Source organism: Pholcus phalangioides, unplaced genomic scaffold, assembly GCF_987345545.1.
Source record: "Pholcus phalangioides strain wild (caught in Gottingen) unplaced genomic scaffold, Ppha-v1.0 ptg000020l_1, whole genome shotgun sequence".
NCBI classification, from domain to species: Eukaryota; Metazoa; Arthropoda; class Arachnida; order Araneae; family Pholcidae; genus Pholcus; species Pholcus phalangioides.
In genome coordinates, this window is record NW_028301613.1 from 12,442,316 (window position 1) to 12,685,522 (window position 243,207).

A 243,207-nucleotide genomic window follows, 5' to 3' on the forward strand; every position below is an offset into this window, starting at 1 on the left:
ATAACACGAAAACTATAACGAACAAGTACAGTTCTGCCAACTTGAATACGTCAAGGTCACGCATAAGCCTTTCCGACGAACAACAATTCGTTACAAATTTCGCTCAGGAATGCCTACGAGGTGCATATGCGATTTCAAGTAGTAGTACAGTCGAATCCTGTTCTAACGAATACCGTTGTAGGGAAAGTCTCGTTTTAACGAACACTTTTCTAATCCCCCAAATAAATTTACATCGCAACAATGCAAAGACCTGGAATTCCTTTGTAACGGAATTTTTCATTTTAGCGAAGGAATTTCTCCAGTCTCTTGGAGTTCGTTATAAGTGGTGATTCAAGTATTACGTCAGCATCGAGGGGAAAGGGGGGGGGGCGTTTCGGATTTCCTGACTTTTGATGTCAAGGGGGCAGGGAGGGTTGAAGGTTGCTTACGTCATCAACCACCCCTTTTTTGAAGATATGAAATATTCTAAGCTGCTGACGAAATTTTGCTGACAGGGTGGGGGGGGGAAGGGGTCAGCGTTTTGCTGACTTTTGCTGACAAGGGGGGGGAGGGGGTAAAAAATGACTGAACATCTGCTTACGTAATACTTGAATGACCCCTAATGGGATTCGACTGTAGTTGTTATCACTAGCTGGAGCAAAAAAAAGAAATTCGAGATGCTGCTGCTGCTGCTATCTAGTAGTGGTGTGTGTGATCTTAGCTATAACATATATTTTACCAGAACACTTTGTGTGTGTGTGCCTTCTCTCTCTTCCCTCTGTTCTCATGAATAATTTTGAATAATCGCAGGTAATTCGGTCCTGGATTTGTGTGCCGATTCAACGATAGATGCCGCCACAACGACCGCCGACGGTAGGACGTACGTCTTCAAAGGTAAATAGATCATTGAAATATCGATTATAAAATATTCAACCGTATCATATTGAAACTGGTTTATGTGCGCGTCTCTATTTGTAGGGAAGTATTACTGGGAGGTTGTTGAAATTCCGAACGCTGTCAACACCGGTATAGGCGAAGGGTATCCCAAGATTATATCCGACGACTGGGGCGGGCATCCTGGTGACATAGATGCCGCGTTGACGTGGAGCAACGGGCAGACATTCTTCTTCAAGGTCAGTTTGAAACTCTTCTATTCATACTCAAGTGGGGCGTTGAACGCACAGGACGATTACAATTTCGGTTGCGATTTCAAAACGCTGTGAAGTAAGGGCCACTGGCCCAGAATGGGTCGGAAATTTGCACGAATACTCCCGGAGAAATGCAATTTTGTTTGGCAGAGGGAAAAATACCTACAAAATTACTGATAGATGACGCTGTACTCACCGAAGACGGGGGAAATTTGAACGCATTGCTAATTTTGTGGACAGGCGAAGCCTATTTCTACCTGCAAAGTTGAAGAGTGTAAGCGAACGAGAATCCGTTCTCACTAGAAACTACTTAACCGTACATGCACCTCGTACACATTCCTCCGCGGAATTTCTAACAAATCGGTGCATGCCAGAATGCGAGCGTTCTGAGTGTATTGAGACCCTATGACGTATTTATGTTTTCAGAGTTGTGTGCTTGTTTCGTGTACTGCCGGTGCTTCCATTGCTCGAGGAGTATTCGTGCAAATGTGCGAGTCCACGTGACCAGTGGATCTTAATTTACAGTGTTTTGAAATCGCAACTTTAAATGATCTGAAATGTTTCTCAATTCCACAGAGAGACAAGTATTGGAGTTTCAGGAACAAGGAAATGGATTCCGGGTACCCGAAGCTGATCTCGGAAAAATTCGAGACCATCCCCATGAACATCGACGCCGCCTTCGTGTGGAACGGCAAGACGTACTTCTTCAAAGGTTGTATGCGTTTGAAGTTTTAAAATTTTTGTGTTAAAGTTGGATCCGACGGATTCCGAGACTAACTTCTCCGTGCCGTTCCGTTTCCAGAGAGCAACTTCTGGGTATACGACAGTCAGACGACGCCGCATATCAGCTCCGCGTACCCTCAACCGATAAACGATCTGAACGGCGTACCTGATAACATCGACGCCGGTCTACAATGGAGCAACCACAAAACTTACATATTCATAGGAGACAAATACTACAGAGTGAACAACGCGACATTCTCGGTAAGTAGTTTGCTAGTACATTGTCGCAATTTCCTTCTGAAGCTCCAGGTTGTCGACTGGGAGCGACTTCGTGCGATAAACAAGTCGCGCCAAAGTTTCCTACATTCGCTTTGATAAGAAAGTTCAGGTGAGCTAAGGACGCTACAATGTTCATGTAGGCTTCGGTTGTTAGACGGAGATTCATCCTATTTTGTTGATTTATACACCCGCATGCGGGCTTCTTTTAACTTTGTTATACAAATTTATGAAGATATATACTTATTTAATGAAACTCTGGATACACCCATCTTTCGGGAACGCGTCGATATGACCTTGAGATAGGAAGCGGGTCGTGTCCTGCCCATCTCTCAACGTTCAATATCTACATTCGTAAGACGTATCCCATTGGACAGAAAGTGGGAGAACTTCGTTCACAATAGAACAAATCTTGAGCAAGTGGCTTTCGGCAGCAGACGAGTGACAGATCCGGCTGAATTGGCATTTTACGTGTCTTGCCGTTTCTGCGCAGGTGCAGCGTGATTGTTTACTTTTCCCCCACCGCTCGTGCCGTTTTTTTTCCTTCTCTGTGAAGGAAGAAATCTCTCTTGTTTTCCGCGTGAACATGAACGCTGGGAATTTGATAACTGCCGTTCATGGGTTGTGATGGGAAGTAGTGTAATCGGGGTTAAATATTATTATTAATTTATTCAAAACATGAACTCCTTCTCTGAGTTTGTGTCAGATGTATCATTGAGTAGAGCCTTAATAAATATACAGGTCCTCTCTGTATCTATTTCCCACATATTTCAGTGTTCAGTGTATATTTCCCTCAAGATTATTAACGAACACATTAGTCGACACGGAGTGCAGTCGCGAACTGACTACTGTACGAAGGGTAGCTCTCGGTAGATTACGTCCGACTCTCCTAGTCGGCTGTTGTCGCCCGCGTTGCTTGCCGCGTGTTGTCGCTTCCAGTGGACGATCTGCCGGATTCGTGTTCCAATCTACCGTAAGCGTTCTGTTACCTGAAATATTCTCGGCACAATGGGTGGCATCGATTTTTATGTTCCTAACTTATTGGTCGGTTTCTATTTTACAGCTCGACCAGGGGTATCTCCCTTATCCGCATTTGGCGTCCTTCTGGTGGTACAATTGTATGCCGGCTTAACGAAGGATCCGTGAAGATGCTCGCAGATGAAGGTCCAAGATCAACCTTAACAGAGAACTTCGACGGAACGGGGGGCTGCCTGTCGACTGCCATTGAAGTCAAGCCTGCCATTTCATTCTCACGTAGGCCTACAACTGTTTCATCCATTTTCAGAAAGCTTTTGTGGTTCAGTCATTATTGTGTCGAAACTTATGAGAAGCTGTGCTTTTTTTTTGTCATATTGATATCATTGTGCAAACTGTAAGCTGCGAAGGAGGTGAAAAATAAAGAGGTTCTTTTTTTTTTTCCGATTGGACGTGTTGTTGCATCGAGACCGATTTTTGTCGTCTTCCCATCAAATACGTGCATATTGTCGTCAAAAAGCCTGCAGGTTTCACAAGGGCTCTCTGGAATAAGCCAGGTTTTCTCAATAAGTCTGTAACATCATACGGGGTGAGTCTGCGTCAGCTCAAATAACTAGTGAACTGCATGCAGAAACATACTTTCGATTTTTAAAAAAAACGTGCCTTTCTAATGTACATCATTAACAGTGTCCCACAAATTCGTAAATCGTTTAAAAATTCATAAAGATCGAAGGAGAATGGGTACGTGTGAATGTGGTTCGCGAAAAATTTATTCTCACGAAGGGGGATTTATTTTTGGTATAGAGAGGAAAAAAATTGAAGTTTTTATCAATAGAGGGCGCTAAACGAAAGCAACGATATTGAAACTTTTTTCAATGTCGTCTGTGCCTGAAACGTTCGTGAAGCTTCAGCCGGAGATTCTTGGCTGAGGTAGAACAACTCCACCATTTTTGTTTTACCCACCAATGTCAATATCACAATAAAAAGAACCTTATGTAATCGCCAGTAACAGGAAAATTCAGAAATGAGCTGTTAATCGTAAACCGTGAATTTTATGGGACTCTGATTTACACATTTCCAGTAATTGGCTTCCGTACAGCGCCTTCTGTCGCTAAAAATTGGAACTATAGAACTCCGGCCTATCCGGCTTTTTTTCGTTATCCTGCCCGCCTTTTCGCCACATTTTAGGCTGGATAGTCCGGAGTCTACTGTACGTCAGCCGGTTCGCAGAGCGAGAACAGCAGTGTGAGTACAGCGAGGAGGCCATGAACAGCAGCACCTCCTGGTGTGTAAAAAGGTACTACCTCTTCCTCCGTAAAATCTCACTCTTCACCTCTAAATTTGATTACGATGCGCCACAGAGGTTCTAATATATATAAAATTTTTCATAAGTGGGGACTCGTGGCTCCCTCCTCCAGAGAATCAAAACTCTTTTTTTTTTATGCAAAAAATACTTTAAAAAAATTAAAATTTCAAAACAAAATACCTATTGTAAAACAATTTCTGTTAACTTTTCAATGCAATTTGAATTCTAAGAAATCAAAATTTGTTTTAAGAAATTCATCGTGATCCACACCTCTAAGCCATATATACTAAACCTATGGCCCGCGGACCAAATGTGGCCCTCTGGAAAATCCGATGTGCCCCCCCCCCGCGCCTCAACCCTTGTAAAAATGTAGTGAGCGGCACATTTACGGGTAGCTTGAGTGACCCGTGGCACAGGTCTAGAACACTTAAGTATTCTGAGGCACATTTGGATATCCCTGGAGTGACATGTGTCACAGTTATACAGCACTTAAACGCCCCCCCCCCCCCCCCGCAGTGTAGTTCTACTTCACTCAAGCCTGTGACACAAATTACTTGATTGCTCCGTGGCACATTCCCCTGTTCACTTAAGTGATCCGTGGCACATTCCCCTGATTACTTAAGTGATCCGTGGCACATTCCCCTGATTACTTAAGTGATCCTTGACACATTCCCCTGATTACTTAAGTGACCCGTTCCAGAACACTTAAGCGGTCCGTCGCTAGTAAGGAATCCCTTGAGTGACACGTGGCACAGTTCCAGAGCACTTAAGCGGTGCGATACATTTCTTGAGCACTTTATAGTGGCCCAGACAAATTTCCAGATTACTTGAAGGATCCGCGGAACATTTTGCGATCACTAAAGTGGCTCCATAGAGGACTTATCAATAGGGGGAATGTTTTATCTTATCAATAGGGAGAATGTTTTATCTTATCAAGAGGGAGAATGTTTTATCTTATCAATAGGGAGAATGTTATCTTATCTTATCAATAGGGGTTACCTCAGGTGCCCACAAATTAGAGAAAGGTTTTTCTTGTTTATGGCATACCGAGTAATATGCCATTAACATAGTTGCCAAGTCTCCCGGATTTCTACTTTATCTCCCGGACACTCCCTTCTTATATCTCCCGAATTTCACCCGTGATTGTAAGAAATCCCTACATTTAGGGAAAAAAAATTATTCCCAAAGAATTTACCCGGGAAAAAAAAAACTGCTGCTGCTTCATAAGCGTTGTGTAAATTGTCGCCACATTCCGTCAAATCAAAAAAAAAAAAATCCTTTTTGGGGGAGAAAACAAAAAATTCGCCAATCAGCAATCGTCAGTCCGGCCTTTCGAAATCCAAAATTGGCACGATCGCGTGTATCTGCTTTATCCATACGTCCCGTTCCGGAGATTTTTGGTTTGCGAGATTTGATTTTTGAGATCAATACTGGCAGCAGGTTATTTGACCCCAAGGACTTTAACCTACTCGTTGGCCATGAATGGCGATGGCTTGCACGGTGTCACGATTTTTGCAACAGGAAAATATCACTGAAATTTCCCTTTTACTAGTGAAAAATCCCTAAAATGGTTTAAAAATTCCATTTTACCGAATTCCGTACACTGAGTTTTGTACGGAATTTGGTTCCGCGTGAAAAAAAAAACCTCCCGAATTCTCATCTTCCAAAGTTGGCGCTATGAGTTAAAGATATGTAATATTTTTTATAAAGGGCGGTTGTTGACGTAAGCATCATTCAAACAAAACCTGTCATCAAAAGTCAACAAACCCGAAACCCCCCTTCCCCCATCGATGCTGACGTAATACGTGAATGACCCCCTTTACAAAAAAAAACAACTAAAAATTCATCATTAAAATGCATCAAAAATTCTGAAATTTTGTAGAAATGTTCATTCAGCCTGTGTTAGTGAAGAATGAAATGAACCTCCTTCTTAGATCAACTTTTAGATTTAGCAATTGACTATAATGTAGTTTTGTTTTCTAAAGATTTTTTTTGAATTTTTTTTCAAAATTTTAAACTTTATAAAAATTGTGACGGATGGTCCACATTTGAGGTTCGTTCTACAGACACGTGTTGCGCAAAATATTTCAGAAATTTTCGTGCATTTTTTTTCGATCTGACGGAGAAGTGGAAAATCTGCAAGCTGAATTCGCATCATTCACTGCTCATTCAATAATTGTGTGCTCACTGATTTGCTCATTCAATAATTGTGTGCTCACTGATTTGCTCATTCAATAATTGTGTGCTCACTGATTTGCTCATTCAATAATTGTGTGCTCACTGATTTGCTCATTCAATAATTGTGTGCTCACTGATTTGCTCATTCACTCAACTCCTGTGCTCGCCTATTTGTTCATTTACTCATTCTTATTCTTAACTAGCTCACTAACTTGCCAATTCACTACTTCTGTGTTCACTTTCTTACTGATTTGCTTATTCAAGTGAACCATTAAGTGACCGAATCAGTGAGTAAGTGAGCACAGGAGTGAGTGAATAAGAAAATTTGTTTGCAAGTGAGCATGAGAATGAATGAATGAGAAAGTCAGTGACGAGGTGACCATAGGAAAGATCAAATCTCACGAGTTATAATGAGAGTGAGCAAATGAGCAAATCAGGAAGTGACCACCGGGAAGATCAAGTGACCATGCGAGGGAGCAAGTGAGCACAGAAGTATTGAATGAGCAAATGAACAAATCAGTGAGTATAGGAGTGGCGATTGAGAAAATAAGGGAACAAGTGAGCCAGAAATAGTGAATGAGCAAACCAGTGAGCAAATTGGTGCTCACTTGCTCATGATCCAACTCATCACTCACTAGCCATAACCGTTGAATTACTGGTTACTGAATTGCGTGGTGGTGACTGGAACCTGACCGACACTGAAATGATGTGTGTGAATGGCCCAGTGTCGGATGCATCTGAACGAAAACAATACGAGGACTGTACCGATGTCTGGGAATAGACCTTAAAGGTTTCGGAATTGTTGTCAAACAGTGAAATAATGTACATTATGATCATTATGGAGCGCTCAATCGATATTATTTCCAATACATAAAGTTGAAAAGTGGTGAATGAAAGTGCATGTGTGTGTGTGTGTGTCATTATCACGATCATTATTAGTCTTATACTCACGCATTGCGAATTTCCTCGCCTAATCACGATGCTGGATAGAAAACGGGTTTTTTTGGTTTTTCCTTCTTTTATTGGTATTACAAAAGGTGTGTAAGTATTACATAAATTACGTAATATCAGTTTCTTGCCATCCCGGAGGGGGAAAAAACCTGTTAATAGAAATTACATATTACCTGCTGTGTCATCAAACTTGCTCTCTGTCTTTGCAACTAACGATCCATAGATCGTGAGAAGATGACAAGTTTAAATCATTCATCTATACCAGCGATTCCAAACGTGAGCGTTGACGCCCCCTTGCGAGGCGATTGAATGTTCCGGGGGGGGGGAGTAGAAGCTACGGGTATAACACAGGGTCCTATGGGTTAGATTGCGTTGGGGGGCGATGGGAGAAAATTTTTCTGAAGAAGGGGGCGATGGGACAAAAAGATTGGGGAAACTATGATCTATACGTTTGACCTTTGAAGACCGGACATACCCTGCCTCCCATTTCGGAGAAATATCGGAGCCTTCCCGAAGGATGGGTGTATCCAGAAAGTTTATTAAAAACAAAGAAACATACCTCAGACGAAGGCAAAGGAAATAAAAATTAATTGATACAATCATCTTGGAACATAAGCAATTGTCAATCTGAAATCATATAACAGATAAATAAACAATCTATGCCAACGAGTAATCAAAATTACAGTCGAATCCCGTTTTAACGAATACCGTTATAGCGAAAATATCGTTTTAGCGAACACTTTTCTAATCCCTTAAATAAGTTTACATAGGAACAATGCTAGGTTAGCTGGAATTCCTTTATAACGAAATTACGTTATAACGAAGTGATTCTTCCGGTCTCTTGGCGTTCGTTATAACGGGATTCGACTCTAAAAGCATGATAATAGCCGAGCAAATCACACTTACTACGTCCTTGTCGTCAATGACCTAATTTGTCCCTTCTGTACGGGTGGACAAGATGCCAGGTAATGTCAAATAAAGATCCAATCTCACCACAAGTACACTTGGCGTTGTCCGACCTCTTGAAACATTCTACATATGTCGGCAGTGGGCCGTGTTCAGTAATCATGTTCACTAACTCTCTAGACCAGTGTTTCCTAACAGGTGTGCACCGGCACCCTAGGGTGCCGCGAGATATTATGGAGATAAGTAAAAAAATATTAGTCCACTTAAAGGTCTTAAAATAAATTATGTCGAATTAATTACTCTCATGCGTGACAGATCTATCGGATAAGTCGCCATCTGGGAGCAGTGTCAGCAATGTGAGCTTTGGCCTGAGTTTAGTCTGGCTGTCCATGTACGGCCCCGTTCAGCACACACGATCTCTAAGGAAATAGAATTCGTTGGCTTTCTAGTTTAATGGTCTCTCCCATTAAAAAAGTCTCGCCACAGGGAGCAACAGTCCTACAAACAGCACAAATGTAATTCAATCATAGCACGTCACTCACTTCCCTTCTGAAATATAGATGGCAGCACTGAAAAGTCAAACACAATACTACATGTGCATTCAGACTGTTAGGTACACACACACAGTTACACCTCCGGCACAACTCACTAGGTAGTAAATCGCCCATAAATGGTGATAGACCTGAGTTGTGCTCGGTTTGAAAGTTTAATGGTCTAGGGTGTGCTCACCCGACTGGGGTTGTCTCACCATTTGATTTCACAGACAGTGCGGAGGAAATGAATTTCACTGCTTGTGAACGAGGTGAATTTATTCATCTTTGCGCCGATTCCACACTCCAAGGTAAGCTCACCAAGAAATGGGGACCGGTGACTGCTGTTTGGCTTGGACTGAGAGAAGAGTATCCTAATCCAATGAATAAAGCAATTAATGCACTTTTGCCCTTTTCAACATCATATACTGTTCGAATCCCGTTTAACGAATACCGTCTATAGCGAAAATCTCGTTTTTACGGACACTTTTCTAATCCCCCCCAGATAAGTTTACATAGGAATAATGCAAAAAACCTGGGATTCCTTAATAACGAAATGATTTATTTCTCCGGTACCTTGGATTTCGTTATAAGGGGTCATTCAAGTATTACGTCAGCATCGAGTGGGAGGGGGGGGGGTTTCGGATTTGCTGACTTTTCAGCAAATCCGGTGGTTTGGATGACAAGGTTTGAAGGTTGCTTCTTACGTCATCAACCACCCCTTTTTGAAGATATAAAATATTCTAAGCTGCTGACGGGGTGGGGGGGGGGTCAGTGTTTTGCTGACTTTTGCTGACAAGGAGGGGGAGGGGGTCAAAAATGGCTAAAAATCTGCTTGCGTAATACTTGAACGGCCCCCTAACCGCATATACAAATACAAATACAACACCACAACAGGCAAATTGCCCAACGAGGTGGCTGACTTAAGACATGGATCCCCGAGCCCTTTTTTTTTTTACCCTACCTACGAGCCCTACCTACTACTGCTACACCACACATGCACCCCGCCCACAACCCCCCGTGGAACCCCCAACGAATCGGTACATGCGGGAATGTGCGTGTACGTGTAGTGAAACCTGACGTGAAGTTTTTTGTTTCCCTGTAATGCTTATGTGTAGTGCTGCCATCTGCCACCCGTTTTTCAAACTATGGGTGAAGTGTTATGATTGAATGATTTTTCGTTGTAGGACTGTTGCTCTCTGTGGCGAGACTTTTTAACGGGAAGATCGGCTCGCATTTGCGCCTTGAAGTTGGGAACCACAGAAAACCAACTTCAGCCCACCACCACTGTGGGGTTCGAACCCGGATCCTCGCATCGCGAGTCCGTCACTATAACCACTCGACCACCACAGCGGCCATTCATTGACGTACGTTTTCATTTATGCATCGTGAATTTTACGAATGTCTTGGTGTTTCATATGGATTTCGTGGATTTTCAATTCCAATTTAAAATTATTTTTCATCGTTAAAAAAAAATACCCCTTAAAATTTGAGAGAGAATTTAAATTACATTGCATTAACAAAAAGTTTTCGGAACACTGTGCTATAGCCGTTGTGGTAAACGAGACATATACTAGCGGATTCGGAAACTATGTCTTGTGTTCACAAAAAACCTAAATCACTCAAAGTTTACGTTCAACTTATTAACAGGGGCTGGGGACATAACCTGTGAGTATTATTAAACTGATTCAGAGTCAACCATAGGGAGCAGAGAATCCAGTAATATAAGATTAATTGCGTAGAGAGATAAATAGATTGAACCGTACAGAGCATATCCGTAAGACTGAGCGTTATGACAAGTAAAAAGTAGAAGATAAACACACTAAAGCGGGGTTGCCATTCTGTAAACCAGTCGAATACCTGTACATAGCGGCAGATTTCGACGTACGTCATCGAGACAGGCAACATGGGGTCACTGGATATATGTCATAGATCAAGGATAATCATATGATGCACGCAACCATAGACCGTAAGAAGAATATTACCCACAATTCCACAGCAGTGCGTGGAAAGCGGAAAACCATCAGCTAATAAATCAACATAGCGCCCTATTTTTGTTCGTAATAAGAATCGTTGATTTTGACTCGTTAATTTAGTCAAAATATGATGCAAATTTTTTGCTCGTCGTCCGAATCGCTCGTTCCGCAATTATACATCAGCAGAATGTCCAAATAGGTACATAGCGGCAGATTTCGATATACTTCATCGAGACGGGCATTTCATTGTGTAACATGGGGTCGCTGTATATAACATCATCATAGTCATATTCAGGCCATGACGCTAAATTCAATGATCCCTCCGTCAGAAACGTATCAAAATGCTTGTCTCCACTATCTGTGTCAAGAATTTGCCGAAATCTGAAGCTGCGCAACCATCGGGCCATCCTGTATTTATGGTGGACTCTCTGGGCAGGAGCAATGATTTCACAACGAGATTCCGAATTTGAAAAACGAAACCTCGAAACCACCTCCGTTACGAGCCTCGAGCTTCGACTCACCCGATAACGAAAATTCTGGACCGGTCGGGGCTGGCGAAGCCCTACCATCAAGCGAGATCTTACCATTAATTTAACGGCGTACTAATGGTTTTCCAGCACCATGTTTGACTTAAACTCAGCCTGTTGGTAGAGAAAACAACGCGTACACTCGAGGCTTTCTACTCCAAAGGGAAGGGAGATCCTTCTCTATTTTTTTCCAAACAACATCAGATATACAAGCACGCTGCCAATGGACCATAAAGGGAGTTTTTATTTAATATATATAACGCGTATGGGACATGACCAGGCCACGAGTCAGTCAAGTCGAAAAGCGGTTGGCTGTTTCCAGACTCTAGCTAGATAGCCGGCCCACGTCTAGTTATCCGACTGGATAGGCCAGCCGCTTCGCGAAAAGCCCAGGCTCCGAACTTGGCTGCGACATACTTGTTCACGTTATACATATGCGCCCACAGATACGAATAGACATTTATTAAAAATCCCTATTCGCATTTATTTGTTTATAGTTTGACTTTGTGGAACCCGCTTCGATCTATTAAGAGCAGATAAATAATTCTATCGGCTGGTTACGATATACGATGAAATATATTAATGATAATTTATCTTTCCGTTTCCATTTATTTAGATTATCGGGCCGCTGTTACCCGAATTGACAAACGATTCCTGTACAAATGTTGCTCGAGTAGTGTACCTCCAGGAGTCCTGTAAAGACAGCTGCGGTACTTGCTTTTATATTGTGGTAAACAGTACATTCGTAACAATGGAACATTTGACAGTCAAAGGGAAACAACACGTTCATTGTTGTGTCCATTTATTGTTTGAGTCGTCTTACATAGTGTTTAATACATAATATTTAAATACCATTGTTGCAATTGTGTGGACCAAGAATTTTGCCCATGCCAATATTTCGTTACGTCGAAGTTCCTGACTACGATAGGATTTGCGGATAATCGTTTTCATCAGTGAAGACTGAGCAAGGGTTTGCGAGTCTTTGTCTTCGGCAATGGCGTTGGAGCCGGGGAATGTGGATGCTCAATCTCAGCTTTTGCGTAAGAGCATCGAACCGAATTCATTCCCACCCCAGAACTGATTCGCCTAACCAAAATATCCCACATACAGCTGAAGACCATTCACAGATCCGAAACCACTCTCTCTTTGTTGCCCTTTTATCATCAACTCTGCAAATACTTTCAGGAATGCTCTGTCGTGCGCTCACAGCTGTTAAATGTTCAAAGCAGTATTGAGTAAATACTATTTCACAAATTTTAACCATTTTTTTCTTTACAAAGACGAAGTAAGCCATTTTTAAAATGGTTTTCATCGCTGAGAACACTAACACCAAAAATAGAAACCTCTCCTAGCTCAAGTTCACGAGTAAAAATCGCATTTCATTGCATTTCACTTATATTTCAATGGGAAGTTATAATAGTGACACACATGAATACGAATACAAAGGTCGCAACAGGCAAATTGGCCAAAGATGTGGCTGAAAAAAATTCTGCCCATAAAGAATGTGGATTATTGTGACGGTCGATTGTGTGTATACGGACCTGCGAACGCGGAGAGTACATTTCTTTATTCTACTTCAATATACTGTAGAACGCCTCTGCGTTAACTTGCGAAACTGACAATCCTTCGCCATGAAGGTTAAAATCAGACTTCCCTAGAATGTTTTCGTCTCTCGTTAAAACTTAATCCTCACGTGTTTTGCAAATGAATAGTACGTCCTTATCAATAGCTTGACTGTTAAATATACAGTTTCGTGGACATCCCGCCAAGGAACCAGCAAAAGGCGTTGGGGAAGGTTGTTCAGTATTCCTACTAGCTCCAACTCTGAGGGATGTTCCCCTTTTCCGTAATGATGTTAAGGGGAGAGATTTTCCTGTTTCCTACATGGCGTGAGAACAGAGGTACGATATACGCCGAGAGGGATGTTTGGCTGAAACAACGATAGCGTACGTCGTAGGCCATCACTGGGCTAACACAAGGTACGGTCCGTCTCGTTGTGGCGTGAAATTTGCCGACCATTTTTTCCTTTTATGGCTGAGGGAATGTGAAGCGACGTTAACATGGTCTCCTGGTGTATATTGAGGACCTTTTGCCTGAGACCGTTGTCAGCATTAGATATGCGTTCATTCCGTTTTCGTTCCACCTGCTGCTTCATCGAACCTCTTGTAAGCGTCTCATAAGAGTCATCCCGCTTTCGTGACTCCTCTTGTAAGGGGCCATTCAAGAAATTTTTGACCCCTCCCCCTTGTCAGCAAAAGTCAGCAAAACACTGACCCCCCCCCCCCCCCGTCAGCAGCTTAGAATATTTCATATCTTCAAAAATGGATGGTTAATGACGTAAGCAACCTTCAAACCCCACTTCCCCTTGTCATCAAAAGTCAGTAAATCCGAAACCCCTTCCCCCATCGATGCTGACGTAATACTTGAATGACCCCTAATGTCTGCGACCTTCTCATCGACGCGCGTGAAAGCTTTGGCCAAAACATTTAAAGCCACTCCCCGTGCATTTATCGTTCCCATAGGAACATTGTTTGTACTTGTTTGGGTTCTTGACTCACGAAAGCTGTTGTTAGACGATATTATTTGGCTGCTCGGCATTCTACAACGATGCCGTGTGTGATAGTACCCTGCTGCTGATCCTAGACAGTGTCGCCTGGTACAAGAAATTTCGTTTCGTTATCTCCTGTGGGGCGTCCGTCATAAAACTTCGGGGTTGCCCTTGGACATGGTTGGGTTCCAACAATGGAGGGGTTGGTGATGAACGCATCCTGCGAAATAGTTGGATTCCGCTACGGACAGCTGTATGTGGACAGTCTCTGACATGACCCATTTGACTGAGAACATAAATACTCCCTCTGAGGCACCCCCGTATGGCGAATCATATTCGCCGGGTCGGGGTAAGTAAATCATTACCCATTTGATTTCTGAAACTTTTAATAAGATCACACCGCTGAGGTTCGGATGCTACATCATTATGGTGAACTTCGGCTTCGGAAGTGTTTCTTCCCCTGGACTGAAAATAATTTCATCCAGTTTCAACGACTTGTTCAAAACTTGTTGGACCTGTTCAACTCGTCGTAGTTGACGGGAATTCAGTCGACACGCTCTACCACATGTTGAACAGTAACAATCCTAGACTCGTTTACGAAGTGGAAACGCTTCCGAGTATTTTCCCTGGAGAGCCATTGTCTTCCCATGAGACCCAGGACTATACCATTACAGGATGACTCTCTCTGTTGGCTAAATCATCACAAGGTGTGTCGTCTATGTACTAAAGCACACTTTTTTACGATTAACCAATGGATGCAGCCCAAAAAATACTAAGAATGCAAAATGTAGGCATCGCTCCACTGTGCAGCGTTGAGCAGGCAGGCCACATTATTAAACAAACAACATTTGCCCAGTGCCAAAGGAGAAATTGCTTACTAATGAAGGGAACAAACGACGTCTGATTGCATTGTTTTGTAAGGCCGACTACACACAGTGTACGATACTACAGCTGTACGACACTAAAAGCAATGCAACCGTAACATCGATACTTATTAGTTAGAAAACTTGAAATTCACGTTTTTAACCAATCCTCGTCGATGTTGTTGTTGCATTACTTGTTGTATTGCACCAGTGTGTATCCTGCATCACGCATTCCAACAGCACAACATTTTGTGTATAGAAAAATCAACTTTCTTTCTTTCTTCCGCAACTCAGGACTATCGCGATGGGCAATTTACTACCTGGTGAATTGTGCCGGAAGTGTGTAAGTGCGTGTGCCTAACATTCTGAGTGCGTATCTAGTGTTGTGTCCGATTTTGCAGTTCTGCCATCTATATTTCAGAAGTGAAGTGAGTGAATAGTGACTAAATATTTATACCGTTTGTAGGCCTGTTGCCCTGAGGCGGGACTTTTTAATGGGGAGATCGGCTCGCATTCGTGCCCCGAAGTTGGGAACCGCAGAAAACCAACTTCAGCCAACCACCACTGTGGCGGCAGTGGGGTTCGAACCCCAGACCTCACGATGCGAATCCGTCACTATGACCACTTGACCACCACAGCCGCGAAGTAAAGCAACGATGGCGATTTAGACATTATGAAGACCACTTTCCGAAGTCTCAGCCTATAAACAAGTCCTCATCGTTAGGGAAGATACTGACCTGTTGATGCTTCTCACTGGTTTGGCCCCTAATATGAAGAATGTGTACCAACACACGCATGGAAGGAGTGAGTTTGCTGCCATTCTGCATTGTAGTTTCTCTTTCAAGTACCACTCATCAAGCTGTCCACCAGGTATTGTTCTTTTCCTCCACCCCGTCAGTGGATGTGACCCCACATCGCCATTTTTGGCCAAGGCAAAACTCAATGCCGCACTATGCTAAAAAAGAATTCTTACCTCAATCCTTACAGAAATGTACATCATGTCGCTGCAGGAAACAATGTCGTTAGGCTTAGGCTATCTGTCAAAAAGCAGACCTAAAGCGTTCAGGCCTTTGGACTTTCTGTGTTGGCCAGTCATGCCAAACGCTCTGTTTTAGAAGACAGCGTCATAGATGAGAGATGAGGCTCTTGAGCATATCGAGAGGCTTGCCCCAGCAATCCTCCGCACACTCCCATTATAATCAACATAATAAGTGATGAAGAGGATTGCGTGTATGGCGACGCCCTTAGTGCATTTCTCACTCGTTAGATGGCGTCACCATGCCGCAATGTACTTCCATACTCATATAATCATACGCGTGTGAGCAAAAGTGTAGTTCATGCACTTGGAAGGTAAAAAATCTTCTGTTCTTTTGGCTCTAAAATATTTTTCAGAAAAATATCCCGCATCGCGCACATCAATTGTTAGTTGTATTTGAAGCTGTGAAAAAAGGCAATTCGGAAGTGACGCAACACCATCTCGTCGCTGGTCTCATCGTATTGGCTACGATACGACTTCCGCATTGGCTGGAAAATAAACGATTATTTGAGAGAGATTTCAAAGCGAAAGAATTAATATTGTTACGAGAAAGTTCATAAATGATGGAGGTAGAGGAGGATTTTCCGAAGAAATACGAGTGCTTTTATTTTTATCAAGATATTTATGATTTTTTGATGGATATTTTTTTTCGTAGATAGAGACGATGAAGAGAAGATTTCTGGAGAGTGTTAATAAGAAGAGTCATTGAGCTGATTGTTGGAGCTCTTAAGGCTTCAAACATATTTCTTGACTAGGACATTCCCTGCCTCGGATACGTCTCACAAAACCTGTGGAAATCCGGTTTGCGAAGGAAGGTTTAAGCAATCGCGCGCTTCACCCCTTTCGTATAGTTTTCCTTCAATGCTTTGACAGCGATAACGTAAAGATAAACTTGTTTATCCGTAGTTTCACCCATTCATTCTCAATCCGATTTACTGATGAAACATGGAGAAGACGTCTTTTGACTGGTTGGTCAGGCTGCTACTGACCGTGATCGCCATTCAAACAAAGGTCATCGCTCCTCCCGTCAGGACCGCAGATCACGCCTTGGTAAGTAATTTTTATGAATATTTTTCTTCAGATAAAAATCCAAAATATCAAGACATGCCTAAGGCCGGGATTACACTATAAAAGTTCGTTCATAAAACTTGGAAAATGCAACTAATAAGATAATCTGTTACATTTGAGTGAATTTTATCCAATATTATTATTGGATATTTTTTTCAACAACTTGAAAAATACGACCAATAAACTGATCGGTTGCATTGGCTCGAATGAAACCGATCAGCTTATTCGTTGTATTTTTCAAGTTTTATACAAGCACTTTTACAAAACTTTTATAGTGTAATGCCCGCCTTAGGTTGGGATTTCACTGTAAAAGTTTGATAAAATTACTTTTATAAAACTTGAAAAATTTAACCGAAAACGCATATGTTACATTCGAGCAAATTCAACCGATAACCTCTGGTTGAATTTTCAAGTTTTATAAAAAATCGTTTACAAAACTTGGATTGTTTTTTACAAACTCAACCAATAAGCCTAATGGTTTACATGCGCTCAAATGGAAAAAACGCCAGCGTGAGATTCACGCTTCATTTATAAGTTATTCGGCTCATCATAAGTTACTTCAGGTAGATTACAATCTTACGTTTTGGATACGGTTGCCGCGCTTTATTTGTGAGTGCCACGAAAAACTTAACGGCTTGTATGTTTCCAAGCTATTAAGTTTTTCGTGGCACTCACAAATAAAGCGCGGCAACCGTATCCAAAGCGTAAGATTGTAATCTACGTCAAGGGCTGAACGGAATACTAGTTGCTTGCTTCCCCTCATCTTATCACATGTTCATTGATAACAACAAATTGTACTGTATATGATCCGTCCGAGTTGCGACGTGTGTATCATGGATATGTCCACGTGTTGTTGCAGACGTTCCTCCAGAAATACGGTTACGTCAACGCAGCTGGCGATCTGCTCAGCATGACGAACATGAAAGACGCGATCTTGCATTTCCAGAAGTTCGTGGGAATAGAAGAAACGGGTAAGGAGTATCAATACTTTGATTAACATGTTTACATACTGCGCTTGAAAATCTGCTCGTATAATATAACATTAACTAACTAACCGTGTGATGGCTCGGGCCAAAGCCATCACCGGGAATATAATATAACACTAGATCGCACATGCAGGGTTACTTTTTTTTCCTGCACCTGACCACGTGACGAGTGGGAAGGAAAAATCCCTTGTTATTCCAATGGCCACTCCTTGGGTGGACACCATGGCCCCTACATCCCCTCGGCTGGGATCTTTTGTGCTCCCCCAGACCAGACTTTCACGGGTCCCTTTATGATGAATTTATAGCGTGAAAAAACAAAAAATTATGAGAATCGTCCCGGACCCCAGGGCTGAAACCCTGCCAGCCCCACCCTTGTGGTGGGGGGGGGGGGCATGGTGGACACCGTGAGTGTTTGAAAAATTTCCCGATATGCTGAAATACTACAGCGGTTTAGGTTGCAATGAAACATTTATTAAAGGTGGCAAAATTACCTTTCAAACGGTGAATTGAATTTTCTTTTTCCCTTATTATCATTTCCATATTTTGTTCCGCGAAGTGTCCCACTGATAGAGACTTAACGTACAAATTCGTTTCCGATAAAGCTTTTTTGTTTTTTGCTTTGTTATGCATTTAAAAAAAATACATTATTTAGATAAATCATAACCAGAAGTATCAATGGCGCAAAGTTGGCGAGATTTTGACAATTTGTAAGATGTATACATTTCGAGAATGCCCATGAAAAGTAAATTTTCAGCTCTTATACATGGCTAATTTATATCCACGGCTCATCCAGTCATGATTTTTCCCCCTGGTATTCTGGCCACCTCCCGCACAATGGTGTGGCTGACACTACTCCGGCTCGGAGACCCGGAACAATTCTCAATTTTTTTTCCCTCAATATAAATTCACTGTTAAGAAGCGCGTGAAAAATCTGGCCTAGAGATCCCAGAGGTATACGCAAGGTTGGGGCGTAAGGGGCTCATGCCCCCCTAAGCCAACCAAATATTAAAAAAATAATATTTTGGTAAAAAAAATTAAAATATCGAGGAAAAAAAAAACTTTGAAATGCTATTTTAACCATTTTCTGTCAATTTAAATGCTTTTTAAAAGGTTGTAACTAAAAATTTCTCGGGAGGAAAACTTTCGTGGCCCCTCCAAAGGTCGATCCTCCGTATCACTCCACCAATTAGGGGCCCCCCTCGAAAACACCCAGGCCTTGGACCCTGCTGCAGGATTGGAGGACCATGGCTCTGGATTTAAGAAATTGAAATTAATTGAATTAATTGAAAATTTTCATGTACACTGTACTTCTTTTCAACCCAGCTGAAATAAATGCTTAAAAAACGAATGTATTATAAAATGATGTGTTATGAACTACATATTTAACCACGAAAAAGGTGGAAAAATAAAAAGAAAAATAAGAAATTACACAGTTATTAGTTATTATCGCACACACAAAAATAGAATTACCGAACAAATTTTGATTAGGAATCTGATCAGTGAAAGTTAAGCACCATATACTTATTGCTCTTGCATAATAAACATGCGCGAAGATACGGGGGGGGAGGGGACGTGGGGGCGCATTGCCCTCTCTCCCAGTGTCAAAGGTGGAGTCGGCTAAAAGTGGAGAAATTTCTCCTTTCCATTGTTGAAAACAAAGCCAATACCAGCTCTTAACTTCTATTTCTATCTCTTCTTCTTAAATGAAAAAACATTTTACCCTCTTGTTTTTTTTCCTGCCTGTGGGTAGAGAACCTTTAACCTTTATATGTTGAAGAATGATTTGAATTCAATTATCTCTGCGTGAGATTTCCAAGGAAACTGGTATTGCGTGCAAGATCATATGCACAATTTGATTTTGCAAGGGGTGGTGGCGGCAAAATATTAGCATTCTTCCTGTAATGTACTTTTCAATGGTATATTAACATGAAATGATATACAGACATGACCGCTGACGGCCCAGGGAGACCATCTTGAGATGGTATGAAATGATATACAGTCGCCCCCCCCCCGCCGTATTCGCGGTTCCCGTATTTGTGGTTTTTTTTTCCTACATTGGATTTTTTTCAGCAATCGTCATTCACGTATTTTGCTTACAAAATTTGAATCGTGCGTGTTTAGGATGGCTCATTTGTCTAGTACTACTGATATTGCTCCGAAAAGACAAAAAAAAAGTGAAAACTTTACAAGAAAAATTGGATATATTGGCTACGCTTGGCGAAAGTAAGTCAATTGCTGCTGTTACTCACCATTACGAAATCAACGAATCTACGGTGAGATATATTAAGAAAAAGGAATCTAAAATTCGATCAGCCGTGGTTGTGCTGCACCTGCCGCAGCGAAAACTTTGCATCGATTACGGAATCCATGTTTCTCAAACCGAAAATGCAGGGTTTTTTTTGTTTTTTTTTTGTGGGTGCAAGACTGCTACAAAGAAAGTAGTCCAATTCATTGTAATATTATAATGGGAAAATATTAATTTATTCTTCTCTAAAGGGAAGGGCTAGTGAAACATCTATTTCATCAGAATTTTATGCAAGTAAAAGTTGATTTCATAGGTTTAAGAGACGATTTGGATTACGCAATGTAAAAATCACTGGCGATCAAGCCGCTGCCGATCACGAGGCAGCTAGAAAATCTCCAAAGACTCTGCCGAGAATTATTGAGGAGAAGGGATATTCACCTCAGCAGGTGTTTAACGCTGACGAAACTGCAATATTTTGGAAAAAAATGACGCAGAGAACACCCAAGAAGAAAAGCGAGCCCCTTGTTGTAAGGCAAGTAAAGGTAAACTTTGTTGTTTGTGCAAATGCGTATGGGTACATGGTAAAGCCCACCGTCATTCTCAAATCTACAAATCCGTGAGCATTGGAGGGAAAGGATAAGTCAAAGCTCCCGCACAGTACTTTGGATGAACAAAAAGCTTGGATTGTGAAAACACTTTTCCTGGATTGGTTTAAACGGTGTTTCGTTCCAAAAGTCAGGAAGTACCTTGAGAGTGAAGACATGCCATTCAAAGTTCTTTTGATACTGAATAAAACTCTTGGACACCAGGATGCCAATCAGTTCAAAGCTGATGCTGTGGAAGTCCTTTATATGTCCCCTAATACAACATCTGTCATTCAGCTCCCTTGATCGGAGGGTAATGCGAGCATTCAAGGCTCACTATACATCTCACTCAATGAAGATAATTGTGCATGCAATGGAAGAAGATGCAAATGCAGAAAATATCTTGAAGGTATGGAAGAATTACACTATCGCTAATGCCATTACTGTCAGCACATCACTAGAACCATGGCAACTCTTAAGAGGGAAACAGTCAACTCGGGTTGGATTGACCTTTGGCCACAATATGCGCTCCAGGACACAACCATTTTTACAGAGCCAACTGAAGAGATTATAAAAGACATTGTCACGTTAGCGAAACAGGTGGGTGGAGAAGGGTTCAATGATATTGATATAGAAGAGAAGTTGAACAGCTAAAATTAATAGCAATTCAGAGGCATTGACCAAGGAGGAATTAATGCAGCTGATTGCTCATGAAACGAGCTGTACGAGACGAAGATCAAAATAAAGAAGTAGAAGACAAGCTCACCATGAGTAACATAGAGGGGGAGAGCTTCGCAAGTTCAAATCAGCAATAGATTATTTTCATGATATAGATCCCTCTATGGTACGTTCTTCACATGTAGAAAAATTGGTAGAGAAAGTCTTGTCAACATACTCCAACATACTTGATGATATGAAGAAGAAGAAGAAACGGCAAACAGAAATCACAATGATCTTTCAGAAAACATCACCAACAATCAATCGCTGCACCCTCTTTTACATTCCCTTATACTTTTACTTCACCCTGCTCTTCTCATGATGTTCAATAGACGAGATAAACAAAAACACTATGGTTTCGGTTATTCGTAGATTTCCCGTATTTTCCCCACCCTCACGAATACGGGGGTGGGCGACTATAATTAGATTGATATTAGATGGTTTAGAATTATATATGCGCGTGACGGTGTACGCGCTTTTGGTCAGAGAAATTTTTGAATTTGGTCAGGGAAAGTCAAAGGGAAATGATCAAGCAGATTTTGCACGAAACCTTGCCTTGGCTCGGGGCCATGCCATGATGCTCTTAAGACGTCCCTGGGGTGCGTACTTCAAAATAAGAGACAGACAATATACAGACAATAGGATGAACAGTCTAATTAATCTTATGTCTATGGTTGATATCATGTATATATACCATTCACAGGTAAATTGGATGACCTGACACTGGCGATGATGAACGAACCGAGATGCGGAATGAGAGACGAGTCCGAAAATGCTGGCTTTGGGAGGAAAAAGCGCTACGCAACGGAAGGTTAGTTTTTGATTGCTTTTGATTGTCATAATATATGGTCAATAGGATGGATCTCGTCGATGTTAAGATAGGATTCTCGCTGATTCCAGGTGTTAGATGGATGTCCAATAACATCACCTACAAGATAAGCAAGTACCCGAAACGAATCACAGACCGACGGAAGGTCGACAGGGAGATCGCCAGGGCATTCAAGGTAAAATTACTAATATGATGATGATTTTTCTTTAAACGAATTGCGTACATCGATTCATTTGAAATTTCTTAAAGGTTAATATTAAAGAGTTGCAGGTTTAATAGCCACAGTCATTTATAGGGCGCGTGTGTGTTTTCTTTAAAAGGTCTGGCAGTATGAGACGCCATTAATGTTCTGGCCCGCAGAGACCGGTGAAGTGAACATCGACATTCGCTTCGAGGAAAGGTATCACGGTGATAGCCAGTCCTTCGACGGTCCCGGATGGACACTGGCCCATGCCACCACACCAAGGACGCACGGTTACGTTCACTTCGACGACGAAGAGGAATGGACCATCGACGAATATTCGGGTGAGAAAGAACATCGGAAATGAAAGTCACTGCACATTCCGACCCCGGTAGCGTAAAAAAAAAATGATTTTTTTTCATATTTTGTCAAATAGGTAAGAGTCTATTCCAAGTGGCCGCTCACGAGTTCGGCCATTCACTAGGGTTGCTTCACTCTGACGTCAAGAATGCTCTCATGTTTCCCAATTACAACGAAGAGGAAGGACCTTCTGCCACTTTCCACGAGGATGATATCAACGGCATTCATCAAATGTATGGTGAGTATCAACAATGCACAAGTCTGAATATGCCAACAAAAATACGGATTTGTTTGAAAAATTGAATGTAACTATAATATCTTCTATCAGAAAACATTAGGTCTTGTTGGATCGACACTCGCAGAACTTATTTTCAGCAAGAAGTTATGATCGGCTAAATATACAAAGTGTCCAAAAACTCTACCGCCAATATGAAAGTGGTGATAGTATACGTAAAGACGAACAATTTTTGTTACGTAAACCAGGGTTGTAAAAAACCAGCCCGGGCAGGTTTTTCTAAACAACCCGTGCGTTTTGGGTTAAAAACCTGGGTTTTTTGCAGGGCCATCATTTCAACTTTTTCCAGGTGGAGAGGGGGGGGGGCAAAAAACATGCACTCAATATATGTATATATATATTACAGGCAACGTCGGGCAACGGTCCTCCCCCCAAATGACGGGCGTGGTTTTTTGGGCAAAATGGGAAAAATTGAATTTCCTATTTCCACAACCTCAAAATATCTAATTTACGTACATTCTTTTTGTGTACATCTTACATTATGCCTAAATATATTTTTTTGGTGCACGTTAAACTATGTATCCGATTAATAAAATTTACCATACAACAAGGGAATAATTGTTCACACATAAACACACCCACTTCTGCATAATTGTATCTGAACCTTGAGTTGTATGCAGAACTGCAGCAAGAGAAAATCATTTGTAGTTAAACAAATGAATTTTGGATAATGAAAATTCTGAGAAATCAGGGTATGATGCCTGAATATTTTTTTCTCCAAATTTTTCAAACCCAGCAGAAAATGTATTCAAAAAGGTGTCCTGATCTGTCAAAAATAAAATCTTTAGCTATGTAACCAGAACTTTTTTTTTAAATCGAACCTAAACTTTCAGGAGCTAAAGTCACGTGCTTCTCTTTTTCTTGAATTCCTCGCTTTGAAGAATATCCCTGCTTCATTGCATTAAAATCCGAAATATTTTCAAAAGAGCAAGTAATAATTAAAAAATGATCTGATTAAGGAAATAGCAGTCATTCTGAGGACTCATTACTCTGGAGGTGTTTTCCACTTCACCAAATTAGCCATTTTTGGGAACTTAAAACTACAGAATAACTTGAATTATCACTAAATGCAAATGTCAATAACATTCTTGTATATTAATATCCCCACCGGCGCCACAGTGGTGGTCGGCTGAAGTTGGTCTTCTGTGGTTCCCAACTTCAAGGCGCGAATGCGAGCTGATCTCCCCGTTAAAAAGTCTTACCACAGAGAGCAACAGGACTACAACATTACAAATATTCAATCATTACACTTCACTCACGGTTTGAAGTATAGATGGCAGCACTGAAATATCAGACACAACACTAGCTACACGCTCAGACTGTTAGGTGCACTCACTTTGTTCCAGACTCTGCCACGAAGCTGGGCTGGAAGAGATCTCGGCAACGGGATAAGTCCGGTGGCAGAGACCCTGGCGTTCATTCATTCATGTATATTAATATCACTTTATGCAAGACAACTTGTCATGTTGAAGCAACAGAATGCCTTCATCTGGCTGACGATTTTAACAGGCTAATTTTCGTGGGGAGTTGGGCTTACATTATGCGCATCTTGAAAAATCAAGCTAAGGCTTATTTTCTGGTTAGGTCGTGTGTGTATTAAAATAAGCAATAATTTCTTTAGGTAGTATGTTTATCACACATTACATATCAGGCACAATACATATATATTACATATCTAAGTTCTTGGTTACATTTTTTGTTTGCGGTTTCTTGTAACATTTTAATATGTGAATCTCGTACCTAAATGCTTACATAAAAAAAGGTAGTCGGAAGAATTATAAAAAAGTGTGTGATTCCAAGAAATTATTTTTCACGTTTTTGCTCCCCAAAAAAATTCTTTTTAAAAATACTTCAAAATATACATATTCTAAACACAGCAATTGCAGCTAATGCAGCTATTTTTGGGGAATACATAAACTAACCATAAAATAAAATTTTAACCTGAAAGCAACACATTTTCTTCGAAAACAATTTGCCCGCCAAAAAACCCGGGTTTTTTAGGCTAAAAAACCCAGCCCGGGATGAGGGGGGGGGGGAATGGGTATCTACCCGGGGAGCAAATTTGACAACCCTGATTTCAACCCATTTATTCAAATTCAAAGGATATGTGAATTAACCCACTTAATTGGTTTGAATTAATCCCCCCCCCCCTCCGTGTGAACATCAGAATGACTAAAAGAGCGATCTAGAGTCACAGGTGTGCTTGCAGGAGCGGAGGGGGTCCTAACGGGATATAGCACACACACAGGGTGGTGAAAAATGTAGTAACCAGTGAAAAAAAAAAAATTGTCTTTAAAAAACGTGTTCTTTTTTCCTAGGTACACGCTTTATGTGTATGCGAAGAAACAATTTCTTCCGTGTTCACGCCCAGGATTCGGGGCCCTTCGCCTCCCTTTTTTTGGCGCCAAGGTTTGAATTGCATACGCAAAAGTCATTTGCGCCCCTAGTTTCTATCGCATTATTTTTTCGACATTGTCCATCACCCCTATTATTTGGCGGAAGAGTTCTGGGACAACCTGTTATGTGCACAATCACTAATTTCAAATTATCACAGGTAGTTGGGTGCTAAATATGTGTGCAGATGACTCGATAGATGCCGCCACTATGACCAGTGACGGTAAGCGGTACGCCTTCAAAGGTAAGTCACTGAAATATCGATTGTAGAATATTCAACTGTGTCATTGTGACCCATAACCTTATCGATTTACGTGTGTGTGTGTGTGTGTGTATTTGAAGGAAAATATTACTGGGACATGAATATTTACGGTGCGTTCATCGTCCGAGGCAGTAAATTTGGTAATCATAATCCCAGAATTATATCCGACGACTGGGGCGGGCATCCTGGTGAGATAGATGCTGCGTTGACGTGGAGCAACGGGCAAACATTTTTTTTCAAGGTTGGTTTGAACTTATTTTTATACCCTCTCATATTACGCTTCTTTTTACACTCGATGGGTGTTCATTCCCATCAACGGAGACTCTATGTTTGTTCTCGTGGTGTCCGTTGTCGAGAAGTTCCACTGTGTATCAACTTTATCTGCCATTTCCATGCTGTTCTCGGCACAACCTCTCTAATCTGATATGCTTCTCAACTCCGCAGGGAGATAAGTATTGGAGCTTCAGGAACAAGACAATGGATACTGGATACCCGAAGCTGATCTCAGAAAAATTCGAGGGCATCCCCATGAACATCGATGCCGCCTTCGTGTGGAACGACAAGACGTATTTCTTCAAAGGTAGTATTTGATGCTTTAACCCTCCAATTTCTCAGGTGAATTCGATGGATTTCGAGACCAATTATCCATTTCGTTTCATTCCAGAGAGCAACTTTTGGGTATTCGACAGTCGCACCACGCCACATATCAGCTCCGCGTACCCTCAACCAATAAGCAATCTGGAAGGCATACCGGATTACATTGACGCCGGTCTGCAGTTAAGCAACCACGAAACTTACTTAATTAAAGGTACTTCGTACTTCAGACTGGAAAACACGACCTTCTCTGTAAGTAGCTCGATATAGGTGTATGTATCGGTTGTAGACGAAACACAGTTTCGCTCTGTACCTCTGTTGTACCGTATGTGTTTGTTGCCTGTAATGCATGTATCCACGATACTATTTATAACATCGATTTTGTTTTCTAAATTGAAGGGTTTCATATTTTTTAGATCGCTCGTGGATTTCCATACCGCATCTCACATCATGTCCCATTTACTCGCCATAGTATCGAGGGATTGCCTTGTAACTGGCCTTACGCAGATCTGGAAAATGTGACTCCAACGACAACTTAGGGTGAATCTCGACCTTCAGCAGAACGGGGACTGTTTGTTGTACATCGAAGTGAAATCTGTCATTTGATTCTCAAGTTACATCTGGTTCAATCATTATTCTGTCAAGACTTCTGAGAGAGAAGCTGTGATTTCTTTTGTCATCTTACTTTTTATATAAGTGGATGCTGCTCATAATGTTCTCCCGCTTAGTAGTCCCACGTCTTACTAAAATTCATAGAGATTTCCTTTTGGGAACGTTTTCAGCTTGCAATGTTTCTTTTCACGACGGCTTTTCGGAAAACATTATGAGCGGGGTCCACTGTAGTCGAAAATAAAATGGAAATTTTTTTTTCAATTGGATTCGTATGAAGAAAGTTCACAACCCTCTCTTACCATGCCTCATCTTTCCGTACAATTTTTATTCTACTATTTATTACACTGGGTTTTTTTTTCCCACAATATAAAAATAAATTCCTTTTTTTTTCTCGTCCCATATCACGAATACATTACATTAAAAATAAATAATACATATACAGTGATCTCTAACTTACACAGTTTATATCAGTTATACGACAATTTTCTCGGCTAGAGATATAGGTAAATGATGCTATTCACTTCCACGCCTTTCTCACTTCTGCGTCATTTTTCCTTGTCGTCCTTGCACCGGTGCATAAGTGAGAGATCACTGTATCGCAGTGAATGGATCAACGAGACACGACCCACGAGTCTCAATGCATTGAAGCCCCTCCTACCGAAAATTCTGATTATTACCCCTCCCGCATATTAGACCGGGCACTCAGACTGAAATTTTTGCCCCCCCCCCCCCCCCCGCAAAGTAAGTTTACAGCAGTTGTTCTCAAAGTGTGCTTCCATGCTGCTAGGGTCGTCACAGCGTGTTGGAAATATTGATGTGTTCCTGCCCTCCGTGCTTTGAAGTAAGTTCTTTTATGGATGCAGAATATTTACTGGCTATTCTGGGGACCCGCGGTTGAACTATCACTAAGATAAAATATTCGTGGGTCACAAGTTTGAGAAGCACTGGTTTATGGAGAAAAGTTTTTACCAAATTGATTCCTGCAACTTTTTCACAAAATTACGGATTTTGTTACCGAAGTTTTTGTTTGTATCCCACATGAAAAAAAATGGTACGATAATTTATTACAGAGACGTAAGAGTGATAGAATATAATTTTGAAAGTTTTATCTTTGCAAATAATGATGAGGTTACAAAATATCATCATTGGCGATGTTATTAGATATATATTTTTATCATCAACGCATGAGTCACCTTTAATTTTGAGATTGCACTAAAAAATTGCGGAATGAAGACAAGTGAAGTGCTACTTCAGATTGGGATGCGAACGAATAGTTATACAGAGAGAAATGATGTTATTCTCCGCTGTTCGTACGAAGTACGGAAGCACGGATGACCAATTGGAGTTGAAGATAAAGTTCGGAAAGAAAATTCGCATTTCCTCTGTGGGGAATCAAACCACAAATCTCTCACTGTCCGGGCGAGTGCTCGTGCTCTACCATTTGTAGCGCTTTTGGTAGCACTCACCCGGATAGTGAGAGGTTGGTGGTTCGATCCCCTTCCTCCGAGAAATTGTGAAGTTTCTTTCCAAATTTCATCTTCCTCTCCGCTTGGTTATCCAGGCTTTGGTACGTTGATTCAGGCCCGTCATTTGGGTTGTCGTTCCCCCTTCCGGCTTTGTAAAAGACACTAAAAATGATATGTATATAATTATGAATACATTGAGTGTACACGTTCTTTGCCCCTCCCCCCGGGAAAAGTTGAAAATATTTATCTAACGAGTTATAATTACACCGTGCTATAACTTCTAAATTGGAAAAATGCTTTTAATAGTTCATTTCAGAAAAGAACTGAATTTGCGTTTGCTCCATTGAACATAAAGAAAAAAGGTAAATTTTCAGAGAAAAATGTCAGGATGCAGATATTCCAGGAAATACAGGAATATATCCCAGGAATTACGGATTATATGGTCTTACTATGTACGAATGATGCTATCCGAACTTACCCTGACCCTATTTTCTTGAGAAAAATAAGGTATATCGACGTTCCTAATACGGCATCGCCAGTTATTGCCAAAAGTAAGAAAAGTTTGCCAATATGTGCTCAACAACTGAAAAATGGCGAAGGATGAGAAATGAAGCGCAACTGCAAATTGCAGTGGACTTATATGAATTTTACGAAATACAATATTTAACGTCACAAATATGTGACCTAAATACAAATAAAACGCCACAACAGGTGGCTGAGAAGTATTTATATTATAATGTTGAGCCAATATAGTCTTACATAGTCAATATATGAGTTGGGAAGATGATTTTAAATTTAGATTTAAAAAAAGAATAGAATTTTAAGTTTTTTTGTTGAAAATATTTAAAAAACGAGTCGTTTTTTTACAAATAAAAGTTGATCGATATAACGTAAAATACGGGACGTATGGTCATAATATCAACAACTCTGACTCCGATTTCAACCCTCTAACAGAAACTGCAGACAATGCTTGTTAGATGTCAGCACTATCAACGAACATGTATTTTTGTTATCCGTTATAAAGGCACAGCTCACCAAAGTCAAGAGCGGTGTTGTTTTCGGTGTAGATTAGGATTTTTCGTGTATGGGTTTATCGTTGGAAGAAGCGTCTTTCTGGTTTTCGAAGCCAGTGTCCGCATGGAGTTTTAATTGACGGAAGAGGAGAAAGAAAAGATTTTCTTTAATAAAAAAAAAAGCAGACGACATGGATATCTCCAGCTCGGTGTTCAATCTGAATCTTGGCACTCCTCTGTCAGTTTCTGGACAGCCGGATCCTGCAGAGGAGCAGCACATCCAAGAACTGCAGAGGCAGATGCAGCCCTCGCCGTTACAGCCCGACGTGGTCCTGCAACAGAATCAACAACAGCCCTACGGGACTCAACAACAACAATCTCCCCAAACGCCACAACGAGGCAGCAATGTAAACGCCGGGGTCAGTGTCATCCAGCCGTTCAACAGCAGCAGCAACAACAATAGCAATGCCGCTGCTGCCAACAGCCCCAGGGTTGGGTTCTCTTCGCAGCAACCCTCCAGTGGCATGCCACAGGTGAAAGAAAATCATTCGTTTATTATTAGTCGCTCGTTTGAATGTTCCACAAATGATATACCGGCGTGAAATTTCCCATTTTTATTATAATGATAATTATTATCTGTTATTATAATGAGTAAACTTCGGGGTGTGACCGGTGAGTAGGTTAAATCACCCCTCTTTTTGAAAATGACTGTCTCATAAGTATTACCTCCTTTCCCAGAAAGCCGCAACTGGGGTTGGGGGGGGGGGGGGGGGAAACAGGTGGATCTCGTTACCCCAGCTGGACCAAACGGGGTACCTTTCTGATGCTGAAAACAAAATTTTTACTAAATATCACGAAAAATATGAATGTGCGTGCAAATAAATATTTCAATGAACATTTATCACATTCTTGTCATTCTATTTCTCATTACTGTTAGGCTTTTATTTTTAGAGATGACTAGGGGTAAACGATGGCGATTGTTTTTACTAAACTATTGAAAAGTGTGTGCGCGATTGGTTTTTGTCTTCATCAAGGCGACGTCACAAACTCAGCCAGGTATGAATATTCTTTACAGCGACACACAGTGCCGTAACTAGCCTGTGCCATGTGCAAGAATTTGCATTTAGGCCCATTCTTCGGCCTAAATGGACTATTCTGCCCCCCCCCTTCCAAGTATACCATGTGCACATGTCCCTGCCTAGTTATGGCACTGACACACAGACCATATAACAAGCTCTTGATTATGTGCCACAATCCTACAATAGTATTAGTATGGGCCACAGTTTCTTCATCTTTGAAGGTTATGCTGTGTCGTACAGTGAAACCAATTTTTGCCCCAGTTCGGCACCACTTCAACACACAATTTAGTTCTATCCGAAAACCCAATCAGCCTTTCACTGGCTCACCATGGTTGTATTTTCTTTTTGAGAACTTACTTTTGATTTACTTAGATTGGAAGACCACTGTAGCGCTGGCCACCAAGAACAAAGTTTTCATTCACCAATGCTTCTATGCAAATCTCGCAGCAGAAATTCAACCAGTCATTGTATTCTTCAACATTTATAGTTCGGATTCAATCCAAGCACAGGTATGCAACTTTCAAAATGTCTATAAGCATGAGCCTCTCTTTAAACCACGTGCCTCCATGCCCCAAAGCAGAATATGCTGAAATCTGTGATGTACGTCGCAGAACAATTGGTGATGTTGCAGATCAATCTGGAAGAACTTTAAGAAAAATGTAAAAAACAATGTTTTCAGAATTGATGCTGCAGAACATTTCCAGTCAGCGGAGTGCTCGTTGCAGAACAATGCAAAACATTTGGCTTTGGGGCCTCCATGGACAGACCTTTACACTGTATGAGAACCTTTTACTTGACAGCACCATATCGAAAACTGTAGGCCTACATCTTTTCTTGCCACCAACTTCATCAGTGAATGGCAGGATGGCCATTCATAATTGTTAGCTATTAAGCCCATATTCATACAGAACTCTTCTCTGCCTTTTTGAATTGTGGATGGTGTAGAAACATTAAATCAGCGTGATCAACCATAACGCAGGGGGAAAACACTGTATGGAAAAAAATAACTTAAGCACTAAAACATAAAAACAATGGCTCGGAATAAGCAAAACGAAATATTAATGAGCTGGCATAGAACAGGTGACTCTGTGGCACCACCTATGTTTCAGAACCTGAAAGAATTATGCTGACGATACATGACTGTTTTGATGCAGCGGAAAATTTGACAACACAAAGAGGAACCATATATTATTAATTAACTGAATGTTCCGCAAACGATATAATATTCTGAAATTTATCACTACCTTTTATTGAAATGATTGAACTATAAATTCAATGAAACCTTGCTACAACGATATTGATATAACGAGAAATCCCTCTACAAGGATATTTTTTTCAAATACTGTTTGGATGACTCTGCCTTTTTTCATTTTAACAGCCGTAGTATTATCCCTTTTTTGGCGATTTTTTATCTTCAGCTAGGAAGATGTCCGAAAGCATGACTCTGTTTCATTCTTGGTGACTTCTCGTCATGCTTCCGGACATTTTTGTTGCCAAAGGAAAAAATTGCCTAAACGAGATTATATCACCAAAACGACTGTTCCCAAACAGTTCCGTTTTTAATATGTGACTATGTTATTTTTTTATTTGCTGGTACGATATAAGAAACAAACTGTTGTTCGCCGCATACATAGCCTTGCTATTGATTATGCACTAACTAAAAAGTGCCAGAATTCTTTTTTCCCCTATTTAATTATTTTATTACAGAAGTCTCCATTACTTCTCTTGCTGTCAACATCCATTCTTCCATTTCTAAAGCATGAATCAATGAAAGTTTTCGACGCTTGCTGTTTTTATCAACGTGTTCAATTTACGTTTCAGGTTCCATCATTCCAGCCGCAGGTCATGGATCTCTTCACACCTCCAGCTCATGGTCCTATGACACCAATGACTCCCATCACGCCATCATCCGCTGAACCGGGAATCGTCCCTCAGTTACAGTCAGTGTGGAATTGATTTCTTTCTCCTTTTTCGCTATTAATTGCTACAAATTATTTCTTGTTTATAGAAGATACGCAGAAACACTGGCTGTATGTAGAGGTGCTGATATTTGCTGAAAGGAAAATTCATCTTCATTGGTGACTCGGATTTGACTCGGTTTCTTGTATGCTGGACCAGAGCTCTACCCACTAAGCTATCAAGACCGAATATTTATTCCTTGGGCACGCTGAATGGCAGTGTGCATTGGAGATCAGGCATGTAGCTAGGCTGGGGCAACTTTGGCCCCCAAACCAAATGGGAGCCCCACAAAAAAAGTTGCATTTATATTTTGCATAATAATAACCCTTTCAAGGGGCGCCTCCAAGAAAAAGTCTGCCCCAAGGCCCTGAGAAGGCACACTGTGGCAACCATCACCTAATTTGTGTAAATGGCATATGGGCCACCAGATGGCGACATATATTTCTTTACATATTTCATGTTTTTTGTTCATGATGTGAATTTCAATCTACTAATTTCATGCATTCGGCTGGTAGGAGCCATTTTTAATCATTTAAAAATCACAAGGGTTTTAAATCAGAGTTTGGAGCATCTAAAATATTTCATACCTGTTGGCACAGGCCCTTAACTAGGCTGGGGCAACCATAGCACTATCCCAGGCCCTGAGCCAAATGAAGCTCCGCAAAAAATGTGGGCTGGAGAAACTACGGATTTTTCATCCTTCCTCCCACTCTCCAGATTTTCGCAGAAAATTAGATTTTACGCGAACTTTCACATTGTCTTTAGGGAAAACACCCATAGAGGACAGCCGTGGTCATTTGCATGGAGCAGCCATAAAAAAGTCTTGGTGACTGCATTTAAGCAACTGGCAAAGACGACTTTGTTTACATAGCGTTTATTGGCAATCATCAGGGGTATGACCTTGGTTGCCGAAATTCCTGTATAATCGTTATTGTATTCCATTAACAGCCGTGTGATATATAAACACAAGTTTTTTCGTCAGCAGCTTTGTATTTTGAAGTTTTTTAATTGTTTTCTCCAATTAAATATGTCTTCACAGAAAGAAAATATGAAACTGCTTTGAATAGTTCATATACCCAAGATTATCAATTGCTGATAGATAGCAACCACAAAAGGAAACATTTATGTACAGTATGTAGATGTGATTTCTTTATTTAGCATGGAAAGACTGACATGGAATCATATTTCTGCTTGGGGGGGGGGGCAAAGCAGAACCTGCGTTGGGGAAGGAATATAAATTTTTCTTAATTGATTTTAAAAAAATGTGTGAATTTTTTTTGATCGAGTCTGAGTTCGGGGGGGGGGGGGGTGTACCTCCTTCGGGAGAATCTCCGGATTTCTGGATTCCAAAAGTTGGCACGTCTGTATGTTTTTTCTGCCTTTGGACAAATTTAGCCTCTCTTTACCTGTTCATCTAATTTTCTTGACCACTCATCCCTCAAATTGGCCACTTTTGGCTATAGCCCACTTAGCCACACCCCCCATAAATATGCCCCAGTCTCTAAGTCACTCTTTTGGTTGCTCTCATACATTCTCTAAGTTGTTTTTATGGTTGCTCACTATGACTACTTTACTGCGCACCAACTCTGGTCATATCGCTTACGTCAATTTACTACTGATAGAGTTGTGGGTGTGTGTGGTTAGAGACCTTTCTCCTTAGAAAAAAACATTCTGCATTCATTTTGAGCATGGAGGGGACTTTGCAAGGGCATATTGAGCAGTAGTCACTTCGGGTTTGGTAGGGAAAGAACTAATCTATGTCCTTTTCCTGAAATTGAACCCACAGACATGATGGTCACTTTCATTAGGGTAGGAACTAGGGGGGTTCAAAAGGAACAACCGCCCTGGGTAACAAATTTAGGAGGGAGGGCAAAATCTATGTTTGCGCCCCCCCCCCCCACACCCACACAAACTCATTACTGCCCTGGCCTTCACAGTGGTAGATGACAATCTTACCACTGAGCTACTTATGCCTCAAACGACACCCAAAATAGTTGCTCACTGCTGCGGTTACCCATTCTATAGATCAACGGTTCTGAACCAGTGTTCCGCAGACTCTGTAGGGCTCCATGTGCCCTCTCCACAGGCTCTGCGGTCGCTCGAAGAATATATAAAAAAAGAGTTAATTTGAAAAAAAATAATTATAAATATTTTTAAATAATAAAAATAAATGAGTAACTTTGATGAATACATAAAAAATAGGCCTACGGGGCTCCATCATAGAAATTACATACCAAAAAAAGCTTCGTAAGTCAAAAAACGTTGAGAACCGTTACTCTAGGTCACTTCTTCAACCACTCACTGGCCTGACATCTTGCTCTTTATGTCACGCTTGGGGTTGCTCACATGTTTGTACACTCTGTCACTCTTGTAGTCGCCCATATGCATGCGCACTCTAGGCTACTCTTTTGATTGTTCATGTGCTTGCATACTCTTTTCCACTGTTGTGGCCACTCATGCTTACACACTCTTGTGGTACCTCAGTCTCAAACGGCGCCCCAAAGTTTGTTACTGATGGGGTTTTTTGTTCTCTCGGTCACTCCTATGCTCATACACTCTCCGAGTCACTGCTTCGGCCCCTCACTGACGTGTCACCTTTCTCTCTACATCACTCTTGATACCCCTCACACGCTTATGCACTCTAGGCTACTCTCTTGATTGTTCATGTGCTTGCACACTCTGTTGGTCACTCACTGACATTGACCCTCGATCTCTAGACGGGTAGATTTATGATTTTGCTATTGATTACCACTCAAATGTGCCACTTTGGGTTATAGACCATTAATCCTCCCCATAAATATGCCTCGGGCATAGACCCAGACTTATTTTCCCTTGTTTCATGCGAAGTAGAAACATTGTATCTTTTCTTAACTCCATCTATAGCCCTCTCCAAGGTGGCAACCAGTAGAGAGAAACTTTTACAAATACAAATACAACGCCACAACAGGCAAATTGCCCAATGAGGTGGCTGACTTAAGAGCATCATGGATGGATCCCGAGCCATTTTTTGGAGGCCCTACCTACTACTGCTACACCACACATGCACCCTCCCCCCGCGGAACCCCCCAATGAATCAAATGCACATAGCTCTTATCTACCATATACAGTTATTTAACTTAATTCCTATTAAATAATATAAAAGCTATTTAATTATTCCGTTCATTAACTCGATATTTTTATATTTCAGATGGAAATTTGTGTTTGAAGCCATTTTTCATTACATAATTATGATGTGAGGCTTGCTATGCTATTATTAATAATGGTCAAATTAACCAATAATGTTCTATGATGCTGATTCCATGTAATTTTCCAGGAATATTGTTTCGACAGTCAATCTCGGTTGCAAGCTTGATCTCAAGAAGATAGCTCTTCATGCGAGGAACGCAGAGTACAACCCGAAGCGTTTCGCTGCTGTCATCATGAGGATAAGAGAGCCCAGAACAACTGCGCTGATATTCAGCTCTGGCAAAATGGTGTGCACCGGTGCCAAAAGGTTTGTTGTCCAGTTATCTAACTTCTTTGTGTTTGTTCCCAATGGTCGATAGACCCTGGAGTGGTGTACGGTATAAAATTAAATGAAATGTGTTTGTTCCTATAACAATAGCGTAGCTGCCAAGATTCTAAAATTTCTTTTTCTCCATATCTCAGACTCCTGAAATTTTCTAATATCTTCCAGATTTTTAGTGATTGCACAAATCCTTACTTTGAGGGGTGGGGGGATTATTTTCAAATAATTCACCCTTAAAAACTCAATCGGTTGTTTTGTCCTTAAAAATGACATAGTTATGCACTATGTAAATTGTCACCATTGTGCCAAAATCACAAAAAATGTTAAATTTTGGCAGTTGAAAAGACAAAAGTTCTTGCCAAACAGCTAGAACCAATACAGCCTCTCAACAGTCGAATCATTGAAATAAATCATGTCTGCAATGATCATGCATCCTGTTGAGTCTGCATGTCCTGTTTTTGGACCCAATGAGGATTTTCTTTGTTGCTGTTATTTAATTTTAGTATAGTAATGAAACCCTCCCCAAGTTACTGCTACTTCAGCAATTTTATGCATTTTATGGGTAATTGGATTGGAACCAACAGAAACGTGCCTTTCTCTACGTACGGGAAAAAATCTGTTTTTTTGTTTTTTTTTTGCTGTCTTTTTAAAAAAAATTGAAGTCTTATCTTTTTTCCAGTGAAGAACAATCGAGACTAGCCGCTAGGAAGTATGCTAGGATAGTGCAGAAACTTGGATTCGAGGTGAGGCATATGGATGTTTTCTATCCCTTATACAGGGTGTTTAATGACTCAGTATCAGCTATAGCTTGATCTAACAACGGGAATGATATCAAACTTCATAATGGGGGAGGACTAATGGCAACATGGGAAGAAGGATTCTTGCAAACTAAAAATTGTATTTCTAAAACTCGCAGATGGGGGAAAGTGTGGTGCTGTGCAACGTGAAAAATGAGTTACAAAGACCAGATGAAATGAATTACAAAGGCAAAATTAAAGACTGGAATTAAGAAAGGCTGTAAGTGTCATTTTTTCAAAAATTGTATTTTATTTTTTCTCAAAAAAGAATGCAAGTTCCAACGGCAATGAAATAAAGCTGAAAGCTCCTTCAATTGGTTAGTTTGTTCATGCTCCCACTAGGTAGTGCTTGATGTATCTTCCAATACATCAGTTTCCCCTTTACATCAATTCTCCTCGAAATTTACATTGTGGTACTTAAACCTTTTTTTAATTCCAGTCTTCAATTGTGCTTTATTCGTAGCATTCACTTTCTCAACGAGGATGTCAACTACCTTCAATGTAACCATTATTCTCATGAATCCACACCTTGCAGTCTCTGCACAACATTCCTTACCGTTACTAGTACCAACAACTGTCCCCTGTGTGCGCGTCAATAAGCACTTGTTAGGTTGCTGGTGCCCCCTTTCTGTATTTACGTTAAAACATTAACAAAAAGTACAATCACAGTTGTAACTAATAAACCTAAACACAGGGTGACCATAATTTTTATTTAACTATTAAATATTTTAGAAATTAAATTTTAAGCAAAATGAATTAAATATAAACAAATAAATAAATATATTATAAACATGTAATATTAACCTATTTTGTTGTTCATGATCTTGTCTGTCAATCCGAATATCCCACAGATAAGTCAACTACTTTTTTATCTCGACTCCAACTAGTTCAAAACTTCTCTCTGACTAACTCTAAGAAACTTTCCCTAAAATTCCCTTTTTGGGGAAGATCAAATGCCCTCTTTAACTTCTTGGCCAATCGAGAAGAGCGTGCTTCCAAGAAGGCAGCTGACAATGATAGGAATTCTGATTGACCTTCAGCAGATACACACCTGAGAAAAGAGTCAGGAGCTGACATCTACAATATTTCCCAAGTAGAATAGAGGCAAATATTGCCAAATAGAAGTACAATAGTTGCCAAAATAGAATAGAGGAAAAACAAGTTAGGATGGGTAGTTTAAGACATTGAGAAGACTGCCTCGGCCAAAGTTCAGAAGTGCATGTGGCTTCTGGGAAAGTATACAAAGTCAGAAAAGAGAAAAGAACAAGTGGCTTAAGCTGACAGGAATCTGACAGCAGAAAGTGAGTAATTGGAAAAGGTTTACAAAGAAGAAAATTCATTGTGAAGAAAAGAAAAAAATATGTCAGATAATATGGGAGGGAAAAGATTGTTGTGGCATCTCAATTAAAAGGGTTTAATTGCATCCCAACACACTGTCGCAACATCTTTAATTGTCTGCTCTAACACACCAATCTCTGTCCTCTGTCAGCCGAACTATAAGTGATTCAGTTTCTTATTCAAACTTTAAAATCATGAATTTTAAAACATCAGTTGAAAGAGGGTTTTTACTTTTTTCTGCCGCAGTTTCTATACTCACGAATTCGGACAGATGCATTGCACTGGTGAAGATAAAACAATTTCACCAGTAATGTGCTGTGGTAACATAAGATATTTTGAATGCTGATCTTTGGAATGTCTTTTGGACTTTTACCCATGTCTTTAAAGCCCAAATTATTGGCAATGTTATTGTCTATGTTGGCGTGAACTTGCATTTTGGATTTTTATCTTTATGAAAATTCTTAATTATGTAGACTAAAACAGAGCCACATTCTCTTTCTCCCCCCCCCACCAAGTTTAATGTTATTCTGGTTGTTAGATAGAGCTACAGGTGACTCAGAGTAGTGCCAGTCTACTAACACCCTGTATTGAAACTTCCAGCATCATTGAAACTTCCTCACTATCGAATATTGTTTTTGAAAACAAAAAAAGGATAGAGTATAACTCTATTACTTTTATATTTTTTCAGCATAATCTCAACTTTCTTGCTATCAAATTTTGGTTCCGAAGAAAGTTATAGAGTTGTATGAGGTTTGTTCAAAAAGTATCTGACCATTATTTTTTTGCATGAACCAGTGAAGTTGGGGAGACAAAGTTTGGCGTATATAATGTATAATATATAATCCTAGAATCCTGCCGGCAGAAGCTGCCAGTCACCAGCAGACAGCCGATGAATGAGGAAGTGTCAGTGAGCACTGTCACCTTTTTTTTCAACTAAATGGCAAGAAAAACTTGAACAGCGCCAAACATTTTTTACTACGTTAAATTCTGTGTGAACCTTGGTGATTCCCAAGTGGAAACAATCTGCAAAATTCAACAAACTTTCAGAGATGAAGAAATGGGCAACACATCGATTAATCTTTATTCTTTTCATATAGTGTATGTACCAAATCAGATGAGTTCTGAAATTGTTTAACACGAAAATATGGCTACAATAATCATGTTGTACCCTTTTGAAATTATGGCGCTTGATTTATTATTTTTCAGACTTGTTCTAGTTTTCTCACCATTGTGGATAACACTATATTTGCTAATGCCATTTTTTTTCAGGCAAAGTTTCTTGATTTCAAAATCCAGAACATGGTCGGAAGCTGTGACGTCAAATTTCCAATCCGTTTGGAAGGTCTTGTTTTAACGCACAGTCAGTTCTCAAGGTACAAATGCGTTAGGATAATTCTCAAGGTCAAAATTTTTATACGTGAACACACTTTCAATACAAATTTTGTTATCAATTTAGAGAGATATAGATGGCTTTTTTCTCAGCCAGAGATATCAAGGAAACAGTTATTTTCCGGATATTATGCTGAGGCAGATTCATGTGTCTCCAGTGGTGTAGATGGTAGCATGCTTGCCCGGTATGCAAGAGGGCCTGGGTTCGAGTCCCGGCGGAGACGTGATGACTTTTCTTTCCGAGCTCACCTCAGCATAATATCCGGAAAATAACTGTTTCCTTGACCTTATCAATTGTTACCAGGAAAGCAGCCAAAAGTAGGAAAAGTTGCCAATTACCACACTGATCTCTGAAAAGAATTACTAGTGACTGGAAAGCGCTACTGCAAATTGCTAATGATTGAAATTGTAATTTTACAGTGACTATGTTCAAAATATGAGATGAATATTTATAGTCGTAATTATCATACAAGTAATATAGTTTGTAAGTAAGGGAAATAATCTTTGATTTCATTAAAGCCAGGTTTTCCTAGGAGCAGGCTTCTACAGCGTGTGCTGCATAAAAACACTGATTGGTCAAACAACCTGAATTTCAGGTTTTTAACCTATCTGTGTTGGTACAGCTCGTCATACAATGTGAATGGATTAGATCAGCATTTCCCAACCTACGGTCCACAGACCACTTTTGGTCCACAAAAATAGGACAGAGGGTCCTCATGCAGACTTGAACATTTATTTCTTATTAACCCATTAAAGACGACTGATTTTTTAAAAAGAAGAAAAACACTGAGTGGAATCACTCCCACCATTTATTGACAAAGAAAAAAATTAAAATCGAATGGCAATTTTCTTACCAACCAGTGTCAATAGGTTAAGTGGAAAACTACTCAAATTATATGCCACAAGTATTTGTAATATTCCTGCAAGTTAAAACAAAAAATTTAATTTAGTGGTCTGCCCCGTTGTTTCGTACATTTTACTTTAGTTCAGAAAAGTTGAAAACTACTGGGTTAAAGCAAGCGCTTTAGTTTAAAACTAGCTTATACACAGTCCTAATTGTCTTATGACTGCCCTATTTTTTATGATGCTCATATATGCCTTCCTGTGAAAAAAAAAATACAGTACATTGTTTACGTTATCTGTACACAGCGTAACACCTGGGTTGATGTGGGGTGCCATAAAATTTGCTGCCAAAACTGATTATTGCCAGAGAAGCATTTATACCCTGGTGATATGTTACTGGTATTTCATGTGTAATGGTGGACCATCCATCCAGTAATATTGCTCCAACAAGATAACACATATCCATTTGTTGTGAGTGCCTTAGCAATGTAAATATTCCTGCAACATGATACCTTGCTCAGCCTGTTCACCAGACCCTCACCTATTGACAACATCTAAAGTATGATGGGGTCCACAAACTGAAATGCCATCAGAATCCATCATCAATTTTAACAGATTTGGAGCATTGTCTTTCTGAAATATAACATGATACTTTCCCAATAGTGCATAGGGCCATCTATTTCAACCCTTTTGCAATGCATTCAAGCTTGATTGGAGCACGAATGCATCATACAAGTTGGAGATACTTTTCTATAAACCATGAAATAGAGCAGGAGTGCACAACCTCCAGCCTGCGGGTCAAATAAGGTCCATCGAAGGGTTACATCGGGCCTGTGAATATTGTTTTGGTAGGAAAGTATTTATACACTGACCATATTCCCTTGATAAAAATACAGTAAATCAGATCCATACAAGACCTTATCAATTTAGAGAGATATAGATGGCTTTTTTCTCAGCCAGAGATATCAAGGAAACAGTTATTTTCCGGATATTATGCTGAGGCAGATTCATGTGTCTCCAGTGGTGTAGATGGTAGCATGCTTGCCCGGTATGCAAGAGGGCCTGGGTTCGAGTCCCGGCGGAGACGTGATGACTTTTCTTTCCGAGCTCACCTCAGCATAATATCCGGAAAATAACTGTTTCCTTGACCTTATCAATTGTTACCAGGAAAGCAGCCAAAAGTAGGAAAAGTTGCCAATTACCACACTGATCTCTGAAAAGAATTACTAGTGACTGGAAAGCGCTACTGCAAATTGCTAATGATTGAAATTGTAATTTTACAGTGACTATGTTCAAAATATGAGATGAATATTTATAGTCGTAATTATCATACAAGTAATATAGTTTGTAAGTAAGGGAAATAATCTTTGATTTCATTAAAGCCAGGTTTTCCTAGGAGCAGGCTTCTACAGCGTGTGCTGCATAAAAACACTGATTGGTCAAACAACCTGAATTTCAGGTTTTTAACCTATCAGCATTTTCACGCTGCACATGGCTCAGAAATTCTACTCCTATTAAAACCCAGCTTAAAGGGAAAAAAATTCAAATGAGAGCTGCATTGAAAATATGAGGGCATTTTTATAAAATATTCGGGGTGACCAAAATTACATGGGAGTTCTCAGCCCCCCACAAAATTAAAGTTTGACGATTTCATGTATATGAATTCTGATGCACTTTCAATTTTTTTATTGTAACTTATTTTCCTTCTAGTTATGAGCCTGAGCTTTTTCCTGGTCTCATTTACCGTATGGTGAAGCCGAGGATTGTCCTACTTATATTTGTTTCAGGGAAAGTCGTTTTAACAGGTGAGTCTTATCGTTATTTTAATTAATTATTGAAAAACTAAAAAATAATATCATTAATAACAGATGCAGTTTGCGTAGAGGTCCTGGGAAGAGTGCCAGTCATATTTGACATGCTTGCCAAGCTATATTGTTATGATTTGTAGGTTGTTTACGTTTTCATTAGTGTTGAACTGTTCTTATAGGTAATGAGGTTCATCTTAAGAAGGTTGGGAAGAAGAGGAAAGCTTGAGTAATTTGTTTTAAAATGGCTTAAAATATTAAGAAATCTGTCTGTGGAAAGTTTGCAAAGATATGGCAACACCTGACTCTTAGTCAGCAACCAAGGGGCTCGCTCTGAGTTATGTGGCCTCTTTTTGTCATTGGCTATCGATATAGGGGGGCTGAGTGCTTGTCCCTCCTCCCAAAGAGGGATGGAGTTGGTTTACAAGAGAATTGTTGACAGTATGTATGTGGGGGGGAGAGCACTTGTGATCTCTGCAGGCCAATCATGATAACATACTAGAAACATCTGCTACAATATTTCACAAGGGGGGGGGGGGGAAGGACAGCTGAAAGCCACTCTCATAGCCCCATGCTCCTATTTATACCCTCTGGCGAAACAGTTCTAAAATATTCCAGGACTAGAATTTTCATCTGTGATGAGTGGTTTTCAAATTTGCATCATGAGTACCCTGCTCGTGGAGTTACTTTTTTTTAAAAACTGTTTTTGGTGCTGATAAGGTTTGTAAGCAAGGCATTCAATTCAGCAGTTATCCTTTTCTTATTCAGTAGTTACCCTTTTCTTTTTCAAATTTTGAGGTGCAAATGCGAGCCAGTCCTTTCCATTTGAAAAAGTTTCCACTGAGAGCACACAGACCTTCAACATGATACTTATATAACATGAAAGCTCAAGCATTTACCATATCCACTTTAAAATCTGCAAGACAGATGGCATCTTATAGCTTCCAAAGCTCTAGCAATGACACTGATGGCATCTGTGAAGTTCATCCATGACTTTAATACGTTTTGTGCATTTGCATCTTCTTCGATTGTTTGCACACTGTATTGTAACCAGGCGTGTGTGCACTTGAAGTTTTTTTTTTTACTTTTGCTTGGAGGAAACTGCGGGCTGATTGCATTATTGTGACTTTGAGGGGCTGACTCATAAACAAAGGCCACCATTTCTGAAGCGATTGTGTCCTTGGAAAAGGCCAAGGAAATGGAGGTGCATTGAGTAATGTTTATGGTGAGCCATAAATGTTCACATAACATCCGATCAAGCAGCTAAATTCTAGATGTTGAGTTGGAAGGCATATGTGTGTTCGGGAGCATAACCAAAGAACTTTGAATAGCTTGTCTTTACTGTCAAGGCACCTTCTTACTTCCAGAAAGAAACATTGTTTAAACCAATCCTAGAAAAGTCTAAGCTTTTCTATTGTTCATAATTAATATCTTGTTCCGTTACAGAAATTAGCACTGCTACAATGTTTTCTGGAAAAATTGAAAATGAAATTGCAAATGGAAAAACCGTGAATATTGAGGGCCAACTTTACACTCGCACAATACATTCTGACATGTACCGATTCGTTAAAAATTCTGCAAAGAAGTGTGTATGAGGTGCATATACAGTTTAGTAGTAGTCTTTTAGCTGTAGTCTTCTTATTTTTGCTCTCAAATAAGAGCGTACTAGAGCTTCTCCTGTGGTTGAACAAGTACGCAGAAACTAGTTCAAAGGAGAACAATAAAACATGAAGGAAGTTCTGGACGTTGAACAAGGACAAGAATGAGAGAGGTTTGTCATTTTATCAGGATGTGTTTCACCGACTATTCTGTGTTATCAACAGTATTAGAACTGCATTAGCCAACTGTAACATGTTTGCCAATGCCACCAATTTTATGATGTATTAAGCATTATTTACATGGTTTATTTGGATTGCAGACTTGTCAATCATTTTCAGGGTACATTTGGCTGCTGAACAATTTATTTTCAGATTGCAATGCTGCATTGAGTGTTATGCAGAGTAGACTGTGTGGCAGCATGTCATTAGTGTAGTAAGACAGTCTTTCATGGACTTGTGGTCTGAATGATGCTTCCGTAGTCAGTGGTGTCTTAACAGATGGTTCCAACAAGAGCCCAAGTCAGAAGTTTTTAAATAATATGCATTTGCAAACAACATATATATATATATATATATATTAATTTAGTCTTTCATTTAAATAATGAGTATTTTAATTAAATAATTAAAATTCTTCTGTCTGGGCCCCTGAGCTTGTTGATGGCCCTCAGTAAGAGAAACAGAACCGTTGACACAGTTATGGTCTTGTAGCTCTCGAGACACAAGGGGAGTAAACAAATCTTCATATAGACTAGTGCTTGCCTAGGAGTCGTTGGTTTATATACCACTTGTATTGTGAAAAATATCTTATTCAAAAGATCAAAACCTGTAAAAAGAACGGAAATTTTTGCTTGTAATGCAAGTCATCACTTGTTTATTGAGCCAAATTTCATTCAAAAGTTTTTCTCATCTTGCGTAGCACTCATGAACCAAGTTACTCCTAATCCAAAGTTTGCATACACATTTTTGTTTGAAAATATTCGATGTTTATGAAAGTTTCGCTGCACTTCTTGAAATGCATTGTAATATTTTCCCCTCTTTGTATAATTTTGTTTTTTGCAGGTGCCAAAGTACGCTCGGAGATATACGAAGCGTTCGACAACATCTATCCTATCTTGAAAGGTTTCAAGAAGCAGTAATCATCACAACACACACAATCATGAACTGTCCTATTTTCTAGCATCATATAATCATGTGAATAAACGCATTTTCCTCTTTGTAATAATTTTTATTTTAAAATTTTAATACTTTTGGCGCAACTGAGGATATGGAAGTAGTTGCTTTATATTTCTAGATCTTTGAATGCCAAATTGACTGAGTAGTCATGTCATTCTTTTTAGGAAATCCCTGATTTTACTCTGCGGTCAGAGCAATGACAGGTAGATAATTATTCGTTATGTTTTCAGTCATGTGATTTATGGGTCATCATTGCTAATAGTTGAAGGCAGATTTATGATTTTGCCACCCTTCTTCCATTCTAGGTTAATTTTCTTTACCACTCATTCCTAAAATTTGATTCCTTGGGCTATAGCCTGCTTAGACCCTTCCTGTCAACATGACTCTGTCTCTAAGTCACTTTTTTGGTTGCACATTTTAATGCATAGCACACACTTTTAGTCAATCCTTTGATCACTCCCATCCTAACATACTCTCCATGTCTCATGTGTTTGCAGACTTTCTTAGTCCCTGTTTGGGCCACTCACAGACTTGGTTTTTTGCCATCTAGGTCACTCACAGGTTTGCACACTTTTTCGTCCTTTTGGTCTTTCACAGACCTGATGGTTTGCTCTCTAGGTTATTTTGGTCACTCATCTTGTCCCCCACTCTAAGCTGAGGTATATTTATTGTTTTACCACCTATGGGGCATGGTAGCCTGTTCGATAAGATGCGCACCTGAAGTACCAAAGGGTGTTTAGAGGTGTCGCGAGTTCGATACCCGGTTCGTCCTTGTCAGAAAACTTTCCTGACACAGGGGTACAACAAAAAAAGTGACTTGACCGCAGCAAAAAATTGCTACCGCAGGGAAACCTCTCAATGAGTGTAAAAAACAAGCCTGCCGTTCGGAATTGGCAATAAATTGTAGGACCGGACTAATTAGCCCTCGTGTGCAGAAAATGACCGTGGTGCGACAAAAAGAATCAAATGTGGGGCTATACAAATTTTGCAGCTTTTTCTCACTCATCATTTTCTTGACTACTCATTCCTTGAATTCCTACTAACCCCTTCCCATCCCCGGAAAATAGTCTCTGCTAATAGTAGGGAAAATGTTAAAGCTTTTAATTATGTAACTAAAGTTGCCAACAGTCAAGGTCGTAAGGTTCACATATCATAATTACAACATTCATTGTGACTTTTGCAAATGTTTAAAAACAACTTGCTAAACATTGTTGGAAAATGACAAGTTTATTGCGCTTCGATTATTACAAATATGAAGAAGAAAAAAGAATTCATTGGCCACAAAACTTGCCATGACACATGGCACAAATTACATTTCAACACAGAATAACGCCCATCAATGACGACGACACATCACAGCTAAATAAAAGATTTTCGTGAAATTTCATTTTTCTTTATGAAATTATTAAAATGTTTCAATAAGTACGAAGCGTTAATGCTTGTTTTTTGGAACCGTCAAGTTGCAAATTGGTCAGAAGATTATGGCATCACACAGACATTAATCAGAAATTCATGAGCATTGATTGGCAACCAAAAGTTTAGCACACGATGGCTTAGATAGCATAATAATACCACTTTAATCTTGCCCCTCTGGATTGGATAGTAAGTTGAAACACAAACATGTGATACTCCAGTGTACAGCCCCTTTCATGTGGAGCTTTTAGCACACAGGACTGGTGGATATTGTGTTACACTGCAACCATGGATGTAACAGTTGTGGTCACTTGTCGAGTTCACTTGGCTATTATAGCAATACACTGATCATCAGAGGGGTTGGTGACGCTTGGGCCACCGTTTGACTTGTTTGGAATTATTTCCATGATATCGATATATTGCTATGGTAGCCAAGCAAAATCAACAAACACAATCTCTACTACTGTTGCATCCGGGAGTTGGAAAATTTGCCTCCAACATTCTGCTCTGGATGGGGCCTGTATGAGTGACCAAGCAGATAAGTCACTAGTGACCCAAGTGATCATTTGAGTGACTATATGAGTAATGTAAGTATTTTGTATGGACACCCTTTTTCTAGGGCCAAGTGAGTGTGTGTCTTTCACCAAGTCAAATGGTTACTCAACTACTCACTCGGCCATTCATACTACTTTACAGCACAACAACTCCAGTCGTATATCGCCACATGGCAATTTCCAATTGGTAGAGCTGGGTGGGAAATGAAGGTGTCATCTATCGGTAGTCGCCCCAGGCTTGATAGGTAAAGAGCTTTTTCTGATAGGTTTTGGCTGGATTCAAACCCATGGACCTTGATGGCAACCTTCATAATGGAAGACGAGCATCTTACCACTGCGCCACTCGGGCGCAGTCATTCATACTGTTACTTACTTGGTAACTTATAGTCACTCATCCACTGAATTGGCCTTGTCCAAGATGGAGTGTTGGGTACAAAATGATGGGGTTGTTTATAAACCACACACACACACAATGCATCCATGGTTGCAGCATCATTCAGTAAGACAATATCTTCCAATACTGTGTGTCAAAGGCTCTACATGAAAGGACTGTATGCCAGAGTACCTCTTGTTTGTGTTTGTTCAATCCGGGAAGGGGAAAGGTCAAAGTGGTGTCATTATGTTATAAAGCCGTCTCATGCCATTTGGTTGCTAGTGTACTTGTCGATTTCCATGTCTCAAACACAACATGGCAACTTGGACGAGTCAAATGCAATACACATACACAATTGGCTTGTGCTTGTCGATGTAGATAATAATATGTACAATATACGTAATACCTAGGCTACTCGAATGCATTACAGGTGCGCAGACTTAAGACACGAAACAGTATAATGATAGTAATAAAAAGCTACCGTGACAACTTTTTGTATAAAACGAAACACACGCACACTGGCAGTTCCTTGATTTCTGAGCGAGACAAAAGTTTCATCCACTCTTGGAAGTTATAATATGCAATTCTCATAATGGTTACGAAGAGTCATCACTGTTTCGGTCTAGCTACAGGTACATCCCAAGGTATGTCATACGCATCATCCGAAGGTATACCTGGAGGTCCGGCTACGCCTTGGCCACCCACTGGCGTCTGGGGCGGGATGTAGGGCTTGTGAGGCAGTGTGTAGTAGGCCTCAGCATACAGAGACACACGAGCTGTAAATATTAGAAATAATATGTGATATATTGTGTGAAAATTTGACAAATATTACAGTGAAACCTCACTGCAATGATTTATGGAAAATTCATTGGCGGAAAAATCACTGACAAACAATTAACTGGCAAAAGTTCATCACCAGTGTGTGTGATTGAATGAGCAAGTGAGTAACCATATGAGACAGTTTTAGTCAATGACTCACTCATTTGCTCACTCACTCGATCCAATCACTCTTTTTCTTGCTCACTCACTCACTTCCACATTCAATCAATCGCTCATTTGCAAACTCACTCAATCACTCACTTTTTTACTTGCTCATCCACTCACTTGCTGATTCGGTCATTTGTTCACTTTTTCATTCACCTGCTGACTCACTAATTTCCAGACTCATCAATTCCTCCCCTTCTCATTCACTTATTTGCTCACTCATTTTTTCGCTTGCTCATTGTCATTTGTTCACTTGCTCACTCATGAACTCCCTCACTCTCTTACCACACTTTGTTCATCTATTCACGTACTAACTTCCAGACTTGCCAATTGCTCATTTTCAAACTCACTCATTTGTTCACTTGCTCATCCACCTTCTCAGTAACTCGTTCACATATTTACTCACTTGCTCGTTCACCAACTCCCTTGCTCATTGACTCACTCACTTGTTCAGTCACTCATCTGCTCGCTCCCAGACCTGCTCATCTATGACCTCCCTATGTGATTTTACCAATGAATTGTTTGTCTGTAAATTTTCCTTCCAGTGAATTGTTGTCAATGAGTTCTCCACGTTAGACACACTACAACAAATTTTTTTTTTTTTGGTCCGCAAAGTATTGGTTGTATTGAGATTTCACTGTATTTCGTGCCATAAATTGAACGTGGCAACTATCCTCGAAAGAAATTCTAGGATAGCAATCGAACATGGTCATGGTTTCCTTACCGGCTTCCCTCTCGTCTCTGAATTGAGCTTTCTTAACCCAGACCCAAGCGACGACGATCACTATCACTATGATGACGATAGATGCCGCCACTGGCACGATGAAATGGAGCTTCAGGTAATATGGTGTGTCGCCGCTGACGCTCACTATCGATGGAGTAATCGCTTTACCTGGAAAAAATAATGGGGCATTACAACAAAAATGTATTTTGTGGTCACCATTGCTATCTAGAACATTAATGCTCAACCAATGGCACTTAGTCATCTGGTGAGGCCCACGGCACAACTCCTCTCAAGTGGCCCGCTGCAGATTTCGCAAATTCACTCGAGCGGCACAGTTACAAATCACTCCATGGCCCTCGCCACGTAACTCGCAGCATATTTACAGATGACCACGACACAGTTCTGTAGCACTTAAATAAGCGTCCTGTGTCACAATTTCGGATCATTTAAGTGACATGAGGCGCAGTTCCAGGCCACTTAGATGGCCCACAGCATATTTACAGATCATTCAAGCGGCTCGCGGCGCATTTACAGATCACTTAATTAAGTGCTCTGGAACAGCTCTGCAGGTTATTTAAGTGGCCCGTGACGTGTTTTCAAACCAATCAAGTAGCGCGCACTGTCCTAAAGCTCGAGCAAGGGTGCTCAACCTTTACGAGAGTGCGGGCCACCTCAATGATTAGAAAATGCGCCGCGGTGACTTAAGTGACCAGCAACACAGTGTCCAAGTCACTTAAATAATCTGTAAATATGCCGCGAGTCACTCAAGTGATCACGGAAGCGTGTCGCTCGATTCATTTTTACAAAATTAGGTTTTGACGTCACGGGCCACATCAGATGACTCCGAGGGCCACGGGTTGAGCACGTAATAATCTAGGATAAGGAAAAACGAAGAACAGGAATTCGCGAATTTTACCTTCGGTGAGCAGCGTCAAGGTGTCGCTTGGATCGCTGACTCCAGATTCGCTGTAGGCCGTCAGATACACCTGGTACTTGGTACCGCTCTCCAGAGTGGTCAGCCTGTACCTGCGGTCCTTGGACGGCACGTGGACGCTGTGCCAACTTCCCTCCGATCCGGGTCTGTAGTAAACCATGTAATCTGCGTGTGGAGGGGGGTGGGGGGACATTTCATGTCAACATGGTAATCCATCTCAACTGTTTTCCAAGAAAGAAAAAGAGCACTGTGTGTGGTATACTTACGTGTGAAAACATTCTCTGGAAGGTCTTTGGGATGTTCCCATTCCAACAGGGCTGACGACTCGGCTGTCTCAGACACGTACAGGTGAGGTGGCTTCAAGCTGTCTGTTGGGAGACACAAACAAAAAATTTACGCTTTACATTAATTTTACATGCAAAACACTATTGATAGCGTAAGTGTGTTCTGTTGTAGGCCGCCCCTATCCCATTCAGGACTAGGTTTCTTGACGACCTCATTTCTCAAGTTTTCCGCCCTGGGCTATGTATCCCTTTCAGGCCCCCCCCCCCCTTGTAAATACTGCCTCTGTCTCTAAGACGCTCCACTCTTTCGGCCACTCACATGCTGGCACACTTTCTTGGTTGCTTAATGACCTGGTCCCTCACTCTCTAGGTCACTGTTTCCGTCACTCATGATTGCACACGCTCTAGGTCACTTTTTTGGACACTGACTGACCAAAATGACCTTGCTCTCTCAGTCACTCGTTTTCTTGCACACTCTCTCACATGCTCTCTCGGTCAGTCTTTTGGTCACTCATTGATCTGATTCCTCTCTTTTGTTCGCTCACCAACTTGGTCCCTTGCTCTCTAGGGCACTCTTTTAGTCTATCATTGATTTAATCCCCTCGCTCTTTAGGACAGGTCACTCTTTTGGTAATTTATATGCTTACGCACTGTTTTGGACACTCTTTTACTCGCTCATTGATCACTCGATCCCTTTTTTTTTTGGTCGTTCACTGACCTGGTCCCCCTTACCTTTAAGTCACTTTTTTGACATTTACATGCTTGTAAACTGTTTTGGTCCCTCACTGACCTAATCCCTTACTCTTCAAGCCAATCTTTTGGTCATTCACATGCTCGCACACTGCTTTTGTCACCTACATGTTTGCACACGCTCTAGATCACTCGTTTGGTCACATATTGACCTATGAAAGACTGGGTCACACAGTGAGTAAATCCGCCTTTGTCTAGTCTAGACAAAGGCGGATTTATGGGGTTTTGCCGCCCTCTCCCATTCTAGGCTAATTCTTCTGACCACTCATTCCACAAATCTGGCGCTTCTCTGAACTTAACGCCCTGGGCTAAATACCCGCACCCTCATCCTGTAAATACGTTACTTTACGTCCTGCATGTGTTACTTTACGTACCTTTGTCGGATGTCTCGACCAGAAGCTCGTGAGATTCCGGACCCGAACCGGCAGAGTTGAAAGCCTTGACGACGACGGCGTACCTCGTGGCCTTTTGAAGCCTGGACAGCCTGTAATCTGCAGACTGGGACCTACCGGCCGGTACCGTGTGGAAAGCGTAGGGTTCCGTCGACTGGTGGCGCTTGTGGCCCACGTAATAGCCCAGGAGTCGGCCGTTCCAATGCTCGCGTGGGGGAGCCTGCCCACGAAAATAACAAAAATTGCATGATTTGATTCATAAATAACAATCGCAAGATTTGCACAAAATGATTCATTTTGCTGTTCATGCGTTATATCAATGTGTCGCAAATATGTACGTGTTTCATTACGGGGTTGCTGCGCGCACAGGTTTTATCGGTGTCGTTTCGTGCGCGTGTTTAACAAGCGCGTCGCTATGTGCAGATATTCATTAGTGCGTCACGATGTGAGATTCGTGTTTCGCGATACGCCCGCATTTTTGTGGTGCGTTGCAACATGCACAAGCTTTACCAGTGCCGTTGTGCGCAGGCGTTTAATCAACGTGTCACTCTGTAAGTACGTTTTTCCAGCGTGACGCCATGTGTGTGCGTTTAATCGGTGTGCCACAGCATGCACGCATTTCAACAGTGTGCCAATCTGTGCACATATTTCATCAGTGTCGTTTTGTACATGCGTTAAATCAGCGTGTCAACCAGGGTGTGTGTTTAATCAGTGTGCCACAGTATGCACGCATTTCATTACTCTAGTTTTGCGCACGCATTTAATCAGCGTGTCGACCTGCACACATGTATAATCGAGTTACCATTTACATACATTTTTTCAATGTGTTGCCATGCACACAATCAGTGTTGCCGCAAGTTCCGCAGTATGCACACATTTTATCAGTGTAGTTTTGTGCACGCATTTTATCAGCGTGTCCCCATGCGAATGTTTTTAGTTAGCGTGTCACAGTAAGCACGCATTTTAATAGTGCGTTGTCGTGTACGCAGGTTCAACGAGTGTCACAATGCGCGTGAATATTTGAATAGTGTGCCACGGTATGCAGTGTCGTTTTGTCCACGCGTTTAATCAGCGTGTCTTCGTGTGCAAAAGTTTCATCACTGTGTCGACCTGTGCACACCATAGGTGGAGAAAGACTTGAAAGTCTGGGGGGCACGGTCATTATTGCTGGATGATGTCAATTCATATATATATACACACATATACATTAGGTCAGACGACTCCATCTTTGACGCTGGGGGTGGTGCACACGTATCAGCGTGTCGCCATGTGTGTATATTTTGTCAGGGTTTTGCCATGTGCACGGTTTTATCAGTGCTGTTTTATTGCACAAGTTTTATATCAACGTGTCGCCGTAAGAGCAGCAGTATGCACGCATTTTATCAGTGGGTCATAGTGAGCACACGTTTTATCAGTGTGTTAACACGTTTCAGCAGAGCGTTTGCCATGTTTGACCAACTTTTGGGAATGCGTTTGTCTGTCGCTATTTTACATTATTGCATATCTCAGTATGTGTGTGTGTGTGAGCGCATTTAGCAGAGTGTTGTATACATATTTATGAATACATTCAGTATTAAAATAAATTAAAAAGTATTAAATACGGTATACACAAGTACTATTTCAAAGGCAAATAATTAAAATACTGAAAATGATTGGAAAAAACTATTATATTAAATCAATTTTAAACATTGTATAGGTATTTATTTTAATTAAAAATAAATTGATAATCAAAATTTTTTTTAAAAATTTTATTGTGCACAAAATATTGATTATTAAAGAAATTTCAAAATTAATACCTAATTCAGTTTCAATAAAAATAGACGAGTGTTTAGTGTGAATCTGTGTCACTAGGTGGCAGGTCGATCACCGGATGTCCTTTCCCTCCATCTCTACCACGACCCTGACTTTTTTTTCCCCCTATTATTATTGTAAACATCTGCTCTTTAACTTTTCCTCTTAATACTCCATATTTGGCGCTTTATCGCGAAAGAAGAAACTTTTCGCTGTCTTACGAAGTATACGGTGTTCGGGGTGAGATGCAATGTTTTCAACAGCGACAGCAAGTTTTACTCGCCAAGGTCGTTCTTCTCTTGGCGTGTTTTTCCGAGAAGGGTGTATGCCGAGTTCATTCGAAACTCGGCAACCCCCTCGTCCCCATTCACATGCTTATGGCGTGACTCAAATGTCGCTGCATTAAATGGCCTGTGGAGTCACTATCCATGGGGGAGTCACGTGGCAGCTTTAGCCGGCCGATTTTTGGCGATTTAATTTCGGTATAAATTGTTATTGTAGTTGTTTCAATTTGTTTTTCTGAAGAAAACAAGAGAGAAATATGTTAATCAAATAAAAATTGAAGAAAGTGGAACTTTGTGACGTCAGTGAGATTTCCGAAATTTGTGAGTCACGTGAGTGGTCCGTGGTTTTTAAAGGAAACGTCTCGTTTATTAAAAGAACGTGAGGAAAAAAAATATTGCACGTTACCAGAGGCGTTCAAGGAACGAATATTCTCCGGGGCTCCCCTGCCCGGAATATAAATTTTTGAAAATATGTATTCGAAATATAGGAAGGGAGGGGAGACCCCCCCCCCCTTCTCCAAATTATTTCAGAATTATCGAAAATCCGGAACTAATAAGAGGAATTATTTCGTGATGGAAGAAATCGAATCAAAAAATTCAGAATTCAATAATTAATAATAATAATCAAAAAAAGTCCCACACAATTCAGGAAATTATTTCAACAATGAATTTCAAAGAAACTAATTATTTCGGAATTAATGGAAGAAGTCCGTTCGGAATTTACAGCGAGACACATTCAAAATTGATAAAAGAAACTATTTTCATAATTCATAATTAATGAAATAATTTTCAAGTTAATGGAAGAAATTATTTCAGAATTCATGGAAGAAATTTAAAAACAAAATGGTAAATTACAGTAAAGCCTCAATAAGTCGGCACAATGGGCGGAGATACGGGGGGGGGGGGCATTTCCCCCAGCGTCAAAGGCAGGGCCGTCGTAAGAGCATCATGGCCCCCCGGGCCAAGTGATTTTTTGGGGCCCCACCTGGTTAATTCTAGAAAATTTCAACCATATCTCATTTTTGTGGGGCCCTCTCTTTTTGAGGCTCTCTTGAGGCCCCCGGGTGGGCCCATGCGTTAAGACGGCACTGGTCTAAGGTGGAGTCGTCTGGTCTAATGTATATATGAATTATCATTATCATCGTGCCCCCCCCCCCTTAGACTTCCAAGTCTATCTCCGCCTATAGTCGTCACCTCATGTTATCGAACGGATTACAACTTGAGCGAAGTGCCGTCAGCTTCAATGTGCAGTGTTGTGAAAATTATTATGGTAAGATATTCTGGTATACTTTGATTTTATACCAGTAATTTTCAATTTAGACTAATCAGAGCAAACTGTCAGAATAGTTAGCTTTTCTTCACAACAGAATTATTGCACATTAATTTTGCAAATACATGAAGTTTAATTTTAGTGTTTCAATTCTTCATCAGTAGTTCACGATGATATAACTTCAAGGTAATCGCGAACACGGGATCCACTTTTGTCTTGCGGGAGGGGCCCTGGGCAGGAAAAAATAAGCATTAGAAGACCTCAACTTTTTTGGAGAGAATGTCTGGTTTTTCAAGAAAGATATTTCGTTTCAATTTGAAGCCCTAAATTGGTAGGGCCCATGTAGAAATCAGGTCTAGCTCGAACAGTCCCTAATGAACATTATGTTTTTATGGTGACTTTTAAGCCATATGCAATGCTGTTAAGAAGCTCTTCTTTTAAAGAATGCCATAAAAATAATCTGTCCCTCTCTCAAAATTTTCCATAGTGACGAGTTAACCAGGGTTTAATAACATTGTTGTGAATGAAAGCTGGGACGCGGCCTATAGAAAAACGACGATTTAAGCGGGGTGACGACTTGACGAGGTTTTACCGTATTTCAGAATAAATGATTGATGAAAATTCAAAATTAATGAAAGAAATGAAATTAGAATTGATGGAGGAAATAATTCCAGAATTGGTTGAAGGAACAATTTCAGAATTATTAGAAATCCAGAACTATTGGCAGAAGGTCCCCCCACCCAGAATTATTGAAGAACGAATTCAATAATTTGCCCCCCCCCCCGTTTTACTCGGGGCGCCGGCTCCGACTGTCCCTCCCTTAAAAACGAAAAACGCCACTATATTTTATCATAGGCATAAAGTTATTGGGAACATTGGGAGGGGAGAGCCAAAAAATGATAATTAGGAGGGAGGTTTGCCCCCCCCCAAAACCCAATATTTCTATAGCTAGTGTGGAGATTTCGGCAAATATTGGGGGGGGGGGCGTGCTGAAGCCCATGGGCCTGATGCAACTTTACGACTATGTGTTACCTAAGCCTCGTCCTGGCCCATTGGGCTATACGACAAGATCTGTTAATCGGACGCTGAGTAAGCAATCTTGCTCAAGATGTTTTCCTTAAAAATTAAATGTCCCTACATCAATGGTGCGGAATAGTCGTATGTAGAACTGTGCCATACATCGTCATCATTATGTCTCCTTTTCCGGGGGGCCCCTAGCTTATCCCCCCGACATAAATTAAAAACTGTTTACGACTATGTATGTTACTGGTTAAAGAGCAGGGGCTCTTAAGCTTTTTCAGCCGCGACCCAAATTCAAGAGGAAGATAAAGGCTCGTGGCCCATGGGACTGATTATTTTTCGAAATTAGCGAAACCAGTGGCGCAATAAGTGCATTTATAACAGGACTGAGTGGGTACGTTGGGTTGCGGAACTTGGCTTAAGAATCCCAGGCTGTAAGTGGATTTGAATGGCCCATCTCGGAAGCCCTTGCAAATCCAGTAAGTTTTGGTCGCGACCCGTGGTTAGTGGATGCGAACGAATCATGTCGGAAGTCCCTGAGAATCAAATTTAGGTCGCGACCCGTAGCTTAAGAACCCCTAGTTTAAATCAAAGACACTACGACTAAAAATGTTTCATTCTATCCTACGGAAAGGTAGAATTCCTTATTCCAAGTGGAGGAGATATTCTGAATCACAGAGGCGCACGCAGGGAGGGTGCATGGGAGGGCTCATGCCCCCCCCCCACCTCCCAAAACGATCAAAAATTACAAATGCTTTTGAATACTTTTCAAAAAAAAAAATAAAATCGAAAGAAAAAATATTTTTCCCACATATTGAATATTGGACCGATAAGAACGGTCTAAGCGAATTCATGTCGTTGTATCAGGATGATATTGATCGACTCAGGCACGTGATCAATTTCTTTTCCCGGTCACCATGGCAACGAGAAGGAAAACATCCTTCCCCCTCCTGCTCTCACAGACATCTCTCTGGATATATATATATTCGCGCACATTTTTCCATCTTTCCCGAGAACACGTGAGTTTTTCCCAGATGCTGCGCGGTTCGGCCTTTCGATGGTCATCAGTGGTTTGGCGTTGGGCCCCCATCCAACACACAGTAAGGGCCGTCTTGACGTTTAAATCCCCACCCCCATTCCCTCCCCGGGACAAATTGATGTTCTGGGGCCAGAGGCGGATTTATAGTTTTGGCGCCTGCGGACTAAGCAAAATTTACCGAACTTCTCCAGATGTAATCTGATTTTCTTGACCACTCATTCCTCAAATTTCCCAGCACTCAAGCTTAGTCGTCCCCCCCCCCCATGTGACAAAGTCGCTCTTTTGATCACTCACATGTTTGCAAATATTTTCTTGGTCCTCTTTTGGCCATTCATTGACTCGATCTTTCGAAATCTGAGTCATTCTCATGTTCTCATGCTCATACGCCAGGGCCGTCTTAAGGGGTCATTCACGTATTACGCCAGCACCGGTGGGGGGGTTGAATGATGCTCACGTCCTCAACCACCCTTTACAAAAATATGAAATATTCTTAATGGCAACTTGAGCGGTGTAGAACTACACTACGGGTCACTTAAAAGCTCTAAAACTATCACGTGCCACTTAAGGGATCTCTAAATGTGTCACGGACCGCTTAAGTACTCTTGAACTGTGGGTCAATCAAGTTATCTGTGAATTTGCCGTGAGCCTACTACTTGAGTGATCTGCAAATGTGCCACGGGTCGTTTGAATGCTTTGGAATTGCGCCACGTGTCACTTAAGTGATCTGTAAATGTGTCGCTTAGTTCCTTTTTACAATATTAGGTTTGAGTTGGCGGGCCCAGTCACCCCGTGCCCCCCCCCTCATGCCTACGTCTCCAATCGCAATCTCTCTGACAAGGGGGGGGGGGCTTAAAAATCTGCTGCCGTAATATTTCAATGCCCCCCCCCCCGCAAAGTTTGCCCCCGTTCCAGTCCAATTTTCTTGACCATCGACTCCTCAAATTTGCCAGCCCGGGCAACAATAGAAAGCTTTGTCACCTACCGCCTACGTGAATATACCTCTGTCTTTAAAAGTCATTCATTGACCCGGTCCTTGGAAATCTGAGTCCTTCTCACGCTCATACGCCAGGGCCGTCTTAAGAGCATCAAGGGACCCCCCCCCCCTTCTCTCCCCCGCTAAAAGTGCCAGCTTACCGATTTAAATGCTTAACCTCAAAAATCTTACCCAGATCTCGTTATCACGAAGCCCTCTCTGTACTTACGGCTCCCGGGCGGACTTATGCGTTAACACGGAACTACTTCTACGTCATTTTCTCTCCCTTTTTTCGTCATTCACGTGCTTGCAAACTCTTTAGGTCACTCATTTGTTTGCTCACTGACCTGTACGTTGGGTTTTAGAGACTCTCTGGGTCATTCTTTTGGTCACTCACTGGCTTCTTCACTGTTTCGAGCATTCGCATGCTTGCACGCGCCTTCGGTCACTCCCACGCGTACACACTCTCAAGGTCACAGTTTTGGTCACTTCTATGCGTACATTCTCTCCCTAGATCACTCTTGTGCTTGCACATTGTTTTGATCGCATGCTTGCAACACTTCAAGTTACTCTTTTGTTCGCTCACTGACCTGTACCTTTACTCTCTGGGTCATTCTTTTGGTCACTCACTTGCTTCTTCACTGTTTTGACCACTCCCATGCGTACACACGATCAAGGTCACTGTTTTGGCCACTCCCATGCGTACACTCTCTCTCTAGGTTACTCTTTTGTTCGCTCACGTGCTTGCACACTGTTTTGATCACTCGCATGCTTGCGAACCCTTCAAGTCACTCTTTTGGTCATCACCGACCGGTCCCTCTTTCTTTAAATCACTCTGTTGGTCATTCAAATACTCTCAAACTGTTTTTGTCACTCAAGTGCTCGTGAACGTGAACTCCTTAGGTCACTCACTGACTTGTACTCCTGCTCTACAGGTCATTCATGCGCTTGTACACTGTTTTGGTCACTTATATGATTGTAATTTCTTTAGATCGCTCTTTTCGTTGTTCACCGACCGGTCTTTCGTTCTTTAGGTCACTCACATGCTTGAAAACTCTCTAGGTCACTCACTGACCTAGTCCCTCGCTCTCTAGGCAGAGGTGGATTTACTGTTTTACCTCCTGTGGACTGTACAAATTTCAGCCACCCTTCTCCGATTCTACTTATTTCTTGACCCAACATTCTCCAACTTGCTGCCCCCTCAGAACTTGCCACTCTGGACTGCTAAGCCTCCCCCCCCCCCCCGTAAATACACCTACGTTTCTATCTGGCTGAAGTACCTCCTCTGCCACTGTTCATATAGTTGCGCCGCCGCCGGGGCTCGTCGAACCTCTGTCACCATATTGTCCCAAAGCGCGAATCTCTCTCGGGTTCTTTGCCGGGGACTTTGAAGATGGGTAAAAACTCACAGGAACGAGGATTTGAGAGCAAAGAAACGCCCCTTTATTTACATTATTTACCGATTTCGAATGACCGAACAAAGCCAAGATCATCTTAACATCATCACGAGAAGGGGGTTTCGGGGCGCAAACATATGCTCTGACGCCCCAACTGGACCCCAAGATTGAAAATTTGATTTTCCACCAAATTTTGGACTCTTTAATATGAAGCCCACTATGTAACCCAGGGCCGCAAGCAGATGCTTGGTTAGTCGTGTCAAGAACGCATTTTGGTGCCATCTTATAATGTTGAAGCAAACCTCCCCGATCCAGTGCTTAGGGCACCAGACCCGCCTGCTTCCCCCTAATTTCGGCTGTGGCTGGTCTCTCCCCCACCCCCACAGGCGTCGGTGGTGACAAGGCCACCTACAGCTGAGATTCGAATAGAAGCCTGCATACCCAAATGATGGTGAACTGACCATTGCTAAAAATGAGAGGTTCGACTAAGACTGACATACCAATCGACCTCATACACCATATTCTGAAACATGGGTGCAAAATTAGGTACGTCCTAATGCTCGCAAAAGCAAGTGGCCTCAGGTCACAAAACTAAACATTTTATATCCACAGATTAACTAAATATTTTTGACCCCAGTTGCAGCGAAGCCTCTAATTTCTGGTTTGTGCACGCCCCCCCCCCCCCAATGTCAAGGTAACTGCCATTGTCAAAGCTAGGGCCATTGGGCATGATTCTCCACGGGCCTTTACTTGTAATTTCTAGTATTAAAAAAAAGTGAAAAGCAAAGAGGCTAATCATAGGCTCTATGGCTACGGCCAACCACTCCTACAAAGAGGCCACGAATAGGCCATTGCAGAACTCGGGGGCGAATCCAGGGTGATATGTCAGGATAGGTTCGAAGAATCGTCCCATATTTTACGGGACTGAAAAATCTTTAACATTATCTGGCTCTAAGAAGGGCGGGGGGAGGTTAGATTGCCCTTTCCCCTCTCTGGGAAAGTGGACTTGAACCAGAAAGGGGGGTTGTGAAAATTGAAAGAGTACAAGTGTAACATGCATATAATTGTGTGTCATCACTGATCTGTTTGGAAATAGTGCAGTGTAACCTCTCAGTAACGGACACCCATGAGATCGAAGTAGTTGCCCGCTAAAGGGGAGTATCCGATAGCGAAATGCATTGAAGCTCAATGGGACTCAAAATAACGAGGAGTGTCCATTATGGGAGGTTCCACTGTATTTAGATCCATGTCAAAGTAAACAAATTGTCTTCACTAACTTTCCAAGTGACAGCCACACTCGTCGGTCCAGTCGCAATCACGGCTACGTCGGTAGGTGGCGCTGATGGTGCTGCAAATTAGAAACAGGTGTCAGAAAAGTTTTTGCAGTGAATAGTAAATGAACTTGTCAAACGTTTCTCTGATGAACAATAAAATAACTTTTCAAACGTTTCTGCAGTGACTTGTAAGAGAACCTGTCAAAAGTTTGTTTCTGCAGTGACTAGCAAGAGAGCTTGTCTAAAATTTCTGCAGTAACTAGTTTTTGTAATAAGAGATTATCAAAAGTGTTTGTTTCTGCATTGACTAGTAAGAGAGTTTGTCAAAAGTTTCTGCAGTGACTAGTTAGAGAACTTGTCAAAAATTTTGTTTCTGCAATCATTACTAAGAGAAGATGAGAGAGACCCACTACGTTTCGAGAGACACACTGACCTTCTTCCTCGGTCCTGAGCTTGAATGGTTCGGACGACTCGCCCCTGCCGACGTCATTCTCGGCCACGACACGCAGCAAATACGTCGTCCCCGGTTGCAAATCGTTCAGAAGCACCGACGTCTGAGTGGCCGGCACCGTCCGCTCTTGCAATCTATGCGACGCTCCTGTCGGCAAAGAAAGAGCAAAGATTATCTCGAGCACCGTCCACAAACTGGTCATCCAATCACGGACGATCATTCATTCACTCACCCTCGATGTCCTTCCAGTAATGGACGACGTACTGAGTGATCGGACTGTTGCCGTCGTAGGGCGGGGACCACGAGACCGTCGTTGCACGGCTCCAGACCTCACCGACTTTGACGTTGACCGGCCTTTCTGGTGGCTCTGCAATAGGAAACGAAATTAGACATCAAAGAGTGTCTTGGCCATCTTTTGATGGCCCAAGTCTCATTCGTCCATCACGGTCGATGACAGTTTTGCCTTACCGACAATCCGAAGCAGTACAGTGTTGTTGACTTCACCGAAGTTGTTCTTGGCCGAGCAAGTGTATTCGCCGCCATCGTTCCTGTGGGTTGATAGTATCGTGAACTGGGCAATGACTCCCGTGGCCGAAAGTTCCTCATTGATCTGTACCCTGCACAACAATGAAAACTATTAGAACGATGAATTAATCAACGATGGAACCGACATTTAATAGCAAACAGAGCCGCTCATACGGGTGTGCAAAATTTGCAGTTGCCCTGGACCCCACGCTTAAAAGGGGTCCCGAACTCGCGGGACAGTAATAGCAGGGAAACTAGTTTGTGGCTCAACAATGATTATGAAAAACTGAATGATAAAAGGAATTGCTCAAGTTGTTGGTCCCGCGAACAAAGGTGCCTGAACGGTTTCGGGTCTGGAGGGGGGCGATTTCCCTCTCCGTTCAGTGAAAAATTGAAATAAGTGATCTTTCTATAAAATGTTTCCTGTGGCCCCTCCTTACAAAATAGTTCCTGTGGCCCCTCCTTACAAAATAGTTCCCGCGGTCTTTCTCTAAAAAGTATTCATCTATAAAATGTTTCTTGTGGTCCCTTTATAAAATGTACCTTTGCTATGAAATATAGTGTTCCCGTGCTCTCCCCATAATAAAAACGTTTTTTTATACGTGGTTTCTACATGGTCCCTCTATGAAATAGTTCCAGTGGTTTTTCTATAAAATGGTTCCCGTTGTCACACTTTTTCCTATAAAATATTCCTTATATATAATTTGGTTTCTGTGGTTTCTCTGTGAAAAATTTGTCATAGCCTTTCTATAAAATGGATCCGTGTGTGGTCTCCTTATAAAATAACTTCATCTTTCTACAAAATCGCATTTTGTTTATAAATGGTTCCTGTGGTCCCCCTACGAAATATTTCCCATAATGTTTCTATAAATTTCAACTATTTTCTCAAAGAGGGTGCCTGTCGTCTCTCCATAATCAGTACTTTGGTTCCCGTGGTCCCTCTATGAAGTACTTTTTTCAAAGAATGATTTCTGTGCTTTTCTTACAAAATGTATTTATATATAAAATGGTTACCGTGTATTTATATATATAATATGGTCCCACTATGACAAGGCTGCTCAACTTTTAGAAGAATGCGGGCCACTTTAATGGTTTGAAAACGTATTGCGGACACTCAAGTGATCTGGAAATTTGCCATGGTAATGTGGAACAGTGCCGATATTAAGATCACTTAAGGGAGTCATGCCATATTTACAGATCACTTGAGTGACCCACGGGGCACAGTTCCAGAGCACTTAAGTGGCCCGTGGTTGCCACTTGAGTGATTTGAAACTGTGCCGCACGTCACTTGAATGATCTGGCAATTTGTCGCGGGTTGCTTAATGGCTTCAGAACTGTACCATGCATCCCTCAAGTGATCTATAAATATTCCCCAGGTCACTGTGTGGGGGAATGTGTTGTGGGTCACTGAAGTCGTGTGGAAATGTGCCATGGACGCTTGAGTGAAATGGAACTGTGCCGTGGGTAACTTGAGTGATGTGGAATTGCATCGAGGGTCAGTTAAGTGCTCTGGAACTGTGCCACACATCCCTTATGTAATGTGATCTTTAAATACGTTATGGACTATTTGAGTGATATGGAACTGTATCACGGGCAACTTAAGTGCTATGGAACTTTCTCGCGGGTGAATCAAGTGATCTGTAAATGCAGAGCCGCAACTAGATACTTTGTCAAACGGGGCAAGCGGGAATTGAGGCACTCATTCCATGTAGCAGCAGTTAAAGGAAGAATTCGGCGCTCTTTCTGGTCCAGGAGCCGGGGCACCAGCCCCCCCCCCCCCGCAGTTGCAACCCTGTGTTAATGTGCCGACTCAAATCAGGTTTGAGGTCGCGGGCCACTTCGGATAACTTCGAGAGCCATATCTGGATCGCGGGCCGTTGGTTGAGCATATATGCTCTATGAGATAGTTCCCGTGATCTTTCTATAAAATGACGTTTTTTTATAAAATGGTTCGTGTGGTCCCTCTATAAAAATATATTTCCTGTGGCCCCCCTCAGTAAAATATTTCCCATAGTCTTTCTATACATTGTACCCATTCTATTGAATGGTTCCCGTGGTCCTTCCATAAAATAGTTCTCGTGAACTTCCCATAATCAGTATTTTTGATTCGAACTTTTTTCTGTGCCTTTATGTAAAAAGTTCCCATTGTATACTTATGAAATGTACTTTTCTATACAATGTTCCCCGTAGTTCTCTCTTCTTTTAAGCATATTTCCATAAAATGGTTCTTGTGGTCTGTCTCTCCATGAAGTAGCTTCTGGTGTATTTCTACAAAATTTTCCTTATCTATAAAATTGTCTCCATAGTCCCTTTATAAAATAGTTCCCCCGTGGTCCTTCTATAATATTTACTTCTTTTTTATATATATTTTTTTCTGTTGTCTTTCTATAAAATGTAATTCATCTATAAAATGGTCATTCTGGGTCCACAGGCGGATGAAGAAGGGGGCCAATCCACCCCCCCCCACATGTTCGGTGAAAAAGTTGTATTATATTGGCACAGGCAGGAGGTTGTGTGGATGCCCCGATATTCGAGGGGGTCTGTATCCGCTTATGCTCTGATTCCTATGTACAATGTACTTTTTGTATAGCATTACTGAAGCAAAAACTGATTAAGGGATCAATACATGTGAAAATGTGACCAAAATTTTCATTTGAATGGATGAATGAATATCGGTAACAGTGACAAATTCCAAACAAAAATTGTGTGGTTGTCTCGAGTGTTACGAAATACATAACGGTTAGTACATACCTTCCAGTGGTTTGCAGAGTGACACCATTTTTACTCCACGAAGTGATAAGCGGCTGATCGCCTTCAGCTTCACACACCAGGGTCGTCGATTCGGCTTTTCTGGCGCTCTTCATTCGGTAGGGGGCGCTTATTCTTGGGGGAGCTGCAATAATAGGAATAAAAAAATGTTAGAGATATATTAAAGCGCTTAATATTTTAGTGTTCTTATGAATTTTAACGGTTATGATACACTTATGCTCTGGCTACCCACGAGATGGCGCTTCAACTATTTCCTTAGCCACATCTGTTCCCAGTTTTGGCATCAGGAGAAACTGAAAATAATGAATAATAATGATAACGATGAACTCACCTTTAACACTAAGTCGTGCAGATTTCCTGAGACCTTCGCCGACCCCGTTAGTGACGTCACAGGTGTAGACGCCTTCGTCGTCTTTGGATATTTTCTTGAAGATCAAGGACCCGTTTTCCGAGACTCTCCATCTGGAACTTTCCACGACGCTCTGTTCAGTGCCATCATCTGTTAAACACAGAAGTGTATAAATTATAATTTGACTGAGAAATCTCACAACACGTCAATGTTACTGGTAAACCAATTTGACATCGTTCATTGTGTGTGTTCCCTAATCAGTGGGGTTGCTTTTCATTTCATCTCCCATGTCAGCTAAAGAAATTAGGGAATACACGAATCGAGGGTCTCATCCCCGATTTCTATAGAAATTGCAACACTTGTACTTGACCTGGACCTTAGATACAAAGTAGGCTACCGACCAGTACTACTACTTTTAACCGTACATGCACCTCGTACAGATTTCTCTTTGGGATTTATAACGAATTGGCACATGCCGGAATGTGTGTTCTGAATGAATGTGTGGCCCTAACGTATGTATGTCGTAGAGTTGCATTTGTTTCGTGTTCATACTGCCATCTGTCTTCCATTTTCTGAAGTAAAGATGGAAATGCTTGAATTTTCACATGTTATGTCAGTATCGTGTGGTAGGTTTGCTTGCTCTCTGCGGAAGGATTTTCTAAATAGAAACCGGCTCGCATTTCTGAAGGCTACCGACCATCAGATATGTTTGATTGACGTCTAATTGCCGTTGGTTTGTCGAAGCTTCTCTATATGGAATGGGGGGGGGGGGGGGAGAGTTGGTCGTGTCTGGTTTGTCGTGGGGGGGGGGAATGCGAGTCCTACAGAGACTGAGAAAGGTTTTCAATTAATCCCACCACAGGTACGGTGGGAACCAGGGAAACTTTAGTAACACCAAAAAAAGGAAGACTTAGTTAAGGAATTCAAGGACGCAATAAAAAAACGAATTTTCAAAGTCCCCCCCCCCCCCACTTCCTTCACGAGAATCCCGTTTATACAGGACGTCTGGTAACCCTAGCAGTACCCCTGCCAAGGTCTTTTTTTTTGGCGCCGTATCGGCACCTCGGAGTGATTATTTCGAGAGAATGCAAATAAAAATATCAAAGTTGATTGGTCAAATAACTTTCACCCCCATCACTTTAATGAACCATACTCACCATTGTTCTTCTTCCAGGATACGGTCGGCTTCGGGTAACCCCTTGCATTGCAGTCCAGCGACATCCTCTGGCCATCCATCGCTGACAGATCTTTCGGTTCCTGGACCCACTGCGGCGACACTGCAATGAGAGAAAATAATAAACGTGAGTCATACATACCCCTCAATGTCCAACATTCATTTCAATAATTAAAATCGGAAACACTGTATATTGAAAATAATTTTTCACAATGGAGGAGAAAATTTTAATTTTATCGAGCTCAAGAAGCAATTTTTTTCTCAAAAGCGTAGAGAATTTGGCGAGGAAAAACATCGAACTAACGCCAAATGATTTTGAAAATTAAACGTAAGATCGCGTTAGGAAAATGAATAAATACTCAAATAGTCAACTGAGTGAACTGTTAAAGATAAAATAAGAAATGGTACGAAATAATTCTGACGCCAAATTTGGGTCATTGAATTATCTGAACTTAATAAGCTGAATTTGAAATTTAAACATGAAATTTTGATTATTTATGGTGATTTTGTAAAAATTTCAAAACAATAAAGCGAAGAAAATTTGGAAAATTATTTACATTCAAAAATTTATTTCATATTTAGGATTTTTCTTTTATTTGCAGAAAAACTCCGGGGGTTTTTCAAATGAATGTGGGAAACTGGAAAGAATTTGGATGTAGAAAAATAATATAGTTTGAAAAACAAATGCGAAGAAAATCATTTAAAATTGAAATTCATTTTTTTTTAAATTTTCTTTATTTTTACAGTATTTAAAAACTTTTAAAAGGAAATTTGAAAAAAAAAATTACCTTCAAAGTTATTTTATTGAGGTGTTTTCACTATAAATCAGAAAAATTGAGTGTTTTTTTTAAATATGGGAAACTAAATTTGAAAAATTGTTGCGAAAAGAAATTTAAAAAAAATTCAAGAAAATAATTTAAAATTTAATCAATTTTTCACGAGTTAAATTCAATTTTTTCAAGAGAGCTAAACATTCAAAAAAATTTTGAGACAAAGTGAAAAAAAAATTATCCATGCATAAATTCGAAAATGTAAACAAAAAACTAATTTTTTTAAAATTTCAAATTAGCAAAAACCATTAAAATTTAAAATATATTTTTTGTTTTTAATGTGACTTAAAAATTTCAAATCAAATTCAAATCACAAAGAACACTTCTTGAATATACTCAGCACGCAATTTGAATGCAAAATAAATTTTCAATAACTATTCAATATTTTAAAACAAAAAAATATTTGAAAACTTTTTTGACACAATTAAAGTTAGGCAATTCAAATGAAAAAATTTCTTTCAATTCATATCATTTCACACATAACAAATTGAATACGAACAAAATGAATAGCTACAAATAAAATGTTTTATACGGTATATATATTCAAATTTAAAAACTTCCAATTAAGAAAATTTTTCGTAAGAGTGCCAAGTAATCTTAAGCGATTATGCAGATAACACGGGGTCTCTATCGTGATATTTCTCAAATTCGTGACCATGAAGCGCCATCTATTTCATGAAACCGAAACCAAACGCGTCGCGATTTGTATGTGTTGTAGGTATGTACCTCTCAACAGTAACGCGGTCGATTCCGAATATTGACCAAAATCGTTGGCCACCCGACACGTGTAGTTGCCGTTGCTGTCAGAGTCGAGTTTCGATATCGATAGAATCGAGGTGAACTCATCGACTTGTTTCGCGGAGAATGTGTTTCCATTGTTGTCGCTGTCGATTGTTGGGGCGTTGTCTTTGAGCCAAGTGAAGTCGAACGGAGGTTGGCCGGATTTGACTGAGCACGTGATTGTCGCTCTGTCGCCAATTTGCAGTCCGCTGGGATATTGCAGTGGATACAACTTTGGTGCCGAATCCGCTAAAACAGAAAAGAAAGTTTTCTATCAATTCACAATTTAAAACTGACAATCATAAACGATAACAATGCATAGTACATGACTATTAGGAAATAATTTTATATTATGTATTGTATGAAAATCACTTGGCAGTTGCTATGGTAACAGTAAAAATTTTTGTCATTGTAACTCATGTGTTATTTGAAAAGCATTGTTTGTCATTGTCACTCGTATGCTTGAACTTGAACTAGTAACTGATGTTTATTTTCTATTCATCATATACATATGTACTTGGACGGACTGTGACGTGCATTGTGCGTACCACAGATGCTTAAGATTTGAATATTTCTTGTGTTTACCATATTTGCATTTTCGTGTTCTTCATATTTGCATTTCTGTTGTTCCCCGTTTTTTTTTCTCTCGGACTGTGACCTACATTGTGCTTACCACAGATGTTTATTTTTCATTGTTCTGTGTTTTCCAGTGTTATATAATTGATATATAGTATATATAACTGATGTTTACCCCCCACCCTTTTCATACATATGTGCCTGGACTGTGACGTGCATTGTGCTTCCACAAATGTTTAATTTTCACATTACTTTGTGGTTGCTATATATATTTTAATTCCCCCCCCCCCCCATGTACTTTGAAAAAGTGTTCTCATGTTTGATCGGGTGGGGTGGAGGGATTTGATGGGCTGGGGAAGGTGTTCCTACTTTTCCAACAGATACCCTTTACGTTAGAGGTTCCGTAAGGAATATTAACGTGAGTATCTGTTTGGTAGTTCAAATTCACTCATATGCTGCTTGAAAGCCATTGTTTGCCATTGTAAATCATGTTGTATAAAAACAACTATAGTTTTCCATTGTCATTCCAATTATATAAAACAGCTATTGTCCGCCGTTATCACAATGGGAAACATTGTATGAAAGCAACTATTGTTCGCCATTGTTACTACCAAAGAACCACTCTTTTCCATTGTCACTCATCTTGGTTTTAAACGACTGGTTTTTTTTGTCATTGTCACTCCAGTACAACTATTGTTTGCTATTGTTACTCAAGTTGAATGAAAACCATTGTTTGTTATTCTCACTTCTACAGAACCATTGCTTGCCATTGTCACTATCAAACAACCATATTTTGCCATTGTTACTCAAGCTGAATGAAAACCATTGTTACTCAAGCTGAAGAAAACCATTGTTTGCAATTGTTATCAAGTTGAATGAAAACCCATTGTTTGCAATTGTTACTCAAGTTGAATGAAAATCACTGTTTGCAATTGTTACTCAATTTGAATGAAAACCATTGTTTGTTATTCTCACTCCTACAGAACCATTGCTTGCCAATGTCACTGTCAAACAACCATATTTTGCCATTGTTACTCAAGTTGAATGAAAACCATTGTGTTTGCAATTGTTACTCAAGTTGAATGAAAACCATTGTGTTTGCAATTGTTACTCAAGTTGAATGAAAACCATTGTGTTTGCAATTGTTACTCAAGTTGAATGAAAACCATTGTTTGTTATTCTCACTCCTACAGAATCATTGCTTGCCATTGTCACTATCAAACAACCATATTTTGTCATTGTTACTCAAGTTCAATGAAAGCATTGTTACTCAAGCTGAATGAATACCATTGTTTGCTATTGTTACTTATAAAAACCATTGTTTGACATAGTCGTTCCTAAACAACTATTATTTGCTATTGTTACTCAAGTTGAATGAAAACCATTGTTGCCGTTGTCGCTCTCGTTTAATGAAAACAAATATTCTTTTCCATTGTCACCAGTGTTATTTGGAAAGCATTGTTTTGCTATGGTCACCCAGGTTGTATGAAAATTATTGTTACTAATGTGACAACGAAAGAGATTATTTTGTAGAGTTTTCTTTTGTTGTTTCTCAACGCATTCCTAAAAAACCCATTGTTAACGAAAGAGCAAACAATGTGAAACTAATGTAAAGAACGAAAATAAAAGTAAATATTTTGATTAATTCAGAAACAGCAAACTATTGTTGTCCAATCGATATGGACGTGCATCGAAAAGGAAGCACCATGAAATTTTCGTGCCCCTGTAAAGTTGGTTTGTGAAGTGGGCTTCCTTGCAATGCCCTGCAGCACGTGCTACCTAACCCTAAAACACACACGTGTTCGATACACCGAAGGAAAAACAAACTTACAGGAGACAGTGTTTTCGCCATTTCCTTATCTACCACGTGGTTGGATGCTCGTCACAGAAGCTAACTTCTAGGAATGGGGTTTTATGGACGGCGGGCGCCTTTTTGTACCACGTGGGTGGCAATCATACACTGAAGGCAACTTTTAGGCAAAACGCTTGCTGCCAAGTTTTGCTGGGAAAACATGTTCACGAGTTGATAGTGTCTTTACGGGTGGTCGCATGGCCAAGGGTGGGGCTGACAGGGCTCCAGTTCGAGGGCCCGGACCGATTTTTATTTTTCACATTATAAATTCACTTTGGATTTGGAGGTGCCCGTAAAAGTCTGGCTTCGGGTCCCGTCCAAGAGCATGCCATAGGGGCCGTGCAGCATAAGTGATCGGTCCGATGAGACCTTAATCTTCAATAATTAATGACTTTAAACTATTCTGGTGGTGGGATTAATTCTGGGTTTTCACTAATTTCTAAAACAGTTTATTTTTCCTTATTTTTGGAATTATTTCATTATTTTTGGAATTATTTCATTATTTTTGGAATTATTTCTTTAATTTTAGAATTATTTCTTTAATTTTGGAATTATTTCTTTAATTTTAGAATTATTTCTTTAATTTTGGAATTATTTCTTTTGTTATCAGTGGGATTATTTCTTCTGTTATGAGTGGCATTATTTATTTCTGTGATTCTGGAATTATTTCTTTCCTTGATAAAGGTATGAATTATTTTTTCATTAATGCTGGAATTATTTATTTCCTTGATTCTGGAATTGTCATTTTCCTTGATTCTGGAATTATTATTTTTTTCATTAACTCTATAATTACTTTTTTATTAAAACGCTTGAATTATTTATTTTCTTGATTCTGGAATCATTTCTTTCCAATAAAGATGTAATTATTTACTTCTTCAATTTTGAAATTATTAATTTCCTCAATTCTGAAATTATTTGCTTCCTTGATTCTGAAAGTATTTCTTTTCTTGATTCTAGATTCTGTTCCTTATTCTGGATTTATTTCTTTCATTCATTCTGAAATTTTAATAATTGTGAAACGAAATCTTTCATTCATTTTGAATTTGCATTAGGTCTACTTTTTTAAGAAATTCTGGAATTATTTGCTTCACTGATTCTAAAATTATTCACTTGAATTATTCGGAATTTTCACTGTATGATTTTTTTTCATTCTGAAATTACGTGTCATAATTCTAATTTCTTTTTTTCAATTTTGGAATTATTTTTTTTAGGGTAATTTGGAATTATTTCTTTTCTTAACTCAAGTTATTCCTTTTATTAATTCTGGATTTTAATCATATGTGTTTTTAATGCTGAAATTTGAAAAGCTTAAAATCTGCATCTGGAATTATTTCTTTCATTAATTCTGGAATTATTTGCTTTATTCATTTTGAAATTTTCCTTAAAATTATCTTCCTATATATAAACTCTGAAGTTATGAATTCCTTTAAAGAAGCCCTAGAAATATTTCTTTCATTAAAGTTACTTTAAATTTGTTTCATTAATTTTTAAATTTTTCTCAAAATTATCTTCCCCAATTCTGAAATTATTCCTTTCATTAATTATGAATTTGCACCGAACGGTTTTTCCTCTTAATTTTTCAGTTCTGGAATAATTTTTTCGAAAAAAGAAAAATCATAATTTTGAAATTACTTCTTTCATCAATTCTGAAATTAGTTTTTTTTATTGATTTCGGAATTTTTTGTTTCATAAATTTTGAAACTTTTCTCAAAATTACATGCACTAATTATGAAATCAGCCTACTTCGTTCATTAATTCTTAAATTTCACCGTATATTTTTTTTTTTAGATCTGGAATTAGTCATTTCATTAAATCTGGAATTATTCATTTCATTGAATCTAGAATTATTCATTTCATTGAATCAAGAATTATTCATTTCATTGAATCTAGAATTATTCATCTCATTAACGTTGTAATTACTTATTTCATTGATTCTGAAGATATTTATTCATTAACGCTGCAATTACTCATTTCATTAATTCTGGAATTATTTTCTTTCATTAACGCTGGAATTTTACATTTTCCTTGATTGTGGAATTATTTGCTTCATTCATTTTGAAATTTGGCCAAGTTTAATAAAATTAATTCAGTGTTGTGTATTCAGGGGCCCAAATTTTTTACATGAAAGGAGGCCTTTGGCTAATAGGAATTAGGGTTTTCTCTGTGACTGGGGTGTAAGATATCTAGTTAATCTGTGGATATATATATATATAGTGCATATATATGTGTGTTGTTAAAAGTTTGGAGGTCCCTAAATTAGGGGGCACTGCAAATTCCCAACTTCCCCCCCCCCATTACCGAAATTGGGCATTGGTTATATTACGTGAAGTTACTCAATAAAATGTAGTGTGGATGTGTTCAAATAAACAAATTTGTGTTCAATATACATACATATTGTTGTGCACGTTCAACATACAAAGCGTTATGTACAGTATAAAAAGTGTTAGCCGCTAAGTTTAGCATATAAAGTGTTCTCCAGATAAGTGTAATTGCAGTGTTCTCCAAATAAGTGTAATTGCAGTGTTCTCCAAATAAGTGTAATTGCAGTGTTCTCCAAATAAGTGTAATTGCAGTGTTCTCCAAATAAGTGTAATTGCAGTGTTCTCCAAATAAGTGTAATTGCAGTGTTATCCATGCAAGTGTGATTGATGGTACATTGTTGTCTCCATCAGTATAGTGGATGATAGTGGCGATTCATGTAAGTGTGATAATTACATCAAAGATTCCATATAATACATTTTCAAGCCAAACAATAAAATCAATGGTTTTACGAAACAATACTTATTGTTACAATGGCTTTTGAAGCAACGAATATTGAGCCACAAGAGAAACTTTGAGTAAGAAAAACAAAAATTTTCTCAAAAAAGCGTTTCTAAAATACAAATTTAGCAATACTTTCTTGACATGGACTCAACAATCGGGCATTTCACGAACCATTCAATATTCGTCACAACACAACAATCAAAGTGCAATAATACTCACCCAAGCAACATGATATCGACACAAAACAAACGACAATGGTGACGTCAACGTTCATGATGGCTATCTTGATCCTGAAATGGACGAAAATTTCAACAATGTGGGTCAAACAACAGGCGTTAGTTAGGGTTAAAACACCAACAATGAGCAAAAAGAAAAGAAAAATTTCTCGACTCACCTTCTGTATACAGCCTCCTTCTAAATACCTCGCACACGAGATGGGCAGCTAGCGCCACACAGTGACCGAAATAAGAGTTAGAGATTGTCTGTACTTTCGGATACGATCCATTATAGATATTAATTCAATCGTGATGAAATGTAAAAATTAGATTGGAAAAATACATTGAATGAATGAAATTTCAATGAAATCAGATTCAAATTTAGGACAAATAACCATCAAACATTTTCTCAAAATTTTCACGTACAGAATCTTCAGTAAAGTGTAACAAACTTTATGTATGCCATAGAGAAGTGTCACGTACAAAAACACACGAAAATGTGTTTATCAGCGTGAGTGTTATGTACAGTATACCATATATGCTCAACCCACGTCCCGCGGACCAAATGTGGCCCCGGCAGACCAGACACGACCCAGGCTCTGTCCCTCCCGGGATATAAGCCTTTTACCCATGCGGGTTGAACCAAATGTGGCCCGCGACCTCGAAACTAATTTTCTAAAAATCAACTAAGTGGCACATAAACAAACCAATTAAGTGACCTGCAGTACAGATCAGCAGCACTTAGTAACTCGCGACACATTTCCAGATCAATCAATTTACCCGCGACACAGTCCCAGATTACTTATTTGATACGCGGCATATACACATATCACTTGTGTAATGTTCTCAGATCACTCATGTAAGGTGCGGCCCATCCCCAGATCACCAAAGTCACCTGCGGCCCATTCCTAAATCACTTACTTTACACGCGGCATATGCACATACAACTTCTGTAATGTGTAGCACAGTTCCAGATCACTGAAGTGTCACACGCATTTCCAGATCACGCAAGCGATCAGCGAAGCTGTACCAGATCAGTGAAGTATCCCATGCACATGGATAGACCATTCAAGTGAACCATGGCTCAGTTCCATAAGACTCAAGTGGCCAGCGGCACATTCCCCAATTACTCAAGTAACCCGCGACATGTTTAAGGATCACTTGAGTGACCTGCGGCACATTTCCAGTTAACTTAAAAGGCCTGGTGGTGCTGTTCCAGATCCCTTAATTAACTGACCTTCGACACCTTTTCAAACCAATGAAAAATGGAGCTTCACTCTCCTAAATGTTGAGCACCCTTGTGCTGCTATAACACGGATAAGTTCCTATTGTTCAAATGCTATATGCGAGTTTCAAAGTGTTATTACGCGCATAAAAGCGTAGTATACAAAATAGTGTAAATCTTGAAATTTACTAGTGTTAAATTCATGCCCCCCCCCCCACATGGGCAGAGCTTACAGGGCTTCAGCCCTAGGGCCCAGGACAATCATCATTTTTTTTTTTATGCAATAAATTCACTGTAGAAAGGCCCGTGAAAAGTTGAGTTTGGGGGCCCACGGAAGGTCCTAGCCAAGGGGTCCTCTACTAAGATTTGGGGGCCATGTTTAAATTCAATGAGTAACATTTTTCTAGGAGCGTAATACAAAAATACAACCAGTAAAAAAAATATACAATACACAATATACCCAACATGCATAATTTTCAAGACCCCAAACGATGTCCGAGAAAGCGTTATTTCGAGTGCCACAAGGTGCCATTATCATACGTGCGCTGCGAGCAGGACCGGACTTGCGTACGTAGGAGCAAACATCGTAATTATAACGGGTCGCAAAAATTCTAGGGGCCGTTAAAACACACTGATAAAGGTATTTTTACTGCATTAGTTTATAAACGGAGCCGTAAAAATAAATCAACATCTACATGCGGCATGTGTCTTACGCCTTATTACTAAACATGTATTTAGACAGTGACCCCCTAAGACACCAAAGGGGGCACCCGTGAATTTGTTTTCCAGTATTGAAATTTGAAAAAAAAAATTAAGAATACAACTATTTCGAGGGCCTTAAAGCCATAGCCCAGTACCCAATCCGTTAGAAGTTACCTTCAGGAATGTTTACGGGGTGAACGGCATGTGTGGAGGGCGGTTTTCTTTTTTTTTTTTTTGCCGCCCGGGGTAATTGTCATTACAGTTCCGGCCCTGAGCTGACCATCTGACTATAAAGTGTCACATTTATCGACACTAAGTATCACATGTGAAGTATGCACAAAATACCGCATGAATATTGACGGAACAATCATGGTATGTTCGATGACTTGACGATGACATCGCGGACCCCTGGTTGAGAATCCCCCCTCCCTACCTCAATAGTAAAAAATCGAAAACACGTACCATTCAGCTTGAGAACAGTGTACCACTCGTCGGTACCAACACTGTTCGAGACTCGGCACGAGTAATTGCCGTTGCTCGACGCGTCTAGTTTGTTTATTGCTAGATTCGACGTGTAATCGTCGACGATCCTGGTCGAGATCACGCGGTCGTCGTCGTCGATCGAACGTCCGTCTTTGTACCACGTGAATTCGAACGGCGACTGACCTTCGGCCACTGAGCAAATCAGCGATCCTCTCATACCTGTCTTGAGGGTGTCCGAGAAATGAAATGGCGTTATTCTAGGCGAATCGGACCCTGGAAAAAAGAATAACTATTTTAATATGGTACAGAGTTGGGACAATGACACACAACGCGCCAAATTTGCATTCACAGAATAGCATTGCTTACACTTACGCCCCTCAAAAAGATTTCGAAAAGACCCAGGATATGGGCGGATCGAAAAAGAAAATTCTACCCGTGCGGGACTCATTTTTGGTGCCCCTGACCCAGAAACGCGACACGAAAAAACATTGAAAGTTGCCAGTTGTTCCGTGTAGACAAGACTCAAGCCCTTATGCATGGGGGGGGGGGGGGAGAGTGGAATGTTGCATATTACTTTATATTCATTAACTATTTATGGGTGGTGGGGCACTCAGCTCCCACGTAAAATCTGTTAAGGGGACTCAAACAACCTCAACCCCTCCCCCCCTTAGCTTCTGGCGCCTATGCCCACGTTTCTTTGGCCGACAAAGCTTTTTTTTTCGCCCTTTCAACTCGTATTTGGCGCCCCTCCTAGAACGGTGCCCCGGCCAGGATCAGTTGCAATTATTATCTTTACACCATAAATTTACCAGAACAGAACCCTGTAAAAAACATTCCTGCAGAATATCGTAATTTCATGTGAGGAGGTCCAGAATTCAACATTGAAGGCAAGGAAATTCAAAGAGCTCCAAACACGTGGTCTTGGGTTCTGCAGTGAAAACATCAACATAGGGCGGGCTCGACGGAATTTCGTTATTCGTTTGCTTCTCTAGTAGAATACTCGGACACGGGGCAGTACGCAACGGGACGCATAGGGTTCCAAGCAACCCCCCCCCCCTCCCCCAAGGAGAAAAAAAATTGCAAAATATATTTTTTAGAAAATTTAAAACATCAAAAAAGAAAATATCTTTATAAACAGTATCAAACTTTTAAGAATCTTTGCACAAAAGGTATAAGGCAGGTCCTGGAGCTGGGCCTGGACATGCGGTCCTGTGACCCAAAACGGGGATTCCGTACCCGAGATTTTTCACAGGGTAGGGGGCTATAGTTAATTTACAGAATGAAAAAAAAACCAAAAAATGATTTTTTAAAAAAATCGTCCGGGCCACTGCCCCCCAAAAAGGGTGGGGACCCGTTGGCCTTATCCTTTTGGGGGCCCATGTTCCGGACATAGGCGTGTGTAGGATTTTCTTAATGGGGGAGAGGGTTTCATATAATTTTTTCTTCTTCCGAGGGGGTTTATTTTTTTTTAGGGGGGGATTATTTACTGTAAACAAACACTAAAATTCTCGGCTGAAAGGAGAGAGGGGGTTGAACCCAATCCCCGGGGTCTGTTGCTCGCAAGGACAAACGGAGCTTTTTCCCAGGGTCAGTGTTTCCGGAAGTTTGAAATTTTCACTTGCTACGTTGGGAGGTTGGATTTCCCTTTCAACATAATTGAACAAGGAATAACCATTGTTAGAAACTGTTTTCATTGGAACCATTGTTGAAAATCAGAACCTCTCACGTTTTTCACGGGTTCCAGATCCTTTCAACAATTAAAGAAAGAATAACAATTGTTAGAAAATCGAAACCTTTCACGGTTTGCGGACTCTTTCAACAATTAAAGAAAATATAACCCTTGTTAAAAAACTTTTTCTGTTGGAAACAATTGTTGAAAATCGAAACCACTCACGGGTTTCAGATACTTTCAACAATATTGAAACCATTTAATAAGTAACCATTAAATAAGTAACCATTTTTAGAAAACTGTTTGTTTGGAAACCATTGTTGAAAATCAAAACCTCTCCAGATTTGGAATCTTAGAATAGTATATATCAGACATTTTTCCTCCGTGGAATGACACACACCCATGTTACATATTTTCAACAATGCTAATAACATTCTCGTAAATCATATGAGGGGTCCTAAAAAGACTGACAAGAAGTTTTGGTGTTATTGTATCGAAAATTTCATGACAATTGAAAAAAAAATTATTTTGTTGCTTGAACAAGGGCCATTTATGCCTATGGGGTGGGGGCTTATATCAATGGCTATGGTTTCTTGTTCAACGCGAGATTGGTACATGCCAAGCAGTAACATTGTTGCATTATTAATAAACACATACATTATATAAAAGTATTTTTCTCAACAATCACTGCATCATATAGAATAAATTCTTGTACATAATCATCATTACACTGACATTATAAACATCAATTATGATCATAAAGATCTGAATATTTCGTATTGTTAGAAAGATTCAACTTACCGTGGACGAGATCCATCGCCAAGGTGATCCCTATGGCGACAACAATCGTGTAAATTTCCATTATCACGAGATTATTCTGATAACAATGCCGTTATTACACTTCCACCCCGTTCCCTGAGGAAGCTCAACAATATTTCAACCAGAATTACGCAGATGCATACTCATGATTCTTAGGACTCGTGTAACAATGGAGGCTCTACAATACGACGAAAAAAATATTAACGGTAGTATACATTTTCGTGGATCGGTAGCGCCGCACAGTGACGAGAAAAGCAAGTACAAATTTAGCATCCGAAAAAAATTTGTGAAATTGTATTATATATGTGTGTGTGTAACATATAACAATGTTTGTTTTTATGTTTACCCTTCATCAACAATGAGCTGTGTTTCTCGTCGGTACCGGCCTCGTTCGAGACCCTACAGCTGTAGTTTCCGTTGCTCTGAGGTCCAAGTACGTGCAGCATGAGGCTGGACATGTACTCGCCGACGACGTTGATGGACACTCCGTCGGTTTCGGACAGTGTCCGGCCGTCCTTCGACCACTGGAAATCGAAAGGTGGAGTGCCTTGGACGACCGTACACGTGACGGCGGCCCTCATACCTACCTCCAACTGACCCGTGAAAGTCAACTGGCTGACCACCGGCCTTTCGGTACCACCTGCGGAATTAAGGAAAATCATTAAAACCTGAAGATTTTTAAAAAATTACAATTTTCTATTAAATTCGGATCTGACCTTCAGTGAACTTCAGCACTGTACGACAATAATGGGAAATTTAGTACGAAAAAGTTCATACTAAAACAATTGAGATAATCTATCGTTATTCATTATAATTGTGAGATCCTTAAATTAAATGAAAGTAATAAAATTAAACTTACCATTAAAGACATAAATATTTATTAGAATTTCCAATTTTGTGGGAGGTGTTTTTGTTCTACTTGAAATAAATATTTTAGAAAAATTCTCTCACACAGAGTAAAAATAAGAAAAATCTCCAAAAAAATTCCAAAAGGGATTAAAAAGACATGCCGAAAAATTGAAAAAAAAAATTCAAATATTTTACGAGAAAAAAAATTACAAAAATTACAGAAAGTATCTGCAATTCCACACAAAAATTTGTAAAGTTGCAAAAATTCTGCATAAAAAAGTTGAAAATATTCTATAAATTAAAAAAAAAAAATTCTACAAAAACTAAAAAATTATACTAGAAATTTCAAAAAATATAAAAAAAATATATATACAAAAATTCTGAGCAAAAAAAATTGCAAAAATTCTAGAAATTCTTTTAAAAGCAATACAAAAATATTCGACAAAAAATTAAAAAAAAAAACAAAAATTATTCAAAAAAAATAAAATAAAAATTTTCTAAAAACAAAAAATACAAAAATTTTACAACAGAAAAAATTGCGAAATTGTGCAAATTCTACAAAAAAAAAAAAAAAAAAAATTTAAAAATATTATGCAAAAAAATTATACAAAGAATTTAAAAAAAATAAGTTGAAAATAACAATATCAGTCACAAAAATACAGTTCATGAATTGAACAACTTTTTTATACAAATACAACGTCACAGCAGGCAAAATGCCCAACGAGGTGGCTGAGAAAAAGACGCCCAGAATATGTTTCATAAATAAATATTTCTTGGATAAATATTTATTTATGAAATTTGTGTATTTTTTTCTTATTTCGTAGATTATGAATTCAAAATTATTAATAAAATGATCTCAAGCAGAAAAAGACAATCTCTGACGAATATAGATTGGAGAAATTGAGTGGAGTTCATGGAGAAAGAAATGTAAAACAGGGATACACTAGATATAAATTATTTTGCCTAGGCTTGATTCCCAAAGAAATTAATACAAATGTAAAATTTCGCCAAAATTGTCAATAGGATCGCGAATGTATATGAGTAGTAAATAGATTCAATCAATGGTAAACTTACCGAGAACAAGATGGATGCAATCCAGGACGTTCACGATGGCGACCGTCATTATGATTTGATTCCTACAGAACTTCATTACAATATGATGATGATTGCTTCTTCTGTTCTGTCACTTAATTCTTAATTTACCATTTACTATCGAATAAAAGACATATACGAAGTCAATTGAAACGTAACATACAAGGAAATAACAATGGTTAATATACATATGTACATGGAAGATATATCCATGGAAAACACTAGGAACAGACGAGTAGCGCCACACAGTGATCGAAAATACAAGTATAAATGATGCTAGTATTTTGTTAGGTGTATGAAACTAAAATATTTCGAGATGAAGCCGTGTGCGGATGTATATGACCGCTGATAAATATCAATGTGTTGTCATTATATACTACGGATAATTGGAAATACACTCGTGTGCGTGGACTATACTTTCCCAAGCTACGGTGTTCCCCCATCGACATCCGACTTACCGTTGAGTGCCAGAACGGCGTTCCACTCGTCGTTACCCGCGTCGTTGGACACGCGACACGAATAGTTGCCGTTGCTGCCGGCGTCCAGCCTGTCGATGACCAGACTGGACATGTACTCGTCTATCCTGATAGTTATGCCGTCTGTGGTGCTTATCGGTTGGCCGTCTTTGTACCAGTTGAACGTCAACGGTGAGTGGCCTTCCATAAGGGTGCATACCAAGGCGATCCTCTTGCCGATTTTCAATCCACTCGGGATGTGGAACGGCATCAGTTTTGGCGCTTCTCGACCTATACAACAACAAATAAGAATATGAAACGAAGAAAGCATATATAACAGCATATAATTTATCCAGCACAAGAAGAGAATCTGGCCTTTCCACGTTAGGTGCCAAGTGACCGATAGATAGCTATGTTTCAGGGAAGGTGTCCCATGAAAATTTGTAAAATTACTCGATTGTTCACATTCTGTGGTTTCAGTGTTACTTTGGCATCAATTGATTTGATTTGAAACGTGTAACGGACGGGTTTGGTCAACAAACACCCCCTATAGATAAGAAAACCTCTATATTGCTGACGTCACATTTAGTGACGTAAACAGGTGGAGGCCCAAGGAAGACGAAGCAGTGAACCACTAACCATGGCTGTTTGATAAAAGATCTAACAACTAAAAGTTTGATAAAAGATCTTTAACAAACAACCAATTATTGATTATATTCACTCGAATATTTCTTATTGGTTTCATTTTTCAAGTTTTATAAAAGAACTTTTATAAAACGTTTATAGTGTAATCCCAGTCTAACAAAAACGTAAGATTTTAGCTCAAAAAAGATAATAACAAGTCCCGTTTTATGATAGAATAAAAACTATATAAAGTAAAACGATCGAACATTTTGCAACTAACTATTGTGTGAAAGAAAAAGTTGTCCCGTTACCAAACGGGATGTATGGCCACGGCACTTGCAAACGGGACTTTTCGGATATAGTTGTCATTCGATTATTGTTATCAGAAATCAGGAATCCCGATGTGATTACATTAAGCAACGTGGACAGTAATTCAATTTTGAATTCAAAAACGAGACTTTGAGGTAGCCTACAGCAAAGCAATTTCTTAAATTTTTGCACCAGATGACACATTTATTTCCTAAATTTACATAAATTTTTCGTTTGAAAGATAAAAACTGTCATTGAAATTAATAACCAAAAATGCGTGATATAGAGCATAAATTCAAAATTAAATGGAAAATTAGATGCAAATTTACAGCGAAAGAAAACACAAAATTCATTTTTCCTCTCGTATCGTATGATAGCAAATGATTGAAATTACAACGATGTACTGAAAAACCCTTATTTTGCAGACACCGGCGGTATCTTTCAATTTAGTTATATTTGACACCCATATTTTACGGGCATCTTTTGTCGGTCACCTCGTTGGGCAATTTGCCTGTTGTGGCCATTTGTATTTGTAAAAAAAATTTGTCCTTTACACGGGGTGATCAGGGGTTTGAAATGCATACTTTTATTATACACAAGGGAAGTTGTTATTTGACCATAAAAGAGAGGAGTGACTGCATGTGAGAGGTGACCGGGGTTTCACTGTAGTAATGTAAATTTACTGATGAATTTAGTAACAAAACTTGGTATTTTATTGTCTATTCTCATAGAAATTTAAAATTTCCCATGAAATTATCATTGAATAGATGCAGAAAACACGCTTGAGACCATGCTAACAATAGTATAGTAAAAACATCTTTACGGACACTCCTCAGATGCAGTCACCCGTCTTTTACTGTCAAATAATAATTTCTTCTTGTATAATAAAATTATACATTTCAAACCCCTGATTAACGGTCACACCTCCATTACGAACAAATATTTTTGTCCCACCTGAGTCCGCAAAAGAGGACTCAGAGGTTTTATTGTAATATGTTACGGTAAATTTGATAAATAGGTTATTATACATAATGGCCGGTTATTATACATACTTACCAATCGTCTTGGTAAGTTTGATGAATTTATCACTTTTAATATTTATCACCACATAAAATCCAAGCGTCGTTGGTAAATTTGATAAATACTGAAAATGTCATAACTTTTACAGGAGATTAAGCGTAATAAACAAGTGTCGTTGGTAAATTTGAACAATGCTTGAAAATTTATCGCCTTTATTTGTGATTATGCGCAACACCCTAGTGTAATTGGTGAATTTCATATACATGAAAAAAAATTTTCCAAATGAGTCTAGTATGTGTGATAAACATAGTCTGACCCCTATATAATGATAAATTTTACGATCGGACTCGATATAATGATACAATACATGTATGCATTATTATATAGTATTGTATATCATATAGTACGATTTATCATGAAGTGATTAATTTAGAAAAATTTATCAAACTTACCAAAATGCTCAGCGTTTCTGCATAATAACCGGTTATTATGTATAAAATAACCGGATTTATCTCATCTACCGTAACATTTACCGTTATTATATAATGTTCTTCCCAGCAATTAAAGTGACAAATTACACTGATTTCCAAATTTATGACATAATTAAATGGGAAACACTAAAAAACATTTCATGATCCCCTATTTATTTTTAATGAAATATGGAAACATTCTAAAAATTTAAAGTGGGCAATATAATAAGTATTATAAGAAAAATACAGGAGGGGAAAGGAAAACTCACCAACGACAAGATGGATGCAGCTCAGGATATTCACGATGGCGATTGATGTTAGTGTTACTAACATTTGACTCCCGTCGAATCTCTTCATGATGGAATGGCGTCGGCTATGATTCGATCACTTGATGTTTTACAATCGGATACACGATTTGTACAGAACGGATTCGATAGACACAGTGTACAAAGAGAATCATTACAATGTATAAATCTGTTTTGTGGGAAACGCCAAGAACGGACGAGTAGCGCCGCGCAGTGACTGAAAATACAACTATAAAAAGAACCGAAATGTTTTTAGTATAAAAATGCGTAGATGCGCTTAAAACAGGGGTTCTTAACCATTCTCAATCACGACCCGAAATCAACAAGATCACCTTTGCGACCACAAGGGACTATCTGTTCTTCGACATTAGTGAAACCAGTGACGCAGTAAGTGCATTTATAAAAGGACTGTAAGTGTATTCGTACGACTAAACTGGGAAACCACCTACGAGTCTAGTTTGGATCTTAAGTAATAAGCTCAAGAATCCCAGGCTGTAAGTAGATTTGTACGACCCATCTCGGAAGCCCCTGCGAATCAAGTTAGGGTTGTGATCCATAGCTCAAGAATCCGTGGCTGTTAATGATATTTATGACTCATCTCAAAAACCGCTGCGACCGAAGATTTGGTGGTGACACAATAGGTTAAGAACCTCTGATCTAAAACAAGTCAACGAAGTTTTGGATCATGTAAAAGAAACAAATTTCGCCAATATTAATTTAAAATGGCTAAATTTGGTCCACTGCACCATAACTGAAGTCGCTACAGTGGTAATGATGAATCCCCTTCACGGTTCTGAATAAAGTATACTATATATACTTCTTGCTCTCCACACAGAGAGGTTCAAGATATGACCAAAGTTGGTGACGGAAAATGATGGTAATGAAAAAAATGTATGGATTTTTTTTTTTACCCTTCATCAGCAACGAGTTGTGCTGCTCATCAACACCAGCCGCGTTAGACACCCTACAACTGTAGTTCCCGTTGCTGTCCGGTCCGAGTTCTCGGATGACAAGGTTGGACAAGTACTCGTCCAACACTTTGATGGAGAAGAGACTGTTTTCCGTGAGTTTCTCGCCGTCCTTGAACCATTGGAACTCGAACGGCGGCGTCCCTCCAACGACCGTGCAAGTGACAGCCGTCCATTTACCTACATTTAAATCTCCAGTGAAGGCGAATGGGCCGACTTTAGGCCTGTCGATGCCTGGAAAGGACACAAACCGTCATAAACATTCCATGATGATAACAATCAATTCAATTTTATTTACGCTTCCTATAAATCACAATTTAGAACCAGTTTCATTATCTGCACGTGTTTATTTGAGTTGGATTACTTTTTGCACATAGCAGAATGCTGTAAGTACAGTCAAACTCAGTTATACGACATCGAAGACTCCATGAAATTTTGTCGTCATAGGCGAAGTGTCGTTGCAAACGAGGTTTTAGGCAAGACTACAATCAGATGCAATCAAATGTAGTGCATAAAGTTGATGTTTCATAATGTGTTTGGTGACCTTATTTGATAAAGAAAAATACGGAAGCTCTGGGATCACACAAATACTGGAAATGTCGCTAAATGATCGCTAAATCTCACCAAAAATTTTGCCGATTGTGAGCGAAATCACAAAATACAGTATTGCTTATAAATGATGGCAAGAACTATAGTGATTCCAGAAAATCTGCAGTGATTTCAAATATATTTTACGGGGAGAAAATCTTTTCAGAGATGGCAAAATGTGCAAGATGAATATTTATAGTCATTCATTTTTGTATAATTAATAAACTGTGCAAAACATATTCCCATCTCCCGATACTAGTGAAGAAAGAATTAAAGTGAGCTCTGTGAAAAAAGAAAATAGAGACATTTTTATAAAAAAAAGGCGGGAAGGGCAAAATTACGGGAAAATACGATAATGTCTAGTATACAGGTCATGTCAATGAGCAAGTTAGAGTGTAATATATTTTTTTCAACATTGGGCATCAATAAACAAACGTTGCCTCAATGTGGTGAGGTCTAAATCTAGAAATGGAATGTATAGAAAATATATAGGAATATTTCGGGAAAACGCCATATAAAACACTGAAGCAAAAATGCTGAAATACATGTCCTTATATCCAAGGTTGTTGAGGTTTCATCGACTTTATAAGCAAGGTTTCTTAATGTTATTCTCACGGGAATCGGTCTGGACCACCGACTATTATAGTTGAGGTCGTTATAACTGAGTTTGAGTGTACCGTATTTGAATGAGTAGGCCTATACATATTTTAAAATAAAAAGTGGTGTTTACAATTTCGCTTCCCCATCGATTGATATCAAAAAGTGAATATTTGAATACAAAATGTAAATTTACTATTTTACATTTTTTTTTACATACATTTACTATATTACAAAATTTCATCTATATTTTGAAAAATGAGAAATTTAAGTATAAGTGAATCTGAAATAAATTTAAAATGTTCGTTAGTTTCTATTAAAAAAAAAAAGAGGGTAGTTTCAAATCATTTTCACTCGTAAGAAATAGATTTTAACACATAAAAACTTGTCTGATATTACAGAAATTGAGTTAAAAATTGTGAAAAAACCCGTCTAGTCACTGCAATGTAATTTTTTACTCAGTATACAGTATTTGGATTTCAATGATTGAAAAAGAAAACACAATGATGGAGAATGATGACTTACCAAGAACAAGATGGATGCAATGGAGGATATTCCAAACATTTATTATTGCGATCGGATTTCCAAGCAGTTTCATCGTGAACAAAGTCTTCCGAACGATCACTTGATTCTTAATCGATCTCTTACCACCGAATGAATAACACAAAAAAACACTATCACTTGAAAATAAGAGACATTATACAAGGATATAGCAATTGTACAGTGTGTATATATGCATAGAGTTACTGTATTTCCCACGGTGAACACCAGAAACGGACGACTAGCGCCACACAGTGATCAAAAATGTAAATATAAATGAAATTGTATTTCCCGAAGAGCAATTTTATATCAAATAATGTACTAGTTTAGCTATCTTCGAAAATTAATGCATGTAAATAAACATATATATACGTTGATTTTCAATACTGAAAGAAAAAAGGTCTGTGCTGAAAGTAAGATTATCGTGAAAGTATCATCAATAACACTGTAAAATAGAAAAACAGCTTACACACTAATATTTTTATATTAAGAACCTGTACTGTTACGATGACTGACCAGAGAGCCTTTTGATCCACGAAGAGAAAAAATCATAATGTACATTGAGTGTTTACCTTTCATCAATAACGAGTTGTGTTGCTCATCAACACCAGCCGCGTTGGACACCCTACAGCTGTAATTGCCGTTGCTGTCCGGTCCGAGTTCCCGGATGACCAGACTGAACAAGTACTCGTCTATCACTTTCATGGAGACGAGGCTGTTTTCCGTGAGTTTCTTGCCGTCCTTGAACCATTGGAACTCGAACGGTGGCGTCCCTCCAACCACCGTACACGTAACAGCCGCCCATTTACCTACATTGAGATCTCCCGTGAAGGCGAATGGGCCTACTTTAGGCCTGTCGACACCTGTAAAGGGAACAGCTGATTTATCTATTCGTCACAACAGTAATATCAGAATAAAACAGGAAAACACGCAAAAATAATGAATATAGGCAAGACGTCCAAGAGCTCAACACATTATTGGGAATTTTGATTCTTGTTGTCTTTGTGTTTGTATTTGTATATTTCTCCACAACTGAGTTTTTTCGCGGCCTTCTGTGACCCCCCCCTCCCAGCTAGCTGTCACGGCTCCCCTGCATTTCAATTTCATTCATGCGCCGCCCCCCCCCCCCCCAGAAGATACCGGAACCGAGGGGGGAATCATATGGCCTCAGGTTGAGAAACACTAGCCTAGTACACTCTAGTATTCTCAGTAGAAAAGTTTCTGGTGGTCCACAGAGGATGTGACGAGTTCAGGCACCAGGCCAACAATGTGTCTAGAATCAATGTCATTGTGTCAATCAAAAAAAAAATATATATATATTCCGTTACAGCAATCACTAAAAAGAGATTTTTTTTTCTCTTTGATTTCTAGTTTTCCATGTCATTAAGAATTTAATTTCAATACAAATTTGTAAATAAAAAAAAAATTATATAACATTATCACATACAACGACTCCTATTTAACGAATTCCTCGATTTAACATTATTTCTAGATTTTCCTGTGTGAATATTTGTGTTGACCGCAATCCCGAGTCTTATGATTTTCCTCGATTTAACGACAAAACACACATGCCGGTTTCCACTGATTCCTTAAATCGGGGCTCTAGTGTAGTAGAGAAGAATGCATTGAATTTAAAATATTTTTATTGCAATTGTGGATTCAAAAATGTCTATATCCGACGTATATACACATTGATATTGAGTGGGACATTGCATTTTACATACAGCGAAACCTCACTACAGCGATACTCGATTTAACGATAAATCCCTATACAACGATATTTTTTTTCAAATTTTGTTTGGAATTGTCAATAGTCTAATGTTAAACTCCTCTCGATACAACGATATCCTTTACTACGATAACCCCCTCCTCTATAACGATATTTCGCGAAACCGCTACAACGACATTATTTATATTTCATTCAAAATCAAATTCGATATATGTTTAAATTCCTCATCAGTGATTGTTGTTTCGAGAGTGTTTAATAACAGATATTTTGCACTACCTACCTTCCGAAAGTGTAAATGAAGGTGCCCTGAAGCTTTTTTCTGTGTAGTACATAAAAGTACGGTAAACAACTTTACAGTGTGAAACAACGTACTGAATGCTATTAATCAAGTGAACAATTATTGCGAATAAACCCTCATAGATGCATTTTTGGTCATACCAACAACGTCAGTTCAGAAGAGATGCCAACAACAATCTGAAGGTGACTGGTGATATATACTACCTCTCGGTATAACGATAAACCCTCTTCAACGATATTTTTTCTTGATCCGCAGAGTATCGTTATATCGAGGTTTCACTGTATATACACTTGATGCGAGTGTTTTAATCTCAATTTCGAAACTGATTCGGCACAAAATTACAATTTTAGTGTTTGGCATAATACTGAATATACTTGGCTTAATAAAAAATAACAACTTACCGACAACAAGATGGATGCAATCAAGGATAGTCCCGATGGCGACGGTTACTGCGATCAGATTCATGTTGAGTTTGACTACGATTTCCAGGTTCTAACTTCAATTCGGCCACTTAATACAATCTTTCATTATCCGCAACGGCACTCACAAAATCAATACAACAGACAATATACAGTGTACGTAGAAAGAACATTCATACAGTATTGTGAATCCAGTGCTTTCTTATAGGAAAACACCATGAACAGATTAGTAGCGCCACACAGTGACTAAAAATATAAGTATAAATGAATTCGTTACTTTTTTTTCCACGTCGGTATTTGTTTGAAACTCATGAAATTTTACAATTAACTAATAAATATCTAATAACGAAGGAAGAGAACCAAAATTAACACGTATTTGATAAGACTATCAAATCTATATCCAACAACGCGTTTTATCATGTTGTTGAATGAAGTATGTGAAAACCGAATCAAAAACAAGAAATCGTGCAAGAATAAAACTATCTTAAATTCCATATTGAGACAAGGTGGCTAAAACTGGTCAAGTGTCCAAGAAACTTGTGTCCTATGTTGTTCCTTAAGCACAATAAGAATCAAATAAAAACTCCTTTTTATTACCCTTCATCAGCAGCATGTTATGTTGCTCATCAACACCAGCCGCGTTAGACACCCGACAAGTGTAATTGCCGTTGCTGTCCGGTCCGAGTTCCCGGATGACCAGGTTGGACAAGTACTCGTCCATGACGCTGATAGAGATGACATTGTTTTCTACGAGTTTCCTGCCGTCTTTGAACCATTGGAACTCAAATGGCGGCGTTCCTTTGACAACCGCACATGTTACAGCTGCCCTATTACCTGCCTTGAGATCTCCAGTGAACGCGAAAGGGTTCACTTTTGGACTGTCGATACCTGGAAAAATAATGGGGGAAAAACCAATGAATATTTCGAAAAGTAGCATTCAATATTTATTCAAACCATTCGTCTTCAAATCGTAACACAGTAATATCCGAAGTTTCGCGATACGTGGGACCGACGACAACCGCACAAAAGACGGAGTACGTTTTGCATACAAATAAATACAGTGTGTTCCATTCGTAAAGAGTTCAAGAATTCATAAAAATCGATGGAATTCGTATACAGTCGAATCTCGTTTTAACGAACACTTTTCTAATCCCCGAGATAAGTTTAAATAGTAACAATTCAATAACCTGGAATTCCTTTGTAACAAAATTTCGTTTTAACAAAGTGATTTCTCCGGTCTCTTTGAATTCGTTATAACGGGATTCGACTATATTTGAATGCGGTTTGCGAAAAAGTTATTCCAATGAAGGTGTGTGTGTGTGTGTGTTTTTTTCCAGGAAAAAGAATGAGTTCACATTTTTGTCGATAGAGAACGCTGAATAAAAGCAAATCACTGGAAATATGCATATCAAGAGTCATAAAATGCAGGGTGCACGATTAACAGTTCATTTTCATTTCTGAATTTATTGCTACTGGGTGTTTACATAACGGTTTTCATTGTGGATAAAGTACTATTGGCGAAATTGTTTCACTTCAGCCACGAATCGCCGGCTGAAGCTTTACGAACGTTTCAGACACAGAAGAGATTGGTGAAAAATTCAAGGCCAATCACACCTGCCAGACTTGCGTGCAGCGCCCTCTACCGACAAATATTTGAACCTTTTTCTACACCAATAAACATACCTTCGTGAGAATGACTTCTTAGCAAACCGCATTCAACTATCACATCAATTCCTTCCACTCTTACGAGTTTTTAAATTATTTGCATGTGACATCTTGTCCATATAAATAATGGTAAACTGGGACCGAAATTCAGGGAGAAGCGCGCCTTTCTCCTTCCTATCATAAATATACTATTCTTTGAAAGTCTGCGAATCTACAACTCTGAGTACAAGGAGTATTAGTTTTTCCGGGTGTAGCAGTAGAAAGAGTAAAAAACAGCTTAGAAATATCTACAACTAAAAAAAACACTTGCTCGTATATACCTGTCTCCAATATTATAAAAAAAAAATAATCTTCAATGGCTTCATAAAATTTAACTTGCCTTGCATCCGCAATCTGATCCAGTAAAAAAATATTTTTCTAAAATCTGTGCAAATGAAAGTCACACTTGGAATGTTTTGATACCACCTTGGTCCATCGCAAAATATTTTTTAATAATCTCTTCTGTCTCAACAATATCCTTGTTATGATGCTTGAGTTTCAGAAATGTGCATTTTTTCACAGAAACTAGTGCTAATCGGGTTGTGGGCAGGGCCCCCCCTAAGCTGGAATTTTTTGCGGGCCCCCGGTTAGACTTTTCACGGGCCCTTCTATAGTTAATTTATATCGTAAAAAAGCATAAAATGATGAGAGTTGTCTTAGGCCCCAGAGCTAGAGCCCTGTCAGCCTCGGTCTTGCGGGGGCGATGGTTGTGGGGTATTGCTATATTATCATAAACACTCCATTCTGATATGAAACTGGTGAAGACATTATAATATGCAGTATTCGTATGGCACATAATCCTAAATGTGTGAAAGCAAGATTCAAATTCGAACGTAAACAAGCGAATTGCCTGAAAAAGTAGCCGAAACAATAAAAGTTGAACCCCTTCCTCCAAAAGATCCAATGAATGATCGAATTGGAGAAGAATTTATATCAAATAATAGATCTATCAATCTGTTATTTTTAATAAGCTATCTGTAAAATCATTTATATAACTAAATTGCATATGCATATCATTTTCAAACGTATTTGATTCAGAGCAGAAAACGCCAACTTACCCAGTACAAGATGGATGCAATCAAGCACGTTCATAATGGCGATGACTACTATTGAGGTCGGATTTCTACCAAATATCATTATTACGGTGATTATGATGGACACTTTCAGCTGGTCGATCGATTTTCAATGGATGATCTTGATCAGTGTGGAGAGTGGATATTTTATTATGCAACCGAATCCAGCAGAACACACACACACAGAGAACAGGCAGTATTACAAGGAAAAGCAACAAAAAACATATACGGTTATGTGTAAATGTCTGTCACATTCTGAAGAAACACCAAGAACGGACGAGTAGCGCCACACAGCGACCAAAAATACAAGTATAAATGATTTCGATACGTTATTTTTCGAAAAATAACGTATTTGGAAAACATTCATTTTCCAATAGCAAAAATTCACATGCAAAAATAAATGTACGTACAGGTATTACATACATCGCGTTTGTGTGTGAAAGAACAAAATCGATATTACTCTGCAGTATTACTTTAGGTTTCTCATCATATCATTAGAACACTTAAAAAGAACTGCGAAGTAAGGCTCTTTTTTGTAAAATGGCCTCAAAGTAACCTGGAAACTAACCTATAATTTGAAACCTTATATAAGAACATATAAATATAACGGTAAGGACTCGGTAGAACCCATTTAAACTCATTGGCTGAAACATCTTGTACATTAGTTAATAATAAGAAAGATGGTAATTAGTTTTACCCTTCATCAGCAGCATGCTATGCTGCTCATCAAACCCGACTGCATTAGACACCCTACAGCTGTAGTTCCCATTGCTGTCCGGTCCGAGTGCCTGGATGACCAGATTGGACAAGTACTCATCCATCACCTTGATAGAGATATCACTGCTCTCTGACAGTTCGTTGCCGTCCTTGAACCATTGAAACTCGAATGGCGGCGTCCCTTCCACGACGGTACACATGACGGCAGCCCTTTTGCCAGCCTTTAGATCTGTGGTGAATGTAAATGGACTAACTTTCGGCCTATGGATGCCTGAAACAAAATCATGTCATTTAGTGATACAAATACCTTAAATCACCATAAATCATCCCATCCTCTTCTCAAAAGCACAACATCAAGCTATAAACCACAGAATTTACTTGCTTTTACCAAAAATCAAAATGTGTACTGGGCAATTTTTTTTCCAATACAGTGGATCCCGCTTATAACGTCCTCAATTAGAACGTTTTTCCCGCTTAACACGACTCATTTTCGTGGTCTCAACCATAACAACACATACTTGAAGCATTTCCCCGTTTACAAGTGAAGTATATACTGTAATTTTGTTAAATCGTTAAAAACTAGTTCACCTTTACTGCGTGGGAAAAAAAATATTAGAGAAATGTCTTTATACTATTACATACAGCATTCATAGCAAAAAAGCATCCGAATACAGGTGGGAAATATGTAGATTGCAGCACCAGTCAAACTATAAAATCATTTCAAATAATAAAGTCATATAAAATTTAAAATGATGACTTACCGAGAACAAGATGGATGCTCTTGAGGATATCCAGAATGACGATCATTGCTGCTACCGAATTCATACGTGTTTTCATTGTGATGGTGAAGACTCTTATTTAATCACTAGATTATCAATTGATCTCTATTTTATCGAATTATCAGAAAATCAGAATTAAAATCACATACAATTCAGAAAAGAGAGGATACATTACTGTGAGGAGAATAAAAACAATATTATTCAGTATTTGTGTAAGAAACACTTTGAACAGACGTGTAGCGCCATACAGTGGCTGAAAATAGAAACATAAATGAATTGAATTTTATTTTATTGCAGGTTAGGAAACTCGCCTACTCGATGATTTTCACGGAACAAAAAATACGAGTACGATAATCATGCACGTAATGGAGTTACAAAGTCGATACGACACTTGCATAAGACTACTAGATCCATGGATTTTGCTCATCGTTTAGGCAGCCATAATACATCATAGAAGGAACATATAAATGGACCTTCATTCTAGTTTGCATTATGACAATTATGCTTCATACCGGTCAGGTTATACGCACATTATTGTTGGTACTCAGAACAACAGTTGGTGAGACAAACTTTTGGCTCACCTTGTATATTAAGGACGAAAATAATTAAGTAAGGGATTCTGTTACCCTTCATCAGCAGCATGTTATGTTGCTCATCAAAACCAGCCGCGTTAGACACTCTGCAACTGTAGTTTCCATTGCTGTCCGGCCCGAGTTCCCGGATGACCAGATTGGACAAGTCGTCCATGATTCTAATGGAGATGTCGTTGTTTTCCACGAGTTTCTTGCCGTCCTTGAACCATTGAAACTCGAATGGCGGCATCCCTTCGACGACGTTGCACATCACATGACGGCAGCCTTCTTACCTACCTTCAGATCTCCAGTGAAGGCGAATGGATTAACTTTCGGCCTATCGATGCCTGGAAAAAAAATTTCATATCATCAGCACGTAACATTAGATAATCTAAAAACGATAAAATGTGTAATTATTGTATATCATATCATGTATCTTTTCCTAACATAAGGATAATGAACTCATCTATCAAAATCAGTGATTTTCGTGAAATACTTAATCTTACCGGTACTAATACTTAAAGATATAATCAAATTATTATTATGTGAAATATACGATTAAGCATCTGAGAAAATATGAATGAATATAAAGTAATTTGATTATAAAAAATGTTTGATGTTTACGTATTTTAAATCGTATTAAATTGAAACCATGATGTGCGTGGGTGCTCTTCGTTAATTCTTACATTGAAGAGAAATGTACAGGTAACCCCCAAAAGTTTTGAGTCTTTTCGGTAAGTGCATGATGTAGGCGCTACTGATGCTTTATCATATCAATGTGGACACTGGGAACTTGTAATAGTCTGTTGATACGTCTAGTATGGTTTTTATTGGCATTGGCGCGTTTCGGAAATTTGTAAAGGTTCTCCTGTCAATGAGGCCGACTAAAAGCTGTATTTTGAGTCGATATTATTATCTCCTTTAAAAATGGAGGAAATGTTCTTCAAACTTGAATAAATATGTATGAGATACATCTCATTTGAATGCCCACATTGGGAGACAAGAAGAGAAGCCATGACACACAAGATCAGAGACAATTATCAATAAAATATACTATTATAACATCAAGGAAGATAAAAGACCTTAGAGAAATTTTGAGTACAGCATTAGAGAGAAATATTTAGAATATCCAATGTAAAGTAAATGTAACAAAACTTAAATTTGTAATGGTTGAATGGTTTGAATACATAGCTACTAGTGTATATAAAACATAGTGCAAAAGTGTTTTGTGAAAGAATATCGATGATATAATTGTTTAGTTTATATATAATTCATGTTTTGCGGTTGATTTGAAATTCCCAAATATATCTTGAGGGTTATAAACTAGAATCTTTTAACTCGTAACTGCTTCAATTTTGCTCAGTGTTTCTCACACGAACTCTATTTATTAACATGATATTTCATGATGGGATATTTCATAATGCAATTTATCGAACTTTCCTTTTTTTTAATTGCTTTGTTAATTGCATTTTTAATTGGGTTGCTGTATTTTTGAAACATATGACAACCATATTTTTATGGGCATCTTTTTATCAGCCACCTCGTTGGGCATTTTGCCTGTTGTGGCGTTGTATTTGTATTTGTATCTGTGGATGTCATGAAAACTGAAGATCGATGAAGACTAAAGATTGAAATTTCATCTGAGATTCTAAAACATTCTTATAAAAATACGTGTTTCGTGATAACTTTCGTGAAATTAGTCGTAGAAAAATTGCATGGATCGAGATGCCCATGTAAACTAATAAGAATAACTTCACCTAAAATGAAATGGATTCGAAGAAAATTCCGGGAGATTAGCTGAGATGTTTATTCATACCAACCATACTGACCAGACATTCTACCATTCGTTTTTGCTTTTCTTAATAAATTCTGTTATACGGAAAATCCTTCTCTGATGCTGTCGAAAGCTACCATACATGTAATTTTTGCGTCCAAAACCCTACTGAATTCTGTAGGAAAATTGTGCGTTATGTTGTTAACGTTTTTCCTTCATAAAATAATTTACGCGAGAGAGAGACACACACTCAGAACTTTCGGGACGACTAAATACAATTGAAATATTCTGAATAATTGCGATATCATGTATGCTCATCTCATGTGAACTACAATACTGTGTACCAGTTTTTCTTAACCCTTTTTGCTGATTCGAAACCAGACCTGTGCAGTCAGAAGCTACCTCCCTAACAACTGTACTGCCAGACGGCAAGGTGTTTCCCAAAAGTGGGCGATAGAAGCGACGAATATAACATAGGATCGAATGGGTACGCTTGAGTTGGGGAGGGGGGGGGGGGTATGAGAGCAAAAAAAATATTCTGATCAGGGGCGATGGAACAAAAAGTTTGGGAACTATGTTCCTGTCAGATCTCATTATCATCAGGGTTCACATATACTAAAGGTCTCTGGGCCGTGTCCGGGTGGGCCCATGTAAACGACCCTGGTTTTATGAATAGTTCTGCTTTATTCTGAAATTAGACACGCTCTTTATTTTTCTCCACTATATTTAAAGTAAAATATTTATTTCTTCCCATCTGAATTTTTTTTTCAAAATTTTCTGTGTGGGGACCCCCTCCTCTTAAGCACTTATCACGGTTTTTCTTTCACTAGATTTTAAGCCGCGGCCCCCTCAGAAAATCACAGTAACGCAAGGGGGCCATATGGCTCCCCAGGTTGAGAAACACCACTGTATACTACACATCGATGTTATTAATATAAAAAAAACTTGAAGCTGCAATTCACTCAGAGAAATTCTCTGATATTTCAGTTCATTGTCAAACGTATATTTCACTCGTTTAGAAACATATATTTTGAGACAAAAATATGATCAATAATAATTACCACTTACCCATTACATGATGGACGCAATCCAAGATATTCACAATGGCGATTGATGCTATTATTGAGATCGGATTTCTATGGAATTTCATCACGATTGATGATCACGATGACGTCGGCTATGGTTCGATTTCTTGAATTATGATCGATCTTTCACTATTGAAAGATTGAGACGTACAAAATCAATTGAAAAGACAACTGGGTACAGTGTTCAAAGTGTCATACACACAGTTCGAGTGAGTAAAAATTTGGGTTTCCTCTGGAAACACCAAGAACGGACGAGCAGCGCCACATAGCGATTGAAAATACAACCATAAATGAATTTGAATGCACATTTTTTTGTATTATATACCTATAATTAAGAAACAAATATTTCTATTTCACCTGTAAACTCGAGGAAAATTGATTAATGACCTTTCTTATACAATAATTGAAAAAATATTCGGTGACCATAACTTTTGTGCCGTCCTGTACATTAAAATATGATAAAAATTTCTAATTTATACCCTTCATCAGCAACATGCTGTATTGCTCATCGACACCAGCTGTACCGGATACCCTACAGCTGTAGTTTCCGTTGCTGTCCGGTCCAAGTTCCCGGATGACTAGACTGGACAAGTACTCATCCATCACTTTGATAGAGATATCGTTGTTTTCCGTGAGTTTCTTGCCGTCTTTGAACCATTGGAACTCGAATGGCGGCGTCCCTTCTACGACCGTGCACATGACGGCTGCCCTTTTACCTGCCTTAAGATCTCCAGTGAATGCGAATGGGTTGACTTTAGGCCTATCAATGCCTAAAAAAACCACAAGTCATAGAGTTATTGAAATGAAAGCATCGTGATTAATAATAGTGACAATATTCAATGGGTATTTTATGTCATATACAGTGTTATCCCACATTTAACACAAAATAAATAATTTAAATTCAAATTCATAAGAGTTAAAACTAACAAATAATGTGATAACTTCGAGTGATTATTAGCATGGCTGATGACACAGGACAACAATAAAATTGCGCCGGCATTAAAATATACGATTCCGAATGTTTTTGACCTGCTGAACACGAATATCCCGATGAAAATTTTTTTATTGGTTTCTTGTTTTTGAGATATAACTCCGTTAACAGTGAAAAAGTGCTTCACGAGCGTTATTGTATGGTGAAAAAGAGGTAAGGGGAAACAACATTACTAGGGAAAATGGCTACCCTCGATGCTGGCTTAATACTGTTGGACAATTGTAAGAGATGCTCCTGGTGTCAAGTACGAGAGTAATGCAGAACGAAGATGTGGATGTATACATGTCAGACATCGATAAATGAACTATTGTGTTGCAACACATTTACGGGGGGGGGGGGGGTTTCTTATGTGTTTGTGTTGTGTTTTATGTATGTTTTAAATGTTATGCCTCTATATATTGGTGAGGTTTCCATATATTTGTGTTTGTTTTTCTGCACACATTTATTTATTTTTCCCCTATGATAATGTGTTTTAATGTATTCTATTGTGCTATTATATGTGCATTGAATGTGTAGCTTCAGAAAAAATCGTAGCCAATTTAGCTTTTTTTATGGTCAAATTCGTGTTCAGCCTACGAATTACACAAGCAATGACTGTTTTTCATTTATTTTGGAAGCAGAGTGTCAAAATTCGTTGTTCAGTATAATCGAAAAATTGATGGTAAAACTTTCATGAATCAAAGTGGTTTCCATTTATATGCAATGACAGTCCGTGTAAAAGAACAACCGTATAAATAACTGAACTTGTGAATACAAATGAATAATACGTAATGCCATACATCAATCACGAGAACTATCTCTCACACTATCTTTAGTAAAACAATAATTGTTATTGTATATCTTTGTTTAAATCGGTTAAAAGAAGAAAATACAGTTAAAAAAATAAGACTTACCAACAACAAGATGGACGCAACAAAGGACGTTCGCAATGGTGATGATTATTTCGATGTGACTTCTATCGAATTTCATAGTGATGATGGTCACTTTTACGTTTGTTAAATCGATCCTTAACTAGGAGTTTAACTATCAAATATGCACAAGGCACGAACGCAATTTAGAAGAGATACAATATTATAAAAAAATAAATAAAAATAAAGCACAATCAAAACATGTACAGTGCGTGAAGATTTCGATAATGTGGTTACAAACACCCAGAACAGGCAGCTAGCGCCACACAGTGACTGAAAATACAAGTATAAATGAATAGAAATATGTGTTTTGGGGTGCATATAGCGATGAAAAATTATTTGTATTATTCATACATAACAAAAAAACGGAGTTATCATACACTTAATGGAAAAGCAAAACCGATAGCATCACGTATTCACGGAAAATTACTTATGAGAACTGAAATTAAATTATATTCAAGATGATACAATCCGAGTTTTATTTCATTCTAGAGGCCGGATTCGACTACAAGAAATTTTAGCAATACTCAACGATTTCTATTTGACCAACGTTGTATGGTGAATGTGAATAAAATAATATATAAATCAGGAATGTTTTTATACCCTTCATCAGTAGCATGTTATGTTGCTCATCAAAACCAGCCGAGTTGGACACCCTGCAACTGTAATTCCCGTTGCTGTCCGGTCCGAGTTCCTGAATGACCAAATTGGACAGGTCATCCATGATTCTGATGGAAACGTCGTTGTTTTCAGAGAGTTTCTTGCCGTCCTTGAACCATTGAAAATCGAATGGCGGCGTCCCTTCTACGACCGTGCACATGACGGCAGCCCTCTTACCTGCCTTCAGATCTGTGGCGAATGTGAATGGGCTCACTTTTGGCCTATCAATGCCTGAAACAAAATCATCGTTATGTTATTTTTTATCACACATACGCTTTGTTAACTACATAAAATTCCGTATAAATGCACACACACAAAAGGCATCTAATTAAATAAGAATTTTCGAACTCGTCTCCGAGTATTCATTATTTAAATTATTGTTATTTGCTAAAATCCATACAAAAAAATAAGCCTTTTAACCGGGAAAGTTTTGAATTTTGAAAGTTTTTATGCGAATTTTTTTTTAAATTTCATCCAGTAGATAAAATTTTTAATGAACATAAAAATCTCATGGAAAAATTTTTCTTTTGTTGCAGAAGTCACGTTAGCAAGTGTACTTAAAAATAAAATAAAGATAAAAGAATAATAGAAATTGCAGTTTAATTTTCATGTTCGTGATTATGAGAGGATGCAGGCTCTTTGAACGGGGGGGGGGGGGGTTGTATAGTGAACGGTTGGGGGCGGATTTTCGACCTCGCCCCCACGGTAGTAATAAAAAAAATTTGAGGTACGGGAAGTTGGCTACCACTTCCACCCTCCCCCGTATACACTTATGTTCGTGATAAGGCACTAAATAAGTATCGTTAATTTAATGACATTTTTGTCATGGTAATTCTTAAACACAGTATACAGTAGAATCTCCTATAACGGAAGCTCCTCCTTAACGCACACTCCCGTTAAATGACGTCTTTTTGAATTACGGGCCTCAATGTATTTTACAATCCATTAACGCACACTCCTCATTAATGGACAAAACCTTCGGTCCCAAGAGTGTCCGTTATCGAGAGGCTCTATTTCATTTGTATGTATAGTGATAATTTTTCAAACAAATGACTAAGCGTCGTAGTGACTATAGTGTGTGAGCGGGTGTCTACAAATATTTCAATCACGATTTTATTTATGTTATCGACTTAGTTCAAAATACCGTAATTACTTTCATACACCATAAAAACAGGAAAACAGATCAGAGTTAAAAACGAACACTTACCGAGAACAAGATGGATGCAGCTAAAGATGTTCATGATGGCGATTATCACCTCCACCGGGATCACACTAAACTTCATAGTGACGACGGTGAATTTTTGTTCTATGAATTGGCTCTCAAATTATCTTTTGATACCCATTAATACACGATCGACACGTTCAAATTATATCCGACACAGAGAGTGCCGGTCAGTGTTGAGAAATTTCGATCAAAGCTCACGCACACACATAGTATGTGGAGATCTGTCATAAACACCAAAAAACAGACGAGTAGCGCCACACAGTGACAGAAAATACAAACATAAATGAATTTGACAATTATTTTAAGTATAAAAAATTGTGCAACGACAAAATAATATAAATAACTGTAACAAATAATATAATGAGACTGCGCATCTGGAAAATCGTATTCAAATAATTTGTACGAAGAATAAATGCAAGCAAGGATATATATCAATACACGATGAACAACTCGATTACATGTTACTTCGCTGAAACTTATGGCCAACCGTGCACATTGATAAGAAGAAGTGGTTGATTTTACCCTTCATTAGTAGCATGTTATGTTGCTCATCAACACCAGCCGCGTTGGACACTCTACAACTGTAATTGCCGTTGCTGTCCGGTCCAAGTTCCCGGATGATCAGGTTGGACAAGTACTCATCCATCACTTTGATGGAGATATCGATGTCCTCCACGAGTTTCTTGCCGTTTTTGAACCATTGAAACTCGAATGGCGGCGTCCCTTCGAACACGGTACATGTCACAGCAGCTCTTTTACCTGCCTTTAGATCTGATGTGAATGTAAACGGGCTAACTTTTGGTCTGTCAATACCTGGAACAAAATTAATGAAATCAATATATGGATTTTATACTGATATACAATCATCAATACACGCAGATGCACACGAAGCGAGTCTTATTTTACTTGAAATATTCATAAAAGTCATTCATTCATAGAAAATTTCTCTTTTCTTCCTTGTTTGGTATATAATCAAAAGAATGTTGATTTATATGTATACCGTAAAAAATATTGAATTTTTTTTGTGAAATACAGTAATATCCCTCAGGGGAAGGGGAGTTTAAATTTTTAAATTAAAATAATTGAAGTTTAATTTTAATAAGACTGTCAATGAAATCGTAATGTTTCGCTACATTTCATGAAAATACACTGAAGAGCCAAAAAAACTGGTAAACCTGCCTAATATCGTGTAGGGCCCCCGCGAGCACGCAGAAGTGCCTCAACACGACGTGGCATGGACTCGACTAATGTCTGAAGTAGTGCTGGAGTTAATTCACACCATGAATCCTGCAGGGCTGTCCATAAATCCGTAGGAGTAAGAGGGGGTGGAGATCTCTTCTGAACAGCACGTTGCAAGTCAGATATGTTCAATAATGTTCATGTCTGGGGATTTTGGTGGCCAGCGGAAGTGTCCAAAGTCAGAAGAGTGTTCCTGGAGCCACTTTGTAGCAATTCTGGACGTGTGGGGTGTCGCATTGTCCTGCTGAAATTGTCCAAGTCCGTCGGAATGCACAATGGACATGAATGGGTGCAGGTGATCAGAATCAGGCAGGATGCTTACGTACCTGTCAGAGTCGTATCTAGACGTATCAGGGGTCCCATATCACGCCAACTGCACACGCCCCATACCATCACAGAGCCTCCACAAGCTTGAACAGTCCCCTGTTGACATGTAGGGTCCGTGGATTCATGAGGTTGTCTCCATACCGGTACACGTCCATCAGCTCGAAGCAATCGGAACCGAGACTCGTCAGACCAGGCAACATGTTTCCAGTCCTCAACAGTCCAATGGCGGTGTTGTTGGGCCCAGGCGAGGCGTAAAGCTTTGTGTCGTGCAGTCATAAAGGGTACACGAGTGGGCCTTCGGCTCCGAAAGCCCATATCGATGATGTTTCGTTGAATGGTGACACTTGTTGATGGCTCAACATTGAAATATGCAGCAATTTGCGGGAGGGTTGTACGTCTGCCACGTTTAATGATTCTCGTCTGTCCCGTTCTTGGATGATCTTTTTCCGTCCGCAGCGATGTCGTAGATTTAATTTTATACCGGATTCCCGATATTCACGGTACACTCGTGAAATGGTCGTACGTGAAAATCCAAATTCCATCGCTACCTCGGAGATGCTATGTCCCATCTCTTGTGCGCCGACTATAACACCACGTTCAAACTCACTTAAATCTCGATAACCTGCCATTGTAGCAGCAGTAACCGATCTAACAACTATGCCAGACACTTGTTGTGTTATATAGGCGTTGCGGACCGCAGCGCCGTACTCTGATTGATTCCATATCTCTTTATTTGCATACGCATGCCTTTACCAGTTTTTTTGGCTCTTCAGTTTATTTTGAACACTTTCATTTATATTTTGAATCGATTTTTACTCAGTTACATTGATGTCATGTCACTTTATCGTGCATGCAAGCTAACTTTAATAGGGTTTTTTCTCGAAAATTTCAAAAAATTATGTATTAGAGGTACATTAAATTTTACAGTGGTATATGATAGCGTATACAATCAAAAATAATATGTAAAACATTTGGAATAAATCAATGGTTAAATAGTATATTTTATGTGATATATCTACTATAGAGCAGTGTTTCCCAAAGGTGGCAATATCGACGATGGAATGGTTCGGGGGGGTGGGGGGTGATAGAAGCTATGGACTTAACATAGGATCCTATGGGTTCACTTGAGTTGGGGATCGCTAAGAGGGAAAAAATTGCTGATGAAGGGGGCGATGGAACAAAAAATTTGGAAAACTATGCACTAGAGAATAGTTTTTCCCCTCATGTTAAACGGTACACCTTAATAGTCACCCCTCTTTTACGGCTAAATAATAATTCCTTGTATAATAAAAGTATGCATTTCAAACCCTTAATAAACAACGCAATGATATCCGCAAAAGAAAGGCTTTACAAAAGTTGAAAATAAAGCTAAAAATAACAAATTATAGTTGAATTTTTGTTATTCGCGATCAATCTACTTAGTGAGCATTGTTAATTTAAAAATTATTTTGTTATTGGCAATTTTTGAATGCTTAATTTAATGTGATTCGTGGTAAATATGCATCGAATTCTCAATTTCCCACGATTTTTTGCTTTTTATAATTTTACTATTCCCAGAAATGAGTTATGTATAAATGATATCAAAAGTGAAATTGAAGTTGACCCTTTATGTTACCGTGAATATTTGATATACATGGACAAAAAACCGATTTTACCAATTTCTTTTCTCAATTTTTTTTATTATTTTAAAAAGTACATTTTTTAGTGTCTTTTCAGTGCAAAATATGTCTATACTTTTTATCTAGAAAGAATTGATTATACCTGTCGGTGACTTTCCTTGAAAGATGCTGAAATTTTACATGTTCAAGGATTTATGAAATCGCACCAAATTGAGGAGATTGCAGATAAAATTCAAGGTAAAAGCTATTCAACTTTGCTAAGCAAGGTTTGATATGTTTATAGATGACATTGAAATCAGGGCAAACTAGATATTTTACCCGTATAATTGGTCATTTTAGCTGATTAAAAAATCCACCCTAACCAATTAAATTGCTGTGTTGATGTATTGCTTCAATTACAAATATGCTAAAACAGCACAAATTTACATCCATTTTTGTATGTGATACAAAGTTTTTTCAATACTTTTTATGGGGTGAATTGTTAAACGCAAAAAAATTTAAACGTATGTAAATCTGTGCATGGATTTACTGCAATTGCGTTGTTATTATGCGACAAATACGTGTCAACATGACTTAATGAAAAAATTTCCTATTCAGTACCCATCAGTAGAATACATTTAGTATATTATAATATACCCATACAGTAGAATACATTTTGCGCATATTTCTGTTAGTTTAATAACAGCGTCAGTATTTTGCATTAGAAGAAACTAAAGAAGGAACCAAATACAAGTGAAAGGAGACTTACCGAGAACAAGATGGATGCAACCATGGAAGTGCACGGCAATGGCTATTATAACTGCGGTCAGATCTCGTTCAAATTTCATTGTGGAGATGATGACTTCTGTTCGATCAGTTTGATAATTAATTGACACCGAATCGACAAAATACACGACTCGTACAAAATACAGCAAAGACACATAAAAGATACACTCATGCGAATGAGACCAATAAAACATACGGTATTCGGAAATTTAGTATTTCCAGTAGAACACCAAACAGACGAGTAGCGCCACACAGTGACCAAAAATACAAGTAAAAATGATTTTATAATTTAATTTTGTTTGTTATTGCTCACGGTTACAGTTTATGTCTATTAACATAGACGAATATATGTTTTCTGAGAATAAGAATATAGCAATTTTTACCCTTCATAAGCAACATGTTGTGTTGCTCGTCAATACCAGCAGCGTTGGACACCCTACAACTGTAATTTCCATTGCTGTCCGGTCCGAGTTCCCGGATGACTAAGTTGGACAAGTACTCGTCCATCACTTTGATAGAGATATCACTGTTTTCTGTAATTTTCCTGCCGTCTTTGAACCATTGAAACTCGAATGGCGGCGTCCCTTCTACGACCGTGCACATGACGGCTGCCCTTTTACCTGCCTTAAGATCTCCAGTGAACGCGAAAGGGTTCACCTTCGGCCTACCCATGCCTGAAACAAACGTCATAAAGTTATTGGAAGATATAATTGACGTAAAACAGACTAAACAAAGAAAGTGAAACACGTGTATTTTAACACATTATATTCCAAAGCTCTTCACTTAAAAAAAATAATAACATGAATGAAATATAAAAGGAAAATATAATATTGAAAAAAAAAATGTTTTATTAAATTAAAATAACTAATTATATTATTAATTAACATTATTTCATTCAGTTTTAACTTTTATAGCAGTTAGTTCAACATTTAAATCCAAAGTAACGGTTACATTGCCTAGGTAGAAATAAACAAAAAAACAAGCGTCCCGAAAAAGTTACAATGGGTTGATGCAGCTAGGCGATGTCGGCCCAGTGGCTTCTGATAATGCATCTTTATTATTGGCTTTTTATTGCTAGGTTAATTTTCTTTATCATTTCTTCAGAATTTACTGTAATTTTTGAAAGTAGAAACGTCACTGGCATTGCCGCAGTTGTAAAAGAATCCCTGATAAAATCTGAAAGTGATCAGAAACGTGGTACATTTTTTGGCTTTATAATAGTTTATTTTACCTTAAATATAGCCTACCCATTAGGATAGAATTTGAAGTAAAATCTAATCTAACTATGATAGTAATCACGTGTTTTTGGAAATAATTTTTATAGAGCATGTACGATAGAGAGGAGATCCTCAACTTGCATAAACACTGCACTTTTATTGCCAAAAATTTTTGGAAAAAATCACTAGTAAACGCCGCATCAGCAGAAACGTCAAATGCCTTAAACCTTTATTGTTATAGTGTTGCTCTCAAGCACAACACACAAGGGTTTTTTATACTTCTCAAGTGGAGCCATTGTATATTTTGAACTCGTTTCGGCAGTGATGCTTCTAAAAAACTCGTGAACATTCGATTTTTACTCGTGAACCGCTCATGAAGTTTCCACAATTCCTGGTAGAATGGCTCAAAGGTATTAGTCTCTTATTTTTTGACAATCCAAGACGACCCTTGCATTTTGGAATTAATTATTGTGTGGAGTAAAAACATTGCTGTGAATTTTTCAACAATGATAGAAAAGTAAGTTGGCAAACAATAAGTGACATTTTATACTATATATTCTAATCTATGTAAATCTTATAAATATAGTGTATTCCCCTGAAGTGTAACATCCCTCATTTCTTTAAATGTTGGCGATTTTGATTTTTTTTCTTTTTTGTTTTGACATCTAATAGCATTCCATTTGCTAAAAAATTTTCCTCTGTATATTTCGATGCTTGCCAATTAAGAGGCTAAATTATAGTTATGAAACATGTAAACGCCGTGACACTTTTTTTAGATATCAGGGTGGTTTAGACATCACATTTTTGGACTAAAAAGACTGAACTATCTTTGAACTTCAAAAACGAGAAATATGAAAAAGTTTAATTCAGATTTTTTTGGCTGATAATTACAAGAAATTGTTTGAAGCATCGATAAAAACTTCAAGCATTTATGGAAAAATTCATCTTTCGTTATGGAATTTGTGATTCAAGTGAAAGTTTTTCTATTGGAGGTGTAAGTCAATCGATATATAGCTACTTTTTCTGTTGCTACTAAAAAAAGCAATGAGCAAAGATGCACATATTAACTGAATACAGCTACAAACGTATTTCAGCATATAATAATTTGTGCATTGGTAAACATCATATTATGCATATGATGATATACTAACGTATATTTGAATACTAACATTGAATCCTTATTTTACAGGCCAGAGAGAACGAGCACTAGGCCTACAAAATTGACAATCTAATGATATAGGTATAAAATATACAGCCATAAAGTTTTTTACTTACCGAGTACGATGTGATTCTTCAGGATGAGGTACAAAATGGCTTCTAAGATGACAATGGAATGAAATTTCGGTTCTCCCATGATGAATGCGATTTAATATTTTAACGCAGTGTAGTGTGTGATCTGTATCAAATGCTATATGAATGAGGGCCATAACAAAAGACATGCATCATGTAAGGATCCGTAATGGTGACAAAAAAAATAATGACACGGTATGCTAGCGCCACACAGCGACTCGAAACGGAAATATAAATCAGATTTCGGTTACAGTTAATGTAAATGTTCAAGATAGGTTTGTTTGATTTAATGTTACCATTCAATGCCAGTGACGCTTGCCATTCGTCACTTCCAGCCGAGTTGGAAACGCGGCAGGTGTAGTTCCCGTTGCTGTTGGCGTCCAGCTTGTCTATGGACAAACTTGAAATGTACTCATTGGTTATTATGGAGATCTTCTCGTCATTAGTTTGATGGATAACATTCCCGTTTCTGTACCACGTAAAAATGAACGGAGGACTTCCCTCAGTGACAGAACAAGACAAAGAACCTCGTTTTCCAGTTTCCAGGTTCCTGGAAAATTGGAACTGCATTATCTTGGGAGCTTCTAGCCCTGAAAAAGACAAATTTTTCTTTAGAAAAAGCGCAATATATGAGGAAAATCTATGTTCTGTCAGTTGCTTTTACAAAGATTTCTTCAAAGTAAAAAAAAAATGCACATATGTTCAACCCCGCTTAATCGGGTAACGGATACAACCTTAAACGTATATAATTAAATCCTCTAAAACCAAAATTTCTCCCATAGAGATAATGTTAAAGTTTTGAGCTTAATGTGATAATTTAAAAAAATACAAACTTTTCCCCGCTTGATCGAATATCGGAATTCACGCGACAGCTATTAATGCATATTAATAGCCTATGCATACTATATGCATAATATTTTTATTAGATAAAACATTCAAAAACTATGGCGAATATGTTTTCCGTTAATGGAGTGTCCAAGCTGTCTTCAGTACATTTTATTATGTTTTTTTTTTTGGTTCTTTGTTAAGCCAATAGAGACGCTTTTTGATGAAAGTAAAAATCTTTAAAGATATGCACAAACGTCACATGGCTTCATGCAATGTATTGAAATTAAAACATGATGACGGAAAGAAAAGATCTGAGTTTTTGCAACAAATTAAAAGTTTGGATGCAATAAAAAAACTCAAACTGAAGTTGCTAAAGAATATAGGAATTTCTCAGTCTGAAGTGTCAAGCGTTAAAATAAATTCTGATGAAATTGAAGAAGATTGGCGAAAGAACGGAAGCTTGATCCGAAAACCAAATAGTTCATTTTTATTGCAATGGTTTCATGCTAAAAGAGCCAGAAATGCTAAATCAATGACGCCATGATAAGACAAAAAGCAGAGGAAATCGCCCAAGATTTTTAAAACTGAAAAATTTTCTGCTTCGAAAAAATGTTTACACAGACAGACGGCAGCAAATGAACAATTTGATGATTAAGGCATTGCAATCGATATAAAACATTTTACAAACTATACCAGCGGTGTGAAATGGCAATCGAATTGCTCTCCGCATAATCGAATACGCCACTTAGTCGGCCGTCATGTGCTGGGACCGTTGATATCCGTTTGAATGAAGCAGATTGTATTTATACTTCATTCAAAGGCCGAGTCATCAGTAACCAAAATATCTCTGTCATACAGTTTAGAGTAATTTTCGAGCATGTTAGATACACTTCCCCCCCACCACCCCAAGATACTTTCGAACAAAACATGTATCCTATCATTCTATACACCGAATCAAAGTGTTCAATGGAGTCCAAAAAAATGTCCTTAGGAAAAAATCAAGACACTGATGTGTCTACTACATTGCCAAACCGGAACACTGATAGCACATTTGGAAAAGAGAAATTGCTATCCACTTCATATTAACCCTTTGAGCGGTTTTTAAAATTTCGCCGAGTCGCACTATAACTGCCGCAGTGGAAATCACTAAAACCTCCGTAAAATGCCACCTTTTTTTCAAGAAGAATATTTTCTTTTCCCGATTTCGTGCAGCTGATAATGCCCCCCCCCGCCCCGTCCCCCCGCCCCGTTTTTTGAACACGTTTTTGGCATAGGCGGAGATAGACTTGATAGAAGTCTGGGGGTGGGCACGTCCATTATTGCTGGGGATGGCACTATAATGATTTTGTGTCAATTGATGTATACATATATACATTAGATCAGTCGACTCCACCTTTGACGCCCCCTCCCCCCCCCGTATCTCCGCCCATGGTTTTTGGTCACGGATTTCTCATTCAGAAGTTGAAAAAAATTCGCAAAATACTTTCCGAGCATATTGTTTTCAAACATTCTTATTTTACTACTGTGCTAAGAAAAGCATTGATGAATCATTATTGCTCTAGCAAATCCTAAAAATCCTCATAAATACTATAGACACGTGTTTCGAGTCTTCCCAAGTATTCTAAGAATGCACTGCTAAAAAATATAACAAATCTTTTCCGTATAACAATATATTTCAGAAATATTTTTGCATGAAAAGCATGTGCAAATAGCACACAATCGATCTCTTTTTTTTTTCTTTTTCTAACACGAATATCAGATATACAATTTAATATTAAAAATATCCCCCTCTGTTTTTAAACGATTTCAGTGTGCAATAATTTACAGATATAAAGTGAAAGTAAATAAGGTATACAATTAAATGTTACTCACCCAAATTGAACTCCATTTGCAATAGAAACAGCAGAAGAGCCACTAGAGTCACCCAACGAGACCGCACAGTATTCACGGCCATGTTTGACGGACACGAATGTTCTAGTCAGATAACTCCAAATCGGAACCAGCTTAGGTACAAGAATCACACCAACAAATCGCAAAACAACTAAAATAACGTTCAAGAAACATCAACTAGACTGTCAATGAATATGACCATGTTACGATAAACGTTCAAACCAATAACTATATAATGTATACGAGATTCTATTTCCACAGCCATTACATGACATAGCAGCGCCACATAGTGCACCAAAACGCAAGTAAAGATACAATAGATATTTTCCACAACTTTATCAAGAAATAATTTCATTCACAATTTCATTAATTTGTTTGAAACTACACTTTCAAATTCCGTAATATTTTTGAAAGATTCAAAACACTTTATAAGTATTTTTGATAATCTCATGTCCAGAATAAAAATTATTCAATCATCGATAATTAAGGATTAAATGAATCAAAGAAATTTAAGATATCCTTGCAATGAATTCTCATTAATTGATTGAGTGCTACGTCGTTTTGGTTTATTTTGTGTGTTGGTTGGTATCGTTGGTTTGTTTTCGTTTACTGTATCACATGCTATTTCGGTACTGACCAATGGGATGCCGTCTCTTTTATGATCGAAATACTCACCATTCAACGAGAGGACGCTGTGCCATTCGTCGGTGCCGTAAGCGTTGGATACGCGACAGGTGTAGTTGCCGTTGCTGTCCGCGTCCAGCTTGTCTATCAAAAGCAAGGAGACATAATCTTCAATTTTTATAGCGATTTTCTCGTTAGCTTGTTGGATGACGTTGCCGTTTTTGTACCACGTGAAAGTGAATGGGGGACTCCCTTCGGTGACCGAACAAGACAGGGAACCTCGCTTACCAGTTTTCAGGTTCCTCGGGAATTGAAATTCTGTTATCTTTGGAGCTTCTTGCCCTGGAAAAACGAATGACCGCTCACGATTAGCATCTTCAATACCTCGAGCAAAGAAAAAAAAACGTTAAAAAATTCAAATTTTAGATGTGATTTGATATAATCAAAAGTGTCTGTAAAATATTCATTCACTGAACCATAATTACAGATATTTTTTTTTCACAAGTTTGGAAATAAAATCAGGTTTTCATCGGAAACATTTTTAGAAAAATTGCCATCCAGTACTAATTGTGAAGAAAAAAACACACACCCACACTTCTAAACCTTAAAAGTAAACCGTGAGAAATTCTATTTATGGAATTTGTAAGAAATGATTTTTTGCGGGATTCATAAGAATTACTATCAACGGAATTTATAAGAAATGATATTTACCGGATTTGTGTGTGCAAAAATTGCTATTTGCAGAATACTATTTACGGGATTTGTAAGATTTTCTTGAGAGCGCGGAGAGCTATGATATGGTGAGGAGGATTTGTAAGATAATGCTATATTTGTGAGAAATGCTATTCATGGAATTTGTGTGAAATGCTATTCACGGGATTTGTGAGAAATGCTGTTAGAGGGGTTTGTAAGAAATGGAGTTAGAGGGGTTTGTAAGAAATGGAGTTAGAGGGGTTTGTAAGAAATGGAGTTAGAGGGATTTGTAAGAAATGGAGTTAGAGGGATTTGTAAAAATGCTACTTACGAGATTAGTAGAAAATGCTATTTGAGGGATTAGTATGAAATGTTATTTACGAGATTTGTAAGAAACGCTATTTACGAGATTTGTAAGAAACGCTATTTACGAGATTTGTAAGAAACGCTATTTACGAGATTTGTAAGAAACGCTATTTACGAGATTTGTAAGAAACGCTATTTACGAGATTTGTAAGAAACGCTATTTACGAGATTTGTAAGAAACGCTATTTACGAGATTTGTAAGAAACGCTATTTACGAGATTTGTAAGAAACGCTATTTACGAGATTTGTAAGAAACGCTATTTACGAGATTTGTAAGAAACGCTATTTACGAGATTTGTAAGAAACGCTATTTACAGGAAATGTGAAAATTGCTATTTACGAAATTTGAGAAAAGCTGTTTGAAGGATTTGTAAATTTATTGCTACTTGCGGGATCAGTATGAAATGCTATTTGTGGGGTATATATGAAATGCTATTTGTGGGGTATATATGAAATGCTATTTGTGGGGTATATATGAAATGCTATTTGTGGGGTATATATGAAATGATATTAACGGGAATTGTAAGAAATGCCATTTGCGAGAAACGCTATATACGGGATTTGTGAGAAACGTTATATACGGGATTTGTGAGAAACGTTATATACGGGATTTGTGAGAAACGCTATACATGAGATTTGTGAGAAACGCTATACATGAGATTTGTGAGAAACGCTATACATGAGATTTGTAAGGTATGCTATTCGTGGGGTATGTAAGAAATGTTTTTTTCTCTACATATCCCACAAATAACAAGTTATTCAGCTATTTGCATAATTTTTATCCAAAATTGTTTGTTTAAAAATTGATATGTTGTACATTTTGCAAAAATTTCTATCCCGTAAGGTCCATTTTATTTTGTGGAGGAAAAAAAAATAAAAAGCCACTTTCTACAGGAAATTGTGAAGCACTTCTTAGTGCGTACCTTGAAAAATACAATCTTCAGGATTTCATGAAAAAATATCTATCCACCGCTTTTTTTTTTAACAAACTGATTATTCACAATATTTTAAAAATTAAAAATTGGCATGGACATAATCCCATTAAAAAAACTCTTTTGAGTTGGTTGCTATCCAATGGACAAAGGAAAAATGCTCTTCAGTGCATTTCGTGAAAAATTACTAATCGCAACAATTTTTTTTTTTTAGAACAAAATAATAATCAGATTATTGATTTTTCTGTAACTTCACAACCATCTAATTCAATTTTTCAAACATTTTAGTCCGGTGCATAATTTTCTGAAAATCTGTTTTATTTTCACAAAAATTGCAACTGTTGGGATTAAAAAAGAAATTAAACAAATTTAGTCTTCAAATCTTACTAATGCAATAAGTCGTGTGAAACGTTTCATTTTCGGAATTCATTTTTCATGTAAAAATCCTAGAAAGTTTTATGCTTCTCATACAAAAAGCCCTCGTAACATTTCTGAATTATTTTCCATGTAAATTTAGCACATACATTTGAATACACTTTAGAATATTGTTATAGACAAAATTACTTACCTAAATTCATATGTATTTGAAAAAGAAATACGAGAAGGAACATGGAAGGCGTCCATTGAAGCAGCACATTATTCTCGGCCATACTTGACGGTCGTGAATGTTTTGAAGAACTCCAAATCCAAGCTAGTTTTGGCTCAAAAATCACAACACAGATCGTCACTTTATTTGCATAATACTATGAATGAAGTCGTAATTGCGTGCCAATTAATACAAAAGGGCTGAGAAGACTAACACACCTAACTACAGTACTCATGCATGTATACAGTATTCAGTATTTCATGATCATCACTTGCATAGCAGCGCCACATAGTGTACCAAAATACAAATAAAGACATGGAAAAAACACCAATTGAAATCACAATAATTTCTATTTATTATAAAAGTAAATATGAATTTTACACATAAAATTCGAGAGATTTTCAGAGTGCGATTTTTCCGTTCACACCGTCAACTATAGTTATTAGCAGAGTGAAATGAATTACGAAATTTAATCAATAATAATTTAGTTTCCACGCAGCATTTTTAATAACGGCATAAAACCGTAACAATGCAAAACCCCGTTTTTTTTCATTTTGTTAGTTATGAATTTCTAAATTTTCAGAAATGATCCGTTCATTCCCAAAACATGAATCTACCGATGGCATGTCGTTCTCTTTGATCGAAATACTCACCATTCAACGACAGGACGCTGTGCCATTCGTCGGTGCCGTAAGCGTTGGACACCCGGCAGGTGTAGTTGCCGTTGCTGTCCGCGTCCAGCTTGTCTATCAATAAATTTGAGACGTAATCGTCAATCTTAATTGAGATCATGTCGTTTTCAGTTTGTTGGATAACCTTCCCATTTTTGTACCACTTGAAGGTAAATGGAGGACTTCCTTCGGTGACCGAGCACGATAGGGAACCTCGTTTACCAGTTTTCAGGTTCCTCGGAAACTGGAATTCCGTTATCTTTGGAGCTTCTTGTCCTGGGGGAAAAAGAATAAACGATTATTATCTTCATGAATTATGTAATTTTTTACAGAAATAACGCCAGAAGAAGGCACATATGTATATATGCAGTGCTCGCTAATCCGGCGCATACCAGACCAAAATGCGCCGGATTTGTGGAAGTTAATTGAAAAAATCCATTTAAGTAGCACTGTAAAGGCTTCTGAGCACAGACACTCAGTGCCGTGTTTTCCTCTTCTATGTTCAAAGAAAATCCGCCTAAAATGCCGGATTACTGAACGGGCCGGGCTAACACACGGCCAGGTTATCGAGAGTCAAGTGTAAACTAATTAGGTCGTGCACATAGTGAGGTGACCAAGGGGTACGAGAGTGCATAATAGGGACTAGCGACGAAAACAATTGCATTGTTTTGTTCTACACCGCACGTATTCGAAAAGGAAAGAGAAAGAGTCCGTTCAACGAGGTGCGGGAGTTACAAACACGTTTGTTTTCACCTCGATATGTTGATTTTCACTATCCGCTGATTGGTCCATTTCTCTGTTTTTCTTCTTTCCCTCTTCTGCGGAAGTATCATCATCACACCCTTACATTTCAGAACCCCTCCGGTCATTTTCTCTGCCCTCCTCTTTCGCTATGTGCAGACATCTTTTTTTCCCTCCACCCTATGCATTTTTTTCTTCCTAGTCTCAATTCCTTAAGTTCGTACCTCTTCGCTGCAGTATGCCTTAACTTTAGGATACCAGCCTTACCTTTCAGATACGTCTGTTTTGCATCTATAAAATACCCACGCATCTTGATTAGATCATTTGATCATTTTTGTCGCACCACGGGCATTTTCTGCACACGAGGGCTAATTAGACCGGGACCTACAATTTATTGCCGATTCCGAACGGCAGGCTTATTTTTTATACTCGTCGAGAGGTTGGTGCACTAACCCCTCGATGATGGACTCCCTGCGGTAGCAATTTTTTGCTGCGGTCAAGTCGCCGTTTTTTGTTGTACCGCTGTGTCAGGAAAGTTTTCTGACAAGGACGAACCGGGTATCGAACTCGCGACACCTCTAAACATCCTTTGGTACTTTAGGCGAGCATCTTATCGACCGGGCTACCGCGCCCTCTTGATTAGATATATTTATATTGCTGGGCAATTGGAAAACTTTAGTTTGGGGGGGGGGGTGGCAATTGAGAGGAAGCAATAACACCGTTATGAAATCACATTAGATTTCACAGTGGGGTGACAGAAAAATCATGCCCCCCCCCCCCCACGCCCACAAACAAAAATCCTAGTTGCTGCCCTCTCTCGTTTGGGAAATAATTTGAATTCAGATTGTTTCTCCTACCCCAAAATGAGTATAGTTAATGAAAAAAATTTAAACTGTTCTATTTATTTTTCAAATGTCATCCAGAAGGTGTTTTGAAAATGTTATTACTTTAATAAATCTTATTAGCTTTTTCAAGTTAATCTTTTACTAAAACTGAAATCCGTAATTTCTGCAAAATTGGAGACTATTATATTGTTACCCGTTGCATTTCGAAAACTGTTATTCAACATATTTTATTTATGAAGGTTTGCCATTTCTCTTCCATGAATGCAGACCGAAATACAGTTGAATCCCGTTATAACGCGAAGACCTGAGAAATCACTTCGTTATAACAAAATTTTGCTATAAAGGATTCCAGGTTTCTTGCATTATTCCCGTGTAAAGATTCAAAAAGTGTTCGTTAAAACGAGATTTTCGCTATAACAATATTCGTTAAAACGGGATTAGATTGTAGTTCCCTTATCTTAAAAAACTTGAACTTCACGTTTTTCAAAATGTGAAGCGCAATTTCAGTCTGAAAACAGCTAGAATTTTTCTTCGGGGATTAAGTATTAAGAAAAAGAAAGTAATCTCCATTCGTGCTGTTCCACTGTTTAACTAATATTTTACTACAGTCAAATCCCGTTATAACGAACTCAAAGAGACCGGAGAAATCACTTCGTTATAACGAAATTTCGTTATAAAGTAATTCCAGATTTCTTGCATTGTTCCCGTGTAAACTTATCTGGGAGATTCGAAAAGTGTTCGTTAAAACGAGATTTTTTTTGCTATAACGGTATTCGACTAATACAAATATACAAATACAACGCCACAACAGGCAAAATGCCCAACGAGGTAGCCATCGGCGGATTTTCATCATTCATTTTATGAGTTACCTAATAACCACCGTATTACACAAATATTTCACCGAAACTAATTGATATACAGTCGAATCCCGTTTTAATGAATACCGTTATAGAGAAAATCTCGTCTTAACGAACACTTTTCGAATCTCCCAGATAAGTTTACACAAGAACAATGTAATAACGAAGTGATTTATGCGGTCTCTTCGAGTTCGTTATAACGGGGTTCGACTGTAAAATCATGATAATAATCAAGATGATGCAATATCTTTACTTGATGGAAAATGCCATTTCAGGCGTTTACACGAACATCGTAATTCGAAAAAATTCCTCTTAAATGAGCTGAACATACAGAAATTAAAGTTTCCAAGTAAAAAATAATTACATATTTGATTTCACCGTAAATGTACATTTTACAAAAAAAAAACATGTAAAATTCACTACAAGCAAAATCCTTACTCACCTGAATCCAAATCAGCTTGCAATAGAAATACCAAAAGAAATATGGAAGGCGTCCTTTGGAGCAACACATTTCCTACGGCCATATCGCGCGACAGATCTTTTAGATCCAGAAACACTCTAAATAAAGTCTATAGTTTTGGTTTATCTATAACAGTACCGATTAACGATTTAATTACAGAATTCAACATAAGATATCGTAACTATAGTGCCAACGACTACGAAAATGATACGAAAAAAAAATTAACAATAGTAACAATAATCACGAATAAAAGACTAGGTATTGCAAGACCATGACCATTGCATGGTATAGCAGCGCCACATAGCGTACCAAAACGAAAATAAAGACAAACAGTTTTTTTAGGCTCCACGTTTATGGTTAAAATGTGTTTAAATTTTGTAATGTCCAAAAAACTAAGCTGTGAGAGTGAATAATTTATGAGGTGTGATTTATAATGGGATATTAATACAAATATTAATTCCTGGATAATCAGTAATGGTCTGACGATATTAACGAACTGACGGAGGCAACGAACTGACTATCAGAGGTATCTGTCTATATCCGAAATACTCACCATTCAACGAGAGGACGCTGTGCCATTCGTCGGTGCCGTAAGCGTTGGACACGCGACAGGTGTAGTTGCCGTTGCTGTCCGCGTCTAGCTTGTCGATGGCTAGATTCGAAATATATTCGTTGACCATCTTGATCGACACTTGACCGTCCTCCTGTTCGATACTCTTACCGTCTTTATACCATAGAAACTTTAATGGCGGGCTCCCATCAGATACGGCGCAGGCAACGTATCCTCTGGAACCAGTTTTTAAAGTTTTCGGAAATTGGAAAGGTATTATCTTTGGTTCATCAAGACCTATGTGTGAACATAGATATAAATTAAAATAATAATTATCATAATCATAATAGAAGCATCTCTCTTCTGTCAGTTACATTAAAACTCATATTTTTTGTCGGAAACTTAGAATCAAAAATTCGCAGTACAGTGGATCCCGTTCATAAAGTTCCCACCTAGAACGTTTTCCCGCTATGTGCAACTTATTTCTGTGGTCTCGACTCTTACTAGTACTCATAGAAGTTTACCTTCTAAAAAGTGTTCTCCCGCTTATGATGTTTTTTTTCATGAGGGTTTTTTGAAAAACGTTATAAGTGGAATTCACTGTATTTGTTAAGCTACAATGATAAAATATTTAAAAAAAAAATTGTTGTTCATCACCATGTACACGTCGTAAGCTAACCAAAAAATCCGGCTCGTTGCATGGATGGAACAAGGCTATTTGAGCCAACAATTGTATATTTTCTAGTTAGCTTAAAGCTGTATGAGCTGATTATAATAAGCCTAAAACTCATCAGGCTAGTTAGAAAGAGCTAGATAACTTTCCAAATAAACGGGTGCATTGCAAAATTATCAGACTGAAATAAGCAGGATTTTTCAATTCGCTAGTCACTGTACAACACCGTCATTTTTCTTTCGTGAATGCATTAATTAAGTAGTTATACTTATTATCAATATTAAAATTATGAGATGTAGTTTTGCCATGTATTAATTACAAAAGAATTATGCAAATGAAGAATTATCTGTAAATAATTTACTTACCTAAATTCAATCCTACTTGCAACAGAAATACGAAGAGAAACACGGAACGTGTCGACTGGAATAACACAATATCCACGGCCATATTTGGTAGACACGAATGCTGTGGATTCTTAGACCACAAAATTAAGACTAGAATAGTGTCAGTTCATGAATGACAGGAACGGATTGGTTTCGATTCTAAATGCAATTTACAAAATCGTAATTTAATAGCGCGAATGAATATGGTGAAGGATATGAGACCTTATATATAGAACAACAGTGAACAATAGACTGCAACATTGATATATTCAGTGAGTGATGTTCTACGGTTATTTTTTTATCATAACACGGTATAGCAGCGCCACATCGCGTACAAAAATCAAAGTAAAAATGAAATAAGTAATTGAGATATTTAATGTGAGAAAATGTTTTCGAACTTTATATAATTTCATCTCGAAAAATGCACATGATGCAAGTTTTTAGTGAAATGTTATGTATCATTTTCAGTTTTGCATATTCGGGGTATTAAATTCCAACTATTAAAAAAAAAACAGGAATTTAATTGGACCAATCAGAAGTGTCCTTCTATGGCCGAAATACCCACCATTCAACGAGAGAACGCTGTGCCATTCGTCGGTGCCGTAAGCGTTGGATACGCGACAGGTGTAGTTGCCGTTGCTGTCCGCGTCCAGCTTGTCGATGGCCAGATTGGAAATGTATTCGTTTACCATCTTGACCGACACCTGACTGTCGTGATCGATACTCTTACCGTCTTTGTGCCACGAAAACTTGAATGGCGAACTTCCATCGGATATAGTGCAAGTGAGAGATCCTCTGGAACCAGTTCTCAATGTATTTGGGAAATGGAATGGTATAATTTTCGGTGCATCATGACCTATATATGAGATTAATTTTTAAATTACTCTCGAAATATTAAAAATAATAATAACGAACTAACAAGACATGACTCAATCGATGGGTCATGACTGGATATTGTAAAAAATAATTTATTTTAAAGTGATAAAATCAATCATCAGCTCTATGATCCTCAACCGGTGTGTCATGTAAGTACATGCAGATAAAGACGTTAGCCCAAACATTGAAACCTTAGAAATCTCGCTGTTGGTATTTTCTAAAAATGTTTACATGTGCAAATTAGAAACTAGGTCGTAAGTATCAAACCGGGCACCAGTGTATATAAATTGTTTTTATCAGAAACTTTTAAAAAAGAAATTTAAAATTATTGTTCATTTCATTCAAAATCTTATTTTAATGTTCAGTTTTATTTAAAAAAATATTTAAATAAATATTAAAATATTAAAATATTACACTTCAAAAAAGTAGGTTTAGTTTTTAGCAAAAAATCCATAATATCTACCCAAAATTTTAACCTTTAAATGCATAGCTTTGCATATGTGCAAATTGCCCCTTAAACGTTCATTACTGCAGCCAGTTTGAAGATAAAAATTCAGAATCGCCTTTCCACATAAGGTGAGGTCAAATTCTTTCCATTCTGTATCTTCAGTTTTCTGATACAGATTCCAATTTAACAACAACTCTGCTTGTTGCAGAGCATGTGTGGCCATGATCTCACTAATTTGCTCTAGATTTTTTTTACATTTTTTTTTTTTTTTTACTTTGAAGTTTGCAAAAATCTTTTCCTTACTATAGTTTGAATCACAGGAGATAATTATTTTACTGTATATAACATATTTGGAAAGTAATATTACTTCAATACTTTACTTATATGCGATTTTTGATTCTTTGTACAGTTCGAAATTGATTTTTTAATGGTTTTTCCAGATTTCTATACGTGTAAATAACTATGAAAAAAATTCTCAGCTCGAAAAAAAATCCATAAATTTAAGGATTAAATGGCCAACACCAGTGTCAACAATATCTTTTTAATCATTTTTTAAATATTTATTTTAGTAATGAGAGTAAATTGTTGCGGAAGTTTCATCCCACTTAGTGCAAATAAAATCAATCCCAATAAAATATTTTGTGAAAATTCCAGACATGAAGCTTTTAATCTGAATAAGTTTGGTTATGTTTTTTCTAAATTATTATCAGCATATTAAAATAGAAGAAAGACATTCAAAATATACATATCTTAAAATTTCTACTTGATAAACAAATGCATAAAAGAATAAAATAACAATTACTTACCAGAATTCAATTGTACTTGTGAAAAGAATATGAAAAGCACCATTGGAAGCGTCCATTGAAATGACTTAATTCCCACAGCCATGTTTGACGGGCAGGAATGTTCTAGAACTTGATCAAAGTTTAGTTCTGATAAATAAATTTCAATTTACTGATCTTCGTTCCGATTCGAAACATCACTTACAAAATCTTACATACAGTGCGAATGAATATTTACGAAGATAAGAAAGAGACACACTACTTACAATAATCATATCCAAACAAAGTCATGTCTACGGAAGAAACAACTGTCTCCATGAACGTTATATGGTATTTTAGCGCCACGTAGCGTACGAAAATTAAAATAAAAATTGCAGTGATTTTGTTATTGTTAATTTTGTTTTCAAAATTTGGCGTGTTCATGGAAATGCACAAAAACAGCATGAACATGAATAATTAAGCATATATTGTTAGTTTTTTTGTAAAAACTCCATTATAATTTTCTGTTTTGAATTTGTCAAATATATTACAGACAGGGATGGACACTTGAAGGTATTTATTGAATTGACCAACAAGATGCCATCTTTCAAAGTCAGAAATGCTCACCATTCAAAGAGAGGACGCTGTGCCATTCGTCGGTGCCGTAAGCGTTGGATACGCGGCAAGTGTAGTTTCCGTTGCTGTCCGCGTCCAGCTTATCGATGGCTAGATTGGAAATATATTCGTTGACCATCTTGATGGATACCTGACTGTCCTGTTCGATACTTTTACCGTCTTTGTACCAAGAAAACTGGAACGGTGGGCTTCCTTTTGATATTGTACAAGTGAGAGATCCTCTGTAACCAGTTTTCAATGTGTTCGGGAAGTGGAAAGGAGTAATTTTTGGTATATCAAGACCTATATATATGGACAAATTTTTGAAATATTTCGTCATTATGTTATTCGAAAAAAATAGTGATAATCCAAAAAATATATAAAATTCTGTTTGATATGATAGCATTATAGCTGAAAATTTCATGCTGAAAAGAGAATTTTTTAGACATGCAGATTAAGGGAAAAGAGTAACTATGAGCTATAGTCATAATGTTTCTCATTGTTTCGACACCGAAATAAATACGAAATTTATTCTGCGTTAAAATAATGCAAAATATTTTATTAAAAAAGCAGTGATATAGATTAAACATGGCCAAAATTCATAACGAAAATTTCAAAATTGTTCAGGATAAATACTTTTTATAATAAAAGCAGTAAATATAAATTCAGTAAATTCATTGAACAGAAATAATCATTGAAATTATTTACAATTAATTATTTAAGCAATGTTTTGATAAAATCTTTTCAAAAGTTGTTGACACGAAACCACTCAGTCTAGAAACACTATTAAATCAATTACTAATTTGATATGAATAAAAAGTTTTATTGGGCAAAGGCAGTACATAGTCAAATCCCGTTTTAACGAATACCGTTATAGCGAAAATCTCGTTTTAACGAATACCGTTATAGCGAAAATCTCGTTTTAACGAACGCTTTTCTAATTCCCCCAGCCAAGTTTACATAGGAGCAATGCAAATACCTCGAAATATTTTTATAACGAACTGATTTCTTCGGTCTCTTAGAGTTGGTTATAACGGGATTCGACTGTATAAATTAGCATAGTTAAAATAAATTAAGTCAGGTTCATGTGGAATGGTATGTTGGAGTAAATTACTCACCTAAGTTCAAATCTGCTTGTAGTAGAAGTACGAGAAGAAGCATAGAAGGCGTCCATTGGAATAGCGCAATATTCACGACCATGTTTGACTGGCAATGATTATGGGCGCGTTCCAGATCCAAAAGCTTCCGAATTTAGTTTTGATCCATGTAACACAATACTGCCAGTTTCAAAATACTGCTTACAAAATCGTAATTACAAGACGAGTGTATATGATACCAATGCAAGACACACAAGTACTATAACGCATAACATACAATAGTGATGTATATAGGGACCAATATTCCATTGCATGACACAGCAGCGCCACACAGTGGACAAAAAGGAAAATGTAAAAATGAAAACACTTCTCTATAATTAATTGTATGTGAGCTTGGTCCCGGTAATTACAGAAAATAAATTTCAGGAACAAAATAAGTTCTCTGTAAAATGCGTGAATAAACTTGGCGTCTTCTCAGAATCTGTGCATGCTTCTAACATGAAAAGAAATGGTGATTTATAGTAAAATAAGTTAAAATCTGACCAATCGGAGATGCCGTTTAATGTCAAAAATACTCACCATTCAACGAGAGGACGCTGTGCCATTCGTCGGTGCCGTAAGCGTTTGATACGCGACAGGTGTAGTTGCCGTTGCTGTCCGCGTCCAGCTTGTCGATGGCCAGATTGGAAATGTATTCGTTGACCGATCCTTGGTTATCCTGTTCAATACTCTTACCGTCTTTGTAAAACAAGAACTTGAACGGCGGGCTTCCATCGGATATGGCGCAAGTAAAGTATCCTCTGGAACCCGTTTTCAAAGTTTTCGGGAAATGAAAAGGTATAATTTTTGGTGCATCGAGACCTGTTTTTGAACGGAACATTATTATAGCATCTGCATAACAAATAATCAGGATAGAGTAACAGGAAAAAGACACGCGCACACATAATCCAGATGTACACTCAGAAACGAAATTTAAATAATTTTATGGTGTAACCATATTTTTTTAAAAAAAGAAACCATGACCAAAAGAAAAATTAATTTAAAATTTTTCATTTTGGGTATTTAAACCTGGTTAGCACTTCAGATTGCTAACACTATTAGCATCATTTCCGGTACATAAACCGCTGATATCACGATTTTTATGGTGACCCATAGTGGCTTTATACGATGCTGGATCTCAAATTTCGCTTATTTTTGATTTGTGGCTCAACTAACGGAAATTATACTTCAACAATTTCCTAAAAATTTTTAACGTATATTATTATTAAAAAAATTATTCGGAGGAAAAATTATATTTATACAGGCCCGTCGTTTAGGGGGTTTGTTCCCCCCCCCCCGGCTTTTGAAAATACACTAAAAATGATATATATATACACACACACACAAATATATATGCATACATTGAGTACATGTTGTTTGCCCCCCTAGAAAAAGTTGAAATGACGGCCCTGCATTTATATATCCTCCGCTTTGGCATTTCTGACAAAAAATGAATGCCAAAATTCTACAATGATTGGAAACAATTATAGTAGTCAAATAATGTCGTTCAATGACTCACCTAAATTCAACTCCACTCGTAACAGAAACAGCAGCAGAGCAATTGAGAGAGTCCTCCGAGATGATGTGGCCATGTTTGTGTGCGACGCTAACACACCCCAGAATATTTCAAAAATAATATCTAGATCTTCATTGGAACCCGTAAAACAATTTACGAAACCACAATTGCAGTGCGAATGTAATAGATAATAACACCAAATTTATACAACTGTATCAAGATGCGAGACTGACATTATATATAAATATACAATAATAAGCATGTATACAAAGAGCAGATATATCTGTTATATGGCATAGCAGCGCCACATAGTGAAACGAAATGTAAGTAAAGATAGAAAATTATTTCAAAATATTTTGTAAAAAACAAATTACTATGGCTAATTTTTCCAGATTTCTTCGAAAAAAGCTGTGTGTTATCGTAGTAATCTTTTGTTATTGTTATGACTGAGAGCCCTTTCGTGGTCTCCGAAACCGACCAATAATATTTCGTGTTTCATAACCGCAATACTTATTGTACAATAAGAACACGCTGTGCCGTTCGACGGTATGGTACGCGTTTAAGCACGCACAATTGCCGTCGATGCTGAAGTTGAAGAATCTTTTGTGGGTGTCCCTGTTAAATTGGAAATTTTATAGAAAAAAGAATTTGTAAAGGCCAACTAGGCCTTACCCTTCATCAGAAGCATGTTGTGCTGCTCAGCGACACCAGCCGCGTTCGACACCCTGCAGCTGTAGTTCCCATTACTGTCCGAGCCGAGTTCGAGGATGACCAGATTGGATAGGTATTCGTCCACCATCTTGATGGAGATGTGTTGTCCTTCGACGAGGATCCTTCCGTCTTTCAGCCACTGGAAATGGAAAGGTGGCGTTCCTTCGACGACTGCACAAACAACTACAGCTCTTTTACCAGGGTTTAAATCTCCTGTGAAGGCGAAAGGGTTGATTTTTGGTCTCTCGGTGGTCCCTAAGAAAGGAAGTGATTATGGGATCAAATTTAGGATAAAGTGGCGAAAATACTCCAAGTGTTATCCGATAGTGAAATTGGAATTATTTTCTATGTATATATATATATATCAGGGATTCGCATTTTTCCAATGATAATATTTTTGTGTAGCTTCAATTTTAAACACCAAATTATTAAAAAAATAATTCTGAATTCTTTTGAAACACCAGTACAGTGAATGTGCATGCCTCAGGCAATGATTACAATAGAATTATGATTATGATGGAATGGAATCAATAATTATAATAAAAATTAGCAACTAAACTTCACAAGTTTCTAGAGGGAAATACTTCCAAGGCGGCCTTTTTTGGTAACGAAACTTCATACTCTCAACAGAAAAAAATATAAAAAATAAATCTGACAATTTTTCCAGCAACACTTCCGCTCAACAAAGACCTTCAAGAATCTTTTGAACGAAAATATCGATTAATAAATATTTCCAACAATGCTCATTATCTATCTGTTTCATCTCATGCCGTTTAAAATTTTAATAATGTTTCGAGTACAACGTTACCGAAATCCCAAGTCATATATTACTTTTTTAGATAAATTTAAACACTGTTGCAAACAATTGCTTTTGTTTCACAACAATTGTTTTTTTCAAACCGATATTAGTGTTTTTAACATTAAAAATTTTTTTGAATAGTTTTTCCTAGTAACAATGATTTTGTTGTTGTTCTTTAGTCTCAGCTTTGATCGATAACGTAAATAATGGATGCTTATCAATAATCCAAACCCAACAATGCCAATTTAGTCTACTTCGATTGAAAACGTTGATGCGATCCCTATTGTTATTTAATGTGATATATTTCATAAATGGCAAAAAGAGCAAAAACATTAACGAGGACTCAGAAGAAATTTCATTGTTACAAATATGACAAAATAAAATAGTGTACTTACCCCTCACATAAAAGAAAAGGGCTAAGAAGACAACAACACAACGCTTCATGTCCACACCCTTTACGACACACAGGAAAGATAATTTAGAGTAGTACAACAAACAAAATAAACGATTGTTACATCAGTCACTGAGTAAAACCACATCCATATAGTAACAAAGGCGACTGATTCACAAATTCAACAACAGTAATAACCTCTCAAGCAATATATTCATGGTGGTGTAGATGGTGTAAGTAGCGCCACACAGCGGCAGAAAACTAAAACACAGACACGGTATGAATCTCTAAAAAAATTATTTCTGTGACTTTATTGAAACAAATAGATATTTAATCGTAATATTGTGTAAAAAGTCCATCGAAAAAATTCATTGGCAATTGTTTGTTTCGATGGCAATCGTTCCTGGAATGAACTTCATGTGAAAAATTTTATCACTAATTTACGTGTTTGCGGTAAACTTATTTGCTGCCATCAAATTGTGTCCTTGATACAATACTATACCATGTATAGAATTATTACCATGAACGGAACGATTACCGTACAAAATTTTGTGACACTTTTTCACCCTAAAAAAAGCCAAAAATTATAATAAAGAATCGATTATGAATCACATCTCGACATTATCACTTCATTATCAAAGTGCGAGTCCTGCCGCAAGTATTCATTTATAAAAACAAACCTTAGTGTTGGACCAACACTAATAATACGTGGTATCGAAAGCTGAAAAAAAGGATGTTCTCATTATAAAACATTACATGATTACCCTTCATGAGCAGAACATCGTGTTTGGCGTCCGCTCCAGCCGAATTCGTCACCCTGCAAGTGTAGTTCCCGTTGCTGTCTGGACCGAGTTCCTTGATGACTAACGTTGACAGATACTCGTCCATCATCTTGATGGAAACGTCAACGTTCTCGACCAACATCTGTCCGTCCTTGAGCCATTGGAACTCGAACGGCGGAGTACCTTGCACAACCGTGCACGTTACAGCAGCTCTCATACCTACCGCGAAGTCACCGGTAAACACGAAAGGATTGACTTTCGGTTTCTGTACACCTGCAATTTAGCAAGCAATACCTTAAAAGAAATCATGCCGAGATCGCGTTAATCATGAAAGCATGATGAATCATCATCGGCAAAATGAATGAAAAGATTTTACGAATAAAACATATTCGTAAAATCTTTAGTTCTACGAATCAAGATTCATTTCTAATCAACAATATTCGCGATAGGAGGTTTTCTTCTCGGTTTACGATAATTGTAAAATATTAAACATCAATAATCAATTTGATTCATGACCATCATTACGCTATGCGGTTGTTAAATTCATGAAAACTTAGGCTTAGCATGAGATAAAATTATATTGAAAAAAACAAGAAGTTACTTGATAGTTAGGTACATATATAATATATACATTTATAGGACATATATATTATATATGTCTTAAAATTGGCAAAAATAATACTCCAGATCAGTGGCATCAGAGCACCCACGGTAATTTGTGACATGGGTCTCGGCACTCCCAGAAATGATTCACAAATAAAAATATTATGTAAAGGCCCAACCCACGGTTATATTCCGATACCTTTGCATATGAATGACCAAAAGAAGTAACCTGGGGACAGAGACTTCGAGGCCCGGGGTGCTGGAGCACCTTCGATGATTTATGGTTTGGGTCTGAACACCCTGAATTGATTCAGAAGTCAAAATTTCTTATATAAAGATCAAGACAAGCACCCACAAGTTCCAAACACTTCCGACGCCCCTGCTCCAGATTGAATGTTTTCTTATTCTTGGGTACGACCATTGGTTAAGACAAATATCGATCATATGATATGAATCATTATATAATGGATGAAATCTTTCTTACAAAAACAAATATTCTCTCACTCTGGAAATTTTATAAAAATTTTCGTTTAAAATTTTTTAAAAAAATCGTAATTTTGAACCTCATTTCTAATGTCTTATGATGATAAAAAATTCACACGTATTCGTACTTACCAGTCACATAAGAAATGACGGCTAAGAAGAAAATAACGTGACGCTTCATACCGACTGCCATTACGATACCCTTGATAAAGATGACATCCAAAAATGCAACAAAAATATTTTCAAACAGTCGAACCAAAACAACACAAAACACAACACTCATGAAAGAATATGGAAACGCATATGAAAGCACATTAACAATGGCGATTTACCTACTTATAATAACAACAATGTTAAATACCACCCGATACACTCATGACAGAGCAAGTAGCGCCACACAGTGACAGAAAATTAAAACACAGACACAGTAGGATCTCTGAAAAATATTTCTGTGACTTTACTGAAACGAATAAATGTTTAACAGCAACATTGCATGAAAGAAGAATCCACCAAAAAACATTTTCTAAAGCAATATTTTTATTTTTAACATGTGAAAGGAACCTCTTTTAAGAATTTTTCTATTATTTAAGTGTTTGTCGTAAACATGTTTACCTACCATCAAATTATGTGCGAGTGATATAAAACCAGGCCATGTAAATTTGTTATCAGGCAGGAACGATTAACGTACAAAATTTTGTTACAATAATTCACTTGAAAGCCAAAAATAATGATTGCGGATAGAATTTGAAACGCTATTGACCATGACCTCCCATCTTGCTGCAGTGCTTTCTGGCTTCACCTTTTCCGGGCCGCTGTATATTGAATTTATAGTATGAAGAACAAAAAAATAAGAATTTTGTCGGGCCGCATGACTAAGGCCCTGTCAGCCTCATCCTTTGGGGCTCATAGTCTGACTATGACTTTGTTATCAGAGAGGGTAAGAGTCCTATCGTAAATGTGTGTGTTAATTTATTAAAACACTGATAACTCGTCGTATCGAAAGCTAGAAAGAAAAAGTTCTAATTATAAAGCATTACCCTTCATAAGTAGAACATCGTGTTTGGCGTCCGCTCCGGCCGAATTCGTCACCCTGCAGGTATAATTTCCATTGCTGTCTGGACCGAGTTCGTTGATGACTAGATTAGACAGATACTCGTCCATCATCTTGATGGAAACGTCAACGTTCTCGACCAACATCTGTCCGTCCTTGAACCATTGGAACTCGAACGGCGGAGTACCTTGCACAACCGTGCACGTTACAGCAGCTCTCATACCTACCGCGAAGTCACCGGTAAACACGAAAGGATTGACTTTCGGTTTCTGTACACCTGCAATTTAGCAAGCAATACCTTAAAAGAAATCATGCCGAGATCGCGTTAATCATGAAAGCATGTGAATCATCATCAATAAAATGAATGTTTGATTCGTACATCCGTATTTGTTATGGACATCTTTTTATCCGTCGTTGGGCATTTTGCCTGTTGTTGTTTTGTATTTGTAAAATCTTTCGTAGAACTAGTCAAGATTCTTTTCCTAATCATCAATATCCGTGACAGGTTTTTCTCGCGGTTCACTATGATTCCATAATGTTAAACATCAACAATCAATTTTTATCACGACCATCATTACATACGCTATGCGGTCGTTAAATTCATGAAAATTTAGGCTTAGGATTATAGATTAATTTTATGACACGTTGACTTCAAGGTAATAATTCCGTTTACAAAAATTAACGTGAATAGACACTTGAAACACCAAATCAGCAAAAAGTAATATTCCAGAGTGTTTTCTATTTTATTCTTGGATACGACAATTGGTCAAGATGGATATCGACCATAATGACATGATATATCATCATGAATGGAATCTTTCTTACACAAAAAAATACATAAATATATCCTTATTCCGTAAATTTTATAAAACTTAGCATTTTAAATGGGGAAAAAATTGTAATTTTATTAAAAATTCATTTTTGATGTCTTACGATGATATTAAAGTTAAAATTATATATACGTATATGTATTTGTACTTACCAGTCACATAAGAAATGACGGCTAAGATAACAATGTGATGCTTCATGTTGACTCCCACAACGAAACACCTCAAAAACGACGACATACAATGCAAGTAAAGTCTTTCATACAGTTTACTAAAACAGCACAATACTCAACATGGAAACGCATATGAAAGCATATTAACACAATGGCGATTCTCATACTAACATCAGTGTACCAACGATACACTCATGGCAGTGCAAGTAGCGCCACACAGTGACAGGAAATTAAAACACACACAGTTCATATTGAAAATATTTTTTAATGCCTTACAAATCCAAGAAAAAACCAAATAATCAATATGAATAATCAAAGATTATTCCGATAATTTATCTTTAAAATATTTTCGATTCTGATGAATTTGACACATTGAATCTCTTCAAAGAAAAAGTAACTTTGATACATTTCTCTGAAGAAAGAGTGTTTATATGTGCGACGGAAAAGTTTCAAATTTTAGTGTTGCAAATATTTGAATCAGTTTGTATCTAATGCAGTGATATTGATTAAAAACATGCATCATGATGAATAAAAATGGTTATCGAACCGTTTGCTGAAAATAATCTATATGTAATAAAATTTATATTAATTAACAGATAATCAAAAATCATTGAAATGGTATATTACTCTATGGATATTTCTTTCGATTATATGATAATATTTTACGCTTTATTGCACCAATATAGCATGAGAAAATTAGTAAATGTCCACCATTATTACTTTTCATGAGCTATGATTATTATTAAAAGAGGTAAAATTCTGATGCACGAGAAAAGTTCAACGCACCAATTAAATCGATCGTTTTTACACCATTGATGGACTTTTATCAAACTTGTATAGTCTAATCCCGACCTAATATTTGGTAATCAACTATCTCAATTTCAAAACACATGTTGAATTTCATCTAAGTGAAAAAAAACCACATTAAGCATATCGAATATTGGTTGTAGATTATCATATAATAACAATTATTTTCGTTTTAGCTTATCAAAACTGAAGAACTGTTTTTGTTTTTCGAAGATGTTCCACATTTTTACGCCAACCATATTATCTTTAAGCAACTAAATTAAAAACCATGACATTACATTACCCTTCATGAGAAGAACGTCATGTTTTGCGTCCGCTCCGGCCGGATTGGAAACCCTGCAGGTGTAGTTCCCATTGCTGTCTGGACCGAGTTCCTTGATTACTAGATTAGACAGATACTCGTCAACGTTCTTGATTGAAACGTCAACGTTTTCGACTAACCTTTGTCCGTCCTTGAACCATTGGAACTCGAACGGCGGAGTTCCTTGCACAACGGCACACATAATAGCCGCTCTCATACCAACTGAGAGTTCTCCATTAAATGCGATTTGATTGACTTTCGGTTTCTGTATTCCTGCATATGAACATGAAAAAAAACCGAATATATTAATGTTAAAGTATTGTTCAATGTTTCTCAGTGTAATTATATAATTCCCCTATTAATTACCGAGGTTGTGTGTAATAAACGGGGGGGGGGAGAGCAAATGTAAATAACACAAATTTTTCACTGAACGGGCTGTAGCAATCGCTCCCATTACCCTCGCTCTGCATCCTCTATGCCCATTATTATAAATCCCCAACCACCGTGTATAAAATAGTGACAAACTGACAAGGTTAAAAACGAATTTTTGAATCTACGATTTTCAAAATATTGACACTGACAACTGATTTGTCAAAATTACTATTAAATTCACATTATATTTAGTCATGAATATCAAATTTATACCCTAACCACTGATACTATAAGTATTTTTGATAATCGATCGAAATGTTATTTTAGGCTTTGCAATTAGCTTTAGGAAAAAAGCACTGCTAAACCTTTGAAAAAACTCACACTAATAATATTAAGATCATTACATAATGTCCAAGTGAAGGTTCTTGTCTTCTCTTGTGAACGGCCATCGATCAGGACAAAAATTAATTATTGGGCTCGATAACTGTCATGAATATGATTTTTGTTCGTAGTACGTAATTGTCTCTATATGTATAATAAGTAAATTACAATCATCACTAAAATACATTTCAGATGGATAAGATATTAGTTTCGTTTTTAAATTTTTTTCTTATCACATGAATAATATCAGTTTATGTACTTTATCAAAAGATATGCATACTAACGTATATTCCCCACTTACCAGTCACATAAGAGATGAGGGCTAAGAGGAGAACAACGCAACGCTTTATGCTGGTTCTCATGGCACTGATAAGATGGCTTCAATAGCGGGCTGCGGCAAAAGTACTGTTAATATTCACACTTACGATTAATGCAAACAGATCATTACATAAGTATCACGATTCTGTCAGCACATAAGAACACGCAATGTGTGTGACAATGGCGATGCACACATTAGATTATAGAACTATCAAATATACTTGAATTGATGCAAGTAGCGCCACATTGCGGCAGAAAATTTAAACACAGACGCTTAAGAATTCTACAATTTCATTTTTTCTTTACTTCTTATTTTTCTTTCTTTACTTTGACAACTTTTTTTTAAGCAATCATACAACTAAAATATGAGTCGTACGTTACTATTTTCTCCTTCACACAATCGGCTGCCGCAGTTATTAATATAATTTGGTGAAGGAATGCCACGAGTGAAACTGTTCACTTATCATTTTTAATAAATGCATAGCCCAAGATGATAGCCCATAAATGATGGCCCAAGTTTGATTTTATGCAATTATAATCAAAATTTGAACAAATGTGTTCGTTGGTTCAACCAACACATACACACACACATTTTGGGCTTTGATTGTCAAATAACCAAAAAACAATAATAATGCATTAACATTTTATAGGTAGCTTGTGAGCAAATGTTGCATGAAATCGTATATATATCTGTTATGTCATCATATATGTTTCGTGCGCGAATGATTACAACAAACTTGTTTGAAGCAAACAAAGAATACATTTCTTTCTTCAATGACCCCCTATAACGATATAGAGAGTGAGGTGTGCAATAAACTAAAATATATTTTTTCAATACATTACCCTTCATGAGCAGAACATCGTGTTTGGCGTCCGCTCCGGCCGAGTTCGAAACCCTGCAGGTGTAGTTCCCATTGCTGTCTGGGCCGAGTTCGTTGATGGCAAGAGTAGATAGATAATCATCGACGTTCTTGATGGAAACGTCGACGTTCTCGACCAATCTCTGTCCATCTTTGAACCACTGGAACTCGAACGGTGGAGTTCCTTGCACGACTGTGCATATCACCGCGGCTCTCATGCCTAGTGCAACGTCACCAGCAAACGTGAATTGATTTACTTTTGGTTTCTCTATACCTGCATTTGGAAATATTGAGATATCTCATTGAATATCAAATTTTTGTTTTCTCAGTACATCATTAATTATTGAAAAAGTTGAATTTTTTTCTAATTACGATATCAATATTTTTTTGTTTAATTAACTGCCTTCATGGCGTGTAAGTTTCAGTTAAATTTAAGCTGACCTACTAAAGTGTATTTAAATCACATTATTCACCACTCAAAATTTCATGATAAAGCAGGCCTGGAAAAAGAAAGCCAAAAAATGGTCGATAGGCACGTTAATTATCGATTCGGTACTTTCTTTTCTGAGACAATCTTACTTATCATTGCTACAATTGTAGTTTATGTGTAAATGTAAGATATAATTACATTTTTTCATACCAAAGTTGATTAAGATCCGATACTTAACTTTCATCATGAGTGAAGTGTTTTTCATTCATGATATCTGATTATATATGGGCCAATTTATTTATTCTTCACTCAAACGAGCAGATATTAGATATAAATTGAAACATCATACAATTACTAGGGAAAGCAGAAACGTATGAAATTTGTTTCAAAAATCAAATGCAGTGATAAATTTCAGTGATAAAATGAGAATAAAATAGCATTCATTTCTACTTACCAGTCACGCAAGAGATGAGGGCTAAGAAGATAACATGACGCTTCATATCTATTCTCATCATGTAGTGTTGAAAAGTTGGTTCTCACTGTCACGAACTACTCAATTATCACATTTATGATTAACAAATGATTATTAAACTCCATTAAACGTTAGTACAGGAGTGTTTACACAGTGTTCAAGTGTGATGACAATGGCGATTCACACGCATACATACATTTCATACAAAAATACACAATATAACAATAATGCCAAATATACTCAACATGATTCAAGTAGCGCCACATAGCGACAGGAAATCGAAACACAGACAATTCGAGAATGCTTTACTTATTCTACTTTCTCAAGAATTCCTGAAATAAATTAGCGTTATTCTCTCGATGCCGTTCTGGTCATCCAATTCGTCAGTGATGACCAGAATTGAAGTGAAAATCAATGTTTCTCCCACCTTTTATCAAGTTTTCGTTTTCTTCACATAATTATTTCAAATATTATTCATCACTAAAGACTTACATAGATAAGACTGTTAATAATCATTGACTCAGTCAATCACGTAAACGTGACTTATAACTAAATTGAGTGCAAAGATGATCAAATAATATTGAACATTGATTATTGAAAATCACTACGACACTATTTTTTTTGTGTCATTTCAGGTGAACGTATCCAGGTACTTCAATTGATAAATCAAAAAGAGAAAACTACATAATACATTGAATAGCACTGAAATTGCTAGTCGAACTGCATCTACTTCAACTGAACATATTATTTTATTACTTCTAAAAGCGAAAAAATTATTTTTTTAATCATGGAAATTCCATGACAAACACAGGATATTTAATGAACGAAAATATGTTTTTATTACGTTACCCTTCATGAGCAGAACATCGTGTTTTGCGTCTGCTCCGGCAGAATTGGAAACCCTACAGGTGTAGTTTCCGTTGCTGTCTGGACCGAGTTCCCTGATCACCAACGTCGATAGATACTCGTCTATTATCTTTATAGAAACGTCAACGTCCTCGACCAATTTCTGTCCATCCTTGAACCATTGGAACTCGAACGGTGGAGTTCCTTGAACAACGTTACAAGTCACTGCAGCTCTCATGCCTAATGCAACGTCACCAGAGAACGCGAATTGATTGACTTTCGGTTTCTCTACACCTAAATAGGAAGAAATTAAGCTGATATCTCATTGATCAAAATTACCATAATTATCAGTTAATTATTTGAAAAACTATTAAATAAAACGGTTTTTTTCTCCAAGTAACCTTTGAAATTAGGATTCACGATGTCATAACTTTACACCTGAGTTTAATGAAGCTGCCATTTTTCCATTTAATCTGAATCGTCATCATTTGTATACTGTGTATGATGAATTAAAAATTCACACACACACACACATATATGAGCTTAAATCTCGTAAATGACCTCTTTTAAAAACGAGTGTTAGTCAAAACAAAATTATTACGATGTGATAATTCATCTTACTAAAAAAACATTTTCTATACAAGTCTGTCAATTACGGTATTAAGACTAACTATTACAACCAGCTTTGGCAATTAGGGTCAACCATCGATCACAAAAAAAAATTTATGCACATTTACGCACATCATACTCAGTCTACGCGAATAGCCTAATAGCCTCTATGAATAGCTACAAAATAGCCTAAATATAAAATTGCACTTTCTCCTACTTACCAGTCACATAAGAAGTGAGGGCTAAGAAGATCACAACATGACACTTCATGAAGACTCCCATCACAAAAACCTGGATAATCACAGCTTCTATTGCGCAAGTAATACTTTGAATTATTAGTATGAGAGCTTAACACTTGATTCATAAACACAAAGCATTAAAAAACACTGTCAGGTAATCACAATGGCGATTCACACATTGAACTACAATAATGCCAAACACAGTATACTCATAACGGTGTAAGTAGCGCCACACAGTGACAGGAAACGCAAACACAGACAATTTGCTAAAAAAAATATCTCTCTCTTTATTCTGTTTTCCTTTTGATGGTGTGTTTAAATACATGAAATAGATGTTTCTATCTTCTCTCACGAGTAATTAAAGTCAATGAATTGCGGAATTTTCACAAAATTCCAAAGCATTTATGAATATTCATAACTATTATTGGAAAAATATTCTCTAAAGAAAATTAATGCAGTAGTTGCTTTCGAAATTGTTATCTGATAATGATCACCAAAAAAATTGATTGAAAGAACTACCGAATTCGTGAGCAATGAATAAACAATTCAAAAAATGTATACCAGATGCCATGAGCATCTGCAAAAAAAGTGAATATGATTCAATGTTCATTATTATTACCTTGAAGAATGTAAAACTGAAATTCTTCCACTAGAAAACTTTTTAATCCTTGAAAAAAGACGTTAGAGAGGGGAAATCAACAAAAATCTCATTAGTACATCATTACCCTTCATAAGCAGAACATCGTGTTTAGCGTCCGCTCCAGCTGGATTCGAAACCCTGCAGGTGTAATTTCCATTGCTGTCTGGACCGAGTTCGTTGATGGCAAGAGTAGATAGATAATCGTCGACGTTCTTGATGGAAACGTCAATGTTTTCGACCAATCTCTGTCCGTCTTTGAACCACTGGAACTCGAACGGTGGAGTTCCTTCGAAAACAGAACACAGTACAGCTGCTCTTTTACCCATTACAAATTCACCAGTGAATGCAAACTTGTTGAGTTTCGGTTTCTCCATTCCTACACGTAAATAAAGTAAATCGATGATAAAAATAAAACTACGTAAATTATGAATTTAAAATCACCCATAATTGATTAAATAAGAATTAAATCGGGGTAAATGTCATCCAAAAGCTCTTCGTAAAGAAATTATTAATCTACACTTATGACGTTGCCGGTGTGTGTGGCCTCCAATATATAGAGAAATACTCATTATATTCTCTAATATTCTTATTTGCATTATAAACAATTTGCGGGCATCATTAACATCCATTATGGGCCTCCAGTATTTTGAATGGAAAACTATATACAGTCGAATCCCGCTTCAACGAATACCGTTATAGCGAAAATCTCGTTTTTACGAACACTTTTTTAATCCTCCAAAAAAGTTTACGTAGAAACAATGCTAAAACCTGGAATTCCTTTGTAACTAAATTTCGTTACAACGAAGTGATTTCTCCGGTCGGTCTCTTACAGTTCGTTAAAACGGGATTCGACTGTATATGAATTTTAAATTACGTTAGGTTTAGATTCACGCTTTGGAACAGAAAAATCTCAACCATACAAATGCGGATGCTTTTTCTTTTCAATGACTAACGTAAGGTATTGTGATATCGATCGTGAGACAATTGCATTCTAATCCATTCACGAATTTAATTTTCCTATCATTTTAATAACTTCTCTCACGAAAATATTTCTCAGAAAATCAAACTTTCAAAACATTGTAGTAAAATCCTTAAAATCAAATATCTTATTAGTTATTGAGAAATAGTAAATTATGTATGGAATTTACTTACCAGTCACACAGGAGATGAGGGCTAAGATGACAGTAAAACAACACTTTGTCGTGACTTCCATAATGCAACCCGTTGATGCGTCGCTTCACAGGACAACAAACGATATACTCAATAATTAATCAAAACGTCAATATACTTGGTTCATAAAAACAAGTCTCTAGAAAACACTGCGTCCGTACATGATAACACATGAGCCATTAATAAACAATGGCGATTCACATATTCAAACACAATAACGCCGAATGTACTCATCATGGTGTAAGTAGCGCCACACAGTGGCAGAAAATCTAAATAAAGACAAACATCTAAGTGAGGACACGTTTTATTCTGATCTTTTTTCGACGAATTTTTTGCTGCAATTAAATCCGAGTTATTTTTTAAAGTTAGTTTTATTGCCGTGATGAGTTTCTCTTCCGCAATAATGAAAAATGTTAAACATTTTCTAATTTTTAATATACCCTTTTAATTGAAGCATAACTTTGAACTGCATTTACAAACATGATTTTATGCGTTTTAAAATAAGTTTATGTTCGAAAATGTTTATACAAAGATGAGAAATTTGATTCAATTTGAAACCATTGAAAAGTCATTATTTAGTATGTCATTGATATGCTAATTACGAAAATTAAAAAACAGATATACAGAATCACACTTTCAAATAATAAACTATTTATTTCGAAGATCGTTCTTTTGTTGAAAAATTAACATTTCTCCATTTTTCTATTTCGTTCTCATACCGTTGCTTTGCCTCTATTACTGATTGGTGATTCCAGCCATGGAAATAAACACGACGAGCAAATACTGTATTATACGGCGAACGCGATTTTGAAAACTGTACACGCGGTTTTTAAAACGCCTTTTCTAAAACAAAAAAGGAATAGAAAAACTGAGTATATATAAATTATTATCCCATATCATTACCCTTCATGAGCAGAACATCGTGCTTGGCGTCCGCTCCGGCAGAGTTCGAAACCCTGCAGGTGTAGTTTCCGTTGCTCTCTGGACCGAGTTCCTGGATGACCAAGTTAGATATATATTCATCGACGTTCTTGATGGATACGTCAACGGTTTCGGCCAATCTTTGACCATCCTTGAACCATTGGAACTCGAATGGTGGAGTTCCTTGCACAACAGTACACACAATTGCGGCTCTCATCCCTACCGCGAGTTCTCCGACAAATGCTATTTGGTTCACTTTCGGTTTCTGCATTCCTGAATATCAACAAGAATGAAATTAATACATTCGAATGTTTTCAAGCAATATTTAACACACATAGAATTATTATCATATTATATGCTTATGGATTATATCACCAGCGCGTTATGTAATAGTCGTATATGTTTGAGGGGAGCAAAATTTTCACTACAGTGAAGTTAGTTTTGCACGCATATAGTGAAGTGCTCAACTGATCCACTTCAACGAAATTTTACTCCAAACGCAAATATTAGTGTTCTTTTTCTAAATTCCGAACAATTTCGCGTAAGCGTTATGCCCAATACCGTCTTAACTGTCTCACTTGAGTACGGCCCGGGAGCCAAAAAATCATTTGAAATGTCTTCAATAAAGTCTGCCTAAAATGTGCTTATGATAAAGGTAATAGGCACCTTTAACGCCTTTATACGATTTCGTACAATGATTTCCGAGAGTATGTTTGTTGTAAATTGGTATATAGGTAGGTATGCTTTTGGTAGGCAGAATATCATTTCGTTAGTGGCCCCATGCTGCTGCTAGGAGCCATTCAAGTACTACGTCAGTTGATTTTTAGCCATTTTCGACCCCCCCCCCTCTTCCCACCTCGACAGCAAAAGTCAGCAAAACTCTGCCCCCCCCCTTCTTCCTCGTCAGCATTGCTTCCCCCTACCTCCTAACGCATATTGTTATGGGCATATTGCATATTAACGCATATTGTTATGGGCATATGACTAGCTGAGTGGACACAAAACAGTTTAGCCGACCCTTCCCCGCAATAAGTGAGACACGAAGTGCTGGTGGCGATCTACATCAGTGGGAGGTTATGTTACTTCACGTGCCTACAAACTAGAGAAAGGTTTCCCTATATAATTTTTGACATTCCCTGTAAATATGCCCCCCCCCATCATCAAAAGTCAGTAAATCCATTCGAAACCCCCACCCTCCTCGATGCTGACGTAATACTTGAACGGCCCCGTAAGACGGCCCACGATATGCTTATCAATCCCCCCAATCAGCATGCATAATTCAAACGCATGATATCCATCAAATAATGATTCCTTATAATAAGTTTTCTGAAAGAAATTTCTGACTATAGGTCATTACGAAAATCAATCATTGCATATTTTATCGCTTTTTTTTTCATATGAACGATTCGAAAAATTTAAATCGAAATTTTGCAAAATGGCTACATACACTATCATGAAATGCGTTTGAGATACAAGGTGATATCAAATTTTGCAAGATTTCATAAGCGTGTATCACAATGCATAATATTACTTGATGCACTATGTTGAAGCATAATAATTCATAAGCTACTTACCAGTCACAACGGAGATGAGGGCTAAGAAGATAGCACTGCAACACTTCATGTTCGCTTTCATGACGATGCTAACATGCCTCCCAGAACAGCAAAGAGTTCTTTTAATAATCACTCTTAAGGTAAATCCAGCAGAACATTTTATAATTCATCAAAAAACAACACATAAAACAATGCGAAGAATGATGGCGATTCAGACACACATAAACGTATTGAACAACAATAATATGGCAAGTACAATCAACACGATGCAAGTAGCGCCACATAGCGGCAGGAAATTCAAACACAGACAAATCAAAAACGTTTCTTTTATTCTTTTTTCAAAACAAAATTCCCTGGAATAAAAATTATTCTGATGATTCTGTGACTAAAATAATGACCAAAAAATTGAAAATTTGCCTGAGTTTCCCAAATTTTTTTTTTCTTCACATAATGCCTTTCTATGAGAATTATTTATATCAGAGCTTCTCTACCTGTGATTCGCAGACCACCGAGGGAGGGCGTGAATACGTTGTAAGGGATCCGCGGGATCATTTTCATTTACCACCACTGCAAGAATGACACATTTTGTGCTGTGAAATGGTAGTTCATTCAATTTTCTATGATGTGCAAATTTTAAGAAAAGCAATACATCTTGGATTTTATGGGAGGGCGGCGTTGAAAATGGGCGTTCTGAAGCTACAGAGAGTCCGCAGAGCATTAACCTGCACCACAGGACGTCTGCGATGCATTTTAGGGGGTCCACGGCAGCAAATTATCAAAGATCTTAAAAGTGTGGAATGATTTATAAACAGTAATTCATTAAAGAATTCGAATTAAGAAATTCTTGGCAGCCATGAAATTATCCGATATCGATAATTATCGAAATGTTTGCAGAGATAATCATATTGGATCCTGACAATCAAGAATCTACACGTAAATATTTCATATATGTAGTTCCGTCGAAATAGAGCCACTATGGCTATAATAGAGCCACTCCCACAATGGACACTCCGCGTTAGTGGACACCTTTAACAATCACTTGTTTGAATTACTTCGATGGCCCTCAGTGTATTTTACTATTCATTAAACAGACACTCCTCGTTAGTGGGAAAAATTTTCTGTCCCGTGAGTGTCCATTATCGAGAGGTTCCACTGTATCTGTAGATACGTTATTAAAGTATAAAGCTCTTCCCTTGCTAAAGCAAAAAGAGCACTATTGTGAGCAATAAATATGACACTGAATATATCCAGTCGAACGAAATTCTTTTGTGTGAATACAACATATTGTTTAGACCTATTAAAATACCTATTGAAAGAACGTTATAGCAAACACCATAGACCTTCAAAAAAACTAAAAAGAACACAAAACGTTACCCTTCATGAGCAGAACATCGTGTTTGGCGTCTGCTCCAGCCGAATTCGAAACCCTGCAGGTCCGTTGCTGTCTGGACCGAGTTGTCTGATAGCAAGATTAGATAGATACTCGTCCATCACCTTGATGGAAACATCAACGTTCTCGACCAATCTCTCGCCATCCTGTATAACCATAGGAACTCGAATGGCGGAGTTCCTTGCGCAACTGTGCATGTCACTGCAGCTCTCATTCTCAGTGCAATGTCACCAGAGAACGTGAATTGGTTGACTTTCGGTTTCTCTACACCTAAATATGATTTCAAGAAATTGAATATCAATCAATCATTCGTGACTGTATTGAAGAGCTCGCGATTCTTCTAATTTACCATTTAAATTAGGACAAAATTCTTATAAACGACTCTCGTAAAGTTATATGTGGGATCAGTCCGACTGAGGTGATGAATTCGATATTTAATCGACCGTCTTTATGTCGTGTGGTCATGAATTACATTTATTAAGTTAATTCGAACCTCGGCAAAAAAATCAGAAAAAAATTACGTAATGAATATGTGATTCAAAAATTACGCATTATTTTTGCAAAGCAAATTATTCTCATCCCTAATATCGTAATTTTGGTATTCATCAATTTTGAATGACCTCTGGTCAATTCAAAAATAACTATGATGTGAAATCTTATCGTGAATTGAAATTTTCTCACATTAATGGTAAAAAAATTGATCAAATCTATTACAAAATAGGTATCGTTGACACAGGTGTTATCAAATCACTTATTAAATTCCTTTTCAAATGCAATATAATGCACACTGCCAGCTAAAGTGTTATGGCAAAATAAAAATCATTATGTTATTGTTATACAAGGGTAAAAATTGCATACTTACCAGTCACGTAAGAGATGAGGGCAAAAATGATTAAACGTGATACTTCGTGCTTACTCCCATCATGAAAACGTTGATAACGATGGTATAATGGATCATAAAGTATATTAAAAAAATTTTAATATTATTAATTACCAGAGTTTATGATTCGCTTCATCAAAACAAAGAAACAAAAAACTTCATCAATACATCTAAACGCATATTTAGGTGTGATCATAGTGGTGATTCACACGTATTTAACTACATTCATGCAAATATACTTATAGCGATGTAAGTAACGCTCGCTACACAGTGATAGAAAATGCAAATACAGACAAATTTTCAAAAACACTTCTTTTTTCTGTGCTTTTCTTTTGATGAAATTCTGAAATAAAATTATTGATAACACATAGTTTCATTTTGTAATTTCGGAAGCTAATGAGAATCTAGACTGTTCAAAACCATTTCCAAAGTAACAAATCGTTATCAGAGAAATATTGAGGGGGAAAACCATAGATACTATATTGAGCGCAAAGAAATATCGAATTGTTGAATAATGAACAGTGATCATCTAACCAAAAGGCACTTACAGAATACACTCACTACAGTACAGAATGGATTCATGAAAAAGAAATTGAAGATGAGCATAAAGTCAGTACGTCCCTGCGAATACACCATTTCTGAGAGTTAGACATTGCTTTCTCAGAGAAATATTCGACTTCAAACTGGAAGAATTTTAAAAACAAAATGTTTGAAACAAATATTCATCACTCGTTACCTTTCATGAGCAAAACATCGTGTTTGGCGTCTGCTCCGGCCGAGTTCGAAACCCTGCAGCTGTAGTTCCCGTTGCTGTCTGGACCGAGTTCTCGGATGACAAGATTAGACAGATATTCATCGACGTTGTTGATGAAAACGTCGTCGTTCTCGACCAGTCTTTGGCCGTCTTTGAACCACTGGAACTCGAACGGGGGAGTTCCTTCCAGAACCGAGCACATTACAGCTGCTCTTTTACCCATTAAAAACTCACCAGTGAATGCAAACTTATTGAGTTTCGGTTTCTCGATTCCTAAACGTGAATTAAATTAAATTATAGCAAAAACATGTATTTATATAAATTATGAATTGAAGATCACACTGATAATTGATTCAATAATGATTATTATATCGGTAAACTTCCATTCATAAATGCCGTAAAAAAATTATTTATCTCTTCTTAATCTCTATAACAATGCTAGTGACCACCAATAGAAAAACACTCATCGTTCTCTACCATTCTTATATCCATTATAAACAACATTCCCTATGGCCAGTCAGTATTTTAGGATGCACAAATTAATGAAAAAAATTAATTGCATTATGTTTAGATTCTCGTTTTGGAACACAAAACTCTTAACTGTATAAATGTGATTGCTTTTCTTTCAATGACTAACGTAAAGTATTGATATCGATCGCGAGACAGTCTAATTAATCCATTCACGAATCTAATTTTCCTATCAATTTAATAATTTTTCTCACGAAAATATTTCTCAGAAAGTTAAAGTTTCTAAATATTTTAAAATACTTAAAATTGAATATCTTATGAGAAAATAGTAAAACATGAATGGGAAGTTCTATTTATTATACTTACCAGTCACATAGGAGACGAGTGCTAAGATGACAATAAAATGACGCGTTGTGTCGTTTTCCATGATGAAGCCCGTTGATACGACGGCTTACAGTTCAAAAACGATATAGTCAATAATTAATCAAAAGGTTAACACTTAGTTCATAAAAACAAGTCACTAGAAAACACCGTAAGTATATAATAATAACACATGAGCCACTAATAACAATAGCGATTCACATATTCACCTACGATAACGCTGAATATACTCATCATGGTGTAAGTACCGCCACACAGTGGCAGAAAATCCAAATAAAGACAAACGCGGCCCGAGAATATACTTCTTTTATTCGTATCATTTCTCGATAAATTCTTGAAATAAAATCAACGATAAATTATTCATTCTAGTTGATTTTATTGATATGATCAGTTTCTGTTTGCCTCCAGAATAACCAAAGTTTTTCAAATTTTCTATGAATTTTTAGATCTCTTTGATTGAATCATTGCTACGAAAAGAACTCAGGAACATGATTTTACATACATAATAGAACTGGAAATGTTTGTTAAGACTTGGACAAACATCATGGACTTGTAGAATTGTGAGCAAAGATTGTGAGCAACATTGAAAAGCCATCATATTGTATGCATGTTGTCAACACGCTAATTATTGAAATAGTAAACAGAAATTTACAAAATTACTTTTTTACAGATTAACCAATTTATTCCACGAAACTCATTTAGATTGTTATTTTGTTGAAAAATACACATTTTTGAAATTTCTTTTTCGTTCTTATACCGTTCGCCAACCTCGGCTACATTACTGACTGAATAAAAAGAACGAGCATGGCAAACATTATATGGTGAAAGCAATTGTCTACTGTAAAACAAAACGTATAGAAACTAAGTAGAAGTTAATCATTACATCATTACCCTTCATGAGCAAAACATCGTGTTTTGCGTCCGCTCCTGCCGAATTCGAAACCCTGCAGGTGTAGTTCCCATTGCTGTCTGGACCGAGTTCCTTGATGACTAGATTAGATAGGTACTCGTCCACTATTTTGACGGAAACGTCAACGTTCTCGAACAATCTCTGTCCGTCTTTGAACCACTGGAACTCGAACGGAGGAGTCCCTTCGAGAACCGAGCACATTACTGCTGCTCTTTTGCCCATTACAAACTCACCCGAAAAAGCAAACTTGTTGAGTTTTGGTTTCTCGATTCCTGTACGTGAAGAAAACGGGGCATTGAAAATATACATATCATAAATTTACATAATAAATATGAATTCTGGTAAATTTGAACTCTAGTTAGAGGAAAAATATAATTTACAGCAATTACAATTTACTTAAATTATGTAGTTTTTAAGACGTTTTCAATGATCATGAACAAAAAAAGTCTTTGTCATATTCTCCACCACCATTAAATTAACATTATGGTCATCGTCTAGATCTGTTATGGGCTATCAATTTCGCGTTTAGACAATGAAGTTGACAGTACATTAAAGAGAACAGTAAAGTTTTGTTTACGTGTTTGTAATTGAATCAAGTTTGAATTTAAGTTTTCATCAAAAATATCTGATGGTATCTAAATAAAAGACCGTTGGTAGGGATGGATATCGATCGTGTAAATATTGCAATGATTGATTTATTCATGAATCAAATTTTTTGGCGATAAAAATTATTTTGACGTTCTCAAATGATACATGTTATTTTTAAACGATTACTATGATATTTGTTTAAAAAAAAAATGTGCAATATCAATTAATGGATCGTATAATATAAGTACTTACCAGTCACATGAGAGATGAGGACGAAGATGATAATGACATGACGCATCGTGTCGCTTCTCATTATAAAAGACGTTGACATATCGGCTCACAATACACTATAAGTGCTATTCTCGATAATTATTCAGTAAGTATTTACAACAACACAAGATTCATATTTCATGTGAGAAAAACTGTTTCGTGTACCTCTCCTGAGGCACATAAGTAAGTATATAACAATGGCGATTCGTCTATTAAACTACAACGCCAACAACAATGCAAAATTCACTCATCATGTGTAGTGTAGGTAGCGCCACATAGTGGTAGAAAATTTAAACACAGACAACTTACTCTAGGATACTTTTTTTTTTATTCTACTCTTTGTTGGAAAAAAGAACCGAAATTCCGATTCTGATATTCTTCTTGCGAATAATTAAACATGGGTATAATATGAATTGTCAAAATTTCCAGATGTTTTCGTTCAAAATCCATTCAAGTTATGACTTTTGTTCAGAAATACAGGGTGGACGTAAGGTTCTGCACACAGTTTAAAAATTGATAACTAGTCAATAGACATAAAGAGGTGTGGTTTACACTGAAATACTTATCATGGCCTAGGGATTTTTTGTTTGATAAATTAAAAAAAAGGTCGAATTTGACTTACTGGTGGCGCTGTAAAATAAAAAACTCGACGTAACACAAAATGTAACACAGACAGTGTATAACTAACGTTTATGACGATTCGCGTTTCGTAAAACTATCATGTTTCCACATGAACATCCTTCCACCCGTTTAGATGTAGCCCGAGCTAAAAAAGGTGCTCATATTGAAGTATCATCGTTTTATGTCTCGCCAATCTTCATAAATATTAATTATGCTCAGTTTATGAACATTTTTTATGTACAGGGTGGGCAAAAAGTCCGCAGAAACTTTACAAATGCATAAAAACCGGGAAAATAACCGAAATAAAAAACGCTTTGCAGGATTAGCATCGCTAGGTCACGGGAATTTTTTAAGACAGGAAAAAAAACCTAAAAGAAACAGCCAATAGGTGGCGCTGACGTACACAAGTCAAAGAAAAGATACGCAAATAACGATCAGAATGCCTCCAAATCGTTTATTACGGCAGTATGTGTTTCACATGACCACCACCACAAGGGATAACACTCTGTGTCACAAATCCAGCAACGGCAGAGTGCAGCAGGTTCGATGACACCTCTCGGTGGATCGCATCTTTCAGTTCCGACAGATTGGACACACCGGTCCGATACACTTTTCTTTGACTTGTGTGCGTCAGCGCCACCTATCGGCTGTTTTTTTAGTTATTTTTCTCCTGTCTTAAAAAAAGTTCCCGTGACCTAGGGATGCTAACCCTGCAAACCGTTTTTTATTTCGGTTATTTTTCCGGTTTTTACGCACTTTTTGCCCACCCTGTATTACGGCGAGCTTTTCGTTTTGCAGTGCCACCCGTGAGTGAAATTTGGACTTTCATTAATTTGTCAAAAAAGACAACGACTCTAGGTCATGAAAAGTATTTTTGTGCAAATCGCACCGTTTTATGTCGATTGGTTGATTTGTTATTAAATTTTAAAATGTGTCCAAGACTACTCATCACTCTGTATATGCATGTGAGACATTGGACAAGAAAATAAAATTATTGCAAAGACCGCGAAATTGCGAAATCTTGCGCAAACATTAAATAATGACATGGTAAAATTATCGCTCTATGTGTGTACCATAAACTTTCAAAATCGCAAAGGCTAAAAATGAAAAAAACTTGCAGGATTTCGCTCACGGGTATATAATAAACACATTTGAACTTGATTCTCTTTAGAAATCCTCGGCTACTAGAAAACAAGCGATTTCATATTTAAGGAGAGAAAAATAGATTCCCATAAAACTTCATTACCCTTCATGAGCAAAATATCGTGTTTGGCGTCCGCTCCGGCCGAGTTCGAAACCCTGCAGCTGTAGTTCCCATTGCTGTCTGGACCGAGTTCTCGGATGACAAGATTAGACAGATATTCGTCGACGCTGTTGATGAAAACGTCGTCGTCCTCGACCAGTCTTTGGCCGTCTTTGAACCACTGGAACTCGAACGGGGGAGTTCCTTCGAGAACCGTACACGTAACGACAGCTCTTTTACCCATCACAAACTCACCAGTAAATGCAAACTTGTTGAGTTTCGGTTTCTCGATTCCTATGTTTGAGAATAAAAACGTACTTAATAGGATCATTAACGTTATAAAATGCGTTTCAATCAGTGAAATTTGGACTTGACTGTCAACTTGAAAAAAAAAATCGTTTGAATCAATGTTAGTGTTAATATATTGATAGTTAGGTTAGTATATTATAAGTATATACAGTAGGGTCACAGTTAACAGACGCGGGGCCCGGTGCAAAAATTATAGCGAGGAAAGGTGCATCTCAACAATTTCGGGGTACCAAAAAATGTTTAGAGCCCCCCTCCTCTTTGAACCGATTTATATATTTAGCGGGATAAGGGCACCTATTATTTCAGAATAGTCAGGAATGCTGAGAAATGTCCATGGAAAAAATTATGAACACACAATTAAATGTGAATTAACACAAAAATTTATGAAAATTCAGCACTGAAGTTAATTTTTAGCTAACCATAGAAACAATTCCAGAATTGATGAAAGAAGTAATTTCAGCACCAACGAAATTCAGATCTAACAGGGAAAAAAAGTCTCAATAATTGATGAAAATTAAGAATTATGAATCTCATAATTGATGAAAATTAAGAATTAACGAAACTGATGACTCCGCAACTTATGAAAATTCAGCATCAACGGCATGAAAAAATTGCAAAATCAATGAAATTCAGAATTAAAGCAAGAAATAATTGAATAATTCAAGATATACAGAAGACTGGATGTTGTGAAGATATTTATTATTTGAGATGTTAATTTTTTAAGGAAGGAAAAAACTCATCTCTGCCTCTACCGGGAGTCGAACCCGGGTCCCTCGATTGCCGGACGAGTGCTCTGACCACTAAGCTACAGAGGAGATAGAGATTTTCCTTCGCTAGAGCGTATATATGCCGAACGGAACCGTGCAATGGACGGTGAAACCGATCAGCTAATAGCTCATGGACGACGAGCCACCAGAGAGCTATATATATGACATGAATGTCGCTCTCCACTAAATGAGCGACATTCATGTCATAAATTGAATAATTGGTGAAAACCTCCAATAGTTAACCGTGAGTGTGGGTCTCATGAAGGGCTTGGGAGGGGAACTACCTAATGAACCTACTGTTTAATATTAACAGTAGGTTCATTAATATGCAGCCCTACCGATCAATATCTATTGTTTGAACACTCGTATCGTGTGGTATATATATATATATATAGCAATGTTCTTCTACCTTTTTTACAACTGACGAACGGTGAAAGGAATCGAAAAATTTAGCGGACCAACGGAGAAATGGGATAAATAATTTGCGGACCGGGTGGGGGGGGGGCAGAAAATAAATAAATACAGTGAAATCTCGCAGCAATGATACTCGATAAAACGATATACGTCTCTACAACACGATATCTTTTAAAATCTAGTTTGGAATTGTCTATCGTATAATGTTAAACTCCTCTGAATACAGCGATATCCTTTACTACGATAACCCCCCCCCCCTCCCCCACAATGATATACGAAAATACGATATTTTTTCATAGATTTTAAACCGCTGCAACGATATTTTCTTCCATTTCACTCAGAATCAACTTCGATATACTTTGAAATTCCTCACCAGTGTTTGTTCTTTCGAGGGTGTTTAATAACATCGATATTTTGCACTGTATACCTTCCATGAATGTGGTAATGAACTTGTTGTGTAGCTGTGTTCTGTGTGGTACACAATAGCATTGCGCGGTAAACCACTTTACAGTGTGGAACAGCTAACTGAATTTTATTAATCTACTAATCAATTCTATTTTTTTGTTGCGAATAGATACTTATGAATGCATTTTATGATGGTTATTAACAACGCCAATTCCGAAGCGATACCCCCCAAAAACGGGATAAATTTAGCGGTGATTGATGATATAGTGCTTTTTTCTCGATATAAACAATACAATCTTTCTACCACGATATTTTTTCGTGGTCAGTAGAGTATCGTTATATCGAAGTTTCACTAGAAATAAATAAGAGAAACAATTTGGGGACCACAATAAATATAAATAGGAAAAATATTTTGCGGGCCAGCAGAAAATGAATGAATGAGAGAAATCTAAAATTATGCCGAGGCTAATATTTTTCGTGGACCGGCTGGAAATTACTACGGACTGGCACTAGTCCGCTGACCAACGGTTGAAGGTGACTGGTATATAATCATTTGATTACAATCGGTTCTAAATGTAGGCATAAAATGACTGTGAGGACAACAATAAAAAGATCCCTATAGTGTGTGTGTGTGTAACTTTGCAATAACATCTTTTAATAAGCATTGTTATAAGGGGAGAAAAATATCGATCGTTTTACATTGCAATGATGTATATGGTCTTTAATCGAATTATCTCCATGCTATGCTTTTGAATTCCTCAGCAAATGTACTTTTTACTCGTACCTCTCGCAGTATGTGGTAAGAGTGATAAACTCTAAAAGAATGCATCATGTAATCTGTACTTACCAATCACAAGAGGGATGGAGGACAAGAAGAATGCAACAACATGACGCTTCATGTCGACTCTCATAACGTAAATCGCAAGTAAGACGGCTGCTTCCAATGCAACTAACAATATTTTCAAAGGTTACACGACGATATGATTATTTCATAGAAATTGACTGAAAGAAAAACTTCGGCAGGACATGAATGAACATACTCATGTGCTATTTATAACAATGGCGATTGACGCACATATTATGAATACAAGATATAAAATAGTCATCATGGTGTAAGTAGCGCCACACAGTGATAGAAAAACTAACCACAGACAAAACATTTGATAATATTTTTCTTTGTATTTTAATTCACATCTTAGCTAAAATGTACACAAAATATGTAATATTTCTACTCTATTTTTCTGTATAATTATAAATTTCCAATTTCCTCAAATTGCAATGATCTCGTGCAATAAATAGACACATGTTCATGGCATTAAGCCTCATTTTCACATCAAGAGAAAAAGGATTGCACTTACTTATTACGCAGTCAACGTAATATGTCCGTTGAGAAAAATATATTCGATTCACACTTTCCTGAAAAATGTCATGCTCTGGCATTCTGCGTGAGATTTATTATTTTTTAGGTACACACATCAGTTTTTTTATAGCGACTTTATACTTTTTTCCAGGACTGTACTGATTCAACCAAAGTCAACATCGAAAAAAACATTTTTCGTTCTAAAAGAACTCGCGACTTTTATATTCTGAAAGGAAACTCACGACTTTGGTACTCCGAAAGAACTCACGACTTTGGTACTCCGAAAGAACTCACGACTTTGGTACTCCGAAAGAACTCACGACTTTGGTACTCCGAAAGAACTCACGACTTTGGTACTCCGAAAGAACTCACGACTTTTCCACTCTGAAAGGATACTCACGATTTTTCTACTCTAAAAGAACTCACACCTTTTCTATTTTTAAATAAAGAACTCGCGACTTTTTCAACTGTGAAAGTATTCGCGATATTTGTACTCTGAAACACGTATACATGATATTGAAAGCTTAAAGGAAAAATGTCTTTATAACATTACCCTTCATGAGCAGAACATCGTGTTTGGCGTCCGCTCCGGCCGGATTCGTCACCCTGCAGGTGTAGTTCCCATTGCTGTCTGGACCGAGTTCGTTGATGACCAGATTAGATAGATACTCGTCAACGTTCTTGATGGAAACGTCAACGTCGTCGACCAATCTTTGGCCGTCCTTGAACCATTGGAACTCGAATGGCGGAGTTCCTTGCACAACGGCGCAGATAATAACCGCTCTCATTCCTACTGCGAGTTCTCCAGTGAACGCGAATTGATTGACTTTTGGTTTTTCGATTCCTGAATACATGAAAGAAAAACGGATACCTGTGTGTATATTTTAATGTCTTCATCAACCAAAATCAAAGGATAGATAAAATTGAAAATCAATTTTGAAACATATCTAAATGATGAGATGTTGAATATAGGCCTATAAACTCTTCATGATTCTTCTTTATCATTCAATAACCGGTCAAGTTGATTGAAAATTTCAGGAATTTTTTATGTGTCAAATTCTTATGATTAAATTTGGCTTAAAATGCCTGCTTACATTTGGAAATTATTATCAACGAGCAATATTTGAGAAACCAAGACGATGAATAAATTCATTATTGATTTTTTTTTCTTTTTGTTTAAGTCATGATCAATAATTTTTTGCAATAGAGGTGATCTATATAAAAGGTTCTTGCAACACATTTTCACAACTATTACTGTATTATTGTTTGTCGAACAGAGTATAAATAATTAAGAGAATACATCCGTACTTACCATTTACGTAAGAGACAAGTGCTAAGAAGATGACAAGATGACGCTCCGCATGGATTCTCAACATGACCATAAGCTGATAAGATGGCTCGAAACACTCAACAACAAACAATATGCAAACGATTATTAATTGCAGGTAAACAATTAATTCCTGTGATACTGGCATGTGCACAATCGATGCAGAAGTATTAATTCCGCGAGTATTTTTACGTGCGTCATTGACAACAATGACCGATACCACAACAATGACGCTATCGAGCAATACAGACTCATAACGGTGTAAGTAGCGCCACACAGTGACGGGAAATTCAAACACAGACAAGCATATTCGTGAAAATTTTACTTATATTAATGCTCTTCTCACCGAACAATGTTAAACAATCCGCCAAAGCGAACTTTATATCGTGGCAACTCAATTGTCGAAATACTCGTGTACAAAATACCAGTGAAATAAATATACATAGTTCGATACAATATTTTGCGATGGTGTTTCTACTATGATAATTCCGGAAATTATTACAGCGCAAGATAACTTATAAAAATTACCCTTCATCAACGTCTCGCTTCTCATCGGCACCAGCTGGATTCGAAACTTTACAGGTGTAATTGCCGATGCTCTCCGGACCGAGTTGGTGGATGACCAAGTTGGCCAGGAACTCGTCCATGGCCTTGATGGAGACTCCGGGACCTTCCGGGAGCCTGCGCCCATCTTTGGTCCATTGGAAATCAAACGGTGGCGTTCCTTCGACAACTGCACACGTCACCGCGACTCGTATTCCAATCTTCAAGTCGTTTGGGAACGTGAACTGGTGGAGTTTCGGGTTCTTCGTACCTGAAACTGATGAAACCAAAGAAACCAAAACTTTCCATGCAAATTGTAAAAAAATTAACAAAAATATTTCATGCAACTGCTCCTTGCGGCAAAACTTTATGGAGCAACTAATTTCAGAATTATTGTGTTCACCTGTGAAGGGGGCGGAAAAATCGTACTTGCCCCCACTCCCCTGTTTTCTGCATCTGGAATGAATCCTGGTGCTTTCAGCATCTCGAATGATTGCAGATGCTTTCAGTAAAAAGGATCATCCAGAATACTATCTAGGATTATTCCATATGCTTTTATCATCAATTACCATTTTATGTTCAGCATCAATTATCATTTTAGGTTCAGCATCAATTACCATTCTAGGTTCAGCATCAATTATCATTCTAGGTGCTTTCAGCATCAATTATCATTCTAGGTGCTTTCAGCATCAATTACAATTCCAGGTGCTTTCAGCATCAATTATCATTCTAGGTGCTTTCATCATCAATTATCATTCTAGGTGCTTTCAGCATCAATTACCATTCTAGGTTCAGCATCAATTATCATTCTAGGTGCTTTCAGCATCAATTACCATTCTAGGTTCAGCATCAATTATCATTCTAGGTGCTTTCATCATCAATTATCATTCTAGGTGCTTTCAGCATCAATTATCATTCTAGGTTCAGCATCAATTATCATTCTAGGTGCTTTCAGCATCAATTATCATTCTAGGTGCTTTCAGCATCAATTATTATTCTAGGTGCTTTCAGCATCAATTACCATTCTAGGTGCTTTCATCATCAATTATCATTCCAGGTGCTTTCAGCATCAATTACCATTCTAGGTTCAGCATCAATTATCATTCTAGGTGCTTTCAGCATCAATTACCATTCTAGGTTCAGCATCAATTATCATTCTAGGTGCTTTCAGCATCAATTATTATTCTAGGTGCTTTCAGCATCAATTACCATTCTAGGTGCTTTCATCATCAATTATCATTCTAGGTGCTTTCAGCATCAATTACCATTCTAGGTTCAGCATCAATTATCATTCTAGGTGCTTTCAGCATCAATTATCATTCTAGGTGCTTTCAGCATCAATTATTATTCTAGGTGCTTTCAGCATCAATTACAATTCTAGGTGCTTTCAGCATCAATTATCATTCTAGGTTTAGCATCAATTATCATTCTAGGTTCAGCATCAATTATCATTCTAGGTTCAGCATTAATTGCCATTCTAGGTTCAGCATCAATTACCATTCTAGGTGCTTTCAGCATCAATTACCATTCTAGGTGCTTTCAGCATCAATTACCATTCTAGGTGCTTTCAGCATCAATTATCATCCTAGGTTTAGCATCAATTATCATCCTAGGTTTAGCATCAATTATCATTCTAGGTTTAGCATCAATTATCATTCTAGGTGCTTTCAGCATCAATTACCATTCTAGGTGCTTTCAGCATCAATTACCATTCTAGGTGCTTTCAGCATCAATTACCATTCTAGGTGCTTTCAGCATCAATTACCATTCTAGGTGCTTTCAGCATCAATTACCATTCTAGGTGCTTTCAGCATCAATTACCATTCTAGGTGCTTTCAGCATCAATTATCATTCTAGGTGCTTTCTGCGCCAAGGAGGATTGCAGGTGCTTCCAGCCAAGGCCGGAACTGGGGGGGGGGGCAATGTTGGTAAATGCTCCCTACAGCAAATTTTAGCTAGGAACAAAAAACAGTTACAAAAATATTGTATTTTTACAGGGAGGCAAAATCATATCCCCTCCCCACCACCACAAAAATTTTAGTTACGGCCCTGCTTTCAGCATCGAGGATGACTCCAGATACTTTCAGCAACAAGGATGAGTCCTAATCTCGAATGATCACTCGACCCTCTTCGGATTATCGATGTCTTGAACATTCAAGCCTGGACGGAAGAAAAAAGACATGTCGGTAAAAATTAGTTCTATGTCTGGCCCAAATATCCATGGACAATAAATATCCAAGAAATCGTACTCACCGTGTATATTCAGTCAGTTAGTCAGCATGGTCATCGTCATCAGAGTTTGACGGAACGGATTCATGTTCGGACATGATCAGGATCGCGTATATCAGTGTGACTACACCCGGAGCTTATACTCGACGTGTATTCGTCAACATTGTCAACACATTGGATATTCCAAATGCAAAATGATTGTGTCAATTTTCTTACCGTTGATGAGAAGCAAGGCGTGTTTGGAATCGCTTCCGGCAACGTTGTCGGCCCTGCAGGTGTAGTTGCCGTTGCTGTCGGCTCCGAGTTCGACAATGGCCAGGTTGGAGGAGAATTCGTCCACAGTCTTGATGTTGACATCGCTCCTGCCATCGATGTCCATCCGGGTCCCGTCCTTGTACCAAGTGAATGTAAATGGCGGTGTCCCTCCGGTCACCGAGCACACGACGGTGGCTCTCTTGCCGTGTTCGAGATTCTTCGAGAAGTGGAACGGCAGCAGAGTCGGGCCTTCCACGGCTAATTGTTAGAATTTCGATTATTATTCTTTTAATATATATACAGTATTATAATTCAACAATTATAGCTTCAAATACGGGAATATCAGTCATATCATATTTTAATATTATACAACGGTGCTCTTTGTGAGTACAGATTAAAACAGTCGGTTTTCGAGAGGACAGTCAAACTAACAATGTTTTTTCGTGAGGAAAATAAACATAAATAACTTTCGAGATGACATGTAAGCTAACAATGACTTTTGAAAGGACGGAAAAACTAGCAATGACTTTCGACAGTCAAGATAACAATGGTTTTCAAGAGAACAATTAAGCAAACAGTTATTCTCGAGAAGATAGTTAAGCTAACAATGACTTTCGAGAGGATAGTTTAGCTAACAATGATTTCCGAAACGACGGTAAAACTAGCAATGACTTTCCACAGTCAAGGTAACAATGATTTTCGAGAAAACAGTCAAGCTAATAGTTATTTATCGAGAAGATAGTTAAGTTAACAGTGACTTTCGTGAGAACAGTTTAGCTAACAATGATTTTTCGAGATCACATACAAGCTAACAATAACTTTCGAAAGGACAGTAAAACTACTAATGACTTTCGAAAGGACAGTAAAACTACTAATGACTTTCGAAAGGACAGTAAAATAACAATTTTTCAAGATCACATATAGCTAACATTGATTTGTGAAAGGACGATAAAACTAGCAATGCCTTTCGACAGTCAAGGGACAACAATGATTTTCGAGAGAACAGTTAAGCAAACAGTTATTTCTCGAGAAGATAGTTAAGCTAACAATGGCTTTCGAAGGGACAGTAAAACTAACAGCGGCTTTCGAAGGGACAGTAAAACTAACAGTGGCTTTCGAAGGGACAGTAAAACTAACAGTGGCTTTCGACAGAACAGTTAAATTAACAATGATTTCAAGAGGAATGTGAAACTAACACGGATTTTTGAGAAAATAATAATGTTATCTGTGCCTTCTGAGAAGATAGTTCTACTTGCAATTTTGAGCTTTGTTTCCAACAATGCTTTTATCTCGAAAATATTTTCAAACAATTGCTATGCTTCAGAAGATAGTTTAAGTAATGTTGTGGGTTAAAAAAATATTTTACATTGTTGTGGAAAAGGACAGTTGCCAACATCGTTTTTTGAGGGTTGGAGTTTTTTTAACAATGACCTTCATGATGATGGCCTATGTTGGCCAATGTTGTCTAATTTTTTCGAGAGATTAGCTTTCCTAACAATACATTTTCAGAGGTACAGTTTTTCCAACAATACTCTTCACAATGATAATTTATTCAACAATGCTTCTCGATAGCAAAGTTTTCTAAAGTTTTCAAAGTTATCAATGTTGCAAACAAAGATAACTTTCTAAGCAATGTTACCCGATAACTTATTTTTCCTAACAAACGTTCTCGATAGGAGAATTTTCCCACCAAATATTCTCGAGAGGACAATTTTGATAACAATGCAACTTTGGAGACAATATTCCTAACAATGCACATTATGAAGACAATATCACTAATAATACCCCCCTTTTCGAGAGGATTGTTAAGCTATCAATAATTTTTGAAAGGACAGTATAAGACTAACAATCACTTTCGATAGTAAAGATAACAATGATTTTCGAGAGGATAATGAAACTAACAATGACTTTCAATAGTCAAGCTAACAATGATTTTCGAAAGGATAATGGAACTCATGATGACTTCCAATAGTCAAGCTAACAATGATTTTCGAAACAATAATGAAACCAACAATGACTTTCAATAGTCAAGCTAACAATGATTTTTAAGATGATAATCATGCTAACAATGCTTTAAAATAAATAATATAAAAATAATAAATAATTCTTCTCAAAGAGTAAACATTAGGTAATTTGCTAACAATAAATAAAAAGTCAACAGGTTTACTAACAAAGTTTTTTGAAAAGACATTTCCACCAACAATGCTTTTTGAGAAAATATTTTTACTGACAATGTCCATTCGAAAAATAAAATAATACTTTTATCAAAAGAAAAAGAACAGTTTTACTATCACAATATTCTCAAAGAATTTTATTTCAACAATGGCGTTTGCGACGACAGCTTTATTAATAATACCACTCGGGTTTTCTTGACAAAGGTTCTCGAGAGACAACTCTTCTATTCCCAAGGGATCAGAATGATCGTTCAGGGAATTTGTTAGTAGACATCCATGCCGAACCGGGATTCGAACCCAGACCTGCGCAGTGAGAAGCTAGTACTCTAACCACTTGACTGACAGGCGGCTTGTGGAATTATACGGTTTATAGCAATAGTTTTATTAACAATGCTTTTTCGAGATGACAGTTTTTATGACAATGAGGAAACATTAGAGCATTTTTACTAACAATGATTTGCGGGGAAATCAGTTTTGCTTACAATAATTTTCCGAAAAATCACAACAAGACTGTTTTATCACAAAAAATGAGTAACTTTGCCTGGTTTTAATTTATACAAAAATTGCCACGTTTTTAAGACAAATAAATTCAACTGGTCGAATGGTCGACGCGTCGACCATTCGACCAGTTGAATTTATTTGTCTTAAAAACGTGGCAATTTTTGTATAAATACTGTTTTTTTATGAAGACGGAATATCTAGCATTATTTCCAAAACAATAAATAAGTAAACAATAAATTAAGCTATCTAAAATAAACAAAGCTGCTATGTTTTTGTGAATGAAAAATATTTTCCAACAATGTTTTTTAAACAATGCCTTTCTGTGGAAACCTGAAATGAAACTTTTTATTCAACAATAAAATCATTGACAATCAATCAATACGTTCTAAAAATGATCCAGAAATATTCAATCCATTGTTAGAACCTCAGCACTACTGCTCAGTTCGTTCAAAATTGAATTTGCATGTTATTAAATGCGAAATTAAAAATTGCGTTAATCTCGTGATTGAAACGCATTGTTTAAAAATTGTAACAAAAACCTTACCTCGAACGGAATCCCAGAAGAAAATCGGGATCAAGATCAAACGAAGCGTTTCCATGATGGCGTCTGTAATGGGGTCCTATTATAATCACCAGACTGAGTCGGACTCGCCAACAATCAAATACAAATCAATTGTTGTATTAAGCGAATTTCCTGTATATAATTTGACACTTTAACCGACTCCTAAATCTCAAGAATTTTGGTAGCAGTGTTGTTCAGTCACCACAGATTCAGTCACTGTTTAAGCGTGTATATGAATTAAAAAAATTTCACTCGGACTTACTAGCGCCACACAGTGGCACGAAATAGAGTTACAAATTCGCTGAATATAACAAAAAGTATCATTTAAAATTTTTTATGGGTTAAATGAAAATGAATGCAAGTAAAATCACAATGACGGTGTCGGCGATATTTGTTTAACGTTGTGAAATTCCATATTTGTCCGAATGTCCCCCCCCCCCCGCTTTTACCCAAAACAAAATTTTCGCCATCGAATGAGTGAGCGAGCAAGTGATTGACAGAGTGAATAACAGAAAGTGAGCTACCGAGCGAGATAGTGACCTAGCAAGTAGGTGAAAAATTGAGCGAGCAAGAGTGTGTGAATACAGTAAGTATAGAGTGAGTGGCTGTGCATAAGCAAAATATTTAGAAAGCGATAGGACGAGTGAGAAAGTTGTAGAGCAAGTGAGTGAGTGGCTTGCTCACTCAGTTTGTCCCCCCCTCACTTACAGACTCCCTCATTTGCTTACTGACTCGGCCACTTTCTCACCCGCTCACTCACTATCTCACTCACCCAGCCACTTACTCACTCACACGATCACTTGTTCACTCACTCGCGCACTCGCCGCTCACTCGATGACTTGTTAACTTATTCATTCAATCACTGGTTCACTCACTCACTTGCTCACTTACTCACTCACTCAGTCATTTGTTCGCTCACTCACTCAATCACTGGTAAATTTAGTCACTCAGTCACTGGTTCTCTCACTCGCTTGCTCACTTACTCACTCAATCACTGGTTCTCTCACTCGCTCACTTATTCACTGGTTCAATCGCTTGCTCACTCAATCACTTGTTCACTTATTCATTCTGTCACTGGTTCAATCGCTTGCTCACTTGTTCACTCAGTCACTGGTTAAATCACTTGCTCACTTACAAATACAATACAAATACAACGCCACAGCAGGCAAACTGCCCAACGAGGTGGCTGACTTAAGAACATCATGGATCCCCGAGCCCCTACCTACTACTGCTACACCACACATGCACCCCCCCCCCCCCCGCGGAACCCCCCAACGAATCGGTACATGTGGGAATGTGCGTGTACGTGTAGTGCAACCTGACGTAAAGTTTGTTTCTGTGTAATGCTTGTTATGTGTAGTGCTGTCATCTGCCCCCAGTTTTACTAACCATGAGTGAAGTGTTATGGTTGAATGATTTACCGTTGTAGGACTGTTGCTCTCTGTGGCGAGACTTTTTAACGGGGAGATCGGCTCGCATTTGCGCCTTGAAGTTGGGAACCACAGAAAACCAACTTCAGCCAACCACCACTGTGGGGTTCGAACCCGGATCCTCGCATCACGAGTCCGGCACTATAACCACTCGACCACCACAGCGGCATCACTTGTTCACACTCAATCACTTGTTCACTTATTCACGATTAATATTAAATATTCTTCAAAGCCATTTATTTTAACAAATAATACTCAGGTTCGCGTAATTATTAAGAAAAAGCATTGTTATTAAAACTCTGAAAAAAAAAACCAAATTGTCATCACTACTTGAGTCGTGTTGAATTTCGATACTAGATGGCAGCAGAAATGCTATGAATAAACAGCAAAAAACACTTTTTTCTTGTCGTCTGCTTCTTCTGAGGATCTTTGTTTTGTACATCTCCTCATGTTTGCGAAAAATTAACTGAACTTTTTATTCAGTTCAGTTTGTAAACTTTGATTATTAGGAACTGAACTGAATGAAAAATTCTGCTCCCTTAGTCCCTTGGTGACCATACATCCCATATTTCTCGGGACTTTCCCGTATTTTCAAATTATTTTGACCATCCCGCCGCCTGTTTTGTAAAATTATCCCGTTCTTTCGCGGATTATATCAACGTGGCCAACTTTGAATTTCTATTCTTTGCCAAAATCATGGATCGAAAATTATCTTCTGAACTCATAAATTTTATTATGGTAATTATGACAATAAATAGTAGAATGTTCATCTCATGCTAAACGTTCTATTTCGTAGAATTCATTTCTTGGGCTTCATTTCTCACAATTTTTTTAGTGATTTTACCAATACGTAGTTGGCAACTTCGCTCACTTTTGGCATCATTATTTGATGATAATTAGTAGGGCTCGGATTTTTATGATTTTGCATATTTTTTTCATGATTTTTCATATTTCGCTATTTTTACGCGATACAGCATTTTTTCATGATTTTCAGCAATTTTAAGGATTTTTTCCACGATTTTAAGAGTTTAAGGCAATTGCTCGACCCGTGACCCGCAAAAACCTAATTTCGCAAAAAAAATGAACTAAACGGCGCAAAACAGACCCGTGGCAAAGTTACATATCCCTCAAGCGCCATGCAGTACGTTCACAGATCACGTGACCCGCGGAGATGTTTTAAATAACTGAAGTGTTTCATGGCACATTTGTAGAGCACTTAAGTGACCCACAGCACAATTCCAGATCCCTGAAGCGATCCACTACTACCACTACTAAACCAGACATGCATCTCGTGTATAGTGAACCTTCCGGGAAGTTTGTTTCTGTGTAATGCTTGTTATGGGTAGTGCTGCCATCTGTAACCAATTTTTTAAACTATGAGTTTAATCTCAACTCGTAGTGAGTGAAGTGTAATGAATAAATGATTCTAACGTTGCAGGCCTGTCGCTCTCTGCGGCGAGAAGCGGCAAGCGACTCAATGCATATTTAAAGTTCACTTAAGTGACCCGCGACATACTGTATTTTCAGGTCACTTGAGTGACCCGCTAAACCATTTCCGATACGTTACAGCGGCAGTTAACTTAAGTGACCTGCGGTACTGTCCCACGGCACATCTACAGATCAGTTACCGCGGTACTGTCCCAGATCACTAGTGTCCCACGGCGGATATCCAAATATCCGATATAAAAATATCACTTAAGTGATATTTAATGCATTTCCTCATCACTTGAGCAGAGCATTCAAGTGCATTTCGAAATATATTATGCGACCTGCGCCACATTTTCAGATCGCTCAAGTGGCCTGCGGTACAGTTCCAGATCACTTAAGCGGCCTGCGGCACACTTACAGATTACTTAGGTGACCTGCAGCGCTGCCTCATGCTACTTCATCAAGTAGCCAGTGACCCGTTTCAAACAATTGAAGTGGCCCGCACTCTCCTAAAGGTTGAGCATCCTCGATGTAAGGCATATTTTGATTACTTTGATATTTCAGCAGAACAATGAAGAAGGGATCTTTTGCCCCTCAAGTTCATTCTTCCCTCGCTTCATTTTCGACAATGTTAGCAATAATTGGCAACGTTACTTACCTTCATCATCGTTTTTGGCAATGATTGGCGATGATTTTTTTGTCGAAATTAGCAATAATTGGCAATTTTATCTGTGCGAATGATTCATGAGTTCCCCGCAATATCCGCAAGGAAATAAGGAAATAAAGGCATATTTTTAGGTTTTTACGGCATATTTTGAGTTTTTTTAGGGCGTAAAGCCGGGTTTTCCTGGGAGCAAGTTTTATTGCGTCGCGAGAACCGAACTTGACCATTTCACTTCGGCAGAAACGTGTAACTTGATCCCACTACGTGTTTGCGTTTTCCTAGCGTGTTGCATCAGCTCACAGGGGGGCTATATAGTATATAGAGCTTTCATCAGCTATTCTGTCCTCTGCAAGCTCCGGTATGAAGGGATGTGGAAAGAGAACACAAAAAAATGAAGAGAAGATCGGAAAAACGCGCAGCGCACGACGCATTTGACTCCTCCAGAAGCAGTCAGCCAATCACGCCTTATGTAAAGCGCTCGCGTGTTGCGCTTTGCAGGAAAATAGTCATACCGCTTTTCCTATTGATGAGTGGATGGCGTGTCACGCTGGGCGATTCACGTTGCACGCGGCACGGAAAATCTGCTCCTAGAAAAACCCGGCTTAAATGCATTTTTTTTTAAAGAGGCCCTAATAATTAGCACTGTCCCGTATTGTTCTTCGAATAATTATGGTTAGCTTATTTTTAGACATCAACTTTATCATCGCCGCATGAGTGACTTTTAATTGCGATGATAGGTGACAGCACCAATAGTATAAAATGAACAGCGGAAGTTTCTTTTTTAAGCCGGGATTTTCCCAGGAGCAGGTTTCATACGGCGCGTGCAGCGTAAAAACGCCGATTGGTCAAACAACCTGAATTTAAAGTTTTTAACCAATCAACGTTTCCAGGCTGTACACGGCGCAGAAATTCTACTCCCAGGAAAACCCGGCTTCAAGCCAGATTTTCCTAGGAGCAGGTTTTCTGTGCCGCTTGCGCAACGTGAATCGCCCAGCTCGACTCGCCGCCCACGCACCAATAAGAAAAGTGGTACGACTGTTTTCCTACAGAGCGCAACAGGCCTCACGCCATCGTTTTAAGTCGGGTGTGATTGGCCGACCTACTTCTAGAGGAGTCAAATGCGTCGTGCGCCGCGCATTTTTCACGGATCTTTTCTTCACTTTTGTTGTGTTTTCTTGCCCCCTTCCTTTCTGTCTCCCTCTTCTATTGCGCGAAAATACGTGGATGTGCAGACGACAGAACAGATGATGCGCCACTCTAGGAAAACACAAACGCGTAGCGCGATGGAATTACACGTTTCTGCCGACGCGAAATCGTCCTATTCGGTAATTGTCCTGTGACAATTTTTATGGCTGTAATTGACAACTTTACTTGCCTGTGACAATTTTTATGGCTGTAATTGACAACTTTACTTGCCTGTGACAATTTTTATGGCTGTAATTGACCACTTCACTTACTTTAGACATTTTTTTTGCCTGTAATTCACTTTACCTGCCTTTGACAATTATTTTGGCTATAATTTATTGACATCTTTACTTGCCTGTGACAATTTTTTTTGGCTGTAATTGACAACTTTGCTTTCTTTGACAATTTTTTTTTGGCGATAATTTTTTATATCAAGGAAATATGGAAGGAAATTTTATGAAGGAAATATGGTCAACAAGGATATTTATAGTGTTGTCTGTGTATTGATAGTTTTTCTACCGGAACGCGTTTAGAGGGCCGGATGGAGCTCCTTGGCGGGCACATCTGCCCCGTGGGCCGTAGTTTGCCCATCTCTAGGTTAGACCATCAATGCCAGTGGAACCCGGCACACTCCCTGATTTTACCGGAACACGTTTTTCACCGGTTGTCTCCTGATAAATAATGGCCCGAAGGCCGATCCCGCAACAAAGCAAATCGAACTGAACAATCGAGGAGATCAACAGAGCTGAGGGGGGACCGGGAACATTGGCTGTGGCTTGCTCTTCTTCTTCTTCTTTGCGGACGGTACAGCGATCAGCGGAAAGACAAATTCTGTAGAAATAAGGCCGGACAATGCCTCGCGTCGAAGACTACAACTACCAACATCCTTGGGCCGTGCCGGAGCCCCACTGCAGCCCTGGGTGAGTGTGATAACACGTATTATAACCCGAATGTTTACATCCGGGAAGCCAGTCCCCACGCCCCCATAGCAACCAAGATTCTCAAATGTCCGATCGATATTTTCATTCATAGGTACACCGGTTACTTGGCCGGACACGATCCGAACGGAGCCGGACAGATGGGCCAACCGTACGGGTGGATGACCCACGAAGTCATGATTAACCACCCGATGACCGGTGGGCGCCTGGGCCTCCTCCACAGCTCGGGTCAAGAACAGCTCAAGGCCAACGAGGTGTACACGAAGGCCTACGTCAGGGAACGCACCGCCAATGACCTCAAGTTGAGGACCGACATCGTGCCCGGCTACCAAGGTAAGGCCTAATTCTGTGTGACGTCATTAGTGTATGTTTATACACACCGTAGAGCCATTACATCGTGGCCAGCTGTTTGATACGCTGGTCTGCATGTAGCAGCTGGTTGCCCTGTGTAGGCAGTCTGTCTTAACGCATGGGCCGGCACGGCCCGAAGGCCTTGAAAGAAGAGGGAGGGGGTTTCGTTTATTTTCTTTCATACCGAGCTAAACTCAAACCCCATGTTGAATGCGATTCTAAATAAATTAGGGGCCGATGGTACTTCTGGTGAGACGGGGGAGGGGGGGCTGTGGATCTCTCTTTATCCGCAGTTGGGCCATGATGCTGTAAATATGACTCTCACTGTATGTGGGGGGGGGGGGGTGTTCATACTGTAATGGCTCACCGGTGTATGTCTAATGAAAGAAGTTACATGAATGCGGGCCCTAATCAATGTACTCCATACAGGTTATGTGCCCCGGAAACTCTACTACTACGGGAAGACATACGACCCGGAATGCAGGGAAGCCTTGGCGGAGTTCCACGACATTCAGAAGGAGGCCAAGAGGCCCGACTCCAGCCTCATCCTGCCGAATAAGAAATGCTCCGTGAGTTGCCTAATCAATTATCAAACAGGGCCGTCTTAACGCATGGGGGTCATTCTGGTCACAGCCCGGGGACCCCTAGAGGTGGATTAAGGGGTTTTGTCGCCCTTCTCCTACTCTGATCAAATTTTCTTGATCACTCAATCTTCGAATTCACTGCCCTGAGCCTTTACCTGATCAACCCGACCACTGTAAAATGCGCCTGTTTCTAAGTCACGCTTTTTGGACACTCCCATTTTTGCATACTCATATTTGGCCACTAACATACTGACACACTCTCCAGATCGCGCTTTTGATCACTCACATGCTCACACACTATGTAGGTCACGTTTTTAGTCGTACATGCTTGCGTACTCTTTTGGTCAGTCCCATGCTTGAGTACTACTCATCTAGTCACTCACATGCTCATATACTATCTAGGTCACACTTTTGGTCTCTCCAATGCTTGCGTACACTTTTGGTCACTCACATGCTAGGTACTCATTTGCTCACCGGCATGCTCACATGTTATCCAGGTCACGCTTTTAATCATTCACATGCTCACACACTATATAGGCCACGCTTTTGGTCACTCACATGCTTGAGTACTCACGCATATGCTTACGAAGTCTTTTTGTCACTCTCATGCTCACTCACTCTCTAGGTTGCACTTTTTCTCACTTCCATGCTCGCCCACTCTGTAGGTCACACACATTTGGTCACTCCTGTGCTCGCCCACTCTCTAGGTCACACATTTGGTCACTCCTGTGCTCGCCCACTCTCTAGGTCACACTTTTTGTCACTTTGATGCTCGAACACTCTTTAGTTACACTTTTGGTCACTCACATGCTTGGTACTCATCTGCTCACCGGCATGCTCACCTGTTATCCAGGTCACGCTTTTAATCATTCACATGCTCACACACTATATAGGTCACGCTTTTAGTCACTCACATGCTTTCGTACTCGTTTGGTCAGTCACACGTTTGAGTACACATTTGGTCACTCACATGCTCACACACTATCTATTTTATGGTTTTGGTAACATGCTTGCGTACTCTCTTGGTCAATTTCATGTTTACACACTATCTAGGTCCCACTTTTATTCGCTCACATGCTCACTCACTATCTGGACCACGTTTTTGGTCACTCACATGCTTGAGTATTTATTTGGTCACTCACATGCTCACACACTATCTAGGTCAAGCTTTTAATCACTCACATGCTGCTCACCCACTATCTATATGATGCACCCCCGTACTCTCTTGGTAGCTCATATGCTTGAGTATTCATCTAGTCACTCACATGCTCACACACTATCTAGGTCACACTTTTAATCACTCACATGCTCGACCTCTCTGTAAGTCACACTTTCGGTCACTCTTATGCTCACATACTATCTAAGATCACGCTTTTGGTCATTCACATACTTGCGCATTATTTGGTCACTCACATACTCGACCTCTCTGTAAGTCACAGTTTTGGTCACTCCCATACACACACTTTCTCTAGAACGATTTTGGTCATTAACTTGTTTGCAGACTGTTTTTTGGTCACTCACTGAACTGTTCTTTCTCTCTCGGTCATTATTTGGTCACTCACTGATTTGTCTCTCTCTCTCTCCAGGTCCCTCTTTCGGTCACTTACTGATTTAATCCTTCGCTTTCTAAGTCACTCTTTTTATCGTTAACTAAGGTGGTTCCTCACTCTCTAGGTCAATCTTTTTGTCAGTAACTGACCTAGTCTCTCTCTCTCTCTCTCTCTCTCTGGGTCACTCTTTTGCTCCCCGACGAGTTCTCTCTCTCTCTCTCTCACTGACCTCGTATTTCGCTCTCTAGGTTCACTCTTTTGGTCATTCACATAGTGCGCACACTAGGCCACTCTTTTGGTCACTCCTTGACCCAATTCCTGACACTCTCGCAAGAGTCGGGTATGGAGTTTCATTACCGTGGGCTATAGAAATTTTGCCACCTCACAATTTTTCTTGGCCACTCACCTGCCGCTCTGGGCTAAACCTCCTGAAAATACTCCCACCCCCCCCCCCCAATTTTAATATCTGATACTAGGATTTTATGCTGTTGAGACGGCCCTGCCAAAATAAAAGCCTAGTGCGCTAACCTACCTGTGACGTATAGTTGCGTATCGTTTCAGCCCGACACGTCCAAGTTACTGGAGGATCGGCCCTACTCGGTGAACAAGTACGAGCTGGAGCGAATGCCGAGGTACGCTCGTTTCGAGACCCCCAGGAAATACGGCGAACCGTTTTTGAGCTTGGGGCCCCTCAACCCCGACAAGAAATTCATACCGGGTAAGTCTTTTTTTTTTCTTCTACCTTATGGTCAGCTGCTAGTTGCGGTTGTGGGTATCGGGACACACCCTTTCCCCCCACCCCCATCCCAGACACAGGGCCCTCCAAGGGCAAGGCTTCTATACATGATTCCTAGGCCAACCAGATGCTCCAACGGTGGTTCTGCATAGGGCCGCAACTAGATATTTTGTCACCAGGGGGCAAGAACTCATTTCGGCGCCCCCGATGTCGAAAGAGAAATTAGAGGGTTAAACTGCTGCCCATCTCGAGTCCAGCACCCGGTGCACCAGACCCTCCCACTCCCCCTTTGTTGTGGCCCTTGTTATGCATACTCTGGGGGACCGGTTTACTGAAAATTAGCCCCCCCGATATTTCACCCCTGGGATGTTCCTTTCACCCCTGCACATTTCGCACTTAATGAGTATGTGGATGAGTGACCTTAAACGATTGAGTGCGCGCCCCTATGAGATTCACTCCCTCATACAGTAATCACCCGTCCAGGGTGAAACATCAGGGGTGAATCGTCGGAGGGGTGAAATATCTGAGGCGAAACATCCGGGCAAAATGAGTTGGGGAGAAAGATGTCGGAGGCACGCAACGTCCTGGGCTGAAATTACAGTAGATAGGAGCGTAACGTCAGAGGGGCGGGAGAAGTATCAAAGGCGAAACGTCTGGGAGGAAATGTGCTGGGGGGCGAGACACACCGCTGACGAAACGTCCGGGTGTGAAATGTGATACAGGGTGAAACGTCGGGGGGGAAGTGTCGGAGGCCAAATGTGCAAGGGGCGAGACGTTGTTCACAGAACGTCTGTGATTTGAACTGTCGGGGACGAAATGTACGGGATGTGAAATGTGATGGGGGAGGGGCGAATGTCGAAGGCGAACTTTCTGGATCCCGAGGGACCTGAATCTGATAATTTGACCATTTTTCGTCGCACCATTGCCATCTTCTGCACACGAGGGCTAATTAGACCGGGACCAACAATTTATTGGCGAATCCGAACGGCAGATTTTTTTTTAATACTCATCGAGAGGTTGGTGCACTAACCCCTTGATGATTGGGGTGGGGGGGGGGCTCCCTGCGATAGCAATCTTTTTCTGTGGTCATATCGCCTTTTCTATTGCACCCCTATGTCAGGAAAGTTTCTGACAGACGAACTGGGTATCGAACTCGTGACACCTCTGAACATCCTTCGGTACTTCAGGCGAGCATCTTGTCGACCTGGGCTACCCCCCCCCACCCCCGAAGTACTCCTTCCAACCTTAATCTTGTAATATATCAAATATTTTATCTCAAACGTTAGGACTCAAACGCATGTCTTCCATGTTTAAGTGCATAGGGGTGCGGGGGACATGCCGCCTTGCGTTAAGGGGGGGGGGCATTTCAACCATATATCAATATTATCAATGGGCCTAGGTAAATAAATAAAAGAAACAGAAAGTAATAAAATGCATCCATCCCAGGACCCTGGATTGGTGCCCCAGTAAGCCCGCCCCTCTCCGTGGAGGTAAGTTCACAGTATATTAAACATTTTTAATCGGAACATGCCCCCAAGAGACAACGAGGGAACCTTGGAAAAGGGCCGTAAACTCAAAAACAGCACAAAAAAGTCAGTCAATTAGATAAGAAATACGTGAGAGCGGGCCACACATTCTGCGAGCCCTTTCACAGCTCCAGAAATTGCCACCCACCTCTTTTTACTCCAGTCCCTCCCCCTCCCTCCCATGTAAATAGATGTGATCAAGGGGGATAACCAATAAGAAGAAAGAATTTAAATGCCTTCGTTTCCAGATGCCCCGTATATACGGGATTCAAACGCGTACGTGAGACCCAATCTCCGCACGGTCTCAAGCGGGGTATTTACTCAAAGCCGATATGATTTTTAGGGCCGGCCTTGAAATTTAACAAAATATATTCACTAATTAACATCTTTGACCCTAGTTCCAAAGAGTACCCTAATTCCTACTCCACCCTGGGCCCCCAAGTGTCAAAGTTGGCCTTGGACATACATAAATTATGCGATATATTCCTGAATAATTTGTGGCGGGACCCTCAGCCTTCTAGACGAATTGGGGCTATTACATGGCCACTTGCTACATTTTCATCCTGATTTCTGCTTCACTCCAAAACATCCCGTAGACTCCCAGGGGGTCACCGTGCCGCCTTTAAAACTGTATATATATATAGACATGCATTCGATTTTTATCTGCAGGTTATACGGGATACATCCCCGGGAAACCTTTCCATTACGCCAAGACGATAGCCGAGGCTTCCAACGCAGGGCTCAAGGACGTCTCCTACTCCCTGGAAGAGATCAACGTCCTGGGCCAGAGGCCGTCCATCGGCGACTGGTACGTCGGCAGCGCCATGAGGCCGTCGGAGAAGGTCGTCCTCGACGGGTACCACGATCCCAAGCCGCACAAGATCGGGCCCCCGCCTGGTTACGGCGGATACATTCCAAGTGAGTCGGCGATCCAATCTAGGTCGTAAATGCTCAAATCAGAGTCGTCTGATGTGGCCCGCGACCTCCAACCTGATTTCGTAAAAATGAACTGAACGACACATTCACGGGTCACTTGAGTGGCCCACGGCACAGTCCCCCGAGCCACTTAAGCGACCCGCGACACATTTACACGTCACTCGAGTTATCGGCAGCACCATTTGCAGATAACTCGAGTGTTCCGCGGCATATTTACAAATCACTTTAAGGGATCCGCGGCACATTCATAGATCATTTAATTGACCAGCGGCACATTTACAGTAAGAGACCGCCGACATATTTACAGAGCACTTGAGCTGCCCACAGTGTAGTTTTGCATCACTAAAATGAGAGAAAATCCCGTGGCACCTTACCATTTAACTCAAGTGACCCGCGGCATATTCATCACAAAGCACTTAAGTTACCTGCGGCAAAGTTTCCAGGGCACTTAAGCTTTCCGCGGTGCAGTTACGCATCACTCAAATGGTTCACGGCATATTTCTATATCACTTAATTGACCCCGCGGCATATTCACAGATCATTCAAGTGACCAGTGACACAGTTTCCAAGTCAGTTAAGCAGCCAGCAGTGCAGTTACACACCACTCAAGTGGCCTGCGACACATTTCCATTTAACTCAAGTGACCCGTGGTATATTCACTGATCACTCAAGTGGCCCGCGGCACATTACCATTTAGCTCAAGTGACCCGTGGTATAATCATAAATCACTCAAATGACCTGCGGCACAGTCCCACGCCCTCAGTACAGTTCCATATCACTTAAGTGATCCTCGGCGCAATTACATATCAAGCACTCAAGTGCTCTGCGTGCCCCGCTTGTAATCAACGAAGTGGCCCGCATTCTCCTAAAGGCCATTGGTGCGATTTATAAGATCGTGCAGATAGATGTCGCTACAAATTACCTTAACTCAACGTCTGTCTTTATTTTGAAGGGTTCGCCTGCAAGATCGGTGTCCGCTACGGGGACTCGGCCAAGGCCTACTTCAAAGCCGACGACCTGGAGAAGTCTGGACAGATCCTGGTTGAGTGAATGGACGTCGTCGTCGTCGTCGATGGCATACGCTAGGTGTCGTTTAACGACTTTATACGTCAGCTGTAGGCATTTTCAAAATACAAAGATTCGAAAAACTCGACTTGTTTCCATTTGTGTTCATTTGACTGTAAGCCAAAATCCAGTACTCTCTGCACGGAGCAATCGGACTCTGAAACATATAAAAAATTATCCACAGCAACAAGGGATGGGGGGGGGGTAAATGAGCCCAGGGCTGGATGGGTCGTCGAATTCACTCTTTAAATGCTCCTTCTGCATTACACGGGGTGCCAAAATGCTTGCTTTCCCAAGGCCGACTCAACAAAAAGTCAACAAATCCGTCCGATCCTCGGGCATGGTCGACTTAATGTGTTTGGTCACGTGCCACATTCCCTCTGCCATGCAGGACATGAGGAGATAGGGACTATATTCCCTAGATAAGACGGATAAAGTCACGTGATCTCTAGCTTCGCTAACCTTGTGTTGAGTCAGCCGTGGCTTGCCCCTAGCGGCTAAACCCATTCAATTCCCCCGCCCAATGTCTGAAAAAGCAATGCAACGCATCCTCCCTTTCCTGCGTCTGCGCTTGAGTTCCGTAAATGCGGCACAACCAGCCCCACCCCCCAATGTTTTCTTCATGTCGGCGCATCTATTAGTACATATAATCTAAATGTCAATTAGCAAATTTTCTATTTTAGCCGTAACTGGCAGCTTTGCTTAGCTTTGGCATAATTTCTGGCGATTTTCCCTCATTTTCAATCATTAGTCCCCTTTTCTTCTCACAAAATATGGTCAGAATGTGGACAGTCGTCTGCTTATTCTAAAACTCCTTGTTTTGGACGCTTCCTCATGTAAGACAGAAAAGAACTGAACTCTATTATCCAGTTCAGTTTGGGAGCTTTGCTTGTAAGGAGCCTAACTGAATGAAAAAAAAAACCATTGTTTTTTTTACCTGTCGTCTGCTTTTTTCTCGAGGCTCCTTGTTTTGGACGTCTCCTCATATGAAGAAAAAGAACTGAACTTGCAATTAGTTCGGTTTGTGGGCATCGCTCATAGGGAACGTGACTGAATGAAAAGACGGCAGAAATTCAGTTTTCACCTGTCGTCTGCTTTTTTTTTTTTTCCGTTTTGGAAGTCGTGAGTGGAAAAACCACTGAACTCACAAGATCGGGCCTTGTGAGCTTTGAAAGAGGAGAAATAGAACTTATATTTCTTCTCGATGGTCTCGAACTTTGCTTATAAATATCTGACCATATTTAAAAACACGGGACACCCCACTGAACAAATCGCGTGAAATAATGATTTCAGAATTGAAAAATTTGAATTTTGAAGCTTTCTTTACACACAAAATGAGCATTTTCACTGAAACGAGGAGTTAGGCGAATGCTATGAACAAAAATAATTCTGTCCCGGGAAATTCATCTTGATTGGTCCTGGCCGTCCACAGCTATCTGCAAAAGTATCTGAATTGAATCGCGTGGAGACTTCTCGTCCAAAAAACCTCGAGGTAAGCGGGAAGGACGTCAATTTGGTGCTGTGTTCAGCAGGGCCCACAAGTAGTTATTTTGTTAGCCCATGCAAGTACGCATTTTAGCGCCCTGGTGTGATATAGTAGAAGCAGTTAAAGGATGAATTCGGCGCCCAGGGCACTAGATCAGCCTGCAGCTCTGCTGGTGAGATTTCCTGGGAAACAGAGATTTTGTACAGGTTTGGCTTTCAACCCTAGCTAGGTAAAGACCTTTAAGCCAGCATGGTTCATACATTCTGCTGCCAGGTGCAGATCCTGCACGATATGTAGGAAGGGGCAAATTGTATAAGTTCATTTGAACATCCCATATTTTACAGGACAGACACATTTCCCCTTATTATTTGGCTCTTGAGAGGGGCGATCGTTCCCGTTGCCCTCCCAGATCCATGCCTGATCCAAAGCAGACATCTTCAACTAAGGATGAAGCAGAGGCAAGCACCTTCAGATACAAATTGAGCAGAGGCAAGCACCTTCAGATACAAATTGAGCAGAGCCAGGCAACTTCAGCTGCGAACAGAGCAGAGCCAGACAACTTCACATCCGAATAGAGCGAAGGCAGGCATCTTTTCAGCTTTGAATGAAGCTAAGGTAGACCATCAGCTGCGAATGCAGCAAAGGCAGGTGGATCCAGGTCAATGTGTTGGAGAAGCAACTTATTGTGTAGGTCCATTGGATGTGTTCAGTGTATATTTTTGAGTATTATATGTGCATTTTATGGGAAAAATGAAATTTCTCCATATTATTCTGCTCATGGGAGGGTGATCGCCTCCCCTCTACTTCCACGCTTGCCTGCTGCAGGGGCCAATAGCCTATGATCTCTGGCAGGTCAGCAAGGCCATAATCACAATGGGATTTCCCCCCCCCCCCTATAGTGAATTTATTGTTTGGAAAACAAAAGAAAAAGCTAAGAATAGTCCTGGGCTGAGGAATTACTTCCTAGGGCTATTCCTCCCTGTATCTAGGTGGTAATGCTGGAGCCTCCTATTAGTCCCACCATCCTGTGTGTGTGTGTGTGGGGGGGGGGGGAACATGCGAATTAAGGTCAGCTAAGGTCCGGGGGTGCAGAATAAAACATTAAATATTTTCCAATTTAAGAGACCCAAAGTTGGGGTTTTGCTGGGCCTTTCAGAAGTCAGAGCCAGGGCACATGTGCCTGCCATTAAATCCACATTTGCATAGTTGCTGGAACTGGAAGGAGGCACTGTAGTAGAAGAGCAGTTTATAGTAATGTTAGGAGTTGCTATGGTGGTTGAGTGGTCATAGTGACGGACTCTCATCGCGATGACCCGGGTTCGAACCCCACCATTGCCATAGTAGTGGTCGGCTGAAGTTGGTTTTCTGTGGTTCCCAACTTCAAGGTGCGAATGTGAGCCGACCTCCCCATTAAAAAGTCTCGCCACAGAGAGCAACCGGTCTACAAACAGCACAAATGTAATTCAGTCATAACACATCACTCACTTCCCTTCTGAAATATAGAGGGCAGCACTGAAACATAAAAAAACACAACACTACATATGCACTCAGATTGTTAGGTACACAAACAGTTGCACTTCTGGCACAACTCACTAGGTAGTAAATCGGCCATAAATGGTGATAGACCTGAGTTGTGCTCGGTTTGAAAGAAAGAAGCAATGTTAGGATTGTTGGTGACAAATCAATGTTATGGCCTACTCAGAATCTTATTGGCAGAAAGATTATCCATCTCCTGGTAATTCACTGCTCAAGTTTCTTACCGAGAAACCTTGATTAACAAGCACAAGCCTTTAACGACTGACCAATAACTGTGCAGTATCTAGTGAAACAGTTTAGTGCCCAAGTGAAGTCCATCTACCACAGTGAAGGTGGTCGTCACACAGCCCCAGGTTCAAACCCGAGGGAAGATATTGATACACTATTTTCCCCTAACAAGCTTGAGGCAACCATCGATAGATAGCACCTTCATTTCCAACCCATCTCATTCATGGCAGTAAATTGCAATATGGCCAGAGTTGGTGTTTGGTGAAGTAGTGAGACAGTTTATGGACGACTAAAAATCTTGGTTTCCTCCCAGTGTTGTCTTAATGGATGGACCTATATGGGCACAGCCTAGGAGAACGCTAGCTTCAAAAAATGATAACTAGCTGAAATTTCCAAAAATTTTCCAGGTTGGGCCTCACCTGAGGCACCCACCAATAGATGCCACCTTTGCTTCCAACCCATCTTGTTCAGTAGTGTAATTGCTATATACAGCAAACCTCCCAACAACGGGACTAAAAATGTGACCGTTATTGAGGGTGGCCATTTTAATTCTGAAAAAAAAAATACAATTTGCGGTCTATATAACATGTAAAATGATAATATACATTCTGTAATTAATTACGATAATTATATAATTGATTAAACTCTAATATATGATTATATTGATAATATAATAATTGATTCATCCATTTTTATTGCTATTTTGGCATTCTAAAATTTAGGCTTGCAGTGAAGGTAAAACACAACAGAAACAATTTAGCGAGATAAACTGACATGGACCAAGATGGTGTGTTCTAGCAACCCCAAATAGTTCTTTCTTCCCACCCCAAAGATCAACTCTAGACCATATCCCCAAAATCTGTGACGAAAAAGTGCAAAAAAAAAACACTGTTACGTGTATTGGGATTTTTACCGTATAGCATTTCCAGTCAGCGGAGGGCTCGTCGCAGAACAGTGCTAAACATTCTGCTTTGGGGACTTAGGCGTTGATCGGGGGGGGGGGATGAGATCGACTAGCCCTCCCTAGAGCCAAATAATATTGTAAAATTTTGTCCCGGGACAATCAAAACTTGCATCATCCTAGATCTGCCTCTTTGTACTAGAGTAAATGCTAATCCTGTTGGGGGGAGCTTGGGCAGCAATCGAATACTCCATCTCCAACCACATGGGGTGGAGAGTATGACGTGTGTGTGTTCCTTTATGATGTTATAGAGTCGAATCCCATTTTAACGAATACCATTGTAGCAAAAATCTTGTTTTAACGAACATTTTTCTAATCTCCCAGATAAATTTACATAAAAACCACTGCCAAAACCTGGAAGTCCTTTTATTATAAAATTTCGTTAAAGCTAAGTGATTTCTCCAGTCTTTTGGAGCGTTATAACGGGGTTCGACTGTATCTACTGGAGAGGTTAGAAAGAAGAATCGAGTGAGAGGGGAAAAAAAATTTCCCCTTCATTCTGGCATCCTTTCAGAGGGTTGCTAAGTTTTTACAGCTTTTTATGCCAGGGCTTCACAAATCCCAGGTACGCCAAGTCAACTAAAGAACGTGTATCGCAGGCAAAAATACTTTGGTGTAATTACTAGCTTGGGAAAGAGAAAAATACGCTTGGTTCTTATAATATTTGGTTGCTGCCAAGATTTTTTTATCTTTTTGTCAAGCCCTGCTTTATCTGTGTTAAAAATTTTCACCAATGTAGTGTGAAAATGACTGCTGCCCCATTTCACTGATTGCCTGCATGTTGTTTTTCAAAGTGCTGCCACATATCTCATGAATAAGAAAGGGATATACAGTCAACGCATGTTATATCGAATCCCTGCGTTTCTTCAAAAACAGTTGCTGCATTGAAAAAACAAATTGTTATATAAAAGCATTCTGTACTTATCCCACTGGCCATTATAATGGAATGGTTACTGTCATAGACACCGACTACAATAGGTGTATGAATCTAAAGCTGGCCTGCTTTGCTATTGGAGTGGGGGGGGGCGTTTTTCGGGTGGGGAAGAGAAAAGCTCGCATTCACGCCTCTGAAGTTTTAGACAATATTCAGCTGGTCACCAGTTGATCCAAGGCAAAGTGTCTGGAAGGATGACTTATTTTGTAGCTATGCTAGAACATCCCATATTTTATGAGGCAGACAGATTTTTCCCATGTTACTTTGCTCTTGGGAAGGATGGTGTGTAGTCGTGTGTGGTTATACTGAAGGGCTTGCATCATGAGGACCCAGGTTCAACAGCATAGCCAATAGTCACTGAAGTTGGTTTTCCATGATTTTCAACTTCAAGTGATGAATATGAGCTACTTCCCTGTTAAAAAGTCTTGCCACAGAAATCCAGACCTACAATGGTACAAACATTCAATCAATACACTGCACCAGGGGTTCTTATAACTTTTTTCACCCGCAGTGCCCTTTTCTCTTATTCAATGCTTATCCGCTAGCTATGCAGACTCCCAGAGCTGTTAAGCAAAGAATATATTCAAAAAACCTTTGTGAGGGTCACGGCTGTGCGGCGCCGCTGACAAAGGTCGAAGGCACGCTGAGAACTCCTGCACAACACTCAGTTTGAAAAATAGATGGCAGTACTATAAAATTCACAAGCAACACTAGATACACACACACTTCCGGAACAGCTCATTCTGTGGTAAATTGCCCATGGTGATAAACCAGGGTTATATGCTTGGTTTGAAACAAAGGCTCTTGAGGGAGGGTGATCGTCCCCATCTGAATCAGTGCCTTCATGCGGGAAGCAATTCCATATTGTGAATTCATCTTGATTGCGCAACGACTAATTTGGTACACCAAGAGAAGATGGTACATGAAAAATATTTATTTAATGAATTTCTTTAAAAAAAGCAAAACAAGTGAAATACATCCCAAAACACGCAATTAACAGAAGCGTGTAATAATACATCATACAAGACTATAAAACTTGAATAAAATAACTTTTTTTCCAAAAGACAAACATGACTGTTCTTTGTGACTGGAGGTCGCTGACAATACATATAAAACGACATAATATATCAGCATTATAAAAACAACTACTTTGACACAATTTCAATCGTAAAAAATAGTTGATGTAATTAAAATTTTTTAAGTAAAATATAAGAAAAACCCTTTAAATGCCTGCTATCTCATTAGCTTAAAATCAGTGAAAACAAGTACAGTTTGAATTCGAATGCTAGACTAATGCAACCAAAAAAATCGTTACGCATTACCCAAAATATCCATTAAAATTAAAAGAATGTTTTAATTTGTCAGGACGAAATATAGGTTTTGTAGAAAAACAAGCTTCAACTGTGCTTATATAATGAAATTTTTCTTAATTTTTTTTGTGCGAGTAGTAATAAATCTTGTTAACATAGCTGCCAACTTACGGACGATTAGAATTAGATTTTCACATGGATTCAAATTACATACAAAGATGAATACGACAGGGAATTTGAAAAAAAAAAAAAAAGAAATAGGGACTTTTCTAAAAAGTAAAATTGTAGGGGGTCCCCCCTCACTCCTTTGGGAAAATGTGACATTGTGTCAGCTTTCAGCTTAAAATCACCATGTACAGCCAAACAATAAGGGAAATTATCCATCATCACTACACTGAAATTAAAATTGGACCAAAAAATCAGATACAGACTAAACAGAATGTATGGTCATACACAGCAGCTTGTCATCTCTGTGATTTGACTGCAGGGAGGTTGAGCTTTTCAGGTAATCTTCGGGAACTTGGGTCTCACAAAAATGAGATCTGGTTGGAATTTTTGAGAATTTGTCTGGTAGGGCCTCAGAAAAATCCCTTGGCCCAGGGGCGTATGATGCTCTTAAGACAGCATACGATTTGGTAACAGTGGTTTCGGGACATGAGAATTTTTCGCAAGTCCGGGACATGGTATGGAAATTCTGGAACCTCCAGGAAAATCTGGGAGACTATGTCATACTCATATGAGTTGGTACAAGTTGTTCGGGACCAGTTCTCAATCACAGTTGAAATTCAAGCTGAGTTGGTACAAGTGGTTTGGAATTAGTTTAAAAGGTCAAAAATCTGGATATATATATTTTTTGGGTACCTGGGAAATGGAGTAGAAATGCAAGAACCTCCCGGACAATCTGGGAGAGTTAACAGCTATGTCATACTGATATGAGTTGTCCAAGTAGTTTCGAGACTAATTAATATGATGTCCCCGAATAAGCTTGGTTCCGTCAAATTTAGAAAAAACAGAACACCTCAATATAAAATTTTGTTGTGCCATGGACAACACGATAGCAATCCTGAACAAAAATTTGTTTACACCTCATCTATATCACATAACCTCCTTTATAATCATATTAAAACCTCATATAAAACCTCCAAAATCTCGCATATGTAAATTTAAATAACTAAACACGACAACACAATACAAGAAATTCACATACAATAGGAACAATTCGAAGCGTTAAAAGAATCGTTCTCATATGATCAGAAACTGTATTCATCATCATCCGGATAATAGATATACAGGTTACGCATTGGACGTATGCAGATCTTGCTGTACGGCTTCCTCTGAGTTAAATGCACCAGGCGACTAGCGTGAAATTCTGCAAAGGGGGGGGGGAATAAATGTGTGTAGCAAAACATATACTATTTGACACACAGAAAGCCCAGTTATGTTGAGTAATTGTAAAACAAGCACGAAATGAAAAGTAAGAATATATTCTCACCGAGCAGCATTCCGAACATTTTTGCAGCTTCTTTTTTAGATTCGGGATCAAGATCCTCGAAATAGATGTAATTCTTTGCATCTGGTGCCGTCAGAATGCTTACAATAAGCCTTATGAGTTCATGCTTTGCTGCTCCGTGATCGCTCACAGAAGGAGAAAGTGGTGGTGGAGTATACACTGGAGAGACGGCTTCACCTGAAAAGTAAAGTTACCGTAAAAATTCTGGTTTGATCAAGGAGAAAAATTAAATATTTTCATCAGGGCTTGACAAATCCTAGGCACAAGTCATGGCGAATAAAGTTTTCTGTATGTGATTACTAGCTTGTGCAAAAGAATTACACTTGGCTGTCAAAATATTTCGGTGGTGCCAAGATTTTTCTTGATTTGCCAAGCCCTGGTTTACGTTATACTTAAATTAGAAAAAAAAATACAGTATGCAAAAATCAAGAATATTAATCTATGTTTTATTTTACCTTCCAGCACTGTATCTTGTTCTTCGGGCAGTGGCACTGGCTCTATATACTCGGAGACTTCTTGGATAGGTTCTAAACTCTGGAGACCAGCCACCATGGAAGTGCTGACGCTTGGCCTACAGTATCGGAGAAATCGATTTCAATTAAAGACGCTGAACACCAAAGCTGATAAAAAGGCAAATTTTCAAAAACTTGGAACACTAAAGATGACATCAAAAAGGAGGAGGACGTCTGGTAACCCGAAGTAAATTACTGTATAAATGATTGGTTATTCTTGCTCTCTGATCATTTTTCGTGCAATCGATATATAGTGCCAAAAATGGTTGAATTCCTTCTTTTTTTCTACATACAACATAAATATTGTCATTATAATAAAAGACAGGAGGAGGGGGAAGTCTACCATTACGTGTACGTTACGGAGTAGAATAAGTAACAAAGTAAGAAAAAAGTCACCGATTTTATTACCAATTTATTTTCGGAATCAAAATTTCCTTTGGTATGAAAAAAAAAAGGGGCAGAGACTTAAGGGAATGTGTGATCATTCCAAGTACAGGCCCTGAATTTGACTGTTGAACGCCCGAACTGACACTGACTGTTTGGCTAATTTTGTCTTTTCTCCCACCAACATGAAACAGTTCGTTACTTGGTGCAATAGTGACAATTTACTTCATGCATGTGAGGTCTTTTTTATCCAGATAATTCTTAGGAAGTAATTGTTTTCACCAATATAAGGGATTTTTGGCAATCACGATCAATATTTTACAATATTAAATAATAACCCCAGAAGGCATGAAATGCACTTATTATTTGTGAGATATAAGAATTTTAGAGTAGTCTAGATGGGATAGAGTAGAAATTCTGTAGCCGCCTGGAGAATCTGCAGGTATATGCTATTTTTCAAGGTCTCAGAAAATTAAAAAAAAAAATATATATATATATACACAGTGAAACCTCTCATAACAGACACCCCTCAGATGCTGAGTTTTGTTTTGTTGTACCATTGAATTTGATAAATGCAGAAACCTGTCTTGAATGGAATCAAAAAATAATCCAATCGAGAGAATATTATGGCCATTTGAACCTTTATTAAATGGAAAACTGTCGAATATATGGTTCCTTGACATTCCCTTTTATACAGGTTTCACTGTACCAGAAATAACTTTAAAACAGGCATGATTTTCATACCCGGGAGTCCTTAGCGCCCCAGAAATAAACATCAAGAGACTGATATAATATTCTATTTTAGACCAATTTCAATTTTGCAAAGGTGCAAATCAAAGCACTGATCATTGAACAGATTATATTTTGATTCCGTTTAAGACATGTTTCTGTCTTAGACAGGTTTCACTGGAAATTTTTTCATTTCAGGGGGTGGCGGAGGGGAATTGAAATTTTGGAGCTTCCTCAAAAATCTAGGAATGTGAAGGGATCACCAAATTTCATTATACTAGAATTCTCAGACAAAACAGATGCTTGGCTCTTAAATAATTTGATTGACTTCAATTTCTTTTCTGATTCGTCAAGCCCTTGAAGATACCTGTGCTATGTTCCAACTCAGGAGTTATGTTGTACTCATGAATACGAGTAATATCACACAAATAAGCAATTACGGTAAAACCTGTATAAAACAGACATCGTACGAGACAGAAACTTGTCTTTGAAGGGAATCAAAAAATAATCCTGTTGATTATTGAGGTAATGATGTGAATGCATAACGTCACTATCCCTTGTTAATATGACAGATACAGAAAACTGGCTAAGTGAGAAGATATCGATGTTTCAGGAAAGGAAAATTCATCTCTGCCCTCACAGGGCCTCAAACCCTGGTCTCTCGTTTGCCGAACGAGTGCTCTATTAACTAAGCTATGAAGACAGAATTTCCCCTCCTTGGAGCATATGTGTATGCTGAATGGACAGTGGCAACATTCCGCTAATAGCTCTGAATCTATATCTCCTCACTTAGTCAGTTTTCCGTATTTGTCGTAGTAACAAGGGAGAATGACGTTTTTCGTCATATAACTGCATCTGGTGGCCCTGATGTCATTCGCAAGCTATTAGCAGAATGTTGCCACCATCCATTGCACTGAGCCATTCAGCATATACATACACTCCGAGGGGAAATTCTGTCTGTCTTCATAGCTTAATTGGCATTGGTAGAGCACTCGTCCGGCAAACGAGAGACTGGGGTTCAAAGCCCTGTGAGGGCAGAGATGAATTTTCCTTTCCTGAAACATTGATATCTCCTCAATTAGCCAGTTTCCTGTATCTGTCGTAATGATGTAAATCTTTATCAAATGGGAAACTGCCTGATATAGTTCCTTTATGTTCAGTTTCATATAGGTTTCACTGTGCTAATATCAACTTTTTAACCGAATATGGTTTTCATACCTGGGAGTCCTCAGTGCTCCGCTAACTTCTGCTTCAGCGGATTCTGATTCATCTGTATGAGAAAACAAACAATGACATTCAATTTTCGTTAATGTTCAGTTTTTCATCTATTGTACTTCATAAATCTTGAATAGCTACGTATATTAAGTTTAATGGAATGGAAATTTCCCATCTTCTATTACATTTTTAATTTTGACTAACCAGGAGGAAACAATCCTGAATCTATCAACTCTCGTGCTGTTCTCATTTCTTCGGCTTCCCGAGTCCGCTGCAATTCAAAGTCCTGCAAAAGAACGGAGAAGAAGCAATAATAGAGTTCATGTGTTACTCAGTGATAACAATTACGAAAGTACGTCTTTTTTTAAAAAATTAGATTTTTATTTGGATTTCCTGTTTTTATTTTTCAAATGACTGGTCTGCTATATTGAAATAATTATTATATTGCAGGGGTGCCGATTCCCATAAACATGTAGGTTTGTCACGTGATAAAATATTTTGGTGCTGGACAAGACACGTAATTCAAATAAAAGGGAAAAGTGGAGATTGTGTAATATGACAACATGACTAGCTTTCCTCGAACATTCCCGTAATTTTGGCCATTATTATTTTTTTCACAAAGATATCCGTTTTTTCCCCGCATTTTCAACAAAGCCTACTCAAATTTTTATTCTTCACTGAAATCAAGAACAAAAAAATTATTTTTTTCAATATTTCAATTTTTTTATTTGATGTTTGTTACAACAATTCCTTTCATTCCATGGAAAACGGCAGAGGTGTATTTTACCCTGTATTTTACAGGGGATTTTAGCAGGCGCTTTTCAACAAATGCCTCGAACTAGAAACATTCCCCAACATCTTTAAGATAGGGCAAGTAATACTCTTTCAAAACCCAGATAAAAAAACAAGACGTAATCGACTCGTATCGCCCAATAACCCTTTTGCCAGTAGGAGGTAAATGTCCAGAAAAACTTTTGACTCAAAGACTCAACTTCTACTTGGAATCCCAAAACTATAACTCTAACCTTCAATTCGGCTTTAGGTCAGGCAATTCCATAGATGATGCCCTCAACCTAATACTCTCTAAAATTAAAGAATTCAAGAGCAAAAAACAAGACATTGCTTTTATAAGTATCCATATTAATGGGGCTTTTAACAACCTGATCTATTCCTCAATTAGCCAAGAACTGTCCAAAGCTCCTTTCTCTAACAACATTAAATTAAACAAAATTACATTATATCATCATGATATAATGTAATTTATATTTATTGTGCTTTATTTGCATCACATCGTATAAAACACTTGAAAAATTCAATGTGTGCCTATTTCGATTGTAAATTCATATTTCTTGACCCAAAAAAACTTATAATTTGACATACTGGTCAATAATATGCCATGAGTATTAAGGAAATCGGTAAGTGGCAGCCATCTTGGATGCCATGTTAAAAAAATCACCTTAAAAATGTGTAAGAAAAAAAATGGCACCTAAGATATTTGGAATTTACATATCAAACTAGGCACAACAACCCAGCTGGAGCCACTTTTTACTACATTTCAAACCCTACTACTACTCTTTTCCAGAAGAAAAAAAAATTGAAACCCCTTCTCTGAGAAAATCATGCGTACACAAGTCAGTCAACAAATGAGTGTGTGAGTATGAGAAATACCAAATGAGAGACCTTGAGAGTGTGTGAGCATACTAATGACCTGGAGAGAGTGAGGGACCAGATCAGTGAACTATGAAAAGATTCGCCATAAAAGTGACCAAGAGAAAAAGTTCACAAGTATTTAAGTGATGAAAAGAGTGGCACAGAGACTGAGGCATATTTACAGAGGTGGGGACTGAGCAAATTATAGCGGTAAATTTGAGGAATGAGTGATCAAGAAAATTAGACTAGAATAGAAGAAGGTTGGCAAAAGTTGCGTAGCCCACAAACGGCGGAGTCATAAATCTGCTTCTGCATGCAGGCAGACAAATAAAAATTTAAATTGCACATAAATTGAAAGGATATTCTCGCTACTGTACCATTTCTTGTTCTCCAGCCATGAGCGAAGGTTCTCTCGGTACCTCTGGAGCTAGAGACCCCATTAACTCTTGCTCGGATGAAATCTGGATGCTCGGCATTCTTGGCATTTCTGGTGCTGAAATTTCTTCCATGCGTTCTTCGATCGTCTCATCAGGTGTCACTGTAGAAAAAGGAATAAAAAATGTTTTTATAACAGTTGAGCTTTGTTTCATAATTTTAGTTTATTATTTGGAAGGACTGTGGTTGGATATATTGTGGTATCAAATGCCAAACTGTTACACACCACCTGCTAAGAAATCAAAACATACCTTCTCGCTCTATTGCCATCAACTGTCCTGGAGCCTCAGGAAAATTTGGTTCTTTCTCAGTTTTTCGGTCAGACCAAAACTGAAGTAAGCGAGGTGCGAGTATTCCTATGCATAAGAGGAGAGAAATCAACATTAATTTTTTTTAACGTTTCAAAATCATTCTATCTCGCTACAATTTGAAGTATTCAGCCACACTTGGTGAAAATAGCAACAAATATTTCCCAGAAATTTTTTCGTTATAGCTAAGGTGTAATCACACTCTGCTGTTGTGAGAGAAACATTTCTCAGACTATTCCCGCAACTAAAGGCTTAAATATTAAAAATACAATGTCAGATGCAATGAAATAGTAGACATGAAGTTTTAATTTCACTATCATTGGAGTGACCATATCTTAGGAAAAGGAACAGGAAATTGAGTTAAAATAAACATGGGACATCACCAATTCTCATCTAATATATTGTCAATCGAGGACAAAATTGCAAATTACGGTTGTATAAATAACACTTGACAGGTAATTAATAGGACACCTGACTAGTTAAGTGGTGCGGCAAGTCTGTGGTGTACTGAAACATATTTCAGGACAGAAAAAATTTTTACATGATAAATAGCAAAGTACAGATCCAGAGGAAGTTATCGTAGTTTGCTAATGTGTATTAGAAAGAAGAAAAATATCAATAGGGATCCACGGCCAATATTTCTACATCCAATTAATGAAAACTAAACAAAGAACAAATCTGAACATCAAACATATAACATGAGGCTTGTTCAAAAATTTATCTAACCTGCATGAACCAATAAAGCTAGAGAGAAATGGTTTAGTGCATGTATGTAGGCCATCCTAGTGTCATTCTTGAATTTTTTCCTGTCTGCAGACGCTGCCAGTCACCAACAGACAGCCGATGAATGAGGAAATGTAAATAAGCATTGTCACATTTTTGTTGTTGACAAAATGGTAGGAAAGAGTGGAATAATGCCACATTACATTTTGTGTGAAACTTGGTGATTTCTTAGTGGAAGCAATCTGCAAGATTCAACAGCCCTTTGTAGATGAAGAAATAGGAATATCACTGATAAAGGAGTAGAACAACCGCCTCAAAAATGGCCACACATCAATGGAGAGTGAAGCATGTTTAAGTAGGCCCTCAACATCCAGAAATAAGATCATTATTGACCAAGTGAGGACTATGGTGATGCAGGATCATCGAATCCCAATCAAAGAACTTGCAGACGAGGCAAGCATCAGCACTAGATCTTTCCATTCCATTTTGACTGACAATTTGGGTTTCAGGAGATGCCATGTCAAACTCATGCTTACGCCAGTGGTGTGTTTCATCATAAGTATGCCCTGCATGGCTCTGCCATCACCAAGGAGTACTATCAAGAGGTTCTGCAGCACAACTGGCAGCTATATCACAATAAATAAACACAGTAACTTCTGCAAGCAGGAAAAAAAATTCAAGCATATGCACTACGATTTCCTACACATCTGCACTAAACCACACCTCCCTAGCTTCATTGGTTCACACATGAAAAATTAAGGTTGGATACTTTCTTTAAACAAACCTCATAAATAAATCTCTAAAATCCATCATTACCATCAGTAGAACAACAGATGAGCAGTCGTTAAATAGATGCTAAGCTCAGATTCTAGGAATTTTGTGGAAAAGTGCCATAGAGATAGAAGCAAAAGTGACAAAGAAATGTCTGATTATATCGGATGGGGGGGGGGGCCTGTGTTTTCCTTGATGTTATTAAGCAAGATTCATTAATTCTTTATAGGAATAGGCTAGAACACCAAATTATTGGTGTTATAGCTACCAAATTTGACTGTATTTAAAATTCTTCCCCACACTCTCAAACGTTCAGGAAAAACCCTGATCTAAGCTATTCTCATAAACTGGTTCCAAAACATTTACATATCTCCGATTAGCCTATTAGAATGAAACACATAATTTTTGATATATAACAAAACTACAAAACTAAAAATGATTTAGCTAGCATAAGTACATGTAATCGCCATTTAGCCTATGTGCACTTCTATAGAATCGTATCAAATAAGTCTCAAAAAAAAAAGGAAACATCGAATAGACAAAACAAAAACATGAATGGGACTTACTTTGTCCAGGTTGAGAAAAGTAGTCTGCAGCCATCTTGAGTTGAATATTGATCACCTCCTATCAAGAAATAATCAAAGAATTCATGAAGCCCTCTTTTTTCCCCCTTTGCAATCAGCTATCAGTGGTTAGAACAATCATGTTTGAAAACGATATTTTAACATGTGAACAAAGTCATTTATACTTTTTTCGTATTACTTTTAGGGTTAATATAGAACTTTTGGCTTCAGCAAATTCAAACATGACTTTTGAAATTAATAGAAAAATTGTTTTATTTGTATAATATTTCTTACATTTCTCACAGCTTTTTTATGACCGTGGCTATTTCGGCATAAAGATCTAGCAATATTAAAGGACCGAACACACCGTTTCCCCATTTTAAGAACATATTGAAGCGTTCCCTTAATGCTGTGTCCAAATTTTATTAAATGAGTATATGTATTTATACATATATGTTATGGCAAATGTGACAAATCAGTTAGGTTATTTATTATACATAATAGCTGGTTATTATGCATACTTACCAATTGTCTTGGTTATTTTGATAAAATTTATCACCTTTACTGGTGAATATGCATAATACCCAAGCATTGTTGGTTAATGCGATAAATACTGAAAACATTTTCACTTTTACTGGTGATTATGCATAACAGCCAAGTGTCATTGGTAAATTTAATAAATACTTGAAATGTATCACCCTTATCTGTGATTATCCATAATATCCTTGTGTAATTGGTGAATTTGATAAATATGATAAAAAATTCCTATTGAGTCTAGCACATGCGATGAATATAGTCGGACTCTAACATTTTAAAAAAATCTACGATTCTATCCCAATAAAATGATGCAATATATGTATGAATCATCATGTACATCATATAGCATGATTTATCATGTTTACCAACATTTTGATGCATAATCACCAATAAAAGTGACAAATTTAGGGAAATTATGATGCATACTTACCAAGCATTTTGGTAAGTATGCATAATAACCAGTTATGTGTATAATAACTGCATTTACAGGGTTGGGTTTCTTCTGGAAGAAATCTATTTCTTCATATTTTTTCTTCCCTGAAGATCCAATGGGATAACATTTTCAATGAAAGTAAAGATTCAACTGATAAGCTTCATACTTTCGTCTCTTTATAAAAACTTTAGAAGAGCAAAGCTAGAGAATTCTGAATATCCATCCCAAATATGATAATTCTAGATTCATTAGGAATGTTTTCTTTGATTCTGATGAAATTGTGTTATCAAAAGATGCTCATTAATGAGATCTGGTGCATTTTGCGCGTTTCTTCCATATTTGTCTCATCTACATAAACAAATCACAGATTTTGTCCTTTCATATGTCATACCTTTGATTTGCAAGCCCATTTTCGGGACTAAAAATCAAACTACGGACCAAATTTTGCGGTTCTGCATCTCTAAAATCAACTTTTCAAAATCGCTTGAAACGAAAGCAACACCTGTAATTATTTTAATTCTTCCATTAATTATAAATGCCTATTTTAAGCATGTTTAGTGCTTTTTTGCCTACCTATTTTGATAGTTTTTAGTGCCTAAACTTCCGGGATCTAGTAATAAAAAGAAATTCATTTATGCAGCTGATAAATCGGAACTTTGTTAGATTTGCGTAAATGCACTACATTCAGTAGATACAAATACTGAACACACATTTGAAGACTGATTGTGTATTTATGAGTTATTATTCATATGTTATATTCTATTATATATTATCCTTATGTTATTATTCATAATGAATTAATTACCATTGGGACAGTACATATTGATATGTTTTGTTTCATGAAACCTCTCACAGGCAGTGTCTTTTGCTCATCTCGCACCTTTGGAAATCGCTTCACCGTCCTTTTGCGTCTCCTTGGAGGCCCGGCTGCTGTTTCCTAAGAATGAAATGACAAGGTGAGCGAGATGTTTATATTACCCATCAGAATGTACGTTGATTAGCCTTTTATACAATGATGCATGCTCGCACTACCCACACTAGGAAGTCTACATTAATTACACTCGTCATCAGCTCTAATTTGAAAATAATAACAGTACATCACATATGCATGCTTGATATATTAAATAGTATAAAATTTAAACGATCCAAATGTGATGAAATTATGACTATAAGGGGAATATTACATCATCCAATGGTGGCAGTGCTCCATCGCTAATCCTTGTGACATCAGGCCTAGCAGGGGGTTCTTTGCGTGGTCTTTTGGGTCTCGGCGGTGATGTCTGCAAAGTCGCTGGAGTTATCAAGCCTAAATCTCCAACAGGTACTTGAAGTGGTGGAACATCTGTTACTGCTTGTACAGGTTCCATTTCAGGTATTTGTAGAGTTAATTCTTGGTCTTGTGGGATCCCTTCGGTTCTGAGTGAAATGCAAATAAGTGAAACTCATTCACTTGAAATTTTAAACTTTTCAAACCATTTATAAATTGTTGTAAACGACAGGCTCGCGGTCATACGAATTGAGAGTATACAATCAAATCATACACACACACACCTGAGAATTTCGCTCATCTGCTCCAGTTCAGTGGGAACACCTCTGCGGAAAGTTTCGGACATGTCTTCCTCTTGAACATACGCTTGAGGTCCAGGAACCTGCGAAATTTGAATTCATCAGAAAACATCTGGATATCAATGGATGAGATTCGTGTTTATTATTTTACCGAAATCCCTTTACAGACAATTGCTAATTTTTGATGAATTAACGTTAGGAAAGTGATAAGCAGAGTGACAACTCCTTACTGTGCTTTGATTTGATACAATAATCTCATTTATATGAATAATTATTTCTCCTGCCGCCAAGCCTATGGATCATTAATAGTTTAATGCAATATAATGCTTTAAAACTTCTGTGAAAAGGTTTTCATGATAAGACTCATTTTGGAGAACTTGGTTGATTTGAATTTTGTATAAATCACGTTTTTACAAACTCCTCTTGAGTTTTCTAACGTAATGTTAAAATTTCTCGTTTAATTTGAATTTTTCTAAAATATTTTGTGATAAGTTGAAGAGGAAAAAAAATAAGGTTTTAGTATGAGAGCAAACTTAGTTGGGGGAAAAACCCACAAGTAGTCAGATGTCACTTCTCTCAGTTACTTTGTTCTATCTTCATTATCTCAGGTGATTGGCCGTTAACCAATTAGTTAAACGGTAAATCTTTAAAATAAAAATTGAAAAATTGTGATGTTTCTGAATTTGAGAGCCCTATGGATAGCTTTTTTTTTACCATAACTTCTGACTCGAACAGCCATGCTAACTATCTATTGGTTGTTCTTATGACAACTTGTAGTAAAAATGAGCATTAATTCCTTTAAAAATGGCACCCTTTGTATGTCAGAATTTAATTCGCTTTTTCGCTTTGGATTTATTGTTTACCCCACTCAGAAAAAAATTAACTCTTTGATTGGAAACTGGCAAAACTACAAAGTAGTTTTAGTTGTTACAAAAATTGGCGCTCCTCAGAAGTTCCCCGTAACAAGTGTTCACTGTATTCAAAAGGATCCATATTTAAGTGCCGTGGTTCTCCACATTTAGAAGTCTTGAGTGGAAGGCTCAGTCCTACACACGACTCATGAGAAATAAATAGGGAGAAAATGAAATAAAAACCATGAGTGACGACTCACAGCCCGGTTTGACTGGTGTCAGAGTCCATGTGGTTAAGAAACACTACTGCTACTTACTATTTAACCTTTCTTTCAGAAGGATAACTTTCTTTTGGAGCACAACTCTGGTCTATCGCCATGGACAATTAACAGCCAATTGAGTTGCGTCACAAGTACTAGTGTGTGTACGTACCTAACAAACTGAGTACATATAAAGTGTTGTGTCTGATTTTTTGGTGCTGCCATCTATATTTCAAATTGTGAATGATTGAAAGTGTAATGATTGAATATTTGTACTGTTGTAAGCCTGTTGGTCTCTGTGGCCAGACTTTTTAACAGGTAGATCAGCTCGCATTTGCGCTTCATAGTTAGGAACCACAGAAAACCAACTCCATCCCACCACCACTGTGGCAGCGGTAGGGTTACTACGTAACTTTTTCTTTCTTTCAAACTGAGCATAATTCTGGTCTATTACCATGGTACTACTTGACCATACACACATCTCATACACATTCCTCTGCAGAATTTTTAACGAATTAGTACATACAGAAACACATGTTGTGTGTGGCCCTTACATATTCATGTTGTCAGAAGTTGCAATTGTTTTGTGTACTTGCTGGTGCTGCCATCTGCCTTCCATATTTGAAGCGAAGATAGTAAATGCTTGAATTTTCGTGTTATGTGAGTATCATGTCTACTCTCTACGGAGACGTTTTCAAATGTTAGACCGGCTTGCATTCATGCCTCAAAGTTAGGAAAACCAACTTCATCTGACCACTAGGGTTCCGTTTGACTGATGTCGGGGCTTGCACAGTTGAGAAACACTGCTTGAGTATATCTTGGGGGAAAAAATCTCACAGAAAAGGTTCAAAATTTTTGCAAATAAAAACAATGTTCATTTTACTTACTTCCATGTCATCGACAACGAGAGGAAGTTGATCCAACATGGTTACAGCAGCTGGTTGGACAGTCAGAGGGGGAATGGCTCCTGTAAATTCATCAGTATCATTACAATTCTTTCTCTCTGGTTATTGATATTCATTTAATAATGATTAATGCTTAATTTAATTCTTTCTCAACTGTAATCCCCTAATTGGCAGAGAATATGAGAAAACCCCGCAAGTGATCTGCCAAACATAAAAATCGATATACTGTTTTGTAATATGCCTTGTCATTTCATGGGAAACGTGCATGCAAACAGAATGGGCAAATTGATTTAAGTCTGTAGAGGTAGTCCTATTAGAGTGTGATTTCCACTTATGACTGCAATACAGGATGTTTAAAAACTGTTTAGACAAAATTGGAGGGGTAATAGCACCCGTCAAGACGAGCGATATTTACAATGGAAACTATGGTCTCAATCCACTCAGAGTGTCAGAAATTTGAAACTTATAAACATGCCCAACAAGCACAAATCCTCACTTCTGATGTCATTTCTGTTCTGCCACACAGAGGGACAGGGCTGTCATTTCAACTTTTTCTGGGGGGGGGGGGGGGAATGCACATGTACTCAATGAATGTTGAACGAATACCGTTATAGCGAAAATCTTGTTTTAGCAAACACTTTCCTAATCCCCCTAGATTAGTTTACATAGACACAATGCGAAAACCTGGAATTCCTTTATAACGAAATTTCGCTATAACGAAGTGATTTCTCCTGTCACTTGGAGTTCGTTATAATGAGATTCAACTGTAAATATACCATTTTTAGTGTATTTTCAAAAGCCAGGTGGGAGCAACGCCCCCCCCCCCCGAATGACCGGCCTGCAAAGGGACATGTGGTTCTTGCGTATTAGAACCCCCCCTTCCCTCCAGCACACTTTAGCACTGCTGCTCGACATGTTGTCAGACATCCTCGAAGGTGGATTGGACATGGTGTACCTGTGTCATTATCTCCACGCTCACCAGACCTAACTCCACTGGACATCTTATATGGGAGGGGCACATGAAAGCATTGGTGAATGAAGCACCTGTATATTCTGCAGATCTGATCGCAAGAATCCTCGTTGAAACAGACAAGATTCATGAAACAGACAAGATTCATGAAACAGATACCACCACAAGTCTAAGAGAGAGTGCGCCACTATTTCATTCGCCAATGAGAACTGTGCAACGACATCTTTGGGCATTACTTTAATCGCCTCCTTTGAGTCTTTCACTGATCTGTGCAGGATTTTGCAACTTGAGATTTCTTATGTCTTTTTTTTTTCACTTAATTCTCTATCACCCCTCCAATTCTCTATCTAAAAAGTTTACGAACACCCTGTGTACAAGGTTGATATGCTTATGAAAAATACTTGCTGTTGGATGTGGAATTCAAGTTTAATAATAATGTTCTCAATGAAAAAGTGATTGAAACATAAACATTTGGAACATCATCCACATTTACAGGGGAAAAAATTACATTTAAAGTTAGCGTTGGAAAAAACATCACTCATCCAGAGCGACAAATGACTATTATTTGAGAGCCTAGTCATCGAGTAAACCTGATTTGAATTTGTGTAACATCGTTTTTGTTTGAAACTAAGCTATTAAATTTGATTGTAGATGAGATATGTGTATTAAATGATAAAAGAATCAGTTTTTTCCATTTAACCTTTTCACATAGAATATTGATCATCATAGATGATAGATCCAGTGATCTATCCACTGGAACATAATTGGTCAAACCCAGACCACAGATGATTTCTAATGCGTTCAATTTGAAGCTTTAATTAGAAGTTGCATCCATCACCTCTTGCTCATCAAAAACACCCACGGGAAGAATCAGCCTATTTTATCTGCGTATTCTGGTTCACACATCATGTGATGATCAAAAGGTATAAAACATGGGTATTGATTTTTAATGGGTTGGGATTGTCACTCATCAAGTAAGACTTTTAGATATCCACAAATTTCTTTACTATCTGTATCAAGTTTGACAAATTCAGTGTCCAATTCCCCCAGTCTGGAACTGAGGGTGCTGTAGGTGCTTGAGCACCTGCAATAATTTGTCACATGGGTCTAAGCATACACAGAATTGATTCGGAAATCAAAATTTCATACATAATGCTGAAGACACTGACCTACAAGTTAAAAAAATTCAGAGGCCTTTGGACAAATTCAATGGCGTAAGAGAGTTAGACCCAATCCTCATGCACTCGTGGTCACATATTGCTGTCTCAATATGTGACCATGCGACAGCATATTTTTTTACCGCAACAGCAAGCATAATAGTTGAAATTTGTTATAAAAAAATTGTGACCTCATTACTATAGCAAAACGACTTGATAGCTGCTCCGCGGATCAGAAATCACTGATGCAAACATACAGGAATGTGTGAAACATATAGAAATGCTTGTGAAATCTCAAAAACACTATTAGAAAAATAATAAATTTTGAAAAAAAATCAATTATAAATGAGATACTCTGAAAAAAATATATATATACAAAAAAGACAAGTTAAAAAAACATGGATAATTCACCTTCAGTTTCCATTCTTTCTACATCCTCAGTAGGCGATATTGGAATTCTTGCTTCGGCAAGCTCAGGAATGCCATAATCCAAAATCGTTTCTGAAATCCTAAACACACAAAACATGAATGTTGAGTTTATAATTTCGACAAACATTGATGAGTAAAAAAAATCTTTGTACCAGGCAAGAACTTCTCGCCTGGTACAAAGCACCTGCGCAGAACTAGTTTGCTCTGGAGAAAGTAAATGATTGAATAACTAATGATATACTAACAGCTGCCTTGAAGATGGCGGTGGCATTTGAAAGGGATCCCCATCTATTTCGATGATACCTTTCCTCTTTTTCACTTGATGTTTCAAGTAGAACATGTCATCTGTCAATGAAATCCAGCAAAACAAGAACAAAATTATATGCATGATATAATTAATCATTTGAATATGCGCCAAAAGAAATATAGAACGAGATATTCTTTGACAAAAGTATCTACTTAACCTTCGCAAATCTAAGCGAAGGTAGAAGCAAATTAACTTTTGCCTAGATTTGCTTCTATTTTTAATACAGTGGAACTTCGGTTAACGAGTGATTTGGTTAATGATTGGTTTTATTAATGAGCAACAATTCCAAACAAATTTTGACTTGGTTAATGAGCGATGATTTGCATAAAAAGCAATAATTCTGTGCTTCGTCTATTCAGTTTCACGTTATCACAACTGAAGCTAATGGTTTTTTTACTTTCTTCCACACATGTACTGTGGATAATATTCTTCTGTACAGTCTCCAATAAGTGTGCCTCACTTGAAAAATGAACACACATGCAAGCATGACTTTACAATACAAAACTAGATGTTGCATTGCATTATTAAACGTGACTTTAAAGGGCTAGCTCGTGAGCAGGAGCCACCAGATCGGAAGGCTTTGAGAGAGAGAGAGTTCAAGTAAAAGAAATTTATACTCAGGAAAGACCATGGGATTTAAAGTGATTGAGAGTGACATTCAAAAACTAGTTTGACAACATTTGTTTCACCACAGACAAACTGATGAATCACCATTGCATGCAACAGCAATAGCTTATGGGCGGGATCTTGTCTGAGGAAGGGGGTGGAGGGAAAGAAGATAGAAATGAGTAAAGTTTTCTTCAAATGAGATTAGGGAGATGTGTCAAATATGGGAGGGATACTGTGCAAAATTTTGTAGAAAAGAACCACCCAAATAAACCTGTAGCAGTGTCAGCAATGAATTGTGGTCAACAACACAATGCAATTTCCTATTTTCAAGAAATCCTAAAAAAGAGGCAAAAATGGTAGTTTTCATGAGAGAGAGAGAACAGTAGTCCTCTACTCTCTCTCGTCACATTTAAGAGTGTGTTGATTTATAAACATTATTGTACGTTTATTTACGGTGTTTACTGTATTATTTTAAGATTATTGTATTATTCAGGTTGTTTTTATTGTGTTCCATTATTAACTGAATGCCATTTTTATGTGAATGAATGACTGTGGAACGAATCATCAGAGTTAAAATCATTTCCCATAGGGGAGTTTGATTCAATATACAAGTGATTTGGATGATAAGCATGTTCACTGAATGGATTAAGCTCTTCAACGAAAGTTCCACTGTATATTTGCTACTGTATTTATTATCTTTTTTTTTTATCTAAATTAGATTTGTCAAATACTTTATCATCTATGTCTTTTTTTTCATTTTGTTTCCAATTTTTAACCACACAAATTTATTTTATCCTCCTTAGAAAATGGAGATTGGCTATTTGCAAACTCGATGCAGATGAAAAGATCCACAGCATTCACCATAACATTGGCTTTGACACTTGTAAGTATTGAATAAAAATTATGAATGAATTGCTCTGAAAAAAAAGTTATAGTTTTTTTATTAGATTCCACAATAAACAATCTGAATTCTGGTCTTGTCAGAAACTTTCCTGACACAGAAGTGCAATAAGGCAAAAATGTTAAACGATGCAATTCAAAATCAGCAATAAATTCTATGTCCCAGTCTAATTAGCCCTCACGTGCAGAAAATTACTGTGGTATGACAAAAATGGTCAAATAAATTTTGGTTTAGACTGACCACGCAGCACCGTACCAAACAGTGAGAATGAGCTTTTGCTTATATAAACACTGTTCACTCACATTGGCTGACCGCATCCTACTTTTGAAGTCAGTACGAAATAACCAGAGGGATATGGCACATGTTGTCAGCGGATTTAGTGGGTACACAAAATGGATTGTAGACATTCGGGAAAAAAAAATTTACTCTTGTTGTCATGAATAAATAGACCAATTTATCAGACCTATAAAAAAAGATTGGTTATGGGTTTCCACGCCAAGCATGACAGTAATTCAGTAACTGTGCAGTTTTTGAACTGTTTGTGTGCTGCTGCGGTGCATTTCAAAAAATAAGGGCCCCATGGAATTTGTGGAGCACTATCAGCCATAAGTGAAAGAGGTGAACAGCAGATGCAGCAAATGTGTTCGGGCTGATTGACATGATACAGAGGAGCAACTAACTGCCCCATGAACAGGGGGTGGGGCTACCGATTGGACTACCTATTGTTCAAATGGAGCATTTACAGTTCAGCGAACCTTGCTGTATGTAGGACCTTGCAGCAGGCAGATGGTGACAGAAACTATGCTGACAAAGGTCCATCGGCAACATAGACTAGAATTTGCATGGCAGTACAACCTGGGGACTTACACTGATTGGCAAAGGGTCACTTTTCTCAGATGAATCACATTTTTTTACTGCACGGGTCAGATAGATATTAGCATGTACAGCAAGAAACATCAAAAAACAGTCTTCCACCATTTGTGGACGAAAACAAGCTGGCAACTGCAGTGTTACATTCTCAAGAATGGTTTCGTGGCAATCAGGCTGAAATTCAGGTTTTTCAACCAATCAGCAATGACATTGAATTGTTAGAGCATAAAACTGCCAGCCCTTCAGAAACATTGGTGTGTGGCTGTAACTAGTTTAATCATCTGAATCGGTGTTGGTCAATGGTAACATATGGGGGGAAATTGGCTAAAACTGGTAAATGGGGATGAGAAAATTTTGAGAGTTTTTATCAAACAGAGTTATTTATTTTTTAATTTTGTGCTTTACCAGAGCTAAATACAGTACTTAGCTAGGTATTTTCACCCATAGCATAGCTGCCAACTTTGGGGAATGAGAATTCTGGAGGTTTTCACATGGATCAAAATTTTGTACAAAAATAAGTGTAAAAGGAATCTTTTAAAACATTTTAGGGATATTTTCATTGGTAAAAGGGAAATTTTAGGGATATTTTCTTGTTGCAAAAACCGTAACACCATGCAAGTCATCACCAATCGTGGACAACCAGTAGGTTAAAGTCCTTGCGTATTACCTGTCATTATTACTTTCAAAATCAAATCTCACAAACTGAAAAATCTCTGTCGGGCCTGAAACGGGATATTTAGATACATGCGATCATGGAATGTTGATTTGGAATGGGCATATTGATGACGCTTGCTAATTCGGTGAATTTTGTGTTTTCTCCCCAAAAATGGAATATTTTTTTTGATTTGGCGGAATGGTGACAATTTAAACAATGCTTATGAAGCAGCAGTTTTTTTTCTGGTAAATTCTTTGGGAATAATTGTTCTAACAAAGAATTTCTGTTCATACAATAAGTAATGGTTCAAAATAGTTTATACTGCGTCAACACTCCTTATCATATCATTTTGCTAAAACTAATGTTATTTGAGATAGGGATGAAAATTTTTTAGGACATATTTTTCACTTCATATTCAGTTTTTTAAGAGCATAAATGCATATTTTATAGAGCATTTTTAGAAGATTTTTTACAGCATAAAAATCTTAGCCCTATTTATTACTATATGTTCATTATCTGGTTTTGATCATATCCCTGAATGGGAAAATAAAGTTCTGCAGAAAAACATTCGGATGTCCTTAATCTAAAATATTTTTCACTCAATTAATGCACGCAACACAACACACCACAAACTAAACGATATATTACCATCAATACTTTCCATTTAAATCAGTGTTTCCTAACCTTTTTTGTCCCATCGCCCCCTTCTTCAGAAATTTTTTTCTCTCATCGTCCCCGTCCCCCAACGCAATCTAACCCATAGGATTCCGGGTATAACTTCCTAACCTGCTCAATAACTGTCTTGAATATTTAGATGTCTGACTAATATAATTTTCTTAGAATATAATTTTTAAAAAATTAACATTTGATTCTACTCACACATCAAGAAATGAGCCTGTTTGCTGTGTACCCTCACGAGGCCGCACATCAAGTTAGACAGATAAAACAGTGACATGGCACACAATCCACGAGTCCCGTCTGGAAGCTCTTTTCCAACTATGAACATTTCCATCATCTCCCCGCTGAGGTAGAAATTAGAATTGAAGTGTTAGTTCTGCTAAGCTTGTAAAGAAATTGTATACATATAAAAAAGGAAATTTGAACACTAATACAGTAGAATCCCCAGCCATACAGCGCCATGTTATACCATAGGATCAAATGTAACGTAGTGCCATCGTGTCTTCTGTTATTTTAAGGAAATCACTTTTATAATAATGTTATACAGTCCTCCACACCACATAGCATGATTCTATTCTTTCCTAGAGCGAGAAGCTAAACGTGGAAGCACATTTAAGCATTGTGTATCTGGGTATTTAACCTTCTTACTGGTATTGCCAGGTTAATCTCGCCAAAACCCATGCTGTATTTAAGCACTGCTGAGAATTATTCCTATATTTCCTCCTTCAAAAAAAAAAGTGTTAATTTTTGAAGTGACCAGCCCAAAGATTTTGTTAATCCGGCACCTCTATTGAAATCACTATCCCACATCCCCGAAGGCTCAATTTAGCATTTTACTACCATTTGGCGAGTTTACTAGCCGAAGTAGCAGAGCATCAAGCAGATTGCATCTAGTCTAGTGAGTTCCAATTACATGCAGCTAGTAAAATCATCAACCAGATGCTCGAGCATCTCATCCAATCCCCCATTTTTTTTTATTGTTGTCGTTCTCTTTTCTTGTGAGCCAATGCGAAGGTAGACCTGTCTACATTGCATACTGATAACAAAAAGGGCAACAAGTAGAGAAAATCAGCTCACCCTTCAACTTCACTCACATTAGGAGAGTGAGCTGCAAGTTTACAAGACAGCACTATTATGCACATAACAATTTTAATAGCAACAAGTTTTTAAGCTTTTTGAATATGGTCACAGTGACTCACTCGATAGGCCATATTAGACAGAATTTGATAAATAGTACAATTTTTTTGCTATTTGTTTAAAATGCAGGGGTCGGAAACTCAAACACAGTAAAAGACCAGTCAACATATATCAGACGAGGGCTATATAAGTTAACAGCATATATGGGCTACATTCTGTGAACCATAAAACATGGACTACAAAAGACTAAATCAAAACGTCCTCTTTTTGCTGGAGCTTTATATATACATACATAAAAAAAATTTGAATTAATGTTTTTGCTAATCCAATTTACAGGCAACCACATCTGTGACACCTGGTTTCATATGACATCCTGGTGTCGTAAAAAACTGGGTGTGAACTACTGTTTTCTTGCACAAATTAAGTTTTCATTAGGCTTCACTGCTGAAATATAGATGGCAGCACTGAAAAATCAGACAACACTAGATACGCACTCAGCCCGTTAGGTACATACACTTCCGGCACAACTCACCAGGTAGAAAATTGTCAATGGTCATAGTAGCATGGTAGTAAGATGCTCGTCTATCACTGTTGAAGGTTGCTGTCATGGTCCTAGGTTCAAACCCGAGGGAGGATATAGATAAGATATTTTTCCAAACGAGCTTTAAGTGACCACCGATAGACGGCTACCTTCATTTCTAAACCATCTCATTAATGGCAGTAAACTGCAATATAGCGACATGGCCATAATAAGTGTTTGGTGCAGTAGACATGAGTTGTGCTCAGTTTGAAAAAAAAAAAAAAATTCTTGTGCAAAAACGTACCATACAAAAAAATGAAATCGTTTCTGAGAATGTATACAATAATGTTTTAAAACGATACATTTCTAACAGTTAAATGAAAACAAACAATTTTGATCTCAATATAACTTACATTTTTTCTTCCACGCATACACTCATGTAATCTCTGCGGGTGAGAGCCTTTGGGTGCATCGCTGCCAACCTTGATTGAAAACAAAGCACAACATAAATATACCATATTTTAACATGTGTAAGGAACCTGCCTGATGTTTTTTGGACTTAAAATTCAGAAAAAAGTTCAAAAGATACTATAAGGTAATACTGTGCTATCTGTGTATAAGAAACCCTCCTATTTTTGGCAAAAAAGGGGGTTCCTTATTCATGCAAAAATACAGCAATTTAATTTAAAACCAAAAATATATAAATGTACTGTAATACATGTTTAATCTCTTTACGGAAATGTCTTTTATGCTGAGACATACCTCAAAGCATTTTTTTATTCAAAATAATACGGATGCATTCAGTTTGTTTCAAATTTCTAAAATATCAGTACTCATATAAACATATATATATGCATACAAATAGCGATCGTGGCAATCGCTGTTAGGTTCAACTTATTCAAAGCACTTTCTTAGGTTTTTGTTCGCTTTTCCCCTCATACATTTTAATCTTATAATCAGTGCCATCTTAACGCATGGGTCCACATGGGCACCTCTCAAAAATAAGATCTGGTTGAAATTTTTAAGAGTAAAAATATGTACTTGCAAGGGAGAGCCTCAGAAAAATCGCTTGGCCTAGGGGGGGGTCTATGACACTCTTAAGCCAGCCCTGCTCATAAGGCAAGCCTATGACTTGGATTGCTCACAACCCAAGGTACTTGTTACTCCACTACATTTATTCAGTTTTAACAACACACAAAAACAGATGTCTTCAGATAAAACAGGGTTCCAAACCCAAATTGTGTGGTACAGTTATGAAAATGCCAGTATCACACTAGTTGTCCAAATTAATTAACTAGTAATTCAGATAACAAAAAATTTTCATAATGAAAATTTGACAGTTAAAAACCCCTATTTATATAGGGTGGTATTCACTGACATAGTTCAAACCAGCGTTTCTCAACCTATGGTCCGAAACGATGGCATAGGTGGTCTGCAAGCGGACTTAAAAACTTATTCACCTCTTGTAATTGATGGGTTCAAATAATAATGTACCTTCACACTTAGATGTATTTCAGGAAAAATATATCCAAATGTTCTGGTGACCATATCTCTGAGGAAAATAAAATTTGATTAACTGGGATCTTTCTCTCACACACACACTTGTCATCAAAAGCATTGCAAGAAGTAAGCACAATATCCAATCACGCAATTAAAATTCCAAAACACGAAACAAAGATAGGGATCTAATAAATGTGAGATAAATGTCTATAATTTTCGCCATAATTACCATAATATAAATTATATTATGAAAATGCTGTGTGTGTTCATGACATTAGTAAATATTACAAATTATAAAATAATATATACAAATAATTATCGTTGAAAAAACAGGACAAATGTATACAAAATATCGGAACAACGAATCGTTTCCCGAGAAAATCAATTTAATACACTAATTTTACCTGGTTGTTAAAAATCACCTTACAGCCTGCGGGCTAGCTGTTGGTCACCCTGGTTTAAACTATGTTGGTGAATGCAACCCTTAAAAGTTTTCACATATATTTTCATGATAATATTTATTCAATAGTCAAATAATTGACAACCCTGCCCCATGGCATCCATTTGATGTGTCTGTTCAAATCCTCGTAAGGGGTCATTCAAGTATTACGTCAGCATTGATGGGGAGGGGGTTTCCGATTTGCTGACTTTTGATGACAAGGGGGAAGGGGGGGTTTGGATGACGCTTACATCATCAACCACCCTTGCCCGCGTACATTTCTGATCCTACCAATATGCATTAGGAGGTATTGGGCAGTGATGACAAAATTTCGCTGACAAGGGGGGCGGGGGTAAAATATAGCTAAAAATTTACTTATGTAATACTTGAACGGCCCCTAAGTAGTGTAGAAGCAAAGTCATTTTGAATCCGTTCTGACCCTAAATCCAGTCTCTGTAGCTTTTCTTCATACAGCAATGTAGCATTATAAAAATAAGCAGAAACAAAAGTTTTTAATTTCATGTTCAAGCTCATGCGGGCATTGATAGCAAATAACTCACCAAGGGATTCCGAAAGTTCCTCTCTTCCTCAATACTACACCTACTATCCCTTCTTTCCTGAAGATCTCGTCTAGATCCAGCATTTTTCCTCCGGCCTTTCTGCTTCAATACCTGGAAAAAATTATGAACAGAAATACGCATACATAAGTTATTTCGTATTCAAGTTATTTTATCATTTACAGAAGTTATATTTTTATTACACACTGTATTTTGCTCATGATAAGCAGGTGAAGAAATTTTGGAAGGTCGGGAATCGTCCTTAATTGAAGATTATCAAATAGTTCCATAGTTTTCCCTTCAGCTTTTATGTTATGCTCTATTCAAATTGTGTATTTTACATGGAAAAATATACACATATATTGTTGTTGTGTAACATAGTCACTGTAAACATTGCATGCAATCAATGTGTGTGTATTTTTGACAGGGATTTTTTTTATTAAAAGCAATCTTCGAGATTTTTGATGGAGGGTTCTTGACGTGACAGTTTGAACAACAGTTTAAACTGTCAAAAACTGCCATGCGTCAAAAACCTGCCAACCCTGGTACCAGCTAATCAGGGCATGTACCATTTTAATTGAGCATTTAAGTTTTCGGAGATTCGTCCAGCCCTGTTATGTAGTAGATTGAATATTCATATGTAATTTAGGGGGGGGGGGCTCAGCTCCCCCTTCCCGAAGTGTGTAAGGGTGCTCAAGTGGCCCAAGCACCAGCAATGTGATTTTTGAGAATAATTACACAAATTTTTGTTTGACAAAAAATTATTCAAAATATTTGGACTTGAAAACATTGAGGGTGATCGGATGTAACGAAGCTTATAGCAACTATTCTTGGACCTTATCACTTTCCTTATGGTCCCATGATGCTGTCCAACCCTGCTAACATCTCAACAAGCTCTTAATATATCAATCTCGCTCTTAAATAATTAAACCCAAACAAAGCATTTGATCGATAATAGAAAAAATTCACACTTTTTGTAAAAGTAAGCATCTTAGTGTTTCCCAAAGTGGGCAAAACACCCACAGATGGAATGGTTCGTGTAGAAGTTATGCACACATATATATGTGTATATAGGATCCTATGGGTTGGCTTGAGTTGTGAGGGCATGAGTAAAAAAATTTTTGCTGTCCTGGTTCTTCACCCTCTAGGTCACTATTGTGGTTGCTCTCATGCAGGGCCGTCTTAAGAGCATAATGGGCCCCCGGGCCAAGTGATTTTTCTGAGGCCCTACCTGACTAATTTTCAAAAAAATCACCTACTTCTCATTTTTCTGAGGCCCTCTTCTCTTGAGGTGTTCAGGCAGTGCCCGGGTGGGCCCATGCGTTAAGATGGCACTGCTCTCATGCTCACACTTGATTTCTCACTGACCTGGTTTCTGACTCTCTAGGGGTCACTCACTCTCTCAACTTTTGATCACTCCTGTGCCTGCAAACATTCTTGGCCACTCTTCTCGTCATTCATTTCATATGCTTACACTCTCTCTAGGCCAGTGGGCTCATTTGGTTTCTTTTTAAGAGTGGAAGGCCAAATCATACACTTAACTCCCGGGAGATAAATTGGTAAAAATGAAAACTGCGCTCACGGCCCAGGCAGTCGAAAAACACTGCTCTAGGCCACCCCTTTTGGACATTCACAAGCTTTAGATCATCGAGTCTTCAACCTTTCATACACGGCAGACCAAATCGAAACTTCCCACAACGCCCGTTGGGCCACCAACTCATATAATTTAGTGGCATCTTCTATCAGAAGCAGGACCCAGAGTTAAACAAAAACTATTGAAGACTTGAATTTATGCCGAAATTATTTCTTTTAATAATTATCAATTCAGATTAGTTTTTAAATAATCTTTTTTCCGTAAACATTTTTGATTAATTACTGATTAAATTAATTAATTCTAGTCTGAGATCTCTTTAAATGGTTCTTTGATTACTTATTTCATTAATTATGAAATTATTTCCTTTCACAATATATCTTGGAAATAATTTCTTTTGATAATTACGCAGTCATAAAATAATAATAATACCACAACAAAAAAAAAAAGCTCAGAAAGCCGAATGTGGCCAGCAGAAAATGCGTTGAAGACTTGTGTTTCTTTTGGTTGCTCACAGAGCTCTCTAGGTCACTCACATCCATTGCAATCTGTATGCGTCACTCACTGACCCCCCCCCCCCAGTGCCATCTTAAGGCCTCATAAAAATGGGATCTGGTTGAGATTTTCGAAAATTTTCCTGGTAAGGCCTCAGATAAATCATTTGGCCCGGGGGCCCATGTTGCTCTTAAGACAGCCCTGCCTCCCCCCTCAGTGGTGGATATTCACTGTTTTTAACCGCCTGTAGGCTACACAAATTTTGCCACCCTTCCATTCTAGTCTGTTTTTCTCAGACCAGTCATAACTCAAATTTGCCGCCCTTTCTAACATGACCCCCCCTCCGTTCCTCATATAAGTATTCGAGGGGGCCCTGGGGTAAATATGTGTAAATATAAATTTTTTTGGGGTATTTTTTTCACTATATATATATATAGTGTTCTTTGAGGCACAGAGGCGTACGCAGAAGGGCATGTGGGTCATGCTTAAACTTCAAGAGGCGGCGAATTTCGCAGGGGAGGGATGCCCTGTGAATTTGCGGGCCCTGGGCACATGCTCCGTTTGCCCATGCAAAGAACAGAGACCATGATGGGCCGGGTGCTTACTGACGCTAGGGATTATTGACGAAATTTCCCCCCTGCGTAGTTGGGGGCAGGGCCCCACAAGGGGTGCTGCTGGCAGGGCTCCAGTCCTGAGATAACACCGGTTCCCGTCTTTCTGCTTGAGAGGGGGAAACAACGCGTGCTGTTGGCATCATTTTTTCCCCAGCATGACCCAACCCACACGGGGCTTACATCCCGGAAGGGACAGAGCCCGGGTCGTGTCGCCCCCTTCAGAAATTTTTTTTTTTCTCCCATCGCAATCTAACCCATAGGATCCTGTTACACCCGTAGCTTCTACCGCCCCCTTGGAACGTTGGGAACCACTGCTATAGAAGGTCCGTAAAAAATTTGACCGGGGGGGGGGGGCCCAGCAAAAATTGCATCCTGGGGGCCGGATGGGGGTGGGATCTCATGGTGGCCCAGTTTGCCTTTCATCGCTTTCATCGAAAGGGATAATTCAAAGCATAATAAAACATAGTTATTATCATTAAAACAAAAATATTTATTAATTTCCGATTAGATAGAAATAATAATTATGACTTACCTGAGTGCTTTTAGAAGGATAACCGTTGTCGTTGTTGACCACTGAGCCGCAGCACCATCGGCGAATGGAGTCCCTGTATATGACACCACTGGAAGCGCTCCCCCTCTCTCAATTAACGGACTCCAACGGCGTTTCCCGCGCTTTTCATCAACTGTCCGTCCGATTGGCTCGATCATCAACCAATCGGATCCCCGTCCGATTCGTTAGAAGCGCGGGAAAATTGAATTATATGGAAACCAAAAATTATCTAACCCCGGGGGGGGGGGTCTTCGATGCGTGGCCCGCAGGCGACATTTATTCCCGGGGCCGCATTTAGTCTGCCGTGGCCACCGATCATTTTCAGGAAATGGTTGTGAAAACATTGAAAGACGATTATTTCTGAAATTAATGAGGGAAATAATTTTCTAGAATTAATCAAAAGTTAGAATTTTCGAAATAAATACAACAGTGGCAATAAGAGAATTGTGTGAAATAATTTCTATCTTATAATTTTCGAATTTTCTATAATTTCAGTTAGAAATTATTTCACAAATAATAATCGAAAAATAATGCATAATTATCGAAAAAAAAAAATTTCAAGATACATTGAGAAAGAAATAATTTCTCAAGATTACCGAAATAAATAATTACAGTATTATAAATACAAATACAACGCCACAACAGGCAAAATGCCCAACGAGGTGGCTGATAAAAAAATGCCCATAAAAATATGGATGTCATATATTTCAAAAAAAAAAAAAAAAACAGCAACCCAATTAAAAATGCAATTAACACAAATTATAAACAATATATACACATGATAAAATATTATACAACGCCATAAAGAATACCTATGGTTGTCTTATTCTAAGAATGGAATAGAGCTGCTCGATTTACCCCAACATGTTTATCGTACTACTTTTTAAACGTGTCAATTGTGTTACAATTTACTACCTCCGGGGGTAATCTATTCCATTTATTAACAACCCTATTAGAGAAAAATTCCCCGCGACACCATAACCTTGCATTGTCCCTCACCAATCGATACTGGTGTTCCCTTGTGAAAGCAGTCGATTGGCGGTGTACTAAAAGTTCATGGTCCATCCGATTGAAAATTTTGAACACTTCGATCATATCTCCTCGACACCTACGTTCATCCAATGTAAACATATTCAAAAAATGAAGTCTCTCTTCGTAACTAAAGCCCCGTGTGCGAACAAGGACACGCGTAGCTCTTCTCTGCACCCCTTCAACCAATTCTATGTCCTGCTGTAGGTATGGTCTCCAAAACCTTACAGCATACTCCAGTCCAGGACGAACTAAGCGGAAGAATGACTTTAGGAGAACGCGAAGAGACCTTTTTGAAAATGAGACCAAATATTCTATTCGCTTTTTTGACCACCGCTGAACAAAGTTCAGAAAACCTAAGTCGCTCGTCAATGAGAATTCCCAAATCGGTGACCCTAGTTGCATCCGGGATAGTGACACCATTCAACTCGTAAGAGAACCGTGGGTTGTTCGAACCAAAATGAGCGGCTATGCACTTATCAACGCTAAACGTCATGCTCCATTCATTTGCCCATGCTGTAATCCTGTTTAAGTTGGTCTGGAGCAACTCCCTATCGCTTTCATTCCCGATTACCCCCATTAGCTTCACATCATCTGCGAATTTGCTAGTAAACCCATCGATACCCTGATCGAGTTTATCGATAAAAAGTGAAAAAAGTATGGAGCCAAGGACACTTCCCTGAGGAACTCCACTTGTGACGTCCCTCAAGGAAGTGTCCCTCAAGGTGTGACGTCTGTCCAACCAGAGAATTCCCCGTTCACCATAACTCGTTGCGACCTATCTCTTAACCACGATTCTATCCAATTCAGCAAGTTGCCCCCAATTCCAATCTCGTGTAAACGCTTCAAGAGTTTGCCATGTTGTAATCATTATTGTAATTATTATTATAGTAATTACATCCTGGTATAATTATAATTCATTATTAAATAATTACAGTATCCTTACAATGATTTCACATTGGAATTATTTGAATTAATCACGAAACAAACTTTTCCAGAATTTGAGAAAAAATTATTTCGAGACATAATTTTTCGGTTGTCCTTAAAATTTTTCCCGGCGCCTTAAACGATATTTCAGTACTTTTCGAATCACCATATATGAACGAGATCGATGCATGGACGGAGATAGGGGGGGGGGGGGTGCCCCAGCGTCAAAGGTGGAGTCGACTGATCTCATGTATATATGAGCTGGCATCATCATCATCGTGCCCCCACCCCCCAGACTTCCAAGTCAATCTCCGCCTATGGATCGATGATTTCAAATGAATTAAGAAAAAAACGTTGATTTCGGTTCATATAACAGTGTGGCAGGAAGGATGTGATTACAAATAGTTTCGTTAGTTTTTGGTGCCGAATTAGTGATATTTCTTGGCGCTATATTGTTCAGAGTTCAGATCGTGGTTAAAAAGGTAATTCAACGGTAACCACTAGTTGGTGGTTGGATTTCGTCTCCAAGAGGTATCGTCAACTATTAGTGTCTGTGATTGATTAGTTAGAAATTCTGATAATCAAAAATCAGGTCGCTGGGATTTTCTGTTTGGGGGGGGGGGCGAGACATAACTTTGTCGCCCCCAACACTGTGAAATTCGATGATTTTTAAGGACGGAATTTTTTTTATGGATGATTTCCCATAGACGGAAATTATCAGATTTTCATCATCCATGTTCACGCAGCAATGGAAGGAAGGGGGGAGACTACAAAAAAGAAGAAAAAACGACGCGAGCTGCGGAAAAGAAGTAAACAACCGGACTGCACCTGCGCAGAAACAACAAAACGTAAAATCCTAATTTGCCGCTTGTCTGCTGCTGTCACCGGAAGTCACTCACTCAAGATCGTTTCCAGCAGACAACGTTGTGTGCCTGAGTGGCATGGTGGTAAGATGCTCGTCTACCATCGTGAAGGTTGTTGTCATGGTCCCGGGTTCGAACCCGAGGGAGGATATTGATAAGATATTTTCCCTAACGAACTCGAGGCGACCACCGATAGACAGCGCCTTCACTTCCAACCCATCTCACTAATGGCAGTAAATTGCACTATAGCGATATGGCCAGAGTTGGTGTTTGGTGAAGAAGAAGCAGACGACGTTCTCTTGTGCAATGACTACAATGGTGCAAATATTCAATCATTACACTTCACTTCTGAAATATAGATGACAGCACTGAAAATCAGACACAACACTATATACTCAGACTTCCGGCTCAACTCACTCGGAAGTAAATTGCCTATGGATCGAAGTTGTGCTAGGTTTGAACGAAATTAACGAATACTTTCTGTGCTTTAGGATCAGTCTTGCGAATACAGATAACTACGCATCACTTTTTTATCGCTTCCAGTGGTCGACCATCCTTGGGATAGTTCGGTAGAAAGTTATACGGGGTGATATGCCGAGACTATAATCGATACATGACCACCTTCTGTCATTTCTTTGTTTTCATGTGTGATGTGTTCGTTCCGGGAGCTTCTCGACGACCATGGAAAGTTTTTAACAGAAGATTCACCCCCGTCTCTAGAATTAGAATCGTGGCGCTATTTGTTTTGCTTAATGGTAAACAGTGTATTCTGTTGTTTAGTTTCGTAACGGCTCTAAAAGAAACCAAATAAGAATAATAAAATCTCACTCCAGAAATGCTAGGATAAACATCGATGGAAGAGAGAAAGAATGAGAGGGAGAGAGAGGACGCCATTAAATATTCAAGAAGGCAAAATATTTGGATTTCTTTTCTCCTCCTCCTATGCTCTTAGAAAATTCCATCGACAAATAGAAGAAGAAGCAGCAGCAGCGATCGATTCTCTTCTCTGGTTCCAAAGAATAAAATTCCGAAACTTTCAATATTTACCCTCTTAAGTGCAAACCATGAAGTGGATATCTAGAATCAATCGACGAGCTACGGATGAATATAAGACAATTAGTTTGCAGGTAGCCAATATGATGGGCAGAGGGTGCTCTGGAGTGAAAATAAAGCAAAATCGATCCTAGTACAAATCGAAATTCGGCCTCCATTGTTCTGTTCAGCCAGACGTGGATTTATGGTTTCGCCGCCACCTCCCATTCTTGTCTAATTTTCTGGACCACTCATTCTCAAAATTGGTCTCCCTCCGGTTAGCCTTCACCCTTGTTGATACCCACTGTTTTGGTCATTCACATGCGTGAACATGCTCTGTCACATTTTTGGCCACTCTTACTTGATCCCTCGCTCTCTAAGTTACTCTCTTTGTCATGCACAGTCTTGCACATGCTCATGTCATGCTTTTTGTCATTCACATGCTGTCTGGGTCACTGTTTTGGTCACTTTCTGCCTTGGTCTCTCGCTTTCCAAGTTACTCTTTTGGTGATTCACATGCTCCAAGTCACTCTATTGGTAGCTCACGACCTGGTCCCTCACTGCCTATAGGTGTAGGCTATGTAAACTTTGCATCCCTTCTCTCATTCTATAAATTTCTTGACTACTCATTCCTGTAATTTTCAGCCCTGGGCTAGGCCCTCATGTAAATACGCCTCTGGGTTTAGCCTCAATTTTTACGCATTTAGTGGACGGCTCTTGTATTATTATATAGTATAGAAGAAATTTCCATCATCTTCTATATAAATGTGACTATCACTAGTTTCGAATTGGTGAAGAATAAATCGCATCTGGATTTTATACTGGACTTTTCGAAACACCGCCACTTTCGATTTCTGGGATAAATGTCCCGCCAAGCACCACGATTGTCGTACCTCAAACGAAAGCTCTGTTTCAGACGTTCAAAATGAGATCGCGTCCAAGTCTGTGTAAGTGAGGCCGAGGAAATTGCATTTCAAAATTGATGGCGCGATTTATCTTATGAAAACCCCCCCTTTTGCCTCGGCTAGATTTCTCTCATCCGGTTTTTCGAATTGCTAGGGAAAGTTTTGGAAGAAATAGAAAACGGCGTGAAAAATATAAATGAACGTGACCCATTCCAGGGTGAGTGATTATCGAACTTCTGCCCGTGTTCGGAAAATTCACCGGCATCAGTTCGACATGAGTGAATGGACGATCGAGTGAACTAGTAAGTGAGTAAGTTAATGAATGTGATGAGCGAAATCGGCCTGTCACTAAAACTAGCTCGCTCATTCACTCCCCAGGTCACAGTCAATCACTACGTAGCCCATTCTATCACTCACTCACTGGGTCGCTCACTTTTCTTCCTAGGTCACTCACTTATTAGGTCGTTTATTTTGTCATTAACTCACTAGGCCACTCATTCTGTTATACACTCAATCACGTGGTCGCTCACTCTGTTACTCGCTTACTCACTCTATAGCGGCCGTATTCACCAACTCCGTTCAAACTACAATCGCGCAGGTTAGAGGATTAACGATCGACGCGGACTGGTTAAAATCCTTAATTTAACCAATCCATTTCGATCTACAATCCTTTCACCTACGATTGCAGTTTAAACTGTGTTGATGGATACGGACGTAGGTCACTCACTCTGTCACACACTCAATCACCAGGTCACATACTCACTAGGTCACTCAACCTACCACTGGGGCACTCAACATGACGCTCACTCACTAGGTTACTCATTCTGTCATTCACTCACCAACTATTGCATCGTTTACTGCTTCGGTCACTTCTCGCTCACTTAATCGTCTCACTGACTCGTGTCAAACTGTTGTCGATGAATTTTCCGTGAACCACCGAAATGTCCGACAGTCCCAAGCCATTCTAAAAAGTAATTTCATTTTCAACGTTTCATCCATACACTTGCTGCATACAATTTCGCCGCTTTTTCTTGGCGGGCAAGATGAAATTTCAGCAAAATTTTCTCGCCACAATCAGAAGAGCAACCTAATTCTCTCGCCAGATTACGTGAGATTCAGAGAGATTTTAGTTGAATATTGTGTGTCGTCTCAGAATCAAGGGCGTGATCCCCAGCGGCTGTTAAAACTTTTTCAGTCGTGACCCAAAATCAACACAGGATCATCTTTGCGACCCATGGGACGTTTGTTCTTCGACAGGCTTACACAACGGTACAAATATTCAATCGTTACACTTCATTCACAATTTGAAATAAAGATGGCAGCACCGAAAAATCAGACACAACACTAGATACACGCTCAGACTGTTAGGTACATTCATACTTCCGGCACAACTCATTCGATAGTAAATTGCTTATGGCGATATATAGACCGGAGTTGTGCTCGGTTTGAAAGACAAAAGAAAGCTCAAGAAACCCTGGCTGTAAGTGGATTCGTGCGACTAATTTCCTAAGCACCTGTGAAGCGCGTTTGGGTCGTGACCCATAGCCCGAAAAACCCCCTTTTTAACGGCAAATTTATTAGTGGGAACTCGCAATGGCCCCATATTTTGCTCGAGGAAAGATGGTCATCCTACGTTTCCTGAACTTATCGATTTCAACCGATTCTTCCCGCCAACATTAGAAACTCAACCTCATTTGAACGCCAAGTTTGGCTTGACTTCGTATTGTGATTCGGTGATTTCCATTCAAAATGATGACTTTAAAACAAGGAGGCTCAACATTTAGGAGAGTGCGGGGCCACTTCATTGGTTTGAAAACGTGTCGCGGGCCGCTTGAGTGATCTGCAGCAGCACTGCAAGTCATCTGGAAATGAGCTGCAGGCCGTTTAAGTGCTCTGGAATTGTACCGCGGGCCACTTGAGTCATGCGAACTACACTGCGGGCCACTTAAAGGTTCTGGAATTGTGCGGCCAGTCCTTTAAATAATCTGGGAAAGAGTCGCGTGATCTGGGAATGTACCGTAGGCTTTCTAAGTGACACGTAAATACTGTACCACGGGCAACTTAAATGCTCTAGAACTGTGCCGTGGATCACTAAGTGAACTGTAAATGCGTCATTTTTTCAAAATTTGGTTGAAGTCAGGGTGGGGGCCACATCAGATGACTGTGAGGGGGGCCACGAGTTGAGCATAAAATCATGTCCCCGACTGTAATTAATCGGTAACTAATGACCCTTATTATCATGACCGATTATCGGCTGAAGTCGCGGGACTTCGCCCCACCCCCATGATTCATGACCATGGCCATTCTTAGGCAATTTCTTCGAAACATTTTTTTTTTGGCGATTTTTCCGCGATTAATGGCCTTTTTTCGAGCCGCAAGTTTTGTTTTTTTTTATGAAATTTTGAAAAATTCCGGCGAAAAAGTGACAAATTAAGTGACTCTTAAAAATCGATTAATTAATTCTTTTTTGGCATCATCATCATCATCAATACTTTTACACGTCCATAAATTTTCTTTTTCCCCTTCAAACAATAAAGAAATTGACTTTTTTTTTCTTTTTTACCCTCCACTCGGTTTTGGCGCTTAATGGCGCGTTTACGTGATTTTTTGCCATTAGTCCGACGCCATTTTTTTGTTTTTTTACTTCGATCAAGCTAAAAATTAATGGCTTCTCTTATTGAGTTGTTTTTAATTACTGCCCCTCCTCCCTTTTTGTTATGAAACTGCGGATTAATTAATTCCAAACTTCATCTTGGAATTCTTTTTTTAAATTCCGCCAAACTGAAATATGTTTCAATTAGTTCCCCCCCCCTCTTTCCTCTTGTGGTAAATGACATTATGTACTCCGTGATGTACAGTGCCGTTGGCGACGGGAAGAAGAGGCTCCAACTTTCGCCAACCTGTCGCCGAGGGTCTTTTCATGACTCGATGGGAGAGAACTCGGGTCTGATTCCCGCAGGCTGCACAGTGGTGGTCGGTTGAAGTTGGTTTTCTGTGGCTTCCCAACTTTGGGAAACATTACTAATCCGGTCAACCCCCCATTCTGAAAAATCTAGCCAAATAGTGTAATCGACTTGACAAAATCTAAATTGCACTCATTGACGATATTTATTCTATAGCCAGTTTTTCGTCTTCCGAAGGTTGATGACAGCACCCGAGTGCCTAAATTCACAGTTACGTTCCCACACAGGGTGCTGCTACCGCACCGGGCCGCAAAAACGAGGTAAAAATACTTTGATTACATTTTGACTTCTTAACAAGGCAATGGCTTGAAATTCAGACAGCGAACCCTCTGTCCTATGGTTTCGACAGGACCCCCCCCCCCAATAAGGGATTTGGTGCACTGGGTACTGGAACTGAGGGAGGGGACCTCTAAATTCTTTAGAAAAAAATTTCAAAATTACACGGAGCAGGCAGTATGCTTGCCTGGCTGAAAGGGCAAGTTGTGGCCCTGGGGTAGATAACTGTTTCTCTAGCCCTGACAGCCAGCTACCTTCAAGTACCTATATAGGGGCCCACTTTCAATTTTTTTTTCATTCGGCAGCAGGCTCTATCGTCCATATTTACTGTTGAATGTTTTTGCTTAATGGCTATGAAGTAGTATTTTGATTATCATTTTGATAGTCATTCTCTGGTGCCAATGTAAACCTGGGGTGCAACAGCGTGTTCATCGACCCTAGGGGGATTAGGAAACCGTTCTTTTAGAGGGCCGCAAGGCTGTTTTTTTTTTGTTTTTTTTTTGCATGCGGGCCGCAAAATACTCAAGCCCGTCCCTGGTTCCACAATAATAAATATTCCGACCCAGCCGACCAGTGCCGCAACTAGGGAATGGGGGGGGGGAAGAAGCGGGTGGGCCTGGTGCCACCCACGACCGGGCGCTGGTCTTGAGGGTACGCCGATAGAGGTTTTGTCGGCCTTCCAGCATTCTAATCTAATATTCTTGGCCACTCTTACCTCGAATCAGCGCCGTCTTAACACATTGGCCCACCCTGGCCTCACAAAAATGAGATCTGGTTGAAATTTTCTAGAATTTACCAGGTAGGGGTTCAGAAAAACCACTTGACCCGGGGCCCCATGATGCACCCCCTGTGTTGAAGCCTCACTCGTTTAGTTATTCACATGCTTGCACACTATTTTGTTGACTCGAATTTTTGCGCAGGAATCCCTGGCTGCAAGTGGATTGACCCACGACCCATTTCGGAAGTCCCTGCGAATCAAGTTTGGGTCGCGCGCGACCCATGGGTTAAGTATCCCTGATATAAATAGACCCAAAGCTGTATTTTTTTTAATACATCCGCGTTAACGGTGGAATCTGATAGGACAACGTGAAGGTAATCGGAATAGTAGGCGTGGCCTATCGCGTGGACGGAGCTGTAATCGTTGTCCCGTGTCCTTTGGCGCACTTTTCATTCGATTCGAGTCGTTTCTGCGTCGCCTTTGGCGACTTTTCACAGCGTTGGAAACGACGGTTCCCATTTTGAGAGGAAGTGGAGGAAAGACATCCTACTTCCGCAAGTAGTCGTTTCCTGTCCCCAGTGCTAAATGCATCTTATTATCAAAAGTTGCCAGACCGAAAATTCCATATGCACGCACGAAATAAATTTTTGTCTCCATCTAGCGGCCGGCAGGCCCGTGTAGTTTTTCCGACTTTGGAATACACGAATTTGTGGGCCACATTCTTCTCATTCTAGTCTAATTTTCATGAGATCACTTATGCCTTCAAATTCTCCGCCTTGTGCTATAGCCCGCTTTGCCCTCGTTGCTTGCACACGATCTACGTCACCTTTATGGTCGTATACATGCTTGCACACGCTCGAAGTCACTCTTATGGTCGCTCACCGACCTTTGTCTCTCGCTATGTCACTCTTTTGTTCACTCATATACTCGCTAACTCTCCAGGTCGCTCTTTTAGTCACTCACGTGCTTGGAAATTCTCTAGGTCACTCTTTTATTCACTCACATGCTTGGAAATTCTCTAGGTGACTCTTTGGGTACCCACGTGCTTGCAAATTGTCAGTCCTTTGGTCGGTCACGTGCCTGAAAGTTCTGTAGGTCACTCTCTTAGTCACTCACGTGCTTGTAATATTTTCTAGGTCACTCTTTGAGCACCCATGTGCTAGCAAATTTCCTATGTCAGTCTTTTGGTCACTGATGTGCTTGCTAATTGTCTATGTGTCACTCTTTTGGTCACTCGCGTGCTTGCAAATTCCCAGGTCCCTCTTTTGGTCTCTCACGTGCCTGGAAATTGTCTCGATAACTCTTTCGGTTACTCATGTGCTTGCGAATTCTCTGGGTCAGTGTTCCTCAACCGTCGGGCCCTGACATCATTCATACCGGGGCGCGAATGATTAGCCGTTTCATTTTTCCTCATTCATTTCCCGTTGGTCGTGTGTTTGACCGGGCCTTTGACTCACAAAAATGAACGAAACCGGGCAGCGGTCTTGGAAAAGGTTGAGAACCCCCTGCTCTGGGGATTATTATCACTCGTTTGGTCACTCATTCACCTAGTCCCTCGTTTTCAAGCGAAGGCGCATTTATGGCTTCAGAAGGGGTCATTCAAGTGTAACGTCAGCATCTGGGGGGGGGGGGGGTTCGGATTTGCTGACTTTTGATGACGGGGGGGGGGGGTTTGAAGGTCGCTTACGTTATCAACCACCCCTTTTTTGAAGATATGAAATATTCTAAGCTGCTGACGGGGGGGGGGGGTCAAAAATGGTTGAAAATCTGCTTACGTAATACTTGAATGGCTCCTAACCAGTGGGATATTGCAAACTTTGCCACCCTTCTCCTATTCTATTAATTTCCTTGAACAGTCTATACCCAAATCTGCAGCCCCGGTCTATAGCCCGTCCCCGTAAATATGTTTCTGCCTCGAACCAGAGACATCACAAAAGCAAAAACAAAAAAACTCCAGACAGCAAGTCCGGCCGCCATCTATTCATTTCCACCGAAAGGAAACGGAAAGAAACGAAATTCCCATTGGTCCATTTACGAAATGAAGCCCCCTGTCGTCCCCCACCCCACCCCACAGCAATCCCCACCGGGGATTCCGGGCAAAACAAACGTCAAAAGGTTACTCCATCGCCGTAAGAGTAAAAGGTATGGTATAGATCCCATTCGTGAGAGAGGGAGAAAGAAGGCACAGTGGCGTATCACCCGGATGCGATATTTTTTGGTGGCGGTTCAACTGAGAGCGGCGAATGAAATGGATTCTTTGCGAGAGATTTCTTGGAATTTGGATGGTCAAGATCATCATTACCTTGTACACGATTTCCTACTGGAAAACGAAACTATTCACGTTTGCTCGTTCATTCCCTTGCACTCAATACCAGTTTGTTGCTATTCAGTTGCGTAACACCGCAAGCAAATTATTACTTGGAACCGCATTTGGCGGCTACCCCCCCCCCCATTGGCGTGGGAATTCGAAAGTCTTGGCGTGTTTGATAATCAGCAGTGGAAGACGGAGGCACCGACGTGAAGAGAGGGGGGGGGGATTGTGTTGCATTTCATAATACATTAATTACTGGGGGGGGGGGGCTCGGCCCATCCAAAATTTATTGGGTGGGGGGCTCAAATAGCCTCAGCTCTCAGGTTCCGGCACTAATGGTGGATGATATAGGGGCACGACGACCTCCTAGAACAGTGCTATTCCACCGCTGGTCCGTAGGAATTTCACCCAATCTTTATAGCTGTTGAAAACAAAAATAATTACGGATTTAAAAAAATAAAATACTGTGTATAAAATGTGTTTTTGATTTCTGTTTTGCCGTCAGCTGGTAACTGCACATTACTGTAATTTTTCCTATTTATTTATATTTTTTCCGGTCCGCAAATAAATTCTCCCATTTATTATTTTTTGTCGGCCCCACTAATTATCCTCCTACTTATTTATTTTTGCCGGTCCGCAAATTACTCCTTATTTATTTTTGCCTGTCCGCAAATCAATCCTCCTACTTATTTCTTTTTGCTTGTCCGCAAATCAATCCTCCTACTTATTTATTTTTGCTTGTCCGCAAATCAATCCTCCTACTTATTTATTTTTTCTGGTCCGCAAATTACTCCTTATTTATTTTGCCTGTCCGCAAATCAATCCTCCTACTTATTTATTTTTGCCTGTCCGCAAATCAATCCTCCTACTTATTTATTTTTGCTGGTCCACAAATAAATCCTATATATTTTACCGATCCGCAAATTAATCGTCCTATTTATTTTGCCGGTCCGCAAATTAATATTCTTCTATTTATTTATTTTTGCCAATTGTTTTTCCTATTCATACATTTTTGCCGACAAAATTATTTCTCCTGCAAATTTGTTTTTTTGCTTGATCACAAATCGGTTTTTTTTTATTTATATATTTTTGACGGTCCGCTAATTATTATTTTTTTCTATTTATATATTTTTACACAGGCCTCCAATAACTATTTTTGGCTAGTCCGCAAATTACTCTCTCTTCTCTTCGTTTACTTTTTTGCCGGTCCGCAAATTGTTTCATACATTTAATTTATTTTTCTGTCAGAAGGTTGAAAGACACTGATCTATCTCTAGGAATGTGTCGGGACGATTTCATCGCCAAACGTTGGCGATAATCCGCATGATGCAGACTCTTTTTCTCCGTGATGGTGTTTTCGTTGTCGCTTTTTTATGGAATTATCGTTTGATGTAAAGGTGCGAGGAACCGGTTGATGTTGGAGGTGGGATGAGTGCGTGTTTGTGCAGTGTTTCGCTGCGTCCTTTTTTGTTCGGGAACCGCTTACAGCGTCAATTAACGTCGAAAGGATTCTTTCTGGTTTGTTTTTGTGATGATGAGCGACTGAAGCAGCGACGTCACCAGAACGGCTCGTTTTCTACTACAAAAAGTCAGTTTTCGGATTATCCTAGTGAATAATTCGCTCAAGGACGCGTATTGTCGTCCATCTTCAAGAGCATGTGCATTGTCTGCTTTTCGGGTTCGTCGGACGAGGAAGCCCTCTATGGCTCAGATTCCAGGTAATTAATTAATTAATTAATTTCGTTTTCTGATGATATAATGGTTTACGGAAATTTCTCCATCCCGTCCCTGACGCTTTTCGTCCCCAGCGCATTTCGCCTCTGACATTCGCTTGCCCTGACAGTATGAGTGACCAAGTGATTGGGCGAGTGGCCATATGAGTGACAATAGGAGACACCAAGTGAGTGTGGTCACTCTTAGTCATCAGCTTGATCGCTCCTGCGGTCACTCCCTTGTCACTTATATGGTCATTCCCTCATTCACTTGGTAAGGCTTATGGTCATTCAATCATGGGGTCACTCACTTGGGCACTCGTGATCATTCACTCGCACATAGTCACTCATAGTCACATCATACTCATACACGGTCACTCACTTGATCACCAACACGGTCACTACCAGACCGGAACATGGTCCTCGCTCTGTTCCCAAAAGGGACTTAAGCAGACTAACACGGTCGGTCACTTGGTCTCTCACACGATCAATTGTATGGTCGTTCATTCACCCGTATATACAGTCGCTAACACTCACCTGCTCAAATCGTCACTCACCCGGTATATGGTCCTTTACGCGGTCGCTGACGGTCAGGGCAAGGCGAAATTTACGGGAACGAAACGTACCAATAGGAGGAAATTTTCGGATACCCGATGACACCTTGTATACTTTATTCTCGAGTTTCCAAAGACCCACTTTTATGTTGTCATGGTAACCGAAAACGAAACTTTCCCGAAAACCCATCGTTTTATATCCTTCGTGGGGGTGCGCCAAGGGGTCCCTCTTGTTGGCGTTAATTGAAATGGGGGAAAAAAATGAAATTTATAAGAAATTGAGAAAACTTATTTAACGCGTTTTTGGAGGGTCCTACGATTATTTTCGCATCTGTTAACAATGGCATCAGGCTGCAACTAGAGACTGAAATTTACTCGGTCATCCGGGTCCGTTATCCATTTTGGCGTCCCTTCGCCGTAATCTTCAACGAAAAAAAAACAAAAAAAAACAGTAAATTTTGCGCCATTCCTGATCCAGCATCTGACCTTCCCCCCTATATAGTTGAGGGCCCTTGTCCAAAACTAATGGAAATTCAGATTTCATGGAAAAAATAACTATGTATTAATGAAATATCAAAATGAATGCATTCAATACGATTCAGGATTCATAAAAATTTTTGATAATTCAGCATTTATAAAAATTAAAGTTTCACGATTGTTAAAAATTGATGAAATTTTGGGATTATCAAAAATTAATAAAATTTCAAGATAATTAAAAACTAATCAAAATTCGAGATTAATAAAAATTCACGATTATTAAAAATTGGTGAAATTCCAGGACGTATTAAAAATTGACACTATCCACAATTAGAATATTTAGCCGATTCCCATCCATAAAGGGACGACTGTTCGGCGTACGAAATGGCCAGGAAGGCCTATGAAGAGGGAAAGCAAAAAAGTGGATGAAGAAGAGAAGACGGAAAAAGATGAACAGCTGGTCAAACGTAACTGGCAATATGCATGCGATACAGCAGTGTTTCCTCAACCTTTCTGTTCCCAAGGACCAGTAAAATGTCTGAAACAATTCGACGGACCAATTGCGTCCCGTATTTGTGTAGTTGGTTCTGAATTTCTTTTTATACATTTGTCCCGTATTTTTAAATGACGTTTATTTGAATTTAATAATTTTCACTGCAATCTTAAACATCGTTTTTATACGTCATTATGATGATTTTGGGTAACATTATCGAGAGAGAAAGAGTTCAAATGTTTCAATTTTAACTACAAATTGGGGATTTTGATGACTTGAGGCGACGTTTTTAAAGGCAATTGGCGAAGTCTCGTATTTTACAGTACAGTGAAACCTCGTTAGTGCGTCACCCGGTTAGCACGTCACTCCGCTTACCGGATCACTTTTTGGAAGTCCCTATTGTCTTCGGGCAGAAAATGGCACAGCTATGGCTTACTTCGTTTAATGAGTTACTCCGCATATCAAGTCATATTTTTGCTCCCCCAAGAGTGACTCATTAACGAGGTTTAACTGTAATCGGGTCATTTGAATGTTTTTTATTCGTCAAATTTTTGTTTAGGGGCCATTCAAGTATTACGTAAGCAGATTTTCTGCCATTTTTTGACCCCCCCCCCTTGTCAGCAAATGTCAGCAAAACACTGACCCCCCCCCCCTTGTCAGCAAAAGTCAGCAAGACACTGACCCCCCCTCCCCGCAAAATTTCGTCAGCAGCTTAGAATATTTCATATCTTCAAAAAGGGGTGGTTGATGACGTAAGCAATCTTCAAACCCCCCCTCCCCACCTTGTCGTCAAAAGTCAGCAAATCCGAACCCCCCCCCCCCCCCCCCGATGCTGACGTAATACTTGAATGACCCCTTACTTCTATTTGTATTTACCAATCTTTTATTTCTGCACTCTCTTCACCCACCTTTTTGCAGTAATTGGCAAATCTGTCGTGAATTGCATTTTTGGGCTGCAAATTGGTTATGTGCCGTGTTCATGATCGCAATTTCCAACCTCAGTACGAAAGCACAATTTTTATTTGTGAATCCATATGGATATTACTATAATATCAATTACAACAATCGATTAATTTTCCATCCAGTTGGAATTGAATTATCAGGTCCGAATGCGGACCATAGGTTGAGAAACGCTACAATACAGTATCTGAAGCCGGGTTTTCTCAGCACCTCCTAGAGATAGAAGGCCTCTGCACTGTTTGCCATAAACGTCATTCAAACTACCAACCATGTTTGCCACATTTTGAAACACGGCATCTTATTTCGTTTCTTCTCATTTTGGCGTAGAATCTTCCTGTTTGGCTCACAAATACCGCATAGTGATTGGATGTGGGGCACAGAAATCGCCAATTCTGAGCCCGGTCATTTCTTTTCCCCGCAACGATGATACTGGCACGAGCAGTGAATTTTTTTTCCCCCCTGAATATTCTGAGGGAAAATGAACTACTTACTGACGTCACAAGTAGACTGTAGACTTCTATCTCTAGGAGGTGCTGGTGGCTGTGAACCGAGGCGTGTTCGTGTAACCCGGCTACTTTGGGAGCCTGATCTGGTGGATGGCTTGAGGTTGGGAGTTCTAACCCCAGTAGTGCTATGTAGATCGGGCGTCCACACTAAGCCCGATGTCGATATGGTGGCTTCGGGGGAGCCCGTGGCCTCCAGGTCTTCATAGGCCTACCTAGGCCCGTCTGTAATTCCACGATCAGCCCCCAAGGGCTGGGCATGGGGGTTACCATCTGATGGTGGCCTCCAGGTCGATCTCTAAGGAGGAGCGATTTGACCCAGGGCGGAAACGTAGCGGGAGGTGCTGGTTTTCTGCTCCGCGTGAACCGAATAGGACCATTTCGCGTCGGCGGAAACGTGGTAATTCCATCGCGCTACGCGTTTTCCTAGAATGGCGCATCATCTGTTCTGTCGTCTGCACATCCACGTATTTTTGTAGTAGAATATTGAGACGTATAAAGAAAAGAAAACACACACCACAAAAAAGGTGAAACGCGCGCAGCTCGACGCATTTGACTCTTCCAGAAGCATTCGGCCAATCACGTAAAGCGCTGGCGTGAGGCGTGTTGCGCTCTGTAGGAAAAAGAGTCGTACCGCTTTTCCTGTTGGTGGGCGTGTCGCTCTGGGTGATGCACGTGGCGCAGAAAACCTGCTTGTAAGAAAACCTGGCTCGCGAACAAGATTGAACATGTCTCACAACATTGGATGGTGTTGGCATCCAAATAAATATCGTTAATGTGTCATTTTGATTCCATTGAAAAAGTATTTATTGATGAAATATAATTTATTTGATTATTTTTGGTTTTTCATTGTGATGCAGTGGATGTACTCGGAGGAGGTGCGGCGTCACCTTGATCGTCATTGGCGTGCTGCTGTTCGTACTGTCCATCGGTCTGGTGAGTATAATAAGATCTAGTGTTTTCCAAATACTGTTCCCGCGGTACTTTTTAGGGTGCCGGTCGGGCTTGTTTGCCGCGAGGTATCTTGGGCAGAAAATTTTGATCGTAAGTTCCTACGACTGTGACATCATAGTACTTGATTTACGATTGTACTGTATTTGTAAGTTATTTTCATGTTTAAAACACACGTTTTGACACATGTTCACCCCATGGCCCCGAATGTGGCTCGCGACGCGACTTCTATCATAACTTTGTAGACATTAACGAAGTGGCCCATTCACAGATCACTTAAAGTGGCCCGCAGCACGTTCCCGCTTCAATTAAGCGGGCCGCGGCTCTTTACCGGATCACTCAAGTCAGCAGGGCCGTAACTAGGATATTTGTGAAGGTGCGGTGGTGATGAAATCCTCCGGCACCAATATTTCTCCCACTGAGACGATGTTCAAGTTCCCCGCTTAATAAGATAATTTCAACGATTCCCACCCCGCTTAATCGGATATTACGCTTCACACGTTAACTGTTGATACACATCGACCTACTACACACGTAATGTTTCTATTGAATGAAACATTTATAGAGTTAATGGGAAAATGTGTCGCTAAGTTACGATACATTTGAGAGTAGGTCTTCAATACGTACATTTATTTTATTTTTATTCTCTGTTGAGTCAATAGAGGGCGCTTACTTTTGTAATGGAAAGTAAAAATCTTAGGTTAATGTAATCATTGCAATGTAATGTAATTTTTGTTTCATTTCTGATGTCTGATTTGTTGCAGAAGCTTTATTATTGAAGCAATATTGAACAGTCTCATCAGTTTTCAATGCACAAACTATGCTAACGTTGTAAAATTGCAATTTGGATTTTTGCCCGCTTAATCGGATTATGTCTGATTTGCTCTGGAATCGTCGATATCCGATTAAAGGTCTCTTCATACGCATCAGTTCAGTGTCTGTCAGGTTCCAGTTATTGCCACAATTTACCAATAAGCAATTCAAACGACTATAGCTAGTGAGTGGGATCGTGAACAAGGCGGTGAGCACTAATTTGCTGACTGATTTGCTCATTAACTCATTCCTATGATAAATTAATAACTTGCTCATTTACTACTTCTGTGCTAGCTTATTTGCTCAATCGCCACCCCTATGCTCATTGATTAGCTCATTCACTACTTATGTGCTCACTAGCTCGTTCATCACTCGATCTTTGGTATGGTCACTGATTTGCTCATTCACTCATTCTCGTGCTCACTTTGTCATTGGTCAGGGGTCATTCAAGTATTACGTCAGCATCGAGGAGGGTTCGAATTTGCTGACTTTTGATGACGAGGGGGGTTTGAAGGTTTCCTACGTCATCAACCATCCTTTTTGAATATATAAAATATATTATAAGCTACTGACGAGATTTTGCTGACAAGGAAGTGGGGCCAGCGATGACTGCTCTCAGATTGGGAATATACGCGTCTTGTATTATCTACGCATGCGCATTGTGACCGTTTACTTTTCCCGCGCGCCATCGCTCCGTTTTTTTCTCCTTTCATGGACCTGACATTCTCCTCCGCGCAGACAGTGATGGTAACTCATGGGAAATTTCCCATATTCGTGAGAAAAATTGGCCAAAATTGGTCCACATGGGAAACATCTTGGCGTTGGTGGGAAATTTCGAGAGTTCATCAAACAAAAGGGAATGTGAAAACAATTTTATTCTTTTCAGGTGTAAAATACTTGACTAAAGGTGTAAAATATTTGCACCGATAGATGGCAGCACAATTTTCGAAATGTGTGGAGAAATATTTAGTCAAAAGGGAAATTTTCGAGGGAAATTTTGCTTGACGCGATTACCATCATTGCGCGCAGACAAGTTTCCCTCCCTCCTTCCTCGCGTAAGCATGAAAGCTCAAAATTTTATAATTGTCGTTCATCGGCATGGGCGGAGATTCGGGGGGGAGGCATTGCCCCCCCAGCGTCGAAGGTGGAGTCGACTGATCTAATGTATATATGAGCTGACATCATCATCGTGCTCCCCCAGCAATAATGACCTTGCCCCCCAGACTTCCAAGTCAATCTCCGCCTATGTTCATGGGTGGTGATGGTAAGTAATAATCGATTAAGTATATTTACTTATTTATACAACATGGACGCCGCCTCTGAGTTTGTGCCAGATGTCTCATTAAGATACAAGACTTGATAAATTTTTCTCAAATTTTAGTTTTTTTAATATTTTCTCAAGATCATTTAACCAACACACTCGTCTGCGCATGGAGTGCATTCGCGAGTTCAGTAGCGTGTACAAGCGGCACCTCCTAGAGATAGAAGGCCTCCTCCGCCAAGTTCATCTGTAACGTCATTAAGACTACCTACCAAGTTTGCCACATTTTAAACCACAGCATCCTATTTCGTTTCTTCTTATTTTGGCTTCGAATCTTCCTGGTTGGCTCACAAATACCGGATTTCCCCCCCCCCCCTGAATATTCTGAGGGAAAATAGCCTACTTGCTGACGTCAAGAGCAGCGTGCGGAGACGTTCTATCTATAGGAGGCGCTGGTATAGCTGACGAAATTTTGCTGACAACGGGTCAGAAATGGCTAAAAATTTGCTGACGTAACACTTGAATGGCCCCTCATTAGTAGTTGTCAGTTCTTAGATTAGAATGCATTTAAAGTGAATTAAATTTCCGGAAAATTGCAATTTTAAAGAAAAAATTGAAGTATTGTTTAATTGCTGCAATCGTGTGGTTTTGCCTATGTAATTATTATTGCCTATTTTTGATTGCAGACGATCTTCTCGGTCATCAGCGCATTGAATAATGGCGGCTGGTTCGTTTTCCTTATAGGTGAGTCATTATTAAATAACTTCATCGTCAATTGGACAGCATTAGAGGGGAGGGGATTATTGGAATCACAGGTGCATTTGTAGTGGGGGGGGGGGGGTGCTTAGCGGGCTATAGCCCAGGGTGCCAAATTTTAGGAATGAGTTTTCAAGAAAATGAGGCTCTAGTTTGTATAGCTCAATGGCAGTAAGTAAAACAATTAATCCGCTTGTGCCTTAGGCCGGTATTACACTATAAAAGTTTGATAAAATCCCTTTTATAAAAGTTGAAAGATTTAACCAATAAGGTTATTGGTTACATTCTAGAAAATGCAACCGTTGACCTTATTGGCTGCATTTTTCAAGTTTTATAATAGGACTTTTATCAAACGTTTATTTTATAGTGCAATACCGGCCTTAGCGAAATGCTAAGTGAGTGAATGAGACCTAGGCAAAGATTGCACTATAAAAGTTTCGTAAAAACTCTTTGATAAAACTCGAAAAATTCAACCAATGTGTGAGATCACCGGTTGCATTTCATCGAATGTAACCGAAGCGCTTATTGGTTGAAATTTTCCAGTTTCGTAAAAGATCTTTTATCGAAATTTTGTAGTGTTATAACGGCCTTAGAGAGTTTGCAAGCATGTGAGTTATCGTCAGGAGGAAGGGGACCGGTTTAGCGAGTGACAAAAGTGGGGGGGGGATTAAGCACGTGAGTGACCAAGACGGTATACAAAAACGGAGCGACCAAAGCGTGACCTAGGCAGCAACGGACCAGGTCAGTGAGTGACTGGAAGAGTGAGGAATAAGGTCCGTGAGTGACTGAAAGAGTGAGGAATAAGGTCAGTGAGTGACCCAAAGAATGACATAGGGAGTGTGCAAGCTTGTGAATGACAGTTTGAAAGCATGTGAGTCACTTGAAGAGCAAGCAACCAAGTCAGTGGTGAACTGAATAGTGTCCGGGAGAAGAGGGGCGATCAACAAAAAAAACGGTGTACAAGCATGTTAATGACCAAAAGAGTGGCCTAGAGAGCGAGTGACCGAGAAAGAGTGACAGAGAGAGCCTACAAGCATGTGAGCGACCTAAACAGCAAAGGACCAGAAAGGACCGCAAAACTATGAATCAATCTCCGATTTTTGTTAATGATTCTTTCGCATGTTGATCGTGCTAATTATGCATTTTCTTTGATAACCAATCATTATTCTGTCCATTTAGGAACTCCGATATTCGCAGTGTCACTCATCGTCAGAGGTGTCATAATGGTGCGAAGGGCCAACGATGAAGGTTTTCTCGTGTGACGGCATCTTCAGAGAGGTGATTTGATTTCGTCACAAACTGAGATAAGTGTGCGTAACGGGTTACGTCAAATGTCCACTCGCGGTAATTATTGCGATCATGTTTTTTATATCATCATGTTTTCTCTCTCTCCCGAAATGCATTCCACTAGGGTTGTATCCACATCCTTTTGTTTTTGTCATAAATTGGTAAATGTTAATTTGTTGGTTGCACGTTGTTGTTAAGAGAAAATGACGGTTATTATTCTTTTAATAATAAAATTATTAATTTTAATAAAGGTTTTTGAAATCTTATTTCTCCAATGAGAAAACTTGAATTTAAGAAATTTTGTCTAATTTTACGAAATTTAATTTTTTTTTTTGGTCATTCACCCAATCACTTGGTCACTCACTCAGTCATACGGACATTCACTTGGTCACTTATTCGGCCACTCGAACGCTCACTTCGTCACTGTCACTTACTTGATCATTCGCTCGACACAATGGCGGGAAATGATGCATTACTGCAAATTGCAGTGGATTAAAATGTATTCCACGGAAAAAAAAAAGTTTACCAAGGCAAATATGGGAGATTAATATTCCCATATATAGTTGTAATTATCATAAAATAATTTATGAGTTGAAAAATAATTTCAATCTTTGACTTCAATAAGGAATAAAAATTCAAGTAGGCTTCGTGTGAAATACGGGAAAAACCGGGACACTTTTGCCAAAAAGTCGGGATGGCGGGAATACGGGACGTATGGTCACCCTATGAAGACAGAACTTGGCTTGGGATTGAATATTTCAGTTAGTTTTCAACAACCCGCCGCTGCTGCTGGCGGAGGAATGTACTCTGGTTCGGAGTTTGACGCATAAAGTGTCCGTTACGAAAATGACGCGTCACAAAATTTCAAAAGCTCCCTCGATATTCCGTCCGATCCAAGAAACGGAAAGTACTTTTCTACGTTAGTTTTTCACAAGGAATCTCGTGTGTAGTTATTGGGCGGTCGATAGTTACCACCTTATTTTTGAAATTCCAGATTTATTTGTTGCTGGTGGGGAAACAAGACCCGACCCGCGAGGGCAAAAGGCGGGAGGGACAGAGCCTGGGGTCGTGTCTGGTCTGTCGGTGGGGAAACAAACGATCTTTTCCACAAAAGAAAAGTTAATTTTAAATAATTTTTTTCGATTTTCGCGCCAATACGTGAATCATTTTCTCCACCCGCAGAAAAACCCGCGATTTTTTGGTTCTTTCACCCTCGGAAATTTCACCTGCGCCTGACCGTATATTGATACAGTAAATACGCGAGTGACCGTATGGATAACCAGGTACTTGAGCTTACGGTGTCTCGTACGGCCATTAAGTTGACCGGTCAAATGGTCACTAATACGGTCACTCGATCATTTATATGGTCATTCACTCAATCATACGGTTACTCACACTCACTTATGAAGTCGCACAACTACTTATATGGCCACTCACGTACGTTCATTCATCCAATCCCTTGGTCACTCGCACAATCACTCATACGGCTATTCATTTCATTCTCACAGTCACTTGGCCATTCACTCAACCATAGTCAGTCACTCATGCAGTTACTCAATTGGTCACTACTAACATCACTCACCCGATACGGTCACTCATATGATCATTCACTTCTTCACTCATACGTCCATTCACTTTACCATTCATACAGTCACTCATATGATCAGTCTCTTGACCATTCATTCATCACACTCACTCGTGCGGTCACTTATATGATCAGGGCATGCGAAATTTTCGAGGACGAACTCAAGGTTACTCATACGGTCATTCACCTAATAACTTGGTCACTCACACAATCATTCCCTCATGAGGTCAGGGTGAAATTTGATCATTAATATAGTCGTTCACTCAACCATACAGTCACTCACGCGGTTGTTCACTTGGTCACTGATAAGATCACTCACCCACTTATATAGCCAATAAAATACGTCCACTCATTTTACCAGTCATACGCTCACTCGTTTGATCATTATACGGTCATTCACTTGGTCACTCATTCGGTCACTCTCACAAAAGCCACCCTATCATTGATATGGTCATTCACTCAATCGATCACGCGTAAGATTACTCACATACGGTCATGCACCCAATCAACTCTCGGTCACTCATACGGCCATACTCTTGACCAGTCATATGGTCACTCACACAGTCATTCACTGGGTGAGTATACAGTCACTCACTTATTCATTTCGTCACCCATTAGATTATCCACTTGGTCATTGATCCACTAATACGGTCAGGGAAGGTGAAATTTCCGGATCCCGGAAAAAAACATCGATAATCGATGTGTTTTTGAAGAAAATTAATTTCCAATTTCTTTTTTTCCTTCTCAAATTTTGACGCCAAAATACATAAATCATTTTCTCCATCCGCAGAAGAAGGAAAAAAAATTGGCGATATTTTTTGGTGAAAACGGCGATCAATCATCGTCTTTTTTTTTGAACAAATCTGTTGTTGTTATTGTTTTGAATCGAGTGTCGAAAGTGCATAGAAAAAACGGGAAAAAAACGGGGACTTTCCCCCCCCCCCCGTCAATGAAAAACGAATAAAAACTGGAAAATTTTCTCCTTGAGAGATGATCCGAATTCCTCTCGAAGACAACCCCAATGTATAAAAAGTAAAAAATTGGCGTCAAAAAAAAATAATTCAGTTTTGAAGCCGCTGTCAAAAGTGAAAGCTCCAGACCAAGAAAATATCCTTTTTTCCTGGAAAAGTTGGGAAAATATATGTGTGTGTGTGATGGTAGATATTTTCCAGGATCCTTTTTTTCTCCTTGAAAGACGTGGCGTGAAAATTAAATATTGCCGGGAAAAATACACTCGAGAGTTTCAAATCTTTCGCACTCGAGGGCGTACGTTACGGTGAGTGTGATATACAGGGTGTTTCAAAAAAGAATCATAAATATTCAGCTTTTTATCCGTTTTGATCGAATAATGTATAGGTAGAAAGAGGGAAATCTCTCGAGTTTCTTACGCAGTTACCGACAGGTGGCGCTAACGTTGCTCTTCCTCCGGCCGGCACTTCCGTGTTTGCCATCCGTAACAACTGTTCATCGGGCTTTTCGAGCGACAATACCCCTGGTGTTGAAACTTCTTACCGCTCGGAGCATTACCCGATGGTATAAACAGTTCCGGGACACGGGTTGTCTGTATAGAGGGAAATCCCCCCCTGGCCGTCCACTCATGTCAGTCGGAAATGTGGAGCACATCCGACTGAGTGAGCACGTGGTCCACAGAAATCCACTCGCAGTGGATGCAAACATGCTCGCAAAAGTTTGAGAGCAATTTGACTACCGTATAGACCGGTGATTCCCAACGTGGGCGTTAACGTCCCCTTGGGGGCGATGGAAATTTCCAGAGGGCGGTAGAAACTACGGGTACAACATAGGATCCTATGGGTTAGATTGCGTTGGGTGTGGGGGGCGATGGCAGAAAAAAATATTTCTGAAGAAAGGGGCGATGTGGGACGTAAAAGGTTGGGAAACTATACTATAGACCAGTGTTTCCCAAAGTGGGCAATGGAATGGTTCGGGGGGGGGGGCGATAGAAGCTACAGACTTAACATAGGATCCTATGGGTTCACTTGAGTTGGGGGGCGATGAGAGGGCTCCCAAGGGGGAATTAACGCCAATGTTGTTTACCACTGGTATAGACATACACCGTGCATCCCAAGGTGGACATATTGAGCACCGCTCAAGTGTGTGTTCAATATTTTTCGTAATACAGTCGAATCCCGTTTTAACGAATACCGTTATAGCGAAAATCTCGTTTTAACGAACACTTTCCTAATCCCCCCAAATAAGTTTACATAGGAACAATGCTAGGTAATCTGGAATTTCGTTTTAACGAAGTGATTCCTCCGGTCTATTGGCGTTCGTTATAACGGGATTCGACTGTATACGCATTTCAAATCGGTTGATACTTTTTGAAACACCCTGTATATTATGCATAATCGCCAATCGTCTCGGTGAGTTTGTCAGATTTCTCACTTCTACCTGTGGTTGTGCATTAGGGCCTCCACCCTTATGCAGTATACAAGCTCAACACATGGGCCGCGACTTATTTCCAAGTCACTCAAGTGAGACGCGGCACATTTCCAGATCACTCAAGTGAGACGCGGCACATTTCCAGATCACTCAAGTGAGACGCGGCACATTTCCAGATCACTCAACTGGCCCGTAGCACATTTACAGATCCCTTGATGCGGTGCAGTTACACATCACTCAAGTCAAGAGTGCTCAACATTTTGAAGAGTGCGAGCCACTTCATTGGTTTGAAAACGTGTCGCGGGCCTCTTGAATCACATGGGAATGTGGCCACCAATGTCGTCTTGACGCATGGCCCCACCCGGGGGCCTCAGGAGAATGAGAATTAGTTGCAATTTTGGAGAATTTTCCTGGTAGGGCCTCAGAAAAATCACTTGGTCCAGGCCCAGGGGCCCATGATGCTCTTAAGACGGCCCTGGTGGTCACTTAAGTGACCTATAAATGTGCTGCGGGTCACTTGCGCGGTCGCATTTGTAGTTGACTTATTGTTTCAATTAGTATGCCACGGGTCACTCAAGTGATCACGAACCGTGCCGTGGGCCACTTGAGTAATATTCGAACTTTGTGGTGTTTATTTTGAGATCGCGGCCCACATTCGTCCCGCGGGTCGTGGGTTGAGTATGTATGATGTAACGGGAGAAATCCAATCTCTCAGTACCCGTTAAAAACGATACGACGATCCTATAAACGCCATTTTATTACATCGTAATTAATTCTTTCCTCGTAAAAATAAAACTTCCAAAGCAAATATTTTCATCGTAAATCCACGAGAAAAAACGTACGAATATCATTTTTTCCCTCGAAAGAAATAATATTTTTCCCCATTTTCTTTTTTATCGCAGTTCATATTTCATTTTGTCTCGAAGGAGGTAATTGCGATTCGAATGAAAAAAAAATCGTTTCCTTTTAAATAAAATCGTAAAGATACGATCGATTTCGTTTCTCTTTTTCTTTTCATCCGATTTTTTCCATTTTTGTTTTACGAGTTTTTTACATTGCGATTGAAATATTATTTCCAAAACGATTTGAATCTTTTTTTTTCAATTTCGAATCAAGGTTTCATTTTATCTAATCAATTGAACTTAATTGGCTTCAATTAATTAAAAGATTAAAGTTGACTCTTGGCGAGATGTTGGCGGTGAATTGATATTTTTGGCGGGGAAACATTCGGTTTGATGATCGATTTCTTGTCGGAAATGGGATTTTGGGGAGAATATTCTCAACGTGTTAGAAATAGGGAGAGACTTCTTTTTATATGTGCGTCACGATCCCGGTCTATCGCCATTGGTATATTCAACCGTGCGTGTAACATTCAGTATATGATGCCAAGGCTCTCAGTGTATGTCTGGTGCGAAACCGCGCATGCGCGATGTTACAAACGACCGTTTCCGAAAGTTATCATTCGTCAAGGTGTAACCAAGCTTAAAAATATGGCTCAATTTGCCCGATATCCACTCGCGCCAACCAACCAAGCAAAGCAAGCTGTGAAATATTCTAGAAGATTCCTTTTTGAAAGTAAGTTCCGTAATTACTGGCGAAACTGATTTCTCTGGCGGTAATTAGTCGAATTCCCCTGCGGGAATCGAACCATTTTAGGGGGGGGGGGGGGGCCCGCGATGACAGATTCTTCAACTGATTCCTGGGGAACGTCATCAAGACCAAGCACTTCAGCCGCAAAGCGTTACGGCTCCCGAGAGTCCAATTCCGTTCCGGAAGAGAGAGAACTTCTTCCTAGTTCGAATGCGTTGCCAAACGCCGGGAAACGAAACGCTTTTTATCGACGGAGAAGTTTCTGGAAAAATATCGTCGCCGGGGTTTCCTAATTCCGACATTAAAAGTCCATTTTCGGGGGTTAAAAGTCGTTAAAAACGTCGTCTTTTCCGATATTTAGAGCATTTTTTTCTTTTTGGTTTATCTTCCGCGAGTTTTTAGTAGCATCGACTAGAATTGATCGGTCCAGTCGATGCATCGGTGTTAATTGATTTCACGTGTGTCGTGCATGGGCGGAGATGCGCGGAGGGGGGGGGGCATTGCCCCCTCAGCGTCAAAGGTGAAGTCGACTGATCTATGGTATATATCTATTCATATATCTGCATATATGAATTGACATCATCATCGTGCCCCCCCCCCCAGACTTCCAAGTCCATCGCCGCCTATGGTGTCGTGTACAGTCCTGGTGTGTGAAGGCTTTGGTTGCAACAGGCCTCAACCCATTTTTTAACGAATGCATGGGAAAGTTTCATCACCCTGGGGCTGTTTTCAATCACGAAAGTTTTAGGCCCTACATTATGCCAGTCGATTCTTCGAAGTTGTTGAAGTTCAATTGTATCTTCAAGTATGCTCATTTCATACCGTGCACCGCCCAGGCTCTTGGCCATTGTCAATTTTAGCCATTGCACCGGATGAGGGGGCTGGGCAGTGTCGGGTGATTTATTGTGCATAGAAAATACATGATCAGATTTAAATATATATTTCTACTATACAATTTATGAGTTCTTCGGTGAGCTCTTATGTCTTTGTAGCTCTATTGAGCTTGAGCCCTTTGTTGTTCTCTGCGGCCAAGCGCCAGGTCCTGAACCACATCTTCTCTTGTTGGCTTGTTGGCTCGGGTGAGCCTCCACCGTGGCCAAGCCAGGTCCTGTACCACATCTTCCCTCGTTGACTTGTTGGGTCGGGTGAGCTTCCGCCGTGGCCAGGTCACCCTGACAGTGCGCTGGTGGCACTGTTTGCGAGCGAGGAGCAGGATGAATCCCAAACCTAATTAATGAAGTCTCGGAGAAATTAGACTGACTGTATTGAACTGCCCGAACGCAATGGGGTGCTCTGCCCTTCTGCCATACAATCCTTGATCAATCAAATTTCTGATTGCGCCTTTTGCGATACGATTTTATACAACTTTCTATGATTATTTTATTATCCGTGCCCGTTGCACTTTACTTTAACTTGATTAATTTGATTCTTCGATTTACATAATTTTTGATTTCCTTGCACTATATGTAATCTTTGACGTATCAATAAATTTTGGTTTTACTGGAGATGCCCTGTCCCCCCCCCCCCCGGGGGGGGGGGGTGGCCGAAGTACCTACGTTGCTTCTTGCGACAGAGCCTGGGTGTCTCGCGGTTTCTCTAGGTCAGGTCCTGGACCACGCGTCTTCCCTCCTTGGCTTGTTGGCTCCGGTGAGCCCTCCGCCGTGACCAGGGCAGGTCCTGGACCACGACTTCCCTCGTTGGCTTCTTCAAGTATGCTGCGAAATTTAAAAAAAAATGGTTGAAAAACACTGCTCTAGCAATTTGGTATTTAAGTATGCATCGCCTTCATTTGGCTTTCAAACAGGGGGTTCCCACTGTATTTGTCACCGATTCCAACGGTTACGCATATAAACGGGCTCGATTCTGCCTTTGCGAATTCAATGCTCGTTAAATTTCAATAAATACGGAATTTACCAAAATTTCTATCCCCTAAAAATGTGAATTTTTCCCATTGAAAAAGAAAATCCGGTAAAGAAAGGAGATGGGGACCAGCCTGACTGTAACGCCTCTTCCGTTCGTCATCAAGAACACCATTGATCCAACGGAACTCGCACGTTTCGCGGTTCTGAAGGCAAACCGGTAGGGCAAAAAGAGGAGCTCTTCCATGTCGCTATAAATGGAATACACGATCGCATCTGGGTCGAATGGGTTATAAAGGAAGTCGACTCAAGCCTTATATCCTTCACTTCAGGCCGTCACACGAACGGAACTTGCGCGCAAAGACTTCGGATCTCATGCCACTGAATCATCACCCCATGCAATTCAAGTGGACAATAAGAAATCTCGCGCGCGAATCTGGTCGAGAGCCACACTCTCGATCAGAAGGGTTGCCGACTGGTCAAATTTTAGCCTGCCAATCGGTGCTATTTATATGAGGTCAACAATGTATTATTCATCAATCATCCGTTTCGATTGTTGCCGAGTGAACAACAGTTCGATTCTAACAGTCGAACTTCTAAGGTCTTTAACGTTCCAATTACTGCCATAGAAAGATTAGTTTGATCCCAGCACGATGCTTGTATTATACGTTTTTCTCGATGTAATATGATTATTTGAATGGGGAGGGGGGGGGGTTTCAGAATCCCCCCCCAGCCCCTTTAACAGGCAATTCCCGATAATGGATACTTCTCTGATCCGTATCCCGTGGAATAGGACTTCAATATATTTCGCTCCCCGTTAGCGGACGGTAAAAGCAGGCAAACTTGCAAAAAATTTGCAAAAATTTTTTTGCAAGTTCTAACTTGTTTATCTTTAGAATTTATTGCACATTCAACTAATATAGTGTTTGTTCCCAAGCTGATGTTGTAAAATATGATGAATCGGCAATGACTTACTAAATTAACTGAAAATGACTGTGGACCAGGATAATGAATTCAAATGGTAATGTTGGTTGATACGTATCAACAAACAACAAAACCAACACATTACCATTCGAATTCATTATCCTGGACCATAGTCATTTTAGGTTAATTAAGTAATTATTGTATTAAGTATTAAGTATTAATTAAGTATTATTATTGTAATTACCGATTCATCATTTTTTCCAACACCAGCTTGGGATCAAACACAATAATAGTTGAATATACAATAAATTCTCAATTTATGACCAAAGATAAAGCAATTAGAACTTGCAGAAAAAATTTAGAGTTTGCCTGCTTTTACCGTCCGCTAACATTAAAGCCCTATTCCATGGGACTGGGAATTGCAAAAAGTGTCCGTTATCGGAGGTTTCACTGCGGAGGTCTTCACTGAGAGAGATAGACGACTTTCTCTCTCAGCCCAAGATATCCAGGAAACAGATATTTTCTGGATATTATGATGAGGCAGGAATCTCCAACGCGGTGCTCGCGTCCGATTTCGTGCTCGTGAGCACTTGATCGACGCTCCAGTTAAACACTTCGAATAAATTGTATTCAAAGAATAAAATCATCCTAAAATCGTGTGCATTCATATGTCAAACTTGCCGCAAGGTTGCTCTTCTTTTGGTGATTGATGGGTATAGACCAGAGGTCTTCAACCTTTTCCTAGTCGCGGGCACTGCCTGTACCCATAGGCGGTGATAGACTTGGAAGTCTGGGGGGCACGGTCATTATTGTTGGGGGGGGGGCTTGATGATGATGATGTCAATTCATATATGCATATACACATTAGATCAGTCGACTTCACCTTTGACGCTGGGGGGGGGGGATGCCCCCACGCCGGCTCCCCCCTCCTTATCTCCGCCCATTAATACCCGGTACCCGTCAATCTTCACATGATATGCAGATAGGGTCCATGGATATTCGCAAGAAGCTTGTTAAGAATAGAGCAACCGCGATGCGATTGTTGAAGACAGTTGTTGAGGTTTTCGGCCTGTTCATCGTGACGATGGGAATTTCGCCACTGGCCAATCAGCGCCCAGGCGCTGGGGCCTGAAAAAATGGCGGAGTTCATTTAAAGGAAATGTGTGGACGTGGTTGCGAAGAAATGATAAATACATAATGCTTTTTGAGCCAATGTGTTGCAGTAGAAAAAAAACCGAAACATATTCGTACTTAATTATCCGATATGATTCGAATCAAAGATTCACGAGGATGGAGGTCCCCACAATGAATGAATGAACGCCAGGGTCTCTGCCACCGGACTTATCCCGTTGCCGAAATCTCTTCCAGCCCAGCTTCGTGGCAGAGTCTGGAACAAAGTGAGTGTGTGTACACCTAACAGTCTGAGTGTGTAGCTAGTGTTGTGTATGATATTTCAGTGTTGCCATCTATGAATGGAGCCCCCACAAAGAGTGGCTATGCTATATATGTTAAGGCGAAAGTGCTTAAGAGCTGTTGTCATGAATAATCATCGGCTATTTCGGTGAGTTTGATAAATTTTGCTTCCATACCGCGAATCTATCACACTTGCAGGTCATTATGCATAATCGTCAATCTATAGTTAGGCTTAAGCTAGGGTGCAAAGGGTTCGGCCCATCCGAGTGGCAGCGTAGACTTTAGTTAAGACCCCAAAATTTATAACAAAGTGAAAATTCACATGACATCACGCTTTTGAGTCATACCTCGACAACGGAAACGTTGAGAAAACAGACAAGACCTCAGACCAATCGTGGCCCTCGTTCTGTCCCGCTACGGGATATAAGCTGGTTAGTCTCAGGACACGTGGGCCACGGTGTAAACTGGGCCTTTGACCGTGAAACTAGAATGTAAGCTATGTCGAGGCGGCTCGCGACAAAACATTTCGGCTTTTGAAGAAAACTCTCAGCGTTCACGCGGCTTTCTCAAAACCTTATTCAGCTTTCATTCCCTCGACGATATAAATATTCGGTATTTGTGTGTATGGCATTCGAAGAAGATATTCAGCTCTTCTACAGTCCCTGAGGCACAGCCCTTAGAAGAAGTTGATGATTCAGTGATGAGGCTTCTTAATGGGGATGACAATGTTTGATGATTCAGTGATGGTGGCTTTTTAAAGGAGATGACAATGATGTGTATGTTGATTCATCGATGATGGCTGTTTTTAAGGGGTATGACAATGACATTGGATGATTCAGCGATGCTAGCCATTTACATGAAGATGACATTAACGTTTTATGGTTCAGCAATGATGGCTGTTTTTATGGAGATGGCAATGATGCTTGATGATCCAACGATGATGGTGGCTGTTTTTACGGGTATGATAATGATATTGAGATGATAGCTGTTTTTATTGAGATGACAGTGACGTTTGATGATTCTGTGATGATGGCTTCTTAAAGGAGATGACAGTGACGTTTGATGATTCTGTGATGATGGCTTCCTAAAGGAGATGACAGTGACGTTTGATGATTCTGTGATGATGGCTTCCTAAAGGAGATGACAGTGACGTTTGATGATTCTGTGATGATGGCTTCCTAAAGGAGATGACAGTGACGTTTGATGATTCAATGATGATGGCTTCTTAAAGGAGATGACAAATGGCAGCAACGATGGCATTCGGAAACACGGCGACGACGACGCTAGCGATAGAAGTCTCTCATCAACAAAAAAGAGAACCTTTGCTCCACGTGGCGTTCAATATTTCCGCAAACAATTTTCATGTTGTACGGGGGGAAGCCATTTTGTTTCTTTCCAATACCGTTTTGGATGAGGGGTGGTTTCGTTGTTATTATTTTTGGCCGTTACAATGCTCGCCATTTTTTTTCCGTTTTATGGCTTCCGCGAGATTAAAGAAGAAGTAAGAAATTGCTTTTTGTTCTCTTTCTTCCCGAAATGAATCGCGAGAACATCAAAAGGAAGACTGTCGTCTGCTTTCTTAACATTTGGGTGCCCCGTACTTTTTATCGACAAACGGAAAGAAATTCTTGTCCGCAGAGAACGGCGATGAGGTTTCGGCGGCGGCCATTCTTTTGCTTTTATGACCTTTGTATCAGTTGATTTCTTTATATTTTGTTTTCACGCAGTTGCCATCTTGGTTTATGGCACCCTCGAGGAAAAGGAAGCCAAGCGCTGCATCATTTCGATGATACCAAGGCAAGTGTCTCTCGGGATTTCGGAAACTCGCCCTCGATCGAAACGATTTGATGTATTTTTAAGGCGCAAAAAAAAGTTTGCAGTTCGTTGGCCAATGTTCGAAGCGTTCCACTTCGCATATCAAGGGTGCTCGATCTTTTGGAGAGTGGGGGCCTCTTTTGTTTCTGAAATGTGCCTCGGGCCACTTGAATCATCTGGAAATGTGCAGTGAGTCTCTCAGGGGTGAACCGAAAGTGTGCTGTGGAGTGATCTGGAAATGTGCCACGGGAAATTTAAGTGATGTGGAAATGCACTTCGAGTCTGTTAAATGATCTGGGAATGTTCCGAGAGCCACTTGAGGGATCTACAGTATAAAAATGATGCGGTCCGCTTAAGTGCACTGTAAATGTGCCTCGGGCTGCTTATGTGATTCGTAAGTGTGTCGCGAGTCGCTCAACTGATTCGTAAGTGTGTCGCGAGTCGCTCAACTGATTCGTAAGTGTGCCTCACACCACTTGAGTAAACTGGAAATGTGCTTCACGCCACTTGAGCTATTTGGAAATGTGCCTCACGCCACTTGAGCTATTTGGAAATGTGCCGCGAGTCCCTGAGGTGCACTGGAAATGTGCTGCGGACCACTTGAGTGATCCGAAAATGTGCCACGGGAAATTTAAATGATGTGGAAACGCACTCTCTTAAATAATATGGAAATCTGCCAACAGTCTTCTCTAAAAATTACGAGGGCCGCTTAAGTGAACTGTAAATGCTTTTCTCCGGCCGCTTAAGTGTAACTCGAGCCGCTCAAGTAATCTGGAAATGTGCCACGTGCCACTCAAGTGAGCTGGAGGTGTGCCGACAGTCACTCGAATGATTTCGAAATGCGCTTGGTGAGTGCAAGCGATCTGGATATGTGTTGTTGGCACTTTTAATGATCTGGAAATGTAGCGAGCCACTGAAGTGACTTAATAACCTTTCATGGTCCACTTGAGGGGTTTGGTTATTTGTCGCGGGCCACATCAGGTGACTCCTATGATCACATTATGGCCCACGGGCCATGGGTTGACCAAGTATGGGCTAAATCATTTGGCCGTTGTTCGAAATATATGCACAGGTGGATTTGATTCCTCTCTCTTTAGGTAACTCAAACACTTACACACTTTCCAGATCGCTATTTGTGCACTCATTTGTTTGCACATACATACCATAGCACACTGGCCTAGTCTGTCAATCTCAAGGTCAGGTCACTCTTTTGGTCCTTATCTGCTTGCCCACTCTCTAAGTCACTCTTTTGATCACTCACATGCACTCTCCAGGTCACTCTTTTGATCACTCACATGCACTCTCCAGGTCACTCTTGATCACTCACATGCTTGTGCACTCTCCAGGTCACTCGATTTCTAGGCAGAAGCGGATTTGTGTGGTTTTTTGCCATTCCCTTCTCCCATTCTTCTATAATTTTCTTGACTTCTCATTTCTTAAACTCGCCGTTCCCTTGAAATCACCGTCCTGGGCTATATGAGAAGAGAAATGACTTCGGGCTTTGGCCATGAGAGATATATAGCGATGCCATTACAATCTCGGATGAGAGCTTCCGCGTGTTTTTGAAGGTTGCGACTGGGAATGGCATCACGTTCGAAACGTATCCCTTTGCGTTTCCAGATTGCTTCAAGCTCCATTCGCCACCTTTTACGATGCTGCTGCTGATGATGATGGCGACAGCAATGTCGTCTAGGAAGGTTCCCGTGGAGCGTTGAAACTACGACGAGATGGAAATTACGGTTTCGTGCATTCGAGAGATTCAGTATGTGTGGAACGTACGCGCTAAACTCGCCACACGCGCCTTATTCGGTTAGTTCGAGGCGAAAAAACAGTTCAAGAATTGGCGGTCCATTGGCGAGAAAAAAGTTTCAAGATTTTTGCCCGTGGCATTAAAATGCTGTAGGTGCGCAAACAACGATTTGTGCTGAAAATAGAACAGCGAGATTTCTGTTCTTGCCGGTTATATAATCGAAAATTGAGGATGAAAATTCAGGGGCGAAAAAGTCAGGGGTGAAATGTCCGGGGTGAAAATTGAGGGGTTAAATATCAGGGGCAAAAAAGTCACGGGGGAAATGTCCGTAGTGAAAATTGAGGGGTTAAATATCAGGGGAAAAAAGTCGGGGTGAAATGACCGGGGTGAAAATTGAGGGGTTAAATATCAGGGGTGAAATGTCCGGGGTGAAAATTGAGGGGTTAAATATCAGGGGCAAAAAGTCAGGGGTGAAATTTCCGTAGTGAAAATTGAGGGGTTAAATATCAGGGCCAAAAAGTCAGGGGTGAAATTTCCGTAGTGAAAATTGAGGGGTTAAATATCAGGGCCAAAAAGTCAGGGGTGAAATTTCCGTAGTGAAAATTGAGGGGTTAAATATCAGGGCCAAAAAGTCGGGGTGAAATGTCCGGGGTGAAAATTGAGGGGTTAAATATCAGGGGCAAAAAGTCGGGGTGAAATGTCCGGGGTGAAAATTGAGGGGTTAAATATCAGGGGTGAAGTGTCCGGGTTGAAAATTGAGGGGTTAAATATCAGAGCCAAAAAGTCGGGGTGAAATGTCCGGGGTGAAAATTGAGGGGTTAAATATCAGGGCCAAAAAGTCGGGGTGAAATGTCCGGGGTGAAAATTGAGGGGTTAAATATCAGAGCCAAAAAGTCGGGGTGAAATGTCCGGGGTGAAAATTGAAGGGTTAAATATCAGAGCCAAAAAGTCGGGGTGAAATGTCCGGGGTGAAAATTGAGTATCATGGAATCAAAATGTCAGGGGTGAATATTGAGGGAGTGAAATGGCAGAGAAGCATAAAATCAGGGGTGTAATGTCGGGGTAAAAACTCAGGAGTGAAATGTCAAGGATGAAAAATCAGGGAGTGAACGGTCCTGGGCGAAAAGTCGGGGCGAAAATTGAAGGGTGAAATGTCAGAGAAGCAAAAAAGGTGAAGGGTGAAATGTGCTTGACGAAAAGTCGGGAGTAAATGCCCCGGGCTGAAATTTAGTGGTGAAATGTCAGGGTGAAAATTGAGGGGTGAAATGCCAGGTACAAAATGTCGGGGACGCAAAAAGTCGGGTGAAATGTCCTGTCCAGGGCGAAAATTTGGGCATGAAATCTTAGGGTGAAAATTGAGGAGTGAAATGTCAGGGGGCGAAACACAGCCGGTGGCGAAATGTCGGGGGCCAAGTTTCCGTAATAAACCGTTCGTATTTAATGGGTTTCTTCCTCCAAGGAAAGAGATCAGTTCGTAAAAATAAATCGAACATCCATCTTGGAAAGTGAAGCAATCTCGGGCGGGCATTTTTTTTTTCCTTTTTCCCTGTTTATCTCACTTCCGATCCCATTCCAGTATTGTATTATTTTTCCCGTTTTGAGGGGATTATATTTCTTTCCCCCCTCCCGGGGGGGAACCCATCCATTGACAACCCCCCCCCCCTCTTTATTTTTTCACAGTTTTTTTTTTCATTTGTTTATTTGCAGACATGATCTGGAGTTGATTCAAAGAATGAATAGAAACCGGGAAAAGAAAACCGGTTTCATCTCAACGCTTCTCCGGAAAATAGAGATAACAAATATATTATATGAAAAGAACGCTTTTTTATCTCTCGCTCGTCCCGTTAAGACTTTGACATCCGGAAACCAAAGTTTCTGGAAGTCCTTGATATGAGGGTCCACCCGCCTCCTTCACTATGTATCGGATCGCAGGGCCGTCTTAAGAGTGTCATGGGCCCCCGGGCCAAATGGTTCTTTTGAGGCCCTACATTGCAAATTCTAGAAAATTTCAAACGGATCTCGTTTTTGTGGGGCCCCTTCTTCTTCTGAGGGCCCCGGACCGTGCCCGGGTGGGCCCATGCGTTAAGACGGCACTGTCGGGCCGTGCCCCCTAGATAGGGCCCGTTCCTTTTAGAGGTCTTTGAAATCAATTTGTTTCTTGTAGTATATCCTCATTTTAATTCTCTCACTAGCACTTCATTTACCACCCACCGGCGAATTTTCGCTGCCTTTTTTTTTTTTTTGCAGTAATTGGTGCCTTTTCTTACTTTTGGCGTCGTTTTTGGCGACAAACTAGCAATTTTTCGTATTTGGGATCTTTCAGAAAATGGCTGGTTCGAGATTACTTGATCATCCACAAGATGGCAGCACCACGGATCACATCATATGTACGCTGAAAGTTCAATTGATGTGGAGATTTCACACTCGTGACAAGTTGCATATAGTTCTGTCATTTTGTACCAGCGATGGTAACTCGTGGTAACACGAATATTTCCCATATTCGTGGGAAAAATTGGCCAAAATTGGTCCACGTGGGAAATTTTTTGGCGTTTGTGGGAAATTTTGGGAATTTTTGTTGAAAAAATATATAAATGCAAAACAAAAATGCTTTTCTAGGGTAAAATAATTGACTAAATATTTCCACCGATAGATGGCAACACAAATTTCGGAATGTGTGGGAAAAATTTAGTCAAAAGGGAAATTTTTTTTTGCTTGGCGAGGTTACCATCACTGTTTTGTAGTGACTGGCAGTATCGTCTTAACGCAAGAGGCCTACCTCAAGCACTAGTAGGTCTCAGAAAAATCACTTTCCCGGGGGAGGGGCTTCTTTACCTTGCTCTGCATTACCATCTGACAGCAAGGCCACACCACCATTCAAGGGCAGTTCAGCCAAGTAAGAATGATAGAGTGTGTACCGTTCGGCTTCTGGGTATATTTTCCCACGTTTACGTAGACCGCACCAGCCCCGTGTTCCTTACTTTCAAACAATTTTTTACCCTGCAGGTTATTTTTGAAGAGACGTCCCGTTTTTAAAAATGAAGCCGTTTCCCATTTTTAAAAAGCAGCAAAGCTTCATTTCCCGCGATCGGCAATTTTTTTTTAGTAATTTTAACAATAATTAGCAACTTCGCTCTCTTTTGGCATCATTTTTAGTTATAATTGGCAATTTCCTGTGTTTGGATCCTTTTAACTTGTTCGCGTGGAACAGGTCATGGCCAGCCTATTCATGTTAAACATATTTTTCTTTTTGCAGAAGTGCTTAATTTCTTGTCATTGGGGGATTTTTTGATGTTTTTAGCGATTTCCCGTATATTTTTGTATAATTAGGATTCTCATCCGCTGTATTTGTAGCGAAAAATATGGTCAGCCCAGGCATTACCAACTGAATGTCGGTGTCACTTCACGGTCACCTTTCGCTGCCCGGACCTAAACTTAGATGAGCAAATAAAATTTCGGTCGATTCCCTATTGTCAGTGGATAGTGTACTTATATACTCACTGATCGGCGTATAGTCACATTATAAAAATTGGATATGCGTTTCATTGGAATGAACACATGACCCGTATTTTACGGGACTTCCACTCTTACTTGGCCGTCCTGACTTTTTTTTCAAAATTAAAATATTCCGTGTGTCTATTTTCCGAACTCTAATAATTTTCACTGGAATTATGAACATGGTAATTTTTGCATGATTTGAAAACTACAGACAAGAACATTTAGCAAGAATTGGCAATGTCCCGTTTTTTTGTGGATGGAATATGGTCATGATTTTCCCCATAGTTTGGTACACAGATAGGAGGTATCTTCCGGATTCAAAAACAACGTACCGTTCGTACGAGATTGCCCCGCATTCCAAAGCTTCACAAAATATTTTCATCCGGGACATCCGTTCATTTCTAACATTTAGCGAAAGACCTCGCCAATTGTGGTTACAAATGCCGACATCAATAATTCCGGTGGTGCCATACGTTTGGGGTAGTGTCAAGCAACATGATATACAACTATTCCGATCCATATACGTGGTTGACAATGCCAGCATGTGCTGCCATCTACCTTTCAAGTAAATATATGCAAGAAAACCATGTTCCGTATTTAAACTTTTGTTATCTAGCGAAGCCAAAATAATTTCCTTTTTTTTTAAAAAAAAAAATCACACATCGCCAGTCTAGTATAACATTAGCCTGCCTGGCCTTCTGTAAGCCGTTGTAATAGCCCTAAGGGCAGATAATATCTCGGCACAAAATTCTTGCATTCCGCCAGTCTCTATAGCTTACGGGCCTTTCGTAACGCGTTGTAATAGCCCTGAGGACAGATATCGTCAAAACTTTTCGCATTCCGACCCAGTCTCTAACTTATACCCTGTAAAACAGATGGCAGCACCTACATCACACCGAAATTCTTACCAGCGCGAGTTAGCACCTCCCTCCTAGAGCTAGCACATCCGCACGGGTTGCCATAAACGACATTCAGACTTCCTAGCAAGTTTGCCACATTTTGAAACACAGCATCCTATTTCGTTTCTTCTTATTTTGGCGTCGAATCTTCCTGTGATTGGCTGACAAATACATCATAAGGATTGCATGTGGGGCATAGAAATCGCCAATTCTAAGCCCGCTCATTTCTCTTCCGATAAAAACGGTATTACCTTTTTTACCACGGAAAAACCGTTCCCTGGTATTAATAGATAGTATTCTTAAAACCGATGGTTAGGGAGCTATCTTTCTCATTTTATCCTGAAGCAGGCCAATAGCATCTGTGCTGCTTGTCGTCTTCTATTCTGGGAATTTTGACGGCGATCGGTCAACGTGTGGTGGTAAAAGAACACAAGATCTCATTTCAATGAAGAAATTTGTGTTTCAAAAAGAGTGCAAAATAATATTTCGGAAAAGAGGGGGAGGGGGGTGTGTGGACAAAGTGGCGAATTTTCAGAAACAATAGGACGCCGCTTGAAGTGACATCAAAAAGGAGGACGTCTGGTAACACCCATGTCGCCTTGCTCTATCGTTACGGAATTGCCACGTTTTTATTTAAAAAAATACCGACCACTTGGCTCGGTAACTCCTCCTCCTTAACTTTTCTTGCGGGAGGGGTCAACCTGATTCGCCAAGTTGCATGAAACGAACAAATCAGTAAACGGAGGTGGGGGGGACCTTTTTATCACGTGATACATTGGCGGGGACTTGGCCATCCCTTCACCCCCCCCCCCCCCACTGTTTTTTACGGGGATAAAACCCCCTTAGGAAGAAATAATAAATTATATTTCTTCTCAATGATAAAATCCCATCGAGCTTATATTACTGGAGGGAGCAGCATCCAGCCGCCACGACGGCAGCAACATCAAATGCAAGGACACCACGTGACTAGGTGAAAAAGTTCGTTTGCCCATAGAAATGTACAGTTCGGTCTCTAAATATTGCGTTTTAAAGATTAAAGAAAAAGGATAGAGAACTCATCTGAAGATGAAAAAAAGATTAAATTACTTATTTCATTAATACCGGAATTATTTCTTTCATCAATTCTTGAATTTTCCTTCATTAATTCTGGATTTGTTTCTTTCATTAATTCTGGAATTATCTTTAATTACTCTCATGAAAGGGACAAAATCTAAATTAAAAAGAAACATAGAAATATGAATCGATTTGCCTGTTTTTGCTTCAGAAAATGCTTGAATAAAGCTGCGGAATGTAATTTATGTGGGCCCATAATTAATTTCAAAACATCCTAAACTATATGGATTGATGCAATTGGATAATAGTATAAGACCATACGGAGACGTTCATTTTCATGCTTGAGAACACATAAATAAAAATTTGAAATCAATGTTATTGCATGGATATCCACCTCAAAAGTGGGTCTGGCTCATTATTTTATATTCAATTTTCTGGGCTTCGTATCTCTAAGCGAACTCAATATTTCGAAAACCAAAGATTCAATTCAATTTTTAAAATTACTGATGTGGCGGAAAACTCCACTAAATTTCCGCATTTCTATGCTAAAATCGGCAATTTTAACATTGATCTCTATGGGGGAATCGTGTTTGCACCTAGTCACGTGATCTTTCGACGGGGATGTTGGGGACACGGTTCTCAGCACTGCCAAGGCGCGCGGAGACCGCTCCCGTCATACTCCCTCCAGTAATATAAGCTCGATGGAAAAAAACGGAACAAACTTATATTTGGGGGGGGGGGGAGAACAACAATGCCACAATTGCGCCAATCTCTACCCACGAAAGGAAGGGATCAAAAATGGTGAGGGGGAAAAAGTGAACGTGGCACATCAAGAGAAGAATGGCACGATCTTCCAGATAACCTGTGAGAATTGGAAATTCTGTGCAATTTAGGGTGGTTGTCGTGCACATGGGCGAGAACGCACTGACATTTTTTTTTTCACGGGGGAAAAAAACCGTAAATGGGAGAACACCAAAACGCGCCAAGTTCGATTCACGAAATCACTAAACGGAGAGGGAGAAAAAAGTGAATATTGCATACTTATTAAAG

General features: G+C 39.1%; 8 protein-coding genes, 1 long non-coding RNA gene and 1 pseudogene across 42 annotated transcripts in view; 6 read left to right on the top strand and 4 right to left on the bottom strand.

Annotated features, from left to right (window-relative positions):
- LOC149070985 (stromelysin-1-like) overlaps nucleotides 1-3,548 on the top strand; it is a 19,921-nt gene extending 16,373 nt beyond the window's left edge. For both annotated transcript variants that reach the window (XM_089248410.1, XM_089248411.1), the window contains exons 7-11: nucleotides 790-873; nucleotides 958-1,112; nucleotides 1,704-1,839; nucleotides 1,930-2,111; nucleotides 3,190-3,548. In XM_089248410.1, the coding sequence (XP_089104536.1) occupies nucleotides 790-873; nucleotides 958-1,112; nucleotides 1,704-1,839; nucleotides 1,930-2,111; nucleotides 3,190-3,258 (626 nt within the window). In that variant the 3' untranslated portion in view covers nucleotides 3,259-3,548. The remainder of the gene's footprint in view (nucleotides 1-789; nucleotides 874-957; nucleotides 1,113-1,703; nucleotides 1,840-1,929; nucleotides 2,112-3,189) is intronic.
- Nucleotides 3,549-16,460: 12,912 nt separating this feature from the next.
- LOC149070986 (stromelysin-1-like) lies at nucleotides 16,461-27,315 on the top strand. Its single transcript, XM_089248675.1, has 11 exons — nucleotides 16,461-16,972; nucleotides 17,850-17,961; nucleotides 22,226-22,333; nucleotides 22,423-22,526; nucleotides 22,672-22,876; nucleotides 22,969-23,130; nucleotides 25,742-25,825; nucleotides 25,924-26,084; nucleotides 26,288-26,423; nucleotides 26,508-26,689; nucleotides 26,854-27,315. Exons 1-11 carry the CDS (start codon nucleotides 16,868-16,870, stop codon nucleotides 26,974-26,976), a joined length of 1,482 nt encoding a protein of 493 aa, XP_089104801.1. The 5' UTR covers nucleotides 16,461-16,867; the 3' UTR covers nucleotides 26,977-27,315.
- Nucleotides 27,316-29,541: 2,226 nt separating this feature from the next.
- Tbp (TATA binding protein) lies at nucleotides 29,542-45,066 on the top strand. Its single transcript, XM_089248401.1, has 7 exons — nucleotides 29,542-30,061; nucleotides 32,429-32,547; nucleotides 35,880-36,059; nucleotides 36,754-36,817; nucleotides 39,479-39,582; nucleotides 42,152-42,246; nucleotides 44,904-45,066. Exons 1-7 carry the CDS (start codon nucleotides 29,720-29,722, stop codon nucleotides 44,978-44,980), a joined length of 981 nt encoding a protein of 326 aa, XP_089104527.1. The 5' UTR covers nucleotides 29,542-29,719; the 3' UTR covers nucleotides 44,981-45,066.
- Nucleotides 45,067-46,225: 1,159 nt separating this feature from the next.
- Nucleotides 46,226-156,657, bottom strand: LOC149070988 (cell adhesion molecule Dscam1-like). Of its 31 annotated transcripts, none has more exons than XM_089248389.1 (14): nucleotides 156,387-156,657; nucleotides 153,129-153,425; nucleotides 65,725-65,844; nucleotides 64,550-64,717; nucleotides 64,201-64,342; nucleotides 61,393-61,541; nucleotides 61,157-61,291; nucleotides 60,907-61,071; nucleotides 60,477-60,547; nucleotides 51,408-51,645; nucleotides 50,266-50,367; nucleotides 49,982-50,164; nucleotides 49,066-49,233; nucleotides 46,226-48,133 (listed from the first exon to the last, which is right to left on the bottom strand). In XM_089248389.1, the coding sequence occupies exons 1-14, from the start codon at nucleotides 156,439-156,441 to the stop codon at nucleotides 47,967-47,969; spliced, it is 2,160 nt and encodes a 719-aa protein (XP_089104515.1). In that variant the 5' UTR covers nucleotides 156,442-156,657; the 3' UTR covers nucleotides 46,226-47,966. The 31 variants fall into 31 exon arrangements, with proteins under 31 accessions (XP_089104515.1, XP_089104493.1, XP_089104510.1 ...); XM_089248367.1 differs by lacking the exons at nucleotides 153,129-153,425; nucleotides 156,387-156,657 and adding exons at nucleotides 149,367-149,657; nucleotides 150,126-150,270; XM_089248384.1 differs by lacking the exons at nucleotides 153,129-153,425; nucleotides 156,387-156,657 and adding exons at nucleotides 145,562-145,852; nucleotides 148,301-148,394.
- LOC149070989 (junctional adhesion molecule A-like) lies at nucleotides 115,845-117,222 on the bottom strand. The gene is made up of 2 exons (XM_089248790.1): nucleotides 116,945-117,222; nucleotides 115,845-116,203 (listed from the first exon to the last, which is right to left on the bottom strand). The coding sequence occupies exons 1-2, from the start codon at nucleotides 117,024-117,026 to the stop codon at nucleotides 115,845-115,847; spliced, it is 441 nt and encodes a 146-aa protein (XP_089104916.1). The 5' UTR covers nucleotides 117,027-117,222.
- Nucleotides 156,658-161,963: 5,306 nt separating the features above from the next.
- LOC149070990 (ciliary microtubule inner protein 2B-like) lies at nucleotides 161,964-168,884 on the top strand. Its single transcript, XM_089248824.1, has 6 exons — nucleotides 161,964-162,031; nucleotides 162,144-162,382; nucleotides 162,830-162,969; nucleotides 165,096-165,252; nucleotides 167,466-167,714; nucleotides 168,685-168,884. Exons 1-6 carry the CDS (start codon nucleotides 161,964-161,966, stop codon nucleotides 168,780-168,782), a joined length of 951 nt encoding a protein of 316 aa, XP_089104950.1. The 3' UTR covers nucleotides 168,783-168,884.
- Nucleotides 168,885-170,215: 1,331 nt separating this feature from the next.
- LOC149070991 (uncharacterized) lies at nucleotides 170,216-223,640 on the top strand. Of its 3 annotated transcripts, none has more exons than XR_016194979.1 (8): nucleotides 170,216-170,970; nucleotides 177,225-177,451; nucleotides 179,810-179,954; nucleotides 185,878-185,978; nucleotides 192,880-192,959; nucleotides 219,167-219,242; nucleotides 222,018-222,075; nucleotides 223,267-223,640. It is a non-coding gene; the product is annotated as an uncharacterized LOC149070991 (long non-coding RNA). The 3 variants fall into 3 exon arrangements; XR_016194978.1 differs by having other exon boundaries at nucleotides 170,216-170,289; nucleotides 177,225-177,461; XR_016194977.1 differs by lacking the exons at nucleotides 170,216-170,970; nucleotides 177,225-177,451; nucleotides 179,810-179,954; nucleotides 185,878-185,978; nucleotides 192,880-192,959 and adding an exon at nucleotides 214,973-215,325.
- LOC149070992 (uncharacterized) lies at nucleotides 176,689-177,327 on the bottom strand. Its single transcript, XM_089248825.1, has 2 exons — nucleotides 177,218-177,327; nucleotides 176,689-176,939 (listed from the first exon to the last, which is right to left on the bottom strand). Exons 1-2 carry the CDS (start codon nucleotides 177,312-177,314, stop codon nucleotides 176,689-176,691), a joined length of 348 nt encoding a protein of 115 aa, XP_089104951.1. The 5' UTR covers nucleotides 177,315-177,327.
- On the bottom strand, nucleotides 181,621-184,089 carry LOC149070993 (uncharacterized). The gene is made up of 3 exons (XM_089248791.1): nucleotides 184,056-184,089; nucleotides 181,939-182,043; nucleotides 181,621-181,790 (listed from the first exon to the last, which is right to left on the bottom strand). Exons 1-3 carry the CDS (start codon nucleotides 184,087-184,089, stop codon nucleotides 181,621-181,623), a joined length of 309 nt encoding a protein of 102 aa, XP_089104917.1.
- On the top strand, nucleotides 218,343-218,619 carry LOC149070994 (signal recognition particle RNA; annotated as a pseudogene).
- Nucleotides 223,641-243,207: the final 19,567 nt, after the last annotated feature.

Excerpts from the sequence above, each read along its gene's own strand:
- LOC149070986 (XM_089248675.1), top strand. The coding sequence starts at position 16,868 with ATGGAGAAGACGTCTTTTGACTGGTTGGTCAGGCTGCTACTGACCGTG. Across the intron at positions 26,085-26,287 it reads GGCAAACATTTTTTTTCAAG|GGAGATAAGTATTGGAGCTT; the intron begins GTTGGTTTGAAC and ends TCAACTCCGCAG. Across the intron at positions 26,424-26,507 it reads CAAGACGTATTTCTTCAAAG|AGAGCAACTTTTGGGTATTC; the intron begins GTAGTATTTGAT and ends GTTTCATTCCAG.
- Tbp (XM_089248401.1), top strand. The coding sequence starts at position 29,720 with ATGGATATCTCCAGCTCGGTGTTCAATCTGAATCTTGGCACTCCTCTG. Across the intron at positions 30,062-32,428 it reads CCTCCAGTGGCATGCCACAG|GTTCCATCATTCCAGCCGCA; the intron begins GTGAAAGAAAAT and ends TTTACGTTTCAG. Across the intron at positions 36,818-39,478 it reads TGCAGAAACTTGGATTCGAG|GCAAAGTTTCTTGATTTCAA; the intron begins GTGAGGCATATG and ends ATTTTTTTTCAG.
- LOC149070989 (XM_089248790.1), bottom strand. The coding sequence starts at position 117,026 with ATGGCCGTGGATATTGTGTTATTCCAGTCGACACGTTCCGTGTTTCTC. Across the intron at positions 116,204-116,944 it reads GCAAGTAGGATTGAATTTAG|GTCTTGATGAACCAAAGATA; the intron begins GTAAGTAAATTA and ends GTTCACACATAG.
- LOC149070988 (XM_089248373.1), bottom strand. The coding sequence starts at position 128,201 with ATGTCGTCGTTTTTGAGGTGTTTCGTTGTGGGAGTCAACATGAAGCAT. Across the intron at positions 127,412-128,116 it reads CGTCATTTCTTATGTGACTG|GTGTACAGAAACCGAAAGTC; the intron begins GTAAGTACAAAT and ends GCTAAATTGCAG. Across the intron at positions 60,548-60,906 it reads GCTCAGGACCGAGGAAGAAG|CACCATCAGCGCCACCTACC; the intron begins GTCAGTGTGTCT and ends TCTAATTTGCAG.
- LOC149070990 (XM_089248824.1), top strand. The coding sequence starts at position 161,964 with ATGCCTCGCGTCGAAGACTACAACTACCAACATCCTTGGGCCGTGCCG. Across the intron at positions 162,032-162,143 it reads GAGCCCCACTGCAGCCCTGG|GTACACCGGTTACTTGGCCG; the intron begins GTGAGTGTGATA and ends TTTCATTCATAG. Across the intron at positions 162,970-165,095 it reads TGCCGAATAAGAAATGCTCC|CCCGACACGTCCAAGTTACT; the intron begins GTGAGTTGCCTA and ends GTATCGTTTCAG.
- LOC149070992 (XM_089248825.1), bottom strand. The coding sequence starts at position 177,314 with ATGGTGGCTGGTCTCCAGAGTTTAGAACCTATCCAAGAAGTCTCCGAG. Across the intron at positions 176,940-177,217 it reads ACAAGATACAGTGCTGGAAG|GTGAAGCCGTCTCTCCAGTG; the intron begins GTAAAATAAAAC and ends TTTACTTTTCAG.
- LOC149070993 (XM_089248791.1), bottom strand. The coding sequence starts at position 184,089 with ATGGCTGCAGACTACTTTTCTCAACCTGGACAAA. Across the intron at positions 182,044-184,055 it reads CTTTTCTCAACCTGGACAAA|GAATACTCGCACCTCGCTTA; the intron begins GTAAGTCCCATT and ends TCTTATGCATAG. Across the intron at positions 181,791-181,938 it reads GATGGCAATAGAGCGAGAAG|TGACACCTGATGAGACGATC; the intron begins GTATGTTTTGAT and ends CTTTTTCTACAG.